The following is a 288,358-nucleotide window of genomic DNA, read 5'->3' as shown; positions in this document are numbered from 1 at the left end:
CAGTGATACTGTTATGGATTGAATTATATCATTGAAGTCCTCAATTCAAGTATCTCAGGATGTAACCTTATTTGGAAATAGGGTCTTTACAAGGATAATCAAGGGAAATTAAAGTCATTAGGATGGTTCTAATCCAGTACAGCTGTGTACACAAACCAGTGGGAAATTTGGACAGATGAGCATTCACAGAGGAAACACTACATGAAGAGATTCAAAGGAGAACATGATGTAAATGTGAAGGCAAATATTGAGAGTGATGGATCTACAAAGCAAGAAATATCAAAGATGGCCAGATAACCAACAGAATCTAGGAGAGAGCGGCCTGGAACAGATTCTCCCTCAGAGCTCCTAGGAGGAACCAAAGCTGCCAACACCTTGGTTTTGAACTTCTACCCTCCAGAATTGTAAGACAATAAATTCCTATTGTTTCAACCACCCAGTTTGTGGTGTTTTGTTACAACAGTCCTAGGAAATTAATTTAAGTATCTTCAACAAAACAGAACAAATCTAAGCCTCTTGCAAATGAAAAAAGCAACTCCCAATATGTTCTTTCATGGGGGTGTCATGTTAGTAGAGCCAGTTCATAATTTAAAAGGTTGGATCAAACTTCTATCTGTGATTTTATAGCCTCATGGGGAATGTCTGCAAATAATTTTACATGGATATTACATTTTGTGTTTGTTCCCTAATTTGTTGCCATCATTTGCTAAAAGAAGGTTAATATGTTTTTCTGAAAAGAACATTTTTCTTTCTTCCAGAAAACTTACACCTGATTCATAAGTGACCATTTATACTTTTTATTCTGGCTCCTAGGGCCACACCTAGATACTCAGAACAGATTGTAGACCCATCAGTTTATACTCCAAATTCACATTAAAATGTTCTCAAATATCAAGAAAATGTTTTTATTTTAAGAACAATCAGCAGCTCATCTAATTGCTAACTTTAAGGGGTCTTTTGGTAAGCATGGTGGAAGATCCTTATTTGAGGTTTTGTAAAGAAGATAAAACATAACATGAATTATATTTGGGATCTACATTCATAGCCACATTACCAAGGAGATACAAAACTAAAAACTTAAACATTTACTATGTTCTTGTGTAAACTGAGACTGTGAGTAAAATGTATCAGTGTTTAACACAACAATCTCCTGAGGGAAAAGGTCATACACAAATGTGCTGAAGTGGGCTTATTTTTCCAGGGAGGAAACTTTATGGGACTTGATGGACATTCTGAGCCAGCAGAATTGTTACTCATGTGCACCCTCAGGAAGAAGCATGATTTTTAGCAAAATCTAGCAGAGTCACTGATCCTGTTCCTGGACCTGATATTCTTGCCTTCCTCTCTTTCTGCCTTGCTTCTTCTTTCCTTCCTTCCTTTTCAGTATAAATATGTTTTTTCTATTATGGTAACACATGTTTGGAGTTGTAAAGAAGCCTCATTGTCTTGTTCCTAAGTCTGACAGAATAAAGGAGCATCCTGAAGCAGGCATCCTGTCTCTAATTTTCTCAATTCTGAGTAAAAATTTAGCAACATCAAACTTTGGTTAAACACTGATTTTGAAGTCAAAATAGCCCTTGTTTTAAACTGACAGATCCTCTTACTACCTGTATATAATTTTAGGAGCAGTCCTTAGCTACTGTATGCTTCCTCACCTACAAATGAAGGATGATCATTGTACCTCCATCACATGGTCTGAGAACAAAAACAAAATAAAACAAATAAATAAACAAAGGTGGTACCTGAAGCAGATATCTTAGGGAGAACCCACTGGTGAATATTTAATAAATGCAAGCTAGTAATTATGCTTATCAAGAAAACAATTACAGGGGCACCTGGGTGGCTCAGTGGGTTAAGCCTCTGCCTTCGGCTCAGGTCATGATCCCAGGGTCCTGGGATCGAGCCCCACATTGGGCTCTCTGCGCTGCAGGGAGCCTGCTTCCTCCTCTCTCTCTGCCTGCCTCTCTGCCTACTTGTGATCTCTGTCAGATAAATAAAGAAAAAATATTTTTAAAAAAAGAAGAAAACAATTACATGACATTCTGGAAAACTCAGAAAACTCTGGAAAACTATAGCAATGGTTAAAAAGATCAATGGTTACCAGGGATTTGGAGGGTAGAGGAGTATTAGGTGAGCATTGAATACATGAAACACTTTTTGGAAGATGGTAAAACTCAATTCTGTATGATAATGCAATGGTGGATATATAGCATTATGTATGTCAAAATACCTAGAACTTTTTAGCATAAGGAGTGAAACTTTCTGCATGCAATTTTTTTTGAAAGCTATTTTAGAGGTCAGGGTATCACAAGATGAAATGTAGAATTTGATAAAACTACCTATATTACAACTGTGTGAAACAAATATAACCATGCAACAAATATATGAAGCAACCTTACAAAAGGGGGCAAAAGGTAACCTAAGTAATTTTGGAAATGAATGGAACCTGTGAACTAAAAGCAAAATAAACTATATATAAGTACTTGGGCAGGTTGATAAAGTTATCTCTTTGGGGTATACAGTTAATTTTGATACTGCTGTACATATACACTGGTATTGGACAATTAAGTAACTGGGTGCTGGATGTTGGGAACCAGGTCTCTCAGTGTTGCAGTGGAAGATTACAGAGAGCAAGAGAGGAGGCTAGAATGAGCCATGTGATAATTGATTAGAGTTGGAGACATCAGTATGAACTCATGGCTAGCTTAGGATAGACACAGATGATTACATATAGAAATAATTATAAGTACACAGATATGAACAGGCTGATATCCACACACAGAACTCCTTGCTTTGTCAGTGAAGAGGGCCTGGAAGCTGTGACACCTCAGTACCAACAAGCACTCCCACCACCCAGATCTTGTTTTCTAATACCATTTTCTTATGAAGGGAATCAGGGCTCCTTGGAGAAAGGGCCAATTCTAGGACTGGGCAGAAAATATGTAAGATGAGCTCAGAGTATCTTGTAGATACTAGCCATAAAGTAAGGAAATGTCTTTAAAAAAATGATGATGTATGCAAAAGATATATTAGACAATTAAAAGAGTCCCCAATGGTCAGCTACAAAATTTGTCCCCAAAATTGTAGTCCCCAAAGCTACAAAATTTGAGCAAAGTGGTATTGGCTTATAACCCAAAATAAAAGATAAAATTTTGATCCCATACTGATAAATAACAAATAAATAATAAATAAGGGAGAATAAACAAATTTTCCATGCAGAAGAATTCTAAATAATTAGTGTAGGTATTCTGTCCTCAAGGAGGTGAAGTGGAAGTCCCCACTGACATTCTTCCACAGAGTAGTACAATATAGGAAAGGGATAAAAGAATAATTTTACAGAGGATAAACCTCACAAACACTAACTCAGTTAGTTGGTCAAGGTAAACATCAACAGTGCTAAGTCATGTTGATAGTGTGTACTCTTAATATGATGTGATGAAAATGGCACTTTAGCTATATGGTCTTCCTCCCCAAAACTCATAACCCCAGTCTAATCATGAGAGAAAAAAATCAGACACATACCAATTGAGGAACATTTTACAAGACTGTACAAAACTGACCAGTAATTTTCTAAACTGTCAAGATCACCAAAAACAAGGAAAGTTTGATAAACTGTCACAGCCAAGGGGGGTCTAAGGACACATGAGGACTAAATGTAATGTAGTATCCTGGAGGGGACCCTCAAACAGAAAAAGGATATTAGGTAAAAACAAAAGAAATAAAAATAAATTATAGACTTTAATTAAAGTAACAGATCAGTATTGATTCAACAATTGCAAACAAATATAATATAAATGTACAAATATAAGACATTAATAATAGGAAAAAATAGGTCTGGGGTATATGAGAACTCTGTACTATCTTAAACTGTTTTGAGATTTCAAATTTATTTTAGAAGAAAAAATGTGAAGGTAGAACTATCCAATTAAACCTGAAAACAAAAACATTAACCAGTATTACTAAATATTATTATTATTTTGTAATTTGGTAAACAATTAGTAAAAGAAATACCTGGCAACTACTGAAAAGTTTTTAATCATTGTTACAACTAACCCTGGTCTAATTCTTAGATTTTATTCAACTCATGTTGAATCTCTTCTTAATATTAGACCTTCCTTGAACTTTGCCTGGTACATTCAACAACTTTACCGCTCACTTCAATTTGCCTATGAGGAAATCTTGCAGATGTCTGTGAATTTTATGTTCAATAGTCAATTCCTAACACTCTAAATGTTCCATTATTCAGCACTCCTTGATCTATAGATTAAGGATAAATTTTCCTTTTTAATCAGTGTAAAACCACCCAAAAGTAATAGGTTAGTCACAAATTACATTGACCTACTAGTCACACAAATCTTTCCACTATTTTTCCTAATAAAAGTATATTTCACATCATTTATGTCTCCATGTTTAGTTCTTTGCTTTGGAGTCAGGATTTACAGATTTAGCTTTTTTTCAAGTAAACCTTCTTCTAACAAACTTCACCATGTATAGTAGATTTTATGTGGCACTATTTTCTTTAAAAAGTAGGTAGGTACCAATCCAGACTATACCAGGAATAACTAAAAGACATACTTAAACCATATGAGTGGAGCACCTGGGTTGCTCAGTCAGTTAATTGTTTGCCTTCGGCTCAGCTCATGATCTCTGGGTACTGGAATTGAGCCCACATTGGGCTTTCTACTCAGCAGCTAAATCTCTCTGTCTTTCTCTCTCTCCCTCTGTCCTTCCCACTGCTCATTCTCAAATAAATAAAATATTTTAAAAAATAAATAAATAAACAATATGAGTTTTAAAATAATCATTTAGGGGCGCCTGGGTGGCTCAGTGGTTTGGGCTGCTGCCTTCGGCTCGGGTCATGATCTCAGGGTCCTGGGATCGAGCCCCGCATTGGGCTCCCTGCTCCGTGGGAAGCCTGCTTCCCTCTCTCTCTCTCTCTCTCTGCCTGCCTCTCTGCCTACTTGTGATCTCTGTCTGTCAAATAAATAAATAAAATCTTTAAAAAAAAATAATCATTTAATAATTTTCTATATACTCCCAGGAATTTGCCCCCTCCCTCCCTACTACAATATAGAAATGTACATCTCTGAATCAAAATCTTCCATGAACCTGTGCTTTGGGGGCTTGAGGGTGAATAAAGGAGCAGAGTGATTAAAAGAAACAACAGAGACAGGTAGCTGACTCCCCCCATCACATAACGTCCTGCCATAAATCTCTAAGTCAGCCTTCTTGAGACTTGCATATCGAGATCGGATAGGAGTATGGTATAAGCATACTCTAGAATTTTATGGGTCTTCACAAGTTCCTAAAACATACAGTGACAACGGTCTTCGATGCAGATGGAACAGATGGAAATACCGATGAAAGAACATTAAGAAATCTTACCACTTTTCAAAGTGCTCAAAACCATTAAGTTCAAAGCCAACTCATTTACTCTTGAGCTCAGTGAGCTTTTGCTCCACACCAAAATTTTCCATGTGCCTACCACCCCAAGCCAACTTTAAACTACATATGGAGGCTATGGACCATTGTTTTGTGAGTATTCCCTTTGCTCTTCATAGTAAAGTAGAAAGTGATGTGGTAACTTGGGGCTCAGTGCTCCTGCCTACAGAATAGGGATTCCGAGAGAAATGGAAAAAGCAAGTGCAGCCAATTTACAAACCTTGTAATTCTTTAATATATCTGGTAACTCATATAAGTCTTACAAAACTTTGTGCACCTGAAATTTGGGGTCTATGTTGAACATGTGTGTGTGTTGGGCTGGTTGCCTTTTTAATGCATCTAAAACATCAGTTTCAGGGGTACCCAGCGCAGTTGTTAAGCTTCGACTCTTGGTTTTAGCTCAGGTGGTGATCTCAATGTCAGGCTCCACACTCAGCACAGAATCTGCTTAAGATTCTTTCTCCCTCTCCCTCTGTCCCTTCCTGCCTCTCTCACACATGCTCTCTCCCCTCTTCTTCTTTCTCTCAAATAAATAAAATAAAATAAAAGTCAGTCTCAGATGAAGTTAAGCTATAATGTGGTCCTCGAATTCTTTTGACTGCAGTACTTGTGACAATAACTGCTATGTATTTTATGAAATGACACAGACTTAAATTGATATATATTTTTAAGTTGCGGGATCTTTTTGAGTTTAACTGTAAAAACAAGGTTACACACACGGGAGCTGCTGGATCCCCGTGGAACCATAAGGCAATGTGGTACAGAAGACAGCAGAGCTATTTAAACCTTGCCTCCCCTCCAATTCTGGAAGCTGGTATCTGGTCTCATGTACCTCATTCTATTCCACAGAGACCCTGTAAATCTTACTTCACCCCTGGTCATTTTCAGTCTCTGTAAGGGTGAGATTACCTTACAGTCAAACCTCAGAAATGTGCCTTCCCTGGGGTAGACTGAGCAAACCAAGCAATTTAACACCTCAGCTTTCTTAGCCATATCAGACCTAACCTAAAATTAACCCGTACATACAAAATGATTCAAATCCGGTGTCTCAATGCAGAGACTCTGATGAGATGGCATTCGAAGCTGAGACCTGTTGAAGTCGTATGTATACATGACTGTTCTATTATAATGCAGTTCTGAGACTGGATTTCCCACAGGGTAAATTTGAGGTGGATATTTATGGATATAGGTCTAACCTCCATACCTTTCTCTAGGTGTCTTTTTTTCCCCCAATCTTTTTTTCCTCTGTCTCCTGATCTAATCTTCCTCTCTTTATACTTCTCTGTTTACAGGTCACCTTTCTCTCTCTTACCTTCCCCTTCTCCCTATATCTTCTATTTCACTTTTTCTATGGCTCCCCACAAACCTGTTGTAACCTCTCTGCAATGTTTTTCTTGACTTCTTAAAAATGTGTCTGTCTGACCCACTGGTTCCACTTGCATCTCCACTCTGACATGTCTCTTATTTCTCTTCCTACCGTAAAGCAAACTAAAGCAAAACTTTGTATTGTTTGCAGATTTAGCAAATAAAGTCTTATATTTGCTTCTCTAAAGTAGTTATGTCATTCTTCCCTTACTTTGGTCCCTGAGTTCTCTTTTGGTGGGGCCTTCCTAGGAAAAAAATTGAGTGTGCCATGTTATACCACATAAATAATATGTAAATATTAGAACATTTTTACTTACTTTAGTTCTCTTGACTGCATGTGAACTTTTTTTCTTTTAGAGAGAGAATGTGTGCATGAGGGTGGGTCAAGGGGCTTGTGAACTTTAAAACACATTGTATTTTATATTTGGAGGAAACATGTGGCCCAGTTACAGATGAATTTTGTCTCTGATATTTTCAGAAGCAACATTTTAGAATTTATATGAAATGGAAATGAACTTTCTTCATTGTATGCTTTTAACTGCAATCTCATTAATGTGTTTCAATTATTTTCTCTACCATAATAGTATGCAATTATCTATACTTATTAAAGCCATCTTAATAGAACTCTTATTAAAACTGGGAAGGCTTAGACATAATAATGAAATACTGAAAATATTTATTCTCAGTGACAGCCTTATAAAGAACATACTTTTCCTCAGAAAGGAACTTTGTACAGAATTATTTTGTATTAATTTCATTCTAATAAAATCAAAGTACACTTTACAAATTAATATGTAAAGTACACATTCTAGAGGATTATTTCTAAATTTTAGTTTCGATTTTCTTCAATGAAACCGGAAGTTTGAAACGATCTTCAAATTCAAGAAACGACTTGAAACAGATTGAGTAAAGATGTGAAAGACCAATATTCTTTACCTAATGGCAAAAACATTTGAACATTGTCCAATGACACTCGCCATAAAGGCATATTCCCCTATTCATTCTCATTTTAGAAATATGGTAAATATTTGCCTATTTATCTGGGAAAGCAAACAGTGAGAAGACACATCCTCAAACTGATGAAACTCCTCATTTAGATAATACTACTGCTGACATTACTCTTGAGCCAGAGATTTCCTTTGTATGCTCATGCAGACTGTTTTATCTTGCTGATAGCTTTGACCTACTGGAGGTTATATTTGACCTTGTAGCCTGAACGGAATTTTTTTCTTCCTTAAAAAGAAATGATCCTTTGCCTTCTGAATTTAAGAACATGCAGGCCCATTTTCCGGAAGATGAATTATTGCAAAGAGGAAGTGCTAAGTGTGAGAGGACCCCAGGTGAGACAGGAGCACCAGTGGAGTCCCTGGGATGAGCCAGAGATCTGGGGCATCGTCCACTGGGTATTTACTTCATTCCACACCAGGGCTTCAAGGAGTAATTTAAGGACAGACTGAAGTGTTAAACAGAAAAGATTGTTTTCACCGTGTTCTCAAGAAAAAACCCACTGAGTCCTTTGCACTTGACCCTTCTGGCATAACTTCTTCATGCCTCAATCTCCTTGGCTCAAAAATGGAAATAATAAGACCAAATTCATAGGGTTGTTCTGGGGATTGAATTAGCTAATTCAATTAAAGCACTTAAAATCATACCTGAAACACATTGCTCAGTTGGTTAATGCTAATTACTGTTATTGCTGCTGCCTATAAGGTAGCTAACAGCACCAAACGCAATTAGGACACTATGTACATGGTGGTGAGGCTTAATAGAATCAGTAAATCTGAAACCTGTAAACAACCGAGGAGCTAGAAACATGCAACTTTGCCATCTTTTTCCTCAGAGTATCATCAGATATGCTTCATAATTAAGCAGATCTTCAGCCACTTCTAATTACCCAGAAAAAAAAATAGCTTGTGAGTCTAGTCTTGTGTTTGAAAATGCTTTGAAGACCAGAGAAGATAAGCTCAAGCTGTGGTCCTAGTGTGAAAGAAACAACGAACATGAAAGACTATTATCACTCATGGGAGCATCCTTTAGAAACCATGGGATTTACTATGTAGAACTTTGTCCATTTTGGTAACTTGCTTACAAAATGGCTGAGAATATGCTTCTCTGTATCATGAAGAGTCCCCTCCTGTGATGACTCTGGGTCTGGCTATGGGACTTGCTTTGGCCAGTGGAACAACAGCAAACATGATTTAAGTAGCAGAGTAAAAAGTGTTTGTATTGGGGTTCTCCAAGAAAATGGGACCAATAGGTTTTAGTATTATATAAAATTTATTAATATATAAAATTTTATTAATATATCATGTGTCTTAATATTATATTTAAAACTTAATATTTTAATATTAGAATATTAATATAAAATATAAGTATATATTTATAATTTAACATATTATAAAATAATATATATATATAAACTATTAGTTTTGTTTATACATATATTAATTATATATATATATTTAATATAAAAATCTGTATATAGGATATAATCTAGAACAAGAGTGAGAAAGATTTATTATATGGAATTGATTCACATGATTAGGGAGGCTGAGAATCTCATCCAGTTCAGTCAGCAAGCTGGAGTCCCAAAAGAGTTGGTAGTGTTAAGTTCTAACTCAAGAGCAGAAGACTGATGTCCTAGCTGGAAAACAGGCAGAAAAAACAAATTCTCTTTTATCCCTTCTCTTCTTCTATTCAGACATCCAGTAAAAATTGGTTGAGGCCCACCCACCTTGGGGAGGGCAATTGGCTTTACTTAGTCTATTGTCCCAAGTGTTAGTATCACCCAGAACCAAATACCTGAAAGCCTAAAGGCACATGAAGTTGACACACAAAACTAACATCTCAGTGCTCACACAGTGGCTCCCCTTCTTGCTGCTGGACAGTTCCCCCATCAGGTGAAGAAGCCTGTGCTAGCTTAGTGCAGGCTGAGAGATCACATGGCTAGCTATCTTAGCAGAGGTGCCAGATAGTTGAATGAACCTACCTCATCTCAACCGGATTAAAAATAATAATAAAAAATAAAATGATTTAAAAATTTTTAAAATAATTTTTTGATGCTTTAATCACCATGTTTTAGAACTGTTTTTCATATAGCAAAAGTAATCTAATTTGACAATTGAACACAACTTTAAAAGTTGATGTCATACTTAACAGCAAGACCATATTATAATCGTGCTCAATACATTTTAGTCTAAAACAGGAAATTATACTCTATACCTTTTGCTTGCATATAGAAATTTTAAAATATGTAAATTGTTTTGATCCTTTGTTATGAGCATCAAAGGAATTACACAATGGATTTTTATCATAGCAGATTAAACTTTAAATATTGTAGTTGAGTAGGCACAAATATAAAGTGAATCTCAAGAGCAAGTTTCAAAAAATGTCACAAAGTAGATTAAATGTTATGTGAATATTGAAAATATTGGAGATGCCATTCCAACTCTAAAATGATTATCTAAAAATTAATTTCAAGGACCTTCAATATCCAATAGTAAAAGTCTTTGGCAAAATAATTCACATACCATAAAATTCACTATTTTTAAATTGTGCCATTCAATGGATTCTGGCATATTCAGAATTGTGCAACCATCACTACCACCAATATCAGGGTATTTTCATCACCCCAGAAAGAAACCCTGCATCTGTTAATAGTCACTCCCCATTCTCCTTCTTTCCTTGTCCCTAACAAATACTAATCTACCTTCTGTCACTGTGGATTTGCATATTTTGGACACTTTACATAAACAGAATTACACTATCTATGGCCTTTGGAGTCAGGCTTTTATCATTTAGCCTAGCATTCAAGTTCATCCGTGTTGTAGAATTTATCAGGACTTTATTTCTTTTTGTTACTCAATAATGTTGTATGGATAGACCACAGTTGGCTTATCCATACATTAGCTGATAAGCATTTAGGTTGCTTCCACTTTTTTATTATTATAATTAATACCACTATAAACATCTGTGTACAACTCTGTGTATAAACATATGTCATAATTCCCTTGGATATACACTTAGAGGTGAAGGTGTTGGGTCACATGGAAACTCTATGTTCAACATTTTGTGGAACTGTCAAACTATTTTTCACAGTGCCTGGACTATTTTACATTCTAATCAGGAATGCAAGAGAGTTCTAATCCCTTCTAAGCCTCAACAACAATTGTTATTTTCCTTCTTTATATATATATTTTTAATATTGAGAGAGTGTGTGTGTGCAAGCAACAAGAGGGGCAAAGGCAGAGGGAAAAAGAGAATCTCAATCTCAATCTCATTTCGGGGATGGATTTATGACCCTGAGGTCATGACCTAAGCTGAAACCAAGAGTCCAATGCTTAACCCACTGAGCCACCCAAGAGCTCTCCACTTTTTTTTTTTTTTAATTTTATATCTCCATCCTTGTAGGTGTGAGGTAATATCTCATTTTGGTTTGATTTGCATTCCACTGATAACTCATGTGTTGAACATCTTTTTATATGCTATAACTCATGTGTTGAACACCTTTTTATATGTTAAGGTTTCATCTGCATGTCTTCATTGAGAATTATCTGTTCAAATCTTTTTACCCTATTTTAATTGGGATATTTGTCTTTTTATTGTTCAGTGTAAGTGTTCTTTATACCTTCTTGATACAAGATCTTTATCAGATATATAACATGCAATGTTTTAAACCATTCTGTGGGTCTTTTTTTTTTTTTTAACTTTTCTGATAACATCACTTGAAGTACAAAAATTTTTAATTTTGATGGAGTATATTTATCTATTTTTTCTTGCGTTATTTATGCTTTTGTGTCATATTTCAAAAACTAATGCTTAAACTAGGGTTATAAATATTTACTCCAATGTTTTGTATCTAAGAGTTCTATCATTTTAGGTGTTTGTATAAGTTTAATACATTTTTAGGTAATATTGTAGATGGTGGAGACAGGGTCTAGCTTTATTCTTCTGTGTATGAATATACAGATGTCCTGAGGTCATTTGCTAAAAACACTGTTCTTTCCCCCATTGAATTGTCTTGGGACCCTTGTCAAAGATCAACTGACCATAGATGTATGGGTTTATTTCTGGACTCTCAGGTTAAATATTATGTGATCTTTTTGTCTGTCTTTATGTCAGTACCAGACTGACTTGATTAATTTGTACTAAGTTTTTAAATGAGGAGGTGTGATTCATCCAAGTCTTTTTATTTTTTTCAAGATTGTTTTGACTATTCTCAGTCTCTTGCATTTACTTGTGAGTTTTAGGATTAATTTATACATTATTGCCAAAAAAGGAGTTGGAATTTTAACAATATTAAGTCTAACTCTTGAACATGGGATGTTTTCATATTTATTTAGGTCTTCTTCAATTTCTTTCAATAACTTTGTTTTTTCAGTGTGATTTTGTGTACAAGTCTTTTCAGTGTACAAGTCTAGTCCTTCTCTAGATAAATTTATACCTAAGTATGTTATTTTTTCTGAGTCTATTGTAAATTAAATTGTTTTCTTAATTTCATTTTAGGATTTTTCATTGCTAGTATACAAAACGTGATTGAATTTTGTGTATTGATCTTTTTATCATGCAACTTTACTGAACTCTTTTTAACTCTAATATTCTGTATGTGCATGCATGTGTGTGTATTCTTGGTGTTTTTATGTATATTTATAATTATAAAGATACTTTTACTACTTCCTTTAGAATCTGGATGCCTTATCTCTTTCTTGTCTAACTGTCCTGGCTCAAATCTCCAATACAATGGCCAACAGAAGTGGTGAGAGTTTACATCCTTGTCTTACTCTTGATCTTTGGGAGAAAGTATTCACTCTTTCATACTGACTATGATTTTAATTTTGTAGGGTTTTTTTTTTTTTTAATAGATGCCCTGAATTAGGTTCAGAAATTTTCCTTCTATTTCTAGTTTGTTAAAGAATGAGTTAGAAGAGTTTTCTCCTTTTCTTTTTTTATGGGAGAGAGGTAGAGAAGTATGTGAAATGTTGATGTTAGTAATTCTTTAAATGTTTGGTAGAAATCACCCATTGTAGCTGTTTGTTTAGTGACATTTCTGTGCTAATTCTGTAAAGTCTCTCTCTTTTTTTTTTTTTGGTCATGTGAGAACTCTATTAAGTTAGTTTAGGAGATGGGAGAAGCAAGATGGCAGAGGAGTAGGGGACCTAAATATCATCAGATTCCAAGAGTTCAGTTAGATAGTTATCAAACCATTCTGAACAATAGGAGATCGAAAGGAAGAAGAGCAGCAATTCTAGGAACAGAAAAGCGACCATTTTCTGGAAGATAAGACATGCAGAGAAGTGAATCAGAGGCAATATACAGGAAGATAGACCGTGGGGGGAGAGGCCTTCTCTGACAAGCAGTAGACCAGCAGAGCACAAAACTTGAAATTTTAGAAGTCTGCTTCACTGAGGGATGTCATTCCAGAGGCTAAGCAGAGGAAGGAGGTAGAGGGGTGGAGCCCTCATTGGGACAGTGTGCAAGTCCCTCAGGGTCACAGAAAGACCAAGAGTGTCTGAGGGTGGCAGAGCTCCCAGGTATCATGGTGGGGAAACTGGCTGCAGAGACAGAACCAAGGAAGTGACTTTCAACTCAGGGTTATCTTAAACAGTGATCTGAGGCACAGTGAGTCCACTGCTCTTCAAGCAGGGACACAAAAAGTGGCAGATCTAGGAAGACTCACCTTCCTCTTCTGGAAGGAGTGGCACGGGAGTGCATGGCAGGAATCTGCTGGGCTTACAGACTCCAAAGAGGGCCATGTTCCAGAAATAGAAACACTCGGTCACAGGCCAGATAAGCTCAGAGCACAGCCAGAGACCAGGGAGATGGAAAAGACTGACTGCTTTTCTTTGGGGGTGCACTGAGGAGTGGGGCCCTGAGCTCTCAGTTCCTATAGCCTAGAGATTGGGAGGCTGCCATCTTCATTTTCCTCCTCCATAGCTCTACAGAAAGTGTTCAGGGAGCAAAAGCTATCAAAAGCAATAGGGAGGGCGCCTGGGTGGCTCAGTCGGTTAAGCCACTGCCTTCAGCTCAGGTCATGATCTCAGGGTCCTGGGATCAAGTTCCGCATCGGGCTCCCTGCTCAGCAGGGAGCCTGCTTCATCCTCTCTCTCTCTCTGCCTGCCTGCCTACATGTGATCTCTCTCTGTCAAATAAATAAATAAAATCTTTAAAAAAAAAAAAAAAAAAAGCAATTGGGAGCAGATTACTTAGGCTGGCCACTGGCAAGGGAGGTGTAATTCCGCCTGGGGCAAAGACATTTGAGAATCACAGCAACAGGCCTTGTCCCCAGAAGATCAGCAAGGCCAAGTTCGCAGATCAATGAGAACTGCAAGTCTTCAGAGGTATGAGAATACAGCGCATAGAATTCATGGCTTTTTTCCCATGATTCAAAGTTAGTTTTTTTAATTTTATTTTTTCTTATTTTATTTTCTGTAATTTTTCCTCTTTCCAATTTTAATGCTTTTTAACTATTTTATCTTACCAATACCTTTTTAAAAACCTTTTCTTTTATTTATTTATTTTTAAGATTTTTATTTATTTATTGAGAGAGAGGTAGTGAGAGAGAGCATGAGCGAGGAGAAATCAAAGGGAGAAGCAGACTCCCCATGGAGCTGGGAGCCTGATGCGGGACTCGATCCCAGGACTCCGGGATCATGACCTGAGCCGAAGGCAGTCGTCCAACCAACTGAGCCACCCAGGTGTCCCAAAAATCTTTTCTTTTAAATTTTCATTTTTATAGTCATAGTCTATCCCAGCATTGTATTTAACCTTATTTTTTGTATACGTATAGGGTTTTTTTCTTTAAAATTTTGGGATACAGTTTCCTCTAATAGATCAAAACATACCCTAAATCTAGCACATGGCTTTCTTCTAGTCTCCATCCTGATCACATTCCTTTCTCTTTTTTTTTTTCTTTTTTCAACCAACTTCTTATGTTATCAATTCCTTTCTTAGAATTTTTTAAAATTTTCATTTTACAGCCATATTCCATCCCTTCATTGTGTTTAACCATATATATACATATGTATATATATATGTATCTACACACACACATGTATACACACACATATATGTGTATATATGTGTGTGTGTACATATATATATATATATATATATATATATGTTTTTTTTTTTCTAAAATACTGGGAGGCAGTCTCTTCTAACAGACCAAAATACACTGAAAGTCAAGTGTGTGGCTATGTTCTATTCACCAGTATGTATGTGTGTATGTATGTATATATATATTTTTTCTTCCTCTCCACCTGGTTTTGGATCTCTTCCAACTTGGCTAGTGTATATCTTTCTGGGGTCATTCCTACCCATTCAGTATTTTGTTCTCTTATTCATCTATTCTTATCTGGACTACATGACAAGATAGTAAAACTCACCTCAAAAAAAAAAAAAAAAAGAAAGAAAGAAAGAAAGAACAAGAGGCTTTACCAACAGGAAGAGACCTAATCAATATGACAATAGCAAGATGTCAGAACTAGAGTTCAGAATGATGATTATCAAGGTGCTAGCTGGGATCAAAGGAAAGCATGGAAGATAGTAGAGAACCCCTTTCTGGAGAAATAAAATCCCTTTCTGGAGAAATAAAAGAACTAAAATCTAACCAAGTTGAAATAAAAAAAGCTATTAATGAGGTGCAATAAAAAATGGAGGCTCTTAATGCTCGGATAAATAAGGAAGAAGAGAGAATTAGTGATATATAAGATCAAATGATGGAGAATAAAGAAGATGAGAAAAAGAGAGGTAAACAACTACTGGGCCACAAGGGAAGAATTTGAGAGATAAGTGATACCATAAGATGAAATAATATTAAAATAATTGGGATCACAGAGAAGAAGAAAGAGAGAGGGGCATAAAGTATATTGGAACAAATTATAGCGGAGAATTTCTCTAATTTGGCAAAGGGAACAAGCATCAAAATCCAGGAGGCACAGAGAAACCCCCTCAAAATAAACAAAAAATAAGTCAACACTCCATCATCTAATAGCAAAACTTACAAGTTTCAGTGACAAAGAGAAAATCCTAAAAGTAGCTTGGGACAAGAGATCTGTAACATAACATAATATACAATTATATTTATGGTATAAATATTAGTTTGGCAGCAGACCTATATCTACAGAGACCTGGAAAGCCAGAAAGGACTTGTATGATATATTCAGAGCACTAAATGAGAAAAAGATGCAGCCAAGACCACTATATCCAGCTAGGCTGTCATTGAAAAAAGAAGGAGAGATAAAAAGCTTCTAGGAGAAATAAAAACTACAAGAATTTGTAAACCAAACCAGCCCTACAGGAACTATTGAAAGGGGTCCTCTAACAAAGAGAGAGCCTAAAAGTAACAGACTAGAAAGGAAAGGAACAGAGACAATATAGTAACAGTCACATTATAGGCAATACAATGGCACTAAATTCATATCTTTCAATAGTTACCCTGAATGTAAATGGTCTAAATGCCCAAATCAAAAGACACAGGGTATCAGAATGGACAAAAAGAAAAAAAAAAAAAAAAAAAACAAGACCCATCGATATGCTGCTTGCAAGAAACTCATTGTAGATCCAAAGACACCTTCATATTTAAGGTGAGGGGATGGAAGACAATTTACCATGCTAATGGGCATCAAAAGAAAGCTGAGGTTGGGGTGCCTGTATGGCTCAGTGGGTTAAAGCCTCTGCCTTTGACTCAGGTCATGATCCCAGGGTTCTGGGATCGAGCCCCGCATCAGGCTCTTTGTTCAGCAGAGAGCCTACTTCCCCACCGATCTCTCTCTCTCTCTCTGTGCCTGACTCTCCACCTACTTGTGATCTCTGTCTGTCAAATAAATAAATAAAATATTAAAAAAAAAGAAAAGAAAAGAAAGAAAGAAAAAGAAAGTTGAGGTGATAAACCTTATACCAGATAAATTAAATTTTAAATCAAAGACTATACTAAGAGATGAGGAAGGACACTGTATCATACTCAAAGGGTCTGTCCAACAAGAAGATCTAACAATTTTAAATATCTATGTCCCTAACATGGGAACAGCCAACTATATAAACCAATTAACAACAAAATCAAAGAAGCACATCAACCCATAATACAATAATAGGGGAGTTTAACACCCCGTCACTGAAATGTACAGATTATCTAAGCAGATGATCAATAAGGAAATAAAGCCTTGAAATAATGCACTGGACCAGATGGACATCACAGATATATTCAGAGCATTCCATCACAAAGCAAAAGAATACACATTCTTCTCTAGTACACATGGAACATTCTCCAGAATAGATCACATCTTGGGTCACAAATCAGGTCTCAACCAGTACCAAAAGATTGGGATCATTCCCTGAATATTTTCAGACCACAATGCATTGAAACTAGAACTCAACCACAAGAAGAAAGTTGGAAAGAACTCAAATACAGGGAGGCTAAAGAGAATCCTACTAAAGAATGAAAATAGGTCAACCAAGAAATTAAATAATTAAAAAAAATTATTGGAAACAAATGAAAATAAAAACACAACTGTTCAAAATCTTTGGGACAGGTCAAGATGGTGGAGAAGTAGCAGGCTAAGACTACTTCAGCTAGCAGGAGATCAGCTAGATAGCTTATGTAAAGATTGCAAACACCTACAAATCCATCAGCAGATCGAAGAGAAGAAGAACAGCAATTCCAGAAACAGAAAAACAACCACTTTCTGAAAGGTAGGACTGGCGGAGAAGTGAATCCAAAGCAACGGGAAGATAGACCCCAGGGGGAGGGGCCAGCTCCGGGCAAGCAGCAAAGCAATGGAGCACAAAATCAGGACTTTTAAAAGTCTGTTCCACTGAGGGACATCGCTCCAGAGGCTAAACCAGGGTGAAGCCCACGCGGGGTCAGCGTGGCCTCAGGTCCCGCAGGGTCACAGAAGGATTGGGGGTGTCTGAGTGTCACAGAGCTTACGGGTATTAGAATGGGGAAGCTGGCTACAGAGACAGAGCCGACAGTGAGCTCACAGCTCTGGGGTACCTTGAACCAGTCGCAGGCTCGGTGAGCTTGGAGCGCAGCCAGAGGTCAGGCAGATGGGAGTTACTGGGCGCTGTTCTCTGAGGGGCCCTGGGCTCTTGGCTCCTCTGGGCCAGAGACCAGGAGGCCGCCGTTTGTATTCCTGTCCTCTGGAACTCTATGGAAAGCACTCAGGGAACAAAAGCTCCCGAAAGCAAACCTGAGCAGATTACACAGCCCAGCCCCTGGTAAGGGCAGTGAATTCTGCCTGGGGCAAAGACACTTGAGAATCACTACAACAGGCCCCTCCAGCAGAAGATCAACAAGAAATCCAGCCAAGACCAAGTTCACCTACCAAGGAGTGCAGTTTCAATACCAAGGAGAGCAGCAGAATTCCAGAGGAGGAGAAAGCAAAGCATGGAACTCATGGCTTTCTCCCTATGATTCTTTAGTCTTGCAGTTAATTTAATTTTTTTTCTTTTTCATTTTTTTCTCTTCTTTGCTAAATTTTTTTTAACTTTTACCCTTTTCTTTTTTAATGTTTTTTAACTAGTTTATCTAATATATATATTTTTTCTTTTTTATACTTTTCTTTATTCGTTTTCCTTTTAAAAATCTTTTCTTTCTTTCCTTTTTTTTTTTCTTTTTATTTCTTTCTTTTTGAACCTCTTTTTATCCCCTTTCTCCCCCCTCATGATTTGGGATCTCTTCTGATTTGGTTAAAGCATATTTTCCTGGGTTGTTGCCATCCTTTTAGTATTTTACTTGCTCCTTCATATACTCGTATCTGGACAAAATGACAAGGCAGAAAAATTCACCACAAAAAAAAGACCAAGAGGCAGTACCAAAGTCTAGGGACCTAATCAATACAGACATTGGTAATATGTCAGATCTAGAGTTCAGAATGACAATTCTCAAGGTTCTAGATGGGCTCGAAAAAGGCATGGAAAATATTAGAGAAACGCTCTCAGGAGATATAAAAGCCCTTTCTGGAGAAATAAAAGAACTAAAATCTAACCAAGTTGAAATCAAAAAAGCTATTAATGAGGTGCAATCAAAAATGGAGGCTCTCACTGTTAGGATAAATGAGGCAGAAGAAAGAATTAGCGATATAGAAGAACAAATGATGGAGAATAAAGAAGCTGAGCAAAAGAGGGACAAACAGCTACTGGACCATGAGAGGAGAATTGAGAGATAAGTGACACCATAAGACGAAACAACATTAGAATAATTGGGATTCCAGAAGAAGAAGAAAGAGAGGGGAGCAGAAGGTATACTAGAGAGAATTATTGGGGAGAATTTCCCCAATATGGCAAAGGGAACAAGCATCAAAATTTAGGAGGTTCAGAGAATGCCCCTCAAAATCAATAAGAATAGGCCCACACCCCGTCACCTAATAGTAAAATTTACAAGCCTTAGTGACAAAGAGAAAATCCTGAAAGTAGCCTGGGAAAAGAAGTCTGTAACATACAATGGTAAAAATATTAGATTGGCAGCAGACTTATCCACAGATATTTGGCAGGCCAGAAAGAGCTGGCATGATATATTCAGAACACTACATGAGAAAAACATGCAGCCAAGAATACTATATCCAGCTAAGCTATCATTGAAAATAGGACAGATCAAAAGCTTCCAGGACAAACAAAAACTGAAAGAATTTGCAAACACCAAACCAGCTGTACAGGAAATATTGAAAGGGGTCACCTAAGCAAAGAGAGAGCCTACAAGTGGTAGATCAGTAAGGAACAGAGACAATATACAGTAACAGTCACCTTACAGGCAATACAATGGCACTAAATTCATATCTTTCAATAGTTACTCTGAATGTTAATGGGCTAAATGCCCCAATCCAAAGACACAGGATATCAGAATGGATAAAAAAAATAAAACCCATCTATATGTTGCCTACAAGAAACTCATTTTAAGTTCAAAAACTGAGGGGGTGGAAAAGACTTTACCATGCTAATGGACATCAGAAGAAAGCAGGAGTGGCAATCCTTATATCAGATCAATTAGATCTTAAGCCAAAGACTATAATAAGAGATGAGGAAGGACACTATATCATACTCAAAGGATCTTTCCAACAAGAAGATCTAACCATTTTATATGTCTATGCCCCCAACATGGGAGAGCCAACTATATAAACCAATTAATAACAAAATCAAAGAAACATATCAACAATAATACAATAATACTAGGGGACTTTAAACTCCCCTCACTGAAATGGACAGATCATCCAAGCAAAAGATAAACAAGGAAACAAAGGCCTTAAATGACACACTGGACCAGATGGACATCACAGATATTCAGAACATTTCATCCCAAAGCAAAAGAATACACATTCTTCTCTAGTGCACATGAAACATTCTCCAGAATAGATCCCATCCTCAGTCCTAAATCAGGACTCAACTGGTATCAAAAGATTGGGATCATTCCCTGCATATTTTCAGACCACAATGCTCTGAAGCTAGAACTCAACCACAAAAGGAAGTTTGGAAAGAACCCAAATACTGGAAACTAAACAGCATTCTTCTAAAGAATGAATGGGTCAACCAGGAAATTAAAGAAGAATTGAAAAAAATCATGGAAACAAATGATAATGAAAACACAACAGTTCAAAATCTGTGGGACACAAAAAAGACAGTCCTGAGAGGAAAATATATAGCAGTACAAGCATTTCTCAAGAAAGAAGAAAGGTCTCAGGTACACAACCTAAACCTACACCTAAAGGAGCTGGAGAAAGAACAAGAAAGAAACCCTAAATCCAGCAGGAGAAGAGAAATCATAAAGATCAGAGCAGAAATCAATGAAATAGAAACTAAAAAAACAATAGAACAAATCAACGAAACTAGGAGCTGGTTCTTTGAAAGAATTAATAAAATTGATAAACCCCTGGCTAGACTTATCAAGAATAAAAGAGAAAGGACCCAAATGAATAAAATCATGAATGAAAGAGGAGAGATCACAACTAACACCAAAGAAATACAAACAATTATAAGAACAAATCTATGCCAACAAATTTGACAATCTGGAAGAAATGGATGCATTTCTAGAAACATATAAACTACCACAACTAAACCAGGAAGAAATAGAAAGCCTGAACAGACCCATAACCAATAAGGAGATTGAAACAGTCATTAAAAATCTCCAAACAAACAAAAGCCCAGGGCCAGACGGCTTCCCGGAGGAATTCTACCAAATATTTAAAGAAGAACTAATTCCTATTCTCCTGAAACTGTTCCAAAAAATAGAAATGGAAGGAAAACTTCCAAACTCATTTTATGAGGCCAGCATCACCTTGATCGAAAACCAGACAAGGATCCCATCAAAAAAGAGAGCTATAGACCAATATCCTTGATGAACACAGATGCGAAAATTCTCACCAAAATACTAGCCAATAGGATTCAACAGTACATTAAAAGGGTTATTCACCACGACCAAGTGGGATTTATTCCAGGGCTACAAGGTTGGTTCAACATCTACAAATCAATCAATGTGATACAACACATCAATAAAAGAAAGAACAAGAACCATATGATACTCTCAATAGATGCTGAAAAAGCATTTGACAAAGTACAGCATCCCTTCCTGATCAAAACTCTTCAAAGTGTAGGGATAGAGGGCACATACCTCAATATTATCAAAGCCATTTATGAAAATCCCACCGCAAATATCATTCTCAATGGAAAAGAGCTGAAAGCTTTTCCACTAAGTTCAGGAACACGGCAGGGATGTCCTTTATCACCACTGCTATTCAACATAGTACTAGAAGTCTTAGCCTCAGCAATCAGACAACAAAAGGAAATTAAAGGCATCCAAATCAGCAAAGAAGAAGTCAAACTATCACTCTTCACAGATGATATGATAATATATGTGGAAACCCAAAAGACTCCACTCCAAAACTGCTAGAACTTGTACAGGAATTCAGTAAAGCGTCAGAATATAAAATCAATGCACAGAAATCAGTTGCATTTCTATACACCAACAACCAGACAGAAGAAAGAGAAATTAAGGAGTCAATCCCATTTACAATTGCACCCAAAACCATAAGATACCTAGGAATAAACCTAACCAAAGAGGCACAGAATCTATACTCAGAAAACTATAATAAAGTACTCATGAAAGAAATTGAGGAAGACACAAAGAAATGGAAAAATGTTCCATGCTCCTGGATTGGAAGAATAAATATTGTGAAAATGTTTATGCTACCTAAAGTAATCTACAGATTTAATGCAATTCCTATCAAAGTACCATCCATCTTTTTCAAAGAAATGGAACAAATAATCCTAAAATTTATATGGAACCAGAAAAGACCTTGAATAGCCAAAGGAATATTGAAAAATAAAGCCAAAGTTGGTGGTATCACAATTCCGGACTTCAAGCTCTATTACAAAGCTGTCATCATCAAGACAGCATGGTACTGGCACAAAAACAGACACATAGATCAATGGAACAGAATAGAAAGCCCAGAAATAGACCCTCAACTCTATGGTCAACTAATCTTCGACAAAGCAGGAAATAATGTCCAATGGAAAAAAGACAGCCTCTTCAATAAATGGTGTTGGGAAAATTGGACAGCCACATGCAGAAAAATGAAATTGAACCATTTCCTTACACCACACACGAAAATAGACTCAAAATGGATGAAGGACCTCAATGTGAGAAAGGACTCCATCAAAATCCTTGAGGAGAACACAGGCAGCAATCTCTTCGACCACAGCCGCAGCAACATCTTCCTAGGAACATCGCCAATGGCAAGGGAAGCAAGGGCAAAAATGAACTATTGGGATTTTATCAAGATCAAAAGCTTTTGCACAGCAAAGGAAACAGTTAACAAAACCAAAAGACAACTGACAGAATGGGAGAAGATATTTGTAAATGATGTATCAGATAAAGGGCTAGTGTCCAAAATCTATAAAGAACTTAGCAAACTCAACACCCAAAGAACATATAATTCAATCAAGAAATGGGCAGAGGACATGAACAGACATTTCTGCAAAGAAAACATCCAGATGGGCAACAGACACATGAAAAAGTGCTCCACATCACTCGGCATCAGGGAAATACAAATCAAAACCACAATGAGATATCACCTCACACCAGTCAGAATGGCTAAAATCAACAAGTCAGGAAATGACAGATGCTGGCGAGGATGTGGAGAAAGGGGAACCCTCTTACACTGTTGGTGGGAATGCAAGCTGGTGTAACCTCTCTGGAAAACAACATGGAGTTTCCTCAAAGTGTTGAAAATAGAACTACCCTATGACCCAGCAATTGCACTACTGGGTATTTACCCTAAAGATACAAACGTAGTGATCCGAAGGGGCATGTGCACTCGAATGTTTATAGCAGCAATTTCCACAATAGCCAAACTATGGAAGAACCTAGATGTCCATCAACAGATGAATGGATAAAGAAGATGTGGTATATGTACACAATGGAATACTATGCAGCCATCAAAAGAAATGAAATCTTGCCATTTGCAACAACATGGATGGAACTAGAGCATATCATGCTTAGCGAAATAAGTCAAGCAGAGAAAGACAACTATCATATGATCTCCCTGATATGAGGAAGTGGTCATGCAACATGGGGACTTAAGGGGGTAGGAGAAGAATAAATGAAAGAAGATGGGATTGGGAGGGAGACAAACCATAAGTGACTCTTAATCTCACAAAACAAACTGAGGGTTGCTGAGGGGAGGGATTTTGGGAGAAGGGGGGTGGGATTATGGACATTGGGGAGGATATGTGCTTTGGTGAGTGCTGTGAAGTGTGTAAACCGGGTGATTCACAGACCTATACCCCTGGAGATAAAAATATATTATATGTTTATAAAAAATAAAAATTAAAAAATTAAAAAAAAAATCTTTGGGACACAGCAAAGGTGGTCCTGAGAGGAAATTTTATAACAATACAAGCCTTTCTCAAGAAATAAGAAAGGTCTCAAGTACATAACCTAACCCTACACCTAAAGGAGCTGGAGAAAGAACAGCAAAGAAAGCCTAAACCCAGCAGGAGAAGGGAAATAATAAAGATCAGAGCAGAAATCAATGAAATAGAAGCCAAAAGAACAGTAGAACAAATTAATGAAACTAGGAGATTGTTCTTTGAAAGAATTAATAAGATTGATAAACCCCTGGCCAAACTTACCAAAAGAAAAGAGAAAGGACCCAAATTAATAAAATTATGAATTAAAGAGAGACCACAATCAAAACCAAAGAAATACAAACAATTATGAGATGGTATTATGAGCTATTATAGGCCAGAAATTTGACAATCTGGAAGCAATGGGTGCATTCCTAGAGATGTATAAACTACCAAAACTCAGCCAGGAAGAAATAGAAAACCTGAACAGACCCATAACCAGTAAGGAGATTGAAGCAGTCATCAAAAATCTTCCAACAACCAAGAGCCCAGGGCCAGATGACTTCCCAGGGGAATTCTACCAAACATTTAAAGAATTACACCTATTCTCCAGAAACTGTTCCAAAAAATAGAAATGAAAGGGAAACTTCCAAACTCATTTTATGAGGCCAGCATCACCTTGATCCCAATACCAAAGACCCCATCAAGAAGGAGAATTGCAGACCAATATCCTTGATGAACACAGGTGCAAAAATTCTCACCAAAATACTAGCCAATAAGATCCAACAATACACTAAAAGGATTATTTGCCATGACCGATTAGGATTCATTCCTGGGCTGCAAGGTTGGTTCAACATTTGCAAGTCAATTAATGTGATACAATTCATTAATAAAAGAAAGAACAAGAACCATCTGAAATTCTCAATAGATTCTGAAAAAGCATTTGACAAAGTACAGCGTCTTTTCTTAATCAAAACTCTTCAAGCATAGGGATAAAACCCACAGCAAATATCATTCTCAATGAGGAAAAACTGAGACTTTCCCCCTAAGGTCAGGAATACAGCAGGGCTGTCCACTATTGCCATTGCTATTCAACATAGTGCTAGAAGTCCTAACCTCAGCAATCACACACACAAAAAAGAAATAAAAGGCATCCAAATTGGCAAAGAAGAAGTTAAACTCTCACTCTTTGCAGATGTTATGATACTTTATGTGGAAAACCCAAAAGACTCCACTCCAAAACTGCTAGAACTCATACAAGAATTCAGTAAAGTGTCAGGATATAAAATCAATGCACCGAAATCAGTTGCATTTCTACACACCAACAGCAAAGCAGAAGGAAAGAGAAATTAGGGAGTTGATCCCATTTACAATTGTACCCAAAACCATAAAATACCTAGGAATAAACCTAACCAAAGACGAAAAGAATCTGTACTCAGAAAATTATAAAGTACTCATAAAAAACATTGAGGAGGACACAAAGAAACAGAAAAATGTTCCATGCTCATGGATTGGAAGAACAAATGTTATGAAAATGTCAAGCTATACATTTAATGCAATCCCTATCAAAATACCATCAACTTTGTTCAAAGAAATGGAACAAATAATCCTAAAATGTAAATGGAATCAGAAAAGACCCTAATAGCCAGAGGAATGTTGAAAAAGAACACCAAAGTTGGCAGCATCACAATTCCAGACATCAAGCTCTATTACAAAGCTGTCATCATCAAGACAGCATGGTACTGACCCAAAAACAGACACATATATCAGTGGAACAGAATAGAGAGCCCAGATATGGACCCTCAACTCTATGGTCAACTAATCTTTGACAAAGCAGGAAAGACTGTCCAATAGAAAAAAGACAGTCTCTTCAACAAATGGTGTAGGGAAAATTGAACAGCCACATGCAGAAGAATGAAACTGGACCGTTTCCTTACACCACACACAAAAATAGACCCAAAATGGATGAAAGATCTCAATGTGAAACAGGAATCCATCCTTGAGCAGAATATAGGCAGCAACCTCTTTGACCTCAGACGCAGCAACTTCTTCCTAGAAACATCACCAAAGGCAAGGGAAGCAAGGGCAAAAATGAACAATTGGGACTTCATCAAGATATAAACCTTCTCCACAGCAAAGGAAACAGTCAACCAAACCAAAAGAGAACTGACAGAATGGGAGAAGATACTTGCAAATGACATACCAGATAATGGGCTAGTATCCAAAATCTATAAAGAACTTATCAAACTCAACACTCAAAGAACAAATAATCCAATCAAGAAATGGGCAGAGATCATGAACAGATATTTCTGTAAAGAAGACATCCAAATGGCCAACAGGCACATGAAAAAGTGCTCAATATCACTCGGCAGCAGGGAAATACAAATCAAAACCACAGTGAGATACCACCTCACACTGGTCAGAATGGCTAAAATGAACAAGTCAGGAAACAACAGATGTTGGCGAGAAAAGGGACCCCTCCTACACTGTTGCTGGGAATGCAAGCTGGTACAGCCACTCTGGAAAACAGTATGGAGGTTCCTCAAAAAGTGGAAAATAGAGCTACCCTACGACCCAGCAATAGCACTACTGGGTATTTACCCTAAAGATACAAATGTAGTGATTTGAAGGGGCATGTGCACCCAAATGTTTATAGCAGCAATGTCCACAATAGTCAAACTATGGAAAGAACCTAGATGTCCATCAATAGATAAATGGATAAAGAAGACATGATATATATAATACAACAGGATACTATGCAGCCATCAATAAAAAACAAAATCTTGCCATTTGCAACAAAATGGATGGAACTAGAGGGTATTATGCTAAGTGAAATAAGTCAATCAGAGAAAAACAATTATCATAGGATCTCACTGATATGAGGAATTTGAGAAGCAGGGCAGCGGCTCATGGGGGTTAGAGAGGGAAAAAATGAAATAAGATGGGACAGGGGAGGAAGATAAACAATGAGAGACTCTTAATCTCAGGAAACAAACTGAGGGTTGCTGGGGGGAGGGGTTGGGAGGGATGAGCCAGCTGGGTGATGGACATTGGGGAGGGTCTGTGCTATGGTGAGTGCTGTGAATTGTATAAGCCTGATGATTCACAGACCTGTACCCCTGAAGCAAATAACACATTATATGCTAATGAAAGAAAGAAAGAAAGAAAGAAAGAAAGAAAGAAAGAGAGAGAGAAAGAAAGAAAGAAAGAAAGAAAGAAAGTTAGTTTAGAGATGAGTTAGTGATTAGACAAAAATTCCTTAAATACTAGAACCAATAAATAACCTAGTGTTTATTGAGCTTTGTGTGCATGTTGGAGCACACCTCCAATACTTAGCTTACAATCAGCCTTTGCTTCCTCTTCCTGCTTGTGCAGATTTTTAAGGTAAGCAGAGGTGAGATCCTAGGGTCTCCTCAGGCCCTTCCTGAGTATGTATGGCAGCACACATGTAAATGAAACTCCAGGTTCCCTGGGACTATGTCAGAGCTCTCCAAAGCCTGTAAACACTTAATTCCTCACCTTTTTCTTTTAAGCTTTTTGGTTATCCTGTTGTTTGTGCTATTGTTAACCATCACCTCAGGCATGGTAATTTTAAAAGTATTTGCCTTGTAATATTTTTCATAAACATCCTCTGGGGAGAAGCTTTTAGCATTGGGCAAGCTTGAGTCAGGTCAAATAAAGGCAAACTTTTCCAGTTGGGTCTTCCCAAGAACAATGTAACAGAACAAATAATATCAATTCTTTGGGAATGAAGCTTTGGAAGAGCTCCAGTTCTGTTGCAACCCATTCCAGTATTGGGACAGCTGGCTTTTTTTTTCCCCCCCAAGGCCAAGGCTTAGCTGGAGAGTGAAAGATGGGGAATTGCTGTTTTTACCAGCATTTGACAGTATTTCGTAAATAAATGCTTCCTGGGTTGTTACAAGCCTTTGGCTAGTTTGCAGAGATCTGAAAAAGTTGACTCTGACTATTTTGCTACTTTTCTGCTGTTGTCGCTTTTATGGGGAGATACATTTTTGGATGTCATTTTCACTACACATAACTATTAGCAGTAAATTAACCATACCAAAATTGAACAGATATAGTACAGTCAGTTCACCAGTACTGACCCGTAATTTTGTGACAACTCAATCCTCAAAACTAACAGAGGAAGAAAATAAACTAAGATAAAATAATGAAGTAAAATAGATAAATAAATAAACAAATAAATAAAATATATGGAAGGAAACCAGGCATTTCAATCTTTAAACTATGAAATATGACTGCAGGTAACAAGAGAATATCTCCTCTATCTAAAGATAACAGTGAAGTATATGCAGACAGGTGATATGTACTTGGGTTACTACGTAAGAGAAACACTCTTGAATGACAGCTCCAGGATCTAAAAGAATCTATTATAATGTTATTCATTAGGACAACAAATTAGAAGATGCAGCTGATGAATTAAGAGTAAAATCTACTTGTAAAGTGAACTCATCAAAATGAAAGCAAAGGCTCTTATTAGAAGAGGCTGTGTAAGAATATTAAACTCACTTTGCACTTAAACTCTTGTCAAGGATGATTGATGATACAAGAAGAAACTAAAAGGAAACATATTTTTGTGGCTGTACTTTTATTTGCTGACACTGCAAAAAGCCAAATTTCTACTACACAAAGAATGAGTTCACAGTGGAAAAACACCGAAGCACCTACATGTGCGTCTATACTGTACTAAGACAGAAGCCAACTCAGAAAACGCTTTCTGTGAAAACCAATATGCCTTAATAAGTATTGTATTGATATCTTCGCATTTGCTTTCATCTATCAAGTAGTTTTATTTTTAAATTCGGTCTTCTGTGACTGTGATGAGGTCTTATCTTTCTTGTGTGTCCTCAGAGCAATCAATGTGGTAGATGAGATAAATAGAACTATTCTGGGAGACACAGAATTCTAAATTATATTATAAAGTATGTCTTAAAATGACATGGACTAAGTGCTCTTTTAGTTGGGTCTTTCTGTGTTTAAAAGGCCACTTTAATTTGGTACCTGTTGGGGCACAGACAACAAAGACATTTAGTTAATGATTGTGCATCATTATGGAGGGCAATTTAGCCGTGTATACAGAGCCAAACCCTCCCCAGAGAGTCGTCACCAACCCCAGGATTATACTTAGAGGACTACCATTGTCCTTTAGATGACACCGCATGGCTTTAATGTTCCCTCTAAGAGTTTGACTCTCTCTTGGACTATGGGTTTAATGTTCCCTCTAAGAGTTTGACTCTCTCTTGGACTATGGGTTTAATGTTCCCTCTAAGAGTTTGACTCTCTCTTGGACTATGGGTTTAATGTTCCCTCTAAGAGTTTGACTCTCTCTTGGACTATGGGTTAATCCTTAATCGCTCATTTATCTGACTTCCTATGGCAATTACAGTAATATCTACACAAATGGACATTCTATTGTCCACTATTAGTTTTATGTGCTTTAAACCTGTCTTTTATTTAGATAATCGACTGTAAGATTCCTGAATTTCTGTATCCCTCCCCTCTCCTTTGCTCTCCTCTCTTCTTTTGTTCACGGACTCCTTTCCTTATTCCATCTCATCCCATCTCTTCTCTGGGCAACAAATGCCACAGTGCCTCCCTCTACAGTAGCAATTCATCTGAATTGTTGAGAAACCATAAAGCTTTCTCCAATGAATTGAAAGAAATTGAAATTGAAAGAAATTGTTCGACATTATACTGCTTCCACCCTGTGTGAAGATAACTTTGAGGGTTTCTCCTTATTTCTTATTTGTAAAACCAATTTTCTGGTCTTGCATCTCTTAGAAGGTCATCTGTTCTGCTCTCTCCACTCCTCATTATCTGGTCACTAAAATAAGGGTTCTTTCACAACTCTTCCACAGAAACAAGGCACACTTTACAAACTTTATCTTATTGAAGATTTCTGTAGCACTTGAAATAGTTGACCAATCTGTACTTTGAACAACAGTCCTTTCTCCCACATACTACAGACTCATCTCTTGTAACTCTCCATCTAGTACTTGCTTACTCCTGCCTTCTACAATGTCTTCTAGACCTTCAAGATCACTGTGCCCTGGTTTTCTCTGTGCCTTCTCATATGCTTGGACTGCATCTATTCATCTCGAATTAAAGTTTCCGTTTAGACAGTTTGAGACACATCCTGTGAGTTCTCAGAATACTCTTTACTTCCCTTCCAATAGCACTTCTGTTATCATGTTGTAATTTCCTCTTCTCTTTGGGAGATCAGAAATAATGTCTACCTCATCTATCTCATGAATCCCTCCCGTAATGCTTAGCATCATATCGTCATCATCGTCATCATCTTCATCATCTTCATCATCTCCCCTCCTCTTCAGCTAGCAAACAGACACTGAGCTAAGAGCTTTACATATTTAAACTTCTAACTACCATATTTTGTCCAGCAGGAAAATGACGTTCAGAGAGATCAGAAGAGGGGTCAGCTAATTATGAGAAAATAGGAGTTGAACCTGGGGAGTCTAAAGCCCATTCTCTATTCTTTCTTAGGATAACAGTGTAATAGCACCTGATTGTCCTCTAGACAACCACTCCCTCTCCACCCATTCCCCACCTTCCTTCTCCTGAGATTTCACTTTTTATATTACCCCACCACTACCACCATGTACCTGTGGCCACACATTCTGTGGCCTGTGGGAAGAGGTTTGATTGTGATCTGCAAGAAAGGTATGAAGCCTATTGCTGGTACCATTCCCAGTTCATCTAGGCATCTCCCCACTGTTCTCCAGAGAGACTATCCTTTTCATGACACAGGCAAGAATGGGCATACATTAAAAAGAGGAGAGCTATCCTTCCTAAGGATTTAAGTGAGTACACCTCTCTCCAAATTCAGAAAACACTGGGTTTTAAGAGTAAAGAGAAGTGTAAGTGCACTCCTCAAACTTGAAAAATTAATAAAGCTAGTAGAAAAACAAACTAAATTTATCTGAAATATAAAAAGGAGATATAATGCTTTTCATCAACTATGAAACCCATCTCTGGGCCACTCCTGACATTTGCACACTCCTCTCTTGCTGTGTTAGTTGCCACTCTGTCTGTATCCCCAGCACCTGACAAGCTCTATAACTCTTGAGCACAAGGACTGGTTTTCATTCCTGGAAGCCCAGTGTCCAGAACAGTTCCCTACATTACAGTGGTACTCAAAAAAAAAAAAAAAAAAAAAAAAAAAAGTAATCCAGTAAAGAAAATACATATTTCCATCAAAAATTTTTGTTTCCTCTTAGCAAGATAGTTTAAAAAGAAATGTGGTTGAGTAATGTTAAAACTTAATTTGAATCTGTCTGACCAAATGCTATTGTGAATCTTTCAGGACCAAAAGGGAAAGTTAAGTTGTCCTCTGTTCTATCATCCTCATTCTCTGAGCCAGAGATTTAAATAAACTGTCACCCTGCCCCATATTCCATCCCAATTTCATTTTGCTCCCATGTGTGGCTCCTCTGCCCTTGGGGTAGTGCTCCCTTATGCCTCAATCAACTTCCTTCACTCTGGGACAGCCTGTATTCAGCCTTTCCTTTTACACACAGACAGGCATCTTAACATCAGTCAATATTTCCATAGTGACAAGGGCACAAACTTCCTCCTCTGATGGAATGGAGAAAAAGGGTAAGGTGAAGGACAGCCCCTAGGACCAATGTGCCATCACTCTCTCTCCTTCCTCATCCAGGCAGTGGTTGCCCTGGAGAACTGGCAAACAGATGCTTGGCCCCCTACGGGAACAATCTATTCTTGAGACGGATGAAGTTTTTTCCAGTCAGCACTGTGATACTATAATGAGTAGACTCTGGCCTCAAAATTAAAGCTTCCTGAGAAAAGAACATCCTGAAGATTGTTTGAACTATATTACTGAAATTCTTCGCAATGCATGGTGACTCAACCCTGTTTGTTCATTGCAAACATAAGCAGAGCTGATTTTGAAGGGTGTGCCTGGTTAAACATATTGTATACACCCTCTATATTAAGACCAACACCTGGTTAGAAGCTGTAATTTATTTTGTGTAGAGTGTTTAGTTTTCACATAGAAAAGACATTGAGAAAGCAGTAATTAAATAAGATTGGCAGATGTCACATCATGAATGTCCTCCTATATCCTGCATGTTTGCTATAAAGGACATTATTGCGACAATAGGCAAAACTCAAATGCAGTCTGAAGATTATAGGGCAGTCATTTATCATTGTTAATGTCCTGCTTTTGTTGGTCACATCATGACTATGTTGGGCAACGACCATATACAGGAACTATGAAGTACAGAGCAGAAAGTATAAGAATTCACCTTGGTTGCTTACAGTGTAACAGGAAAGATATCAAGGGCATGGAAAAGATGATGAAAAATACAAAGCACAGTGTCATAAGGACGAAAGACCAAATAAGAATCTATAGTTCTCCGTGTTTTCTCCACCAATGACATTGACTCTAATACTCAGTCTTGGGGAATCATGGAGGTCTATATCCAAATCACTGGAGAGGGATATAATGCTATTCCTTTCTTCTCCACTGATTGGACATTGGAAGGAGCAAGAGTAGCATTATTCTAACGTTAGTTTTGAATTTATTCTAATTTAAAATTAAAAGGCAAATGATTGACCATCTTGGTGACATCATCTCTACCTCATTCATCTCAAAAACATTTTATTAAATCTCTCAGTATAACTCAAATTAATCAATGTTGTGTGAGGGTTAATCTTTAAATGGGGGGAATAAGTACTATCATCGCCTCTCCCACTGTTGCCCCATTAAGAGGTATTTCTTGTCCACTCTCCTCAAAAATCAACACTCAAAAACTTTATATTGGTGCAGCTCTGAGAATCTTAACTGCCTGTCACCTTCTCAGTGGTGTCTCCCATGTGTGCCAATGACACCATGATAATAGATTCATGGACAACTCTCAAGTTTAAGATTCATTCTTTCACAGTTATGGAGTGTGCTAAATCGTGAGAGAAAGGTCATTCCTCAAGATACTTACAGTTCAGTGGAGAGAGATCATAAACACGGACAACCTCTGACATACATACACACAAAATACATGCAGATCCCCTTCCCCTCATCCTCACTGCAAGATTCAGAATGTCCCACCTCGCCTTCTCTCTCCTCTGACTTGTAACAGAATCCCATTTGCCCCCACCAACCCCACTGTATGGGAAAATCAACTTACATAGGGTCAGGGAGAGACATTTTATGGTAATAGCAAGTTTCCTGACTTCCCTGAGTCTACTTCTACATATATAAATCTGTGACAAGCAAACCTAATGCCTCGGTAGAAACTGGATGAAATGTGATTGTGAACATAAAATATTACATTCAAAGTATTCTTCCCAGCTCTCTTCTCTGCTTCTCTCAGAGTGGATAGGTTTACATCCAGAAATTCAGTGTTCAAATGGGAAAAAACTGATGATGAGGAGGGGAAATAGGATGGGAGGCGTTGAGGAAGGTTGAAGATCTCTCTCTGCCACCATGGCCTTTTGTACTCTTAACTCCAACTCATCTCTCCATTTCTTTCACCTAGGGAGCAGAGAAAATCTTCTCTGCTTCCTGGTCTCTGTCTGTCCTCTCAGAATCTGAAATACAGAGGCACCTGGTCACCAGTTTAGGTGGGTTTTCAGTTCCTTGATTATCAGAGAGAGCAGGCTCACTCAAGTTGGGTTGATATCGATCTTCCTGAGGACCTATGGTTTATGAATTGACATGTTCTCAGAATCCTCCCCATTCCTTCCCCCCAGAACCCTCTATGGCTAGACTCCTAGCTGTGGTCCAGTGTAAAGGTAAGAGTACTCTGCATTTCCTGTAAGCCACACAAGGGCCCAGATACCCCCTGAAACACAGATACCTGCCTGCCCCAGCCCCAGCTGCATCTGAGCTCAGGACAGGTGGATGGGCAGGATGTTGGAACTGGATGGGAACAAGATGGTATAACCAGGCTGCATCTTTTCAAACTCATCTGCAAACTCCCAGGAATTTTTAATTCTTGAATCTCCTTTTCCTTTTCCATCTACTTACACTAAACCCTAGAGCCACTCTTATGACTTCCCCAAACTGCTGAACTCTTGGGCCCTTCTCACATCACAAAAGTCAAATGAACCCTCCTTCTTCTTCTCACACCACAAAAGCCAAATGAACCCTCCTTAAAGAAAGGCATGAAAGACAAGGAGGGAGGGAAAGAGCAAGAGGAGGAAACCAGAAAAAGAGTCTAAGTTGGGACCCCTCATGTGATATCAGATTGCAACTAGTCACAAGTGTCACTCTCCCCCTCTTTTGAGTTATGCCAGCATCATCCCCAGAAACCCACATAAGAACATACTGGTTAGTTCTCAGTTGTGGCAGAGTGTCCCACTCCCAGTGGGGCAACAGTAGGAAATCTCGCATAAATTCTCTAGAGTCATTTCAATAAAACAGGTTGAAAAGGAATTGATCAAGGACTTACCTTGGCCTTCTTCAAAAGTTTCTGAATGTCACCTCAGGTACTCCAGAGAAAAACTTGTCTATAGTTTTTGGAATCCAGTGATTTCTACAGTCCACCAGAATCTCTCTTCAGCTATTTTTAAAACTGGACTCTGATATTTTGTGCTATTTTAGAGTACTTATAGAGTTTGGTTTGTTACATTGGAAAAGAAACTCTTGTGTACTGTTGTGTTTTAGTGGTATATTCCTCAAAGCCTATCAATTCTTCCTTTGGTTATTTTGATCCTCTAGAAGCAATATATGGAATTAAAACAAAATAAAGGACCAGGCTGTGTAACATTATTTTAGGGACCCCAAATTTGGACCCAAGGTACATGAGCTCCAATTTGTATTCTATTAATAAGTTATCATGTAAATCTTGGGGAACACTGACCTGACTCTTTCTTGAGTTTATCATGGAAAGCATGGAAGATGATATGTAAAAGTAGGTTGACAAAATACATAAAGTAATGTAAAAATAAGGCATCATATTTGAAGAAGTTACTAAAATAGAGATCTATGCAAAGCCTATGGAAATGAACCAATAAGACATTTTGCCCAGAATTGCCTATTTTTTCCAAATGCTTAAAGGACCTTGGAATGGGAAAGTCTTTGACTCTTAAATGCTTCCTTTAAAAGTATAAAAGCTTCCTCTTTTACCATGTGGTATTACCACGTGATATTTGAATTACATCTACAAGTAAATCTAACCCAGTAGGTGTTAGACTGAATTTTTGATTGTTTGGCATAAACATTCATACCACATTTGGAGTTGAAGCTATTCTATGGATAATTTGAACAATTATTTCTTAAAACCATTTAGAAACAAGATATGATAACTGGGTGGGTGGCTGATAGACTAACATCATTGATGGAGGGAGCCTAACTGGATAACTGGGGCTCAAAGTCGATATGAGGACATGGGCTCAAATTATCTTTTCTGTGCATAAAACTTAGTTTACATATTTCAGTCTTTTATATCACTGAAGTAACTCATAAGAGAATAAGGCCCTTACCAAGAGATATAGGACGTTGTTCGTGCAGCACACTGTCACCATTTTAGCCTTACATTTAATGCATATTTCCTTTATTTCATACTGCAATCCTTAGTTCTATTTTCTGAAAACCACCATACACCCTATATTTGACATTGTTATCTTTTCTTATGTGCTGCTTATATTCTCAATATTAATTGTTGTACCATATTTCACATAATTTTTAGAGATTAAAAACCTTAGGTTTTATGGGTTCCCCCCCCCCTTTGGTCTAAATATTGAAGACCAGTTTATTCAAGTAGCATAGGTTAGATGAGTTTTCTGATTGATTGATTTTTTTTTTTTCATGTTCTTTATCGTCTGGCCAGGAAAATTTATAAATAATCCACCAAGTCACATTCCAAGTCATCTGATTACTGGTAGCTGGCATGCAGAGCAATGAAAATTCAGTTAAAAAAAATTAAATGCCGAGCTACTACTACCAACACACCAGGCAAATATATGTAAACAAGAATCCTGTGATTTTACTGTAGGAAGGCTATCTGTCTTCTTTATTTCTGGCTTCCAGAACAATGTCTGATCATAGTAGCCACTCAATAAATATTTGTTTAACATATACTGGTAAAATAAATAAAAACAGCCAAGAAAAAAAAAAATTGTTAGATCTGAGTGTGGGCTAAAGTAAGTTTTCTTTTTTTGATGTTTTTCTTTTCTTTTCTAGAAGCCAGAAATTGTTCTCTACGGTTCATTCACTGCAGCAAATTTCTAAATAACTATATGTCTGCTCATAGGAGTTAGAAAGTATTTTGATAAGGCATACCACAGCTTTTTGAAAGGGATGTGAAGTAATCTGAACCCTGCACAATAGGCTCTTACCCCAGACTGTCCTGTACAGAATTGCTTCTTACAACACTGTCTTCAGAGATGAACAATCACCAAGGAAATATAAACTAAACATGCCATCATTTTGCAAAGTGAGTATTTTTATATCCTGATAGGGTTTCTCTAACAGACATTTTATAGTACTCTCTAACTTCACTATCAACACTGGAAAACAAACCCTTCAACATTTCTTTTTCTAGACAACATGTAAAATTGATGCTAAGAATCTATGACTGTAGTATGAATTCATCTAATGATACGGTTAATTCTTTAATTTTCTACCCATCTCCCCGTGAAGTGTTATCAAACACTTAGAATTTTCAACTTGAATGTCATTGTAAATTTAGGGGATGTGGTAGAGACAAATGACAAATCTGAATTAAAATGCAAGTACAGACACAAGGTCTGGAAAGCATTGTCAGTCTGTTTTTCATTCGTTGAGGTAGATGGTTGTAGGTTGTGAGGCCAGGAAGGAAATGCAGTAAGCAATGTCATGATGATCCAGTAACAGCCAGAACCTGGAGAATTCAGAGCCTTTACCCAGACATATATGAACAGGAACCTCCCAGAGGAAGGCTATTCCAATCTTTGAAAATGCTGGTGCAAGAAGGAAAAACCACAGAAAACAACCAAGGTAGAAAGCACGAAGATGATGTGTCTGAGAGATAGGAAGATAAGGAGAGTGAAAGAGACTGAGATACCCCCCTCCCCCCCAAAGAAAATAGAGGAGGAAAACAGAGGAAAAAATCAAAGATAAATATGTCCATTCCAAAAACAAATCCCTGGGACCAAATGCAATGATATCACCTATTACATGGCCAGGGGTGGCCCAAAGCCCTCCTAATTTATCTTTGAATTCCCAAGGGCTTACCTTCTCATGACCCTTTGTACCCACCCCCTGCATCTAAGCATGGTGTATTTATTTCTTCCATGTCAACCTAAACCCAAACCTTCCTATCAAGCATAACCAACAATTTTCATAAAAATAACACTGACCCTGAATATTTTTAAGTTTAGTAGAAACTGACTGGTGTTCTTAATCATCAGAGATGACTGAGGAAAAGAAGGAAATTCACATCACATCACACTCTGCCATTTTAAGGCCTCCACCTGTCTTCCTATCATCTCTTTCTTTACAGGAGCAAAACAATAAATCCATTCTCGGTCTCACTCAGAACAACTTACCAATGCCTCTGAAACATTATACCAACAGTAATTAAGTCGCCAGACATTGGAGAAAGGAGGGGAAAGTTGTAAGTAGGGGTCTACTTTCTATCAATAATTGTCAATGCTTTCTTCCATAAAAAGTAGAAGGGTATGAATAGCACATCACTTCATTATATAAAAATAATTTAGAGATCTTTTGCAGTCACTAAGATTTTATTTTCAAAAAATAGTTATGAAAAAAAATGCTTATGGTGAGGCATAGGTTTTATATGTAATACAACACTTTTTACAGAGGTCATGTATATTTATATTCTTCAAAATTACTTCAGAAAGATATACTAAAACACTAAAGTATCTCTGAATAGTGGCATGATTATAATTAATTATATAATATATAATTATATAAATAATTATAATTATGGATGATTATAACTTTCTCCTTTATAGTCTTTTTATAAATGTTTTAGTCACGGAAAGGAACTGTTTTTAAAATCAGAAAGAAAAACATAATTCTTATTCTTAAAGATGTCTTAAGAGTTATACTCAGTAAAATTCTTTTCAGATTAGACTGATATCTGGTTAGTTTGAGCTACAAAAAGCAGGTAAGGGCATTGTGAGTCTCCTTCTAAATGTGAATTACATACTTCACCCATCCTTGAATCCCAAACAATTTGATTCTTTGAGAACCTGAATTTGATTTCTCTCTGGGGAACTCAATCTTTTTCAAAATTTAAGTCACACTATTATGAGATTAATACATTAGATTAAAGGAAAGAAAAAATGAGAAAGATTATAAAAACAATATGAATTCAACATACAGTAACATATATATTTTAAAGCCTTTATTCATAAAAAAATTTTATTAGGAAGTCTTTAACCAAATTATTTTGTTTTAGAACTTGGCTTTAATCTTCTAAAGCTAGGTACCAGAGGGCCATCTTTTTAAAAAGTTGCTTTTTAAATGCATGATGTATTATGGTGCTCTTATATTGATACTTCCTGTCTCTTTAAAAGAGTGATGGTGCATGCAAAGCAACTACCACAGCTTCTCTCCCTATCTCTGAAGTAGAGATCGAATGTACTCTGCCTAAATCCCTTGCTAAAAAATAAGTCCCTGAGTATCTTTAATTTTTAAAATAAACATATTTGAGATAAGCTGCAGCCATTGATTCATTTATTCACATATTCACAACAAATATATACCTGTGTCTAATGTATACCAGGTACTGTGTTAGGCTCTAACTGTAATGAAGTGCATATGAAAACTCCCTGCCTTTAAGTACTTCATATTCTATGGGAAACAGTCAAGATACTGGTAGGAAACCAAAGCTACACAGTTGCTTGTTTGCCCTGATTCCTTAATTATAATTAATGTTTACTTTTTACCTCTGGAAAAAATATTATTACTGCTTTGATGAAATCATGCCCAATTTTTTCTTTTTTTCTTTTATTATCTCTTTTGTCTTCCTCCCTCCTTCCCTCCCTCTTTCCCTTCCTTCCGTCCTTCCTATAAATTCTACCAGCATTGTGCAGGAAAATAGCAACTGGTCATATGTGGTTACTGAGCATGTGAAATGTGGCTAACCCATATTGAGAGGTATGGTAAGTGTAAAATACACACTTCATTTCAAAAATTTCCTATTAAGAATGAAAAATATCTCATTGATCATTTTTTCACATTCATTACACACTGAAACCATAATATATAATATATAGTGAGTTGGACAAAATGTGCCATTCAAATTAAATTCACCTTTTTTTTTTTTTACTCATTTTAATGAATCTGTTTAAAAATTCTTAATTTTATATGTGGCTTAAATCATACCCTAGTGCATGTGAATTGCACTAAATGTACCCAGTTTCTTACTCTGGGAAGAAAACAGAGAAGCCTATCACTTCCTAAATTGTATTCGTTGAAAACATAATGATATATACTTTAGTTTTAGTAGTCAGTTATGAGGTTCAGCCCATGTGAACATACAAACACCATTCAGGAAAACAAAATCAAAAAGAAAACTAAAAACATTAGTGCATAAGCACTGATAGTTTTTGTGTATATTGTAATCATTATAAAATACAGCAGCATCTAGTAACTTACCCCTAGTTTTTATCTTTGGAGTGGAAAAGAGATTCCTCTCCACCTTGGTAACTTGTTTCATATTATTGAAAGTAAGTACTTTATTTATAAAAAAAGTTTATATAAGTAATATATAAACAGATCCATCTTTGTGGGTTTTGTAATTTGCACTTTGTAATAGGATCAATAGATATTTAATCTATTAATTTGTAAGAGTCTACATACATCTGGACATGAGCTTATAGCAGAGAAGGCTCTCTTATTATATACCCAATGATCCTGAAGACTATAAAAAGGAAATATTATTTCTATTTTCTCCTTAAGAGTTTAATGAATCTAATTCCCTTCTCATTTGCTGTGATTCTGTGTGTTCGCAGTCCCTAGGTGAAATGTATGAAGCTCAATGAAACGTTACTAGAATTTTTTAAAAGCCTGATTATGCATTAAAAAAGATTTTTCAAAAGCCTGATTATGCATTAAAAAAGATTTTGGCAAGATAATTACTAGAATAATATCTTTTATTTAATGTTTTCTTTAATTTTCATACAAGGGACAGTCAAAATTTTAAATTTAAGTTTAGTTTAAAAAATTTTAAATGATTTATATTATGTTTTTCTCAATAATCCAACTTACAGTTGGCTATTGAAAATTTGATTAAAATATTACTTTCAGTTGCATAAACATTGAACAGAAAAGCAACACCTTATTCACTTTTACCATTCTTTCATCCATTGAATAAATTTTTACTGAGCGGCTACTATGTGCAAGACACTGTGTTAAGCGCCTGGATATCATGGTACACAACTTATTTTCCTTACCTTCACAGAACTTAGAAAGAGGAGAATTCGACATTTCACAAATAATTTGACAAATAAAAACACCCCTATACACCAGGAAGAAAACAATGAAAGGGAAGTATAGGTTTTATAAGAAAGCTTAGGGAGCTGTATGTTCTTTCCTTGTTTCCTTTTGGATTTTAAAACATGTGAATGTATTACCTATTCAAAAATCAGTAATTAAAAAATAAAAACTAGGAGCACCTGGGTGGTTTAGTCCGTTGAGCATCCCGCTCTTGGTTTCAGCTCAGCATGATCTCAGGGGCATGAAATCTAGCCCTTCCTCAGGTCTGTGCTCAGGAGCGAGTCTGCTTGAGATTCTCTCTCTCTCTCTGCCCCTCTCTGCATGCACACACTCTCAATAAAACAAATTTAAAAAAATCTTTTCTTTATACATACATACATACATACATACATACCAAATCCGGGGTGCAGGGCAGTTAAACTCTGAAGGAAACACAAGAAAATAAAAGTGGTTATTGGCATGGTGGGGGATGGGGAACTGGGAGGCTTAAGACAGAATAAGAGGAAAATTTTTCACTATATTTCATTGACTTTTCATTTTCAACTATGTTAATGTACATATTCAACAGTTTAAATAAAATATATTTTAAAAAATCTAAAATAATTTTTTTAAAGAAAGCTTAGGAGGATTAATTTAGTGGAGAGAAGTTAAGGAAGATAGTGATGGGTTTTGGAAGGAAGACAAGGCAGGTAGCACTGAGACCATCAGAGGAACGTTTGAGGTGGAGGAAACTGTACATGCAAATACCTCAAGCAAAAGAGCTGCATGCATCTGAGCAACTGAAAGACAGCTGAGTGCAGGAGCCTCCTGTGCCCGGAGGATGATGGAAGGTGAGGTTGGTGAGATTGGCAGAGGTCAGGTCACACCTTGCCTCATGTGTCCTTTGTTGAGACAATAGGCATCCTCTAAGTGGGGTCTGATGATCACAGAGCAGCAATGTTAATTTCATGGTTTTGATGGTTAGACTTTGATTGTGTGAAAGAATATTCTTATTTGTAGAAAAACACTGTAAAGTATTCAGGGTTGATGAGGCATCATATGAACAATTTGCACTCAAATAGTTCAGAGAAGAAAAAAGTTCTTTGTATGATACTTGCAACTTTTCAGTAAGCTTGACATTTTTTCCAGTAAAGAAAAAAGAAACAAGATTGGATAGTGAAAGTTCCTTTCTCCTAATTCTCTAATAGTTTTCCATTCCATTTTTTTTTTTAAAGCAAAACAATAACTGAATGGAATAATTTGGACGTATTCAAGGAAATACAATTTGTGGGACCATTTATCTTTCTTATTAGATATTTTTCCAATATAACCAGAAGTAAGGTATTGGGAACCAGTCATTTTCAGTTTAGCCCTGGAAGGGCTGCAGCTGGACTGCACTGTGTGGACAGGTGGTTTGGGATGGAGAAAAAGTAAAACAAGTTCTCTCTGAGTGAGTTACTGGTACAGCACCTTTCTTTGGCCTGAAAATTTCAGTATCCCCTTTCCTCTAGACCAAGCTCTAGAGCGATACAGGCATTACCAGGCCTGCTCTGATATTTGAGGAAAAAATAGGGGCCCAGATACCAAATGTTGAAATACTTTGAAATTATAAATTAATTGTTAAATTAAATATATTTTTTCCTTATCTTGATAGTGTACCTTCATAACCATCTAGAGGGTGAATTTAAAATTTATTTTAAAAAATTAAAAATGCCGACTTCTTTTTTTTTTCCCAATATAATTTTTTTTTATTACAGCTATCAATTTATTTGAAGTGGTGGGGGGGGGTGGGAGGTTGGGGTACCAGGTGGTAGGTATTATAGAAGGCACGGATTGCATGGAGCACTGGGTGTGGTGAAAAAATAATGAATACTGTTTTTCTGAAAATAAATAAATTGATAGAAAAATGCCAACTTCTTTGACTTTGTTCTGAAATATGTAGTTCAGGAGAGAGTGGTTCACTTGCCTTCACTTCCCACATCAGGCTCCCATCCACCTGCAAAGGCCATCCCTCATGTACGGTCACCTCCACAAAGAGCTGCTCCCTCTGCCCCTACCCCTTGGGTCTAAGAATTAGGTGCAGGTATTCCTTCAGTGCCTCAGTGATTCTCTTGAACTTTCCATCATGTGATTTTTTTTAATATTGTTTCAGAACTTCCACTGAACATACATTCACATCCAATAATTGCTAGACGTTGGGTCCACTAACCATTTATAATAAGTTCTTATTCCTTTTTACATGATATGAATAATAACAGATGTATCTATTATCTTCAGCTTGTTTTTTTGTTCTATAGTAAGTCTGAGAAATCTACCCGATTTTATCTAGGACTTTGTTTTCAGAAATCATAGCCATCATTGTGTATGTGAGACCGAATATAGAGACAATGGTCAGACCATACACAAAAATGGAACTCAAACACACAATCTGCAGCAACTGGCTCAGGAACATCCAGCCCAGAAAGCCAGCCTGCCATCTATAAGTCAGACCATCATCTCCAACAATTGGTCCAGGAAGACAAATAGTACTCCCTATAACACTGAAACAAAAGTGTTCAGGACTTGACTAAGAACTGTCAGCTTCCCTAACTTTTGTCCTCCTTCCATCTTAGGACCAGCCAGAGAAAGCCAAATGCGTATACTCCTAACCTGTCACATAGGATGCTCCACTTCTAGTTAGTCTTCCGACAGCTTCCCATGCCAACAGCCCCCAATCAGGGCGCACCTGAAGTCTTCCCTAAGTCAGTACAAAGCTTTCCAGCACCTGGGCCTGTCTTTGAGTCTCTGGCAAACACAGGTAATAATGGCTGACTCCTTTGCGATAACAAGCTTGGGGTAAATAACTTTTGCTTGTTCTCATTCATTAGTCTTTATTTCCACATGTAGTAGGCAATGATAGCTTTCATGCTTAACTTCATTGATTGCAATGAAGCAACTGGCAAGTTTAACTTCAATATCTGTTTGACTAATGTGTATTTATAATTCATTAAATTAAGTAACGAATTTAATAAATAATTTCTATCATCATTAAAATTTCAGTTGGACCTGTTTCTTTTATAGAACTAGCTGTGGCTCTAATAAAAATGGAATGTAGACTGATTAAGGAAAATAGTCACAAGGCTTTATTCATTTCCTGAGTTAGAAGCAAAAGCAAATGTTTCATTAGTAATTTATGCAGTAAATGGTAGATTTTTTTGAGTTTTGCATATAAGGATGAGTCATCACCAAAGGGTGTTTTATATGGTGAAAAACAATACTCATATCTGTAAAGTCTTTTTACATAATTTAGTTAGCAAAAGGATGTTCAATCTGAGAATGTAATTGATTTTATTACTGCAAAAGCATTTGGAAAGAGGAGGGGGAAAGGTGTAATACTTAGAGCAATAGGATTCCTAATCAACAGAGGTTGAGAAGTGACATACATAAGTTCCCAGTTATCTTCAATCCTTACAGGAGGCTGTTTTTGAGGTCTGTGATGTGAAGATACTTTAAAATTCAAACCATGAATCAGAAGTCATTTTGAAGACAGATAAAGTAGCTGGTAAATTCTAATTCTAGTGTTTTCTGTTTTCTGCAGATAGCGGTAGAGTCATTTCCAAGCTGTAGCTATCTGTCCCTCTCCCCTCCACTGAATACACATTTTCCTCCTCCCTTCCAGATCGCTCCTAAATTTATTTCTCCCACCTCTTTCTTCTCCCATTATGCCAGTAATTCCTTGAGGTATAGATGTGGGCTATCTAGAGCAGAATCATCAAAAGGTGCCCTCCAAAATGCAGAGTCCTGGGCCCCGTCCAGACCTGAATCAGAATCTCAGGGAGGGGAGCCAGAAGAATGTGAATCTTCACAAGCTCTCTAAATGATTCTGGTACATACCTGAAGTTGAGAATTACTGTTTAAACCATTTATCTACCTCAAAATCTCACCAAATCTCTTGGATTCAGAGAAGATCTAATATGCTAAAGACAAGATAATCTATATTTTTAACCTTTGCTTCTCATTTGAAATGTAAATGGTTTCTCTAACTTCTGATAAGAACTACTGATTATCAGGGGTGCCTGGGTGGCTCAGTCAGTTAGGCATTAGCCTTTGGCTCAAGTCATGATCTCAGCAGCCTGGGATCAAGCCCTGCATCAGGCTCCCTGCTCAGTAGGGAGTCTGCTTGTCCCACTGCCCCTCTTCCCTACTTGTGCTCACACTTTCTCTCTCCCTCAAATAAACAAAATCTTTAAAAATTAAAAAAAAAAAAAAAGAATTATGTATCAGATAACTTACTGTCAATCCACAGCTCAGGAAGAATGAAAGCAAACTTGTATATGTGCCCCCAAAGAAGCTCCTCCCCTTCCTTCTGTCAATGCTCCATCACCCTCCTAGTTACTGACTGTTTAAAAATGTAAAATTAAGAGTCATCTTTGGCCTTTGCAAATCCAATTGGTCACTAATCATAAGCCACTAATCATGTGGCTTTTTCCCTCATGAAGCATCTAAGTACGGCCAAATCGATTTTCAAGGCAGTAGTTGTTACCTGAATACTTACTATGTGCTAGGAAATAGTGATATGAGGACAGTCAGACCTGATTCTTGCTTTGAGACACTTACAGTCTATCATGACAGTCCAGTAACTAAATCATCCTCTATGTTAAGTACTACGGTGTAAACATGGCAAAGAAGCTGACAGGACACAGATAAGGAACCATTGAATAATTCCCACATGGACTATGAAAGGTACAGAGAGGAGGCAACGTGTAAGCTGGTGTTTACTGAAGGATAAGTAGCTCCCCAGGCAGAGAGGAAAGGACATTCAAGAGGGAAAACCTGGGCCCCTGGATGGCTCAGTCAGTTAAGCATTTGCCTTGAGCTCAAGTCATGATCCCAGGGTCCTGGGATCGAGCCCTGTACCAGAGGCCCTGCTAAGTGAGGAGTCTGCTTCTCCCTCTGCCTGCCGTTCCCTTGCCTATGCTGACTCTACCTTTCTCACTCTCTTACTCAAACAAATAAATAAAATCTTAAAAAAAAAAAAAAAAAGGAGCAAAAACACCAGGATGTGAAAGTGAGTTGGACGCAATAGTTCTTTGCCTGATGTGTGCTGGGAAGTGACTGTGGTAAAGCCAGAATGGTGGGTTTTGCCCAAGTTATCCAATGTCCTATGTGACATGCCAAACAGCTTGGACTTCTTCTGTGAGCACTGAGAGTCACCAAAGTGTTGTTTTCTTTTTAATTATTATATTTATTAAAATATATGTATCGGATTTTAAGATTCAAATATTACAAGGCTTAAAATAAAATCAGTACATTCTCTGTCCCATCCCCTACCTCCCTAGGCCCCGCTCCTCTCAGGCATCTACTTTTCATACTTAAAGCTGTTACTTTTACTATTTACCTCCTATTTCAAAATAATATAGGACATTGAAGAAATTTCATTGTGAAATCAACAAATATCAGTGTCACTGAGTCTTTCCTCTCAGCTGCTCTCTTCGGCAAAGAGGAATTTTCTGGTCTCCTGCCTAAGGGCACAAGGTCAGGTAAGGAGGCTTCACTACAATCACCCTGTGTTCTTCTTACTTGACTTTTCCCTGGACAGTAGTCTTTGATGTCTAACACATCCAGGAGACTTTCTTTGATCTACAAACAGATGAAGAAACAGAATAGACTGAAGTGGGGGTAAAAGTTGGTAGATATTGAGGTCTTTGAAAGCAGAGGTCAGCAATCTACAGTCCATGGGTCAAATCCAGTCTCTCACCCATTTTTGTATTACATACGAACTACAAATAGTTTCTATTTTTTAAGTGGCAAAAAAAAAAAAAAAAATCCAGAAGTGAATACTATTTTGTGATGCATGAAAATTATATGAAATTCTGATTTTAGAGTTTATAAATATAGTTTTATTGAAATCCCACCACGATCAGCTTTTAGATCTTGTCCCAGCTCCTTTCATGCAGGAGTAGCCAGGTAATTGTGTAGTTTTGACAAAACCCATATGGCTTGCAAAGCCTAAAATGTTTGCTATCTCTCTGCTATTACTCTCTGCAGAAAAAGTTTACTGACCCTTGTTCTAAAGCAATTAGCTGGGGCAATGCAAAGAATATCAGGTAAGAGGATTAAGCCCAGGTAGTCAGGCCAAGGGAAACAGAGAGATCCCTATTAGAGAAAGTGGGAGGAAAGAAAGTAAACATGTTTTCTGCCTGTAGAACTTCCTTCAGTTCTGGGTAATGGAGGCCTTAGAGCATTAAGCTTCAGCAAGTTAATTGTCAATGCTTCTCCAAGGAGTTTCCCATTTGTGCTTCCTATCTCACTCTCCTAAATCATTATCTGTACCACTTGGCAATATATTTTTAACTATCTGCATAGGTGCACGTGCATGATCTGTTCCTCAAATAAATTCTAAGCTCCTATGGCTTTAAAAAGAGGTAGGGGATGCTTTATAGTCCGTTGTATTCTTGTTTTTCCAAACCTAGAACAATGTGTCACGATCCCGAGTGCTTGTGAATGTTGAAGATGATGACAATCTGCTGGGTATTATCTTCACTTTTTCCCCTCCAGACAAAGGAAATAAATCCCTACAAAATGTATTTCCACATTCAACTAATTTTAACAAGATACACTTTGATGCACTTTAAGTTATTAGATGCATAGCACAATCTGAGAATTTGGAGTTCTGGTAAAACACGTGTTCTTTGTTTGAACCCATTGGTTCAAAAAGAGACTTGCAGAGCTCTCTCAATTTCCTTCTTCTCGAGACTTGACCTTCTCCCGCACGCACACTTGCATACACACATCCACTGTCCTATCCTGATATATTCAGAATCAAAGGATAAACTTCTGGACAGTGAAATAAAGGTGGAGAAGAGATGTCAGATAAGCATGTGCTGAGTCATAGAGCAGAAAGAAACAAAATCCAAAAATACTTCTAGCCAATGTGGTTTGTATCTCTGAATTTCACCCAGAGTTCTGGGGAAAGGGTGAACGGCAGGTTTCATTTAATTCAGTGAGACACCCATTCACAGGGTTAACCTTTTCCCTTTTGTGTCCTGGTTGATACAAACTGATTTCTTTAGGACATTAATGGGCTTCTGACTGGTAAAGTCTCAGTTGTAACCTGTTGCAGGAGTTCAGTGAACAAGTGGACAAGAGGCTGTTAACTGTGGTTTTAATGTTAGGGGGGAAAAAAACGAAGCGAGCCTAAAAATAATTGCTCAGAAGCTCTGTCTGAACAGAAACTCCAGAACCTTGAGAGATCTAAACAGATTCATAGATTACACACCTTTTAATCTCCAATGGAAAGAACTGAAGATATTCTCAATATCTATATATCATCTATATATTGTATCTATATACTATATATTGTGTGTGTGTGTGTGTGTGTGTGTGTATATAGTATGAAGGAACCCTGGTGTATTTGACTTTAAAATATTTCTCTAATGTAACCAAGTAAGGGTAAAGTTGGAAGAAAGGGAAAAGAAGTATGGCACATGGGCTGAAGAATTTGCCAGACAGAATGCAACAGAATGCCAAAGGCTCTGAGACAGACTCTAAGGAATGAGAGGAGGAGGGGAAGAACAAACGGGCAATTTTTCACAAAGAATAATAATGAGTACTTTCAAGTCTCATCATCCCTTCCCCTGCAGTGCCAGCAGAAGGATGATGCAGAGATGCCAAGTGACTAGGCAGACACTTCTCCTAGCCACGAACAGTGTGGAGAACTACAGATATCTAGGATGCTTGCTACTTTGCTGGCAACTGTGGAACTCAAACGTGAGCCAGTATTCCTTCGGTAATAGCCGTAACCCCGTTCAAACCATAAAATAGGACGAGCACATGGAGCATCCTCCGTCCTTGTAATAACTTTGACTCTGCCTCATTGTTCCAAGCTTGTAAATTACAATAAGGAAGTGGAGGAGGAGGCATGTACTAGGCACTCAGGACATACCTCCTGGATGAACCAACAGTGAGGTGTCTGGAGGTTTGAGCTGCACAAATCCTGACAGTGCAGATAAAACAAAGCACAGAGGAGTTTGTATATATCATGGATAAAGGCAATCATTTTACGGTGAAAAGTAGACTTGGTTATAGAATCCTGTGCGGGAGAGTTCTTGGTGAACACATCTTCTATTCCATAGAAGATCAAAATGTTAGCCAAATAAGCAGAAGAAAGTTTCCAAGGCAATATCATAAACCCTCCCTCTCTGAGAATTAAGTCATCAATCCTCCAGTGACTACACACCATGGTATAAAAATACTTCTTTTTATCATTTTATTATGTAAATAGGATCCAGAATTTGGAAAATACAGTGTTCTACATGAACATTGGGGAACTTGCTTGAGGACACGTAGATAATTAAGGAAGGACCAGAATTGTATGTCCAGAGGTGTTAACCTGCTTTTTAGTTCTTTAGCTCTGAATGAAGCTCTGCCTTCATCCTAATCTTGTAGATATGCACCAGAAATAAATGCCCCCTCTCCTAAAAAGCCACCCTTCTGAAATTCCCTTTTACCAGTTTCAATAATTGCTTTGTTTCCATTAGTGTTTGGAAACAATATTTTTTGTTCAAATGTCACAAAATCACATGTGTACAGAAGCCAGGCACCTAAAATACACAAAGGAAGTAGAAAGTATGAGGTGTGGCAAATGGTAAGTGACCCTTAGCCCTAGTATAGAGGATGCAGATGCGGAGGACTGTGGGAAATTTGAGACACAAACCCAATGCAGTCTCCAATTTTCTGAGAAAGAGTAGAAATTCAGATTGGTATATAAGGCATTTAAATTTCATTGTGTTTATTTTGGTAACTAATTAAAATGGGAAACACTGGCCAGGCCAAGCCACAGACAAAACCAAGCATGTCTGTGGGCTGTATCTAGCCAGAGGGACAGCTCACTTCCTTTATATGTTGCCAGATAGAGCTGCTGGGGGCATGTTACTCTGTTTGGTTTGGCTTCTAACATATCAGCACTCAGGCACATTAAAGAAAGTCCAAGAACATTTTTAATAATGCCAACATAGATGTTGCTGAACAGCCTCCCAGGATGGCTTACTTGGTAGGACAGTTAATTTAAGGCTGAGAGTTATGTTGTGTCCTAGCTAAGAACATAGGCTCTGGAACCAAGTCACCTGGGTTTGAATTCCAGCTCTTTCAGTTACCAGCTCTGTAACCTTGGGCAAGGGATGTGACTTCTTCCTTGCTCGATTTCAAGACTGTGAAATGAAGATAACAACAGTTAGATGAATATAACATGAATATTACATATATTATATATATACGCATACGCATGTATATACACACATATATATACACAAACACTTAATATCTAAATTAGTGCGATCTAATTATTTGTTATTATTATTCACAAATCATAACATTGGTTAAAACAACAAACTTTACACGTCTCTCTCACATTTGACAGCTACCGATCCCATGAGGGGTCTCAGGAAGCTTTCTTCTTCATTCAGAACAGGTGGGGAGATCAGGTTTCCCAGGATAAACTCCCACTACTTTGGCCTGAATACTGATGCCCTCACTTCTTGGAAATGGCATAATTGCATATTTCAATGAGATGAATACACATAGCAAAGTTTTTGAAATACTAAAAATACTAGCAGTTAATAGTATGTCAATCTATCTTTTCATTTTTTGCTTTTTTGGAGATCATCCATTTGAAAGTCAGGGACATTCTGTTCCAGAGTTGGAAGGCAGAAAAAATCAAAGGACTTTTATTTTCCTCTTTTATGGGTTAGTGAAGCATGAAACTTATTGGCAGATGCTTGGGCTGGATATAAGTTGCCATGCTATTTCATTCAAGTTTATTTTCACATTAAATGATTCTGGAGGTTTTTATATTTTAAAAAAGGTACCCCATTTTTTTGAATGCCTAGAAATAGAGAAAACAGATGGTCACATGACATCTTATCTATTTTACTGAAATAACCATATGTTTGTGAGTAGTCAGCGATGACACAAAATTCATTTTCTATGCCACGAGCATATTTTCTCACCAATGAAAATTGAGATACACTCTGCCCTTTAAAGATTCCGTAACTTTTCTTTTTCACTTCCAGTATCCTGACAAATAAATAAAAGGCCCACCATGCTTTCATTCTACCAAGTCCTTCCTACTTAAAGCAGGAGAAAACAATTGTGAACTCTCAAGAATAATGCAGGTGGAATTTATTAAGACTGAAAAGAATGTCTACTTCTACTCTGATCTCATCAAGGGCTGTTTGTGCCTTTGTGCTCCTGTGAAACCCAACCCAACAGATAAGAAAAGCCAAAGTGCAGAAGCTCAGAATCACAAAAGATGGGAAGGCATAGTAGAGAGAGTGTCATCTACACACTACTACCAGCATCCATTTAACAACCAAGGGTCAAAGCTCAAAGAGAGACTACACAGAATATGCAATTGGGTACACAGGGGCCAGAAGCCAAACCTAAAATTGTCAATGAATTAAAATATCTTTGTATTCTGAACTCTGTGTCTATTAGCTTCTAGAAGTATTAAAATTAGAGATGTGTTGCACACTATTAACTGTTTTTCCTCTCGCAACTATTTCAAAATTCTCAGTTTTTCTCAAAAATGATGGAAGGATTACCTGCCTCAAAATCGTCTGAGGTCTATGCAAATCACAGATTCCCAAACTCACCCTACTGGGTAGGAAGGGGATTTAGAATTTGGGTACCGACAGTTTTAATACACAACTCAGAGGATTGTTATAAACAAAGTTTGAAAACCACTCACGTCTAGAATCTGGTATGTGCATTAAAACAAGTGGAATTATTGGGAGTAGGGAAAAACTTTACTACTTCATTTATTTAAAAAGTGGATATCCTTTAAAATCTCAAACTTGCAGGATTAATTTGCTCTAAAGAATCCTTGGGTTATAAATTCCATATGCACTTTCACATGTGTGCAATCAGTGATTTTTCATAGTGTCCCTTTCTCATCTGACTTTGTATTCTCGGGACCGACCCTAGAATGAGTCTTACTCAATGTCAGTAAAACCACTTTGCTTATATTAGGTGTGATGAGTTATATTTTGCTGCCAAAGTACAGCTAGCATTTATCCTTGTGTTTCTGAACAAAGACTGTACATACAGGGTTAGGACATTTCAAACCCAAAGAATGACATAGAAAATAATGTTTTTGTATCATACCATTTCCCCCTTTAATTTATTCTTTAACCGAAAAAGAAAAATAACAATTAAAATTAGACATGAATCTAGCTTAGCGTTTAAATTGTATAACAGATTTAGAAACACGACAACTTTTAAAATGCATTAAACCAGGAAATGGCATTTCAAATATAGAAGATCCACAGATAAGCTTCTAGAATTCTATCTTAAGTTTGGTTCTCTTCCTAGTCCTGCAGCCACTATCTCCCCTCAGCATGGTTCAGTACAAACCTGGCACTCTATGTACTATGTGGGTGAATTGAGGCTTTTTCAAGATTCTATTTTAAGACAAAAAAAAAACCTGTTTTAATTTAAAACAGTGATGATGGTAAATCCCCAAAGATTCATGTCCAATTTTTCATTACAAAGGAACTATTTCTCCTTGTTTTCTGATAATATCACATTATTATCATTATTATGGTACAGTAACTTTGCTTAGAATATTTTTATAGTAAGCCTAGTTCATTTTTATTATTACCACATTAAATTGGAGTTGTGCTCTCAATGGAAGTTACTTTTAGTCAACCAAATGTTTTGTACTCTTCTACTCCTAGTACTTACACCTTAAAGGAAATTATGAACGTCCGCAGAATAATAGTCAAAGTTAATTTAACAATATTCTAGAAAGGTGAAGAAAGTTAAAATTATCCTTCTGATCTATTTTCACCAGTCCATTTAAGATAATGGATATCTAGGATTTCGTGTTCACTATACACTAAGGTTTCATTACTTTTTATATGCACTTCTTGTCGATTGTCATGTAAAGCTAGATCCACAGGGTCATGTATTTCATTCTCCATCGTATTAGGACACAGGTTAGGTTTCAATAATAGCTTTAGGCAAATATTTGTGAAAGACTTTAAATAAATTAGGTAGGCCTGGTTAAATGTTTCTGAAATTTTTACTAGGTAGGTTCTACAATGATTCATCAAAACATTGGTTAAAAAGCTTGTATCTAAAATTTTGTTGAGAAATGACAGACAGAGAAATGCTATCTGATTGGCTGATATTTGATGGAAATTAATGACCAACAATAACCTATGAGATAAGCGCAAGGAACCAGATCCTTTCATACGTGGACTATGAGATAAGTGCAAGGAACCAGATCCTTTCATACCTGGACTGTTCTAGGAATGCACAGAAAACCTGCTGTGAAACACTACACCTGGGACCACAGTTTTACACCTGGTCAGCTTCACACTTCTTATCAGTAATCTCTTTCTCCAAAGTCCATGCTGAGCTAAAGATCAGAGCTAACATTTACTTCTACATTTCACGTAGTTTGGGTCCTTATTTGGTGCTAGGAAGCGTGCTAACTTCTTTACAATTCTGTTTGCTTGTATAATTATTAAATCCCATTTTACAGTTGAGAAAACTTAAAGCCTGTGCTTTCAATAACTTTCAATAGCTTTCAATAACTTAAGCATATAATTGGAAGCATCTTTCTTTTTTATTTTGTAAATATTTTTTATTTGTTGTCCTTTTACATTTAGTTACAATTCTTTTTCTTTTGTTAAAAATATTTTCTAGGTGCATATGCGTAGATTTATGTTACCGTATTGTAGACAAATAATTTCATAGGTTCCAAAGGTAGATATTTGTATCTTTCTGGGAATGGGAAGCATCCTTTCTCATGTAGACAAAACTAGTGGCTACCAGTGGCTACTTTGGACTGAGAAATATTTCCAGTCAATCATTGCCAATATTCTACCATAGAATATTAATAAGGCCTTCTTGTATATAAACCCTTAACATTTTCAAAGTGAACATTTGATTATTACAACTCCAAGGTAAGCAGGAAAGAGACTATGATCCTTGCCTTAGAGACGAGATAATTGAAGGGAGGGGAACTCCAGTCAACTGATTTATCCAAGATTATGTAATTAAATAATGGCAGAGCTTCATCTTAGAACCTTGGCCTTCTGATGACTCAACTCAGTGTTTCTCTAGTAGAATGTCTCTCAAATAACACTTAACCTTCTGGTCATTCGAGTCTTTATAGCTCACAACTTTTACGAATGTGTTCATTTTTCCAGAAATAAACAACTCTATATGGGATAGAAAATTAAATTGAAAGAAAAAAAATATGGAGATTCAAAGCAAAGATATAATAAGTTCCAAACCATGTCATAAACAACCAGAAAAATAGTCCCTGGAAAACTGGGCTTGAGTCCTCAAAAAATTTGTAAGACCTACCTTCAGGAGACAAATTCTTTAATTTATAATTTGCTTAACAATAGCGTTTGAAACACAGAACATCTTCGCAACTACTTTCTTTTGTTATTCTATGCTAGCTGTGAAAAAAAATTTATTTGTGTATGACAACTAGTTTCTGGACATTCCCATTCAGGACTGAAGAAGTGTAAGAAAAATCTTAGTCTCAGTCAAAAATTACATCAATTTCAGCTATTTCAAATATTTCAAGATGAATATGTGTTAAAGACAGACCACCATCAGAATTTCTATGGAGTTATTTTATTATTCAGTGCCAGTTGAGTTTTTATTATATATTCTAAATTCCTACAGTTAAACTAGTCAAAGCATTATGGGAACATGATTCTTTTTTCCATCATTTATGGAGATTTTCTGTAAATGTAATTTACTGAAATTTTTGAATGAGTGAATCCAAGCTCTAATTCACAAGACAGCTGCTCTCTTGCTCAGTTGGATTAAATTGTCTCCTTTCCATTTCTCTCCAATCATCAATTCTATTCTCCTCTCTGGAGACCCACTTTCTCTGCATATTCATTATCCCTATTTCTCCAAATTCTGTCTTTGCTTTTGTATCTGAAGGGTCTTCTTTTTTTTTTCCTTTTTAAGGTAAGGCACGGACTCTGGACCTAAGTTTTTCTGCTTTGCAAGACTATCATCCATATTAACCAGCCATAGTTTTGTCTCTTAATTTAAATTTTCAGTATATAAAGCAAACTGACTCAGCCCAATTTGGAGGCATTTCAATCGGATATGATAAATAAGGTGAAGACTTATACATAAACAATGCAATTAAAGCCTAACAAGTCGAGATGGAAAGCCCACCAAGAAAGGAGAGTGGGCCAGGAAAACACCCTAGTTTATTATTAAACTATTATCCTAGTCGGTCTAGTTGGGTGTTATAGATACACATAGACTATGTACTTAGACTAGACAAGAAAGCTTCATGGAAAGTTTCTAGAGGAGGTGATATGTGAGCTGAGATTTGAAGGATAAATGAATAAGAGTTAGGGAGAGACAATGAGGTATTTAAAAGAATGGAATCAACATGTACAAAGATAAGAGGTATAAAAGAGTCTGGCCTCTTGAGGGAACTGTAGGTTTTTCAAGGTGAATGAGGCACAGGGTTTGAAGGAGAGAACAACGACAAATCTGGAGAATTTGGTAGGGACCAAATTATGGGATATTAGTCAGGCTCACTGAGGAATGTGCTTTTATCCTAGAAGCAATTATAATCCTTTAAGGAATTTTAAGAAGAGTTTTGATATGAAAATGCTAATGATAGTATTAGCAATATAATTTTGAGTACCACACTCTCAGGAACTACAGACAGTACTTGGCATGCATTATCTCAACTAATCCTCACAAAATTTTAGTGAAGTAGCCACTGTTAGTATCTCTATTTTTCAGATGAGATCACTGAGCTTGTAAGTAATAGAAACTTACATAGTAAGTAAGTAAAGTAAACAAAACAAAGCCAGGGATGACTTTGAAGGAGCAAGATTAGAAACAAAAACCGGTTCATAGATGGTTGCATTAATTCTGTCTGAGAAACACTGGGACTTTATCTGAAACAAAGAGGAAGGATTAGAAGCATGAACAGTGAAGGAATCAGAATCAGGAAGTTGTGGTTCAGGTTGGATATGGGCAAAAAGGGAAGTAAGTGGCCAATAACAACTCCCAATGTTCTGTATTGGTCATCTGGGAAGGAAATAATTCCTGAAAGAAGAAGCAAAGTTGAAGAGAAATGGGTTGGATTCGAGGCATCTGTGAGATATAAAAGTAGAAAAATCTAGTAAGCAGCTCAATAAACGAGTAGGGTACTCAAAAGAGACACAAAAAATGCAATTGCATTTCTTACTTATATAAAATTCCAGAACAGGTATTTCAGGTTGGTGGATGGCTCTCTCTCAGAAAAAAAAGAGTGGAAGTCTGAGGCCAGACTTTTCCTTTTAGGCAAGCCAGGAGGAAGTTGCATGTATCACTTCTAATGCTAGAACTACTATGTGTCCATACCCACTGCGGTGGGGCTAGGAAGTGCAATCCCTAGCTTAACTGACATAAAACGGTTAAAATTCTATTATCATGAAAGAAGAAACGGTATGGGATAGTCATTGGAGAGTTTAGAGCCATGGAAGTGGTTTAGATTACCTAGGAAGAATGTTTAAAGTGAGAAGTAAAGAAGGCCAAGAATGCAACTCATATAATTATAGACCTTTTCAGCCTACATAAGAGCCATCAGGGAGATTTCCTTGTTGTTGTTTTTGTTTGTTTGTGTGTGTGTGTGTGTGTGTGTGTGTGTATTTTGAGTTACACTTCTAATCTTGCCCTCCCTTCACCCACTGCTTTTTTTTCAAGCATTTGATAATCTGATTTATGATTGTCTACTTTGTAACATAAAATACTGTGGTAGGAAATGACCCCCTTTCCAGCTACAGTTCCAGGGTTCCCCCACCACCAACAGCACACTCTACTTCCAACCTTCAGCTTTATCTGTGGAGATCAGCCACAGCACATAGAAGGCATATTATAAAACTTTTTATGACAGACAACTTGTAGGGACAATTAGTATAAATAAACCAAGGTTAAAAGAGTTTGAAGGGAATGTATGATGGTCTACTACTAACAAGATAAATTTTTACAGGAATATACACAGTAATGTTTCAAAAACACTAAATTTATGAGAAAAGAGTTGGCTTTGCTCAACAATAGTTAATAAGAATACCTCAACTTTTATTTGACCACAAAATCAATGTTCAGAAACACAGTCATACAACTGTGATGTAACACCATCTTAAGTTTTATTAGTAGGCTTGGCACACACAACAAAAAATACTGGTACACAAAACATTTTATACTGAACTCTTAGGAGTGCTGTATTAGCATTTACAACTTATGGTCACCCATGAGTTCCTTCTCTCCCTTTTTCCCCACATCCAGTTTATGTCAAATCCTATCAATTCTACCTTTTAAATATTTTGTGACCCTTGAGGTATTGAGTTGGAATTACAGATATCATTATGAACTCATTATAGTTGTAATATGTATATTATATGTAAATATATTATATCGTACATATATAACTTTACAGAAAGAGTTATTACACATATGTACCTCTGTGTGTGTGTGTGTGTGTGTGTGTGTACGTTTCTTAGGTCTGTTAAATAGGTAAGCCTAGAAGGAAAAACACCGAAAGAGTAATCAGTACATGTAACACCAAGATCTTTATTTTTAAATACTATTTTTCACTGAAAAGATCAGGGATCTTTAGAGAAATAGTTGAGTCCAGAGTTGGGACAGGGAAACTATAAAATGAGGCTGGAATGTTTTGTTGTGCCAGAAAGTAAGAAAGTGCTAAAATAGGAACATCTCAAAAAGGACAGGATCCAGCTTAATGAATATTAAAATTAATGGATGAAATTTTGTTGAACAAAAAAATATACCTGATTTCAGAGCAATCACCAGAAATTACTTATTAATTAAGAAGAGGAAAAACTGTCTTGGGGATCACTTCATAATGTTTAAAAAATACTGAATTACTTCAATATGTACCTGAAGCTAAATTGATATTGTATGTCAATTATACTTCAATAAAAAAAAGAACCCCACAAAAATTTAAAAATAAAATATTCTCCCTAATATGATGAACAAAGGTTTATATGTAGAAGACAGGTCATTTAAATCTCAGCAACATTTTTTTTTAAGATTTTATTTATTTATTTGATAGATCACAAGTGGGCAGAGAGCGGGGAGGAAGCAGGGTTCCTGCTGAGCAGAGAGCCTGATGCGGGGCTCAATTCCAGAACCCTGGGATCATGACCTGAGCTGAAGACACAGGTTCTAATCCACTGAGCCACCCAGGCACCCCCTAAATCTTAGCAACTTTTGTCTTAACCCAAGAGAAGTATCAAAATATATGCATATATGTAATATTGTATACATACATGCATGTATTTATCATGTATATTTCATTGTACATATTACTGTCAGAAAATATTTATATGGCCAATATACTTAACACTATGCTATATATATACATATATATATTTACTGTGAAAATATTAACAGAACAAAAATAATCTTTTACTTGTTTTCAGGGGTTATATTTGAAATATAATCTAATTTGTTATATGCCTATCTCAGAGGGAAATTGAATGTAATTTTAGAAAGGTTAAAACAAAAGAAAAATGAAAGTACTTAAAAATTTTAAAAGAAAATCAGTACCTTATAGGAGATTAACCTAACAAACACAAATTTGTTTAAGTTATCAAGGTCAATGTTGATAATAATGAGGCAAATCGACATTATGTGCTTCCTGATATGATATGCCGAGGACAAGGCATTACTTCAATGCTACTACAATAAAAAATACACAACTGAAAGCTAATTGTGAGCAAACATCAAAGAAATCCAAACCGAAGGAAATTCTACAAAGTTACTGGCTTTATTCCTCTAAAACGTCAAGATCATGAAAGGAAAAGAAAGTCTGAGGAAATGTTTTTAGATGAAAGGAAACTAAAGAAACATGACAATTAATCCAACCTTTGATCCTGAATTGAATCCTGGACAAGAAAACAAGCTATATAATATATTACTGGAACAATTTGTGAAACTTGGAGAAGAACTATGAATCAGATAATAATATTGTGCCAATGTTACATTTCCTGAGTTTGATAAAAATACTTTGGTTATATAAAAGATAGCCTTTAGGAAATACACACTGGAGTATTTGTCCATAGAAAGGAGACAGAGAGAGGAAAGAACAAATGCTACACTACGTGGGGCAGAATGTTAAGAATTATTTGGTAGAGAACAGAATAGAGTTCTTTGCAATATTTCTTGCGACTTTTACAGAAGTAAGGAATTGCATCAAAATTTGAAGCTAAAAAGAGAAACTTTCAAATCCAACCCAAGTAGTAGTTAGCAATAGATCATTTTCAGAATCTAATAAATACTTCTAATGCAAAAGGATACATTCTTAATCCACTAATCTAAGAGCTTCCATCTAATTTATACAAAAAAAGGAAAAAGTTTGTAAAGTCTTTTGTTCACATTAATGTTGTGCTGTTGTTTGAGATAACTTAATGTTTTAACATACACCGAGGAGATCCTATCCTCATCCACAGTCATTTGAAAGGTCAGCTTTCAATAATGGAACTTCCGAAAATAAGAAAAGCATAACACTAGATCTAAAAGATGTTTTAGGATACTAAGTGTGATCTCAAATAAGCTAAAAATATGCCGTAAGTGTCACAACATCTTGGGCAGTTCCATCCTTAGGATAAATCTGCCATAGCTAACAGCAAATGCTAAAAAGAGAATTCTCAGCAGAATGCTCCAGACTTAGAGTTAAATTCAACTCCACCAGTCACTAGCTGAATTTAAAAAGATACCATTTATATATTTAGTATATTTGTATTCCTAACAGGAACACTACAAATACTATTATCCCAATTTTACAAATAAAGATACTAAAGCAAAGAGATGTTGAGTAATTCTCCAAGCTCACACAGCCTGTAAGAATTTGAGCTAGGACTCAAATCCCATACCCACCAATTATGGTACATTTCCCCATCCCCTTTCTACTGCTGTGTGAATGACATAGAGACCCTAAAGACTATGAACGTTCCCAAGAGAGAATTTACTCAGGCATGGTAACCCTTCAAAATTAAATAAATAAATAAAGAAGAATATATAGAGTCAATATGGCTATCCTCACATCCAGAAATGTTCTTCTAGAAATCTACCTTTAAGAAATAATCAACATTTCAAATTAAAATTTATGTTCAAGAATGCATTCATTCTGATATACATATATGTGTGCATATATAATATGTATATAAAAGCTTTAAATATCCAATAATTGGTTCAATAAGTCATGGTAAATACAGTAGTATGATTTTGTATAGCATATAACCATACAAATCATTAATGACTATATGAAAATGAATACCATATAATGTTTCATAAAAAAGAACAGAGTACAGAATTATTTAGATAGTATGTGTAGACTTATATAGACATATGTCTACATAGACATATATAGACATATGTCTACATAGACATATGTCTATATAGACATATATAGACACATGTGTATGTCTATATATACTTACATATGTAGAGAAAAGAAAAATATAAATCAAAATGCTAACATTTTTCAGTGAGTATTACAGGTGACTTAGGTTTACATTTGTATATCTTATTTATTTTCAAAACTTTCTAATATTAGTTTTAATCACTTTAATAACTTAAAAAAGCCAATAAACAGCATTTAAAAGAAGAGTCAATGCAGGCTTTGGAGAAATAAGAAGGAAAATGAAAAAGAGTAGAAAGAAATCTGGTAACTTGGGTTCCTCCTTTTGCTTATATTTGTCAAAAAAAACCATGAAGTAAAGAGAGTCCCACTCAGAGTAGACTCCATAAGGAAGAGATACAGTGAGTCCCTGATCCAAAGAGAGCAAATGATATGAGCGAATTGCCCATCTCACAATCAGTCACACAGGTTGCCAGTGATGCTCCTTGTGCCATCTTCTGATAAGGGATGGCAAAAAAAAAATTAATTTAGGAAAAGCATAATGCATTCACAATTCATAAAAATATTCAGGGAAGGCATGGCCAGATGGCACTGTTAGTTAAGCGACCAACTTTTAGTTTTGGCTCAGGTGGTGATCTCAGGGTGTTGGGATTCAGTCCCAGGACAAGCTCCCTGCTCAGCGCAGAGTCTCCTTAAAACTTTCTCCCTCGGGCGCCTGGGTGGCTCAGTGGGTTAAGCCGCTGCCTTCGGCTCAGGTCATGATCCCAGGGTCCTGGGATCAAGCCCCACATCGGGCTCTCTGCTCTGCAGAGAGCCTGCTTCCTTTTCTCTCTCTGCCTGCCTCCCTGCCTACTTGTGATCTCTCTCTCTCTGTCAAATAAATAAATGAAATCTTAAAAAAAAAAAAAAAAAAAAAAAAAAAAAAAACTTTCTCCCTCACCCTCTCCCCTGCCCTACCACACTCCCTCTCTCTCTCAAGTAAGTAAATAAATCTTTAAAAAAATAAAAACAAAAGCATTCAGGGGAAAAAATCAAAAGTAATAAGTCTTTGATCTAGAAATTAAAAAGAAATAAAAACACCACAGAAACTTCTCTGTACAGTCCAATAATGGCAGATACATGTCAGTATGCATTTGTCAAAACCCACAGAATGAACAACACCCAGAGTGAACCCTTAATGTAAACTACGGACTCTGGGGCATAATGATGTGTCAATGTTGGTTCATCTATTGTAACAAATGTACCACTCTGAAGTCAATAAAAGGAGAAGTTGTGTGTATGTGGAGGCTGGGTGTACAGGAACTCTATACTGCTCACTCAATTTTGCTGTGAACCTAAAATTGTTCTAAAAATAAAGTTCATTAAGTAAAGAATAAAAGAAAAAAGAAATGAAAATGGAATTTTCTTCAAAATCTAGCATAATTCTCTAATTATTCCAACTTTAAGCTATGAAATAATTGAAGATTTAATTGGATTAATTTAAGTTTAATTTATTTAATTGAATATCAATTTTAATACAGAGTTTTTCTCGTCCTCACACCATCACAAGAAGGGTAAGGACAGCACCATAAGATTCTGATAGAGAGAGGGAGACACCACATTTACATAAGTTTTATGACAGTACATTGTTATAATTGTTCTATTGTATTTTTACATAGTAGTTATTGTGAATCTCTTACCGTGCTTAATTTATAAATTAAATTTTATCACAGATGTATCAGGATATATCAGGAAAAAACATGTCATAGTTTCAGGCATCTACTGGGAGTGTTGGAACATTGCCCTGAGGATAAGGGGGTCTCCTAGAGGTGCCCCTACATTTTATGCTTGTATTCCCTAGGAGGTGGAAAAAATAATTTTTTTAGGAAAGTGTGTGGGGTTGTGTGTGGGTGTATGTGTGTGGAAACATAGATAAATGATAGATAGATAGGTAATAAATATCATGCGTCTGCAAAACACCTGGTTAGGCACTGTACTAACTACTGGAGATAAAAAAATTAAAGGCAAACTCTTGCCCTAACAGAGAGGCAGGCAGGCAAACAGACAAGGCACCTCCCTACTGATGGGCATGCTCTGTACTGCGTTAACCCCCGGGTGGGGGGGGTCATCCTCATAGTAAACTAGGAAATGAATGATACAGCTTGGAGTTGCTTGGCAGTCCTATAAAAAAATTACAAAGCAAAAAGGAGTGGGTCCTGAGGCATAAGTGACCAGGCACCCAGTTTCTCTGTGGGAGTGATGGATACTTCATAGGTCAGATGACACAAGTACTTGAGACTAATGGGACGCAAAGAAGGAAGGCTTGTTCCAAGCATTAGCCAAAGGAAGAATACGAAAGAGAAGATGGTGTTTCGTGCATCTGGAAAGTAAAGTGCAAGGTGAGTAGTGAAAAGAGATAAACTGGAGAATTAGGCAGAGATCCCGTGGGGAGGATACAGAGAGTAACAGTTTTCAGTGAAGAGATCTGAAGTGCTTTGCATAAGGACACGGTATGATTAGATTTTTATATTTAAAAAAGTAACCCTTAGGTAACAAGAACAGACTCCATACTAAAGACAGGAAGACAGTGAATTCAATATTGCAAGAATCTAAGTGAAAACAATGAGGACCCAAACTAGGGTCAGGGTGGGATTGAGGTGGTAGCAGGGAAGGGATTAGGAGGTAACAGACCAGCAGTTATTGAAAAGGTAGAATCCGGGGAGTTGGTGTCTAATTGAATAGAGTAGTGAGAGAGAAGAAACATTCTCCAGTGATGGCCCAAGCATGGGGCTTGGTCGCTGGATGCAATCTTTCTGAAGAAGAAAATCTAAGAAAGGGATCATGTTCTGAGGAAAAGATAAGCTTCGTGTAAGACATGTTGAATTAGGTGGTGCTTGTGCTGGGCATCCATGTGGAAATGGTCACATGACAACTGGATGTTTGGATCATTTCCTTTTCACTGACATAGAAGCAGTGCTTTCAGGATCTACAGCTCTCCTGTATTTGTTGTGTGGACACACCTCAAAGGGCCATACAACATGAGGAGGGAAGTATGGGTGTCAGCTCAAAATCAGACTTCGCTCTGAGGGCAGGAAAGGACTGATGCAGGTCTTGAACGTAGGTGAGCAGAGTTTCCTCTCTTCTAAGGCATCATCCCTTTACTGTCAGGCTGCTTTTCTGGAGAATGCTGGCAGGATAAAGCAGGTGTCTTATCTGATTAGGAGAGCACTTAGCTGGTGTCTTCATACATACGAAGAACATGAATGAAATTGAATATGCAGGCATTCAATTAAAAACATCCAGTTAAGAGAAACAAATCATTAGCTATCTTTCTATACTAGTATCAAAAAAAAATTTATCAATAATGTTAGGGATAAAACTGTTTGACAGGCATTCCATAAAAGTCATTCATGTCTCTCTATCATCCAAGAGATTTTAATGAACAGAAGTTCAAATATCAAATGGCAAACAGACCGAAACAATCACCTCAGGCGTAACATGACTCAGCATGGACAAATTATGTAAATACCAAAGTATGTAGTTTGAGGAAGGTGAGCTCAGAGAGTTGCACAGGGAGTCAAAAATACAGAAAAACAGTCCCCTCCCTTTTAAACCATCAGGGAAACCTTTACTGAGTAACACAGTATTTTAGCTGTTTGCGGAGTGATGAGCTTGGATTTCTGGGACTAGAAGTTGCTGCATTGAAGAAATAGCCTGGAATTTGTAGGAAGGAGTGGGATAATTTGGTGATAGGACAACTGTGTCTGTTTTCTTGGGAAGAGATAATACACAGCATCTTGGAGGCAGGGAGTGGAAATCCCAGATGAAACTTTCCATGGGAAGCCATTTGGTTACTCCTCCTGTCATAATGTGTGCACGCAGCAACAGCAATGGCTACACTGAACCAAGTCAAGAGCAGGTGCAAAACCACCCCCTATTGTGGCTTATTAGGTAGAAGGGAAATTTGACTGCATCATAGTTTTATTATGCCATCTTCCCAGGCTTAAGCTGAGTGTTGTTATTACCGCTGTTGTTAAGTTTCCAGTTTTCAAGTATCATGACAGTGTGCTTAAGCATGCATATTTTTGGAATTAAAAAAAGATTTCTATTTCAGGTGAAAGAAATAAACCGCATGGGAAGAGGAACTCCTGAACAGCAAGGAAATTATTTCCATCCAAATATCCTAAGTAATTACAAAATAAAAAGAGACTAAAAAAAATCCAGAACATTTGCAGTACTACAGTATTTCTGCCACAAAATGTTGGTGCAAAGAGCACTTTTTTAACTGCAATCAAACCACCTTTACCACAGGTAACTATGTAAATGCAGAACAGGTTTTGCAAACTACAACTTATAAACAGAAATTTCCCAGGCTCGTATGCTTTTAATACTTGTAAAAATTAATTATGATGTTTATTTTAAAACAATACCCAAATAAAAGTAGTGATTTAAATTTTTGACTGTACAAGTCAGAAGGACAATATCCATTCCCATTTAGAATTGAGTACATTTTTAAGTCTTCCTCAGTCTGACCTGAGAGGGATTCATTTCTTATCCTTCACTGCATGCCAAATAATAATGAAAACAATAGCAATAACAAAACAATTATTACTGAGCAGCTATTAAGTGTAAGGCATTGTTCTTTAGTGTTTTTCATGTGTCAGGTTATCTAAACCCCCACAAATTTCTGTGAGGAGATACCTTACATGTTGGAAAAAGCACTAGCTATAGTTTCAGATCCTGAAATTTTCCAGTTAAGATTATTTAATGTGTTTTGAATATTAACAGGAAACAGAACACAGTCTAAAGAAATCATTCTTGCATTCAGATATTCAAAAAGATTTTAAGAATGTATTATTGGCTAGTTATATTAATTGGACTTGTAGAAGGAGTTTAAGGAGGAGAAGAAAACTTGGCAGGTGGGGAATAAGGAAATTTTGCAGCTGAGTTAGAGTTGGCTTAGAAGAAGAATCCACAGGAAAAGGAATATTGAAGAGAATGGAGAAAATCTGGTAGAGGATCAGGACCAATCTTTTAAAGTAAAGCCCAAACAAAACATGTTCTCATAATCCTGTGTTTTGTCATTTTTTAAGTCGGGCTATTCACAAAGGCAGTGTGGTGCAGAAGAAAGGTTTCTACACAGAGGATACAAGGGGCTGAGTGTTCACCTTTGTTCTGCCATTAATTTGTTGTGTAACTTTACAAGCCACTCTTCTTCCCTGAGCTTTATTTCCTCAGTCCTAAACTAGGGACAATGATACATAGGTATTGTTGTGAATATTAAACAGATTATATGCTTTCGAAAGTGTAAAATGCTATACGAATGAAAGATATTGACTGTATTGCTTTCAGGTTCAGTCACTGAACATAATTCTTCCTTTTTTTTTGATCTTTTGCCTTGTTGGCATAACAAGGTATCTTGGCATCAGCTTAGAATTCTGTTATGCTAAGCTTTTGAAATTCTTAAGTAGAAAGGCAGTTAGATAAGGTTTTGAGCCTGAGGCATGACTGAATTCCTGAACCCACACTTCAAGGACTTATGCACCAAGTCCTACATCAATAGAATCTTTCAGCCCACCCATCCCATCCACCATCATGATAATCTGCCCTTGCTTAGCCCTAGGCAAGGGATGAGCCTGAATTTGGACTCAACTACAACCTAACTGGAGATAATGCCAAAGACCCATTTAATAAACCTATGTTGTGGTAAGAGAGACTTTATTTTCTGATCTCAGTATACAGAACTCGCAGAGTTTATGTGTATTAGTTATTCTGGTTAACTACAGTTTACTCTATAGATTGATCATAGGTCCATCTTCCTTCACACCATATTGTCATGGGGAACTCAGCTGCAACAGTGTCTCCAACGTTTGGCATGGCATGATGGTAAGTAGGGGAAGCAGAGGTGGCTGGTCTGTGTCTCCTAATTCTAGCCCAGATAGCTGGAGTTAGTAGAAAAATGGGGCAAGTTGTATCAAAGGGCATGTAAGGCCAGAGCCAGCGGTAACAGTAGAGAATCACGCAATGTATCCTTTGGAGAGGAACAAAAGCTCAAGCCAAGGCCCAGAGGGAAATAGGACCCAGGAACAGAGCCAGTGAGGGTGGGATGTGACAGCTGGTAGGAAACCAGACTCCCAGAATTTGGGTTTGTTGTGCTGGAATCTAGAGTAGATTCATTAAAAGAGGCTATGATACAAGAGGGTAGAACTAGAGTGAATATATATGTATGTCTATTCCTTTTTCTAACAGTGTTAATAAATACCTCTGTATATAAACATTCCAAGAAATAATTAATTATGAAATTATTGATAATGGGGACATGAGCTTTAGGCACTCACAACAACAGCACTACAGCCACCACATATGAGCCTGAAGCTTAGGACTGTTACAGTCAGTTGAGTTTTCTAGTTGTTTGGATGGTGACCAGTCAAGAGAAAATGCAACATTTTCAAAACTACTGATTTAGAAAAGTCAGTCATCAAAAAAATAAATAAAATGTCAGCAGCAACAAAGGAAAATCACAAAGGCAGGGATAATAAGATATCAGGAGGAATGGTATTTATTCCAGTAGTTGGATAGACTATCAGCTAAAAACTTTGACCATTGAAATACAAAGAACATCTGAGAGAAAGATAACTGACCCCTGTAGAATGGTTTACTAATCCTAGGAAAAAAGACAAAGTCAAGGTGAATTAACAGAATATTTGCTACTGATGCAGCTTATAAATTTGATTCAGAATCTTGAAATTTTCATTGATAATCTATATCCCTAAATTCTGATCATCTCCACAAGGCTACAAACTAATGTAAAAATTTGACACCATGATTTAAAACAATACTTTGAATGGTAGTTTCTTTAAAAATGCAGTGGGAGGCAGAAATTGAAAAGTGGATAAAAAGAAATAATGTTCATTTTCATAAATTCTGAGATTTATTCCTACCTACCCCTAGCCTAAGTGAAATGAAAGCGGGATGATGAGGGCCTGGTAAGGTAAATGATTAAACTCTCCAGAGGAGCATTGTTTCAGAATTACTGTGTGGAGGAGTTGGGCTCTCAGGCAAAAGTGATCACACTGTCAATGAAGGGCGAATCTTTCATTATTTATGTCAGAGGATCTCAGTCTGTTATGGAAAAAGAATGGGGGGCGCCTGGGTGGCTCAGTGGGTTAAGCTGCTGCCTTCGGCTCAGGTCATGATCTCAGGGTCCTGGGATGGAGTCCCGCATGGGGCTCCCTCATGGGGCTCTCTGCTCAGCAGGGAGCCTGCTTCCTCCTCTCTCTCTCTCTGCCTGCCTCTCCGACTACTTGTGATTTCTCTCTGTCAAATAAATAAATAAAATCTTTAAAAAAAAAAAAAGAAAGAAAAAGAATGGGATGTTACATAGATGACAGCACCCCTTACTTTATCTTGAACCCATGACTTTGGATAATCTGGTTGTCAATATTTTTCCCCCTGAAGGGAGAACAACGGAGTGGCCCTTTTCAAAGTACAGAGGAGAGAGCCACACTGAACGTGGGTAACTCTTAGGATTTTTATGAAAATATTTTAAAACAAAATTGATGACTTCCTTCTCCCTGGAGTCTATAAAAACTTATGCCAAAATAATAATAATGATATTACAAGGTTGTGGAATATAATGTAATATGGCAGGCTAAGAAAACTGTGTTATTTATCAACATGATTTTTCTCTTACTCTTCATCCACCCTTCCACCTCCTCCCCCACACCACTTTTAGGCTCAGAGTGTCCCAGTTTGTCCCATTGAGAGATTATGAAAATTTTGCTGGCATTCAAGTGAGACATCTCAATGTGTATGCTTAAGTTCTAAATAGAAAGATTTAAGAGGCAGACAAAAGTGGTTGGGGGTGGGAGAAGGTATTCTGTCTGCTCTCTGCTCTCACCATAGAGATATGAGAAGGGAAGGCAGAAGAAAAGAGTGGAAGGGTTAGATATAAGTGTGGGGAGGCCTATGGCTTGCATCTCCTTCCTCAGGCAGAATGGAGAGTTGGGAATGGATACCCCACAAACATAGTTATCTCTTAAAGCATCTCCTTTCTCCTTTTGCTCTCTTTAAGTCTGATGATCCACAAGTAGAGAACCTGTGCTTCTGCTCTTGGGAAGGCCCAGGAAAACTGCAAACTGACCAGAAAAGAAAGCACCCCCATGCCCAATCAGTTGGTGCTGGCAATAAACTGCAAATGTAGCAGGACAGTAGACTAGAGAGGGCTGCAGAGAGGCCCCTGCCCCCCTCCTTCTTAGAACAGGACAAAGGGTGTCATATTGGAAGGATATGGCAAGGGCATGGATATGGCATCAGCCCTAAAAATCTGTTGAGTCTACTGCTGTATCTTGGCTGTCTCCTGCAGGAAGTTAAACTGGCTTTCCCAAACTCTTTTTGCAATTTGATGGCTTGTGATTTATTACCTGGGCTGAACACGTGGCAAGTCACACAGAGAGGAATGAGAAGTCAGTAACAGTTTGCCACCATGACAGAATTGTAAAAAGGGGACAGAAAGAAAACATGAAAGGACTGAGTTTAAAATCTGAAATGGCTTAAAAAAAAAATCCCCTTAACTTACTTAATGGGATGAGATCAATTTTCTATAATAGGTTAAAAAAAAATTGAAAGTGAGTTTCAAGTCAAAATAATTTTAGTCTTTCAAGATGAAGAAAGTTTCACTTCTTGCACACTGTGAACTTTGTGCCTGCTGTAGCAATAATGTCTCAAATCTGCTCTTTTGAGGATCTCTGTCCCTCTCTCAAATATGCTCCTGGATAATTGGCTACCACTAAAGCAGCCGTCTTAAGTTGCGTGGCAGCCAAGAAAATATTAGATCCATGGGGCACCTGGGTGGCTCAGTGAGTTAAGCCTTTGCCTTTGGCTCAGGTCATGATCTCAGGGTCCTGGGATTGAGCCCCGCATTGGGCTCTCTGCTCAGCAGGGAGCCTGCTTCCCCCTCTCTCTCTGCCTGCTCCTGTGCCTACTTGTGATCTCTCTCTCTGTCAAATAAATAAATAAAATCTTTAAAAAAAAAAAAATCTCGGATCCTATGTTTGCTATCTGGACACAACAATTCATGCTCAAGCACGGCAAGCGAAATGGGTTTTACCGTGTCAGAGTTATTTCGGCTTCCATTTTTTTGCTTAGCCCCGATCCCTCATTCCAACTCATTCCAAGTTCTCTGAGCCCTAAAACTACTTTCCTGGTGAATAACTACTCTCTATCCAGTTATAAGAAATGCTCATTCCCCCCTGTATCTGGAGAGGCTAAGTCCTGCCGTATTTGAAGGTTTGGCGGAAGGCTAAGTCCTTCCGTATTGAAGGCTTGGCAGCTGGATAGAACTGGATAGAACTTTATGCTTCTCTGAAACTTGATCACTTTCAAATTAATAAGAGCAAATATTGGAATTAATTCACCAGGAAGTAAGAGTCATAAAGACTAGACAATAATATTCAGGCGTTTGACCTTTCCAATTTAGGTAAAAATGTAAGTCATAGCTTGCAAACCAAATGACTAAGAGAAAAGGTGGGTCAATGATAAAATTCTAGGTTTAAGGAATTAAAATTTAATGATATTTGGCTTTTAAATTATAAAGCAGAGGTCCAAATGATGGCCTCTGTCTGATCTCTGCAGTAGATTCTTAGATTACAAAGAAATGTTTGGGAAAAGGGAACTCAGTTAGATTGAATCTTCATAAGATCTCTGAAGATTTCCGTTTTTTCCCCTCTATATGCAAAGTCTGAAGCAGGGAAAATGATCATGAAGAGGAAATTATTTTGGTTATTTAGGATTTTGAATAAATCAAAGTTCTTTGATTTGAAAAGTTCTTATAGTTTTCTTAAGAGACATTAGGGTACAACAACTAACAAACCCAAATTTTATTTCTATTACTTTTTACAGTTTTTGTTTTTGTTTTAATTTACCATTCCATTTCATCTCTACAGCCTGCCTTATTTTTTTTTTTCATTTTAGAAAGGGACATTTATAATGTGAATGGTTAAGTGAAATGCCTAAGGGTTATACGGACTTACTAGAAGCCAGAAGGAACTCCTGCCTTCTGGCCCAAAGCCCATTGATTCATTCTATTGTAAGCAACTGTTCTATGCCCCAGGGACACAGCAGAGAAGAAAACAAAATCCCTTACCAAAAAATAGAGTGTCAGTGACCAGTGCTATAGAAAAAATAAGGCTAAGAAAGGGGACTGGAGTGGGGATAGGAATTTCCTGACTGTGTGTGCGGGAAGGTGGAGGATAGAGAGGGTAAAATTGCTCCTATTTCTTGGGAAAAAGTCAAATAAGGCATATTGTTAAGGTGACATTTGTGACAACTGGACAGGGATATGAAGGTGTTGGGAAGCAAGAATTTCCTATCCTGTTCAAGATCCTTCTATTTAGACTAACAATTAAATTGACATAAAACATATTAATAGATGAAAAGCAATTTTATTTTTGTACATATAGGGAAGCCCCTATATGGAAATTCTAAAGATAGGCAAAATGAGGTATATGTGTCATTCTGAACTAAGGAGAAGTGGGTAGGTAGGGATCTGGGACTTCAATGGGAAGGAATGCAATTGACAGGAAGATGAAAAAGAATGAATGTTTGGTAAATAAATGTTTGCTGGCCTACAGAAACACTGGGACACAGAAGAATTTCATCAGAGAAGCCTTGGTAGGTCCTATCCCATCTATCATACCTCATTCATAGAATAATGTATTTATCTATGATGATAGCTCTCTTCCTGGAGCAGGTCCTCTATCTAAATCTTTGGGTAGTTGTGAAGGAGCTAAAGAGCTATTCCTAAATCTGCTGGGGTTTGACTGCTTTTTAACTCAAAATAATCTTCATACCAAACTGGCCCATCTTAGAGTGGCCTGCTGTGGGCCCCTACAAAGGAAATTTGGGGATATATCACATGTGGAGGTCAAATGTAGGGGAAGATAAGCAGTGGCTGGGGTGTGCCAAATTCTATCCAGTGGGGTTTTCTTGGAACACAGCCACGCTCAACGGTTAACATATCATCTACAGCTGCTTCTGTTCTACATCGACAGGGTTGAATAGTTGTGACTGTGGCTATACGTGGCCCATAAATCTGAAAATATTTGCTATCTGGCTCTTGGGAAAAGTTTGCTTTTCCCTGGTTTATGCAGAGGGAACAACAAATGCAAACTCTTAAGGCACAAGTGTGTTTACTATATTTGAAGAGTAAAGAAAGCAAATGTGGTTATGGTGGAGTGAACAAGGAGGAGAGAGGACAAGAAGACAGAAGCAAAGTAGGGAGCAGATCTTGTAGGGCTTTTCTAGACCATTCTAAAAGATTTTGAGCTTTACTTAGAGAGGGACAGGAAACCACTGGAGGTGACATAACCTGATCTACCTTTTAAAATTGTTCAATATTTTTAGAATTGATGAGAGGAGATTAGACTGGTATATGGTCCAATGATTGAGATGAAAAATGATGGAGTTGGAGTAAGGCACGAGTAATGGAGGTTGTGAGAATTTGTCAAATTCTGAATATATTATAAAGGTTGAGCTGATAGGATTTGCTGATGAACTGGAAGTAGAGGTGTTCGTGTGTGTTGGGGGGTGTTATGTAGCGGGAGAGACATTAAGAGAGAGGTTGGTACAAGTTAAGGAATGCCGTTAACATGCAAAAGGCAGATTGTGGGAGATGTAAAGTATAGTTTACTACCAGAAGTGAAGAATTCAGTATAGACATTAAATTTTAGATGCCCTTTGAATATCTAAGTAGAGATGTCAAAGAGGCACATATACATCACATCGGGGGGTTCAGGGAAAAGGTTGGAAATGGACATATGCATTTTGGAGTCATCGATGTTGAGATAATATTTAAGTCACAAGAACAGAGTAAAATCACCTAAAGAGTGGCTTTCGACAACACAAGAGAATGATTAGAAGAGCTACCATTTAATTTCAATATATGTGACAGGTTTTGAGCTAGGAACTTTATACTCTAACAACACTTTACTTCAGTAGATATCTGTACACCTATTTTACACATGTGAAAATGAAAACGCTAGTGTTAAATGACTTGTCTGATGCCACTTTGCTAGTGACAGAATCCAGATATGCCTGCCTCAGTGGCCTGAGCCATCTCTGTTCTGTCACAACCTAAGAAATAGAAAAACAAAAGACTGAATATTGACTCTGCGTGTTTAAATAGTTAAAGAAGCAGTCGAATTACCCAAGTGGGTTGCACATGAACTCTGCTCAAAATTTCAACTGCAGGAAGATGCCTCTTTAAGGAAACCGCTAGACTGGTGAACCATGATAACAATATCATGGAACTTCCTCCTCAATTTCCTGAATTGAACAAACTCTCTCGTCGTGAATAAGCAGAACATGTCTAGTTTATGAGCAGATTAAGAGGCAGCCACTGAAGAGGAATGCATGCATTGGACATCATGCACATTTTAAGGCAAAATAAGGTTATGGAGGTTAGACACTCATACAGGACACTGGACAGATCCTTTATTAAATGACAGGAAACAAACCTCCTGCCTGAAACCCACGTATGAATCATGTGAAACAGCACAGAGACAGAGAATATTACTTAGCAATAGCTGTGACTTTCCCCCACCCCCTCACCCAATGTCACTACAACCTTAGAGTGCGGCATTTACCCTCATAAATAGCTTAGCCCCAAGTGAAAGTGTTTTGGTTGACTGGTACTCTCAAACTACTCTGTTTCTACTGGCTTCTCAAAAGCACAGTTACTCCAGCTGCTAGAAAACAATGTGGAGCCACAAAGCACCTGGTATCCTTTTCTTCATACTTGCCTGAGCTGAAAGAAATCATCACTTATTTTTCACTGCAAGAATCAAAAAGGCACATCACATCATGCTGAGAAATAAATAGGAACTAACCTGTCAGCAAATGTGAGAGCCTCCACTTACCCCGATTATAAAGCCACACCTTGAAGTTACACCATCATTCTGGTTATAAGGAAACCAAGGAAGGGAAGCTGCATTTGGGGCTGCTGAACAAGATTAAGTCTTGGTGGAAATATTTGGGTTATGTTGGTCTGGATGAAACCTAGTGGGAGTAAGCAGAAGCTCAGAAAGAATCATAGGGAATTGAGTAATCCTAGTGTCTTTTCTCCTCCCACCCCATGTTTCCCAAACCCCAGGTTTGCCTCTAGGGAAACCCATTCTCTAGGACAAGGTACCACGATGATGAGTGCATACCCAATGGGAGCATGTTGCTATGGAGAGTTCAAAACGATATACGGTGATACGACTCAGGAGATTAAAGGATTTGTTCAGCATTGGTTCTTACTATTGTTTTTAGGGATTTTGCTCCCTTATCACTATAATGTCATCTTATCAAGAGCCATGACCAAGTTGTATCATCTTTGCATTCCCTGAAACACCCAGCAAAACATCTGTCACACTGTGGGCACAGAGAAATGCTTCTGGAAGGGAATAGTAATGATCACCCTGTTGGTAGATAGGCATAAGGACCAGGATTCAGATTCTTGATCTTCTGTTTTGGAAATTGCACCAGTTCTGTGCTCACCTTTTGGTACTACCTTGCTTTAAAGACTATAGTCATTTTGTTTCTTCAGCATCTCCATCCAGATGTATTTCTGGACCAGGAACGAACTGGAACTAAACTACTGAAGTGTACATAGTCACATTCCTCGTCCCTCCCTTGTGAAGAATAGTCTTTGTACTTCTGGGCTACTCACGCCTTTTTTTTTCTGATTAGATGAGAATACTAACCCAGTGTCAGAGAGAAAGGAGTAGACAGTGTTAACATAAGAAAGTATACGGAAAAGAACTGTCTGGGAGGTTTGAGGAATGGGATTTGGAGGGAGTGAGTAAGCCATCCAGCAAAGGCTGGGCTTTCTAAGGAGCCCAGGACCCTTTCTAAGAATCAGATTATTGGAAAAACTGCCACAAGAGTGGGGTTTGGGGGCAGAGGTTATAAATAAGTGAAGAGAATTTTGAGGAAGTCGTCTATGCTAAGTGTTTTATCCTCCTTCTAAGGTTATCTTAAGAAATCACTCCGAAAATATCCAAATAATTATCCAATTCTTTGGGAGCTTGGTGTGTTATTTTGCTGAGAATGAAAAGGCTCCGTTTTATCTGAGGTATAGTCAATATCTTTTATATTGACTTTACTAATGTTCTGGTTACTAACATGTTAGTAGGTTACTGAATAGAGATAGTTCATTAAAAATTGCATGTCCAAAGGAACTCAGTTTGTGTCATTGGTCAAAGGACCAGGTAGAGTGCAGTGGTCACTGGAGGTAGAATTGAGACTATGGGTGTGTGAAAACAGAATAATTGAGTGAAGTAAAAATAAGATAACCATGAGGCCAGAGGTTACCTAAAAGGTGAAGATGGTTGGCCCAGAGCTGGGGGAAGCAGATACAGTAGTGCCCCCAGCCCTCGGGGGAATTTTTTCCAAGACTTGCAGTGGATATTACCAAAGCCTATATATAATGCTTTTTCCTATATAAAAATACCTATAATAAAGTTTAATTTACAAATTAGGCATGGTAAGAGATTAATAACTAACAATAAACTAGAACAATTATAAGAATACATTATATTAAAACTTATGTGAATGTGGTCTCTCAAAATTTCTTACTATACTATACTCACCCTTCTTTTTTGTGATGATGTGAGATGAAAAAATACTTATGTGACAGGTGAAGTGAGATAAATGATGCTGGCATAAAGTATCCTTAGGCTACTCTTGACCTTCCTATGTTAAGTCAGGAAGATCATCTGCTTCCCACTGTGGTTCACCAAGGGTGACTGAAACACTGATAAGGGGTAACTCTTGTACCAGAGTTGTAGGTTTGTGGACACATTGTTAAACTGAGTGTATGGTGTTGGCTAAAAACACAGTCAAGGAGTCCGTTCTGAGTTTAAAGCTAGATACCTTGTCCTGTTTTGAGGAACTCCATCTTTGGGGTTGAGACTGTGTTTACCCACCTATAGAAAACCTCTGAGAGTTAGTATACCTTGCATGTTTTCATTGTTAATACTCTTCTCTTGGCTCTGATAGGTCCTTGGAGAGAGGATTGCTCTTATTCTCCTTACGTTAAAGTTTTTATTTTGATCCTTTTTGATTTCTCAAGTGGCATTCCTTTTTTTTTTTTTTTTTTAAGATTTTATTTTGTTTATTTGAGAGAGGGAGAGAGAAAGGGTGAGAGAGGCAATAAAGAGTGAGAGAGAGCAAGCAGGAGTGGGGAGAGGGGTAGAGGCAGAAACAGACTCTCCACTGATTGGGGAGCCCAATGAAAGGGCAGAAAGAAAGAAAGAAGAAAGGAAGAAAAATAGAAAAGAAAGAAAGAAAGAAAGACAGAGAAAGAGAAGTTAGCACCTAAAAGTTCTATAGCCAAATGACTATGAGACGTGACACAGCTGTGTCCAGCCCACAACTTGAGATGGAAGGCCCTGTTACACCAGTCAGCTGCAACGGACACTGTCTCACTGGGCTGCCATGTCTAGCAACTCTGTCTGAGGGAAAAAGTGTTCAGTTTTCTGCTGGTTTGTAGAACTTAGTTATTGACCTGTTACTGAGTAGTGTTTAATTAAAAAAAAAAGAGAGAGAGAGAGAGAGAGAGATACTTATCTCTGTTAAAGGAATACTTTTTAGAAGTATTATGGTATACAATTTTCTTTTTTTTGTGTGCGTTGCAGGTGTTCGAGGAGGCTTGGGAGAGGATTCAAGCAGAGTGAAGCAAAAGGAAGAAAGGGGATGGAGTGATTTGGAACAAAATACTAACTTTAACTGCTTTTCAAAGCTTTTTCAGTCACTGCAGTGTATGAACCATGAGTAATGGCATAAAGTACAATAAAGTACAAACTTTATTGCTAGCTCTTTAGTTCAAAAACCAAATTATAAAGAATTATTTGAGGAGAAGAAGAATTGAACTTCTGGCAAAAATTTAGCAAAATGCTCAAAATTTTTGCAATAGTATTTAAATCTTAAAATAAGGTACTGAGATTGAAAATATGATGAGTATCATTCTTTAGTTCAAATACTGTGCCCATTGTAGAAGTAGCATTTGAAATATATGACAATTTATTGAGGAACTCCTGATTGTCCAGTGTCTCAGTTTTAAGAATCTGACAATATTTTTCACTCATATTACATTAATGCCTCATATTTTACATTTAAGTATTCATTTTGTTTAATTAATTTTGTTTTGCACTTCTGGAATTTTCTCTTCACTTGAACTTACTGGTCTTTATCTAGACATTTTTTCATATGGTTTAATGATAGTCCTACAAATAATATTAAATAGTGGTGGGGAAATTTATGAAATAATGAAAGCTCACTGCAATCTCCCCTATTTGTTTTTGTTAAAAGGCCAGAGCCTGACAAAAAGCACAGTGTAGTGGATCCTGCTTGTTTCCAGACATGACTTGTTTATTTAGCTGATGATATTTGTCCAGTCTACTCAGGTACAAATGATAATAAAATTATCTAGGATTCATAAATGTGGAAATTAAATTGCAACACCACTCTTCAGAGTGCTCAGGCCAAAACTCAGAGGCATCATCCTTGTCTCTTCCTTCCCCCCATACCGTCAGCAAATCTTCTTGGCTCTAGCATTACAAAACAATCCAGGGGGATGCCTGGGTGGCTCAGTCAGTTAAGCATCTCCCTTTGGCCCAGGTCAAGATCCCTGGGTCCTGGGATCAAGTCCTGCATCCGGCTCCTTGCTTAGGTGGGAGACTACTTCTCCCTCTGCCTGCTGCTCCTCCTGCTTGTGCGTGCTCTTTCTCTCTTTTGAGTAAATAAATGCAAATCTTATAAAAAATATGATTCACGATCTGATCCTATCTCACCATAGCCACTAATTTTAACCATTCCACCCTAAGCCACCAACTCCTTGCCAGATTATTGCAGCATCTTTTTAACTATAGGGAGAACTGTGAGGTAAAATTATCAGTAAAAGATGGCTAGAGTATGTCTGTATTTCTTTATATTTGGGGCAGGTTGTGTCTAAATTTGTATCAGAATATTTGACTCTAAAAACCAGAAACCTGTTCAAACTCATTTATACAAAGATGGAAAGAAAGAGGAGCCAGATTTCATAAGGAATAGGCACTGGGAAAATGGAAGGTCAGGAATGGGGATTCTGCTCTCCACTTCTTTATAGAGTCATTTCTCTGTAGGTTGTGTGTCTGTTTCGTTTTACCATGTGCCAGCTAAGTCTGGGCATACTTACCTTCAGTCCCAGGTCCACATAACTTCCTAGTTCAGACTGATTAGCATTGTCTGATTCAACTCCAAATTCCCAGAAGAAGATGATCTCTTGGCATGGCTTACTTCAGATGTTTGCCTTAATCTGTTTGGATAAGAATACATGATTATCTGGTCAAAACACCTGGCCCAGCAATTTAGGAGGGCTTAGGGGACCCATTCAGAAAAGGGGGCCTGAACTAGGGAAACTAACTAATTAATATCTCTGCTGCAATTTACAAATAATTTAAATTCAATATTGTGTTAAATAGTATGGTGAATCAATTGCTGTCACACATATTTCCTTTGGGATTCAAATAAATTGAAATGAAGTGGATATAAATAAAAGCTAACAGGTAAGGCAGATCTGGTCTACTTCCAGAAAGTTTTTGCTGGTTATATAATTTCTCATTAAAATATTTATTTTCAGTGTCTATTTTATTCCTCTTGATCAGTATCTAGTGGCTCCTATAAGACCAATCACAGAGCTTTCGTTAGCCTGGCATGGTAGACTTTAAACAAGGCAACAAGGAGTGGCAGATTCCAGAATGTTACGAAACTTTGGTCTTTGGCTTTCTATGCTGAGTAATTTAATGAGGTGCTTTCCTTTTCCTATGTCAATTTTTCTTACTTTCTTTCTTTCTTTTTGTCTTTTTATTTTCATTGTATTAGTTGAGTATTGTTTCGAGTTGTATTGACTCAGGTAAATGTAATATAACTATAATTTCTCAGTGGTATATACTATTACATCATCATCTCCTGATCCATTTTTCCAGTTGGTAAGAAAGAATTCCATTTGAGAGAATGTTGCTTGCCGAAAGGCAGAAGCTACTGAATTGTTTGGAATCAACACACTGATTAATTCATTAAAACAAACAAAAATTAATCTTTGTTGAGAGATTATTAAGGGTAAAACTTCTTCTGTGCTAAACTTAAAAATGCATAATACAAATTTAAATTTTAATCATTTTATTCTTAAAATTTTAATTAATTTTAATTTGATTCTTAAATTTTATATCATATTTTTTTCCAATTTAATTTTAAAAATCAACTGATTTTTAAAGACAATTTTTAAAGACAAGAAAAACTGAGTCTGAGGATCCATTATTTTATTTTTGCTATCATAAGGTAAATATTTTGGGGGCATTGTTATTTTTTACCTAATAGAATTCTGGGTATGTCCTGGTCTCCTTGAGCTTGAAGACGACGGATTGCAAGTTCACAAAGCTAATCTCCATTAGCAGGTTTGTTCCACATTCATCTTAAATGTCATGTGTCTCTATGAATTGAAGTTTTGGGAATGCCAGGAAGAATTCACAATCTGCTGAGAGGGATGAGGCATGAAAATCAAAACAAAAATGATGAAGTAAAAAATGGGGACTGGCTTAAATTGGTGATCTCTTGAACTCCCTTTCACCTCAAGGTACCCTGATAGTGGGACGGAAAAACTGACATTTTTGAGTATCTACAGAGTGCTAAGCAACCAGTGCAAACTACATTTGTTTTTAGTTTACCTTCACAAAACCCTAAGAAGAAGGTAGTATGAATTTCATTTTACATATGAGGAATCTGACTCTTAGAAAAAGTAAGGAATTTGTTCAACATTGCACCTTATCACCAAGACCTGGATTGAAATCCATGTCTGGCAGACAGAAGAGCCTAGCATTTTTCCACTGCACCACAAATCCTCTCAGCAAGAAGCTGTCCCTTCTCAGAAGAGTTTTATAAATTTATTCCAAATTAAATAAAAAGGTGGATCAAAAAATTACGTGGGGCAAATGATCTCTTTTGCAATTTTCCTCTATGGAGGTTTTGGTATTTTTTTAAAAAGCTCTCCAGGTACTTTCTCGATAACCTCCCCACCTACCTTCCGATGCCCTTTCTCCTCTTCACCCGGGCAACTCCTATTCATCTGGATTCAACTATGGTGTGTTTCTCTGGCTGGTTAAATTACTCTCTTTAGTCCTTGTGCAAGATTCCATCAGTGGACTCATCATATGGTTGCACGCTTTCTTTTTATGTGAGGTTTTCCCCCTTTAGACTGTGGTGAGCTTGTCGAAAGCCAAGTATTGCGTTTTTGTGTCTTCGTAACCAAGCACAATGACTCAAACTCAAAATGTGTTTCAGAGAACTAAATTAGTAAACAAAAACTTTAGAGCCACTTGGAAATAGCTTAAGAAATCCTCCAAAATTTGTTTTATTGTCCGTTGTACCCAGTGAATTAGCTGAGTGATTCAATAAATAATAAGCAACAAAACAATTTTACAGGTTCCAAGGGTCGGCATCGTCCTGGATGCGGAAGCTCCAGAGAGAACTACATTTCCCAAAATCCCTAAGCCCCACTCGTAGTTGGTTTGCTGAATGTTCTTAAAGGCCGGTCACGTCAACTAATAGCGTGGCGAGAATTTCCCCGAACGGGTAGGAGGCGGCCAATCACAAAGAAGAGGGCGGGCGCTTCTGATTTCGGTTCAGGAAACTCGTTCTATCCCTTCCTTGCCTTTTCGCAGGACGGTCGGAGGCGAAGTTATTAACCTGAGAGAGTGTTCTCCATTCCCACCCGCACTCCACGAATTAGAAATAGTCTATGCGTTTTCATCCTTCTTTCCGTTTTCCCCAGTTACTACGTCCTTTCCAATCAAATGCCTCTTGCTTCCCATTTACCTTTCTTGAACACGCTCTCCGGGAAGGTCCCCCTAAGCATGAATCTCTACCCTTCCAAACTTGAGCCAGACAATTGTCCCTACACCTCCCAGGGAGAGGGTGCCAGTGGAGAAGCGGAAAAGTCGGCGCAAAGACTTCATCCTTCCCTCTCTTCCCCTCGCAAGAGTGGAGAGGCTATTGGGGATTACTTACTGGATAATCGGCATTACAAGGCGGATTGTAGGGTCTGAAAATGAGTGGCAGTGCGGTATTTACTTCCACCTTGGCTCCCGCCTCCATCCCCACCCACCCGAGTGCGGACTGAAGCCAGGGCTGGTGTGTCACCGGCCCGGGCAGACACCCAGCCTTGGACCGGCTCCTCTCTGGCACGCTATTCCATTCCAGCAGCTACCTGCCCATGGCCACGCTTTAATGTGACCGACAGTAACAGATTCAAGAAATGATTCCCCCCCCGCCAACTCCCCGGTTTATCTCCTTTCTTTTTCTAGTACCTAAATCTGTCATCCTTTTACCACAGTCATAAACGTTGTCTAGAAGCTCTTTTTCAAAAATGAGATCCAAAACAATCCAAAACAAAGGCATCACTACAGCAATATTGCAGCCAGCAGCTAGGAGCGTGTACCTCGCTGAAGGGTGAGAGCATAAACCCCCGCTTTAACGACCGAATTTAAAATAAAGGCTTCCTGCTGCTCGTTAGTCAACATTTTTACTATCTCAGCTGCCGGAGAAACAGCTGCATACTCTGGCCTGACGATTGGGGTGGGAGAAATTTAACCATGGTCTGGGATTTTCGCCGAGGGTAATTTAAGCCGGAGCTCCACTCAGGCGAAGGGGGCACACGGCGGCAGGGGGGTAAGGCGGCGGGGGGGGGGGGCGACAAGACGGTGGGGAGGGAGATGCAGGGCGCATGCGCATACTCCCCAGCCCTGCTCCGCGGAGGCCCAGCTGCCGCCACCGCCGGGGCCGGCGCTGTAACCGCGGGTGCCGCTGCTGCTCGGGGCGGGCGTTGGTGTCGTGTGCCGAGGCACCCTGTCAGGCGAGAGGGAGCTGTGGGGCGGGAGCCTGGGCGGCGGCGGCGGCGCCTGAGGAAGGCAGCGGGGGCTCTGAAGGAGCGAGGGCGGGCTGGTCCGGCGGCAGAGAAGCGAGGCGGAGAGCGCGGGGACCCACCCCGGGCGCCCAGCGTGTGATGCCGGCCGGGCAGAGGCGCTGAGCTGCGGGGAGGCCGAGCGGCGGCCGTGGACGGAGGGCCAGCGACCCCCGGGAGGAGGAGGAGGAAGCGCAGGAGCGGGAGGAAGCGCCGAGGGACTGCGGGGCCGGGGCGGGCGACGAGCGGCGGGGCCGCGGGCCATGGACGCGGCGGTGGCGGCGGGGGCGAGCCGGGGCGGCGGCGCGGCGCAGAGTCAGCCTGCGGCCAGGTGAGGCTGGGCAGTGCGGGCTCCGGGCGCCGCTGCCACTGCTGTGCCGCCGGGCCGCGGAGCGAGGCGGCGGCGGCGGTGGCTGAAGCGGCGCCACAGCTGCCGCGGCGAGCGGCGGCGGCCTCGGAAGAAGAGGGGTCGCCGCCCGGGGTTCTGGTGGCCGCTGCTCTTTCGTCGTCGCAGTATTTCCTGTTTGGATTATCTTGTGCTTCTCCCCAGCTGCCTCCTTCCCCTCACACTCCCACTCTGCCCCACTCCTCCGTGTCCTCGGTGGAAGCTGCCCTCGGCCCGGGCTCGTTTCCCGCGCCGGGGGACGCCCCTTGCCTCCCCTCGCGGGTTGCGGGGGAGCTCCGCCGAGACCATGAGGAAATTCAACATCAGGAAGGTGCTGGACGGCCTGACCGCCGGCTCGTCCTCGGCCTCGCAGCAGCAGCAGCAACAGCAGCACCCGGCTGGGAACCGGGAGCCCGAGATCCAGGAAACGCTCCAGTCCGAGCACTTTCAACTCTGCAAGGTGAACGGAGTTCGCAGCCCCGCGAAAATTGGGGTCGTTTTAGGGGGCGGCTCGGGCTTTTCATGGGAGTGCGAGGGAATAGAACGCCAGTAATAATTATACCTCGAATGAAGGGCTCGCTCCTCCTCAAGCAAACATTTGCTTAGTGGGTTATTTTGGAGATTGACATCATCTTACTCCTTTCGGGCTTTTTTTTTTTTTTTTTTTTTCTTTCCCCTTTTCACTTGCAGCAGTCATTTCAAGGTTGCTTCTCCCGTATTTTACTGACCTTTAATTAGTATTCTTAATAACCTTAGAGCCTTTGTATGCAAACATTTTAATGTAATTCACCAACTCCGAAGTTTCCTTCGGAAACGGTGCCTAATGAATTATTGTTCATCAAAAAGCCAAACCAGTTCAACTGGATATTTGTTTCTCACCTTTCCCTTAAAATGTGGTAGGAAGCTTAAAATATGAAATCACAGGGTCCTTTTATCGCTATGTTTGATTAAAAAGTTGGTACTGTGATTTTTGCCCATTAATGGCACCATTCCCATAGCGGTCTGTAATTCGGAAAGAATGATGCAGCGAATTAATTCACTGGCTGCTCAGTGAGAAATACAAATTTGTCTTGATATTAATACTTGGCCATAAAATACCATGTGTTTGTATGTCTAAATACACATTTTGCCCTAATGCCCTAAAATTAAGGGTTCTATAGCAAAATGCAAAAATATATGTACTTCTTTTCATAAGTTACAGTTACAGTTGCAAAATTTGGGGATAGATGTTTGATAATTGCTTTACTGAATCCTTGACAAAACATTGTAGGACAGTTTTTTTTTTTTTTTTTTTTTTAGCAGTATTTGTCATTTAGCATCTGCATAAAGTAGCAAAGTTATCACACTTGAAATAAAGCATGAATTGCATTTTTACATTAATTTTGAGAATTTGTGACTACCATAACTTTAGTATTTTGGTTTCAGACATGATAGTATAAAATGTTAATAAGAAATTTTCTTCTATAGAATATCAGTATTATGGAAAGTTAGAAATTAAAATGTAAAATTGGGAGAGATATATATTTATGTATATACACACACTTTTTAAAAAAATTTCAGGTTCTATGTAAATAAGTTTTGTTAATATACATTTATAGGGTTTTTTTTTTAAGGTAGGAAGTGCATGTGTATGGGTTCTGCCTCAATTTTAATTGGTTCTAGATGCTAATGCCTCTGTTGACTTTTCTGCTTTTGAATTCTGCTTGCTGCCTTCGTTGCTGTGATGTCATTTGCCCATCCATAGACTGTTCGCCATGGATTTCCCTATCAACCTTCAGCCCTGGCCTTTGATCCTGTACAGAAGATCCTGGCAGTTGGAACTCAGACTGGTGCTTTAAGGCTGTATCCTTTCATTTAAATCGCCCCTCCCCAGCAACCAACTTTTACTGTATTCTCTGCAGTTGCTTTTCCTGTTTTAATTCCAAAGAAACGGTGTGGTGAGATATATAGATATATATACCGTGAAATCATGTGGTATTGGCTTTCCCCTTGATTATACATCTATTCAGGCTATATGTTGCTGGGGGTGTTTCTTCATCTCTAAGTTTATAGTAGCTAAATATGTATCCATGGAGAGTTCTAAAGTTTTGCTGTAGTAACTACTGTCTTTGCAAGGAGCTAGAAGTTTCCAAGGGGAAATCTATCTGCTAGTATATACTAGGGGTATAGGGGTATTTTAAATGGAATGTGGCTTAAAATGAAGTTTAAAAGCACTAGTATAGGATGCACCTTAATTGCTTTTTAAAAATATTGGGCATTGGTAGATACTGAATTTATGACTTATCATTCCAGTGAATTAGAGATTGAATTTGATTTGGTTGTTTCTGACTTGCCCATTGAGAAAAAACATTAGAAGACAAATCCTGTTAATTAAGTTTATATGAATAGTTATGAAGAGTTGATATTTCTAGAAGTTTTAGAAAATTTGTTAGGGTAATGCAAATGGATAAGTGTAGTCCCTTTTGTAGCCTCCATTATATGTATGTAGAAACTGTTAAGTTAGCTGTACTCTGAAGCATTGGTATAAGGAGAATTACTTTTCCTGACTGTGCATGAACCATAATAGTTTTGTCATAGCATAGCATAGTTTTTCCAAATACCTGTTCAGTTTTTTGGTCTTAACAGTGGAGAATACTTCTCACTTTTATACTATTGAACTTGAAATAAAATTGTTTGCTTTTATCGTGAAATTTAACCATCCTTAACTAAAATGCCTTTATTTTTAAACTTAAAATGCAAGACTTTTAAGAGCAAATGCTTTGTTCTTTAGGATATCTGTTTCCACATATGAAGTAATGTGTTTGTAAATTAAAAAAAAAAATCACTGTATGATCACAATAGAATTACTATTGTCAAAAAAATAAAGAGAAGGAAGGAGCTTTACCCCTCACATTTTAGGTTTATCTGGCTCCTGTGAAGAGGGGAGGGGAACCTGCATTTTAGTTAAACATATGCCTTGATTTTCCTTATAATTTTCCAAAGTACTATATATGGTATCAGGATATGCCTCAAGTTTCACTTATGATTAATGATATTAATATTATTATTAAATAATATTTTTAATAATATCTTTCAAAATACTTAAAAAACTTTTCAGGTAGGCCATTGATATATATTACTGTGTGAAGTCTACATTCATAGTAAATACCAGTACTGTGGACATTCCTGTTAAAATGGTAAAATCTGACCAGGCTAGATCTGAATCTGTGAATTTCTAAGGGTATGTCTAAAGGGCTCTTGCCCAAATATCTAGATATTTGAGACTAGAATATTTTTGGCTGCAAGTGTTTAGTTGTTTTTATTCCTAAACCCAGTGATCGTTACCTTCTAGTTTAGGGTTCCTATTTTAGTCTCATGAAGATGGGACAATAATTTTAATTTTGTCAGTGTGGGTACTAGGTATGCAGCAAAATTCCATATGGTGACAAGAATAGTGCATTATTGGATCTAGATGGACTGTTTGGAACTAAAAGCAAATTTTTGTTGTTGTTCCCCCCCCCCCCACCCCACATATCATTACTGGATTAAAAGAAAAGGGAAAAAAAAAGAGTTATATCGGTTATTTTTAGATTCTGCTTTTCTTTTAAATGGGTTCCACTTTTGTCATTGTCTCAGTGTAGTCTCAATTTTCCAAACAGCAAGTCTGCCCTTTTTATTTTTAATATAAGTACCACTAGTGAGTCCAATTTTATAAAACCAAATGTTTTCCTTAGACAAGACTGTTACCCTTAATGCATTTGAGTAATTAGCAAGTTGATGCAACAGAATTAAAATATAGGCCTGATTCTAATTGCCAAATAAATGTAAGTATCGGGTGTCCAGAATCCTCACTTGTACATGAATTGCTTATATGTTTTAATAGCTAAACACTAAATGAAAGTGAACATGTAATTATAGTTTACAATTATACTCTTTTTTTTGTTTGTTTAAATTTTAGAATATCTCCTACTGTATTTAGAATGAAGTCAGGAAAACTACCAAATATGTTTTTACTTTTTAATGAGATTTATGTGAATATTCCATAGTGATAAATTGGTTTGCCTACCAGTGATAGCAGCTAGTCATTTCTTCTGTTAGGTTTAAGTATCAGATAAGCTTAAGAGCTTTATTTATTGTGGCTTTGATTTATAGAAAATGACTAAGACCTTTTTATTTTCATTTAATATAAACATATGTAATTTAAGATCTGTATTTTTCTGTTCTTTGTTATTTTCAAAGCTAAATTAAAATCAATAGTTTCTAATTTCAAAGCTCTCTGGCTTAACATGCAGACTTACTACACATATATTCTGTTGCTCTTGTTTTTACATTTTTTGCTGTTTCAGTTGACTTCTTTCACTCCTTTATTTTCCTCTCACATTAGACTCTTGTAGCCTATAATAAATTTGTCCTAAAATGTGTCTTGGAACAGAAATATTCTTGTAGATAAAGTGTTTTCTTTCCTTTGATTGTGGAGCAGAAACGAGGAGATGTTTTCAGAAGTAGGATTGGGCTATTAGAACTTGCATTACAGGTCTGATCTGACTAATAGAATGTCTTCCTGAATGTTGGACTATACTAAATTAATCTACTGTGAGGTATAAAAAAACTAGATGAGAAAGTTACATCTGATATCTGTATTATAAGATAAGAATTAGTGAAAATCTGAATTTTTAAATAATTTTCTAACTATTAATGAGGCAAGATGTATTTAATGTGTCTCTTGCATTAATGTATAGCTAGTGAATGATACTGTAAGCATGCTTTGTGTTCATTCTTCTTGGTTACTGAAAACAATGTGAGGTTGGAATGCATTTACTGATAGGAAGCAGGAAAATGTAATTTTATATACTAAGTCATATAGCTGTGATAGGATTTAATTATCTTTTTGTCATATAGAAGTAGGTATAATATGATTTTTATGATTAATCTGGGTTGAAAATTATTGGGATACAATTTCTAATTATCTATTTTCATATCAATATCTAGAAAGGGAAAAAAGGTTTTAACTGAAGAATGAAGGCATTTCTAGAATGTTATTGTTGTCCTTATCTATACTCCTGGTTTACTAGTATAATTTTGAATTACTGTAAACCATGAGGTACCCTGGCCTTTGTAATGTATTTTTGTCTGAATGCAAGGAAGTCATGTTATGTGTGACTATTTCAAGGAATAAGCAGAAAAATGAAACTTCAAATTTATTGAGTTTTTAAAAAAATTATATGAATTTTTATAATTATCAGCATTATTTAAGAACCTCATTTATTGTCTTCTTAACTTGTGGAAGATACAGTAAAATAGGCAATCTCTGATAAGGCTTGGATTGGTTTTTTTCCATATATTTTAAGGCATAGATTGTCCTCTAAACTGTAGTATAATGTAATATTGTTGAGTGCAGGCTCACAAGTTGATTTTTGTATGTTGGAGTTCATTTAACCAACACTTACTAAGTGCTAACATTGGATTATAAACTGTGGCCTGAATTCTGTCTCTTTTCTTGACACTAAGGGAATGAGGTATCTTTCAATTTTTTTTTACCCCCCCCCCCTTTAAAATGAAGATACTGTATTCTTCAAGAAACAATTCTTTAATTCCCAGTGGCTGTATATTGTTCTAGGTGAGTATTCAAAAAAAAATGGAGAATGTGATGCTTCAGAAAGTTTCCAGCCCTAACTAAAAGACCAAACTAGTTAAACAATTGAGTTTAGAGTATTATTTAGGACTTTACTGACATTCTGCAAAGTCAGATTGCAGGTAAAGTCATTACATTTGATGCCACATTAGTAGATGGGGATCACATAGAGTAATAGGGAAGACAGACTGGGAAAATTATTCTAGGCAAACAGTATGGGCAACAGTAGAAAAGTGAATTATGATAGTTAAGAGGAGTACTAAAGAGACAGTTTGGAATAGTGATGCTAATTGAATTGGAGACAGAAATGGGAGCCAGTTGATGGAGATATTGAATGTTAACCTGAATTATCTTGATTAGTGTCTCTCAGTAGTGGTAGCATTTTGGACTGGATAATTCAGTGGGTTTATCCAGCACATTGCAAGCCATTTAATATCTCTGGCTTCTACGTACTAAATGTCAGGGTTGCCCCTGCTGTCAATATGGCAGCTTAGCCTCACATAGTTCCAGGTATTCCCTGGACTTAGCCCAGGTTGTTCACCAGTAAATAGGATCATAATCCTACTGAGGTCATGAGGTTAGCATCATGATTAAATGCAGTAATGCATATGTGTAGCTTTTAAGGCCATGCAGAGACAGTTTGGTGAATACTCAATATATGATATTTTGAAAGTTTTTATATTAGTTTTAATATTAAGGACCTTCATTACTTCATTTCAGCAGATACTTGTTGAGAGGCATCTGGGTGTCAGGAATTATTTAAGAATGCCTTAATTTCATTTATATTTGTAGCTAATGCAGTCATTTTAAAAAATCTTGAAAAAGTACTATTCTTTTTTCTTTGATTGAAATGGCCCTGTTTTCCTCAGTCACAAGGTTGCAAAATTTCTATTGAGACATAATGGGATAATCTATGTGAAAGTTTCTTGGGCATAGTAGGCAGTAAATGTTTAGTAATTTTGCACTTGTAAGATAGCATTAGAATGTTTGACTTGCTGCTTAGTATTTTTATTTTGAAAACAATTACAGTATTGGAAAAATTTAGAAATCTGATTTTTGTTCAGATTAGTTCAAAGTGAAATAGTTAAAAGTGAAATTTAGCTAGAATTAAGCCAGATTTTTATCTCCTCTTCTCTGCTGCCATCATTTTTGTTCATGGAAGAATTCTAGTCATTTGGAATTCTAGCTCCAGAGGAGAAACAAGGACTTTGAAATACTTTTACTTCTCAACTCTTAGCTCTTTATTAAAGAGGACTTTGTATAAAAGGAAGAGTGAGTACCCTGTCAGCAGTAGGTTGTGATTCTCAGCATGAACTACTGCAGTGGGAGGAATAGGCAGTTTTACTTTAGAAATGATGCCTGCCTAGAAGGAGTTACTTTGCAGTGAATTTCTTTTTGAGGGAAACAAGGTACGATAGAATCTGAATGGAATTGAAAATTAGTAGGGAATCAAGTCTGCTTAGTAAGCCTTTCTTCCTTAAGTAGATGGGTTTTTGTTTGGTGTTCTGTGTTTTCCATTTGTTTTTTAGTATCATTTACCTTTAAAATCATAACCTGACTTTGCCTTCCTGAAGGGAATAGATAAAGGAATTTTCAAAGGATCATTTTATCTTTAGAAGATTTGTGTTCTGGTCTTCAAACTAATTTTGGTTAAGCTAGCTAAAATTTAGTCTGGGCTTCAGTGTCCTTTCCTGTACAATGAGGAAATTGGGATGCATGATATCTCGAGTCTTTCAGCTCTAGGATCTTAGAGTTTCTTTTTCTGTGGAAGATTTGGGAATGCTCTGAATCAGTTCCATCTAGAGCCATCTTCTGATTGATTGTTCTGAGTACCTGTTAAAGAGGATAAAGTACTGGACTCCATCCCATTGTAGGGTCCTTTACTTTGTATCCATTGATTGCATTCAAAATCCAAGTCTGTAGCTACACAAATGTAAACGTTTGTTTACAAAAGGGAGCAGGAAAAAGTATATGAAAAACATGCACTTTTTTCATTGTTGAAATACAACTCACGTTGGATACTTAAGATACTAGGATTGCATTTTTATTGTATAACAGATGAAGTCTCATTATGACATAGGAAACGCGGGTATTTTAAAAATACTGTTAACTGAGTTTACTTTCTTTCCTTTCTTGGGTGTAAATAGTAAGGATATAAAATCAAAATGAAATTACACAAAATTAATAATGTAAAACTCAAGTTTTTACCAGTAGCAGATGGGCTTATTAGAAAATGAAAGAGAATTGCAAGCTGGAACAAACTGCTGCTGAAAAACTCTAGGCAAGTGCAGGGAACAAAGGACAGGACCCTTTTTTAAAGAGAAATGGGGTAAGTTGGGAAGGCAGTTAGGAAGTATCTGTCCATTTGAGTAAGCCAGGAATTCAAAGTGTGGTGGCTTCTCATTGGTGTAGCTGTTGCCTGGGGAGGTGATGAGGAAAGTGTCGCCTCCTTTGGCTGGAGTAATAGAGTAGTATCCAGTGCATGGTCAAGTCCATCTCTTCCTTTTAGCTCTGCAACTAACCAAAAGCGGTAGGGGCATGAGAAGTCCCCTGCCAAAACCTCCCAACATCTATTTTAGTGAGATTTCCCATTACTAATTTTCACAGTTCCTAGTCACCTGATTTTATTAATTTTTATATAAGAGATTTAATATAGGGATTATTAAATTGCTGGTGTATAAGTTGAGTGCTAAATTTGGTAATTGTTTAGTTACTTAGAGTAGTAACTAGTAATGTACATGTAGGTAATTGGACTGTAGGGGTATCACTAAATGAAAGGTAAGCTTTGGTTGTTTTTGTTTGGCTTTAACTTCATGTGTTGGAAGTGACACATTATTTCTAAGAAGAAAGTTAATAATGAGTTTCAGTATTGTTTTGTTTTATAATGTACAAATGAGAACTTCTTGCAGTGATTCCACATTGTATCATCATTAGAAGGTTTATAGTGTCTTGGGATTACAGATAATGAAATGTTTTTAGTTTGACCTAAACAGATCTGTTGAGAATGTAACAGAATAATACATGGAAAATGGCATTTTACTGTGTATCACCTTTTATGTTTGAATGGTTTTTATTAATATAGTTACCCACTTTTGGATTTAGTAATCCTAGTTGCTTGAATCTCTTACTTGTGTTTCATTTTAAAGAAATTTTGGACAGTAGTTTGTTTACTGCATAACTTTTTCTTTTTTGGCTGTGGAGGGTAAGTAGGGGAAAGAATTGTTGATACAGTTTACTTCTTACTACTTTCTGTTCCACAGAGGGCCATTTGTTTAGTGATCCCTTCAATCTAGAATAATTTTTCCCTGTTAAAGTAATTCTTACCTTTAAAGGTCAGTGCCTTTGTCTTTGTGATTATGTATTTGATTTAATTCCATCCCCAGTTCCACCCATGTAGCCATCTTTCTTTTAATTCAGCATTTCCACTCTACCCTTCTTTATAAGTAATATTTAGGCATTTTTAGATAACCAAAATTATAATTTGAAATTATAGCTATAATATTGAGTGGTATTTTCTTTTAAAACAAATTGTCAGAAACATTACCACAAATGAGAAGATACGGTGGAGTTTAAAGTGATACAAAACAATTAACTAGTATCCTTTACTTAATCAAGAGTCCAGAATCTGGACAGTAGTTGGTATATAATTCTAAAATCACAACAGAATAAAGAAATAAATAGCACAACAGAAGGAACACAAAGTCTTTTTTTTTTTTTTTTTAAGATTTATGTATTCTGGAAGAGACGGGGGAGAGAGAATTCTGAAGCAGACTCCCTGCTGAGTGTGGAGTGCCACAGATAGCTTGATCTCAGGACCCTGAGATCAGCACCAGAGAGTGGCTGCTCAACAGACTGAGCCACCCCAGGTGCCCCAGGAACACACATTCTTAAATGATTAACTTAATATGTTCTCTACTAAATACCATATAGAAGATGGGTGTGTGTGTGCTCTTGCATGCATTTAAAATAATGAAGACCTAGATTCTTAGTTCAGGAATCAGGGCTAGATAGTAAATATATTAGCTTTTTAGTTTCTAACACAATTAATCAACTCTGCCAGTGTGGCACAAAAGCATCCGTAGACAGTATGTGAAAGAAGGAGTATAGATGTGTTTTAATAAAACTTTGTTTATAAAAACAGGCGGTGGACTGCATTTGGCCCACAAGCTAAAGTTTGCCAGTTTAAAATCCCTGTTTTAATTCATCAGGCTGCCTTGCTTTTAAATCCATAGTGGCAAGGAACGCTCAGGAAGGAACCACTTCAGGCATTTTTGTAGTTAATGCAAGTATAATTTGTGAAACTTATCAGTTTAAGTTTAGCATTTTAGTCATAAATGGAAAATGGTTTAAGAAAAAATTAGTAATTCTAAATGATATATAGTACTTCTGTATGCCAGGTTAAAACTTCTGTAAATATTTTTTGGTCCTATGGAAGAGGCTTTTTTTTGGATGGGGTTAATATGATAATGAAGATGCTTAATTAGGTGTCTTTCAGGGGCAGTTTAGTAATCACTTTTGTTAATAAAGTATTCAGTTTGTTTGAGACCTTTACTACCCAATTTTGCTTAAAAATGTTTGCATTTGTAGCTTTTAATATTTTTATTAATATTATATAGAAATGTAGATACATTTATATAGATACTTTTATTTTTTTTTAAGATTTTATTTATTTGAGAGAGTGTGAGAGAGTGCACAAGCCACAGGAGAGGGGCAGAAGGAGAGGGAGAAGCAGGCTCCCTGTCATGCCTGGAGCCTAACTTGGGGCTCTGGATCCCAAGACCCTGGGATCATGACCTGAGCTCAAGGCAGATGCTTAACTGATTGAGCCACTTAGACTCTCAGAAAAATTTTAAAGATAAAAGTGAATGTAAGCACTGTACTAAAATATTGCCATTTTGTAATTGTCTGCAAATTTTGATTAAAAAATAACCAATTTTCATTTGTGAAAGAAAACAACCTGAAAAATAATGTATTAAAAAAAAAAAAGAAAACTCGTAAAGTTCCTAGAAGCAAGTTCAGGTGCATGGTTACGTTCTTTAGAGTTGAATATAATGCATGACCCTTGGGAATAATGTGTGATACTTTAATTGAAAACTGAAATCAGATCTGCTTTTTGAAAAATTTTTATAGTTGCTCACTAGATCATTTTCAAGTAGCATTAAGTAAGAGTATTTTGTTCAGTAAATAAGGCTAATTTCTACTTGATTCCATTTCTCTAACTGGAGAACTTCCTTTTGGAAGTTGTTACCCAAGACAAATAAATGAAGACATGCTCAGGGTATTTCTTTACTGGTGCTGTAATTTAAAAATGGATGTTGAGGGCCTCCTGGCTGGCTCAGTTGGTATTGCATATGACTCTTGATCTTAGAGTTGTGAGTTCAAGCCCCACATTGGGTGTGGAGCCTACTTTAAATAATAAATAATATTAAAAATGAATGCTGTTCTAGAGTAACTTAGATTCCCTTGGAATGGAAAATATAAAGGGGTTTTAACTAAAAAGTGGCTAATATTCTTGGTCTTGTAATTCTTCATTTGAAAATTAAGGTTTGCTTAGCCCGTGTTATTTGTAAAATACATAGTCTTAGAAATTATATGGTAGTTACAGTTTACATGAGATTTTTTAAATTTTAAAATAAGGATTTTGTATATCCCTAGTTTAAGTTTTGTTTGTGTTTCCCTTTCAGTAAGTGCTATCTAGAATTTTTGAAGTTTTCTTGGTGAGGTTGTCTGTTGAGGAGTGATTAATCTTACCCTTTCTTGAAAGTACATAATCTTTTCTTGTAAGAGCAGTACCTCTGCTATTTCACAGCAGTACTCTGCCAGAGGTGACTATAAATCTAGTGGCATCAGCTATTGCAGTACTTTCTGCTAAATTGCTTTCCTTTTGTGTATTTTTTTTTCTTTTTGTCTTTTGAAAAGGAGAAAAAGTGGAGCAGACTTTTCCATCTATTCAGTGTCTGTACTGTATTTTTCATAATAGGTTGTATTTTTCTTTTAAAATTCACTTTGCCATACTTGAGAAAAGAACTTAGCCATTAAGCATCTGAGAATGGATGCTGGGATAAAAGACTGTTTTTACCTGATATGTCAGAATGCACATTGTTTCTTGTTTCTCTAACCCAGACCACTCTGTATGCCTGTATTTCTTGTAGAGTGAGCAAGTGATTCATTTCAAAGTATATTTATGTATCAAAAGCTATCCTAAATAATTGCCTGTGATAATAAATATAATTCACTTTGACTCCTTTTGAGAAAATCCTAACTCCAAAACAAGGAATAGTAAGGATGAATATTTTTTCAACAACTCTAATTTGTTTACCAATAATAAAAAATTCTTACCAAAAATAATAGTAGAAGAGGTAACTACAGGCCTATTTCAATTCAGTGAATACTATGAGTTAGTCTGGATATGGTAGTTACTTGTTTGTTTTGATATTTCTTTCATTCACATGAAAAGGAAGCAGTTCACTGAAATAATTTTTCAAATACCATTGGAAGTTTATTGTAAGTAGTTATGTTGCATTAAGGAAGGTTTTAATGTTGATCTATGTATCTTTCATAGTTATTTTTAACATTTTTATTACATTTTTACTGCAGAAATAGTACACATTATAGTTTTGCTTAAATAGCAGACTAGCAGAATGTTAAAATTGTGAGTCAGCAGTAAAATTATGTCCACCCTTATCATCATGAAGATGTAGTTAACTTCATTTATTAAAATATTAATTTTTAAAATAGACTATTTTTTGAGCAGTATTTGGGCTCAGCAGAAGGTACAGAGATTTCCCAAATTTCCCTCTCTGTGCTCAGCATACCCCCTCCATTACCAACATCCTCCACCAGAGTGGGGCATTTGTTATAACTGAATAACCAACACAGACACGTTATCATCCAAAATCCGTGGTTTATATTAAAGCTCACTCTTGCTGTTATGCATACTATGGGTTTTGGCAAATATATGACATGTATGCACCATACAGTATCATACAGTATAGTTTCATCGCCTAAAATCCTCTGTGTTCCACCTATTCATCTCTTCTTGCCCTGCAATCCCCAACTCCTGGTAACTAATTATCTTCTTATTGTCTCTAGAATTTTGCCTTTTCCAGAATGTTCCTGTAGTTGGAATCATACAGTTTGTAGCCCTTTCACATCCTAACTTCTGCTCTGTGTCTTTTCATGGCTGATAGTTCATTTTTTTCAATGCTGAATAATATTTCATTGCCTGGATGGCTATAGTTTGGTTATCCCTTCACCTATTGAAGGGCAGATTGGTTCCTTGCAAGTTTTGGCAATTATGAATGAAGCAGATACAAAAGTCCCTGTGCGGGTTTTTGTGTGTATAGAAGCTTTTAGCTTCTTTGGGTAAATACCAACAAGTGCAGTTACTAGATTGTATGTATGATAAGACTATGTTTGGTTTTATAAGAAACTACCAGACTGTCATCCAGAGTAGCCGTACCATTTTGCATTCACACCAGCAGTGAACAGGAGTTCTCTTGATCTCCATTTTTATCAGCATTTGATATTGTCAGTTCTGGATATTGGCTATTTTGTTAAGTTTGTTGCAGTAACTCCTTGTTTTAGTTTGCATTTCTCTGGTGACATACAGCAACTTTTCATATGCTTGTTTGCTATTTGTATGTCTGGTGAGGTGTCTGTTAATGTCTTTGGCCCATTTTTTAGTTGGGTCGTTCATTTTCTTCTTGTTGAGTTTTAAGAATTCTTTGTATATTTTGGATATCAGTCTTCTAAAATATTTTCTCCAAGTCTATGCCTGTGTTCTCATTCTCTTGACCTTGTGTTTTACAAAGCACAAGGCTTTAATTTTAAAGAAGTCCAGCTTATCAAATTTTTTTTTTCCCCAGGGATTGTGCTTTTGGTGTTGTACTTAAAAAGTCATTGTCATACACAGGGTCATCTAAGTTTTCTTCTATGTTATCTTCTAGTTTTATAGTTTTGCATTTCACATTTATGTCTGCGATTAATTTTGAGTTAATTTTTTGTGAATAGTGCAAGGTTTGTATCTAGATTCATTTTTGGTGGTAAGGTGTGAGGGGAGGAGAAGCATTCTGTTTGATTAGGTCTTAGTCTTTTAGTGAGCCAGAGCTTCTGAACTGTGAAACTCTCAAGTGATTCTTAGTCACCACCAGCCCCCTCCCCCAGGTAAGTTAGAATGGCTAGAGTGGATTGGAGTTGGGTATTTCCCTTCCGCCTCATCAGTTCAGCTCTGATAAACCCCCAGCTGGTTAGGCTCCCATTAGTTTCTCCTGAAGGAAGGTCTTGTTAAGAGCAGAATGCTCCAGTGTATTTTAAAGTCATTGCTTTTCTCCACCCATTGCTGGAAGCAGGAGGGGATTTTTCTCAGATATTTGCAGTGGGAACCTGGTGGAGCTCTTAGAGGCAAAACTCACTAAAGTGTTAAGGATTCCCCACTCTCCGTTCATGACTGGGACCCCTTTGAGTCTTCAACCTCTGAAGTCTTGCAGGTAGGTGGTGGTCACACTGATCAGGTGGAGGAGGCAGGTGAAGCAATCTCAGATGAGAAAGCTGCAGCCACACATAGGTTGTCTTATTTATCACAGATCATTTGAAATATTTCCATTTTTTTGAGTCAGGTAAATGTATGAAGTACTGCATCTTTTTTTTTTTTGTTGACTGTCACTTATATCTTATAATGTGAAATAACAGAAATGAAATTTCTCAGCTGCTCAATGATTGTTGTTTATGTTTACACTAAATGGAGTTGGTCTGATGCTAAAGCTCTTCTTCATTTTTAGAGTGCTTTCATCACTATTCTTTGACCACATTATGGTGGTCTTTAGATTTTAACTTTGTTATTGAAAGTAATCACATTATGATTAAGTTTTTTCAAGACGTAAGCCATTAAAAATAAAAATCCACTGAGCTTTTATTTAGGGTATTAAGCCGGTTGAGAGTAGCAGCACCTTGAATCCTTAGTAGAGATGTGAATTACTCTGCTTGCTAAAAGTGTAAGAATGCACTAAAATAAATGGTAACAAGTTAGTGGAAATCATCAGGGTTTATGATGGGTAATTTTAATCAGGGAGGAACAGTTTACCCTTCAAAGTCGTTCTTGGTTTTTTAGCAGAATATATGTTCAATGAAAGTTCCTTTTACACAATATTATGTAATTAAATGTATGATACTGTAGGATAATTTATTAGTCACTTACGAGTTCATGAAAAGTTCAGTTATCTGTATTCTCATCTTTAAACTTTGCAGAATATAAATATATTTTTAGAAACTGCACAGCATATCAAAGTTCTCCACTTGCTTTCCATTTTATATGTATTCCAGTCTTACATTCCTAATTTGGAAAATTGATGTGTCACTTCTGTATAGGTTGGAATAATGGCAGTACTTTCTTTGCCCTTTTTTTCGTTGACAGGAATTGATGAACAGATTCTCTGAGAATATATATGATCCTTAAAAATCTTAATAATTTATTAAATATATACTGTCTTGATATTATCTCATTCTTCATAAAAGCAGAGGTTGCCAAAATATGCATGCAATACACAGTGGTAGTGAGAGTAGTGAAAACTTGCCTAGAAGCTGTACTCTCAGAATTCACCACTGGCAGGGGTCCCCTTGCCTGCTTCCTTGACTATTTTTTTATGCTACTTTGCTGACAGGATGGTAGAAATCCAGGGGCAGGATAAACAGAGGAACTGTTGCTGTGATTGTAATACCAGCCTAACAAGTGATTGGAAGGTAAAAGGAATAGGCTGACTTATAGATTCATGGAATTTTAAAAGCTTTTGAAGGGTTTTATCTGTTGTGTATCATCTATTAAATACTTCCTGTGTTTAAATCTTGAATGAAATAAAAATATTTAAAAATTGAATGCAAGACAGAAGGAAATAAGGAGCTTAATTGCAAAAATACTAAACTGTAGTGTGATTTTTTTTTTAACATCATCTTATGCTGCATTTCAGTTAAGTTGCTAAATAGTTAAATTCATTGCTTGTGACAGATATTTTTAATCATAGATAAAAGGGATTTTTAAAACTTTACTTAAGAATACGGTGTTTAATTTGTTTCATTAATAATTGCAATCATTTTCGGCCTTAAATTCTGTCTTTTGTTTTTACTTATTTGTATTATCATTCATCAGTCATACAAGCTGATTCTCCTTTTTTTTTTTTTTTTTTTTAATAACAGTTTTACTGAAGTACTTTTCAATACCATAAAATTTACCCTTTTAAAGTGTATGGTTCAGGGCTTTTCATTATATCCATTGAGTGATGCAATCATCGGCATTCTGAGCTTCTGAATATTTTCTTTACCCCGGTAAAAAAAAACCCCATACCTGCTTCACCCTTTGCACCCAGTCTTTCACAATCACTTATTTACTTTCTATTTCTATGGATTCATCTACAGTGGGCATTTCATATATAAATGGAATTATTTAATATGTAGACTTTTATGATTGGCTCCTTTAGTTAGCATAGTGTCCTTAAGATTTATCCATACTTTTAGTGTTTCTTTTCTTTTTATGGTTGAATAGTTCGTTGTATAAATACACTGCATATTATTTATACAATAGTTACTGGACATTCAGGTTTTCTTCTTTTTTGGCTAGTAGGAATAATGCTGTGAACATTTGTGTGGAAGTTTTGTGTGTATGTATATTTTAATTTCTCTTGTTTATATTCCTCAGAGTAGAATTGCTGAGTCATATGGTTACTCTGTTTTTAACATAGAGGAATTGCCAATTATTTTCCAAAATGGTTGTACTACTTTATAGTTCTACCAGCTAATTGAGAGTTTTCATTTCTTCACATCCTTACAAACTCTTGTCTTATCTTTTATAATCATAGTAGAGGAGGTGAAGTGGTATTTCACTATGGCTTTGATTTGCATTTCCCTGTGATTAATGATGTTGAGCATCTTTTCATGTATATTTTAGCTATATGTGTATCTTTTTTTCAGAAATGTCTATTCATTAGACATTTTCTCCATTTTAAAATTGGATTTTTTTTTGTTACTCAGATGTAAAAGCCTTTTATATATTCTGAATATTAAATCCTTATTGGATATATGATTTACATATTCTCCTATTCTGTGGACTGTTGTTTTCACTTTCTTAATGATGTCCTTTGAAGCACAAAATGCTTTTCATGTTATTGAAATCTAATTTACTTTTGTTTTTGTGGTTTATGCTTTTGGGTTTAAGTCACAACCTTATCTGAGGTCACAAAGATGTATGCTTTCTTCTAAGAGTTTTACAGTATTAGCTCTTGAATTTAGATCTCTATTTTGAGCTAATATTTTTTATGTAGTGTGAGATAAGGGTCCAAATTCATTCATTCTCATGTAGATATCTAGTTATCCAAGACCATTTGTTGAAAACATTTATCTTTCTCTGTTGAATTTTCTTTTTTTTTTTTTTTTAAAGATTTTTAAAATTTATTTGTCAGACAGAATGAGAGTGAGCAAGCACAAGCAGGCAGAGCAGGTAGAGCAGGTAGAGCAGGCAGAGGGAGAAGGCTCCCTGCTGAGCAAAAGCTTGATGCAGGACTCAGTTCTAGGACCCTGAGATCCTGACCTGAGCTGAAGGCAGAGGCTTAACTGACTGAGCCACCCAGGTGTCCCTAAAGTCCTTTCTCAACATGTGAAAATTGGCTCTTTTTTTGTGCAGCAAGGCTTGGTGATTCATATGTAAATATTTGTATTCACGTATATATGTGTGTACTGGAGTTAGACTGCCTGGATTCAAACCCCAGCTTTACTAACTAGCTGAGTGGCCTTGGGCAAATTATTTAGCCTTATTGTACCTCAGTTTCCTCTTTGATAAACAACAGAGCCTACAGAAGAAGTACTCTTGTAAGCTAATATATGTATGGTACTTGCCATGTATTAAGTGTTTAATAAATCTTAACTACTGTGACAATAATGATGTACTTAAAGGCTTCCTAATTCCTCCTTTCTTCCTCGTTTTCCAAAAACAAAACAAAAACCCCGTTTATACAGGGTTGAATTTAATGATACAATATTAAAAAAGGCTTGACTGGTCTTGGTCCTTGTCTTTGCTTATCTGTCCCACATGTCTCTTCCTGATTATTCTTAAGTAATTGCTAGTTTCATCATATTATTTTTTTCCTTAAATATTTCTGTCTTCACTGTTGCTTACTTAAAGGATGTCTAAACTCAAAAGATTTGCATTCAGAGACTTTGCTCTCAGCCTGTTTTAGGCTTGTCTTCTGCTGCTCTTCTTTGGGCATTATGATGGTGTTTTTCTGGACAGGAGCCCTAAGTAGCTGTGCAGAAGGTATGTGGCCTGTGTTATGGGCCATATAAATTAACTGGTTTATATCAGAGACAAAGTTGACTAGTAGGATTAGGTAGGTAACCTAGCTCTTGATGGGCAAGCAGTAAAAAGAAAAAAAAATGGGGACTAAAAGTATCTATGATAGCAAGATAGCACTATTTTTAAGATTTTATTTATTTATTTGACAGAGATCATAAGTAGTCAGACAGGCAGAGAGAGAGGAGGAAGCAGGCTCCCTGCTGAGCAGAGAGCCCCATGCCCAGCTTGATCCCAGGACCCTGAGATCATGACCTGAGCTGAAGGCAGAGGCTTTAACCCCCGAGCCACCCAGGCGCCCCAGATAACACTATTTTTAGAAGACTACATTAGTGTTAGAATTAAAAGGTAAAATATGTTGACACCAAGAAATACTCAGTGGAGCCTTACAATTTGGCTTTGTTTTACAGTTGACTCATGCATATATAAAGGAGCAGGCATCATAATAATCAATATTTCTTTAACAAATATCTTTGTAGAATTGTTCAGTATATAACCTTTTCTTCTGGGTTTTCTTCATTTTGTACATAGCTGCAACAGGAATAATTTATAAAGCAGAACTTTGTTACAGTGTTTGTCTATTGTCTAATAAAACTGTTACCTCTGTAATAACAATATTAGGAAGAACCATATATGCAAGAAGCAATAATGATTAGAAAAATATGAGAAGATATGAATATTTGCACCTATGACATGTTTGTTTAGTGCTCTAATATAGTCAAAGTTGTTTTCTTACATTATGGTATGTCTACTATAAGGTATCTTTAGTTCTTGTTAAAGTAATGAATATACTAGTTAAATAGTGATAATGGGTGGGTACCATTTGGGGAGTACACTATCAATAGTTTTAGTTCTCACCACAGCTCTGCAAGCTAAACTAGTATCTGTACTTTATAGACAAGAAGGTAGAGAGGTGTAATAATTCTCCTCAGGTCACAGAAGTTCTGGTGGAGCTGGCATATGAACTGACTTGAAAAGGAGATGTCTTAATTCGCAACTGTGCCTCAGTAATTCCTGTGGCGCATCTACAAAAACAACAAAACAGGATACCTACCCAGGCTGCTTCTCAGGCAATTTGGGATTAGTGAATTTGCAGTAGAGCTGGAAATCTGATACACTGCCAGGAATGAGAAATACTTGCTCTGGAATTTGTATTCTTTCAAACTAATATCTTTTGATTATATATTTATATATACATATATATTTATAATATATAACATATATACTTTATATATGTATATAAATATATACTTATATATTTATATATTTAAGGAACTTCAACTCCTTAAAATTTAATTTTAAACTTTTTGTTATTATGAAATAATGACTTAACGAGTTTTCCCCCTAATCCATATGGTTTTTGTAGTATTCAGAATCCTTCAAGGCTGGCTGCAGCATAGTACTACCTTATCCAAAAGAAAAGGGAGAATCATTAGTAATCTTGAGAAAAATCATTTCTTTGAGCCTCAGGATTATCATTTGTAAAATATGGATAATAACTACCTCTCAGACTTCCCATGAGGATTAAGTACAATTACGTTTTTTAAGACATGGAGCCTGAAAGTTAGTACATAGTAAGTGGTTCTTTTTTTTTTTTTTAAAGATTTTATGTATTTATTTGACAGAGAGAGATCACAAGCAGGCAGAGAGAGAGGAGGAAGCAGGCTCCCCGCTTAGCAGAGAGCCCGATGCGGGGCTCGATCCCAGGACCCTGGGATCATGACCTGAGCCGAAGGCAGCGGCTTAACCCACTGAGCCACCCAGGCGCCCCGTGGTTCTTTTTTATATCAAGGAAGTGTATTTATCATCTTAGTTATAAGTAAAGTGGCTATATTAATGTCATAGGAAAGTATAGTTTTGTCTAGAGTAGTTCCATGTGTAGATAAAAATAAACCATTCTTGACCTCCATGTAACTGACTTCCTGGATTTACAGACATTTTGCAGTCTCTATGAATAAACTATTGATTGATGCCCACAGCATACTTAAGTTTTGAGACCAGGGACGCCTGGATGGCTCAGTTGGTTGAGCATCTGCCTTCGACTCTGGTCATGATCCCAGAAACCTTGGATCGAGTCCTGCATTGGGCTCCTTGTTCTGCGGGGAGTCCACTTCTCCCTCAGCCTGCTGTTTGCCCTGCTGGGCGCTCGCTTGCTCTCGCTCTCTCTCTGACAAATAAATAAATACACAAATCTTTAAAAAAAAAAGTTTTGAGACTAGTGGGCCCAAATTAGTAGATCAATTTGCTTATAAAATTTTTACTTAACCAGTAATCAGTTTTATGTATTCCCACATCTGTTTGTGCCTGTCATATTTGATACTATAATCTAGTAATTAGTCTACTCTAAGAATATAGAACGTGAATACAAAATAGAGGGGTTTTTAAAAATACAGGATTAATACTTTGGGAAGACTTCATGAAGTCAGTTACTTAAAATTTTTATGATATGTGGATACCAGTAAATGATTCAGAAAAGAAATCGTAAAATTGTATGTGAATGCTTCATTTAGAATGCTTTGCCAATTATCTATAAAGTTCCATTTAAAAAATTAAACAAGTTGGGTGGTTCAGTTGGTTAAGTAGCTGCCTTTGGTTTTGGTCCTGATCTCAGAGGCCTGGGATCAAGTCCCACATCAGCATTCCCTGCTCAGCAGCGTCTACTTCTCCCTCTTCCTTTGCCCTTCCCCCCTGCTTATGTGCTCACATGCTCTCAAAATCTTTAAAAAATAAAAATAAATAAAAAGTTAAACTATAAATCTTATACCTGGAAAGTTATGGATACTTTTATTTATTTATTTTTAAAGATTTATTTATTTTAGAGAGCAGACACAACATGGACATGCATGTGGTGGGAGGGGCAAAGGGAAGGAATCCTCAAGCAGACTCCTCACTGAGGCATCTGTTGTGGGGTTGGATCCCATGACCCATGAGGTCAGGACTTGTGCCGAAACCAAGAGTCATACACTGAACCAACTGAGCCACCCAGGAGCACCATGGCTATGTTTTAAGAAAAATAATTCTGGATCTAGTTAATAGATCCATACTTAAAGAAGATAATATCACAAGATGAGCAAATTTATGTATGATTTCTGAAAAAAATAAGGTAAGTGGAATTTATATGATTATTCATAATAACACATTTTTTATTAGTTTTACTGATCTGGTTAGTTGAGAAGTTTTGCTTCATGTAAAATGAGAATTATAGAATATGCTAATTGTTCCCAGAAAGAATAATTTAGCTGGAGAGATTAGAATTGGACTCCCTTTCCTAGCTAAAAAGGCATCCTGACAAAAGAAATGGATGAAAATAGATGTAGGTATTTCTTTGGCCAGTCAGATGTGATTTGGCATTACCAAGTGCCAGTAGTAACAATTTGAAATCTAGCTTCCTTTAGATGCATTTGGGTAATTGGTATAAAGCTAGGACTACTAATACTGATGACGCTGATGATAAAAGTTTGAGATGTTTACAGAGTGGGTACTCTAGGCTAAACATGCACGATTTGTCTATTTATGAAATCATGGAAGAATTAGTTGCTGGTAATAAAATGAAAAAAGTCATGGAAAAGAAATAATCACCTAGAAAAACTTTTAGAAATCAGAAGGTAAAAGTATATAGAAAATAGGGATTTAACTTTGGTGTGATTATTTTTTCTTAAGAAGAACCTTAGGACATGTATTAAAAGAATATAGAAATAGTCTGTATACCTCAATATGAATTTTTATAAAGAAGGCTATAATTTCATTAAAGCCAATCACATTTTAGTTTTAGATTTAGCTTTTTATTTTCTATTAATATTTATTAACTAGTGAAAAGTAGATTAGTATTGCACCATGTTAAAATAGCTACTTTCTTATTTCTAGTTTATGAAGATAAAAGCATGTAAGAATGCCTGGCATTTAATAAGTGGTTTAAGTGTTTGGGTTTTTGTTTGTTTTGTTCTTTATTTGGCATTCTTTATTATTAAGAGTACAGACTCTGGAGCCAGAATGGTTATTCAGATCTCATCTCTGGGGGCACCCGGGTGGCTCAGTCATTAAGCTTCTGCCTTTGGTTCAGGTCCTGCTCTGCAGGAAGCCTGCTTCTCCCTCTCCCACTCCCCCTGCTTGTGTTCCCTCTCTCACTGTTTCTCTGTCAAATAACTATTTAAAAATCTTAAAAAATACTCACAAAAAAAAAATCATCTTATTCTGTTGCTTTCTAGTTGTGTGACTTACAAGTTGCTTGATTTCTCTGTGCTTCAGTCTCCTTATCTGTTTATAGGGGAGAAATTATATATTCTTCATAGATTATGGGAATTAAATAAATTAATATATATAACATGTTTAATATAATGCCTGACACAGAGAATGTTGTATGTTTACTGTTAACACATGCAAATTTATATCAATTTGCATATTTTGAATTCAGGTCTCTTATAAAAGATTGGTACATACATTAGTAATACAACATCATCATGCTATAATTACTAACATAGTTATATAGTTTTTCATTATATTAACTTACACTCTTGAAAAATAATACCATAGGAATGAAAAATGCTAGTAAAAAGATTGGTTCTGAAAACATTATTCTAAAATGACATATCTCTGCTTTTCAGATTAGTTTGCTGCCTTGGGCAGAATTGGGTGCTCTGCAGATCAATTACCTTTTCTCTTTTTATTTTAAGTGAGAGAAGAAAACTTGGGCCAAAGTGTATTAAACCTATTTTATGTTCTGTATATTGCTTTTTTTGATAGTTCTTTTATTTTGTAGGAAGAGTGGTTATTATTTTTTTTAGACTTGTAATCTCTGAGACTTCTGATTATCAGCAGAAGCTAGTTGATCAGATTGATGTGTAATAAATGTAATTCTGAATCTTAATCTCAATAAATAGCTGGTATTGAATATCAGGTCATTGGAATATTTACTAGTCTGTTATGTAATTTAACAGTTGCTATAAAAAGCCCACACATACTGTAGACTCCTTAATGAAATTAATGACAGCTTTGGTCGTCCAGGAGTAGAATGTTATTGCCAGCATGACAGTGGAGCTGCAGTAATCCAACTTCAGTTCCTGATTAATGAGGTTAGTGAATTGCTTTAATTTGTCCTGTTTGTGTATGAAAGAGGGCCACATTTGGTCTTTCAGATTTTTTGCATGCATTCGTATTTAAATATTTGAACAAAAGTTAATTTCTTATAGGTCAGAGCTAATAGTTTATTGTAAGGCATCATCACGGGAAGTTACATAAATAATGCAAGATGTTTTGAGATGTTGCAAATAGAATGGTGTAAGGTAAATCTTGGTGCAAGGTGCTGCATATCAATTTTATTTCTTGGATACTGAAAATTATGTAACACTAAAATCTATATTGAAATTTTTTTAGAGATTGAGTTTATTATAAATAAAATATACTTCTCTAATGACTTGTTTGAAATACAACCAGGAAACAAAAATCCATTTAAAAAAATAACAAAACTTGTTATTGTCCAGAATTCTTGTTGTGTTGCTTACTGGTTGAAGTAACTGATGATTTCTTTGGTTTTGATAGAGTATAAAGTTAGGAAGGAGCTCAGAAAACAGATACTATTTTATCAGCGGAGTAAATAATGTGAGCGGGTTTTTTAAAAGTTTGAGCATTTTCAGTGACCCGGAGCAAGAGAGTATAATGCTAAGCGAAATAAGTCAGTCAGAGAAGGATGAATACCATGTGATTTCAGTCTTGTGGTATTTAAGAAACAAGCAAAGAGAAAAAAAAAAGAGAGGCAAACCAGGAAACAGAGTCATAACTATAGAGAACAATCTGATGGTTATTAGAGGGGAGGTGAGAGAATAGGTTAAATAGGTGATAGGGATTAAGGAGCGCACTTGCAATGAGTACAGGGCTTTGTATGGAATTGCTGAATCACTGTATTGTACGCCTGAAATTAATATAACAGTCTATATTAGAGACTGAGTTTATTATAAATAATAATTTATAATTACTATTATAAATTAATTTGTTTATTATTATAAATTAATTATAAATATAATTAGAATTTTAAAAAAGGAAAATAAAAAGTTAAACAATTTAAAATTATGAGCAGCTCTGAGAATAGATGTTTACTGTATGCAGTGACGAGCACGAAAGGCTGGTCATTAGAAGAAAGAAATTACCTCAGAAAAGGCTCTGCTATCTTTAGTTGTGGTGATAGTCTGTGCACGTTTTTTTTGCCCTCAGGTCCTTAGAAGGAACAGATTCTTAAACATATGTGAGAGGAAAAAAGTCAACACTCAATACCTCTGAACTTTTGTAAAATGTTTTTATCAAAAGATTAGCATATTACTAGATTATTATTATGGTTAGTGTACTATCATTATTATTATATTATGTAGGTTTTTTAGGGTCAGAAGTTTTTTTTTCCTTCTTAATTTTATTTATTTATTTGACACAGAGAGAGATCACAAGTAGGCAGAGAGGCAGGCAGAGAGAGGGGGGGGAAGCAGGCTCCCTGCTGAGCAGAGAGCCCGATGCTATGCGGGACTTGATCCCAGGATGCTGAGATCATGACCTGAGCCTAAGGCAGAGGCTTAACCCACTGAGCCACCCAGGTGCCCCAGAAGTGTTTTTTTTGTTTGTTTGTTTGTTTTTTAAACTACAGAATTCTGTGTAGAACTGTATAATAGGCATTGTAAAATGTTAAAATTCAAAAGAAATCATAATCTAGAAAGTCATTGAGCCCATTTATGAGGACTCAAGATTATTTTTCCTACTTAAAAACAAAGTTTTGTTATGAAATAATTTTACTGGCAATTAGGTTCAAAATAGAGAGGTTTTGCATGTACTTCCTCTAGGTTCCCTAGTAGTAACAGTATATATAATAATAATATAGTATCAACCTGGAAAACAACATCCATATACTACCATTAGTTAGACTACAGACTTTATTTAGATCTTATCACCATGAACTCCTGTGTCCATGTGGGTGTGTGGTTTTGTGCATTTTTATGATACATACAGATTTGTGTAATGACTGCTATGAACAAGGCACAGATCAATTTATCATCATAAAGAAATTCCTTAAGGTTCCCACTTTGTAACTGCCCCCCCCAGTCCCTAATCCCTGGCATCCACTAACCTATTCTCCATCTTTATACTTGTGTTAAGATTATTTCTTAAAGCTGTACATGAACTAGTGTAAATAACATTGCAAATTGATTACCTGTACAAGTTTTAGAAATCTTAAGTAATTTATGTTGTCATTCACGGAGGTTTCTTTTCAATAAGATTCAACATTGAGTTCTTGGATATGACTATTTTTATTTTACATGTTTGAATGTTACATTTTGAGTACTTTAAAATGATGTTGCTGTTTTAAAAAATGCTTAGCAAAATAGAAATATTGGGGATGCTACAGAAATCCGACAATTGGGAATAGCTATTTGCTTTTACATTTAGTGGACCACTTGTAGGTAAAGGAGCCACCATAGGAGGTGGTCAACTGTTATTGCCATTTTGGCTCTACATCTCTTCTTCCTTGAGATTTCAAGATGGCATGCATAACTTGAGAAAGTTGTCTGTGGTGGAAATAAGAGTGAAGAGTACAAATCTTTGATAGTCTGAATCTTTAAGTTTCTCTGCTTCAAAATGATATCGATAAGAGGTTATTTTCTGGTGAAAGCATATGGACTTTATTTCTGCTGATAGTCATTTTGTAGCAGTAGGAATAACGCCATAGAGTAACCCTCATAGAATTTTGAGAGTGGAAAGGACTTGGAGAGATCATTTAATGTAAATTTTCAGAGCTATTTTAATCCTCTTTGATAAATGAGAAACTTAGTTTAAAGGAAGGAGATTTTAAAATTTCTCATAATAACCCAAATGAGTAGAACAGCAAATCCTTTTTTGAAATTAACATAAATTTTTCATGTTGCATTATTTTATTTTATTTTATTTTATTTTCTCAGTATAAATGAAAAGAATGTGACTTCTTTGAGGAAATACACATACATGTCTTAATAAATCAACTTTAGTCTAGAGATTCTTAATTCTGGTCACCTCTGAAGATTTTTACAAATATACCTATGTAGGTCCTTGCTCTGAAAATTCTGGTTTGTGAGGTCAGGAGTAAGATTGAGCCTCCTGTGTGATTTTCATATAGGGCCAGAGATTCTTCTCCATACTGAATAGTATTTAGTAGTATCAGATGTTTTAATTTTCTAAATTCGTTGATTGTTCAATCCTTTGGATATTGAAGTTGTAGTGTGCTGAATGCTACCTTTATTTTCTGTATCATTCTAGTAGAAGTATTATGACCTAGGTGTAGTACATTATGAAGAATTTTTCTTAAGCCCGATAAAATGGGAAAGTTACTTCTTTTTTTTTTTGGTCAAGAAGATGTACAATACTGACCAAGTAACTTATAGTCTGATCTCTAATTTTACATAGCTATCAACTGTAATATCCAGCTGGATCCTAGTATATTTGTAGTTTGTAAGATACTAGATTGTACTTTAAATTGAAGAAGTGAAAACATTTTTAAAATTTTTTTATTTTTTAAATTACTTTTCAGTGTACTAGAATTCATTGTTTATGCACCACACCCAGTGTTCCATGCAATATATGTCCTCCATAATACCCACCACCAGGCTGACCGAACTTCTTGCTCCCCTGCCCCTTCAAAACCCTCAGACTGATTTTCAGAGTCCATAGTCTCTCATAGTCTCTCCCCCTCCAATTTCCCTCAACATTTTTAACATATACATATAACACACTGTATTACATCTGCTGTTTAGAATTTGAGTGAGACAGATGTTTCTCAAAACAATCTATTGGCTGAAAGTTTTGAAATTTGGGAAGGTTTTTTTTTTTTTTTGGCAGCTCTTTAGTAGCTTTAATGTTTTTAAGATGTATTCTATGTAAAATATATTATACTTTATTTTTAAGGGAGCTCTTGTGAGTGCCTTGGCTGATGACACCTTACATTTATGGAATTTACGTCAAAAGAGACCTGCCATACTACATTCACTTAAATTTTGCAGAGAAAGGTAAGAATTCTCTGTTATCCTATGTACAAGGTATTTGCTATTCCATTTTGAAATACTTTCTTTGAATTTTATTCTTACTTATTTTTTTGTGAAAGGCTTTATGTACAATCTGAAAAATAATTCAAGAACTTCAAAGGATATATAATAAAAAGCAAGATTCCTTCCTTTCCAGACCCATTTTCCTCTCCAGAGACAACCACGTAATACTTTGTGCATATAGTCAGAAATATTTCTAGGTAGCACTCCTTTTTTTGCATAAAAGGGAAGCCATTACATATTTTTCCTATAATTTGTGTTCACGCAACAATATATTTGATAGATTGTTTCATATTGGCACAAGCCAGTTTTCCATAGTTATTTTCATAAACACATGATATTCTATTACATAGAAGTACCATAATTTAGTCTTCGTCAATGGATATTTATATCACTTTTGGTCCGCTGTTAATTTTGTTCTATTGTGAAAGATAGTATGGTACATATATGTCTTCATTTATACAAGTATTTCTCTGAGATGAATTTGTAGAAGTAGAAAAGTTGGTCACAGAAATCTCTTACATGAATTGTGAGTTTTGTGTTTTGATTGAAAGACCTTTTTTTCTTTTTTAATTCAGTATAATTAACATAGAGTGTTGCATTAGTTTTAGGTGTACAATATAGTCGTTCAGCAATTCTGTGTATTAATAAGTGTTCGTTGTGATAAGTGTACTTTTAATCCTCTTCACCTGTTTTTTTACTCATTCTTCCATCTACTCCCCTCTGATAACCAGGAGTTTGTTCTCTATAGTTAAGAGTGGGTTTTTTTGGTCTTTTTTTCACTTTTCCTTTTTTTTTTTTTTTAATTTGACATATAAGTGAAATCTTATGGCATTTATCTTTCTCTGACATATTTCTCTTAATATTGTACTTTCTAGATCCATCCATGTTGTTGCAACTGGCAAGATTTTATTCTTTTTTATGTCTGAGTAATAGTCCATTGTATATTGGAAAGACCTTTTTCACCCTAGTTTTATTAAACATTCTCCCATATTTTCTTACAGTGCTCTTAAATTTGCATTTTTTATGCTTTATCTGTAATTCATTCGGAACTTACTTTGGCATGAAATATGAGCAAGAAATATAGCCCCTGCCCTATTGCTTATGGAATCTCTATTTATATATATATATGAACATTTACATATATGTGTGTATATATGTACTCAAAGCATGAACAGATGTGAGTATATATGTATATGTGCCAAAGTTAAGAAATCTGGGTCTGTGTAGCATCTAAATGTAGTGGGGTCAGTGTCTTTAGGCCCTATCTTCTGTGAAAGTAAGACATCAGACTGCCCAAAGCATATCCAAGGATCAGACCATTCCTCCTGTGATACATGTTAATCTGTACAGGTGATAGAAATAGATCAGTTTGTAAGTCTGGGTTTTTGCCCACAGTGGCCCTCCAAAATAGGCAGGCTAAAAAGTCTGCTGAGAACATAGCAGTTCAGACATTTTTTTTTTTAAATTGTTATGTTGTCACCATAAAATACATCATTAGTTTTGATCGAGTATTCCAAGATTCATTGTTTATGTACAATACCCAATGCTCCATGCAATATGTGCCCTCCTTAATACCCACCACTGGGCTCACCCATCCTCCTTCCTCATCTCTAAAACCCCCAGTTTGTTTCTGGGAGTCCACAGTCTTTCGTAGTTTGTCTCCCCTTTTAATTTCCCCCAATTCACTTTCCCTTTCCTTTTCCTAATGTCTTCCATGTTACTTCTTATGTTCCACAAGTAAATGAAACTTATGATAATTGACTTTCTCTGCTTGATTTACTTCACTCAGCATAATCTCCTCCAGTCCCACCCATGTTGATACAAAAGTTGGGTATTCATCCTTTCTGATGGAGGCATAATATTCTATTGTATATATGGACCACATCTTCTTTTTTTTTTTTTTAAAGATTTTATTTTTTTATATGACAGAGAGAGAGAGGTCACAAGTAGGCAGAGAGGCAGGCAGATAGAGAGAGAAGGGGAAGCAGGCTCCCTGCCAATCAGAGAGCCTGATGCGGGCTTCAATCCCAGGACTCTGGGATCATGACCTGAGCCGAAAGCAGAGGCTTAACCCATTGAGCCACCCAGGCACCCAGTGGATCACATGTTCTATATCCATTCATCTGTTGAAGGGCATCTCGGCTCTTTTCACAGTTCAGCTATTGTAGACATTGCTGCTATGAACATTGGGGTACATAGGGCTCTTCTTTTTCTTTAGGGTAAATGTCGGGTCAGGGGGTAGCTATTACTCCATTTCATTTTTATGCTATTTGGATTTTTACTTCTGAAACTAGGAAAGGTAGGAAAAATACAAAAATTTATAAGTAGCTATTTCATTACATTTTGAACAATTGTTAAATAATTAAACTTAATTTTAATCATAATATTGTCTTATTTTTATAAGTAAATTTTCTTAGTAGTGTAGAAATATATAAATAGAAACTATATGTAGTGATTTAAGTTGTATTTTTTCATAATGTGGATTTTTTTTCTAGTTTTGACTTAAAAATTGTGCTAAAATACATAGAATATGAAAATTTTCTATTCCAACTATTTATAAGAGTATAGTTCGGTACTATATAATAATGGATATTTTGGTAGAATTTCACCTTTATGGTATTTAAGGAAAAAAACATGGAAATTGGAAGTCTCATATCTTGATTTAACTATATGAAATTGGGCATGTTACTTCACTGTTTTGTGTGTTTGGTTTTGTAATTTGTGGGAAATGTTCCTCTGTGATATATGTAATCTTTATCATTTCTTTATGTTGAAACAGCTTCCTCTTATCCCCATTTATTCTATAGGTGATTATAGAACACTTACTTTGTTCTAGCTTAATGCTAGCTGCTGAGCATGCATTTGTAAAGAAGACAGACTTGGACCTTACCCTTAGGGTCTTGGTCAAAGTTTAGGTAAGCTTAGCTTCCCAGATGCCCAATAATATGACATTTCTTCATACTAAATAAATCTGTATCACAATTTCCATAGAATTAATTTGAGTTGGGGGATAACATAAACTTATAAATTTCCTCATTGGTTAGCAGCCAGGTTGTATAATTGTCAAGTTTAGTTCTTACTATAATTGATTATTTAGCTTGAGATACAGTTTTCTCTATATTGAAAAGCAACGTACTATACTACCATAGTGGTTAAGCGTTCAGGCTCTGGACCTAATTGCCTATGTTGAATCTTAATGCATAGCGCCATCACCTACTAACTATATCACTTTTGTTATCTGTAAAATGGATAATAATTATCTCATGAAAACCCTAAGGTTCATGTTATAAAGTTAATATGTATAAAATAAATAATACATAAAAAGCACTTAAAATAGTTCCTTAGAAATCACCTGTATAGTTTTTGTTTTTTAAAGGTATTGGGGGGGTGGCTGGGTGGCTCAGTCATTAAACATCTGCCTTCAGCTCAGCTCATGATCCCAGTTCCTGGGATTGAGTCCCATATCTGGCTCCCTGCTCCATTGGAAGCCTTCTTCTTCCTCTCCTACTCCCCTTGCTTGTGTTCCCTCTCTCACTGTGTCTCTCTGTCAAATAAATAAATAAAATCTTTAGGGTGCCTGTGTATCTCAGTCATGAGCCTTTGGCTCAGGTCATGATCCCAGAGTTCTGGGATTGACCCCGCATTGGGCTCCCTGTTTGGCAGGAAGCCTGCTTCTCCCTCTCCCACTTCACCTGCTTGTGTTACTTCTCTCTCTGTGTCTCTCTCTATCAAAAAAAGAAATAAGAAATCTTAGAAAGAATAAAAAAGAAAAAAAGAAAATCTTAAAAAAAAATAAAACTATTGGATTTACTAAAAGTAATAATTTGTAATTTGAGGTATCTGCATTAGCTATACCAGAGATTTTACTTAGGCAGTCTTTATAGAAACAACTAATTGACATTGGAAAATCATTAGAAGCAATGATATTGGCTCTTCATGGCTTTATACACGAAGGACAGGTTTTTTGGCTTTGGTGGAAAATGAGAATTTGACAAGTAAAATTCTGTATGGCAGGTTTTTATTGTTTGTTTTATTTTCTTAATCAGAGTATGTTCCATTTAGCTTTGTGGGTTTTTTTTTTTTCTTTTTCTTTAAAGAAAGTTTAACTGGGAGGAATTGATGGCTTTGTAAGCAATTACAACTATCTGCTAGTCTTTTTTTCATCACCATTGTTACCATGACCAGGATTCTCAGCCATGTTAAGTTTTTGCATAACAGTTCTTAAATAAAAATATATGGAGCATTTTAAGAGTAAGGACTAAATTGTATATCTGGGCTTTCCTTTTTAGAACCTATTATTGTCTAATATATCTCTAATTGTGTAATTCTTTGTTGTTCATAATATACTTTCACATAAATGTTATTTAGTCTCTGGGGTCAAGAAAAGTTTCTCTAAGTGAAATTTCAAAGAGTAGAGTTTTTCTATATAAATATGTTAGACACTGAGTAGCTGAGTCTTTAATATTGAAATTAGTACATGTCTTTTAAGATATTTTTATTTTATTCTAACACATTTATATCTGTTCATTTGATGTTCATTTGATGATATTGGTTTAGAGAATAAAGTAAGCGTGCATGCATTCTAAACTAATGGTTAGGAGAATATAATATCATATGGAATATATTAATAAGCAGAAAGTTCCTCCTAACAATTATCAATGTCCAAAGTCCTTAAGAAAAAAACTATTTGACAAATGGAATGATGTGTTTAGATACCATGACTGTAGTAGAAAATTTGGTGCTTGTACAGGGAGTGACTGCTACTGTAGCATCAGATTTTTTTTTTTTTTTTAATTTTTTAATATAGAGAGAACGTGCCAGTGTGCAGGAATGGGTTGGGGGGAGAGGGAGAGGGAGGAGGAGAGAAGTAGACCCCTCCGACATCAACCACTGAGCGCAGAGCTGGATGCTGTGGGGCTTGTTCTTATGACTCTGAAATTAGGACCTGAGCCAAAACCTAGAGTTTGAGGCTTAACCATCCGAGCTACCCAGGCGCCGCACGTCCGATTTTCTTAGTAGCAAAAGTAAATTATTGTAGAAATAAAAACGAATTTGTACCACTATAATCTTATTAAACTATTACCTAAATATTGTGCTTTGCATACTTATGAGGTTTATAATTTGTTTGGTATGCACATGAACCGGGCATAGCTTTAAAAGAATATTTGGCTAGATACCAGCCCCAAAAAGTCTATACAGGTCTTCCAAAGATTTTGAATTAATTCACTGCACATATTTAACAAGAAAAAAAATTAATCATAATATTGGAACAACTTAGAGACCTAGTATTACAGTTTTTGTGGTAATTACATCATATCGGCAAAATATTTTTCTTTAAAAGCAGCTTAATGAAAGTGTACAAGCATTAGAAATGAGGGTGATTTCGTGTTAGGAAATTCAGGACTAGAACACAGAAATGGAATGGAACACAGGCTGTTAGGCAGCCTGACAGAGGGATATACTATTTTGCATCTAATTCTAATCCATGAAGAGAGTTATTTTGGAATTCTGTGGATGTGATGAGTCACCTTGCTAGTTTTTAGGGAAGCAAGTCCTGAGACAAAATTTAAAAAGAAAGAAGAAAACCGCCAGTGTTCAGAGGGAAGATGATTGTAATTTGATGACCTTGAGACTGTAAAAGGAAAGATGGTTAGGAAGTGTTTGGATAACTTCCTAGAAGTGTTTGGATCTTTCCTAGAATAAAATTATCTATAATAACAAAGAAATTCTGACAAGGAAATTGGGAGAGATATCCAAAGAGACTGATCAGGCTTCACAAGGTCCTTATAATGTATTCAGGTATAAAAATATTGGGGCACCTGGGTGGCTCAGTCATTAAGCGTCTGTCTGCCTTTGGCTCAGGTCATGATCCCAGAATTCTGGGGTCTGGAGCCCACATTGGGCTCCCTGCTGAGCAGGGAGCCTGCTTCTCCCTCTCCTACTATCCTGCTTGTGTTCCTTCTTTGGCAGTCTTTCTCTGTCAAATAAGTAAATAAAATCTTAAAAAAAAAAGGTTATATGGAAGGAGAGGGATACATAATCAAAGGTGAATATAAGAATAATTGATCTCTCCTAATAGGCACAATGACCTAAAGCATGTGAAAAATAATGAATTCAGAATAATGAATGAATAGAGTTTATTCAGTATGGTATATTAATGGTAGGTAGAGTTAGGGCATATATTATTCATCCAACTATATAATGTAATAGTGGCTCAGACAAATTGTGTCTTAGACAGCTAAAAAAAGGTTGGCTTCTATAACATTATTGATTGACCTAGGAGGAATATAGAGTGGGAGCAGTTCTTTAAATCTAGAAATGAAAAAAAAAATTTTTTTTAGAAGGTAAATTACATTCAGTTCACCAAACATTAGGTGCTTTCTATGTGCCAGGGATTATGCTAGGTATTTAGGATAACAAAGATGAATAAAATACTTGAATAGCTTACATCAGAGGCCCAGACATTAAATAACTATTACACAATATGGGCCAATGTCATTTTAGAAGGTTAAGTTAAAAACCCATAATAGAATAACTAATCCAATCCTTCAATTTTTTTTTAATATACTGACTTCTTTTAAAGGAAGACAGACATCAGTCATGAGGAAAATGCAAACTGATACTACAACTAGATATCACTACACATCTATCAGAATGGCTAAAATACTGTCTTGGATGTGACACAGTTGGAACTTCCCCTAGTCTGCTAGTGGGAGTATTGTTAGTCAATTTAGAAAATTTTTTGTGGTATTCACATAATCCATGACCCAACAGTTCCGTTCCTGAACATACATGTATGGTAGGCAGAATTTTAAGATGCACCCCAAGATTTCTGCTCCCTGTGTCTGCACACCATCACACAAATACTAATCTAGGTGAAGGCATTTTGTAGATGTAATTGAGGTCCCAATTAATTGACCTTAGGATAGGGTGATTATTCTCAGTAAACTTAATTGAAGCAAGTGACAATAGACTCTTCCTGGCAGAGGTTCAGAGCCTGAGAGGGATATTCAGTACAAGGGATATTGGGTCCTACAACCGCATGGGACTGATTTCTACTAGCGACATGGAAAAGCTTCAGAGCTGATTCTTCCCAGAACCTCCAGAAAGGGACACAGGAATGCATCCTGGCTAATTTTTGTATTTCAGCCTTGTGAGACTGAATAGAGGCTCTGAGTCATACAGTGCCTGGACTTCTGACCTATAGAAACAAAGAATAAATGTTTTTGGTTTTCGTTTTAGTTTTTTGGGTGGTAATTTGTTAAAACATAAATAAACAAATACAAAAAAAAAAAAAAAAAAAACAAAACCCTAATACAGATTTTGGTACCTAGAAGTGAGATGCTACCATATCAAATATCTGAAAATATGGAAGTTGCTTTGGAACTGGTCAGTGAATAGATGTTGAAAAATTTGAGGAATGTGATAGATATGTCTAAATTTTTTTGGGTAAGCTGTGGAGCTCTAGATTTGGAGACTGCTGCCATTGAGAACTTAGAAGTGGGGAACTTGTTTTTGGAAATGAAGTGGGTCCTTGTTATATAATGGTGGGAAGCATAACGAAATTATCTCTTGCATAATGTGTATGTGATTAATTTAGATATTTAGTTGAGGAGATTACCAAAGAAAGAGATGAAGGAGCCACCTGATTTTTTTCTTGCTGCTTTATAATAAAATGCAAGAGAAAAAAAATGCAAGAGGAAAGAAAGAATTTGAGGGAAGAATTATTAAGGGAACCAGGACTTGATGATTTAGGAAATGCCTACACTGGTCCAGCTGGTAAAAAGATTGTTTCTCAGTGTGGCTTAGAGAAAACCTTGAAGGTGTGGTTGAACAGCTTTTTACTAAAAATCTCCTGAAGACAAGGGTCAAAGTATTCAGTTATACAAAGGACTCTTAACAGATTGTGGGTATGCTTCAAAGATTTTTTTTTTAAAAGATTTTATTTATTTATTTGTTAGAGAGATCACAAGCAGGCAGAGAGAGAGGGGGAAGCAGGTTCCCCACCGAGCAGAGAGCCCAATGTGGGGCTTGATCCACCGAAGACAGAGGCTTAACCCACTGAGCCACCCAGGCATCCCTTCACAGATCTTTTCAATCAAAACAAAGAACCTTTAGAATGCTTTAAGATGCACAGTTTGCAAAAATTATGTAGCAGAATATTGCCAGTGTGGCCTGAAAGACAATACGAAAAGAAAGGAGGCTGCTGCCAGTAGCAGGTGATAAAGGCTCCAGGCAAGTGCTTTCTTGGATGAAAAAGGCAGAGGGTGGAGCTAAGAGCTACAGAGGATTATTTCCAGACTTGGAAACCTAATTAAGAAAAATTCAACATTTGCCCTAGATTTCAAAACTGTTAAGGACCAGTGACTCCTTTTTACCTTCCACTTTTCCCCATTTTGAACAGGAGTTTCTATAATTGTTACCCTCTGTTTGTCCTACCATTGAATGCTGGGAGTCTTGGAGGCAAACTGTCTCTTTAGTTTCCTAGATCCACAGATGGAGTGCAATTATGCCCAAGAACTATGCTTAATGGGTTACAGTCAAGACTCATCTACAACAAATTTAGATGAAATTTGGGATGTTTGAGTTGATGATATTTTAATGAGATCTTGCACTTGGTATTGTAATTGGTTCAGACTTTAGAGATGTTGGGGTCAGGTGAATCTATTTTGCATTTGGGAGGGATGTGACTCTTCAGAGACTTATGGGCAGACTATTAGAGGCAGGATCCTAAGATAGTCCCCAAGGTGTTGCCCCCTGGTATACACACACCTTCTAATTATTCAATCAGTTCTAATCAAGGTGCTGATGTGAAGGGGTTTTGCAGATGTAATTGAGATCCCAAATCATTTGACCTTCACACATAGAATATATATTAATTGGTTTTAGGTTTGGATTACCTGACTTAAAATGGCAGCAAATGCATGGATTTACCCTGGTTGGTTTGGCTCACCTCTGGAACTCAGTTTGGTTTAAGTGTCTCCTAAAGTGTATGGGTATCTTGAGGAAGGTATGAGCTCTAATGAACATCTGAATAATGTGAGAAAGAAGTGGACTGTGGAATGGATGTTAGGTAGGTAAACAACTGTCCACTGTATTTCACTGCCTTCAAAATGAAGTTGATACTCTTAAATACTTAGCATTCCCTTAAAGGTCTTATAAGGTCTATGACTCTACTTATTACCATAATTCATTTCACTATGCTTCTCCATCTTTTTATGCATTGTAATCTAGTCACCTTGACTTTACCTTTTTTTTTTTTTCCTTTTTAAAGAATGATCTTCTCTCCTCCCTGTTTGTGTGAGCTGATCTCCCTGCTTCGAACACACTTACTATTCTTGTTCATGGTTAACTTGTGTTTGTCATTTCATTTAGTTTTTTCTGTAAGTTCCTTAGTCTGGGTTCTGTGCCTCTTTTGTATTACACCATAGTATCATGGTCTTTCCCTAAAATAGCACAATAGCACATACTGTTCTTACTGTAATTGTCTTGGTTCTGTGATTATTTTAGAGATTAGAACATAAACCGTGTGTGTGTGTGTGTGTGTGTATATATATGTACATATATATATGTACATATATATAATATTCTATATATAAAAATATATAAATTTTATATATATATATTTTTATTTCCATTACCAGTCACAATGCCTAAGATTTAGTAAATGCTCAAAAAAATTATAGATTGATTGTTACCCCATTGCCTTTGCAGAAAATGGGGAATCTCTTCTTAATCTAGAAGGCATGATACTTCACAGACTGTGTGGGTTACCTGGGAGATAGGCTAAGAAGGAGAGTCCTCAAACAGAAAAAAATGAGAATATTTGCTCCAGACTAATTCTATATATAATCTTTATTGCTCCCACTAATAGATCCCAAACTAGCTAGGTTATTTGATTATCCTTGGAGTGCTACTAGGTCTTTGGCCCATAGCAAGGCTTTTAAAGTTTTTATTTTTTTATTTTTGTAAAAAGAGTGAGATGGAAGAAAAAAGAAATTTGAGTAATAGATTTCTTTTTACTGAACCAGCATGTCTAGGAGCTACAGCAGAATTCTATATATAATAATTTGGCAGTGATTTTGAAGATGAAGTTTTTATTTTCCTTTTCTTGCTTTACTGTATTAGCAAAAACTTATAGAAGTGTTAATGATATTTTCCATAGCAAGTATCTTTTTCTTAGTAATAATTTTAATAATATTGCTTCTAAGATTTTACTGTTAAGCATAATATAGGATGTTGGTTTGAGATAGAATTTTTTTTTTTTTCTCTCAGATTTGGTTGTCAATTATGGAAGTTAGATTTTAATTGAATACCTTTTTAGCATCTTTTAAAAATTATTCTGTGATTTCTTACCTCTTTTTTTCCCTGTTGAACTGTGGCATTAATAGATGTCCTAATATTAAAGATTCTTGTGTGCTTGTGAAAATTTTAGAATAATATTGACAGTTCTTTCATTGTTAAGTATGATTCTTAATATATTTTTAAGACTTCTACTTTTTTTTTAAAAACAGGGAAATTTATTATTATTTTTTTAAAGATTTTATTTATTTGGGTGTGTGTGCATGCATTCAACAGAAAGAGAGAACACAAGTGGGTTATGGCAGGGGCAAGGGGCAGAGGGAGAGGGAGAAGCCGACTCCCTGCTGAGCAGGGAGCCTGATATTGAGCTCCATTCCTGGACCCCCAAATCATGACCTGAGCTAAAGGCGGACACAACTAAGCCACCCAGGTGTCCCAGGATATCTACATTCCTTTTTGAGGTTAGAATAGAACTTTTATTATTTTTTTTTCAGTGTTCCAAAATTCACTGTTGATGCACCACACTCAGTGCTCCATGCAATACGTGACCTCCTTAATATCCACCACCAGCCACCCTCAAGCCCACACTCCCCGCCCTTCCAAAACTGTTTCTCAGACTCCACAGTTTCTCATGGTTTGTCTCTCCTCCAATTTCCCCCAACTCATTTTTCCTCCCCATCTCCCAGTGTCCTCCATGTTATTCCTTATGCTCCACAAGTAAGTGAAACCATATGATAATTGACTTTCTCTGTTTGACTTATTTCACTCAGCATAATCTCTTCTAGTCCCTACCATGTTGATATGTTGATAAAAAAAAGTTGGGTATTCTTCTTTTCTGATGGAGGCATAATACTTCATTGTATATATGGACCATATCTTCTTTATCCATTCGTCCATTGAAGGGCATCTTGGTTCTTTCCACAGTTTGGCAACTTGGTCATTGCTGCTATGAACATTGGGGTACATATGGCCCTTCTTTTCACTACATCTGTATCTTTGGGGTAAATACCCAGTAGTGCAATTGCAGGGTCATAGGATAGCTCTACTTTTAATTTTTTAAGGAGTCTTCACTCTGTTTCCCAAAGTGGCTGCACCAACTTGCATTCGCACCAACAGTGTAAGAGGGTTCCCCATTCTCCACATCTTCTCCAACACTTGCTTACTGTGTTGTTAATTTTGTCTATTCTAACTGGTGTAAGGTCATATATCAATGTGGTTTTGATTTGAATCTCCCTGATGGCTAATGATGATGAACCTTTTTCTATGTGTTTGTTATCCATTTGTATGTCTTCTTTGGAGAAGTGCCTGTTCATGTCTTCTGCCCATTTTTTGATGTGATTATCTGTTTTGTGTGTGTTGAGTTTGAGGAGTTCTTTATAGATCTTGGATCAGAACACAGTGAGCAAACTCCTCAAACATATATATGAAGAGAAACACACACACACTTTTCATATTACAGAGGTGGTATTGCAAACAAACAAAAAAAATGCAGTAAATAAAAAAATGCTGTGATGACTCTTATCTAAATGGGATATTTATTTAAACTAAAATAAATTGTAAATCAGTTAAAGATTTTAATGTAAAATGACCACAGAAAAATTAAAACTTGGGAGAATGTTATACAGGGAGTATTTTTAAGATCTGGACAGGGTGTCCTTAAATAACATGCACAGAAAAGCACCAACTGTATTGGAAAGGATTAACAGTTCTGTATAACACACTTACCCTAAAGTTAAAAGACAAACCACATCTACAAAAAGAATACAAAATTCAGAGTAATTTGCATTGTACTTTTAAAAAATGGTAACTCCCCCCCCCAGTTCTTCATGGTTTATATGTGTATTTTATGAACATTAAGGAAAAAATATGAAAGGATATGTTATCCAGGTTATTAATATGACTTAGAATACAATTTGGAGGAGAGGCACACATAATTAAAAAATTAATAAAAAAATCTTTCAAGAGGTTCCTGGCTGGCTCAGTCCATGGAGCATGTTTTGGGTCTGAGCCCCATTTTGGGTGTACAGGTTACTTAATAATGAAATCCTTAAAAAAATCATTTTAGATAGTTTGTATGAATGTACAAATAATGTCCTATTTCTGTATATATATCTTGCTATATATATTGTGATAGATGTATACACACACACACACACACACACATATATATTTAAGGAAAGAGAGAAGCTTTAATAATTAAAAATACACCATAGATTGGAAGATATTTAGAGTATACCTGTCTGTACAATAAAGGTCAATCTAATACAAAAATGCAAAGAAAGGTATAGTTAACAGTTGCTGATGAATACCAGCAAATTTGTTTATCATAACATATGTTATATAAAATACTCTGGCATTTTTATTTCTCAAGGTAAGATGATTAAAAACAGAACTTAAATTCATCACATAACAGGGACAGTTTTTTCAGATGTTATTTTGGTATAGATGATATATACATTTCCATATTTGTTATTCACTGTTTTATTTACTGATATTCAGTTTTTTTAAAAATAGTCATTGATATTAAGGTCTGATTTAACAAGAAAGGTTAGCATGATTTATTTGGACATATTTTCAAATGTTCTTTAATGTTTTATAAAAACCGAGATGTAATGAATAATACAAATGTAAAATGAACTTCAAGAATTTCTGAAGCTTATTTTTCAAAATATTTATTACATTGTACTGCTGGGTTATAGATATGATGAAGTTTTTTTAAAGTAGCTATGACAGTTTATCAGAAAAGATATGAGACTGTAAATAGAAAGGAAATCCTTTGAACAGATTTATAAATTGCTTTCAGCTGACTCTGCTGTTATTTTTAATACATTTCCATGTTCATTATTGCAAACTTAAGTTTTCTTCTAATAACAGGAGAGTAGGAAGGTACAGTTAATTTGAGAAAAATATCTAATACCTTCTTAAAATCATCTTGTGCATTCACTTGGTAAACATTGATTGAGATTCTGGTGCATGCAAATTCTGTGGTAAATTCTGGAGAGACATGGAAGTTATAACTGACTAAGGGAGGTGAAATGCCAAATTATAATGCAGTGGAAAGTGTGATATAATATGTAGTGAAATTTTCATGTGAAATTTGGAAGACTAACCAGCAAAAGGATGTATCACCACGTTTTTAAAATTTTAGGTAAAGCATTACAAAGGAGCCCATGTGAACAGATCTGTAGGATTGGTGGAAATTTCCTATATTAACAAAGGGCAAAGGGACTTTCTATTAATGTTCAGATGCATAACCATGAAGAAATCTCACATGTTTAGGGCACTATATCTAGTAAAACATGGCTAGTAGTCCCAGAGAGGATAATTTTAGAAATGTAGAAAAGGTCTGCTTCATGGAAGGCCTTTTATATAATTATAATTCTCAACCTTTTTCCAACTTTAAATCTTTAAATGAATAACATTGTCTGAACAAGATACATTATAAGTGGGTATTTTTTGGTCATTTAGACCATCATATAGATAAGCTACAGATTGGTGCATTTCCTGGTATGTGAATAAGGATTCAGTGCAGGAGTAGAAACCACTGTAGGTATTAAGTATAAGGGGATTCAGTTTAGGAATGTAGCTGTTTACAAAATACCGAGAAGGGTGCTAGAACTATTGAGTTTCAGGAATTACAATTACTGCCATACAACTACCTCTTGGTACTTGAATTTCAGGAATACAGCTCTGAATGCTCTTCTGTTTTGTTTTGTTTTTTTAAATGTTCAGTTAGCCAACATATAGTACATCATTAGTTTTTGATGTAGTGTTCAACAATTCATTAGTTGCATGTAATACCCAGTGCTCATCACCACACATACCCTCCTTAATACCCATCACCTGGATACCCCATCTTCCCCACCCCTTCCCTTCTGTAACCTTAGTTTGTTTCCCAGAGTCCAGTCCCTCTCATGGTTTTTCTCCCTCTCTGATTTCTTCTCCCTCAGATTTTCCTCCCTTCCCCTATGGCCCTCTATGCTATTCCTTATGTTCCACATATGAATGAAACCATATGATAATTGTGTTTCTCTGCTTGCTTTATTTCACTTAGCATAATCCCCTCCAGTTCCATCCATGTCGATGCAAATGGTAGGTATTCATCTTTTTCTGATGGCTGAGTAATATTCCATTGTATATATGAACGGCATTTTCTTTATTCATTCATCTCTGCTCCTTCCACGGTTCAGCTGTTGTGGACATTGCTGCTATAAACACTGGGGTGATGTGCCCCTTCTTTTCACTACCTTCTTTTCACTACATCTGTATCTTTAGTGTAAATGCCTAGTAGTGCAAATGCTGGGTCATAGAGTAGCTCTATTTTTAACACCTTGAGAAACCTCCATACTGTTTTCCAGAGTGGCTGTATCAGTCTGCATTCCCACCAACAGTGTAAGAGGGTTCATTCCTTTTCTTCACATACTCACCAACATTTGTTGTTTCTTGCATTGTTAATTTTTGCCATTTTAATGGGTATAAGGTGGTATCTCATTGTGGTTTTGATTTGTATTTCCCTGACTACTAGTGAAGTTGAACATTTTTTCATGTGTCTGTGTTAGTCATTTGTATGTCTTTGGAGAAGTGTCTGTTCATGTCTTCTGCCCATTTCTTGACTGGATTATTTGTTTTTTGGGTGTTTGAGAAGTTCTTTATAGATCTTGGATACCAGCCCTTTACCTGTAGTGTCATTTGCAAATATCTTCTCCCATTCTGTGGGTTGCCTTTTAGTTTCATTTATTGTTTCCTTTGCTGTGCAGGCAGAAGCTTTTTATTTTGTTGAAGTCCCAGAAGTTCATTTTTGCTTTTGTTTCCCTTGCCTTTGGAGGCATATCTTGAATGAAGTTGCTGTGGCCAATGTTGAAGAGGTGACTGCCTATGTTCTCCTCTAGAATTTTGATGGATTCCTTTCTCACATGAAGGTCTTTCATCCACTTTGAGTTTATCTTTGTGTGTTGTATAAGAGAATGGTCCAGTTTCATTCTTTTGCATGTGGCTGTCCAATTTTCCCAGCACCATTTACTGAAAAGATTTTTTTTTCCCCATTGTGTACTTTTTCCTGCTTTGTCGAAGATTAGATGACCATAGCGTTGAGGGTCCCTTCTGGGATCTCTGTTCTGCTCCATTGATCTATGTATCTGTTTTTCTGCCAATACCATGCATGTTGTCTTGATGATCGCAGCTTTGTAATATAGCTTGAAGTCAGGCGTCATTATGCCCTCAGTTTTGGTTTTCTTTTTCAAAATTCCGCTGGTGATTCAGGGTCTTTTCTGGTTCCATACAAATTTTAGGATTGTTTATTCCAGCTCTGTGAAAAATGCCAATGGTATTTGGATAGGGATGGCATTGAAAATAGATTGCTCTGGGCAGCATAGACATTTTAACAATGTTTACTCTTCCAGTCCATGAGCATGGACTGTTTTTCCATCTCTTTATGTCTCATTCCATTTCTTTCATATGTATTCTGTAGTTTGTAGAGTTTAGAGTCTTTACCTTTTTGGTTAGGTTAATTCCTAGGTATCTTATGGTTTTTGGTGCTATTGTAAATAGAATCAATTAATTGAATTTAAATTCATGTAAAAAAAAAATGCTCTGGAATGCTGTATCAGGTCCCCACTGCTGTCATAAGTACCTCTTGCCATTCAGGTTTCCTTGAATGCCCTTGTCAGCAGAAACAGCAACAGAAAGATGGTCTGTGCCTGTCTTTTGCCTGAAGATCTCAAGCACATCCATTTAGTAGAAACTTAATCTCATCTGGAACTTTAGCTATGGAAGAATCTGGGAAATAGAAGTTTTAGCTTTTTCGTATCTGCAGAACAGGAAGGCATAGAGGAGAATGTGGAAGAGGATTCTGAGTAATAGTTGGCCAAATTCAGTACACTATAACTCTATACCCTTTTCCCAGATATACTTACACCAAGTGTCACTAAAAATTTAGGGAGCATTATGGTAGAAGATAGGAAGCCATCAGAGTCTTCCAAGTAAGATAATGATGTGATTTCTCTTGGCTTTGAAAATAGTCAGTAATAATGGTTTAAATTAGGCCCAACCATGTGGATAGAGAGGTACTAAATTAGGTATATCTGATTGTTTTGTTAATTAACATAATAAATTCTCACATTTTATGTAGTTTATTTGTTCATTTAATGAATGAAATACTTATTACATAAAAGTGTGATATTTGCTGAGAATATAAAAGTGGTGGTGTATTTCCTGTCATGTTGGGCTGATTTAATGGGATATAAGCATGTAGAAGAGCTTATTTTTTCATATGTCCTTATGGATTAAATACATATGTGGTTTTTTGCCCTTGTTTATAGATGATTAATTTTAACATTACTTAGACTGCATGTGTTCTTCTGTTAAAAATCTTCCAAATTTGGTGCTTGTTGACTATATAGTACTTGACAAACTTACTAAAGCTAAATAGTGAATAGGAGATACATATCACTTCCTAACATGTTATATGTTACATTTTTTAAGTCCCTTAAGCAAATACAGAAATTATTGTGTTCCTAGTAACAACTTTGTATAGAATGAGTATATCAATTTTTAAGTCCTGTGGAGCAAACTAGAATACAACTCTATTTAGGTACACTCTGAGAGAATTCGACTTGATTATTTATTATTTCTAATACACTTGATTCAACCACATACTATTTTTTTGTTGGGGGGAGCTCCTTATTCATTTTAAGATTCCTTTTCAGGCTCAATTTAATATATTGTTCTTATACTATCTGATCTTACTAGTGTTTACTGAGTTTTAATGTCTTCCATGTGAGGCTCAACTATGTTGTTTTAATTATTTTCAGTATAACATTATGCTTTAATATGTCAGCACATAAATTTAAATTAACTTGTTCTCCTGGTATCAGTAAAAACTAAAGTCACTCTCATTTACTGTGATCTATATCACCTTATAATAAAAATCTTTATAACAAAGTGTTTGAAGAACAACAGTCATGAGTTTCAGCCAAATGGTAATGTTTGAGCTTTATGATAAATGCACTGGTGGCAGTCTTAAAATTTTCCCAGGGTCTTTTTAATTTAATTCTAAGAAATATAAGAATTTGTTTTTCCTGTATGTTTTTATAACTTCATATAAAAAGATTTTGGCTGAACAGATTATGTTAAATAACAGGTCAGTTATCTATTGCTTGCATATCAAAACATCCCAAAACTTGAAAGGCTAAAATAACAGCCATTTTGTTTGCTTACATTTCTGTAGGTCAGTACTTGAGGTGAGCTTATTAGCACAGGTAGTCTTTCCCCTGTACTCACTTATGCAGCCATAGTTATCTGGCTGCTCAATTGGATTGGATGATCTGTAGTTTTCCTTCCATGTCTGTTGGTTGATACTGGCTGTGGGCTGGGCCAGAGTCTCCCAACAGGTTAGTTTGGGCTTCATCATATGGTTCCTGGGTTCTAAAAGCATAAGAAAGAGAACAAGCCCCAGTGTGCAAGTGCTTTTCAAATCTTTGCTTGTGGCAGAGCTGCTAATGTCTCAGTGGCCAATGCAAGTCATAAGATCCTAGAATCAGTGTTGGGAGAGACTGTACAAGGGAGTGGATTCAGGGAGGGAAAGGAGATCTCTTGGGGGATATTACTGTAGTAGTATAGTGATAATTTACTTCATTGTTGAAACTATTTTCAGTGTTTGCATCTGTTGATCTAAACTCTTCAAGAAACCTCTTTGTCTCATGGCTATTTTGTGCCACTTGTTTCATGACTGCTTTTACTGAAAAATACTAGCTTTCTATTATGGGATCACTTTCATAGAATCATAAACAACAAATCTCTTTGTCTACACATATACGCAATGCACACATATACATGTATACATATATATACATCTAGATATGCATACACACACACATATATATGTATACATACATATGTGTGTATCTGTATAGTTTTAAGTGCTCCAATCAGTGTGACAATAATACAATCTTTTCATCAATTTATTACTTTAAAGCCTGAACAGTTATGCTTTAAGTCTTCTTTAAACTTTCAACAAAGAAAGCTAATTTTTTTTAAAGATTTAATTTACCTGAGAGAGGGTGAGTGTACCAGCATGAGTAAGGGGGTGCAGAGAGACAAACAGACTCCCATCTGCCAGGGAGCTGGACACAGGCTTCGATCCCAGAACTCTGAGATCATGACCTGAGCCAAAGGAAGACACTTAACTGATTGAGCCACCCAGGGACCCTAGATTTTTATTTTATTAAACAATGAAATATAGTCATTTTGTATAACAAATACTAAAAGAGCCCATTAAATATGTATAATAAGTCCAGTTTGTCTCAACAACCAGTTTTATATTTTGGTGACTGATTAAATTGCCCACAAATATATAATCTTTCACTTCTTAGTAGGTCATGTTGATTGAGTTGCTTTTCTAGTAGTTTGTCTTGGGGGACCACATTTTCTTATTGGCATTTTCCTAAATCAATGGCATGGTGTTTTATTTGGTTGCAATATGGAATTTTAGTTTTCTTACTATTTCTATTCTCATTTGTTCAGAATTTGCTATTTAAGAAATTTTCAATTGTAATAAAAACATTTGACTTCCCCCTCCTTTAACTGAGTCAAATAATGAAGATAGTTATGGAGCAGAGTAATTTTCCCGTTATTTCTATAAAAGACTCATTCTATGGACCATGTTAAAGTCTTGGTGATGGATATTAAATGAAAATTTTAATTAAGTTCCTTCTTCAAATGTTAAATAGTAGTTTGTTTTCACTTCCACAGAACAAAGATGCTTTAAATTTTTCAGCTATATAAGTTGGTTTTATAATTGAGAAAAAACTTATGATGGCAGCTAATATTGAAAAAGTGAATCTATGGGAAAGTTCCAGATATTTTGCTGAACATTGAAAAATTTATTCTTACTTCGTTCCCTTAAATATTTGAGAAAAAACTACAGTATGCTGTTGTACTGGAAATAGAAGATGGGATTGGGAGGGAGACAAACCATAAGTGACTCTTAATCTCACAAAACAAACTGGGGGTTGCTGGGGGGAGGGGGTTTGGGAGAAGGGGGTGGTATTATGGACATTGGGGAGGGTATGTGCTTTGGTGAGTGCTGTGAAGTGTCTAAACCTGGTGATTCACAGACCTGTACCCCTGGGGATAAAAATATATGTTTATAAAAAATAAAAAATTATATTAAAAAAATATTATATGACTATATCCAGAATCTCTACTGTTAAAGTATAAGTTTAAGTATTTGAAGCATATTATGTAAATAATTTTGTAAGAATTAAAGTCAAAGATGGGTCATGTAATTGTGTTAAGTCAGTAACTACTGCTTTGTAGCCGTGAAGAATAAAGAAGAATTGCAAAGTAGTGGAACATATCCAGAAGTTGGGTGTTTCTGATTTTGTTTTTGTTGTTATCTGGTCATTATTTTGGCTTATTTATGTTAAAATTATTTTCCAATTTTCAAGACGTTTTGCTCTATTCATGTTCTAGTTTATCACACATTTTATACCTGGTTTGTTGTTGCTCTTTTATGTACTTCAGATAGTTAAAATTTGCCTTGAACTTCTAGTTGGTAGACTATCACTTAGTAATAATTTGCTAACATTTGTTGAACACTTATCTGTTTCAGGGGCCATTTTAAGTCTTATTTGATCCTCAGTGGAACACTGTCAGGGTAGATGTCCTTTACTGCTTTGAAACTGAGGCTCTGAGAGATTGAGTGGTTTACCTAAATTCTCAGGCTCATGAGCGACAGAGCTGGAAATTGAATATAGGCAGTCTAATTCCAGAGCTTATGCCTACATATTATCAGAAAATCACATTCTTTTTTCATAATCGCTAAATCCACAAATCTCTGAAAACACAAAATTTTAAAACAGCTTTATTGAGGGTATAATTTACCTACAATAAGCTGTACATACTTAAAGTGTCAATTTGATACATTTTCACACATATATATACTCACGAAACTGTCATCATAATCAAGGTAACAAACATACAAATCACCCCAAAATGTTTCCTTGTGGTTATCCCTCCCCTGTTCTGTTTCTAACTTCCATCTCCACAATCTCCAGGTAACCATGATCTGCTTTCTGTTAAAATAGATTTGTTTGCATTTCCTATTGCATATAAATTATATATAAATAGAATTATACAGTATGTATTTTTATCTGGCTTTTCCCCCTCATGATAAGGACTTTTGAGATTCATCAGTGTTTATGCACATATTAGTAGTTTATTCCTTTTTACTATTAAATAGTATCTTGTTATAGGTACATAACAATTGTTCATCTATTTACCTGTTGATGGACATTTGGATACTTGGATTGTTTCCAGTTTTTGGCTATTATAAAGCTGTTATGGAACATATGTGTATAAGTCTTGTATAGAGCTATGTTTTTCTTTTCTTTTCCTTGGGTCAGTGCCTAAGAATGGAATGGATCCATCATAGCGTATTTTTATGTTTAACTTCTTAAGAAACTGCCAGTGACTATAGTTAATAAAAATACTATATTTTATATTTGAGAGTTGCTAGAGGAGTAGAAGATCTTAAAAGTCCTAATTACAAGAAAAATAAAACTATATGGTGATGGATATTTCAACTAGATTTATTGTGATCATATTGCCATATATACACATATTGAATCATTATGGTGCACATTTGAAACTAATATAGTATTACATGAAAATTATATCTCAGTTAGAAAAAAGACTGCCACAATTATACTTTAGGATATATAATGCATTTATGAGATACTACTCCCATTTTAGGTGATATGCATAGCTTGCATTATGTACTTCTTTACAATTTGGAAAATTCAGGGGCGCCTGGGTGGCTCAGTGGGTTAAGCCTCTGCCTTCAGCTCAGGTCATGATCTCAGGGTCCTGGGATCAAGCCCCACATCAGGCTCTCTGCTCGGCAGGGAGCCTGCATCCCCCTCTCTCTCTGCCTGCCACTCTGCCTACTTGTGATCTCTCTCTGTCAAATAAATAAATAAAATCTTTAAAAGAAAAAAAAATTTGGAAAATTTAGAATTCTGAAACCCCTATCGCCCTAGAGTTTTCAGAAAGATATTTTGGACTTACTGCTGTGTGAAGTAAAAGGGTACTATAAAATGTTTTTTTGATTCAGTAGACATTTCTCTGCTTTAGTTAAATTTATATAAATCCCTTAGAAAGACGACCTGTTCCTATATAAAACCCTTAACAAAAAAATACAGATAATGAACCTTAATTATCTAAATGAACATTCCCTTGAGGAAATAGAACATGAGTTGCATGTACATTTATTTGATAAGTATTTTCATCTTGAAAATTTTCTGTAATGAAATTGTGGTAATGGGAATAACAACACTGTGTTTATTACTATATCTTGCCTAAAACCTAGTGTCCGTATTGACAGTCTAGCACTGGTTATGATTGTGCAGTATTTGAAGTGCTGTGCTATGGGAATTTTAAGTAGTATATTTTGAGAGACATGATAGGTTGTCTGAAAAGAAAGACCATGATATAATTTCATAATATACTGATTTTTTTTACTAAAAATAAGTGCTGCAAAAAGAACAAGATAATGTCCATTTTTTTTAAACTTTTTTTTTTTTTAATATTTTATTTATTTATTTGACAGAGAGAGATCACAAGTAGGCAGAGAGGCAGGCAGAGAGAGAGAGAGGAGGAAACAGGTTCCTTGCTGAGCAGAGAGCCCGATGCGGGACTCGATCCCAGGACCCTGGGATCATGACCTGAGCCGAAGGCAGCGGCTTAACCCACTGAGCCACCCAGGCGCCCAATAATGTCCATTTTTGATTATGAAGTCAAATGAGCTAAAAATAGAAAGTGTTTGAAACTTTTGGAATGATAATAAAATTTAATACATGCATGTAAATTATAATTTGTTAATCCAGGCCTATCATATCATCATGACATAGGAAGAGATAGTTATCTAAGCCTCAGTGTGGAGGATCTCTGCCCTCCCTGAGGCTTACAAGTTAGTGAGGAAGGTAGATCCTACCTGTCTTAAAAGTCTAGCCTAATAGAGATGCAAAGTATTGGGATTTCAGTTTGAATAAAGGTGGTATTTGAACTGAATCTTGAATAGAAGAAAAATACCAACTGGAGGAGCATTTTGTCTGGAAGGGATAGTAGGTACAAGTGATGAGAAAGATTAGTGTGTTTAATAACTCCGAAGAAATGTAATAATACTTTGGGGTCAGTCTTAGACTCATAGTTTGTGGCTTAATGGTTAAATTTGTGATGTGCCTCATGGTGTGATGAGCACTGGGTGTTATACATAACTGATGAATCATTGAACACTAAATCTGAAACTAATGAGGTACTGAATGTTGGCAGATTGAATTTACATTAAAAAATGAAAAAAAATTGTGATGTGCCTAAGTAGCACAATGACTGACATAGATTTGAAATGCTAACTTTAAAGCTCATCTTTCTGTCAAGCCATGCTGTCTATTTACTGTAGGGTCTTATGTTTGACATATAAGTTAAGTTTGCATATTAAAAATTAATCACAATGAGTATGTAAATCTGGTTGTATGTCATTTTTACCTTTCCTAAATTATATATCATGATTAACCCTCAAATGCAATTAATAAAATTTACAGACATTTTTCTAATTACCTTTTTGGATATACTTTCTCTTGCAGGGTTACATTTTGCCATCTGCCTTTCCAGAGTAAGTGGCTCTATGTGGGCACTGAGCGAGGTAATATACATATTGTCAATGTGGAGTCCTTCACACTCTCAGGCTACGTCATTATGTGGAATAAAGCCATTGAACTGTGAGTTTGAGCACATATTCCATGTCTGAAAGTGTCAGTACCATATATGATATCTTTGTATAATAGCTAGTTCGTAAATCCATATGGAATTAAATATGTCAGACATTCTTGATATTAAACACAGTTTATTAACCTTTTCTAATTGTTATTAGCAGTTTGTAAGTTTAAGTCTTTATAGATAGAAGAACATATGCATATATGACATGTGTATGTCTGTACAAGCTGTAGCACAAGTTCAATGAAATAATTCTTAGGTGAAAAACACTCCAGGTTTTGTTTTGTTTTCCCTGTGTTTTTATCTTCTGGTTATTTTTCTTTCAAATGCTGCTCATACCCCATTGGGTTGCCTCCAATGATTAGAAAACATTGATCTAAACTTGATATGATTTAATTGACAAATATAATGTAAATGTTTGCAGTGTAATAAATACAGAATTTGACAGTTAATTTCCCCTAATTGTGATATAATAATTGTTTTAATATCAAGAACATGGTTGAGCTGTAAGGCTGTAAGGATCCTTAGCACCAACTTTGCACTCAGTGTTAAAATCTCATCTTTATATCTTACCGCAAGTTATTTCTTATATTATTTAGACATAAAAATCAAAATTTAAGGATTTTGGCAAGGTTAATTTTCAATGTTTTTTTTTTTTTTTTTAAAATAAATAGTTCTGTGTTGTTTCATTCCACAGGATTTGACATTAAAGATAAATTGGTAGCATCTCTCTTCAGTAATGTCTTGGTGCACCTGTGATAGTGTATTAAACTTGGTTTTCTTTCCTGTGACAAGGATGTTATCATATCTCACTCCCTTAGTATAAGGTGTGGGTTTTGCTCTCTGTTCTGTGAATTGATCATGATATCTAGTGGGTAGGCTTAGTGCAGATGTCTTTATGGTTTCACAAAGATCTCTCATCAACTGGACTGGTGTCTCAGCCCTCGGAATTTATGAATAGGGAGGTGCTTATTCCTACTGTGTGGGCATAAGTTCAGCTCCATTCTTAGCTGTATGACTTTTTTTTCTTTGACCAAGTACAGTAGCATTATTTTTGTTGACTTTTTAAAAAACACAATAGAATTTTTTCTATTTTTCATGTGAACTATGAAACTGGATGAGATGCCCCATTTGGAGGCTAGAGTTGAGTAAAATAAGATAGCAAAATTTTAGATGATTAATTAAAATATTAATTAATAATATTAATTTAAAAGTATTAATTTTGAGGATTATACCATGAGAATAGGGTTTTTTTTATGTGTGTGCTAAAATCCTTAATTGAAGATTCTCTCTTATATAGAAAGTATACTTATAAATTTTGCTGACTTGTATCAGTGTCACTGTTTTTCTTTCCATTCCCTTTTTTTTCTTTTTTTTTTTCAGTTTTTATTTAAATTCCAATTAGGTAACATACAGTATAATATTAGTTTCAGGGGTACAAAACAATATGGTGTTTCAGCACTTCCATGCAATACCCAGTATTCATCACAAATGCACTCCCTGATCCTTATCATATATTTAACCCATGTATTTAACCCCTATCCATATTTTTCTTCTGAGTCCTATCTTAATCCATATTAAGAACTATACATCTCTTATACATCACTTACTGAATTGTTTTCCTCCTTAGTAAATATATATTTATTTTTCATTCATTGTTTTCATTGTGATGAATATATAGTTGTATTGAAATATTTAATTGAAAGTCAGGCGTAAGTCAGGCGGAGAAAGACAACTATCATATGATCTCCCTGATATGAGGAAGTGGTGTTGCAACATGGGGGCTTAAGTGGGTACGAGAAGAATAAATGAAAGAAGATGGGATTGGGAGGGAGACAAACCATAAGTGACTCTTAATCTCACAAAACAAACTGAGGGTTGCTGGGGGGAGGGGGTTTGGGAGAAGGGGGTGGTATTATGGACATTGGGGAGGGTATGTGCTTTGGTGAGTGCTGTGAAGTGTCTAAACCTGGTGATTCACAGACCTGTACCCCTGGGGATAAAAATATATGTTTATAAAAAATAAAAAATTATATTAAAAAAAAAAAGAAATATTTAATTGAGAAAAAAACTTACTGTTCTGTTTTAGGTCATCTAAATCTCATCCAGGACCAGTTGTCCATATAAGCGATAACCCAATGGATGAAGGAAAGGTAGAATTTTTTTTCTAAAAATACATATTTATTAAATGCATGGATTTGGGTATTTTTTAAAAATAAAGTGTTCTAGTATCACATACATTTACTTGGCAAAATTGAGATTTCTAGCAAAAGTTGTATGTCAAAGACGTGTACTGGTTTATTTATATATTATGAAGAACAAGTGAAATATTTAGAATAATTTACAATTTAAAGAACAAAAGCCCCTAAGACAGATAAAATTTAATAATTACTTATAAAGTTATTAGTTTATTTTTAGTTTATTAATATTTTCTGGTAATCCTGGCAAAAACTGTTTTCTTTTGGTTTTGAATTATTTTCAACCTTTATACAATTTTTGTAATATTTATCACATAATGCCTTATGTTAGAGTTGTCTATATCTCATCTCCCTTAAAATTTTCTTCTTAGATAGCCTAGATTAATTATATATTTTTTAAATAGTACTTCATTTTTTATATTCAAACCAGTTTCATATAGTCAGTATCTAATTGTTGTTTAGACTTGTTAATACACTTAAAAATAGAGATTATGCCGAGTGAAGTAAGTCAAGCAGAGAGAGTCAATTATCATATGGTTTCACTTATTTGTGGAGCATAACAAATAGCATGGAAGCCATGGGGAGTTAGAGAGGAGAAGTGAGTTGGGAGAAATTGGAAGGGGAGGTGAACCATGAGAGACTACGGGCTCTGAAAAACAATCTGAGGGGTTTGAAGTGGCGGGGGGTGGTGGGAAGTTGGGGTACCAGGTGGTGGGTATTATAGAGGGCACAGATTGCATGGAGCACTGGGTGTGGTGAAAAAATAATGAATACTGTTATGCTGAAAATAAATAAAAAATAAATTACAAAAAAGAAGTATGGATAAAATAAATCTGAACCATTAATGTAGAAAAAAAAATAATAATAAAATTGCCTTTTCCATGAATCTCTTTACTAATTCAATCTCTTAAGTAGTTCTATTTAATGATATTTCTCTACTTATATAATTTTATGATATTAGCCTACATAAACACCAGGATGTTTATCACTATCAGAAGTCAGTGAAATGAAATTTCTAGATTTTGTAGAGGTTTTTTTCTTCCCTCAGTTGGTGGGAATGGTCTAGCCTGTATGTGAACACTATTCTGTTATTTGCCGGTAGGAAAATAAAAGGATAGCTATACTGTTTGGAGTTAGCTTGTAATCATACAAATGCATGTTTTGAGGGAAACTTCACACAGAGCAAGTTACAGTAGCCTGTACATACCTCCACTCCATTTTCCTTGCTACAAAGTTCTTGTATAGAAGCCAAGACTTCTGGTGGGAGGCATGGCAAGAGAATTGAAAACTTCCCTCCCTTCTACCCGGATTCAGTAGATAAGTCATTTCAGTCCTTTCTATGCAGTGTCTCTTTTCTATTCAGTCTTATGACTACTAACGTTCAAGGTGTTCCAACCCATTGATGAGCCACTTCCACATCAATCTTCTTATAATGCCATTTTAATATTATTGCTCTCCTGTTAAAAAAAGTTTTCAGTGGTTCTACAGTAGCTTACAAAATAAATTTCCTTAAAACATAGCCCTAGGTTTTATTGTCTTTCAGAATATCTTTATCAGAATGCTGTGCTGAAGTAGTTATTTTCTATATTTGAGCTGCTCATTAATGCCTCTATGGCTCCTTTATGTGAGTCTCCCTCTGTTTGAAATGCTTTCCCACTATTCTCTCTTTGCTGAATACCTACCCACATTATGAAACTCAGATTAAATGTATTTCTTTCATGATATCTTTGCTGATAATCCTGACTAAAAATGCTTTCTTTCACTTCCAAATTCATTAACACCTTAGTTGTACAAGTTTTATAGTATTTGCCACATATTGCCATGTATTAGAAATATGTGCATATCTCACTTCCCCTGAACTTGAAAGACCCCCAAAAGCATAGAGAAAATATTTATGAAGGTTTATGTTTCCCATAGTACCCAACATATAAATAATAATGCCTTAGTGTATACTTAATTTATTGTATAAATAAATTTTGTATAATGCTTATTATTATCCTCATTTTTTTGAAACCTGGTATTATGTTATTCTCCTTAGTTTCCGGAGTTAAACTCACTCAAACATTTTTGAAATACTAAGGTACTAGAATAGATAATATTGTCTAACCTTTGATTTCTAATAGAAAAATCCACTTTATATCAGTGACTCTACTGTTTTCCAAAGATCTCTGTGACACTGTGTTGCTAAAGAAAGGTATAAAGTGACAGGGCAGCTTCCTCCAAAACTAACCTTATGGTAGACGCCACCACATTAAGCAAAGGTTTTAGTGAAGGAAGTTAGGTATTAGTGTAAAATTACTTATGATGATAACAGTAATAACTACCACTTACTGAATTCTCCTTTGTTTTGGGCACTGTGCTTTCTACTTTATATGCACTATTTTATTCTATCATCTTAACAATTTTTAAGTTAGTTATCTTCCCTAATTTACAGATGACAAGGCAAAGACTTCATGCGATTTTGTGTTCCAGAGGTACAAAGCTAGATATCAGTGAAGCTGGGATTTTGAATACTGATTCTTCTGATTTCATTCCCAGAGTTATTGATGTAGAGAGTTAATTCATATTCAGCATGCCCATTAATGCTTTTATGAAATAAAAAATAAAAGGAAACTAGCCAGCAGAATACCAATTAGTATCTCTGAGTTATGAAAGATTCTAGTGAGAATAAATACTATGTCTTTAAGTTAGCTTTTTGATTTTTTAATACTTAGAGGTTATGTGGATTAAAGCCTAACCTGTTAGCATAGATTTCTAACATTCTTAGGATGTTAGAGCTGGCTGAAGGGGGTTAAAACTTACTATAACCCTCTTGTTATTAAGATCTGGATGGGTAAAATTATTTCCTTAATGTTACATGGCTTCTAAGTAACAGATGTTTAAGACTAGAGCTTAAGTGACCTGTGCCCTGAGCCAATCCAGTGCTCAGTTAGTCACATGTCTAAGATATTTAGAAGGACTAGGAAAAGATAAAGGAAACAAATACCAGTTTTTCCTAGGAGTATATATGTCACATTGCCTAGGCAAGAACAATTTATGTAGCAAAATTAACTGTACTTCCTACAAAGGTGAGGAGAGTTTTGTTAGCTTCAGTTATTGCCCCTCCAAGTATCCCTGTAGTCTGAACTCCACTAAATTGCTATTTTATTAAAATTACTGGGTTTGGGGATACCTGGGTGGTTCAGTGGTTAAGGGTCTGTCTTTGGCTCAGGACAAGATGATTAAGCCCCACATCTGGCTCCCTATTTAGTGGGGAGTCTGCTTCTGCCTCTGTCCTTCCCCTCTGCTCATGTTCTCTCTCTGGCTCTCTCTCAAATAAATGGAAATCTTAAAAAAAAAACAACAAAACACCTAGATCTGCCCTAACTATGTTCATATCCCCAGATTACATGAAGAAGTATTGGCTACCTACTAATCATATATGTATTCACGAAATAAACATTTATTGAGCATCTCCTGTGTACTAGGCAGGATATTAGAGACATATAGGTGAAAATGCATGTGCTAAAATAGGAGAAGGAGGATCTTAATCTATCTAGAAGAATTGGGGGCTGGCTAACCCAAGGGAGCAATACTAAATTGGGACTTAAAAAATGAATAGATCACTCAGTGAATAAAAGAATAGGAGGTTTCAAGCAAAGGGGATATTGAGATTTGAAAAATGTCAAGGTGGAGATTTGTGGGCAGTAGAGGTTAGATATTCATTCACAAAAAAACATATTAAGTACCTACAACATATCAGTCAAGCTCTGTGCCTTATGGTAGTGGTGAACAATATAAGAAGAATCCTTGCCTAAATAAACTAGTGTTATAGTCAATAAGAGAATTCTGCTAAGGAAAAGGCCATTATTGTGTAGTGACCCTTCAGATTAAAAAATGTACACAGTGCTGTTGGAACACATAGAAATGGGATTGATTTATATTTGGTAGGTCAGGGAAGGCTTTTTAAAGGAAATGATAGCTAAAACAACATTGGAAAAATTAGTAGGATTGGTCAAAGAGGATAACTTCACTGTCACCACTGGAAGTAAGAGTCTGAACCTTATGAGAAGGATCTAGGCTAGATATAATTTGGAGCTTTTCAATAGATGAGTCAATGACATTGCCTGATAATGTTTACCTTAGGAAAGTTTGTAAACTTTAAAGCACATACAAATGTTAATTTTTATTTTAATTTATTATGTTATATTAATGAAAATATACACTCAGGACTTCAAAATGTTACTATTTTCTTTCTCAATAATTAGCTATATAAGTTAAGTCCATAATCATCAAAGGCATATAAATATGCAGTGCACTATTCTCATTTGTCATTCATGTGATTGTCAGTGCAGATGTTTAATTAATTATAACTTTATCCTTGAAGATACAAATGATAATAGTTATCTTTATTGTCAGCATATAAATGTTTCACATAATGTCATTCCTAGGTCATGTGAAATTGTCTTTTATTACAGCTTTTGATTGGCTTTGAATCAGGAACAGTGGTGTTATGGGACCTCAAATCAAAGAAAGCCGACTACAGATACACGTATGATGAGGTAATACTATTTTTACTAATCAAATATTATTCTTGTCATTTTTCTAATTCAGAATAGATTCTTTAAGAACTTAATTGGTGATTTTAGTTGAGGCAACCTTTGTAATTGCAGTAACACACACACACACACACACACACACACACATAAATAAAATAGATAATCCCGTATCTCAAATGATTTAAAAACAATCTCTTTTCCATTCCTGTTATTTGGCCATCTAATCCCCTTAATTCTGGTACCCATGTGACCAGATTCTCATGTATTCTTCTAGAGGTATTCTGTCATCTATAAGCAAATTAATAAATGTATCCTAAATAAATCCTATTTCTGTATTATAGACAACTGATAGTATACTGTAGACAGTTATAGTTTTGCTTGCTTTAAGATCCAAATAGAGATTAACTGTGATTGATTAATGTCTTCTGTGTTTCTTTTAAACTGTAGGCCACTCCTCTTACTCTTTGCTTTCCCTTTCTTATTTCATTTCTTCCTTTTGGCCATGTATTCACTGAAGATAGTTTCTCAAAGACTAGATTTTTCTGATTCCAGAAAAAATGTTCTCATGTTCTAGAAAAATCTAGGGCTTAACACTTGTGTTTAACATTTTATTTTTTTTTTACTCCCCCTTAGGTTTCCTATAAAATAGATAGGTTACTGAGTCTTGACCAAATTCAGGTTCATTTTTCATTTTTAGCCAGCTTTCTTCTTAAATGATGCTGATGCCCTTCTGTCAGTTGGAGTGTTAGTGTCTGTGAGGTTAGCACCCAGTGCTGTTCAAAGCCTAGATTTATTAATACATACAGGTTGCAAAATGAAGATGTTCTAATTCTGTAATTCCTTCTCTTTTCTTAGCTCAGGCACTTTAGTGTAAAGAGAAACTTCTCACCTACTATTTGGTTAAATAGTAGTATAGTTAATAAAGGAAAGCATAAATGATTCTTATCTTTTATTTCAGTATTTATTCTAAAGGGGTTCTGTAATGATCCCAGTGGTGACCAATCTGTTCTTCCTTTTAGTTTCACTATATACTTAAAGATTTAAACATATTTGATGCACTTCAATACACTGACGTTATTGTCCTTTTTGATTTTCAAATTCTCCCATTTTGGTCATGAACCACCTCCTTTTGGTTCCTGAGTTCTTTTTTGATAATAGTCTTAGATAGCTTCCCTGCTTTATGTTACAAAAAGGTATTAACTATTAATCTTGTATATTTTTGTTTCTAACCTAGAATAAAATTTTTTTCTTATGAAATGTGGCTTCTTTCAGTGTGAAATGATATCTAGTAACTATAATCTGAGGATTAGCAGGGTCACAATTTCTAATTCAATGAATAGAGCTAGGAAATGTATAAGTGGTTTTGCTTATTTTTAAGACAAAATATGTCATGTCTTCATATCGATGCGTTCAGTTACTTAAAACAGCAGATTATATTGAGTAACTATAATAATACTTGGAATACTTCATAAATGTTTGTATGTGGTCTTTGTAAGCATGGCTAAAAGAATTTCCTTTGTTTTCATAGCTGCATACTTTTTGTTTTGTGTTTTATCATGCTTTTTATTTTCAAAGTTTTTAGTTAGTAAGCACTGTGGTTCACTAATCAAGATCCTAAAAATATAAAAAAGAACATTTTTTAAAAATTTTTTATTTTTTATAAACATATATTTTTATCCCCAGGGGTACAGGTCTGTGAATCGCCAGGTTTACACACTTCACAGCACTCACCAAAGCACAAAGCCTCCCCAATATCCATAATCCCACCCCCCTTCTCCCAACCCCCCACCCCCAGCAACCCTCAGTTTGTTTTGTGAGATTAAGAGTCACTTATGGTTTGTCTCCCTCCCAATCCCATCTTGTTAAACAAAGAACATTTTTAATAAAGGTCTCTTTTAATCTCATTGGAAGTTTTGTCCTGTAAATCTATTTTTTAAACTAAAATCAGAGCAGATTTTAAAAATTCACCTTTTTTTTTTTTTTGTTTTGCTTCTTATGAATATAGATAGTGATCTTGGTTTTAGCCATTATAGAGTCACAGTGACTGGATTTACCCTCTTGCCTTAAACAAATACTTGGAAAAATACATGAAACAAAAAATAATTTCATGTATTTTTAGAAATTAGATAGCAAGTAGTAAGAACAGTGATTCCTTAGAGAGGAAACAAACAAGGGGAGCCATTTAGTTGCCTTAGCTTATGGCCCAGAGATTTTCCAGGTCTCAGTACATAAAGAGGAAACCTAGGTGGGAACTCCACAGTTGCTCTGAACTAAGGAAACAGAATTGGGAATTTGGGGGAAGCTGAAGTGTTTGTAGCTAAGACAAGCTACCAAAGGGTAGTGAACTACGTAGAGAAAGAGAAGTGTACAGGGAACACCCTACCCTGAGTTTTAAGGTAAATACTGATTAGTGTGTGACTGTGAGGCTTAGAAAAGATCCATCAAAAAGGAATAGGCAAAACAATTGTAGTAGCACACAGGGCCAAGAATAGATTACATTAGTAACAGAGTGGAGAAATCTTGTAACGCACAGAACATCAGGAAAAGTACTCAAAAGGTATTACCTCAGTAGTGGGGCTACACTAATCCCAAAGACACATCTGGAGGGCCTAACAAAGCTTAAAATCAAGACTTGAGAAGTCTAAACTGTTTTCAAATAACATAACTACTCAAAAAAGCTCAACAAATATTATAAGGGATATAATAATAACCCACCATAAATTTCACAGTAGTTAGCATCCAAATAAAAATCTGAGGCATAGAAAGAAGCCAGAAAGTATAATGCAAAATGAAGAGAATTCAGTCATTAGAATCAGACTCTGAAATGGCACAGGTGATAGATTTAGTAGGCAAGGATATTAAAACAAATGTTACTAAATAGGTTCTATGTGCTACAGGAGGTAAGTGAAAGTATAAACATGTTGAAAAGAATTTTTCAATTCTTCTTGTCCTAAGTGGAACTTCTAGAGATGAAAAAAAGAAAATGTCTGAGATAAAAAAAATACTCTGGATTGGTTTACCAAAAGATTTGATCTTGCAGAAGAGAAGATAATGAACGTGAAGATACAGCAGTGAAACTGCTCAATATGAAAGATGGGAGATAAGGAGCAGAATATCAGTGAACTGTGCTTCAACTTCAAGCAGACTAATCTATGTGTAATAGTTCCAGAAGAAGGAGCATGGACAGAAAGTGTATTTGAAGAAATAATGATGCAGATATTTCCAAATTTGATGTCAACTACAAACCCTATAATAGATATAGATATCCCAGAAGTTCTGTGAACTGAAAGCAGAAGGAAAATGAAAGAAAGCTATGTAAAAGCACATATTTCAGTTGCTTAAAACTAGAATTAGTGGTACAGGACATCTTAAAGGCAACCAGAAGTTGTGGGAAGGGAACACATTTAATACCGAGGAACAATGGTTTCCTTACAAACAGTGCAAGCCAGAACACAGTAGAACAATACCTTTATAGTACTGAAAGAAAAAATTGTCAACCTAGCATTTTATATTCAGCAAAGCTATCTTTTCAAAACAAAAGGAAAATGCTTTACACACATCAAAAACTCAAAGAATTCATCACTTACAGACCTTCACTGCAAGACATACTCAAAAGTTTTTCATGCAACAGCAAGTGATATTAATGGAAATATGGGTCTACTCAAAGGAATAAAGGATACCAGAAATGGTAGATATGTAGGTAGATATAGAAGTTTTTAAATTTTTTTATTCTCTTTAAGAGGTTATTATGCAAGTCAAAAATGATAAAAATGCTTTGTAGGATTTCTGACATGCAGAAATAAAATGCAGATGACAGTAGCACAAAGGTCAGGAGACAGAATCTTTTTGCAAGTTATTATATTCTACCTGCAGTGTTACGATATTACTTGAAGGTGAAGTTTGATAGGATAAAGATACATGCTATAAATACTAAAGGAAATACCAGTGCAACAACAGTAACCTAGATAGTTAAGCCAAAGAGGAATATAAAATGAAATTTAAAAAATTTTTAATCCAAAAGGAGACAGAAGAGAAAAGGAGGAACAAAGAACAGATGGGGGAAATAGAAAAAAAAATAACAGAGCAACAGATTTAGACCCAGCTATGTCAGTAATCATATTAAATGCAGTCCTTTGAATATCCCGAAATAAATGGCAAAGATTGTCAAATTAGATCACAAAGGAAGATCAAACTCTACACTATTAAAAACCCACTTTAAATGTAAAGACCCAGAAGTGTTAGCAAAAAGATGGAAAAGTAATGTTAGCACCAAATTACAAGAGTGCTGAAATGGCTGTATTAGTATCAACAAAGGAGATAGCCAGGTGTGCTCCTCAACACCAGAACACCATTCTTTTCAAGGACACATAAAATATTCACCAAAACAGAACATAGTTTGTGCCATAAAATCAATCATAATTTTAGAAATATTGAAATCATTAAAATCATATTCATTTACTCTAATAGAATTAAAAATAATAAGATAGATGAAAAAACTACAAATATTTGAAAGTGAAACAATATACTTTAAAATGACCCATGGATCAAAGAAGAAACAAAAAATGAGAAACTATTTTACACTGAAAAGAAAAAGGTAAAAATAGAAACATATTAAAGTCCATGAAATGCTGCTAGAGATTCAGTAAAACATTGTTAATGTTAGGAAACAAGAAGTGTCTCAAATCAATGGCCTCAGCTTCCATCATGAGAAACAAGAAGAGCAAATTAAATCCAGAGTAAGCTGTGGAATTGAAATAACCAATCAATGAAATAGATAGCATAAAAACAACAGAGAAAATTGGTACAATCCTCATTTTGTGGAGATTGATAAAATGGGTAAACAGCCACAGTGACAAAAAGAGAAAAGACACAAATTACCATAATAGGCATGTAAAAGGAGATTATTACTTGAATTCTACAGAAATGCAGAGATTGGTAAGGAAATATGTGCAATTTCATACCAATGATTTCATTGTAAATGAAGTGGCCAAATGCCTTGAAAGACACCAAATTCTTTGAAAGTTCTATTATCTCCTTCTAGGAGAAATAGTTAATCTAAGTAGCTTTATGTCTATTAAAGAATTTGAATTTTTAATGAAAATGTTTCCCATGAAGAAAACTCTAGGTTCGTAGGGCTTACTGGTAAATTTTACCAAATAGTACTCACTGTACCCAAACTCCTTCCAAAAATGGAGGAGGGTATACTACCCATTTCATCCTGTGAGGGCCTCATTATTTTCATACCAAAACCTGACAAATTATAAGAAAGCTTCAGATTAATAAACATATCCAGTAGAGATGCAAAGTCATAAAACATTAATAAATAGTAACATAGTGACTACATTTAAATAATAGTGCTGTGGATGTAAGATCTAACTTCTAAATTGACTTGTTCTAAGGTAAACTGAGTGAAAATTTCTGGCTATATTTCCATGAGTTCATGCTATTTTATGTGCTTATTTCATATAAAAATGCTTTATATTTGATTCTTAATGCAGATTGCCAAGTGTATAATTTTAGACATTGAAGAAAAGATTATAATTCTCACCAGTGAAGGTTAAAACTTTAAGACCTTCACAAAATACCACCCCACACCTTCCTTCCCCCAATATTTACTTCCTATCAGTGGTGTATTACTTCAGTCATATTCATTTTTATCACACTGGGGCAAATAAATAGCATTGTGATATCAATTTTGAACATTTCTAATACAAAAACGTTCTTGCTGCAGTTTTAATTGTTCATTTGGTTTTTTGAAGGTGATTTAGATGGGTGGGAGTAATGGAAGCAGAAATTCATCTTTACTCTAAGCTTTTTGTTGCTTTGTGTAACCATAGTACTTTTCAAATTGACACACTCACCTGGTTTTATGTCTAAACGGTAGACTTTGAGTGTACTTGGGGTAGTATTCCTAATTTTCTACAGATGTTTTCTGCATGGAATATCTATATAGAATTATATTAATCTATATAGAATTCTATTTCTTCAACGACATTTCATTCCTTTTAGGCTATCAATAGTGTTAAGATACTAGTACTCTTAGTATAGTAACTAATGTGTTGGCAGAAATGAAATATACCATTATTGATGTTTTAAGAGTAATTTAGTACTTATCAAACTATTTTAAAGGTTATTCTTTGTCATGTCTGGAGTTGATCCGTGACTTTTGTATTCTGGTTTCATGTTGTTTTTTCCTGGTAGACTAAGAAGCTACAGATAGAAATATAGGTATACAAAAAAAAAATAGTTTATGCATTGCTAGCCCTGTGAGTACATTTATCTTAAGAATGTCAGTCTTCTAAAAAAGAATATTGAAATAGTATGTTTGTAACTCACAATACTGGAATCAGTAAGAGCTTTTTAAAAATTACATTTCACCCTATAGACACTCATTGAAACACTTACTCCTTTAAGGTTGTCTTTTCAATGCTTAGAAAGGTGCTGTTATTAAGACAGCTTATTTTCTGTTTATTTATCTCTCTTACACACACACACACACACACATACACACACACACACATACACGCTCACATGCACACACTCCCTAAAGATAAAATAATGCTTAGAAGAATGAATAATTTGTTTGGATTCTTAAAATAGCTAAGATAGTTTCATTTTGGTTTATTTTTAATGGAAATGGCAGTGTTTTCAATTTATGTCTGTTAACATCTTTAGAGAAGCTATAAATCACTTACTATCCAACTCAGTCATCTTACAAAAATATATTATTCTATGATTATCTTACTCAATTAAACAATATTACGTTGCATCCCTTCTACAATGGAAATAATAATAAAATGTTAATAAGTTAAAATATTAGGACCAAAGTTGTACAATTTGATGTATTATACATATATATATATATAAAATAATTCATCCAATACTATAAACATTCACTTTATTATTCGATAACATGAGAATAATAAAAGTAGTGTTTTCAGTATTTCCTTCCCATATGTTTGTAAGCATTGTAATTTAAAATCAAAATCTGTATTATAAAATTTTTTTCTTTTGTCATTTCAGTGACATCTTCTAAGGTTTTAGGAATAGTAATCATACTAGCAGTCAATGCTGCTTTACAATATAATATTAAGATCTTATTTTCTGGAGGAAAAGGGATTATTTTTGGTGTCAGTCTGCTAAGTATTTATCAGTTTATAATGTAGGAATAGCTGGACTAAGATTTACGTACAACTCTTACTGTGAAATGATTCTAATCATACTGATCAGTTTACACAACAAGTAAATAGGGAATTTATCTAATTTCCTCAGTATTTTGAGTTAGTGTGTGTAAAATTTGATAGGTAAATAGCTAGCCTGTTATCTTTCCAGGAAGTATTCTTAAAGATGGTCTCTTAATTGGTAAGAATAGCACAAAACATCATATGTACTACTTTTGCCAAAGCCAAATAATTAGATATCACAGTTTTAAAAAATGTTTCAGAGTAGGCAGTCCTCATGCTATTCTTTTAATTTTCACAGATGAGAATACTGTCACACTGATATTCCATTAACTGCCTCATGCACTGCTATATAGTGAAGATTTCTTGTCAGATACTGCATCTTATAAATAATTTTTTTAGATATGTATATACTGCTCCCGTGGCTTATGCCAGTAGCTATATCATCTTCCCTCCCTTTTCTCGACATTTTTTTCTCTACCCTGAATTCATCGTGTTTCTCTACAACTTTTGTATGTCACTGATTTATTATGTTAGTTTCCATCCATTTCATCCTTGATATCTCCTGTTTCCCTTCATCTCTATCTGTAGTCTCCCATTTTTAAAAAATCAAGTAACCTCTTAAGAATCTTCTGGAAATTGCATATCTTGGAAAAATAAGCCAATTTATGTACAAAATTCCTCAACCCCAGTTGATACTACTACCTACTTCATATCTCATATTGTCTCCCATGAATTATTCAGTTTTGCTCCTAACCCACCTTCCGATTGTAAAGGTGTTCAGGTTTGGTTAGTTAGATTTACTTTTCCCATTTTGTTTACGTAAATTTCTACTTCGTTTTCTGAAAAGGACTAAAGAAAAGTAAAACTGCATGTTTTATACATATATAGTTTGTATGTGGTGTATATTATACACATATACTTTATACATAGACGTAATGCTACATATGTACTACTTAAGTGTGTATCAGTATATATACTTACCAATATACTATACTTAGATAATATATACATATAATACAAACATAAATAGCATATGTGTAGTTATTACATGCAGTGGTATTAAAGAGGCTATTGGAAAAAAGTGGTATCTAGTATGAACTTGGATTTGTATTTAGAAAATTGCGGAAGTAATTGAAAAAATCATGTATATTTATTTCAGTGCAAAAGTTCGTATTTGGTTATTCTTTCGTGGAGTATTTTCTGGCATTTGTTTCTCTTTGTTATCCAAAATAATTGTGAACCACTGGTCCCTGTAATTAGTACTTATTTTTGGAAAAGTTAATAATTTAATACCATCTTTAAATTAAATGGTACTTTTTAAAAAGTATATTTTATTTATTTATTGGACAGAGAGAGAGAGAGAGATCACAAGTAGGCAGAGAGGCAGGCAGAGAGAGAGAGGAGGAAGCAGGCTCCCCGCTGAGCAGAGAGCCCGATGTGGGACTCGATCCCAGGACGCTGGGATCATGACCTGAGCCGAAGGCAGCTGCTTAACCAACTGAGCCACCCAGGCGTCCCTGGAATAAGCTTTTTACTGTTGTAAGCTTTTATTTAGGGGGCACTTGAGGGGCACAGTCAATTAAGCTTCTGACTCTTCATTACAGCTTAGGTCATGATCTCAGGGTTTTAAGATCAGGCCCCATGTTGGGCTCCAGACTCAGTACAGAGTCTGCTTGAGATTCTCTCTCCCTCTCCCCTTTTCCTGTGTGCTCGCTCACTCTCTCTCAAATAAATTGATAAATCTTTAAAATAAAAGATTAGGGATGCCTGGGTGGCTAAGTCGATTAAGCAACTGCCTTCGGCTCAGGTCATGATCTCAGGGTCCTGCGATGGAGCCCAGCATCAGGCTCCCCAGCTCAGTAGGGAGTGTGCTTTTCCTTCTACCCTTCACTCTGCCTTTTCTCAAATAAATAAAATCTTTAAAGAAAAGTGTTCTGTTTAATGCAGCCAGTTTTTCTGATGAGATATTGGTTGTTAATTACATGGTAATTTATGTTTAGGTATAGTTTATTCTAAGAATCTATAAGAATACATTGTTTTTCTGAGCTCATTAATAATTCACATATCACTGTTATATCATTCTTATGCTGGCTTAAGGAATAAAGTAAAAATAATTTAAAATAGTGCCAGTACCATATTAAATCTCATTTGCATTAAAGAGGGTTGTGGAATGTAAAGTTAATGTGTTGACTTCAGCTTAGGAAATATGAAAACGTTAGCTTGGCGCAGTGGCAGTATCGTAGCCAATGAGGAAATACGAAAAAGTTTGAAGTGAAAATTATAATACCGATTGTGTATAGCTTGGTTTTTAGATTGTTGTTTCTAAAAGTGGAATTCTTCACTCCTCTTATATAGGCTATTCACTCTGTTGCTTGGCATCATGAGGGAAAACAATTTATTTGCAGTCATTCAGATGGTACCTTGACTATATGGAATGTGAGGTCTCCAGCCAAGCCTATACAGACAATCACTCCACATGGTAAGAACATATCCCTTTTGAACACTACATAAATTGTGATGTACAACAAACTATTTTGAGTTTGCATTTGGATTTTTTTTTGAGAATGAGTTTTCTTTCATTTTGAGGAAATTAAAAATATGTATACATGTAGTAATGAAATGAATAACAACCAGGTAACAAAAATCTCTATATTTACATTTGAAATTTCAAATTTGAACTTTGAGAAAATGAATGGTACATTATATTCTGACTATTACTTGTCCAGTAGTCCAGAAAGTAAGTAATTTTGTGAATGTTAACAGGACTTACTTTAAGCCTTTGTCATCTTAAAGTTATCAATTGCAGAGTTGCTAATACACACACACACAAACACACACATACAAAGTGTGTGGAAACACTTTGAACTCTACAGAAGGTAGTTTTATGCATTGAAGTATTATGTCAAGGGTGCCCAAGATCACCACAGGTTTAACTATTTACTAAAAAGACTCACAGGACTCCGCAAAAGGACGAAGAGCAAAATCAGCAAAGGAAAACGGTACATAGGATGAAGTCTGGAGGAAGCCAGGCTCAAGCTTCCAATGGTCCTTTCCCAGTAGAGTGACACAAGACATGCTTACTTCCTCTAGCAATGACTTATTACCAGATGTGTGAACTGTTGTCTATCACAGAAGTTCATTTGAGCCCAGGAGCCCAGAGCTTTTATTGGAATCAGGCCATAGGCACTATCTGCTTATAGCATGCATCAGAATTTCAGATGTCCAGCGGAAATCAGGGATTCATCATGAATTATTTTGTTCATATGAACAACTTAGGCACAGTATGCCACCCTCATCAGTCTAGGAATGGTGGAAACCATCTCGAAAGCCAGTTACCAGATGCCAACCAAGAGCAAACCTTGCAAGCCATCCTTTCCTGGGATAGCAGTCTCAAGCTTGCTTATTCTTTTCTGTGCAAGAGCTATTTATAAAATTTCTGAGGTTTAATTAGGGTGTTCATGAACAGATTATGAAGACCTTTCTTGAGTTTTGGATGAAGTTTAGGAATTTGCATTTCTTTATTAATCTACATTCTCCAACCATCCTAAGAGACTCTTAACCAGTGGATTTTGAGAGATTAAAGGAACTATTCTTTACATTTAGTCTATTGAAGATTATCCTTGTGGTATTGCTCATATTTCATTATTTGCTTTAAAATTATCAGGACCCACTTTAAAAAAGTATAGGTCCATTCTGAATTATTTCAATGTAAAAAATAAATAATAAAATTAAAATATTTATCTGTCTGTGGCAGGATGGGTTTTTAGAGTTGTTTGTTTTTTTAAGAAAACAGTAATTCATAAAGCCACACATTGTAGTATACTTTATCATTGCTGTGTGGTAGCAATCATCTGGAAAAGCCCTTATTTTAACTTTGCTATGGGTCTATTATGCATGCATCCAGAGGATAGATAGCCCTTATGACTGAGGTTCCAGTTCTTCTTTAATATATTTTCATTCTTTATTCATTCTTGGTGATACACCTGAAAATTACCACAAATTTTCGGATTTCCTAAGACCTCTCGAACCTAAGAATCCTGAAAACCAAAAAAGATGATTAGTCTTAAAACTTTGATTTCAAATTCAGAGAAAATGAACCAGTATCAAAGGCAGTAGAAATATACAACATTGGCTTTGTAGTTTTAAGTCTGTCAAAAATTTTTTTTTTTTTTTAAATAAGAATGGCACTTTTTTCTTTTGAATCATTTGAGAGTAAGCTGTTGACATACTGCCCAGTCACCCCAAAATATTCTAGTATCTGTTTTTTTCATTTTATTTTATTTTTTTAAATTTTTTATTTCTTTTCAGTGTAACAGTATTCATTGTTTTTGTACCATACCCAGTGTTCCAGGCAATCCGTGCCCTCTATAATACCCACCAGCTGGTTCCTTCAACCTCCCACCCCTCGCCCCTTCAAAACCCTCAGATTGTTTTTTCAGAGCCCATAGTCTGTCATGGTTCACCTCCCCTTCCAATTTCCCTCAACTCCCTTCTCCTCTCCATCTCCCCTTGTCCTCCATGTTAGTCGTTATGCTCCACAAATAAGTGAAACCATATGATAATTGACTCTCTCTGCTTGACTTATTTCACTCAGCATAATCTCTTCCAGTCCCATTCATATTGCTTCAAAAGTTGGGTATTCATCCTTTCTAATGGTGGCATAATACTCTATAGTGTATATGGAACACATCTTCCTTATCCATTCATCCGTTGAAGGGCATCTTGATTCTTTCCACAGTTTGGCGACCGTTGCCATTGCTGCTATGAACATTGGGGTACAGATGGCCCTTCTTTTCACTTCGTCTGTATCTTTGGGGTAAATACCCAGTAGTGCAATTGCAGGGTCATAGGGAAGCTCTATTTTTAATTTCTTGAGGAATCTCCACACTGTTCTCCAAAGTGGCTGCACCAACTTGCATTCCCACCAACAGTGTAAGAGGGTTCCCCTTTCTCCACATCCCCTCCAACACATGTTGTTTCCTGTCTTGCTAATTTTGTCCATTCTAACTGGTGTAAGGTGGTATCTCAATGTAGTTTTAATTTGAATCTCCCTGATGGCTAGTAATGATGAACATTTTGTGTCTGATAGCCATTTGTATGTCTTCATTGGAGAAGAGTCTGTTCATATCTTCTGCCCATTTTTTATATGATTGTATGTTTTGTGTGTGTTGAGTTTGAAGAGTTCTTTATAGATCTATAAGGAACTCCAGTATCTATTTTTTACAAATAAGAACATTGTCCTGTGTCACCCAAGTTTTACCTTTTATCAAAAGGGTCTATATGCAGATTACATTTAGTTGTCATGTTTCAGACTGAAGCAGTTCTTGAGCCTTTTCTTGATTTTCATAACTGACAATTTTTGAATATTCTAGGTCAATTATTTTATATAATGTGCCCACATTTGGTTTTGTCTGATAGTTTTTCATGCGTAGATTCAGGTTTGGAATATCCTAAAGCGTTTGATGGATTCTTTTTGCTGCCTCTCAAGTGGAACTTGTGTTTGATTTGTCCAAATTGATGGTGCCTTATACCTTGATCCTTTGATCCCTTGATTAAACTTCTGTCTGTTAGATCTCTCTATTATTATGTTCTTTTCCTTTGAAATTAATAACGTTTTCATTTGTATTTGTAATCAGTAAATATTAGGATTTGAAGGAAGTATTTTGAGACTCTATCAACACACTCTTCCTCCTCAAAGTTTTATTCTCTTTTTTAGTACCTGTTGTTTCTTGGGTGAGTTAATTTTATTGTGGTAGTTGCCATATGATAAATTTTCTATTTAATCTTGGTCCCTTTTTATATCAAAATCTTAGATCTTTGGGAGTAAACTTTGAGAAATGGCATAAGTAAGTTTCTACAAAGTTTATGGTGTCTCAGCAAAAGAGGGTCACTAGCTAAAATTATTTTCAAACAAACAAGACAAAGAATATTTGATTTAGTATTTTTTTTCAAAATTAGAATCCAAACAAAATGTAAATAAGTGTTTTTTCTGTGGCAGGTGTTAAGTAGGATGGCATTAATTGCATATTATAGCAGCCTAAAAATGTAGATGATCAGATGTACTGTTTATTTATAAAATATGAATTATTTTTGATAGTAGTAATGTTTACTGCTTATTTTTAGTGGTCGGTAACCTACCAAAGTTAAATTTATGTTGATAGCTGTTTTCAGTGACAAAACTAAATGGATTTTTACACCTTAAAGTGTAAAAATGTATTTTTCATGCCATGGCAAGGTGTCCTTTAGTTCATATATAACCATACTTTATGGTATATAATTTTGGTATACTAAATGTCTGCTTTGATGGATTGAAATTTAGGGTTATTTTCTCATTACTGTCTTCTGTTGTGGTCTCTTGCTTTTACTTTGTGGCAGTTATGGTAAATTACTTTAAATATACTAGACTTAAAATTTTTTTATTTTGCTTTTTTTCTTATTTAAGTCCATTTAATGGTTGTTTTAAGTATCTTCTTAAAAAACATTTGTAAGTTAAAAAAAAAAAAGCATTATGAGTATTAAACCTTGACAGCTAGGAACTGATTGTACTTTAAGACTCCTACCAGTACTTCATTATGTGATGTTTTGTGTTAAGAATAGTATAAGATGTCCTTGAATAATCTGTTTGGAAGACATAATATTACATCAGCCTAACACGGGGTTTTAAAGTCAGAAGACTTGTGGTCAAGCCCTGGGTCCGTAATCTCTAGGTCTGTGACCTTTGGGAAGTCAGTTAACTTTTCTGAACTTCAGCCTTCTCATCTATAAATGGAGATGATAATTAAATTTAGTCTTTTCGTGTGGTTTTTATGGAGATTATTTATTCAACAAATATTGGATCTACCATGTAACAGGCACTGTTGTACATCCTGGATGAAACAAGCAAAATGTAAGTGAAAGTGTCTGAAAATTATGATATGCTATATGTATATGATCATAATAAATATAAATCTGGGTATGTTATTTATTTGGTAGGATATGGCTGAAAGATTGTTAGAGTAGTATTACCACAAATATTTTCACATATGAATTTTTCTTATATTAATGAGTTTTTTGGTGAAAAGCCATGTTATAGTTAGAGATTTAGAAATGCTGAATTAAAGTTGAGCATTTTCTTCAGCATAAGATGTCTTCACTTTTAATGTGTACCATGAATTTCTAAGTGGGAGGATATACATATATATCATATATATGTATGATATATATGCATACACACACATAAATATTATTTATACTGGTTTATATATGCACTTATTTTATGTGGCTTTTCACAAATTTATTTGACTTTAATGTCCTTTATTTAGAGAACATCTTGTGTTTCTCCAGTGCTCTATGAAATACACTTTGAGAAATGATGGCCTTGAACTGTAAATGAATCATAAGACAGTTCTCCAGATTGGTTAGCTATGTTCAGTTTATCCTTGGATGACATCTTTCATTGCTTAAGTTGTTTGATAGCAAACTCTTATTCTGAGGGGCAGAGCAGTTTTCTAGATAGTGATGATAAAATAGCCAGAAAAGAAAAATAATTTGATTCATTTAAGATAATTTTTGATATAATGTTGGATAATTTTACAATGCATAGAAAAATGGTTGATATACTTCTTCAGAAATTTTTCTTCTGTGTGTCTGAAGTCCTTAACAGATGATTTTTTTACTAACTAAAATAGTGATAGGTCCCTTTAATCTGGTTTTTAAGAATATCAGAGAACATTTTCTTTGCAATGAGACAACCTGGAATGTAACTCTAGCTTTACTATGTGTGGATATACTTAATGGGGTTAATTACTGTTCTCTGGGACTTTAGTTTCATCATCTGTAAAATGGCAGGATTGAGCAAGGTGATTTTTAAGGTATAAACAGTTTTATGAATATGTGGAAATTAAGCAGGATTTATTCCCTCTATTGACTGTAAGGTCATTTCATCTTGGTGGGCTGAAATTTTGTATTTCTGTGTGGTAAGTGCAGGGGAGAGTTTTGCTTTTCTCTTTTGGACTTGTTTCTCTCCCCTGACAAACAAACTTTCATAATTTAGGAGGGAAGAACTTGATAGTCCTGGCATGGCTCTTAACTACCCTGAAGCAGTCATCATAGTTCAGTGATTTGCTGGCTCAGGGCACCACAGGATCTCAGGATCTTCCCTGTAACTCTGGGTATGTGTGTGTCAGAGTACAATTTATCTGATTGTCATCTTCACCAACATCAGCTGATTCTCAAAAGAAATGGAGGTGGTAGATGATAAAAATCAGTAGATGTCCATTTTAGGAAATGACAATTTAAAATTTAGTTTCTGGAGCTTATTCATCAGTATGATCGGTCTACTTACATATTAAGGAGTAAGTAGGATTGTGGAACTTTAACTCTATTAAGTGTCACTGAAGAAAATATTTTACTTAAGTTAAAAGTCAGTGTAATATTTTATGGATGTGACATTCAAAAATTTCTGTTAATCTACTTTTAATATTCACCTGAGCATAAAACATTCAATGAATAATAAAACCATATTGCAGTTCTTTTTATATAGCTCATTGCAAAGTTTTCCCTCTGTGAATTTGAAAAGACTTATTACTGGACTCTATAGAACATATGCAAATAAAACTTTTATTTAAAGGCAGAGGATATCCTGCAGCAGGAGAAACAATGCAGGTAAGCATTCTGAGAGGCATCCCACATGCAGGCTCCCACAGGCCCATATATACAAGGATTGTGCTGAGTCTTCAGCTCCAGCCACCAAGATCTAGCTTCCGAGGAACTCAGTTTACCCTTTCAGAGATCAAGCCAATCTTGTCACACTAGTTAGGTCAGTTGCCAACCACTGGTAAAACGGTTACACTGGGGGTCACTGGGGGAGTTTTGGGAGTTTGGGACCTTGAACAAGCATATCATAAATCCTACTGCCCTTGGCCAAGAGTCAAAAAACCAGGTATTCAGGTGTCTCTAGTCCAGCTCTACATCAACTCGGTCTTCATACTTACTAAAGAAGAACACCCTCCTCTCCTCATTTTGTTCTAGTATTATTAACAATGTCATTCTCCAGTTAGAATGATTTTATTTTCTAGAACATCACAGTTCAATAGAAATATAATGCAAACGCCATGTGTAATTGTAAATTTACTAATAACTATATGAATAGCAGTTTAAAAACATAAAATTAGTTTTAATAATAAATGTTTAACTCAAAATATCATTTAAACATATAATCAACTTATAAATTTGAGATATTTCACATCCTTTTTTTGTACTCTTTAAAATCTACTGTGTACTTTATACTTATGCCACATCTTGGACCAGCCACATTTTAAGTGCTCTGTAGCCATGTGTGAGTGGTGGCTACCATACTGGATAGATGCTCTAGGCTGAAAACCTAATTGCTGTGTAACAACTGTATCAGTTAGAAAATGTGTTCTACATTCTAAATATCAAAATTAAAACCAAAGGAAACACTTGTTTTTGTCAGTGATCCTCAGTCATTTTTAATGCATCTTCATTCATTCATTCATTCATTCAGTAGACATTTATTGAGCACCTCTTATTTACCAGAGATTAAATACTGGAAATATATTCCCCTTGAAGAACTCAGATTCCAGTGAATGAAAATTATCTATAACGGATTACTAAAATACATATTATAAGTGCTGATAAAGGCATACACAATATGCTATGGAAACAGAATTAATTGTTTTTTGGATGAAGGGTGTAGGACGATTTCACAAATCCAAGTTATAGGAGTTTGGTCTTAAAGGATGAATGGGGTGTGATAAGATGGGAAAGAGCAGAGCAAAGTTATTTTAGTCAGAAGATACAAAGATATAATCAAAAGCAGGATGTTCTTGGAAAACTGCTAATAGTTTAAAATGGCCAGAGTTAAAAATACCTTTAGGCAAGCTGCAGGAAACAAAGACAGAACTGCATATGGAGGCAAGAATATATATTGTAGTATGCTTAAGAGTTTGGATTTCATGATGGAGACCTAAATGATTTTACAATGAGAAACATAAAATTTATATTTTGGAAATATTACTTTGATGGTTGTGCATTAGGTGAACTGGGGGCATAAGTGGGAGACCAATTAGGAAGATTTTTAAACAATAAATGAAGATTTCAGTTGTGACAGCAAATGGGAAGAAATGGACATACATTAATACAGTTCTGCAATTTAATCAATAGTACTGAGGCCAATTTTTTGTGGCTGGGTGGTTTACAGGAATGGGAAGCAGGGCATAGTAAAAGATAAATCAGATGTGACTTGGAGGTTTATATGATTTATTAAGTTGTTTTATAATTTACCAGCTCTTTTCAACAATTTATCAAAGTAGTTCACAGGTATTTGAACAAGAACCAGTTGAATAAGCACAGGTTCTTGCTGCTCAGATGACACAGCAAGTCAGAAGTAAAATGACAGCTGGTGGTGAAATCAGGTGATCTTCTAAACATCCTTTAATTTACTTACATGTCCTTTGTAAAAATTTTAGCAAGGTCCTTATTACTTAATTTGATTTAGAAAATGGTTAGTCTAGGATTACAGATGTATAAATTTGCCTTTCTGGAATGTAAACAATTATTGGTGACATAATTTAAGAAATTGGAGTTGGAAAAAAATCAGATTATGCCAATCAAAAGGACTCCTTATTTTCCAAGCAAGATTCATGAAGAAAGATTACTGTAAAAACTGCAAAATTTTTTTACTTACAGAGATAATAAACCTACTCAGTTAGTATCCTTGTAGGGGGTGGTGAAGAAAGTTTACTTATAAAGAAATAGAAATTAGACTGGCTTTAAACTTTATTCTTAATTTGAATACTGGTTGTAGGAGAGGAACATAGAAGAATATTGAGCAAGACAGAAGCTAAGATTTTTGCACCTAGCCAGGTTTTATGTACAATATGTAAGCTCAAAACTTATAAAAATTTGATAGATATACCATGTAATGTTCTTCTTTAAAAATTGTTCGAGCCACTGGAAGATCGGTGGTGAATATTGAAATAAGTTAAATTGAGTTATAACTGAATAATTGTTTACTTCATGAAGCAAAATGCATACAAAGAATAACTTTTGGAAATAAATGTAAAAATTTGTGTCTGTAATTTAAGTTCTATCAGTCTGACACTCCCAATAGAGCTTTGGGTTGGTAGAAGAATAAAGGCCTGATGCTGGCCTTCAGAGCAACCATTTAAATTCTTTATTGAAAGCTCATGTATTTCTGAGCAGATTAAAATAGTGGTTGAAATTCTGCATTCCTTCTACAATGCGAGGGACTCCTTTTCCGATTTAGGCCTCCTTTTTTCCTACCTTTCTTTTTTTCTCAGTTTCCACCCCTTTCCCCTCTCCCCCAACAAACCAGCAATCCTCTTCAGTTCCTTGGTTTGGTGTTCGACTTACTCTGTCACTAGCCACTGGATTTCTGTAAATTAAGATGCTAATTTAATTAGAGGTTCAAGTTTCATTGCTTTGTCATTTCTTACACAATGGGAAAGAGATGATCCCCTAGTATCTTGAGGCAGGATTAGATGCTCTTGTAAGTTGACAGGGCTGATTTATAAAAATGTAATGTAATAAAGGTGATATACTGTATTAGTGGGGAAAGAAATAATGGTTCAACAAATAGTGCTGCCAGGTGCATACTTCTATCACAGCTCTTCATATTGTGCATTTTAAATATGTGCACTTTATTGTCCAGCAATTGCAGCTCAATAGAACTATAAAAATAGCTTTGAAATTATTAGAGGAAAAATATCTTCCCTGTGCCAAAATATACTTCAGAAAATAATTAAATGTAATAAGTGAAACTACAGAGCAATTTTAAGAAATTAAAAAAAAATTTATATGATTTTGATGTGGGAAAGAACTTCTCAATTAGCTCGAAACCAAGGAGGGGAATGATAAAAAGGGCTGGTAGCTTTTTTCATACATATTATTCATAAATGGAATCATATCTTACCAGTTCCTTCTCCCTCAGCCTTCCCCCATGTTAGCAACCCAGTGACTAGGTACAGTATGTCAAAAAACTTACAGGTGTTCTTCAAAAATATATTTCTAAAATTATATATATATAAATGTATACACATATGTAAATATGAGGAGTTTTGCCATTATTTTGCATAAAATGGAATTATATTAATCTTTCTTGTATGTTTTCTTAATTCACTCTACTTGAGAATAGTCCCTTCATGTCATCTGGCATAGCTCTAATTCCTTCATTTTAACGGTCATGTAATAGCCAGTTTTGTTCCCAGTTTTTCACAAAGTATTCCTCCCTTCCAACATAATCAGTATTCACTTTATTTTCAGTTCTTGATCACTATAAGTTAGGCTGTCATTACCATCTTGTATATATTTGATAGGCGTTGGTCCTTTTGTTTCTGTGAAATAAATGCTTACGAATGAATGGCTTTTCCTAAGAATTAGAGTTTTAAGTATGCCTGTTTTTAATTAATATTCTCAGACTACCTTCCGGAGCGACTGTATCCTATTTCTTTCTGTCATGTAGGTGTACCTCTTTGGCAGTGATCCTGCCAGCAGTAGGTATTATAGCCCATTTTACTTTCCGTATTTTACTTTTTTTTTTTTTTTTTAACTTCCTCTTTTCTTAAGGTTTCAGAATCAACCAGAGAGGAGTGACTGGGGCTTTCTTCTTTCTCAGGTATTTTCTGGGCATGCACATGACCTTGCACATGTGTGCAACCTTTTAGTCCCGGAGCGCGCTCAGTTTTTCAGGATTTACTTTTAATTCTTGATCAGGCTCTTATTTGACTCACCTAAAACCACAGCCTTAGGCAGTTGTGATATGCCAACAGATTGCTGTTATTTCTGTGATGCCCCGGAAGTGTGAGACCTTCTATCCCTCTGAGCTGATATCTGTGTCAAATGAAATTGCCACGACACCCTGGGAATAGAGGTTTCCAGGGAACTGCATTGGGACAAAATTTTGATTGTGATCTTAGGGAAACTGGTTTTAATGGAATTGCAAAAAAAAAAAAAAAAAAAAAAAAAAAATCAGCACTGATTAGTTCACTGATACTATTGGATTTTCATGTCTGCCTAGCCTCCTAGCTGGGGAATGAGGAAGGTGGGAATAACCCTTATCAGAATGTTCTAGCCCTCCCTGTCTTAACTAAAGTTTAGTCATTTCTATTGGGTAGACAATGTTCCACTTGTTTTGTGGCTTCAGTTTATTTCCAGGGTTCTGAAGTGATTAACTTTAGTTGTGCTAGTATTTCAGTTTTTGTGGGAGAGGTCCTTTTGGGTTCACAGAGGTCTTTACTTTGTCATTCTGGAAGTCCCATTTCTTTTCCTAATTTTTTTCACTATTCATAGGTAGTGAGTCCACTGTGTAAACTCAAGTCACTTTGTGCAAATCAAAGAAAAGCTGTTCGAACTCTAATTACATTGAATTTATGAATTAATTTTAGAAGAATTGACATTTTAGGATTTTAAGTTTTCTCAACTGGAAACACGATTTTGATGACTTAAAGGTATACTAGTGTGCAGTTTAACATTTTTCTAAGAATTCAGTCATAAATGACACTAGGAATGATGTTTATAACATATGATGGATACAGTATTAATGAGCTTTGAATATAAAATTTATTTTTAAATGTAAAGAAGATAACATACAAGCATAGGTAAAGAACATAAATTATTTTTAAAAGAAGACGTACAGATGACCAGAACGTTGAAGAATATTCTAGAGATTAAAACAATACAAATTAAAAGTAGATACCCTTTCTGATTAAAAACAAACAAAATAGCATTGTTTGGGAAGAATGTGGCAAACTGTGGTCTTAAACAAGTAATGGAAGTATGAATTGGTACTGTGTGTTTGGAATACAGTTTGGCCTAGAAACCCCTTTCCCTAAGAATTACGCCTAAGGAAAAATCATTAATTTACTCACTTATTAGTTACTGAGCACCCACCGATATGTCAAACAATACTTGTCACCAGGGATACATCAATAGAAAGCACACATACACTTAAAAAAACGTTTGCTTTCACGGAATTTACATTCTTCTTGGGAGTCAAACAGCAAACAATGAAATTTTAAACAAAAGTTTATTAGAATGAGCTATCTGTATTATGGGAGGTGGGGGGAAGCTGGGAATGAAGTATTGGGATAGGGGCATGTGTCTGGGATCTCCAAAAATAAGATATTAATATTGAGAATGATCTCTGAAAATGGAAGATATGTTTTATTTTCTTTATATTTTTCTGAGTTGTTTCTACAATAATCATGTCGGAAAGAGCAGGAATCAAAAATTTTTCTAAAATAATATATAGAGGTTGGTTTATTTTAGCGTTCTTTTTGGACATTACAATAGATGGATTTTACCTTAGGAGAATACATATAAATGAAGTTATTAGCATAGGTTTTAATTTTGCAACTGTCACACTTGGGTGAAAACATGTTTAGATTTGATTTTCTCAAATCTAGCTATTTTAAAACTTGAATTCATTTAGAAAATTAAAATTCTGCTTGCTTATCTGCAATTAGGAACATTGGAAAGGCTATCAATATATTTTGCAAGAATTTTGTCACATGAATATTATTACTAAATTACTCTTACTTTTAAGCACTGAATTTCAAACAGTAGATTTACTGGGTTATTTTAAATATTTTATATTAAAATACTTCTTTTCAAAATCATTTAAAAATTTTTATGATGTATTTCATTTTACTTTCATTTTATATATAAATTATCAATATAAGAATTTAGAATAACTTAGAATTCTAGAATTTAATCCAGGAAAATATATTTTAGGAAAACAATTAAAGGATGGGAAGAAGCCAGAACCCTGCAAACCTATCCTCAAGGTGGAATTCAAAACGACTAGATCTGGGTAAGATTTTACTTCATTGCCAATATTCATTGTATATAATTACTCAATAGCACTAAAGGCTCTTTTATCATTATGTTGTAATACCTACTTTAGAATTGTCTAGCTCAGTCTTAAAATTTTATGCATTCTTTATTTAACAAAAAAACTAAAATTGGTAAGTTTAGGATAAAGTATTTCTTTGTATTCTCTTTGTCTTTACTAGTTTGTAACATATTTTGGAAACTTAGAATAATCTTTCTTGTCAAATGTTATACATTCTGTTAGTCTTAAATGGTGTTTATTCACTACTGAAAATTGTGGAATAAGCAGTGAAAAGTACTTAAAACTTAACCCATTTATGATATATATGTTAATTATGAAAGTTAGACGTATTCTTCAAAAATTAAATCTCATAAGAATATTTGACAATTACAAAAATACATACAGTTTAATATTAAAGGAAGTTTGTCAGTTTGTATTTTATATTTTTTATATGTACCAAATGGTTAAAAATATAATAAAGGAAAAAAATTATAAATGTTTCTTTGAAAATGCCACATTCCATTAACCCCTAAAAAATGCCTTTTATTTGTGTTCTAGTTCCTGGGGAAAGTGTGTGGTTTTATTTACTACAGCTGTGTAAGAGAGTGAATTTACTTAGTATATATAGTGCATTGGTTTCCAGACTGGGTCTTTGGCTAGCAGCATTAGCTGAGAACTTGTTAGAAATTCAAAATCTCAGACTCTACTCCAGACCTTCTGAATCAGATACTCTACCCTTGGCTGGAGCCAACTGATCTGTGTTTTAATTAGACCCACAGGAGATTCTGATACATGGAAGTTTAGAACCACTGATATATGTTTTTATATACCAGTTTATGACCACTGTTTGTTAAAACTGGCTTACTTCCCTTTGTAATTTGCCATTCTTCTAATCATAATCATTTCAGCCCTATTCTCATTTGAGAAAAGTCAGTAAGCTAAAGAATTGTTAAGATTGCTATTATTTGTCCTTGATCCTCATTAGCTGCCTTCTGGGATTCAAAAGATGTACTGTGTTCCAAAAAGGGGTTGAATGAACTCTGAAAGGAATGGCATCTGTTTAATTGACTGTGGCACCCTCACTGTGTGACCTTTGTCATAGAGTTACTTGATGTGACAAAACTGTGCTTCAGTTTTGTCAGTTATGACATGAATATGATAATATGTCAGAAGGTCATTGTGATGACTTAAGTAAGATAGTCATATATTGAAAATATTTTACAGAGTGTCTGATACATAATAAACTTTCCATCAGTAGTTGCTCTTACTGTAAATTCCTACTGCCAATTGATTTTTTTTTTTTTTTTGCCATAATGTTGTATGGCAAAGGAATGTAAGTAGGAAAAGCAATCACTGCCAAGGGGGGGAAAAAGTATGTGGGGAGAACCAGAAAAAAATGTTTCTAGTTTATAATGAAGTATCAAATGAATTGTCTAAGCATTTAAATTAACAGTGCTTATTGTCTTCTGAATTATCTGTTCATTTTAACAAATACAGATTGGCAACAAAGATTAAAGTCCAGGGAAGTTCTTTATTTTTTATCCCCTCTCTGTGATTTACCTATTCCTGGTTTTGATTCTTATAAAGGATAACACTTACGTTTTCAGTTTCTTCAGGATGGCAGCAATATTTTTTCTTCCATAAGATCAGACATGAAAAAAAGAAGTCTAGCTCTTTTGCATGCATTTGAAGATACTTGTGTATATACTTGTGTACATACAAGTGTGTGTGTGTGTGTGTGTGTATGTGTAGATACTTTTAAATAGATCAATAGGACCACTCTCTGAGAACATTCTTCACCAGCTTTCCAACTTCTTTTTCACCTGGGTTAGGACATGCAGTAAATTAAAAGGTTTTTCTTTCACCAGGGCCTTTTACCTTGTAACTGTTTCCTAGAATTCCAATGTGTAGCCAATGTTGAGAACTACTGCACCCCTCATTGCACCTATAGCAGAATCACCCTCTATTAAATAAGTTAGTCACCTCTCACCTTTTTCTATTCCTAGCAAGTGTCTTGAGCAGGTGCCAGCTAAAGGGATTCAGGTTGGCAGCAGGGAATGTTGGCAAATTGCCAGATTTGCCCTCCTTCCATTCTCAAGATCTTCTGTGTTTTCTTTTCTTTTCTTTTTTTCTTTCTTTTTTTTTTTTTTTAAACCAAGAAATCATTCTAGGCAGAAAGATTCCCTTTTGTCCTTTATAGCTTAGCAATAATATCACTGCTTTGAGGATGTTTTGGCCATGTTACCTAGGTTGGGTCCCCAGTAATACAGTCTGAAAGTATGCTATGTGTTTCCTTTCTAGAATTTGTACTTGTCACTGATAATGAAATTATTTGTTAAATGTATGCCTTCCCCTTTAAATATTAGCTCAGTGAAAGCATGGGACATACCTGTCTCACTTCTATTTGTCCTTGCATAGTGTTACTGAATATAAGGAAGAGGAACATAAGCTGGTGTTTAGAAAAGTGTAACCATGAAGAATTAGCTGTTATAGGTAACGATAACATAATTTAACTCTGAGGGAAATGTACACTCTGTCAAAAAATGGAATCGAGATTTGTGTCTTTTATTTTCTAGTAAATAAAAGCATGTATTACATTGGGAGAGACCATATTTTTTCTTTACATAGTGAATAGTAACAATATAATTAATACAGCATTTTAAAAGCACTTTTATTAAAGATAGAGAACTATTCTTCATATGGCCAGTTCTTAATAAAAAGTCAAAAGTTAAATGTTAAGTCAGTTCTGTTGAAGTTGGTTTTTTGAAAAACTGGTGTGACCCAAGTGTGAAGTGCTGCAGCCAGTGGTGCTTGAGCAAAGTGAATAAGAGTGAACTCTGGAGCTGACCCACCTGGGACTGATCCTTCTTTAACTACCTGCTCATTGTGCCATCTTGGGCAAATCGACTGAACTTTCTCTGTGTGTTTCTTTATCTGTAAGATGGGAATAATGATAATAGTATCTACCTCGAAGAGTAGTTAAGAAGATTAAGCAAATACATGAAGCCCTTGGAACATACTCTTTCATCCAGTTGTCTCACATATCCCTAGTCTCAAAACAACATTTGATAACCCCTGACAAACGTGAGCTTTTCCCTGGTTTTCCTTTCACAGATTGATGTGCAAGTTGCAAGGTTGACAAGACTATAACTATAGAACCTCACTAATATCCTTCTGTAGATTGAGAATTCTCTTATTCTATGACTTAGTGCAGCATTTATTTATTTATTTGACACCCAATGTTACATTAGTTTTGGTAGTACAAATGCAACAATTCTGTGCTTTGTGCTATGCTCACCATAGTTGTTACTACCGTCTGTCACCACACAACACTATTATAGTACCATTGACTGTATTCCATATGCAGTATCTTTCATCTCTGTGACTTATTCATTCTGTCACTGGAAGTCTATAATGCCTGCTCCCCTTGACCCATTTTACCTATTCCCTCACCCCTGATACTTTGTTTGTTTTTAAATAGTAGATAGTGGTCATCTATAAGTGGGTTGTGAAAATATTTTTGTTGGTTGTCAGTATTTAACTTCTAGACTAGAATAAGAAATAGAGTATACTGCACATTTTAAGGTTAAATATTGGTTCATGAAACTTGTCCAATTGTATGTACTAATATGTCTGTATACTGTATCATGAAGTAAAGTATACTTCTTACGATGAGTCATAATTATCTTATTTGAGAACTCCTGATTTAGTGAAAATAACTAAGAGTTTGGGTTCTTAGACTTAGGTTCAAATCCCAGTTCTGCCACCACAACGACTCTGTTGTCTTTGGCAAGTTGCTTAACATCACTGAACTTCTGTCCTTACCTCAGTGAAATAGGGATGGTAATTTCCACTTAGTAAAATTGTTGTAAAGACTCGAAAGAAAAATATGTGTTTGGCATGTGGTAGATGTTTGGTAAATTGTAGTCCTTTATCCCTCTCCTTCTACCTTTTCACTTTACCATTAGACTACATAGGAAGTTACAGGCAGGGCCAAATTTTCAACAAGAATCAACTCAGGAAAGGTTCAAGTTTTCAAACAGGTATTCACTTGAACTCCTTAGAGTTTTACACAATGAGCATTAGAAGTTAATCTCTCTCTTTCTTTTTTTTTTTTCCCTCCAATTTAACTCATTTAAGAGAACACACGAGCAGAGAAGGGGCAGAGGTAGAGGGAGAAAAAAAAATTCTTTTTTAAGATTTTATCTATTTAATACAGAGAGAGAGATTACAAGTAGGCAGAGAGTCAGGCAGGGAGTAGGGGAAGCAGACTCTGTGCTGAGCAGAGATCCTGATGTGGGGCTCGATCCCAGGACCTTGAGATCATGACCTGAGCCGAAGGCAAAGGCTTAACCCACTGAGCCACCCAGGCGCCCCTAGAAGGAGAAAATCTTAAGTGGTCTCTGCACTGAGAAGAGAGCCCTAAATGGGGCTTGATCCCACAGCCCTGAGATCATGATCTGAGCCAAAACCAAGAGTCAGACACTCAACTGACTGAGCCACCCAGGCACCCCGGAAGTTAGTGTCTTTTAAGAAATGGGCTACCATTCAAAGAATTACCAGTTTTGGGGGGAACATCTATGTTTGGAAACCTAAAATTGAATGTTATCACAGTTAAAAATGGCAGTTTACTCACATTTGGAGAACCATGTCTATGAATTAATTTACTCCCTTTCCTTATAACACATACTATGGCAAACTATTTGTGTATAGGGCCAGAGAATAAATATTTCAGGCTTTTCAAGCTGTTCAGGTCTCAACTGGCAGCTATCAGTTCTGCTATTATAGCCCGGAAGCAACCATAGACAACTCAGAAATGAAAGAATACAACTGTGTTCTAATAAAACCTTCTTTATAGATACTGAAATCTGAATTTCCTTTAATTTTCATGTATTATAAAATATTCTTTTGTGTATTTTTTTCGACTATTTAAAAATGTAAAAATCATTTTTAGTTTTCAGGCCATACCATACAAAAACAGGCAATGGTCACTAGTTGCTGACTCCACCCACCCCGGCCTCATATGCACACATGTACATGCATGATATATCTGTTTATCTGTAAGCAAATTTGAGCCCCCTCAAATGTGGTGCCTGAATTTGTTTTCAACTAGTTTAGTAGATGATTTTTTTTAAAGATTTTATTTATTTATTTGACAGAAAGATCACAGGTAGACAGAGAGAGGGGGGGGGGGAAGCAGGCTCCCTGCTGAGCAGAGAGCCCGTTGCAGGGCTCGATCCCAGGACCCTGAGATCATGACCTGAGCCGAAAGCAGAGGCTTAACCCACTGAGCCACCCAGGCACCCCAGTAGATGATTTTTTTTAATTTCATATGTATACTAAAAGCTGTAGGTGGATTGCCTATATAAGAATATGAAAAAAACACAGGGGCACCTGGATGGCTCAGTCAGCTAAGCATCTGACTCTTGATTTTGGCTCAGGGTTGTGAGGTTGAGCCCCACCCATGTTGGGCTTCGTGCAGGGTGATTCTCTCTTTTTCTGTACCCCCCCTAACCCGCTCCTCCCCTGCTGGCACACAAAACATGTGCGCACACTCTCACACTCTCTCTCTCAAAAAAAAATTCTTTTTGAAAAAACCAGAACAGACTAATAAAAACTCAGGATACATTTATAATACTCTAGTTCTGAAAATATCTAAAAGTTTATTTCAATAACATCCACAAACTTGCTACCAGTGAGTTTCCCCAACTGCTACTAGAAGTGTATCCATTGAGAGAACCCTAACTTTCTGAAGCCCCAAAACAAACTCCCTCATGCAAAAAGATTTTTTCCCCCAGAATGCAAGTCTTGCTCTTAGTTTTTCTTTCTAAACTCTAGATTTTTCTTAAATAACTGTGTCTATGCAATAATCCATAGTAACACTTATGCTGTGCTTACTGTTTGCCAGACACTATTCTAGGTGCTTTATACATCTTAATTTATTTAATCTTAGGAAGCATTCTATGAGGCAGGTATTACTACCTTTGGCATATAGATGAGGAAACTGAAACGAAGACATTGAGTAACTTGCCCAAAGTCATACAGGCCATGAGTGGAAGACCCCAGATTTAATTAAGTCTGTACTCTTACTTTACTTCCTTTTTAATGAAACCTACTCTCTGTTCACATTAACCACCAAGCCCCAAGATCATATAATACCTGCAGATCTCCCAGCAACAATTGCTTTGCTAACCTGTCGGATAAAACGGTGATGAAGAAACTCACCAATTTAGTCACAGATATGTTGACCATTGAGAATAATATTTTAGAATCTAGTATCTACATCAATAAATGTGTTTATATTGTCATTTTCTATCATGCATGGAGCTTTCTCTTTTTATTTTCTTGGCACCAGTGTATTAGAGTCAACAAATGTTTCATATTCATTCTCTCTCCCTCTCTCCATCCCAGTTGATGGTAAGCCATAGCAACCAGAAGAGACTCATTCAGATAGCATGCCACTTTCAGAAACAGAAGTAGTTCCCTTTTGTATTGTCTTAACAATTCTCATTGCCTTACTTGAGATGAAACTAGCTTCTTGTCTTTGGAGCTCAAGACTTACTTAGATGGCTTGGCTTCCAAGAACAAAGAAGAAAAAACTAGATGAACAACATTTGTTATTGGACTTTTATAAGCCAGCTATTCTGCTATGCAGTTTGAATGCATTACCTTCCATAATTCTAACAACACTTTGAAATAGGCACCTTTATCATCTGTATTTACAGATATAAATAATAAGTTTTGGCTTAAGTTAACTTGTCCTACAAAGTAGCAGAGCTGGAATTTGAGCTCAGGTTGACTCCAGAGATAGAGTTGAACACTTTCACAAGTTAAGATGGATTAGGATAGAATTGTCCTAATGATTCAGAGGTTGCTTGGTTTGCCAAGAACTGGTTTTTTATTTTATTTTTTAAGTAATCTCTACTCCCAGTATAGGGCTTAAGCTCATAACCCTGAGATCAAGAGTTGCATGTTCTACCAACTGAGCCAGCCAGGTGCCTCCAAGATTTCTTTTTTAAATTTGCTAGTTTATCAGATCATCTTCCTTAATTTAACATTAAATCCTACTCAATATCAGTAATCATATTAATGTGAACTAAGAGGAGATCTGTTTGTGTCTGTCTAATAGGGTGGATAACTTAATGTAAGTAACCTTAGCTACTCAGAGAACTAGAGAGCTTCATAGATCACTTCTAGGCTACAAATTCTGATTTGACAAAGTCCAGGTTTGGGTTTTATGGTATCCCCTTGTGGTAATGGCATTTGATCTTAACACTGTTTAGGAAAAATCCCTAAGTCGATTTATAATTAATTGTATCTAATAAGAGAAGACATCTTTGAGCCCACAGATTTAAAATTTCATTTTAAATTTCTCAGCAGATAATGTTTCCTTTTCTCTTGTTACTTTTCCCAAGTTGGTGAGAGAGTTTCAATTTTAGGTTGGCTAATTCTCATTTTGTCACTGTCCTCAAAGGTATTCTTATGACCTACCCCAGATTTATCTGTATTATCTTCGGTCTCTCAAAACATGAACACTTTCTCCTAGCCTTAATCTCCAGACCTCTTATCTAACTTAAATAAATTACCATTCACTTTCTTAATTTTAAGATAACATTTGACTTACATTCCCTAACACTGTAATTGTATAATCCCACATAGCTAGACAACAAAGACTACTAGATTAATGGCTCTATCTTCTGATATTAGAATACCTTATTTAGCAGCTGTATGGAGATTGGGGTTTGTCTGTGGCTTCTATGAATTTAAAGCACTAAGATTCCTCTGTTTTTAAGTTTTTCACTAAATTAGTTTTTTTTAAAGATTTATTTATTAAAGCACAAGTGAGAGGTGGAGGGAGAGGGAGAAGCAGACTCCTTGATGAGCAGAGAGCCCCACGTGGGGCTCGATCCCAGGACCCTGAGATCATGACCTGGGTGGAAGGCAGAGGTTTAACTGACTGAGCCAACCAGGTGCTCCCTTAAATTGGTTTTTAACTCATTGTTAAGTTAAAACTGATATAACTTACTAAGTCTGCTGATAAATGCATTTTGTGATACATCTGTATATCACTGGCAAGTTTTATTTGGTAACTATATTTGAAAATAAACCTGTATTAAGCCCTTGAGGTACATTTAACCAGTGGTGGTTGCTGAAATGAAGGTGAAGAAAAAGCTGTAAGAAAAAGGAGTGCATTCATAATGGTTCCAACAGCTCAGAACCCTTTATACAACTGACGCTCTCAGCACTGGTATTTTATTTTGAAAAACACAAAAGTGAAGATGTAGAAAAAGGAGGACTAGTAGATTTTGAACAGAAAAACAAAAGCAAAAACAAAAACTAAAATAAAACATTCCCAGAACACATCCTTGAAGTGTTTGTAGGAGAGAGTAAGTAAGTAAGTAAGTAAGCCTTGTTTGCTGCTATAGAAAGATAGGTTAGAATGATAACAGAAGGAAGATCGGAGGATACTCATTGTAAGAGGAATTAATTTGTAAGAATATTTTATTAGCCTTGATTCAAACATGAGCCAGGATGTAGGAACATCAAAAGAAGGAAAAAGAAATGGGTAGATTAACAAAAAATGCTGGTTTATTTATTTATTTATTTTTTAAGCACTGCTTTAGAACATGTGTTTAGTGTATTCGACAATAGATAAAAATAGCATTTACATTTCATCAGGAAGAGTAAGACACAATTTTGTTTTCATTGTAACTTGAGGAAGAACTCCATATGACAAATGGCAGAAAAGAAAGAACTGTTGGAATAGATGGTGCTGAAAATGAAAAGGAAATAATTTGGGCAGAAAGTTTTAGAGTGAATTTCTCAGGATTAATTCAAAGTACAGGTGAAGAAGATAATTTTCTTTCTGAATACTAAAAGCATTGTCATATGATTATATGATCTGGATTCTTCTGAAAAAATTTTTTTGGCTACAGAACTAAAAGTCTTAGGATTAAGGTAAGTTTTGGGTTCTGAAAAGGAACCCCGAAATCAGTAAAGTAGATGATGAGTAAAAAGTGCAGTGATAGAGGGGTGGGGTATGCTGGCCAAAGGATGGAGTGAAGCTGGAGGAATCAAATGATGGAAGATAAGACTTTTGGGCCCTTTCTGTGGGGACCAACACAGTTAAGCACTTGGTAACCATTGCCGAATGGATGATTTTATTTTTAAGTAACCTCTATGCCAAACTTGGGGCTTGAGCTCACCACCCTGAGATCAAGAGTCATGGAGGGCATGTATTGCGTGGAGCACTGGGTATCGTATATAAACAATGAATGTTGGAACACTGAAAAGAAATAAAATAAAATAAAATGAAAATAAATAGATAAAATGAAAATGCTCTTACATTGTTTGGGTAACAAAATTACAATTGCAAAAAAAAAAAAGAGAGAAAAGAAAAAGTCACGTGATCTTCCAACTGAGCAATCCAGGCACCCCTGTAAATTTCATTTTTAACCAGTATTATCTTCTTCTCTAGACTGTTTTTAGAAGTACCTAAGTTTGTTTCTTTTTTATTATAACATTAAATAAAATCTTCACAAAAGAAACATATTACCTGTAATTTCATTATTTGAAACAAATCTTTTTCTTCTGTTCATTTTCCCTCAATCTTTTTTTCAGTTACATACACATTTTGACTTAATTATATTCTTAGAGCATATTCGGTCTGGTGAATTTTTTTTCCTACTTAACATGTCTAAAATATTACTAGTTTTTATCTATTCCTTAAAATAATTTTAAAGCTTATGTGCTTTACACAGACATTTTTCCCTTTGGCTGAACATTTAGTTTTTGATATTATAATCACGTTTTTCATATTACAGATAAAAATATAGTAGTGAACAGATTCTCTTTTTTGATGTTATAGTTAATTCAACAGATTTTTTTTTAAACAGTTGTACTGTTTCTTTACAGTAAACTTCCAATGGTGAAATTTTGAGGATAAAAGATTTTTATGAATCTTGACAAGTTCCCACATTGCTTCTTGAAAGTATCTGTGTGCACTTCAAAGACTTAGTATAAACTGTAACATTTTCATCATTCTCATCAATGGGAGATGTTTTTGTTTTAGTAACTTCCTTACCTTAAAAGTAAGCATTTATGCTTTGGAATCGTATTATATTTTGTCACCACAGTGTGAACTCCTAAATGATTACTGTTATAATAGAAAAGGCAACCTGCTCTGATAATAGGGATCTGACGTTAAATTTGCTTCCATCTGCATATTAAGTGGTGTTTCATAAAAATTTTACAACTTAATTTTTGGCAAGCAGTCATCCAGCTCAGATATTATGTTTTGGCAGGGACCAATGTTATTTATATGTTTATCCATGCCCCTCTATCTAGAAATAGATGAATTTAACAAAGTTGCCATGTATAGTTCATGTAATCACAAATATTCTGCATGACAAAGACTTAATTGAAGGTTTTAGATTTCTTTTTTTGAAAAAAATGCCTGATTGTTAACACAAATTCTTTCATTTGAATTGATACTAGAAAAAAAAAAAAGTAATGGACTAATACAGTTTGCTATAGGGCCATATAAATTTCATGTATCCTAACCATACTGGATCATGAAACTATAATACATCAAAACCCCAAAGGATAATTTTTCTGGAATTTTTAATGGCTGATACTCATTTTGGTAACACATCTTCCATTTCTGAAATCCTAAAATAGAATTTTAAAACCTTATACTTATTTTTTTTTAAGCTAGTGGTTTTTGATGTGTATTATTTATAAGAAGGCACAGCTTCATTTCAAATCTAATTGTTTCCAAAATTATCTCTTACTTGTTAAGGATATTCAGATAGTCCTTTCTTACACTTTGTTTTTTTACACTTTCTTACACTTTTTTCTACTGCTGAAGTTCATTCTTAGCTTTTCTGTGGTTTCTTCTTTTAGAGCCAGCTCTTCTTCATCATCTAAATTGGTTCTCTGTTGCATCCATAAAGCCTTATGGCTTGTTCAAACTAATTTAAGGATAGGTTTCCATCATTATTCATCCTAATCTGCTTTTTTTTTTTCCATCTCTAAAATGCATCTACTTATGATCTGTGCATGGACTGAATATCTTCGTGATGGTTCACTAATTGTTCTAGTCCTGGGCTGCTTATAATATATATTGATATCAGCTTATATGCTTTAGGTTATGTTTTTCAAGGGGACAGGGATCAAATCCATGTAAGACCTTGTCTACAGTAAATGATTTTTTTAAAAAAGATTGTATTTATTTATTTGACAGGCAGAGATCACAAGTAGGCAAAGAGGCAGGGGGAGGCAGGCTCCCCGATGACCAGAGAGCCCGATGCAGGGCTTGATCCCAGGACCCTGACACCATGACCTGAGCCGAAGGCAGAGGCTTTAACCCACTGAGCCACCCAGGTGTCCCTGATTTTGAAAACTGTGCAATGTTCTTTCAGAGATAGGCTTTGAAATCATACTTGTAACACTCTGAACTTCATGTATAGTTCATGTAATCACAAATATTCTGCATGACAAAGACTTAATTGAAGGTTTTAGATTTCTTTTTTTGAAAAAAATGCCTGATTGTTAACAAAAATTCTTTCATTTGAATTGATACTAGAAAAAAAAAAAGTAATGGACTAATACAGTTTGCTGTAGGGCCATATAAATTTCATGCATCCTAACCATACTGGATCATGAAACTATAATACATCAAAACCCCAAAGGATAATTTTTCTGGAATTTTTATGGTTAGGTTATGTCTACCAAATTCTGAACTTTTATCTCATTGACTTACCATGTTGATAGCTTAAGTTTATTTTGCTTTCCAGTTTAATGTCAGCACCAGAATGGATGCTTTGCCCTGGAAAGCACAGGTAGAGAAGAGCTGTGTTGCCATAGACATGACAACTTCATTTTAATAGCTTTTGTTATTACTGTCAGCCTTTGATGGTTACAAGAGAATATTATAATTCTTCTAAATTTATTAAGATTCATGACATTTTCAGTTTATAGGGGCACTTAAGCTTCTGCCTTCAAGTTTAGGAAGATGTTCTAAGAATTTTTTTTTTCTTAAGTGAGGACTGTAGAATTCATGGAGTCTTTTTCTTTCTTATCTCCAAGTTGAGTCTTGCCAGCCACTCATTTACATGAATTTCACATGTTAGAGGACATGTTATTTAGCACGTTATTGCTATGTAACCCCTAAGTTCTTATAGTTTGACTGGTAATGAGAAATCATAAAGGCTTCAGTGAATCTTCATCATTGTATTAATGGTCAAAAGACCATAATTTAGAGAAGAATGCCATTTTATTTCTTTGTATGGTACTAATAGAGTCCCTGTTAATAAACTTAAGCTTACTTATTATTACCTTTATTATAATACCCTTTTATATTATTATATCATCTCTTAATAATTACAACCAATTGTTTTAACTTGTATTAAATGAAAGCCTGTCATGATTGTCAATTTTCTTTTGTGTGGGCTTAATTTTTATGTGTATACTATCAGTCCCTAAACTGGTCTCAGGACCCTTTACACTCAGTTATTGAGAACCCCAAACATCTTCTACTTTATATGGGTTTTAACTATTGATATTTACCCTACTAGAAATAAAGTTTAGAATTTAAAAAATACTTATTAATTCATTGAAAAATAATAATCCCTGGATGCCTGGGTGGCTCAGTGGGTTAAAGCCTCTGCCTTTGGCTCAGGTCACGATCTCAGGGTCCTGGGATTGAGTCCAGCATCGGGCTCTCTGCACAGCAGGGAGCCTGTTTCCTCCTTTCTCTCTGCCTGCCTCTCTGCCTACTTGTGATCTCCCTCTGTCAAATAACTAAATAAAATCTTAAAAAAAAACCTAAAAACAAAATCTAACTAAAAACATCTTTATTAAAAAAAAAAAAAACCCTAGCATGTTAAGATAAGTAAAACATTTTAAAATAACTCCTTCTAAAAATGTACTAGAATTGTTTATTTTGGAAATTTCTTTCAAGTGTAGTGTAATAGATTACAGCTAAAATCTCAGATCTGCTTCTACAGTCGGTCTTTTGTAATGTTCTTCTAATTGAGGCATACAAAGAAAATTCAGGTTTACAGAGGTATGTAGTTTGACTTTTAAAAGCCATCAAAAGAAATGAAATCTTGCCATTTGCAACAACATGGATGGAACTAGAGCGTTTCATGCTTAGCAAAATAAGTCAAGCAGAGAAAGACAACTATCATATGATCTCCCTGATATGAGGAAGTGGTGATGCAACATGGAGGCTTAAGTGGGTAGAAGAAGAATCAATGAAACAAGATGGGATTGGGAGGGAGACAAACCATAAGTGACTCTTAATCTCACAAAACAAACTGAGGATTGCTGGGGGGAGGGTTTTGGGAGAAGGGGTTGGATTATGGACATTGGGGAGGGTATGTGATTTGGTGAGTGCTATGAAGTGTGTAAACCTGGTGATTCACAGACCTGTACCCCTGGGGATAAAAATATATGTTTATAAAAAATAAAAAATTAAAAAAAAATAAAATAATGGTAAATATTCTTTGCCACTACACCCAAACTTGACAAGTAGTAGATTCTTAAACATTGGTTGTAGTGGGAGATCTGAATTGCTTATTGGTAAATTTTTTTACTCTCTCCCATGAGAATTCTTTGATCTTTCAGCACTTGAAGTGACTCTTTCACTCTTGGATGCTTTTGTAACATCATGGCACTGATAAATAGGAAAATACTGTTTGACTCTTTCATATCTTCTAGTATTGAGGCATTTCATTATATATCTTTAAATTGCTGAAATCACCACTGATCTCTTGAGGAAAATCTTGAAGTATTGGGAAACTGTGAAATTCATGGCAGATAGAAGTTCCCAAACTCTTGATTTTTACTTGAAAGCCCAGACTTTATCATCGTAAATAATGCCAGTTGCTTTTCCTAATATAAGATTAACTTCATTCATTTTTGGGAAGATGACTGTCAATTACCCAAACCTAAATTATAGTTTATTAGTCATCCTGTAAGCAAAAATAATAGATAGTTTAGCTTACAACTCTGACAACTGTACAAGTGCTTTTCTGGAAATAACTGTCCAATTCAGTGTATAGAAGTGCTTTGTGTATATTTTTATTTCCCTAACACAACATTAGAAAGACATATTAAGGATCAGTATTTAAAATTAGTCATTTTACTACTTCACCAAAGACCTTTGGAAGTGGAAGGGGAAAAATCCTTTTAAGGTAAAGCAATGAGGAATAAAATGAGTAGACTAGATTGGTGCCATTGCTTTGGTTCATGCTGAGATACCAGGAGTTGAATCCACCTACTATTACTTTTGTGCCATCAGTGCAAATATCACACAGTGAAAAGGCCAATAGTGTCTTAATACCATAATGAAGTAGTTTTACCCTCGACCTTTTGAAAAGGATCCTGGAAACCCTTAGGGATTCACAGACCACATTCTCAGTATCACTCTTGTATACTTCATGGCAATTTATAGAAGTGTTTGGAGATTCCACATTTTTGATAACTAAAAAGATATGTATTAAGGCTCATTACTATAACTTTTCATGAAAATTATATCAATAAAATAAACATAACAATATTAAAATCTTAATTTTATGTAAATACTGCAATATACAAATCTACTAAATCTATACCATTGTTAAATTGCTCATTTAGACAAAAACTTGTCTAAATCATGTTCCTTTATTTTTTCCCCCCAAACTTCTATCTTTTTATCTATATTAGCAAAGGAGAGTATTAGGGTTAGTCACTAGTGAAACATAGCTTCGAGGTGGCTACTCTGGTTCTCAGAGAGTCCTCTTAAAATTGGCAGAGGTACAGATATGAACTAGAAGGACACTGGAATATTATCATCATGGTGCCAGTAAAGTAATTGTCACTTCCTGAGAATGCATTTTGTACTGGGCATTGTAATAAGCCATGTATATGCAATGTGATTTTATAATAACTCTATGAGGTATATCAGAAGAGAAAACTGAGGCTCAGATAATTAAAATAAGTTGTTCAATCCTCATAGGTACAAAGTAATAGAGCTAGGATCTGAACATAGATGTCTTCTTCCAAAACTTGGGTTATGACCTATTGTGCTTCTCTGCATTCAGTTCCTTATCATAATGGTTTATTCTTATGCTACCTTGTTATTTTCACGTTTACTCAAAAAGGTCCCTGGTGAAAACTTGTTATAACTAAGCAGTAGTTCTCTTATCAAATAGTTGTTTTAAAGAATTCCATGGCTTCTGAATTAACTTCAGGGTGTGAGGGAGTTTGGCACCTTGCAGTGAGGTCTTCAGTGACATCTTCACATACCTCCCTGGTCATGATAGAGTAAGTCAAAGGAGTATCCTTAGAAGGCTTAACTTTTTCTTTTCTAGACTAGTGCTACTCCAGGTATGGTGCATGAATGGTTCCAGTCAGCTAACTCTCTGAGACAAAATACAGAAATCAAAAGTAAGAGTATGGAAACTTGAATACCATTTGATATTACCACAACATCTGTGGACACATTTAGTTGTTTTTCTTTCTTTTTTTTTTTTTTTTAGACTTTAATTTTTTTTATTTTTTATAAACATATATTTTTATCCCCAGGGGTACAGGTCTGTGAATCACCAGGTTTACACACTTCACAGCACTCACCAAATCACATACCCTCCCCAATGTCCATAATCCCACCCCCTTCTCCCAAACCCCCTCCCCCCGGCAACCCTCAGTTTGTTTTGTGAGATTAAGAGTCACTTATGGTTTGTCTCCCTCCCAATCCCATCTTGTTTCATTTATTCTTCTTCTACCCACTTAAGCCTCCATGTTGCATCACCACTTCCTCATATCAGGGAGATCATATGATAGTTGTCTTTCTCCGCTTGACTTATTTCGCTAAGCATGATACGCTCTAGTTCCATCCATGTTGTAGCAAATGGCAAGATTTCATTTCTTTTGATGGCTGCATAGTATTCCATTGTGTATATATACCACATCTTCTTGATCCATTCATCTGTTGATGGACATCTAGGTTCTTTCCATAGTTTGGCTATTGTGGACATTGCTGCTATAAACATTCGGGTGCACGTGCCCCTTTGGATCACTACATTTGTATCTTTAGGGTAAATACCCAATAGTGCAATTGCTGGGTCATAGGGCAGTTCTATTTTCAACATTTTGAGGAACCTCCATGCTGTTTTCCAGAGTGGCTGCACCAGCTTGCATTCCCACCAACAGTGTAGGAGGGTTCCCTTTTCTCCGCATCCTCGCCAGCATCTGTCATTTCCTGATTTGTTGATTTTAGCCATTCTGACTGGTGTGAGGTGATATCTCATTGTGGTTTTGATTTGTATTTCCCTGATGCCGAGTGATATGGAGCACTTTTTCATGTGTCTGTTCGCCACCTGGATGTCTTCTTTGCAGAAATGTCTATTCATGTCCTCTGCCCATTTCTTGATTGGATTATTTGTTCTTTGGGTGTTGAGTTTGCTAAGTTCTTTATAGATTCTGGACACTAGTCCTTTATCTGATATGTCGTTTGCAAATATCTTCTCCCATTCTGTCAGTTGTCTTTTGATTTTGTTAACTGTTTCCTTTGCTGTGCAAAAGCTTTTGATCTTGATGAAATCCCCGTAGTTCATTTTTTCCCTTGCTTCCCTTGCCTTTTGCGTTGTTCCTAGGAAGATGTTGCTGCGGCAGAGGTCGAAGAGGTTGCTGCCCGTGTTCTCCTCAAGGATTTTGATGGATTCCTTTTGCACATTGAGGTCCTTCATCCATTTTGAGTCTATTTTTGTGTGTGGTGTAAGGGAATGGTCCAATTTCATTTTTCTGCATGTGGCTGTCCAATTTTCCCAGCACCATTTATTGAAAAGGCTGTCTTTTTTCCATTGGACATTCTTTCCTGCTTTGTCGAAGATTAGTTGACCATAGAGTTGAGGGTCTATTTCTGGGCTCTCTATTGATCTATGTGTCTGTTTTTGTGCCAGTACCATGCTGTCTTGATGATGACAGCTTTGTAATAGAGCCTGAAGTCCGGAATTGTGATGCCACCAACGTTGGCTTTCTTTTTCAATATCCCTTTGGCTATTCGAGGTCTTTTCTGGTTCCATATAAATTTTAGCATTATTTGTTCCATTTCTTTGAAAAAGATGGATGGTACTTTGATAGGAATTGCATTAAATGTGTAGATTGCTTTAGGTAGCATAGACATTTTCACAATATTTATTCTTCCAATCCAGGAGCATGGAACATTTTTCCATTTCTTTGTGTCTTCCTCAATTTCTTCCATGAGTACTTTATAGTTTTCTGAGTATAGATTCTGTGTCTCTTTGGTTAGGTTTATTCCTAGGTATCTTATGGTTTTGGATGCAATTGTAAGTGGGATTGACTCCTTAATATCTCTTTCTTCTGTCTTGCTGTTCGTGTAGAGAAATGCAACTAATTTCTGTGCATTGATTTTATATCCCGACACTTTACTGAATTCCTGTATAAGTTCTAACAGTTTTGGAGTGGAGTCTTTTGGGTTTTCCACATATAGTATCATATCATCTGCGAAGAGTGATAATTTGACTTCTTCTTTGCCGATTTGGATGCCTTTAATTTCCTTTTGTTGTCTGATTGCTGAGGCTAGGACCTCTAGTACGATGTTGAATAGCAGTGGTGATAATGGACATCCCTGCCGTGTTCCTGACCTTAGCGGAAAAGCTTTCAGTTTTTCTCCATTGAGAATGATATTTGCGGTGGGTTTTTCATAGATGGCTTTGATGATATTGAGGTATGTGCCCTCTATCCCTACACTTTGAAGAGTTTTGATCAGGAAGGGATGTTGTACTTTGTCAAATGCTTTTTCAGCATCTATTGAGAGTATCATATGGTTCTTGTTCTTTCTTTTATTGATGTGTTGTATCACATTGACTGATTTGCGGATGTTGAACCAACCTTGCAGCCCTGGAATAAATCCCACTTGGTCATGGTGAATAATCTTTTTAATGTACTGTTGAATCCTATTGGCTAGTATTTTGTTGAGTATTTTCGCATCTGTGTTCATCAAGGATATCGGTCTATAGCTCTCTTTTTTGGTGGGATCCTTGTCTGGTTTTGGGATCAAGGTGATGCTGGCCTCATAAAATGAGTTTGGAAGTTTTCCTTCCATTTCTATTTTTTGGAACAGTTTCAGGAGAATAGGAATTAGTTCTTCTTTAAATGTTTGGTAGAATTCCCCCGGGAAACCGTCTGGCCCTGGGCTTTTGTTTGTTTGGAGATTTTTAATGACTGTTTCAATCTCCTTACTGGTTATGGGTCTGTTCAGGCTTTCTACTTCTTCCTGGTTCAGTTGTGGTAGTTTATATGTTTCTAGGAATGCATCCATTTCTTCCAGATTGTCAAATTTATTGCCATAGAGTTGCTCATAGTATGTTCTTATAATAGTTTGTATTTCTTTGGTGTTAGTTGTGATCTCTCCTCTTTCATTCATGATTTTATTTATTTGGGTCCTTTCTCTTTTCTTTTTGATAAGTCGGGCCAGGGGTTTATCAATTTTATTAATTCTTTCAAAGAACCAGCTCCTAGTTTCGTTGATTTGTTCTATTGTTTTTTTGGTTTCTATTTCATTGATTTCTGCTCTGATCTTTATGATTTCTCTTCTCCTGCTGGGCTTAGGGTTTCTTTCTTGTTCTTTCTCCAGCTCCTTTAGGTGTAGGGTTAGGTTGTGTACCTGAGACCTTTCTTGTTTCTTGAGAAAGGCTTGTACCGCTATATATTTTCCTCTCAGGACTGCCTTTGTTGTGTCCCACAGATTTTGAACCGTTGTATTTTCATTATCATTTGTTTCCATGATTTTTTTCAATTCTTCTTTAATTTCCCGGTTGACCCATTCATTCTTTAGAAGGATACTGTTTAGTCTCCACGTATTTGGGTTCTTTCCAAACTTCCTTTTGTGGTTGAGTTCTAGCTTTAGAGCATTGTGGTCTGAAAATATGCAGGGAATGATCCCAATCTTTTGATACCGGTTGAGTCCTGATTTAGGACCGAGGATGTGATCTATTCTGGAGAATGTTCCATGTGCACTAGAGAAGAATGTGTATTCTGTTGCTTTGGGATGAAATATTCTGAATATATCTGTGATGTCCATATGGTCCAGTGTGTCGTTTAAGGCCTTTATTTCCTTGCTGATCTTTTGCTTGGATGACCTGTCCATTTCAGTGAGGGGAGTGTTAAAGTCCCCTACTATTATTGTATTATTGTTGATGTGTTTCTTTGATTTTGTTATTAATTGGTTTATATAGTTGGCTGCTCCCACATTGGGGGCATAGATATTTAAAATTGTTAAATCTTCTTGTTGGACAGACCCTTTGAGTATGATATAGTGTCCTACCTCATCTCTTATTATAGTCTTTGGCTTAAAATCTAATTGATCTGATATAAGGATTGCCACTCCTGCTTTCTTCTGATGTCCATTAGCATGGTAAATTCTTTTCCACCCCCTCACTTTAAATCTGGAGGTGTCTTTGGGCTTAAAATGTGTTTCTTGGAGGCAACATATAGATGGGTTTTGTTTTTTTATCCATTCTGATACCCTGTGTCTTTTGACAGGGGCATTTAGCCCATTCACATTCAGGGTAACTATTGAGAGATATGAATTTAGTGCCATTGTATTGCCCGTAAGGTGACTGTTACTGTACTATATAGTTGTTTTTCTTACAAAAAAAAAAAAAAGAGATTTTCAATGAATTAGATTTTTTTAAATAGTTCTTAACCACAGACAGTTTAAAGAAGCATTGTTTGAAACTGTAGCACTCCATGATTTAAAAAGTGCTTTTAATTCGTCTTCCTATATTTTAGGTTTTCTTTTTTGCTTCTCAGCCCTTAAAAATTCATTTTTTGAAACCCTCGTTTTTGATTATTTCATTTTGATTTGATACTTCAAAAAACTTAGCCTTTAGCTTTTATGTGAAATGTAAGCAATTTGACAACAAATATGAGATCATAGTTGTGTAGATTTTTCTTAAGACTATTCAAATTAGATAATCATAATTTGGAATTGGAATTTGAACTGAGAATCTTAGAAATTTGATGTACGGTCTCATAAAAGTCATATATTCATTCAATAAAAAGCTAAGCACTAGGGGGCACCTTGACAGCTCAGTTGGTCAAGCAGCTGATTCTTGATTTCAGCTCAGGTCATGATCTCAGGTGTTGTGAGATCAAGTCCTGTGTTGGTACTGGGCTTGGAGCCTACTTAAGATTTCCTCCCTTATGCTTCCTCTGCTCCTTACAAACCCCAAATAAAGTTGAGCACTGAGGTTTGAGTAGTAAAGAGAAGATATTTGTTAGCTTTCAAGAGCCAAGGTGTAATTCTGTTCGCCAAATTTATAGTTAAGTGTTTCCTTTGAAATAGAAGGGCACATCTGCATTTGATGAAAGTTGGAGAATTTAATAAAGTTAGTAATGTAAATTAAGGACATAAGAGAGAATTTGGAGCTTAAATTCCAATTTAAAAAATACATAGAAGTAGTGAATAATACAGGTGGCAGTACTATTTATGCAGAAAGAGTATCAGAACAGCACAACAGTTACATTTCAAACTACTTTAGGCAGTGTTTATTACCAAATTTGGCCAAATATTACCAAATCCTACAGCATTTCTGATTGTAAGTCCTAGTATTAGTGACCATCTGAGTGATAGGTTTAGTGGTATTTAAATATGTATTTGTTAAACACTTTTTGGCATCCTTAGCTAGGGCCTGGGGATGCAGAGGTAATTTTACTCTTTGTTTCCTAAAGGATCTCACAATACAAAGGGAAACTAGATAAACAATGATATTTGTTTTGGTAAATGCTGAGAAGAAGTAGGCACAGGATTCTAGGAACACAGAAAGGGAACCAAGCACAATCAGGGTGGATGGATCAGGGAAGGTTTTTCTGAGGAGATAGTAATTGGACTGAGTTTTAGAATGCTAAAGTCAAACAGAAAATGAGGGGAAGTGTATCTCAGGCAATAAACAATGTGTGCAAATGCTATTATAATAATTTCAGCTGCAGGTTATTAGGGCCAGAGCTAAAGTTACCTTGGGGCTGATATGGAGGAGACAGGTTCTTAAGATCCTAATACAGGGAACAGGATGCACTTTATAAGATTTGGAGTTGTGTCATCTCTTACCACATATTGCTTTACGCACTGTGTTGTAGCCCCATTGGCCATTTAATTCCTCAGATGTACCAAACTCATTCCTGACTTGGGGTCTTTGCCATTATTCCTGTTACCTAAAATGTGCAACCCTTTTCTCCCAACACCAAGCTCTTTGACTGGCTCCTCTTCATTCCGGCCAGCTCATCTGTCATTACTTCAGGGATCTTTTCTGATCACTCTTACAGTAACTGCTCTGTGTCCTCCCTCACAGTCAGCCTACCATTCCACATTGTTTTATTCTCTTTGTAACACTTGTCCCAATGTGCTTGTTCATGTACACTAGACATGAGTGCACTGTTTTATTCTCAGGAATATAGGTGCTCAAAATAAATTTGAATGAATGGGTAATGTTGTAGAACTGAGCTGAGCAAATTGGTTTTAAAAATGGCTTTTTGGGTAGAAGTACTTCCTTTAACTGAAGAGTGCTTCATATGAAACACAACTTGAGCCAAACCACATATTAAGGCCAGTCTGGGGAGGTTAGAAGACAAAGGAATTAACTAAAAGTGTCCAGCCTCTTAAAAATTTCAATCAGATTATGAAAGGTCTAGGGGCATCTGGGTGGCTCAGTCCCAGTTAAACTTCTGACTCTTCATTTCAACTCAGGTCATGATCCCAGGGTGATGAGATCTAACCCCATGTCAGGCTCCACGCCCCACATGGAACCTGCTTAAGATTCTCTTTTCCTCTCCCTCTGCCTACCCCTGCCTGAGCACATGCATGGCACTTGGTCTCATAAATGAATGAATGAATGAGTGAATGATTAAATGATTAAATAAATTATTAAAATGTCCAGACACCCTTCTAATGCAGTTATCTTCACAAAATGACAGTCTTGAGGAGCGTCCAGTATCATTAAGAGAAATTCTACTGAAATTTGATGTTAAGTTACGGGATAAAAATTATCTTTTCTCCAGGTCTTACTGTAACATCAAAAAAACTAACATTGTGTTTAAAAACAGATTCTCCACCTCCATAATTCATATGCTACCTAGAAATAATCTAGATTTCTAGAGTTTTTTATATAATTCTAAATGCCAACAAAACAGTTTATGTAATTTTCAATATCTAGTATTAAAATACTTATCATTGCATTTATGACTACTTATTGTAAAGTATTCATCTCATTAATATTTACCCTTCAAAGTTTGGTTCTTTATAAAGAAAAAATATAATCTCTTGGGTGTTCATAAGTCAGGTGATTCCTGCCTGGCAAACTTAGATTATTTTTTTTAAAAAACAACACATAAGATATAAGGGAAAAAAATGTATTTAAATGTATACATATATGTATGCATATATATATATACACACACACACATGCATTTATTGCTAGATTTGGGGAACTTTTATTATGAAAAAGAATATTAACTTGGTATCTCTTTGAAACTGCTTCTTTTTTTTTTTTTTTTTTTCAAAGATTTTATTTATTTATTTGACAGAGAGAAATCACAAGTAGTTGGAGAGGCAGGCAGAGAGAGAGAGAGGAGGAAGCAGGCTCCCTGCTGAGCAGAGAGCCCCATGTGGGACTCGATCCCAGGACGCGAGATCATGACCTGAGCCGAAGGCAGCGGCTTAACCCACTGAGCCACCCAGGCGCCCCTGAAACTGCTTCTTACTCATATTTTTTTATTCTTATATTTTTATCCCTATTTTTTTCATCATATTTTTTTTTCTTTCCTAAGTTTAGAAAAGAAGAGTAGGCAACTTACAAGCCCACTGAATACACACTTAGTTGCCTTTTGAGGATAAACCTACCTAAATGCCATGATGTTATTAAATACCATTATTAACAATTTATCTAATAAACTGGTGACTTACCTGGCAAACCTACCTGATATTTCCATGGGAATTTTATTCTATTATGTAGCTCAGCATCTCCCTGTTTCTGGTTTTTATATTAACAATGCTGCTTTTTTTTTTTTTTTTTTAAGTTGGCTATATGTAAAAGCGTTTATCAGACTATTTTTGAAATATTACTTATAAAATACATGACCCGGGCCTCCAATCTGTAAAAGATGAAGTCAGAGTCTTCATCCTTATTTCTAGTATTTTATATTCAATTGTATGGAAAATTTCAAAGTATGCAAGAGAGGAAGTGTATCCTATTTATTCATTATATGTGGAGCAAAAGGAAAGAAAATTAAATATGCTTTCCTAACTATAGTCATAATAATAACACTATGCAAAGTGATTGAAACAATGTATTGGTATAGTTCTATTTGGGAATTTAACCTTGATTACTGTCACTTAGGTGGAAAAATAATATTAACAAAATCATTTTAGTGGTGAAAAATCTAAATGATAGTGTAAACTAAAGAGTGGTTAGTGTAACATACATATCTGTTAATTCCATTCATATTCATTTATGTATTCATTGTACTAATTGACCAAGTTTTGGATACAGCAAGGAACAAAATGAACAAATCTCCTTGCCCTCATGGAGCTTACAATTTAATGAGAAAAACAATGAACAAAATAAGTTTTAATGATAAATTCTATGAAAAAAACTAAAACAAGGATATATGAAAGTATAGTTTTAAATAAAATACTATACACACATACACTTATCCCATTATATATATCAAAATAGGTAAAATGTTTCAGTATTAAAAAACAATTGAGTTATTTGACCTAATATTTGTATTTCCTTATAAATAACACATTTGTACTACTACTCTAAGTAAATTTTAGTGGAGTTTATTTATTCTAGAGTTTATTTTAGGTAAAAATAAACAATTTAGAAATGTTAATGTTTCCACATACCAAAAGAAGGGGAACTTTCATAATGGATAATAATGGTAATTTGACGATAGTAGTAATAATAAATAAATCTTACCAAAAATATGCTATGTGCTGCACATTGATGCCAGTGCTTTGTGTATATTAATTCAGTAATTGTCAAGGGTATATAGATACCACTCGGTCTCTATAGAGAGGTTAAGCAGCTTTGCAGTATCAGAGCTGAGATTTAATTTAACTTTAGACAGCTTAGTTCCAGAACAAGCACTTTTTTTTTTAAGTAACAAAATATTGCTTTCATCTAATTTTCTTATTATTCACAGCGATATAACAATGGACAAGCAAGCTTCAAGTTAAATATAAGAGCTAGCATTTTTTAAAAAATAATAAGTAATTAAGAACTAGCATTTTTAACAATTCCGTATTATTACATACTGCTTATACCAGATGTGAAGAGGGGGTAGGTGAATCTACTGAACTTAGAATAAATATTCAGAAAGTACCTAAAATATCATGAGGAGATTTAAGAAAATCTTATATCAAACTTTTAAAATCATCTGTTTGATGTACCATAAACAGCTTCCCACCCAACAAATGATGAGACACAGCAGATCAAAGCTAATTCCTTAGAATCAATGAACTCTTACCAAACAATTAGAAAAGGATTACTAATCTAATGAAAATATAGACAAAAAGCATGAATAATCAAGACAAAGATAAATACAGGCCAAAACATATGAAAAGATATTTTTCCTTTTGTATACTTAAGGATACACTTTTAAAAAGTGAATCTAGATAAATCATTAAGTAATGGCTAATAGGGAGACAGTTGTAGAGTAATCAGTAGTGGCAAGCTGGCAGCTAGTGGATGTACATGGGAGCTGTGGTTGGATAGCATACCAGCCAAAATTCCAGAAGTCCTCTAGAAAATGATTTTGAATAACTGTTTTCTCAAGGGTGATTTATAGCTAGTACATTCCTGCTACATCAATGAGAAGTTAATTTGTTACATATAGTGGATGCCTCAGGCCATAAATGCTCTCTTAGATCTGTTGAGAAAGCCTGGTTATTAGGTTTGGAAATAAAGGCTGTATATTCAGGAGTCTTGACTAGTAGAAACACAGAGATAATTTTTTGACAGTTGTATAAAGAGGATTAAAGAAAAAAATTTTAGGGACCAAGGTGAGGTATGAGAGTCAAATGTGGTCAATGTTCATTCTTACTGTAGGTTAATTTTCATGAATTCATGGGAAAAAAAAAAATATATATATATATATGGGTCTTACCAAATGTCATTTAAAAAATCCACGAGTATTCAATTAAATCATGCATTAAGATGTTAGAATTTATTATTTTACTAATTAAAACGTTTACAATACAGCAAGAAAATATAGTGTCCACTATGTTATTTATAATCCTGCCTATGTATTTTATTTTCAGGGAACCTTTTATTATTTTATCAGGAGGTTTGTCCTATGATACTGTAGGAAGAAGACCCTGCTTAACAGTTATGCATGGGAAGAGTACTGCTGTGCTGGAAATGGACTATTCAATTGTTGATTTTCTAACGCTGTGTGAAACACCATACCCAAATGGTAATAAGCTTTGCATCTTTAAAACTCATTCTCTATAGATATCTGCTATTCAGAACAAAGACCTGTAGTTTCCTTGTCTTAGTATGCTGTAATTCTTCTGGGAGAGAGATGCTGTCTTCCTAACTTTGCAAGTTTTATCTCAAAAGTTAATTTTGCTTAATAAGCTTTATCTGGTTAGTATGAGATAGTAGCCTTTAGTGCCACTTAAGGGCAAACAAAACTGTGGACATTAAGAAACATTTTAGAATTCTATAGAACACTAGTATATTAATCAGGGTTCTCCAGAGAAACAAAACCAATAGGGAAGAGAGACAGAGAAAGAGAATGAATTTATTTAAGGAACTGGTTCATGCAATTGTGGAGGCTAATAAGTCAAATTCATTGAGCAAGATGGCAGGCTGAACATTCAGAGAAGAGCTGTCTTGAGGCAGAATTGCTTCTTTTTTAGAACCTGTCTTTGCTCTTCAGGCCTTTAGCTGATTGAAGCCCACCCACATTATATCTGATAATCTGCTTTACTCAGAGTCTACTGTTTTAAATGTTAATCACATCTAAAGAAAACCTTCACAGCAACATTTGGATTTGTGTTTCACTGAACAGCTGGACACCAAAGCAAAGACAAGCTGACATAAAATTAGCTATCACAACTAACATATATTCTTTCAAGAGGAATTTAAATCTGGATCCGTTTTACTTCATTTGAAGCTAATTGAAATGTAAAGCTGTAATGTATTTTATAGTTAAACAGGTACATATAAAATATCTAAGAAATTATAGTAGTATAGTAGTACTTGAGTTCCTATGAGATCCAATAGTAAGAATTGTTCTTACAGTTGTTGTGATTTAGATTTTGGGTTTGTTGCCCATGGCCCACCTTGGATTTTGCAATACCATAGAAGTTACTGTGAACTTTTTGCCTTATTCATCTTTACAAAACTGAGATAATTTTGTCTGAGTTATTGTATAGATCTGTCTCATTTAAAACAAAATTGTCTTAAATTACATGTAGTACAAGATCACAATGTTACATACTTGAGAGAATGGAACAAAATAATAATAAAAAAAAGCAATGTTTATGATCTAATTCCCTATCTTCTTGCATATTTAAAACTATTTAAAACATTGTTTTTCTGTTTTAGATTTTCAGGAACCATATGCTGTAGTAGTTCTTCTGGAAAAGGATTTAGTACTTATAGACCTGGCACAAAATGGGTAAGAAATAAAATTTGGTGAGAGTTTATTTTAGTATGTGGCGAAAGAGAATCTTTTTAGCATAGGGTTGGCTATTTCTTTTGTTTGAAAATACTTTATTTATATCCATAATCTTGACCTCTTTTTACAGATCCAGACACACATTTCTAATTACCTGCCAGACTTACCAGATCCAGTATGTTGCTTATACAGAGTTTCCATTTTTTTAAGCCAAAATTTGTTGAATTTCTGAAATTTAATATGATTCAACTTAATACCTGGACACCGTGCAGACAGACAAAATAAGTCCAGAATTGATGCCATTACAGTTTACCTCCAGAAAAGCTCTGGGCTCTCCCCACCCCAATGCACTCTCTGGCACTGTCACGAATCTCGTTGTCAGAGTAATTTTACACATAGCACCAAGCTTGTCACTGTCCTCCTCTTTTAAGAGTCTCATAATTGGCTAATGGAGCCAACTGGCACCCTGTTATTCTCCTCTTTAAACCACTGTGGTTGGTTGTTACTGTTTTTGATCTGAGAGCACCACGTTGGCTTGCTACTCTACAGAGTAGAAACTTAGGATACCTTTCCAGCCTGATTTCTCACTGTCTTCCTACTTATTCCCTAGAAAAACTGAACTATGATCAAACTTCAATGCTTTTTCTTATATGGCTCCCAAGAGCTGCAAACTTCACTTGCTTCACTGATGTCAAAACCCCATAAATCTTTCAAAGTCATCTCTCATCTCCTCTTTAAATGTTTCCCCCTCTCTCTTAAAAAAAAAAAAATTTTTATATATATATATATATATAACTGATCTGTAAATCACCACCATAGCTCCTTGGCAACTTTTTGTGGTATTTGCCATATGCTGCTTTTTCTAAAATAGATGATAGTATGTTTACTTACAACATCTTTGAATTAAAGTACATTGCAAATAAATAATATTTGTATCTCCTGGAGATAATCATTAAATATTTAATTGACTTTACCCATTCATATTCAGTGTTTCTCAGTTAGGGACAATTTTACTATTTTTCCCCTCTCCCCCCAGATACTTAACGGCTGTGTGAACATCTTTTATAGAAGCTGCTGGCATCTAGTGGTAGAGGACAGGGATGCTGCTAAACATCCACAGTGCACAGGAGAGTCCCTCATAATAAAGAATTTTCTGATCCAAAATGTGAATAGCACCAGGTTTAGGAAACCCTGAAGTATAAGTGAACAGTATTATTTATCTTATTTTAAGGCATTCCTAGATTTACATCAACTTATGTGCTACCTGTAATTATCGGTTGGATATTTTTATCCTTTTTAAAAATTAGATAGATAATATATATAGATTATATATATATACATACACATCTATTTATATATAGATGTGTGTGTGTGTGTGTGTGTGTGTGTGTATCTATATCTCCACCATAATGGAGGAATTTAAAAATACCATTTCTAAATCGTAATCCTAAGGACACCCAGGTGGCTCAGTCTGTTAAGTATCTGCCTTTAGCTAAGGTCATGATCTTGGGGTCCTGGGATCAAGCCCCACATCGGACTCCCTGCTTAGCAGGGGATCTGCTTTTCCCCCTCTCTCAAGTAGCATCTAAAAATTACATTGATAATAAAAAAATTGATAGCCCTAGAATGACTTATTCTTTTTTAAAAAAAGATTTACTTATTTATTTTAGAGAGAGACAGTGCAAAGGTAGAGGGCGGGGAGTGTGCTGAGAGAGAGGGAGAGACAGCCCTAAGCCCACTGCATGCTGAGGGTAGAGCCCAATGCAAGACTGGATCCCATGACCCTGAGCTCATGACCTGAACCAAAACCAGGAGTTGGATGTTTAACTGACTGTGCCACCTAGGTGCCCCTAGAATAACTTCCTCTTAATAGATTTTATTTTTTTCCCTTAGCTAAGTTTTAAAATCGTATGTGAAACTTTTATGTGTCATCTGTACCAAAAAATATTTAAATTAAAATACTGGGCAAATAACCTGTGGCTAGGCATTTTGAATAAAAATAGCAAATGGATCAGTTAAACATATAATAATAGTAAGATTATTGAGCTTAAGTGTTATAAAATGTGTTTTGTTTTTGTTTTTGTTTTTTTTAAAGATTTTATTTATTTATTTGACAGACAGAGATCACAAGTAGACAGAGAGGCAGGCAGAGAGAGAGGAGGAAGCAGGCTCCCCGCTGAGCAGAGAGCCTGATGCGGGGCTCGATCCCAGAACCCTGGGATCATGACCTGAGACAAAGGCAGAGGCTTTAATCCACTGAGCCACCCAGGCGCCCCATAAAATGTGTTTTTAAAGAGAAAAGAGTTACTTGCCATTTTTTAATTCATGTTTTTGTTTGAGGTTTTTTTCTGTGTTTTTATGTGTGGTTGAGGAATGAGTAATGACAGTTCGGTTCATTTTGAAATCTAGAAAGGAATTTTCTGAAATTATTCTTTAATTTTTAAATTATTACCAGTAGTAGACTGATAATACATCTAATTTTTGCAGATGAGCCACTCTGAATTTTTTAGACTTTATAGCCATATTCTGGTTTTCGTGATATTTTTAAGTAGCCATTCTCAAGGAATTCAAACCAGAAGAGAAATATCATTGTGGATTTAGTTAGGATTTTACTTTAATTTTGAAATTTGGAAAGCATTTTTTTGCTTTATTTAATGGAATAACCTCATATCTAGAAAACCTTTAAGGTAGAATTTTATTTAGATTATCATTGAAATAAGAGTATCTCTAGATTAAATATTATTGTATTCTATTGATTGGAAAAAAAAGAACTGAAAATTTGTATTAGCTCTGTTGATATAAAGGTGAGGCATTTGTTGATTGAAAGCCTTACACCTTAATGGTTAGGAGCACTGTTTAAATTCTGCTTCTCCTTGCTAGATGGCATGCCTTTGGGACATTACTCTTAAGTGTTTGTTCTTCAGTAAAATGTCCACATCATAAGTTTGGTGCAGGAAGTAAATAAGGTATATGTATGTATGAAGCACTCAGTCCAGTGTGTGCCACATGGTACATTATTCTAACTGAGCAACGTGCATTATAAAAGATGCCTTTTTTTTTTAACATGTATGCATGAAGTAAATCTATTAATCTCTATGGTAAAATGTATGTAATTTCTAAAAATACAGAAAAGAACATTGTATCCCAAAACTTATAAGTTCATAAAATCTGTTATATAGACCTTCAGAGGATGTTATCTTTAAATCAAAGTTAAAAAATGGTTTTCATTCCAAAGCTGTAAATATTTTTAAAAGTTTTTGTCGTTATAGTAATTTCATTAAATTAATAAATATTTTTCTTTCCTGTTGTTAAAGATACCCTATATTTGAAAATCCCTACCCTTTGACTATACATGAATCCCCTGTTACATGTTGCGAATACTTTGCTGATTGTCCTGTGGACCTTATTCCTGCACTTTATTCTGTTGGAGCTAGACAGAAGCGGCAAGGTTACAGCAAAAAGGTATTGAACATGAGTTTTAGTATTTAATCTTACATTTCTGCATTTTATATTTATCACCTTGGAGTATTTGATAACATTGATTCCTTTTTTAGAGAAAATAAATAGAAAGTCCTTTTTGGAAGCAAAATACGTTGTTTACTGTTGTCATAGAAATATATATGGGGATGTATGGTATGCTTGGAAGTTGCTTTATACAATAATCTTTTTTTATAGGAATGGCCCATTAATGGAGGTAATTGGGGCTTGGGTGTTCAAAGTTACCCAGAAATAATTATTACAGGGTAAGTAAGAGCCTGTTTTGCCACTAAATCACTAATAGCTAAATATAATTAAGACTATATAGACTTTAATTAATTGGGCAAGTATTGCTTTCCTTTATGCTGTAATGTATTAAGAAATGTTATTGTTTAGAACCTGCCAACTTACCCTGAATTTTACCTTTCTTCATTTGGTTGCTATCTTTTCAAATAACAGTATACTTCAAAGAAAAAAAAGAAATCTGATTTTTTTCCTTTCTTTTTTTCTTCACAATTTTAACTCATTTGCTTTTCATAGGCATGCTGATGGGTCAGTTAAGTTCTGGGATGCTTCTGCAAGTAAGTATTTAGAATATTACTTGTTACATGTTATGCAATCACTGCTTCTATACAATCTGTTTTATAATAATTTTGTGACCAACATTTAATTTAAAATTTAGAAGCTATAAAGTTAATATGTAATTTATCAAGTATATGAGTTTAGAATTTCTGATAGAAGTAAATATTTTTATGGATATTCACTAGTAAATTAAGAAGGATTCTCAACAGAAGTAACAAATCCTTTGTTCAAAATTTCATCAGACTTTCTCTTTTTAACTCAAAAATAAGAGAAGGAATATACGGGCACGTGGGTGGCTCAGTGGTTAAGCATCTGTCTTGTGCTCAGGTCATGATCCTAGGGTCCTGGGCTCGAGCCCTGCATCTGGCTCCCTGCTTGGCAGGAAGTCTGCTACTCCCTTTCCCATTCACCCTGCTTGTGTTCCCTCTCTTGCTGTGTGTCTTTCTGTCAAATAAATAAATAAAATCTTAAAAAAAAAAAAAAAACGGAATATATTTCAAATCAGTAGAAATTTTATAGAGTAATTTTAATGCCTGATTCCAAGCTAACAGTGTTTTGTGCTGTCTTTGCGAAATATATATATGGTGGTTACACAAAATGCTTTGAATTATCACTGTTTGCAAAACATACATAGTAAGCAATGAGAATCCAGTTAACTCAGGATATTTTCTGTTTTATCATGTAGAAATGTGAGATAGTACCTTTAATAGAGAAAATAAGTAGGAAATCATTTTAGAAAGCAAATGTGTTCTTTATTTTCATTATATTTATATATTTTGTTTTAAACAAAATCTTTTCATCAGTCATTTTATTCAGGTTACCTAAATTCATCATCATGATGCATTTTTTTCTTAATGAATACAATTTTTTGGTCAATAGGTACTGTAATTGCTTCATCTAAACGTCTAATAGAAATGTAGACCTGGAAAGAAAAATATGGTTCAAATAAATAAAGGCTATTTTCCTTAGTTAGTATGTCTGATTACATATTATTTTATATTTGTCCTATTTGTATTAAAGTATCTAACATATATTATGTTTTCTTTTAGTAACTCTACAAGTATTATATAAACTAAAGACATCTAAAGTATTTGAAAAGTCAAGAAATAAAGATGAGAGGCCAAACACAGACATTGTAGATGAAGATCCGTATGCCATTCAGATCATCTCCTGGTGTCCAGAAAGTAGAATGCTGTGCATAGCTGGAGTTTCCGCTCATGTTATTATTTATAGATTCAGCAAACAAGAAGTGATTACAGAAGTCATTCCAGTAATAATCTCTTAATTATTTTCAGTGTCAGATGTCTGACATTTAAAATTTTTTTTGAATTATTTAGATTATTTGGGATCAGTTTTATCTAGAATTTTAAAGAACACCTAAGTGTTTACACTGCCATCTATCTTTTGTGGAAAATAGTATAGTTTACCCATATCTTTTTAGTGAGCATTTAAATTTAAATCTTTATATATAGTATATGTTTCATTTAAGGAAAGTTAATATGAATATAAGCATACTCTAATTTGGTATTAACAGGAATGCAGTAAATTCTAAAATCATTTTTAAAAAGCTGAGTCAGAAACATGTTTTTTCTTTGCTAAATCTTTACCTTTAGAAATCTTGTTACATTTTTACCTTTAAAAATGTTGTTCCCACTGAAGCATATATGGGTATGTGTATAAACTGTATGAAATATTCTAATAATTATTCAAAGTAGGCAAACTGTCTTTTTTTTTAACTTTTTTTTTTTTAACAACAGATGCTTGAAGTTCGATTGTTATATGAGATAAATGATGTGGAATCCCCAGAGGGAGAACAGGCACCGCCTTTGCCAACACCAGTTGGGGGTTCCACTCCTCAGCCCATTCCTCCTCAGTCTCATCCTTCTACCAGTAGCAGTTCATCTGATGGGCTTCGTGATAATGTCCCTTGTTTAAAGTAAGTTATTAAAAAATACAGATTTTTTGGAAATTATTTTTTAATTTAGATAAATTATAAGCTTCTTACAGTACTATTTTCCTGTGATAGAAACAAAGGACATAAGATCCTTTCTTTCGGTGTTTTGCTATGGTTAATCCAGTTCATTTTTTTGTGGCATCAAGAGAAATATGATTGAATTCCGAGACTTTTATCTTTAAAGTGCTAAGATTTGATCTTTAAACATACTGGTAGAATAGCATGGATCTTTTCTGTATATATAGGTCAATCTTCCAAAATCCATGGATATTTTCTAGTCTGGATTCGTATGGATCCAAATGTACATGTAGACTGCTTTCTACCTTCTGAAAATTCTGGTTTTTTGGACTCTAGAGATTCAGTCATTTTGTAATCATTTTCTCTTCCTTCTGAATCTGCTCTACCACAGCAGTGTCATTATTTAAATGCCTTTACTGTAGCATTCCAAATTTGAATACAGTTTGCTTTTTATATAAAAATAAATCGGATATAACTTTCTTTTCCTTTTTTTCTAATTTATGTTATTGAGTTGTTAGATTCTCTAAAGGGTATGAGCCTTAATATGGCAGAGAAATAAAACAGTGAGGAAAGAGTTAAGATCACTGAAAAATTTTATGAAGACTATGATTAACTACATTTACAGGGAAGCCAATTAGGGTAGTGACTAAAAAGTCGATATGGAAAGTGTCAAAGCAATTCAGTACAAAAATTGAAGAACAAAAGCCAGTTTAGTAAATTCAAGCTAGGGAGGCCTGGTGAGAGAGAATTTGCATTTGTTAAAAGAACCAGGCTTTGCCCTGGTTTTGTTTTAGATCTGCTAGAGTCACTTTTCTTGGTGAATAGTCATAAAGGATTGCTATGGAGAATGTCTGTGTTACTAAAATTGCATTGCACTCACCCCAAAGACATGGCAGATTTTTAAATATCAAAATTGTTTAAAAGTATAGCCTTTTTTTTCTTGAAGATTTTTATTTATTTATTAGAGTGTAGGGGGAGCACAAGTCCCGGGAGGGGAGAGACCATGAAGAGGGAGAAACAGGTCCCTCCTGAGTGGGGAGCCTGATGCAGGGCTTGATCCCAGATCCCAGGACCCCAGGATCAGGAACTTAGCTGAAAGCAGCAGCTTAAAGACTGAACCACCTAAGCACCACAAAAAGTATAGACTTTTAAAAAAATAAGCCTTTATATGTTTATATAAATTCGAGATTTTGTGTTCTGTGTTAGTGTTTCTCAAGCAGGGATGATTTTGCTTCTCTGAATTTATTTACCAGTATCTGGAGACATTATTAGTTGTCCCAACAGTAGGAATAGGGTGCTACTGGTATCTAATACAGAGGGGCCAGAGATGATGCTCAAGTACACACAGCACTGCCCTACAACAAAGAACTTCCTAGGTCAGAATGCCACTGGGGCCAACAATGAGAAACTCTGATCTGATCTAAAAAATGTAAGCACTGAGGTTAAGTAACTACATCCCTCAGAAAGGTCTCAAAGTTTCATTTTGTCCCTCTTATGTACATACATGCACACCCCTCTGTAACAGTTCTGGCACATGTTTAGCTAGAATGAAACTTGGAAATACAGAATTCCACTTTCTCCCCTTTTGTTACTTATTTAGTACTACTTTGCTTTAAACTTAAATTTGTAGAATTTCCATTAATGCTCTTCTGATTTTAATGTTTATTTTTCTCCAACCTTTTGTTAAATTTACATCTCATAAGCCTATGAAGTACAGTTTGTCTTTGACGTTTATTTTGGTGACATATTTTTGGTAGCAAGGTTTTGAGATTTTTGTCTAAAATGGACATATTCACCATTGACTTTTTAATCACAGGCAATTTGAGTTATACCTCATTGTTTTCCTTCTTACTAGTTTTTTGGTAAATGCAGTTATTTATTAACTTCACATTGTTTTAGTCCACAGTCTGAAAAGCCAATTTTTAAATGTCAGAAATATAACCAAATTAATATTAAAGTGACTAGTACTGAGTTTGTTTTCTATACAGAATGCTTTTTCTTTTCTTTTCTTTTTTTTTTTTTTAAAGATTTTATTTATTTACTTGACAGAGAGAGATCACAAGTAGGCAGAGAGGCAGACAGAGAGAGAGAGGAGGAAGCAGGCTCCCTGCAGAGCAGAGAGCCCGATGCGGGACTCGATCCCAGGACCCTGAGATCATGACCCAAGCCGAAGGCAGCGGCTTAACCCACTGAGCCACCCAGGCGCCCCTTCTTTTCTTTTTTTTTTAAGATTTTATTTATTTATTTGACAGACAGAGATCACAAGTAGGCAGAGAGGCAGGCAGAGAGAGGAGGAAGCAGGCTCCCTGCCAAGCAGAGAGCCTGATGTCGGGCTCGATCCCAGGACCCTGAGATCATGACCTGAGCGGAAGGCAGAGGCTTAACCCACTGAGCCACCCAGGCGCCCCTATACAGAATGCTTTTATATGTAGTTATTCCTTTGAAGAAACATTTTAAAAGCAGCTATTTGATTTATTCCTTTTACCAATGAAGTTTTAGATTTTTAAGTATTTTAATTGAGCTTTTGCAGTTTATTTGTCTAAACAGAAACATTTTGAAACTGCTAAGCCTCCAAACGTACATATAAAATGCATTTGTACACTTATGGAGTTTTTTTTTTGTTTGTTTTAAATTATGGAGCTTTTTATTAATATTCCGCTCCTTGTCTTTAAAAAATAAAACCTTAATTTACATTTACTAAAACATTAAAATAATACATATGTAAACATTGTACACGTAAAACATTATACCAACCCATCCCCTATTTTGCATTTTTAACCTATCCTGTCATTTCTTGATCCAATTTTTAATTTTTTACCAATTGGGAATTTTGTAGCAGGCTTGACTGACTTGTTTTTGCTTAAGAACTGTTTGCTTTAAAACGTAAAAAAACTTGCTTTTAAGAACTCCACGAGTTCTTTCTTAATTAATTTTATTTATTTATTTATTATAAAAAGAAGGAGAGAGCACAAGCAGGGTGGTAGAGGGAAAGTGAGAAGCAGACTCCCCACTAAACAGGGAGCTGGATGCTGGACTTGATCCCAGGACCCTGATCATGACCTGAGCTAAAGGCAGACACTTAAGTGACTGAGCTACCCAGGTATCCCCCATGAGTTCTGTGTATCTTTATCACTGAAGTTTTAAATGTGTCCATATTACACACTTCAAATTTTCTTTAATGCTTGTTCCTGCTCTAATCTAATGTGCATGTTAAATATGCCGAAAGAAGGGGCGCCTGGGTGGCTCAGTGGGTTAAAGCCTCTGCCTTTGGCTCAGGTCATGATCCCAGGGTCCTGGGATCGAGCCCCACGTCGGGCTCTGCTCTGGGGAACCTGCTTCCTCCTCTCTCTCTCTCTCTCTCTGCCTGCCTCTCTGCCTACTTGTGATCTCTGTCTGTCAAATAAATAAATAAAATCTTAAAAAAAAAAAATATGCTGAAAAAAGATAGACACTTCTCTGAACCTTACCCTAATTCATCCAAGAAGAAAATAACACACACAGACTCTTCTCTTCTGAAGAACTCTCAGTCTACCTCTTGAGATGGACAGCTGCCACTGATTAGTATATTTCCCTGAGAAAAACCGGAACTTCTCGGCCAACATACAGTTCTGAGTGTACTGCCTTACTGACTTTGCATGAAGTGACTAACTCAGTTCATATTTGGAATACCGTTAGTGATTCATGTTTACCCTAAAATTTATACAACCACATATTTGGTCAGGTGTCTTGGTCTTCTTCACCAGAAGTACCAACTAAATGACTCAAAAGCATCCTTACCTCTGAATTTGGTGTCAGGAGATTTAACATTGAGTAGTTTTCCTGCTGTCCTTCTGTCATTTCACTGTCATTCCAGGGCAGAGCCTCAAGAATTATGAAGTAAGCCTCAAGAATTACTGAATTACTTATGTAAGTTTTACAAGAGCAGTTATTAGGGAAAGAGTCTAAGTAATCAAAAATGTTCTCACCTTAAAGTCAAAGTAGATTTTTTTTTAATAGTGAAAGTAGTCAAACTCAGAAATATACTACTCATTTTAATTTTAATTGATTTAATTAATAAATTAAAAAAAGGAAAATTTTATCTTCCAAATCCACTTGAAGTTTCCTGATGCAAGTATTATAGGTGTTGTATCTAACTGGCTCTATTTTGGGGTGCTTGCACAGTTGGTTAAGCGCCTGCCTTTGGCTTGGGTCAGACTCAGTGCTCAGTAGGGAGCCTGCTTCTCTCTCTCCCTCTGCCTCTCCCTCTGCTTGTGCGCTCTCTCATGCACACACGCTCTTTCTCTCTGTGTGTCAAATAAATAAGTAAATAAATAAATAGTTCATTTTTGAAAAGATAGGTGGCTGTATTCCTTAGAAAGTCTTGTATTCAAGATAGGAATCCCTCAAAATCCTAGGAGAGAACATAGGCACTAACCTCTTCGACATCAACCATAGCAACTTGTTTCAAGACATGTCTCCAAAGGCAAAGGAAACAAAAGTGAAAATTAACTTGGGTGACTTCATCAAGATAAAAAACTTCTCCACAGCAAAAGAAACAGTCAACAAAACTAAGAGGCAATCCATGGAATGGGAGAAGATACTTGCAAATGACACTACAGATAAAGGCTGGTATCCAAATCTATAAAAAACTTCTCAAACTCAATACCCAAGAAACAAATAATCAAGTCAAAAAATGGGCAGAATACATGAACAGATAATTCTGCAAAGGAGACATACAAGTGGCTAACAGACACATGAAAAAATGTTTAGTATCTTTAGCCATCAGGGAAATTCAAACCAAAACCACATTGAGATACCACCTTACACCAGTTAGAATGGCAAAAATTAACGAGGCAGGAAACAACAAATGTTGGTGAGGATGTGGAGAAAGGGGAACCCTCTTACACTGTTGGTGGGAAAGCAGATTAGTGCAGCCACTTTGGAAAACAGTATGGGGGTTCCTCAAAATGAGCTTTCAGCTCATTCATTCTTTCAAATATCAAGAATCTCTTTTGCACTAGAGTGTTAAAAGTAACTGCAAGATTTCTGCCTTCATGAAGTTTTGAAGCATTTGTGATTCTTCATAATGTGTTTCAGTTCTACCTTTTTCTTATTGTTTTACATTAATTACAGGCAGTTTTTAATTGTTTTCTTATTCTACTTCACGTTGCAAACCTCCACCAAATTAATCTTTCTAAAGTATTTCTTATAAACCTTCATTGGCTTCTAATTCCTTAGAATAATGAAAATATATTTCATATAAACTGACCATTGACAGCTCTTCCGTAGGCACTTTTACTGTGATTAGATAGTAATATTCCCACTTTTTTAGACAAGAAGACAACTGGAAAATGGCAGAGCCAAGACTTAAACTCTTGCCTTTCAAAAGCCCTCAGTTTTTTGTAGCCAGCCCCTGAAGACCCTTTAAAGTCTGACCTCAGCCTATTTTGTTATATTGGTTTCTCACTATTAATACACACCTACACTGTGAGCAAACTTATACATTTGTTATTCTTTGACTATTGGTTTCCTGCTTCTTGTTTGCATGTTTGCAAAAGCATTTATTCAGCAGTTACTGGAGAAAGAGTCTACAATCAAAATTACTATCAACTCATAGTACATTTTTTTAATAGTGCAAGTGTCATGCACCCAAAAATAAATTTCTCACATTTTTTTAACTCCTTATGTTTTTGGCCACTTTTTATTTTCTTAGACCATATATTTAAGTCTACTTTTCTAACTTGCTTTTTTTTTTCTAATTTGGTATTTTTCTTTCTCTTCTTAATCCATGGACGACTTCTCATTCTTTTCTCCATACCTCCTTCCCATTCATACCCATTCTCTTTTTCTCCCTCTTCACTTCCAACCCCCTAGTTTATAATGGGAACTTATTTATGCTTTCTTATTTTTGTTATTTATGTACATGTTTTGTCTCCATCTAGATTAAATGCCAATAGAGAACAGGATTCAGTTTTTTTCATTTTTGTATATTTAATTCCATATACTTTGAGCATAGTTATTTATGCATGACTTTATAATTAACAAGCTAATAAGATACATGAAGGTAGGTTAAAAGGTAATGTTTTCCTTTATTACAGAGTTAAAAATTCACCACTTAAGCAGTCTCCAGGTTATCAGACAGAACTAGTTATTCAGTTGGTATGGGTCGGTGGAGAACCACCACAACAAATAACCAGCCTGGCAGTCAATTCTTCGTATGGATTGTAAGTATAATTTATGTGTTTCTCAGTCTCTTCATAGTATTCCATACATTTTTAAAAATTTTTAAAAATAGTATGATCTTTATTACAACATCAATTAAAAAGTTGTATTTCTTTAACTTCAAATCAGACTTAGGTGTTTATTTGGAAAATAAATGTTCTGAATAATCTACTCTGGGTATGCTAGTTTATAGTGCTTTCCAAAGCATGGAGATTAAAGTTTAAAGTCAATCTGTACTTTCATGGATATACTCTCAGAAATGATTTCCTTATTAATATTCAGTATAATGGAGGTCTAACAGCCATCAACTCAGAAGACTTTGTTCTAAGCTAATTAAATGTTGAACCAGAGCTATATAATTTCTTCTTTCTATTTCCAAATTTCACTTGTATAAATTATAAAAGCATAGTAATAGTTTGGTAAAGTATTATACTACAGTTGTATCATCAATTCATACTTTTAAGTATTAAGTATGAATTATGATACTTTTTATTATAATTTGGTAGACTTACCAAGTATTTTTGTTTGTTTTAAAAATCAACATTATGGTAGTAGAGAAGCCATACATCGTTTATTCCCAGAGCCATTTATTGGGTCACTTGGTCGTCTTCTTTTATGCTAGCCCTAGGGAGGGACTCATCTTTTTCTTCTTCCTAAAGCTATTACCACTCACTCTATCTCTTACAGTTGTATACCCAGCTAAGACTGGCTATAGTCTGAGATTCTCATCTCTCAATGTCTTTGATTTGCTGCCCCACAGTGTAAGAACATGAACCTTCTTTCTTTTACTATTTCACTGCCCACAACCTTAAAGAAAGAGGGAATAAGAAAAAGAACTAATAAGAAATTTCAAAGGAAGTTGCAAATCAGTTGATCATAGGCTGATGGACTCACAGTTAACATTTTTTAAAAATTTATTTATTTTTTATTTTTAATAAACATATAATATATTTTTATCCCCAGGGGTACAGGTCTGTGAATCTCCAGGTTTACACACTTCAGAGCACTCACCATAGCACATACCTTCCCCAATGTCCATAACCCCACCCCCCTTCTCCCAACCCCCCTACCCCCAGCAACCCTCAGTTTGTTTTGTGAGATTAAGAGTCACTTATGGTTTGTCTCCCTCCCAATCCCATCAGTTAACATTTTTTTAGCCCTTGTTGCATGTTTTTAATATTTGAGCTGGCTGCCAAAATTGTTTAATGTGAAATCCATATTTAGAGCTTTAACTGAAAAATCTAATTACCTGGCCCATTGTCTCTAATCTGCTTGGCAGTGGTCAGCATGAACAGCATAAAACCTTTCCTCTTTAGATGGGTCATCTAATGTCCTTCTGTTTCTTGTTTGTCTTACTTACAGAGTCCTTACGTACATTTCAATTTTCAGCTTCTGACTTGAGATATCTTAAAAGAGTCAAATTCCTTTATTCATAGTTGCTCGTTTGTAGTACCTGACTCATAACTGGGAATGTATTTGGAGTACTCCAAAGGGAGACCTCCAGCATTTATGTTTTTTACTTTTTATTCTTGACTGAATGGATTACCAAAACTTTCTCAGAGAGATAATCTGCCACTTCCCTAGTGGAAGAGAATGTCTTTCTCTGAGCTGCTCGAAATGGCTCTAAGTCAGAAAAATAAATGTCACATTTCCTAGCATGGAGATTTATGTCTGTGATCAAGTTTCACTTCCTATGCCAACATTTTTTTTAAATGATATAGACTTTTAATCATTTATGTCTGCAGAAGATCTACATAGTTCCATGAGAAGTCATATGTAACCTGTATTTCCATGTCTCTGATAGTCTTTAGTTGCAAAGAAGAATTTTCTGGAAAACCCATTCTCCTCCTTTTCAACCTTATAAACCACGGGTACATTTCCTTATAATTACTTATTTGTGCTAAAATATTTACTCTTTTTCTATTCCCAGGGTAGTTTTTGGCAATTGTAATGGCATCGCAATGGTAGACTACCTCCAGAAAGCAGTACTCCTCAACCTGGGCACTATTGAATTATATGGCTCCAATGATCCTTATCGGAGAGAACCCCGGTCTCCTCGTAAATCTCGACAACCTTCAGGAGGTATAAAGAAAAAAGTCCTGAGTTTTAGGATTTCTATAAATACTGAGTTACTTCTTTGTATATAAATACTTCAGTTAGATACATAGCTTGTCTGACTTAGTCTGTATATGTAAAGTGTCAAAACTAGTATAAGATTTGAGCCTTCTTTGTTTTGTGTTATTAGATTTCACTTTTGTTTTTAATATCCTAGGATTTTAATTAACGCTGGGAAAGAACCACAGTGGCAGGCTTCTTCAGCTAAATTATGAGATGAAAATTTGTGGAATAAAAGTTAACTTCAAAGTTAACTTCAAAGTTTTGCCCCTTTTATCGTTTGGTATTTTAAGACCCAAAATTTGTCGTTCCACCTATGTTATTTAAAGGGATCATTTCCTGTGGGAAAAAAAATGTAAATGCAAAAGTGAATTTGAATTCTATGAAAATGTAGTATTCTTAGATAGCCTTGATTCAGTGCAATCCCAAATCCATTAAGAGTTTTCTTTATAACATTCTTTTATATTTGCTAGGTGATTAGTCTTAATTTTATAATATTTTTAAAAAATTTTAAAAGATTTTATTTGAGAGAATGCATGGTGGGGAGGAGCAGGAAAGAGGGGGAGAAGTAGACTCCTACTGAGTAGGGAGCCCAGATATTGGGCTCCATTGCAGGACCTCCTGGATCATGACCAGACTGAAGGCAGACACTTAACTGACTGAGCTGCCTGGATGCCCAATTAGTCTTAATTTTAAATGTTTTAATATGTCTAGTTGGTGGTCTTTACCAGTACTTGTCACATTTTTTTTTTTTTTTAAACCTCCTGGCATTGGATCTCTGGCACATAGGGGTATATTAGTGAAGACTGCAGCAGTTACTGGCCTGAAGGCTCCAGTCTCCTCAGGACCTGTTCAAGCTGAACTAGGGATCGAAGGATTGGGGGAACCTTTTCTAGAGCAGACTTAGCCCATCTGCAGAACGGCAGTGTGCAGTAAAACACTGGGAATCTCTGGTCTGTACTTATAACTCGGTCTCTCTGATTTTAAATTCTGAGATTCATTTCTCATTTGCTCTTATGGCATAATTATCTAATATTACCTATATCACAGTTCATAAAAGAAGAAAAAGAAAGGTGGGGGGATATAGACCTTATTCTCACTTTGGTTTGATGCTTGAATTTTCTTTTCCATTTTTGTTTTTGTGTGTGATCATTTTGTCATGTGTTATCTTCAGCAGAAATTGTCCCAACCATACCATTCTAGTACCTTTGTCTCCTTTTTTTCCTTCGCTTTTCATTGCTTCACTAAGGCATGCTGATTGTGACTTCTTGCATGTGCGGCCTTTCTAGCTTATATTCTGAATCTGTGAAAAAACTCCGTTCTTCCTTAAGTAAGTTACTTATTCCATGTCAGTAAAGTCATAGCATTTTTTTTGTTGTCTATAAAATCATTTTTCTCATTTATTTTTAAAAGAGTGTGTTAAAACATTATATATCTAAAATGGCATACTCATTCCTTAAGTTCATCGTGTATATGAAAACAGTTATTGAAATGTTTGTGTCCCAACCAGGTTTCTTTATAAAGCAAACTAATATTTAGTATTAGAAAATTAAAACATTGTCATGATAGAGGAGACAAGTACTTTTAGTAATTTTACCACAAACCTGTGTAAAAAGTTTTTTGCTTCTAAAATGAATTAATTTCTCTTCTCCTTGATACCTCATAATAGTTTCATAAAATTGCTAAAAATTAAATACATAAGCTTATCCATACAAGTACAAGCTTATGTATATAAGCTTGGATAAACTTATGTATTTAATTTATGTATTTTGCTATGTGATTTCAAAAATGTTTTTTTCTTAAATTTCATTGCATCCTCTATCCTGTAGTAAATCTCATAATATTATTTATATTATTATTTGTTTTATTTTATATTGAAGAGTTAGGTGTTTAAGTACAGGAGAACTATTTGAGTTTTTCTGTATCAGTTTAAGATATTATTATGCTCAGTTATAACAGTATTTAGGATTGCATCTTAAATAAAAAATAAAGAAAAGTTAAATTAAAATTAAAAGAAAATTATTTTAAAATGTACTTTAACATTTTAAGAATATTTGTGATTTATTTCTAAAATATAATTGTTTTAAATACAATTAAATATAAAATAATTGATAACAGAATTCTTTAGCTGTCTTGATAAAAAGGCTATTCTTATAAAAGTGCATATTTTATAATAGGTTATAGAAGTGTTGCCCAAATACCTCCAAATTACCTCCAAATTCTTTTTTAAAGATTAGCTTGGAAAAATGTTTTTACTACTAGTGGATTCTAATATGATTTCATAAAGAGTGAGGTGTTTTCTATTCATGAAATTATCTTGTAAACATTATAGGTTGTGTTTTACATTTGTATTAAAATGCAGTTGAACCCATAACTAAAATGTGTACAGTGATTTCATAATAAAAATTATGAGATTTTTACAGGGACAACTAGTGATAAAGTATTTCAACTACCTGTATATCTGCTTGCTGAAAGTCTTAATTATAACAAAAGTGAAACATGATTAATAGGTGTCTTGTTTTGCTGACCACTTTTTCACTCAGTGAAGGACACAAAAGGGAAATTTTTATTCTGAATATAATTGTAAACCCCAAATAAGATCTTTTTTTGGTGATGTGAAAGTGATAAATCCATGAAAAGAAAATTAACTTAGTCTTGGAAATTGATAATAATGAAGAAAGAAATTAGGGACAAAGTTGTGCATGACTTTAGGAAAGATATTTTCGAAAGTTACAAAGAAGTAGCTATAAAAATGAAGATTTGGGCTATACAATTACAATTAATTTCAATTCTTCAATATATTCAATAGAATAGAAAAGGAAATAGCTACCAAGCCCCATAAACTAGTTGATATTTCTGTGTGTGTGTTTGTGTATGTGTGTATTATAAGAAATAAAACGAACTATATAAGAAATGAGGGATATAATCAAGGATGCATAATAAGTTTCGTATAAATCATTAAATACTTTGTTGAGTATAGACTGGTCTTAAAAAAATGGGATAGCAAAATGTTTGGTTTCAATGAAAATATAATTAAAGAAGGATTAGGACTCTAGGGATCATTTGAAATGATAGTTGAAAAACAGAATATAGAGCTTAATAACTTTGTTTGTCAACCCTTCATTAAGAGGAATGATTTAACTTTCTGAAAATTATGAAAAATAAGATAAATGAAAATCTAAGCTATATTTTGTATGTAAGGCATAACTTAGTAATAAAAAGTGATAAAGTAATAAAAACGTATCAAGAGAATTTGTGAAAAGAATTTGTAAATAGTACTCAAGTTGATAAAGGACAAATAAATCAGTAAATTTGATGTACAGATCATTCAGAATTCTAGAACGATTTGTGTGCGTATTGAAATGCCTGTGTGCATACTGAAAATAGAGCCATCAACTGAAGTCAGCGGGAATCTACTAAAAGTAAAATGTACCAAAATTGGTGTTACTTTTTTAATCTCATAACTACATTGATGGCTCATGGCACCCTGTTGACATAATGTTTCCTAAAGTTAATCAGAACTTAATAAAGAATTCCATGTATATTTTTTATGAACCGTGCAGATGGAAGTGACCTAGTCATTTTGGCAGTTGTAAGATTGATTAAACCAGGAGTCAGTAAACTACTGTCCCTGAGCCAAAGCAGGCCTACTGCTGGGTTTTGCCAGTACAGTTTAATTAGAACAGCTTCTTGCTTATTTTCTTAGCTGGTCTCAAAACCAATCTAGACCTTCACAGACCAGGTTTGCCAACCCCTGGATTAAACCAGGGTCTGTTTGTAGCCTAACATTAACTTGTATGTAATGAACCTCAGTAGATATATTATGATAAATAACATATGATTATGGTTTGTTGAACATTTGAATAGTAAATTAAGCTTCCTACTTAAACATGTGAAAAAGAAGGTATGCTTTTGTCAATAAAGGGTAACTACTACATTTGATGGCAAAGACTCAAAAGATAGTTGTAAGTAAAAATCATAAATTGTACACTGTAACCATGTTGTATAAGCCATAGGATCATATATATCAATCAGTCATGTAGGGTTGGACTTGACTTTTACCCTGAGCCCAATGGAAGCCTTAAAATTTCAAAATTGATTATCTAGGCTCACTAAAGTAGTAGATATACTATCGCAACTATTTATTATTGAGGTATAATTGGCTATATAATCATTATATTAGTTTCAAATACTGATTTGATATTTGTATACATTGCAAAATGATCACCACAGTAGGTCTAAGAGTCGTCCTCTTACATAGTTAAATTTTTTTTTTCCTTGCAGTGGGAACTTTTAAGATATCTACACTATTATTAACTATATTTTTGCTGTATATTACATCTCTTATTTATTCTATAACTGGAAGTTTGTACCTTTGACCCCTTTTATCTTTTTTTCCCCCACCCTCCACACCCTGCTATGGCAATCACCAGTTTGTTCTCTGTATCCATGAACTTGTTTCTTGTTTTTTTGTTGTTGTTGTTGTTTTTTGTGTGGGGGGGGGTAGTTTCAGTTCCATTGTATCATACAAGTGAGATCATACAGTAATTGTCTTTCACTGTCTGACTTACTCTATTTAATGTAGTGTCCTTGAGGGCCATCCATGTTGTCACAAATAGCAAAATTTAAATCTGTTATGGCTGAATATATCCTATTCATGTGTTTGAGTATATCCCATACATGTATTTGAATGTATGTATGTGCGTGTGTATATATATATATATATATATATATATGTGTGTGTGTGTGTGTGTGTGTGTATACCACCTACATTTTTATATATGCCACATTTTCTTTAGCCATGCATCCACTGATGGACTCTTAGGTTGTTTCTGTATATCACTACTGTTTAAAGACCTGCTTTTTTAGTATTCTATCAAGAAGGAGTCCATTTATATAAACAAATATTTTGTCAAAGATTAAATGCATACCTAAAATTCCATCCATCATCTTTGAACCATAAGAACTAGTTTTTTGTTTTTTCCAGAATCATAGTTTAATAAGTGTTAAAAAGAGAAAAAAATTACTACTTGTTATTCAGAACTTTCTAGTGAAGAAAAATAATATATAAATCAAAATAGAAAACCCTTCTTATAAACTTATTTTGGTACTCCATATTCTCTGAAAATGTTATCGTGAAAGCTTCTTAGTGATTGGACTGTGACATCATTTCTGTGTTTACCAAAGGACTGGAAAAGTTGATACTGATCATATATGCACATATGTCAGCATAATAGCTAACTTCTTCTGAGACCTACATATGTAGCCTCCCCAATCCCATCTGCTGTCCAACTATCCCAAAGTCCTGATGTATGTTTATTTGTAATTTTTAAAGAATTTGCAGGAATTCTTTTCATTCCAGTTACCAAGGAACTTAATATCGTGCAAATTGTTTACTCTGCATATTGCCATTTTTTTAATTCTACATTTTATTTAACTGTCTATAGCATAAAATACCTTGCTATGGTTTCTCCCAAGAATCTAGGCCATCCTATAAGATAGATTAATTATATAATTCATATAAATCTGTGAAAAGGAAGTATTTTTTAGAGCTCTTTAAAAATGTGTGGTATGGTTTTTAAGATGTATAGTCCTATAAGATAAGCAATGTACAATATTTTAAATATTGGAAATGTGGAGGCATAAAATTATTTTATATTCACAGAAGATGTTTGAAACATACTTAGCAAAAACCACTTTGACATTTGAGTTGAGAAGTTTCTATGATGTAAAAATCACCAAATTTACTACCAAGTATTTATTTTCCTTCAAGAGAAATCCAATAAGTGTATCATATACTCTCAAATTACTGATTTTAAGCGAAGTCCTACTTTGTATCTAATGTCCTTGAAGAATAGTAAATTATCTCTTAGAACTTTTCTTTTTTCTTAACTAATGACTACTATACTATTTTTAGGTATTTTTAATATCAAATGCTCCTATTTCCTATCTCAAGATTAATGGGCATAGTATCAATGCCAGTACAGTCTGTTCAACTGCTGGGTTTCTACCAATGGACAATCATTAAATGTGTACTGTAAATAGGGCATAAAACTGCACATATGTAAATTTGTGTTGTGATTTGGTTTCTGGTTTTCTTTTTTAGCAGGTCTGTGTGATATTAGTGAAGGGACTGTTGTCCCAGAGGATCGCTGCAAATCTCCAACTTCTGGTAATTTTTTATTTCATTAATAGTTAAAATTCCAAAAAAGAAAAATACAGTGTGAAAATTCCTTTTTACGGCTAAGCTTATAAAATAACACCTACAAGGAACTTTTGTGTCACATATTTTTCTCAAAATGACTATTTTTTGCATTCTCATTAAGTGAAAAAAAATGCACTAGATAAAATCCCACAGCTGTTACCCGTTAAGAGTCATAGAACTATTTACTTAGCTTTCTTATGTTTATACTTTTTTAGGGAAAATATATTTTACTTGTCACCATTAATCAAATGGTTTGGTTAATCTACAATGTTGTCTTTGCTCTAGGCTTGCCTGGTGTCATCTGTTAGAATAGTGCTCTAATTCTTGAGTAGTATCCATTTAAATATTACCAAAGATTTTAAACATTTATAATCTAATGGTAACTGTAGACAGAATAATTGTAGACTATTTGTATATGTTTCTGTTTTTGGTCAAAGTGATATTTGATATAATTTTATAGCTATATTAAAGCAGTTGTCTTTTTTTGTCCATGTGATATAGGTCTTTATGTAACCTATGTGTATATTAATATTTTAGTGGAACATAAATTTTAGTATCTTTTCAGTCTTCTTAAGATTAAGAGGATCATAATTTTATTATTATTTTAAATGGATAGAAACTTTGTGAGTCTTTACTACAAGTGAATTCACAGTTCTAACTACCTTATTAAATCATTCTGGCTGGGAATATTTATCAGTTTTGCCTGCAAAGATTGTTCTTAGGATAAAGTGACATAGTTCTCCACTAGATTTTGACCCTTCCATAGCTGATTCTACTACATCAGAAGTCATTATAAACATGGGAACTTTTGGGAAGTGCGTTTTACCTCTCTCATATTTCCGTTTAGCATTTTGTTAGAACTGTAACATTTTTGTGATGTTTTCTTTTTGAAATTGCATTTTCCTGATGTTGCACAAGTTATACCTTAAGATATATCTATCTTCTAGTTTTCTTAATCTTTAAATTTTGTATTTAAATTGACTCATTAATAGAATATGGAACTTTAGGAATTATTTATTTAGCACCTAATGTTAAGTCTGAACATGGGTACAGTAAAATTTGAATGAATAATATGGAGCAAGTAACTGTATATCTGATCTCACAGAACTAGAGTTATTTCTGAATTTGGAATTCAGAACTGGAGTATATTTATTGCTGTTCTTTGTTCATCTGCCTACAATACAGTTCTGATCTTCTTACCTGTTTACTCTAAAGGCCATATGAATGCAGTTGTCAATATGTTAAGGCTAAAAGCCAGACTGGATAATTTGTACATGTAATTATCTTTTAATATATTACATGGCCATCAAAATTGTTTTGACAAGACTCAGTCCAAATAAATTAAAACTCATTATTATCCTAAGCCAAACTATAAATAGTATATATATATATATATATATATATATATATATAAATTTAGAATAGCCAATAAGAGGTATAGATAAGTATTTAATTAAGTATATTAAAATTTGAGTATATAAATATAAAAAGTATGTAAAAGTAGAAACCCTCCAAATCTTTCTCTGAGAAACTCAAACATTGCTGAACATTTTCAGATATATTTTTTGATCCACATGAAAGGACAGTATAGCTTTAATATACAGAAATTTATCTGACACTAGGTATTTTATCGTTTCAATGAGTTGGAACTACAAAGTAAGAATTGTGACTGCAAAAATCATTGATAAATCAGAAATTCTGATCTTAGATAGAAAACTCTTAACTTGTTTAGTCTTTGATTATGCCCCAAAAGACATAAGAATTTTCTGAATAATTGCATGCATTCCTACATATCAGGAAAGATACCTTTTACAAAAAAACAAATCAAACTTGAGTAGACAATAGTTGTGCCTGAAACGTGTTTCATAGAGCAGGAGATAGATGTCACTCATGCATATGAACTAAAACATGTACTAGAAACTAGAATAAAATTCTGGAAAGCTAACCCTTTGACAGTATATTCTTATAGTTATGTCTTTCACTATTGGTCCATCTTAAAATAGTAGTATTTCTTGCTACCCATCTTGAGCCAGTTTTCTAAACTTTGCACATTTGTAACTTTTTTGCCTTCATTCTTCATTCTAATAAGGAAATAAAGGAATAATTTAGTATCATTTCTCTCATCAAACATGCAAATTCTACTAATTTAGGATAGTCAAAAAAGAAAAATGGATGGGGCTAAGTTTGAGGTAAACCAGAAGAACCACAAGGTGATCATGTTATTAAAATGGAAAGTAGTAATTAAATTGCCAGCTTCAAGTACTTTCTTGCAGTGTGGTAGGATATATATAAGTAGTTAAATGATACAATATAGATTATTAAACCAATATAGCTAATAGAAAACAGTGTATCATGAGAGAAGAAGAAATGTATAAAAGTGGATTGGGAGTTCAACTGAGTCGCTCATAAATACTAAGAGGAGGACTACTATTATAAAAATGAAAAGTAGCCATATACCCTTTATCAAAATCAATGTGTTTATTCAAAATAATAATGCAAATGAAGAGCAAATTTTTATGAAAAGCATTTAAGTCCCATAATCAAAATTGGTTGTCTCAACACTTTAGCTGATTCAAAAAGCTCAATTCAAAGAGCATCCTGAGAAAGTACAAGTAATTTATATAGTTTGGCTTTTCCATTTGTTTTTAAATAAACCAGCAGTCTCTCTGAAATAGCATATTAATTCTGTCATCCTGAATTAGCATAAGAACTTCTGCTATCTCCATTTGATCTTTGTATTTCAAAGAACTCAGATTGCTTTACTGAGCACTTTAATTATTTTGAGATTCTGTTTTAGTACTGCATCGGAAATGTGTGTGTGTGCATGTGCATATGTGAAAATGATAAAAACATTTATTAGGTTATTTCAGTTTAAATAAAACCCAGGTTACATAGACCATAATATAAATCCTGCCTTCAGGAGTTGCCATATACCCCAGAAAAACCAAAAAGCTGTAAATATTTTCTGTTTATTTAATCGTAATTATTTGGTAAATATATTCAGATGGGATATGCTGAAAGCATTTTTGGAACTTTGACAAAAATTCTGAAGACTAATAGTAGGCAATTTCAGTTAGGGGAAACATAAATCTTTTCTTTACATTTATGGCTTATGTTGGAAATTTTTTTTGGAAATACTAAAATATATTTTTTATTGTATTATGTTAGTCACCATACCATACATCATTAGTTTTTGATGTAGTGTTCTAATATTCATTGTTTATGTAAATACCCAGTGCTCCTAAAAAAACATTTTATAATTTTATATTCATATTTAGATTGTAGCTATTGCTTTAATATGAAATCTATTAAATAAAACAAGTATTAATATTTTTTACATTCCTATGGCTATTTAATATTAGAGGTGACTGATATTTTAAAATATTTATAACATCTTATAACTGTTATCTTCTTTGAAGAGCAAGTATACGCATTTCTAATCCTGAAAATAACATTGACTCCGGTGTTATATTATATTTTTTGATAAAGGATTTATGAGGATCCATAAATTCTACCTAGCAAAATTAACTTGGTTTTTTATTTTTTATTTTTTAAAAGATTTTATTTATTTATTTGTCAGAGAGAGAGCAAGAGCGAGCACAGGCAGAGAGGCAGGCAGAGTCAGAGGGAGAAGCAGGCTCCCTGCGGAGCAAGGAGCCCGATGTGGGACTCGATCCCAGGACGCTGGGATCATGACCTGAGCCGAAGGCAGCTGCTTAACCAACTGAGCCACCCAGGCGTCCCTTAACTTGGTTTTTTAAAGGGTAATCTTTTAAGACTATTACAGAAGTAATTGGATGCTGCCAATGTTACAGGTTTTACTTGGTCTATGGAGAGATTTCAAGGGTATTTTCCACTTGGCCAAAGAAAGTAGGATTTTTCCAGGGGAAGAGAAGATCAAACTTTGACCTTATTTATTAAGGTTCAGTACTTTCACTGGAATAAAAAAGAAAAAAAGTACAGAAGGACTTTATTTACTTCCAGTTATGTTTTAGGTATTTGCTTCTATCAGAAAAGCTTTTTATTCATTCAACAAATGTTTACTTAGAGATTTCTGCATACAAAGCACTCTCCTGAGTGCAAAGAGAATGCAAAGGTGAATCAAATGGAGGCCCCGTTTTTAGAAGTGCAGTGCAGTAGGAAAAGGGTACATGTATGTAAACTTTTTAAAAAATGAGGTATTAAGTGATGAACATCATTAGAGAAATGTACAGATAAGGGATTACTGGAACTTAAAAGAAGGGGAATGATGTGTAGCGAGATTGTGAAAATTTATGGGTGAGATGTTATTTGAAATGTGCTATTAAAAAGGATAGATCATTTAATAAAAGTTTCCAACTAGAATACTACTTAAGATTTTTTTAAGATTATGTTTATAAATAAAACACTTATGTTAGAAATTAAAGAGTTGTGATGAAAAATTAGAAACACCTTTTTTTAAGGAAAAGGAACAAATAAAATCTTAATTATAAAAATATTAGATAAACTTACGGGAAGTCACAGCCAGATTAAAATTCTTACCTCATTAAAAGTAAGTAAATATTTGAACATACCTAATATTATAAGTAATATGCTTAATATTTTAAAGATCCCTATGGCAAAATAGAATTTATATGTGATTTTAAACTTTGTATCTAGGAAGTTAACCATAGAATATATTTTGCCAGTATACTTCTTGTACAGGATTCTTAGTTCTAGGTGAACCCTAATTCACTTAACTAATGTCAAAGAATTTTTGCATTTTCTTTCAAAAACAGTTAATTGCTGCTTATATTTTTCTTTATCTGTTCTCTAACATCTATACCAAGAATTTTCTAAATGGTTTTAACTTAAGGAAAAATAATTATAGATTAAAGTTAATATTTATATATACTAGGGCTCTCTCTACTGTGGGAAATAATGCACTATTGTTTGCTATACTTACTGTAGTATTATAAGCGTTGTTATTAATTATATTCATGACATTTTCTTATGGCCAATAATATGGAAACTAATCTTAGAAGTTACCAGATTATTTTGTCTGTACTTTTCCCTATGAAGACTCAGTGTTTGTGACTGACGATGTGCCTGTTCCTTCCATTGTCTTCGTTTGTGTAGGTTCTTCATCACCACACAATTCAGATGATGAACAAAAAATGAATAATTTTATAGAAAAGGGTATAGTATCTTTATTTTAAAATATTTTCTTTTAATTATGTTTAATTCATTTAGTTTACTTTGACTAGATTTTGACATTTTTATATCAAAATATTATTTTCAGTGAAGACCAAAAGCAGAAAGTTTTCCAAGATGGTAGCCAGTGATATAGGTAGGAAATAGAAATTTCTCTTTTGTTTCTAATCCTTGCTATATGCAGTATTACTCAACACCAGAAAATGATCTAATGCATTGCATTTTATATATATTAATTTGTTATTTCTATGCTAAACAATAATCTCTTGGGCTGTTTCTTCTAAACTTATTGGGGCAGTAATTATTAAAAATCAGTTAAATTGGGATTGTAGTTCTTCTGACTTACAATGTGAATTATTCTTTTTTTATTTTTGCTTTATTTAAAATAAAGCAGGGTTCAATTTATGCCATAAATAGTATAATTTTATACTTCCAGATTTTGAGATCTTTTTCCTTTGTAGTTTTATTTGTATTTTCTCCTACCTTTATTCCATCTTTCTCAAATTTTCAAAGCCCCCAATTTCAAGGAAATGGTTCTCTACAATACTGACTCTTTTGTTCTATAATCTGCACTACCCTTAAGTTAAATGGGAATTTTCTTAAGACTCACCCCTCCCCCTCCATGCACACAAGTAAAAATGATTGATGGAGAGTATTTTATATTAATCATTTTGAATGTTATTATGAATGTACTTTGAAATGAATTATCTAGTTCAAGGTTTTCAGTTTAAAATAGGTAGACAGAATACAATCAAACTTTCAGAATATAATCAAACTCTTAAGATTAATTTTATAATTGGTCATAAAAATTTAAATATTCTCTTAGGATTTTTAAAGGCTTGAGAAGCGCTGTTTTACAAAAAAATAAATTAATTAATTCTTTGATTTAATCCAAACTTTTTATTATACAATTATTATGTTATTCCTCCAAAATGCCTACCATATATTCCTTGAATTATATTAAATGATGTGCATTTCTAGGCAGCTGAAATAGATTTACCTTTTCTCATGATAAAGCTTAATATATAGTAAAATTAAATTTCTAAAATTTAACAGAAGTACCATCCATATTGTCTGCATGTTGTAAATTGAACCCTGTTTAGTCATATTAACGTTGGCTATTAGCACCTCTGGTCATTTTTTAAATAAGGTGGTTTATTCTTGGGCAAAGGGCTTTTCATAATATGGGGAGTTGATTATCTCTTTGTGGTTTTATAGTGAATCAGTTGGTAATAGTTAAATCACTTTAATTATATAAGCACTATAGCATAAATACTTTTTCAACCAAATTTTTTTTAATAGTCTGTCTTAACTAGTACTTATTGTCATATAATGTAAAAAGTTAGAAAGGACTTTCCTACATACACTTAATCAAAGAACTTTTTGAATTTAATTATCTCGGGATTTTACCTTGCATGAAAGGAACCCAGTATATAATTATATTTTTTAAAAATAATTTCTTTGTCCTATTTTTGATCCTGGGGTTATATTTGCTTTGTTTAATGTGGTGACTTGCTCCTTTCTTTTTTTCTGTGTTTTGAATAGAATATGTAACATGAAATATCTGAGCTTGAATATTTGAAAGTCTTCAGTTAACAAATTTCTTAGACGAGGAACATTATTAGAAGTTCTTTGGTAATGTTCTTGCTTACTTTTTATATTATTGGCAAGTTTTCCTTTTTGTCATTTATAGTTTTGGGGAAACATGTTTACTATTAAATTTTTCAAACTTAGTTTAGTTACATTGTTATATGTGATTATTTTACATCTTCAGAAACTACTACTCTGTCTCCTATTTTATATATAATTTTGTTTGGTTTTGGTGGTAGTCTTTCAGTGTGGTTTTTAATCCCAACATAGATACAAGGAACACTCACTTCTCAAATTTTTCTTCATTCAAATGGAGACAGCTCCATTTTAGACTATAAAGTTTTTACAGTTAAAAAAGTGAGTTTCTCTCTGCACTAGTGTCTGGTTTTATAATAAGAGTTATAAAATATACTATTGAAAAACACATAAAGTATCAGTGAAATATCAGGGAAAAAATGCATAGACTCTCCTGAAGACCTCTCTGTCAAGATGTGTTTTCTGTGTAAAGTTTATGGTATCAGAAGTGCTAGGTTTCTTTGAGGGGTGCCTGGGTGGCTCAACTAGTTAAATGCCCAACTCTTGGCTTCAGCTCAGGTCATGATCTCAGGATCATGAGATGGAGCCCCACATCGGGGCCCCAGCTCAGTGGGGAGTTGGCTTGGGATTTTCTCTTCCTCTCCTTCTGCCCTCCGCCCATGTGCTCTGTCTCTAAAATAAATAGTGTGTTGTTTTTGTTGTTGTTGATGCTGCTGCTGCTGTTGTTGTTGTTGTTAAGTGCTAGGATTCCTTGAGCATTCTCAGCTCAGTGTTCCCTATCATCCAGTCCTGTACGTGCTCTGAAGTATCGTGAGCCTCATAAAATTATCACCTCTCTCTTCCTCAGTATACAGACATTTATATCTTCAACTGTAATTGTAGTGATGCACTGGCCTAATAAGGGAGGACATAAGAATTAGGCCTAGACCCTCAAGATTTACACTAGTAAGAAAGCCACCTTGATTAGAAGGCTAACTGAAGTGTCTTGGCTCCAAAACTTTGTTTCTACAGCTTTACCTTTTCTTTGAAAGTAATTGCTGTCGCTGTTGGAGGGGGGAGGTGCAAAAATGTCATTCCTTAACATTCTAACCCAAGTTTGGAAAATCAGTCTGTTTTTTACTGCCCGGCAATATAGCTGAGGTAGCGGAGATGGTGTGTGTGTGTGTGTGTGTGTGTGTGTGTGTGTGTGTAGCAATTACAGTTTTTCTGACATCATGCCAACCCTTTGTAAGTAATATTTCTTATTTAATCCATTCAATGTAACTACAGTGAGCTACATACTATTAACTTCCCTGTTTTACAGATGAGGAAACAGAGAGACAGAGTGTAAATAATATGCCTGTTGGTTATACAGCTAATGAATGACAGAGCCAGGATTTCCACCCAAGTAGTCTGACTTCACTGTTTTGTCCTTTCAACACTGTACTACTATATTAGTTCTTAGACAATTTACTAAAGTCTTTAAGGATTCAAAAACAAATCCATTGTGTGATTTGTAACTAGATATTCTGGTTAGGACTCTGTTCTATCTTTATAGTAACCTAGAAAGAAAGATGGTTCCTGTTAAGTTCTACCCTAGCACCAGATCATGGTTGTTGTGTTGGTGACTGTCACCCAAACATAATATACAGTGCCTAAAAGTCTACCTTTCTCCAAGACCAGACTCCAGGAAAGTAACTACAGCAAACAGTAGAGCCCCTAACCTCTCTACCAAAAAGCCTACCCAAAGCCTAGCTTCCTTGTTTCCTGGCTGACAGCTTACTCAGATCAATGATGCTGACAGTGACTTCCTTGTTCAGGCGGCAGCAGCCTAAAAAGGCATAACTCTGTCCTGTGAGTGTAACAGCAAAAATATAGAAGAATATAATGCAATTGCAGCATTCCTAAAGAAAGGTGCATGTGTGTAATACACATGTAGTGATTTGTTTTGCCTGTTCATACTTGCTTAATTCTTGTTAATAAAATCGAATGACCAGCATTTCCAAAATCAGTCTTTCCTGTAGTGTTAACCATTTCTGTAAGTCATTTAGAAAATAAGAGTAGTTACCAATTTTTAATTTGCTTATTATTTATATTTTATAAAACTTTGGAAATACAAAATTCTGTAAAGCTTTTTGTTAAGTTTGTAAAAAAAATAGTTCTAAAATGCATGTCTTTGTTAAAGTGTTAATCAAATTGTTCATGATACCTTATGAATAAAATATGGTCCAGATGCTAGCATTATTTGGTAGATCTTGAAACTACAGAATCTACTTTTAAAGATTGTTAATTCTATTTCATTGATTCTATTTCATTGTGCAAGTAGATTTCTAGCTGGATTCTATGGTCTATAAACCCATGGTCCCACATTATTACTAATTTTCATATAGAAGAAATGATTACATGATACTGTGAGGGGGAAATAATAGCTAGAGATTAAAATATAAACATTCAGAAATTCAGTGACTTCATGAGCACTGGGGCAAAACAAATATAAATCTTGGCTCTGTTTAATGAGTACCTCCCAAGTTCCAGTCACTATAGCTAGTCTTCAGGTGGTATTTATAAACCTAGGAAAGATTATACCTCCATGGTCCTTTTAATCTCTCAGATTCTGGGCTAGCAGTTACTTGGATAATGACTATTTTTTTTTTTTTTTTTTTTTTTTAAGAAAAACTGAAGGAATTTTTAAAGTCAGTTTAAATGAAGGTAATGATCATTAGTACTGTTTTCATTAGTTCTCTTTTACCTAAGTCCTGGTGATTCCTTTTTTAAATTAGAGTTCTAACAAAACTTAAATAGGTTCTTAGTCATTATATTCTAAATCATTACCTCATTAAATTCTACAATTTGAAATCTGCTCAGGCCCCCTTATTCTTCAAGAAAAGAGACGGAGTCTCAAAGAAGTTAAGTTGCACATCCAAAGTAGTGTCCCACAGTAATGAACTAGTCAGGATCAGAGTCCAGGTCTCTTGACTCTTATTTTATTATGTTATAGCATGCCTCCACTCTCATGCTGTAAAGTCTCTTTTTCTTGTGCTGTCTTCCCAATTGTTTTATATTTACAAGTTGAAAAAGAAATTCTCAGAGGTCCATTTGGAGTTTGCCATATGAATAAAAAGGTATGTCTCAAATTAAGTAGAATTTTAAGTAATAAAATTATTCTAATCCATTATAAAACTCAAATTAGTACTGATATTTCTACTTTATATTCTCCAATATTCAATCTCAAATGTGTGGCTATTACTTTAATAGAAGTTCATCTTTATATTTAATCCACAATATGGCTATTGAAGAATAGAAGCTCATCTTGAAGGAGAGGATGAGTCAAGTGTGCAGTAATACCGTTTTTACAGGTAAAATTACTCTTAATTTGTAAAGAACTAAATTTCACAGTCAAGTACTTTAAAACCATTTTACAAGTCTGAGGTTTTCTAATCATTCTTTTTCTTTTTTCAGGATGACTAACATCTGAAGAGTATGTCATAGTGTGTATTGGATTTTAATTTTATTTCAGAGTGTATTTTCTGTCAATTTCATAATAAATCTCAGCAAAGTCTGTTTGTTTTTTATATCACAGTACTTCCTGTGTGTGCATTTCTTTCTCCGTTCTTAGATTGGAAGAATGTAAATAGTCTTTCTGGAAATAACTTATTTGATTCCTACATAAATTAGTCCAAATTAAAGTTAAATTATTGAAATAATTTCTTTGTCAAGTATTGTCTGAATAGAAGTATTAACGAGGTGATCCTGTTCATGAAGATGGTGCTGAAGGTGAAGAAGGAAGCTTCTGACTTTCCCAAAGCTAAAGTCAAAGCAAAGGCTTTGAAGGTCAAGAAAGTGGTATTGGAAAGTGTTCACAGTCAAAAAAAAAAAAAAAAAATCTGCACATCACCTGCATTCCAGTGGCACAAGACACTGCATGTCCAAAGGTAGCCCAAACACCCCTGAAAGAGCACCCCCAGGAGAAACAAGTTGGACCACTATGCCACCAACTTCCTTCTGACTACTGAGTCAGCCATGAAGAAAATAGATGACAACATACTTGTGTTCATTGTGGATGCCAGAACCAACAAACACCAAATCCAACAGCCTTTGAAAGCTCTGTGACATTCATGTGGCCAAGGTCAACACTCTGATTAGACCCAATGGAGAGAAGAAGGCATATGTTCAGCTGGCTCCTGACTGATGCTTTGAATGTTGCCAACAAAGTTAGGATCACCTGAGTCCAGCTGGCTAAAACTAAATAGAAATTTTACACGCACACAAACACAGAATGGAAATTTATGTTCTACCATTACTTGCTGTATTAGTTTGCCAGTAGCTGCCATAACAAAATACCACAGACAGAGTGAATGAAAAAACAGAAATTTATTTCCTCTAGAATAGCTCTAAAGGCTAGAAGTCCAAGATCAAGACGTTAAAAGGTTTGGTTTTTTTCTTGGCTTGCAGAGACCTTTTCATTGAGTCTCATATAATCTTTCTTCTATGCAGGTGGAACTGTGATGTTTGTGTGTTTAAATTTCCTCTTCCAGTCAGATGAGATGAGGGTCTATCCCTAATGGCCTTATTTCAGCTTAATCACCTCTTCAAAGCCCTGTCTCTAAATATCTCACATTCTGAAGAATTAAAAGTTAATGCTTCAACATACAAATTTTGGAGGAACAATTCAGCATATAACACTTAGGGTTTTATTCTGTAGAAAATGCTGCAGAGTTTATTATGATATCCTAGACGTTAAATTTTATGAATTTATGGAAAGCAAATAGAAATGGGAAAATACAGAACACTAACACTATAGAAGTTCAATAATTAGAAGAACTTGCTATAGCTGAATCTTTAAAAGACACTTTAAAGATTACCCTTCATTTCAGGTAATAGATATGTGTTCCATATTTCAAAAGTGATCATTTGATGAATAGGGCTGTGTTTAATTTGCCCTTTTTTCCTTTATTTCACTTGTGAGAAAATTCAGTTTCTTTCTATAGAAGTAAAATGCCAGTGACAGTTTGTGCTTATTCATTTACTCATTCATCACCATGCTCATGGACCATACATTAATTATTACACACATACATAGATGCAGTATTTTACAAGGTAAATTTTATCTCCAAACTCATGGAATTTATATTCTAACATGGGAGATGGACATGGATAAACATTGATATTATTAGTTCTAATGACTAATAAAATAATGTGTGATAAGTGACAAGAATTTTTACTACTTCATCTCACTTTGTCCTTGGATTCCTTGCCATATCCTTTGAGCTGATTTTTAGTCTTGTTACTATTCTGATTTTTAAAATTTAATATACATACACTTCAACATTTTGCTTGAAAAGAGTGGTATTGGATCTCTGAAGATGGTAAAAAAAACTGATACTGTCACCTTCTTTTAATTACTGAACCTCTTTGTTTAAACAAAGATTTGGTTTTTTGTCATCTACTGCCATAATAAGAAGTCCTTTTACCTGTTATTGCTGGCATACTATTTCCTATAAAAGTCACATTCCAAAAAGCAAAAGTTACTCTTCTGTTTTCCTTTCTTTTAAGAAACCTTCCTTGGAAAAATAAGATGTGGAACACAGTAGATAGAAAAAGTAAAGGTAAATTATAGAGCAGCTGCTTAATTTCAAAGAAGCAATATGAATCTACATACTTTAGAAACTTTACAAAGATTTGTAGAGTTGCAAAGAACTAAAAAAGTATCAGCCCTGACAAAATTGTCATTTGTGGTACAGAGATCCAAGCACAGCTCTCAAGATTTGTTTCTGTCCTTGCTGTTGAAACTACCATTGCAGACGTGATTGTTGTGATCATGTATCACTTCATTATTTCTACCAAACAAATGAAGCTCCTTCAATCATCTCGACTCCTTCATTCCAGTTTGTGAGAAGAGAATAGAGACTCAGGTTTACAACCTGCCAAGACATTATCTTTGATACCAGTTTTTTCAGATTGAAGAAACTTTATTGTGATTCCCCTCATTTCTGCTGTGGACAAAGGCCTAGGAAAAGAGAACTGGTTTATAATCTCTAGTGACAAAAGATTTCAAGTCAAGGGAGACATTGAGTACAAGAACCAAGAGTTGAATACACAGTCAAAGAAGAGAAAAATAGACAACCTATCTTCCAAGAACTCATTCAAATTGTATGTCTTCAGTTTGAAAGCCTCAATGGGAGTTGAGTAACTCCAAAGCATGAGCAGAAGGTTCTTTATACATGCCGTGAAATCAGCTGACAAGGTAACTGGGTTGGCAAGTGCTTCTGAGACTCCTAAGAAGTAAAAATTTGTTCACCAAAAATTGGTGGATAAAGTCTATGATTGCTTCATTCACAGAATTACACTAGGGAACAGAGTATATGCTAGGAAGATTAACTAGAGGTTTTCCAGAGTTGGATCTGCCTCTTTCAGACCTACCATTGAGGAGGTTGACTAAACAGACCTGAAAATAAGTATATTCCCTAGAAGTCACAAAGTTAAAAGATAAAAATAAATAAATTTCAACTTTAGACCTTAGGTTTGGGACTTAGCCTTCCACAGAAAACAGCCATAAAACTAGTCAAAATATATAAGGTCTTCTTTCTAGGTGTTGAGCAGCAGGCATTTAAGGCTGCCATCCTTGAGAGAAAGGAAAAATACCAAGTGAGCCACATGTCCTCCCCAGTTTCTGCCATGGGACACTTTCCTGTTGCAGTGTGGGGTGGGTAGAACTCAGGAGCAGCTGCAATTGCATCAAGCTAAGCAAGCAGAGAGTAGAGTTCTGGGCTGCTGAAGTGACTAGAATTTGTGAGATAGTGTACTTGAGAGGAAAGAACTGCATACAGCGGGGACTTCCTAGGAGTCTGGGGTTGGGGGACGGTGGTGGTTAGCTCAGGTTTAGCTCCATTCTAAAGCTATACCTGAACTGGGCAAGACTCTGAGGCTTAGCAGCAATCTGCTAAGAGTCTCAGAGCTGGCAAGGATACCAGCAGTCATTTAGTGCCAGAAATTGTTGCCATTAGACCTTACTCAACACCTTGGTCATTCTTGATATCCCAGAAAGGCCACTGTGCAAGAGTAGGGATCACTACTTAGCATAAAAGCTATATCCTGGAACTAAATTTAAACTGAAATAGACCTATACTAATAAAGAATAAAAACAAACCAAGAATCCACCAGTAATTTAACGGCAAGGTGCAGAGCAAAGCTCAACACCTACTAACACCTACACAGACTCCCTTCAACACAATATCCACTCTGTCCAGTATCCAATCAAAAGTTCCTAGGCATGTGAAGTATTCAAAATCAAAGGTAGAAAAATATAACCCATAATTGAGAATAAAAAAATTAGCAGAAACTGACTTAAAGATGGCCTAGATGCTGTAATTAGCTAAAGATTTTTAAAACAGCTGCTGTAATATGTTTTAATACTGAAAAGAAAAAAATGGTCATAATGAGTGAACAGACAATTAGAGAATAGCAGCAGCAGAGAAAATAGCAACTTTATAATGAATAGAATGAAAATCCTAGTATTATAGAACAATAAAATTCATTTATTCTATAATGAATAAAATGAAAATTCTCTATCACTGGATAGAGACTACAGAAGAAAGGGCTGTGGAACTTGATAGCAGATAAATACAAGTACAGTGTGGAATGCTGAGGATGTAAATCCTTCCCCACCTCCTCCTTCTATTCTTCCCCTCGACATAAGTATCCATAAAAAATAGACAAGTTACATTCAAAAGTAGGCAATAATCAGTCTGGCTTTACATTTCTCAGCTACAAACAATGCTATAAGAAAATGGAACAACTTGAGTTTAAAAAACGGGAATATAGTTGTGAGTTGGGACTTACACGTATTACCAATTTCTCTCATCCATGTTTGTCTTTGTTTATGTTTTCAGCTAAACAGAAGTTTGTGAAATATGTTCATATGCCTTTTAAACTTAAAAGCTACTTCTTGAAGACATACTTTAGAAGACCTTGGGGTTTGAGGAAAGTTGTACTAGAAATGATTGTTTCCTATGGAACTCCCTCCTAAGGAAATAATCAAAATATATGAAAATATTTGTATACATTTTTATTGCCTTATTTATTGGGGAAAAACCTTATTGTTTAATAAGTGTTCATAAAAATAATATGAAGCCATTGAAATATACTAACAACTGAGGAAAGAAAATGCTTTTAGTAGTAGAAAAAAAGCACGATACAGATTTATATTTTAAATAAAAATGGATATTAAAAAGTAGCAGGAAATATGTAGACATTTTGCCTCTTGACTATGGGCATTTGTAGTGGCCATATTTTCTGTTTCTATGTTTTCCAAATTTTCTATAAAGAACACAATCCAAAAAGCTTAAGGATAAATTGCATATATGAGGGGACAGAAGATGTTAATCTATTAATGCCTGTGAAACTATTGTTGTAGACTGTGATTTTCATCTAAAAATTCTGATTTTAGAAAGAATGTAAGCTTTGAAGTATTTTGGGAAGAAGATAAAGAATATTGTCCCAGTGAAGGATGCCTTACACAGGAGTTTATACCATGTCATTTCATGCATATGAAGTTCTAGAATAGGCAAAACTGATAGATGGTAAAAAACAAAACCCAGAACATGGCTATTTCTAGGGCTGAGGACAGGAATTGCTTGGGAAGAATATGCATGACCTTTCTTGGATGTTGATGATATCAATTTCTATATCATGTTCTTGGATGTTGATTATATCGGTTTCTATATCATGTTCAGTAATTACATAGGTATGTACATTGTCAAAACTCAATATGTATTTAAGATTTCATTTGTATGTAAATTTTACATCAAGAGAAAAATACTGTCAACAAACAAGTGGGGAACATGTAGTTTTCTGAAAATGTACAAATTCTGAGTTATCCTTTGTTGACTTTATCTTCATGTCCCATGGTCTTAGATGGGTATTCCAGGGTAAGAAGGTTATAAGTTCAGTATACTCTAACTAGCACCTTGTGTATGCATCTGTTACTACCTGGTACATTGCACTGGAGTTATTTCATTCCTCCATTAGGCTATGAACTTTTGAGGGCAGGAAGTCTGTCTTCTGGCACATGGCTGGCATGTGCCCAATAAATATTTAATAGGTTAATAAATATCCCTCTGCCCTTGTCCCCACCACTGGCATAATAAAAATGTTTCTTTATTCATTAAAATTATTCTGTATCTTTTTTATAATGTTAATTGGTAAGTGGGATTAACAAAATAAGAAAGGTTAATCTTTTAACATTTATCAGTTCAAGTTCTGTGTTCAAGAAGATTGCTCAAAATTATATCCAAGTGTTATAGCAGTGTGGCTTAAATATTTTGAATACTGTGATCAGATTTGTGGTCAGGTTGTGGGTCTCCAGTTGCACAGTGTTCAGGAAAAAAGTTAGACCCCATAATTAAATCATTTTGTGACATTTATAGTAAAGTCAGAAAATCTGCTTAGTCTTTTCTGTGTGTGATTTTAACCACAACAAAATGTCAAAGTTAGACCAACTGTAGAATTATTTAAATTTGGTTATATTGGTTTTTTTTTTTTAACATGGTTAAGAAATTATGTAATGCTAGACCAAAAAAACAAAAAAAAAAGTTTTGTGGGAAAGATTAACATAAATTTTTAAAAATATTTGAAAATTTATATAAAAGAATTTCTAGTAGAAAATCCTGAAGGAGATTGAAAGCATATACTTAAGAATTCAAAGGAAATTTCATGCTAGTGAAATTTTTTGGCAGAAATATGTATATGGTTATTGAGTGAAAGATTCAACAGATACAGTTCTGACAGAATTTTTACCTAATTTATTCTTTTTAATGAGGAATGAATTTGATGTAACTTCTAAGTTATTCAAGTTATTCTCTTCTTTGTTATATTTAGCTGTAAATTGAATTTAGCTTTTGAGACAAACAAGGTTAAACTTAGAGTGGTGCATACTATTCTATACCTAGTGTTCTAAGGTTTTCTTTTTCTTTTTCTTCATTTTCCTGTTTTCGTTCCTTGGAATATTATCATAGAATTAGAATAAAGGAATGCTGGGTTGTTCACAAGTATATTAATAGGTCATTTGTATAGCATTATACAGTTTGTTTAGAAATCATATTTCATTTATTATTAGTAACTAACATTTATCAAATCCACATTATGTGTCAGGTATTATGCTCAGTGCTTTGGCTCACATCATCTTGTATAATCTTCACAACTATGAAATTGGCATTATCTATCCTCCTTTAACAAATGAAGAAATATCAGGTTTAGAGAAGCACAGTGATTGGCCAAAGGTCATACATCTGGTAGTCAAGTGAAGTGGATTCCATTTAAGATTTGATCTGATGCCAAATCCAATCCTACCCACTATACTTTACCCTTCCACATTTTACAAACCTAGATATTGAAACTTGTCAGGGAATGTTTCTTACAGACTAACTGCAAATGTATACTGGGTTTGCTCAATTAGTTTTGGTTCCTATGCTGAAGTTTCTTATAGTCTAGGGACCCAGCTGCCCAAAGTGTGATTCATAGACCAGCAGAATTGGCATCTTCTGGGAGCTTGTTGGAAGTGTAAGATCTCAGGCCCTCGTCCACTATAGAATCAGAATCTGATTTAGCAGGAGCGCGATGTGACTGGTGTGTACTTTCAAGTTTTTGATAAGCATTGGTTTGAAAGAATAATTGGATCAAAGCTGAGTAGTGGAGTCTAGAAAAGCATCCACATTATCTGACTTATGTCTTTAGATTCTGCCAGACTGACTTTTCTGCTTCAGATAACATATGATATTGTCTAGATATTATTTATCAGTCTGTGTACATTGTACCCATGGTATTTGGTGAAAACATCTTTGAATTCTTTTAAAAGTGTTAATGTTGCATTTTGGGAGATGGTTTTGTGAGTATATCTTCTAATTTTAGGGAATTTTATATTAAATATGATGGCAACCATTAAATCAACTAACTACAGATTTCATTGGCTAGGGGTTTTTTTTGGTAGTATATTTTATCTTTTAACTGATACTGATTATGTCTGGGTGAAAATGGGTTAGGACTGATTGTATATTTTAATCACTTGATTTTTAAAGGATGATGATTAGATTGATGAAGCTTAGAAATGAAAACTTGAATCCCCCACCCCTTCCCGGTTTGCCTCATGTCTATTTCCTAATACTGGATTTGTCATTTTTTTAGATGTGGAAGTTATATACTATGACTGGATTTCTCTTTGTTTACATGGCGCCCTTATGGACTAGCAGGGTCTGTGCTTTAAATATCTCTTAACAGCCCAGAATTTAACCCATATATGCATTCATGTATTAACAACAAGTGCTTGTTCAAAATTGTGCATAGGAAGCACTATTCTGTTACGCATGCATTGCCACTAACATAATAGATATAGTTAAAACAACTCCTAACTCTAAATCCTAGATTAAGGCAATAACTGACTTTGAGAATGGAAAGTGAATTCCAGTAAGTTTATACAGAGGCTTTTTTAATTCTGGTGCAAAATAGAAATTGACATATAATTTACATTTTTTTAAATACCATAATTTCAAATTAGTATCACTTTGTTTCATTTGTTTTTCACTGATATGTAAGTAAAAGTGTTAACTTGTATCAAGAATAGGTGAATCCAGATAGTTGTATGATGTAATCAAATACCTAAATTTAATCTTAGATAGTTGTTTTATATTCTAGAGATTAATTTAAAAATAATGAACCCAGTAGCTATGAAGATGAAAAACTGGAAAGATTTTATTATATCAACTATCCAAACTCCGTCTTCTGCCTCTATTGTCCTTACCTGCAACACCTTCCGTGAAATGACTCTGCTTTTTTTAGAAAAGCCTAACCCTTCCCTATGAGCCTAAAAAATAATTAACAGTTAGAATTAAAAAGCTTTCTTGAAGTAACAGCTTCAAGCACACAAAGATAACACATCAAGTAAGTACAAACTTACGAAAAGTTGAAAACAAGATTTACTTTCCACTTATAATATTATTCATCATATTTTAATTATCTTAGCATCTATTAGTAACAAAAGTATTTACTTCTATCTGGAAGGGCAGTTGGTATTAATAAATATGAATCAAATATTCTTCAGAACTTTAAAAATGTGTTTTGTTTTTCAGCAAAGATGTCAAGGAAGTTAAGCTTGCCTACTGACCTAAAGCCTGACTTAGGTAAGTAAAATAAATAAATAAGTAAAATCCATAGTAGTTAAACTCCATTCAAAGGGAAGGCAAGGAAATCAGAAGATTCAAAATTATCATAGGTGAGATTTTTAACAGAAATCAAGTTTAAAATGACTAAGATATTTAAGGATTAGTAGCCTCTCTAATGCCATCTATAAATTATAAAAGATTATAAATTCAAGCAATCCAAAATAATACATTTTCTCAGCTCTCATACTTTATATCTAAACAAGATTTAGTATAAGACTAAAATTTGTGCAATTTCAGATTTTCTTAAAAGTTGAAATATCCCATTTAACTATGTGAAAACCTATTGAACTTTATAATTTATAAACTTTAAAAGTTTTAACTTTTTCACAATAAATTAGTTTTCTGTATTACAATGAATTTCTCATGTCAAGAATCATTTTTACTCTTTGGTGATAATAAATTGAGAAGTAAATCTTTTTCTATAGCACCTTCTAGGCAACTAATCCACTAGGAAAGCAGAGTGACTATATTCCCACATTCCTTTTGCTTTATATTGAGCTCAGAAACAGCTCCCTGATATCACAGAATAGGGACAAGACATTTCAGTAAAGATAAAAATAAACTTGCAGTGTTTCTTTTTAAACTCACTTTTTTAAAAATTTTAGAAATTTTAATGGTCTTTAATGAAATAAAAACTAGACTGAAGATGGTTTCACCTATCTTTTTCTTTGAAATAACTAGATTTCCCCCCTTTTCCTCATCTTCTTACTGTTTATTCTCTAGATTCCTTAACTGCCTTTTTTTTGCATAATGCAAACTTAGGTATTGTCCATTTCACCATACTATTTTAGCATTTCCAAATCATAATCCTATTTCAGTTATACTGATAGAAGATATATGATTATCAGTGAGTGGGCATAATAACTTCCATTGTCAGCAGTACAAGGATCCATTCCTGAACATAGGAGAAACAATTTCTTAGAATCCTGTAGTAGGACTGGTCTTACGGGAACAAGGATTAATCTAGAATATAAGGTAACGTGTTTTGAGAAGGGAATAGCTCCCTTTACTATATAAATGAAAGATGTAATTTGACACTAAGTGTATTTGAGGGGCAGAGTTTTCATCACTCTCAGAGGTGTGTGATTTTAATAACACTAAATACTGCTAGTTAAAATGGCTTTATGCCTTCCAGTATCTTAAAAATCTGAAAAACACATGGAAAAGTACTTTTAAATTAATAAAAATGCCACAATTATTTTTAAAAAGAGTATCATACGTTTATAAGTAATTTAATCTGGGTATATTCCATGCTTGTATAGATCATCTTTATTCAGTTCATGTTTAACCTTACATGCCCATGTATTTCAGTGCCTTAAGCCAATTACAACTGCTTGTACAACTGGAACAGTCTCCATGTTTCCTAAGTAATTTCCCTTCAAGTCCTTGTACTGCTGAACTATTTTTTTTGGTAGAGATTCTTAGCTGCTGATTGTTTTACATTGGCTGGGGAGTCAATAGGGAAAAACAATTTTATTGATAGGCTCAAACTACTAGGTGTTCCTAAAGCAGCTGAGGCTGTTGGACTGCCCTGCAACTCTGGAAGCTTCTGTGACTAGAATTCACTTTGGCCTATGAGGAAATCATGCAACACTACACTTTGACTATGGCTTCACCATACCAGATTCCATGGCCCACCCTCAGGAACTGTGGGTAATATTGTTAGGGTTCTGATGTTACATTTCAAGTGGCAACAGAGGGGGAAAAATCAGACTTTTATACCTTAATGTGAGTTAATTTTCTTTCCTAAAGTTTACCCTGACCAAATTCAACTATTGGCATAATGTTTTGACTGGGGGAATAAAATGTTGTTGTATAAGGCTCAATGTGGGAAGAAAGGGTAATATAGAGGTAGAATGCTCTAGGCATCAGAGAGTAACAGAAAGCAATGATTTGTGGCATGCATTAATAGAAAGCATTAATGGATAGAAGCATTAGTGATAAATTTTATCCAAGCTTAGAGCTCTCAGAAACATCACATGTTCAAATATATTTTTTAATTTAAAGACTGAACTTTAACTCTCAATAATAACCAAAACTCTCTTCTTATATTTTGGTGGTTTGACTAATCCCATGTCCATCTGGAGTTGCCTGAGAAAGCTTTAGACTAGGACATGACACATGTCCTGCCTTTTCCACTAATTAGCTTTGTCATCCTGGATGAGTTATTGAACCTAAGTATCTATTTTATTATTCATTAAACTGTGATAATAATGCTTTTCACTTACTATGTGGATTCAATAGAATGATAAATTTAAAGTGTTATGAGAGGGTGTATCACATGGTATGGCTTGCTTAGTGGTAGCCATTTTCATTTCTGCTCTTATTACTAGAATTAAAATAGAAATTTCTAGTCCATTTGTTTAGGCTGCCTAATTTCTAAAATTTAAGCCACAAAGATCCACAAGATCTGACTTAACAATAGTACAATTCATGAACTAACTAAAAATTCTAAAATGCTAAAAATTCTAACTTACTTTCCAACAAGTTCTAGGCTGATAGAATTGGGTAAGTTTGGGATTGTTTCTTGATTCAGTTCATTTTCACATATTGATCTATACTTAGGAGTTCTTTGGTAAGCCAAATTTTAATAGAGAAGTCATAATAAAATGCAGTTGTAGTTTATGAATTTTTTATTTTTTATGAATTTTATAATTTTTATAATTTTTTATAATTTTATAATTATAAATTGTATAATTTATAATTATAAAATTATAATTTTTATACAAGGCCTTAAATTAGTCCATTAAATTAAAACACTTTATTTGGCCTATGAATTAAAGTACAGATTGAATTTGAAGTACAGATTGTTGTGAATCACCTATTGTAATTCTAATAGAAAAGAGTAAGAATTTTACAGATTAATTTATAATGAAATTTATATTATCAAATTTTCTTATGATCAAGTTTATATTACCATATTTTCTTTTTATAAATTTTTTAAGATTTATTTATTTGAGAGCAAGAGCAAGGGGGAGGGGCTGAGACGGAGAGAGAGTCTTAAGCAGCAGACTCTGTGTGGAGCACAGACCCAGATGTGGGGCTCAATCTCATGACTCTTGAGACCACCTGAGCCAAAACCAAGAGGTGGATGCTTACCCAACTATGCCACCTAGGCGCCCCTCAAATTTTCTTAACAAATTTTCATTGATTTCTATCATTGTCATTGGGTCACAACTGAATATATATGTCTAATCACCTTGTATGTGTATGATTTATTAAAGTAATGAATATTTTTATCATTGGAAGGTATATTTAAAACTTCTATTATTTGGGCTGCCTTGCTGGTTCAGTCAGCACAAGACTGAGCACAAGACTCTTGGTCTTGGGATTATAAGTTTGGACCCCATGCTAAATGTAGAGATTACTTAAAATCTTAAAAGATGGGGCTCCTGGGTGGCTCAGTGGGTTAAGCTGCTGCCTTCGGCTCAGGTCATGATCTCAGGGTCCTGGGATCGAGTCCCGCATCGGGCTCTCTGCTCAACAGGGAGCCTGCTTCCCTCTCTCTCTCTGCCTGCCTCTCCGACTACTTGTGATTTCTCTCTGTCAAATAAATAAATAAAATCTTAAAAAAAAAAAATCTTAAAAGATTACTTAAAATCTTAAAAAAGTAAAAAGATTACTATTATTTTGCTAAAATAACTGAATACTTTAGAGTTAACATTTGGAATCAGTTTATATATTTAATATTACACACTCATCCAGTAATGAGCCATTGCTTGTGGAAAGTTGTTTCATTTATAGGAAATAGTTCTTTTTTGCCATGTCAAAATCTTTAAGAGGAATTACAGGCAAAAGAGAGACATCTTTAGGCACTATAGTTAGAAATTACCCGTTATTGCCATAACTAGTAGCTTTATTATTTTCAGAGGCTAGCTATAATCAAAATTCTGATGTATATAGTTATCATTTGGGGAAATATTTGTCAATCTATTAATTCAAATTTTTTAAAGATTTATTTATTTAAGGAAGAGAGAGAGCATGCATGTGCAATCAGGAGGAGCAGAAGGAGAGGGAGACAAGCAGACTCCCCTCTGAACATGGAGCCAGACATAGGGCTCTATCCCAGGAACTCAGATCATGACCTGAGCCTAAATAAATTCTGATCCTTACCTGACTGAGCCACCTAGGTGCCCCTGAATTTAAATTTGATTACAAAAGCTTTTAGGGAGTATAGTTAGGATTCAATTATACCTTTTTTATTTAATAAAGTACAATTTAGAAGACTGTTTTCTTCTTTTTGATGACATGAAGTCATTTCTTTTATGATAACATTGAAAGCATGTGATTTGAGGACCTATTTGTTAGATAAGAACAGTAAAAACTCCTAGAAATTTTAATATATCCCAAAGGTGTGGCAGAAAGACATCGGTTCAGATACTTTGAACTATAGATCTGTCTTCAGCAAGTAATTAATAGATACTTTTATAAGCTAGGCACTATGCTCAAACGGACACAGCTATTGTATTCAAGAAACTTAGAGTCACTTTAGAGTGAGGCCTATGGCAAGTCTGGAAGAACTACAGAACAGAAGTACTATTAGTGCCATGGGAGAGAAAAAAACTATCGAGATTCAAAAAAGAGAAAAACCATATATGCTTTTAACAATCAAGATAAAACTTCATGACAATGATGGTACCTGAGATGGCCAATAAGCACAATCTTGGTAGAGAAAAAGGTGAGGCACAGGAACCAATCAGATAGAAAATCACAAACAGAAGTCTAAAGTAGGTGAGTGCAAGGTATGTCTGGAGAACAATGAATGACTCAGTTTGTTCCCACCAGTTCCTGAAAAGCAGGGTACCATTGAAGATAAGGCCAGAAAGGAGAGCTGAAATAGTTTGTGGAGATTCTTAAAAGTCTGAGTAAGATATTAAACATGATCAAATAAAGAGGAACCACTGAAGACTTTTTTAAGTAGAGGTAACAGAATTATGACTGTAACGTATAAAATTCAATTGAATTGTGTTAGAACAGTGACAGAATGAAGGTGGGAAGACCACTTGTGAATTATCAGCAGTCTCAATGAATGGCAATCAAGGCCTGAATGAAGGGTAATGGAAGTTGATTGATCATGAAAAGAAGGAAACAACACTGGAGTAAAATAACATAGGACTTGGCATCCCATCAGATGTATAGATAAAGTGAAAGGAAAGAGCCAAAACTGAAACTCATTTTAAGTGTTGTTCCCTAGAACTGGGTTGTTATGAATATAGAGAGTGCCATTAGAAGAATTAGAACTTTGGGGGAAATAACATATTTTGATTTTACATAGTGAGACATAATGGAGAAAATTCCCATAAATTTGGAAATGCAGTTGCAAGTGAAAAGAGACCAAGGCTCAAGGCAAACTTGCATTTGGCCCCAGTGAAGAAGGCAGCTGAAGACAAGGGAGGGATTATTACTATAATTTTGAAGTATCCCTGTCATTACAGAAAGAGGTGAAAGGAATACACTGGTATGCAATTAAGTATGAGCCAGATACCAGTCATACATTTTGATGTAAAATGCCTTGAATGAATGTTGATTATAGTTAAAAAGGCTTTCAAGGAAAACGAAGGCTAAATTTTTACGGATTAAAGACTTTCATATGGACAGAGTTGAAAAAAAATCTTCAACAAATTGAAGGTAGTATCAGAGTACTTCTAAGTGGAATTTTTAAACATAAATCACTGAAAATGCAACAAAAACTTATGGTGTACTATATATTGGCTAAATGAACATAATAGAAAAGAAAATGCCCACAGTTTTCTAGTTACCCAACTGTGGAATTGGCATTACCAAAGGAAGAAACAGCATCATTAGAAAAGAAGGTGGTGAGGTCTAAGATGAGAAAAGCAACCAGGATACGAACAAATAGCCACACCAAAAACCATATAGATCACACAGGCAGAAATTCTCTGGAATTGCACCCAGCTGTCTTCTGAGAAGTATGAATTTATCTGTTTGTATTTTATATCTAAACAAAGGAAAATTATTACCATAAAAGTAAATTGTTGGGCGCCTGGGTGGCTTAATGGGTTAAGCCGCTGCCTTCGGCTCAGGTCATGATCTCAGGGTCCTGGGATCGAGTCCCATATTGGGCTGTCTGCTCAGCAGGGAGCCTGCTTCCCTCTCTCTCTCTCTCTGCCTGCCTCTCTACCTACTTGTGATCTCTGTCAAATAAATAAATAAAATCTTAAAAAAAAAAAGTAAATTGTTTTTGATTAAAAACTAAAATATGCTATAGGTTTTGTCTTTTTGCAAATTAACCATTTTGTCAGATTTTTATGATATTTTATAACAGGCAATCTCACCCATTTTAATTTATTTCAGATATAAAAGATAATTCCTTCAGCCGATCACGGAGTTCCAGCGTAACCAGCATTGATAAAGAATCTCGAGAAGCAATTTCTGCTCTTCATTTCTGTGAAACTTTTACTCGAAAGGCAGATTCATCTCCCTCCCCATGTTTATGGGTTGGTACTACATTGGGAACAGTGCTAGTTATTGCACTGAACCTTCCCCCAGGAGGAGAACAAAGACTTCTTCAGCCAGTCATTGTCTCTCCAAGTGGTATGTATGCTTTCATGCTGTGCTTGCACTGAAGGTCTGACTTGCTGTATTTGGTAGAAGCCTTTGCTTTTCATTTTTGAAATGATCTATGAATTCTAAAATGTAAACTAAATGTTTACATTTAGATGTAGTCTTGTGTTTTTAATGAAAGAATACATGAATAAGATTCCAGTGTATCTTTTATTTATACAGCCATCCAGGTTTTGCATTATTTTTAACTCTACCATCATGTCTAAAATGATTTTCATTAGAAAATAAAAAAAAATAAAAAAGCAACTGCTCTTCTAATGCATTCAAAGATACCTTAAAATGCTATGTTCTGTAAGCAAAAGGGTAGTACCATGTTCAGGAGAAAAAGCAAAAAATATTTTTTGAACAGCATAGTGTTGGCTGTTTTTAATATCTAAATGTGAAGTCTTAAATTATGTTGTTTTTCTCCTTTGAAGTATTAGGAAAAGGTGACTTAATAGCAGATCTTAAGAAAAAAATTATGACTTGTATATTGAAAATGAGATTCAATTTCATCAAATGTATGTGGAGTCTGATCTGGAAATAACTGAGAAATCTGGTTTTCATTACTAATTTATGCTGATTTAGATAGAAAAAAACATGATTGTGCTCATTAGTGTATCCCTTGTTTATACAGTGGACTTTAACATTACTTGGAATTTAAAATTAAAATGTAATTATGATTTTAATGGTAATTTGTGAACTATCTTTACATCAAAGACACAGTTTGATTTATTCATCCAGCTCAATAAATATTTGAGAATGTTCTGTACGACTAGTTGTTAGAAAAGGTTACATAATGATAATATTACTAATCTCTTTCTTTATAGTAAGAATGGGTATAGAAAAAAAAGCCAGGAAAGATAAGCCACATAAAGAATGTTCTGATAGCCATATTTAAAAAGTTTTTAGGGACGCCTGGGTAGCTCAGTAGGTTAAAGCCTCTGCCTTCGACTCAGGTCATGGTCTCAGGGTCCTGGGATCGAGCCCCACATCGGGCTCTCTGCTCCACGGGGAGCTTGCTTCCCTTCCTTTCTCTCTGCCTGCCTCTCTGCCTACTTGTGATCTGTCTGACAAATAAATAAATAAAATCTTTAAAAAATAAATAAATAAAAAGTTTTTAAAAAGTGAAATTAATTTTAATGACACTTTATTTAGCCTAGCATATCTAAAATCCTATCGTTTCATCATATAACCAGTGTTTTTAAATTCTTAAGATATTTTACTTTTTTTTTTTTTATAATGTCTTTAGATCTGGCATGTATTTTACTCTCACAGCATGCCACAAGTTGGACAAGGCCATATTTTCAAGGGCTCTGTAGCTATATGTGACTAGTGGCTGCCATATTGGACCGTGCAGCTCTAGACATCATCCACTTGCTCTCACTCTTGTTGGTAGTACACTTGGCAGATATGAAAGAAGACATAGTTCCAGGCATCCCAATATTTACTGGTTTGGGACATGTAGTTCTGATTTCTTTTTCCAGATACACGCTCAGATACATGCTCAAAGAAAGGTTGAATCCCTTTAGTAAGCCGGTGTACAATTTCAATTTAATATGCATTCTATGTGTTGTTGAATGTCTTTTATGTGTCAGTTGGAATATACATATTTGCTGTGGGGGTTAAAATACTTGTTATCTACTAAACTTACATATTTTAGGTACTATATTGAGGTTAAAAGGGGCGATCCTGAGAATGGCATTCCTGGATACCACAGGCTGCTTAGTGCCACCCGCGTATGAATCCTGGAGAGAACACAATGTTCCTGAAGAAAAAGATGAAAAGGAGAAATTAAAGAAACGACGACCTGTCTCCGTATCCCCCTCCTCTTCTCAGGAAATTAGTGAAAACCAGTATGCCGTGATATGTTCTGAAAAGCAAGCAAAAGTCATCTCACTGCCAACTCAGAACTGTGCTTACAAGCAAAACATTACAGAGACCTCATTTGTGCTTCGTGGAGATATCGTAGCATTGAGTAACAGTATTTGCCTTGCCTGCTTCTGCGCTAACGGACATATTATGACTTTTAGGTAAGAGTTACACATTTTTAAAAAACATAAACATGGCATTTACAGCCTTAAAACAGAACACTATGGAATTACATTCCACTAAAATGAAATGCTTTTGTTTACAGTCTTATACACTGAGAATTTATTTTCATTCAGTTAATAGTGAACAAGTTTATGAAGAATACAAATCAGTTTTATCTACCTCTCAAGTATACTAGATCACAAGATTTATAAGGTCCTGCTGTTTTTGCCTTCTGTAATACTTTGTTCAAGACTAAAACCTACCTTGTTTTTTTTTTTTTTTTTTTTGTTTTATTTCCAGTTAGTTAACATACAGTGTTGTATTAGTTTCAGGTGTGCATGAGATTCAACACTTCTACACATCACCCAGTGCTCACCATTACTAGTGTGCTACTTAATCCCCATCACCTATTTCACCCATTCCTCCATCACCCTCCCCTCTGGTAACCATCAGTTTGTTCTCTATAATTAAGAGTTTGTTTCTTGATTTGTCTCTCTCTCTCATTTTTTTCCCTTTGTTTTTTTTGTTTCTTAAATTCCACTGAGTGAAGTCATATGATATTTATCTTTCTCTGACTTATTTTACTAAGTGTTATACACTCTAGCTCCATCCATGTCAATGCAAATGGCAAGACTGCATTCTTTTTAATGACTGAATAATATTCCATTGGCTATACACAGACACACACATATATATATACATGTGTATATATACACAAAATATATATGGAAGAAGATGTAGATCTTCTTTGTCCATTTATCAGTCAGTGGATACTTGGGCTGCTTCCATATCTGGGCTATTATAAATAATGCTGCTATAAGCATAGAAGTACATGTATCCTTTGAATTAGGGTTCTTCTATTCTTTGGGTGAATACCCAGTAGTGTGATTATTGGATCACAAAGTTGTTTTACTTTTAACTTTTTGAGGACCTTCCATACTGTTTTCCAAAACCTACCTTGTTTCTTATTAACGACTTTTTAATATTTTTCTCAAGTTTGCCAAGTTTAAGGCCTCTACTGGATGTATATTACTTGCCCCTTACCAACATGCGGATAGCCAGAACATTCTGCTTCACCAACAATGGACAAGCATCATATCTTGTTTCACCTACAGAAATCCAGAGACTCACTTACAGTCAAGAGACCTGTGAAAATCTTCAGGTAAATGACAAAAATATTACTATAATTTCTTCAAAGGTGAAATATTCTCTAAGATCCCTTACTTTTGTTTCTCTCTTACTCTCTCAGTACTATACAAATGAGCCTATATGGGAAAATCCAAAGCCTGACTTCAGAGCATATGGTTTGAGACTTGTGATAAAAGTAACTTCATCAGACTCTTGTTATAAGAGGGACTTATCTCACTGACTCATATTTTTTCAACCCAGTGATGGTATAGAAATATGAAATATTACATACATTTTATACATGCTCTCCACGTATAATAAATAACAATTATACACACAAAGAAACCTTTTTAAGGAAGTGTGTTAAAGTGGAAATAATTATATCTGCATATTGTTTCATCCCCTCTCATACACTCTGTATTCACAAGGATGTATATATATGTAAGAAAAAATAAGATTTCATAGTTTTACTTTGAATATTTTTGTTGATCTGTTTGCAAGAGACTACATTCTTTAAATATAAAACTGTTTCTTTTTTTAATATTCAAGTGCCTTATGTGCTTACATATACTGTTGGCCCTTGAGCAAGATGTGTTTGAACTGCACGAGTGGACTATACACAGATTTTTTTTCCAACAAATACAATACAATACTGTAACTATTTTTTTCTTCCTCATGGTTTTCTTAACATTTTCTTTCCTCCAGCTTACCTTAATGTAAGAATACAGTATATAATAAGTATAACATATAAAATATGTGCTAATCCACTCTTTATGTCATCAGTAAGGCTTCTAGTCAGCAGTATACTATTAGTAAACTTCTGGAGGCTTCAAAAGTTACACAAGAATTTTTGACTGTGCAGGGCGATTGGGCCCCTAACCATCACACTATTCAAGGAACAACTGTATGTTAAAAACTATCAGTTTCATTTCAGCTTTTAAAATAAAAGTGCTTTTATATTGAGCTAAAATATTAAAATATTAAACATTATATATATTAATTGATACTTAGCAGAAACCATTATCTAAGGGAACTTTAAGGGAGCATGTTAATGAGACTTTTTACAATTAGCCCTATTTTACTTGTCTGTAATGAATTTGTGGCTCATTTTTAGAATCTGAGCTTTAGAGTCAAGACTGAATTTAAGGCCCATTGTTGCTAATAATTACACAATGATGTGACCTTAGACAAGTTACTTATTGTCTCTGAGCTTCATCATCTTTAAAAATAGGATTAAAAATAATATCCACGCTATAGGATATGGTATGAATTAAAGAAGACAAAGCATGTGAAGTGCTTAGCATAGTGCTTGGTACAGGGTGTGTGCTTACTGTCAGATGTTAGTATTATTTCAGTGAGCTAAACTGTCCTGGGAATGTACTCCTAATGATATTATTATGAACCTTGAGAGTGAAACAGAATTGTAGATCTAATATGTTAGATATAAAGTTACATTTACATTAGGGTGGAGATGTTTTTTCAAAGATTCTTAGGTTTCTGAATTAAACCTTCTCTTTTTATGGGGAAGGTAAAATTTTTCTTTAGTGTTTCCTTTCACTAGTAAAATGTTACTGTATTAAGAAATAATACGGGCAGTTTAATTTATTCTTAATTCATTTCATCTGAAATGTGGTCTTAATTCAATTACTCAAAATTTTAAACATCATCACTTTTTTTGAGATCAAGTCTATTCTTTGGTTAGTGTTTTATTTTAGTAAAAATCAATAGCAGCAGTAAACTTTACCCATTATTTTTAAATGAAATGGTCCTTTAGTAACTCAATTTCTTTTAATAACTATCTGTTCTGTACCCTCATGGTAAATGATAAATGAAAAGTGAACTCCAAGCAATCTGTGATAGAATGTTTTTTTGAACATTATTTACATTTTATTTACCTCTGTATTTTCAATGCCTAAAAGTAATGCTTTGATAAAAATATGTTGTACCATTGACTTTATAAATACTATTCCTTGGTTTCCAGAGTGCCCTAATTGTGCATTCATTTAACTTTAACCAAAAAATAAAGAAGATGCCTACAAACATTAATGGAGTTTCCAGCGCAGCTGGAATAATAGGAACCAGATTAACCCTCCTGCCTGAAGCAGCCCCAAAAAAGCAGACATGAACATGAAATGACAGTTTTCAAGATCCTGAACATTTGCAGTGAAGGAAAGTAATCCCTTAGAGACAGGAAACAAAGGAAGTGCTCTAGCTTTAGTGCCTTGATAGAGTTTCCAGAGCATGCATAGAGGGAAGGTACTTAGGCAGAGTCTGACCAACTTCCTGTGTTTAGGAGACAGAGCCAAGAGTCTGGGAAGACCAAGTAAGTTAAAGTTCTTAGAGGACCAGAGAGAAAAGAGGTATATATAGAGAGAATGTCTGCAGAGGGTCTGCCAAAAGTTTTCAGTAGAGTACTGTTGAGCACATGCTTGTAGATACTCTTTGGCCTGGGAAAAAGCCATCTGATAGGAATAGAAAATTAGAGGGATTTGTGCCTGGTCCCAGGGCCAGGCACAGTTCCTGCTCCCAATAGCCAAGCTAAAAAATGTATAATTGATGAGTGTGTTAGTTTCCTGAAGCTGCTATAGCAAATCACCATAAACTTGGTGACCAAAAACAACATAAGTTTATTCTCTCCCACTTCAGAAAGTCAGAAATCTGAAGTAAGTTTCACTGAGCCAACAGCAAGGTGTTGGCAGAATCATGCTCCCTTCAGGGGCTCTAGAGAGGATCTTGCCCCTTTAAGGTGCCAGCATTCCTGGACTTGTGATTGCATTATTCCAATCTTACCTTTATGGTCACCTTGCTTCCTCCTCTTGTGCCTGTGTCCGATCTCCCTCTTATAAAAAGACTTGTAATTGGATTTAGGATCCACCTAGATAATCAGGATAAATTCCCCATGGCAGAATACTTAATCACATTTGCAAGACACCATCTCCTCTTTTTGTTTTTCAAGATGTAACATTTATAGGTTTCGGGGATTAGAACCTGATTTTTTTTTTTTTTTGAGACTTTTTTTTATTTGAGAGAGAGTGCAAGAGAGAGAGCGCATGAGTTGGGTGGGGGGGCAGAGGGGCGAAGGGAAAGGGAGAAGCTGAGCACAAAGAGCCTGATGTGAAGCTCAATCCCAGGCGCCTGGGATCATGACCTGAGCCAAAGGCAGACTCTTAACTGACTAAGCCACCTGGGTGCCCCCTAGAACCTGGTATTTAAATGGCCATTATTCAGTCTAATTCAGTGACAAATTGGGTAGAGTATGCAGGAGGGTCTGGGCTCATTAGTTGGGGAATAATTAGCCCTAAAAGGAGTGCTGCTTCCGACCTGCCTAACAAATTACGAAAGTGAGACCCAAAAGGATCAAAATGTTTCCTCTTGTCCCAGAATGAAGCTTAAGACAACTTAGCAAGATGAGAAATATCCAGTACTCAACAAGGTAAAAATCAAAAGATCTGGCATCCAGTCAGATTGTCAGGAAAATATGACCCATAATAAGAAGAATAATTAATCTTTTTAAGAAACCAAACCAGAACTGACAGAAATATTACAATTAGTACAGAAGAACATCAAAACAGTTATTATTGTCTTCCATACATTCAAAAAGTTAAGTGGGATGTGGAAGATACAAAAAACCAAAATCAAAGTTCTAGAGATGAAAACCTTCCGTGCTTGAGATGAAAAATATACTGGATGGGATTAACAACAGATCAGACATTGCAGATGAAAAGATTAGGTATTTTAAAAGCATAGAAATAGAAAAAAAAAACAGTGTTTAAACGTGACAAATTCATAGCAATAAACCACTTGTATTAGAAGAGAAGTTCTTATCAAATCAGTGACCTCAGCTTCTACCATAAAAAACTGAAAAAGAAAAGCGAGTGAAACCCAAAGTAAGCAGAAGAAAGACAATAATAAATATCCAAGCAGGTTTAAACAGTGAACAGAAATAGAAAACAAGGAAACAATAGAAAAGCATAAATAAAACTAAAAGTTTGATCTCTGAAATAAATAAAATTGATCTCAAGCCAGTCTGATTATGAAGAGAGAAGTTACGAATTATCAGAATCAAGAATGAGAGAAGTAGCATTACTACAGATTCAAAAAATATTGAAATGGACAATAAGGAAATATTATGAAAAACTTCATGCCAATAAACTCAAAAACTTAGATGAAAATGGACAAATTCCTGGAGAGACACAAATTACCAAAGTTCACTAAAGAAAAAAAGATAAACTGAAGAGTACTATATCTGAGAAGAAAATTCCAAGCCCAGATGGCTTCACTGATGAATTCTATGAACATTTTAAGGAAGAAATACCAGTTCTACACAAAACACAAAAATTGAAGTGGGGAATTCCTTCCCAGCTCATTCTAGAAGTTAAAATTAACATGATATAAAAAATAGACAAAGACTTTACAAAAATTATACACAGATCAATATACATCACTAATACAGATGTAAAAATTAGGAAGAAAGTTTTAGCAAATTGAATCTAACAGTATATGAGAAGGATAATTCTGGTCATGATTAATTATCATGGCATTTACCCCAGGAATGTGTAAGTCAATCATTGTAATTCACCATATTAGTTAACTAATAGAAAGCAATTGACAAAATCCAACACCCTTTCCAAATTTGAGAAAAAAAAAATCTCAGCAAAGAAAAAATAAAAGGGAGCTTAAAAGACATCTAGGGAAAATCTATACCTAATACTTAGTGATTAGTTACTGAATAATTTTTCCTTAAATTCAGCTAGAAAGTGACATTTACTCTCAACACTCCTGTTCAGTGTTGTATTTTGTTCAGTGTTGTATTTAAGGTTCTACCCAGTGCATTCAGGCAAGAAAAGAAAAAAAAAAAAACATCTCAACTGGAAAGGATAAAGTAAACTAGTTGTTATTCACAGATGACATGATCATCCATCTAGGAAATTTATTCAGAAAGCTACTAGAAATAATAACAGTTTGACAGTAATGCGAGATATGAGATCAATATGCAGAAAAAAAAATTCTGTGCAAGCAGTGGTCATTTGGAAATTGAGAGTTAAAAAAACACCACCTAGCAGCCCCTGGGTGGCTCAGTGAGTTAAGTGTCTGCCTTTGGCTCAGGTCATGATCTTAGGGTTGTGGGATTTGAGTCCCACATAGGAGAAGGTGGGTATCGCTGCTCAACAGTGAGTCTTTTGCCCCTTCCTCCTACCCCAGCTTGTGCCGCTCACTCTCTCAAATAAGTAAATAAAATCTTTTAAGTAAATAAAAACACCATTTATAATAGCAACAAAAATATGATCTACTTTGAATAAATGACATTAATGTGAAGGACTTCTACATTGGAAATAGCAAAAACACTGAAAGAAATTTTTAATAATCTGAATAAATTGAAATATGTACCTTGTTCATGGGTCAGAAAATTCAATAGTAAGAGACCAGTTCTCCCAAAATTGATCTATAGATTTGAGGCAACCTCACAAAATCTCAGTGGAAATTTTTTGGGGGAAATTTATTCTAAAATTCATGTGGAAATGCATGGGACCTAGAATAGGCAGGACAACTCTGAAAAAGAATAAAGTTTACCATCTGATTTTAAGAATTACTGTAATGCTATAGTGACCAAAGAACATGGTACTGACATCAAATTAGATAACTAGATCAATAGAACGGAGTATAGAGTTCAGAAATACTCCCACACACATATATGGACAACTGACTTTTGAGAAAGACAATGCAATTGAGAAACGATTGCCTTCCCAACAAATGATGGAAAAATTGGATATTAAAATACAAAAAATGAGCTTTGATCCATACTTCACAGTATATATAGCAATTGACTCAACATGTATCGTAGACCTACATGTAAATCCTAAAACTATAAAACTTTTAGAGGGAACCTAAGAGAAGATCTTTGTTAACTTAGATTTGGTAAAGATTTCTTAGCTACAACACCAAACTCACCACCCATAAAAGAACAAATTGACAACTTCAACAAAATTTAAAACTTATGCTCTTCAAAGACGTTTAAGAAATAAAAATATAAGCCACAGTCTAGAAGAAAACCTTGGCAAAACATGTATCTATCTATAAAGAACTTATATCCAGAATATGTAAAAGCTCTTAAAAGCCAAGCAAGATAACCCAATAAAAGCATGGGCAAATATTTGAATAGCTCCTTTACCATGAAAAGATTTTGTTCAGCATTATTAGGCCTTACAGAACTGTAAGTTAAAACCATAATGAGATATCATAAATACTTAACTAGAAAGGCTAAAATTAAAAAGAACACTAGGGCAGCTTGGTGGTTCAGTCAGTTAAGCATCCAACTCTTTGTCTCAAGTTAAAACCATAATGAGATATCATAAATACTTAACTAGAAAGGCTAAAATTAAAAAGAACACTAGGGCAGCTTGGTGGTTCAGTCAGTTAAGCATCCAACTCTTTGTCTCAACTCGGGTCTCGATCTCAGGGTCTCAGGAGTTCAAGCCCGGTGTTCAATTCCATGCTCAGAGGGGTCTACTTCTTCTCCCTCGCCCTCTGCTCCTCCTTCTTGCACTTGTGCTCACATTTTCTCTCAAATAAATTTTAAAAAAGGAAGAAGAAGAAGAATACCATGTCAAGTTCTCACAAGGATATAAAGGGTCTAGAACCCCAACACACTACTGGGACTATAAACAAACAAACAAACAAAAAGCAGTACAACCACTTTGGAAAACAGCTTAGCAGTTTCTTTAAAAGTTAAACATTCATAAACTGAAGACCTACCCATTCTATTCCTAGTTTTTTAACTCAAGAGAGAAGGAAATTGATATTCATAATTGTTGCATTTGTATTAGCCAAAAACCTGGAAACTACCTACATGTCCATTAACAGATGAGTGAATAATCAAATAACAATATATCCATACAGTAGAATAAAACTCATCAATAGAAAGGAACAAAAAGTTGATAACATTCAATATCATGGATGAATCTCAGTAATTATACTGAGTGAAATAAGCCAAGCCAAAAAAAGTTTACAAAATTGTATGATTCCACTTAAGTAAAACTGAAGAAAATATAAATTAACCAAGGTTGAGAGAAAGCTAATCAGCATTTACTTGGTGATGGGGGTTCAAGAAAGAACAAGAGTCTTTCCCATGCAAGCATAAGGAAGCATGAGTGATGGCTATGTTCATTATCTTGATGATGGCAATGATTTCACAGGTATATGTTAAAATTTTATACTTTAAGTATGTGCAGTTTGTCATATGTCAGTTACCTTAATAAAGCTGTTTTTAAAAATTCATGGCTCCAGAACTTTTTATTGTCTTGGAGAGGCAGTTAGTCCAAACTATATATTTATAGATTGAAATAACTAAATTTATTTCTACAGCATTATTCTAACCATATCTTGAGTAAAAACATGAGCAAAATGTACAAGTTATCTTTTCAAACTGACTGTTTTTATGTTTGAATTTAAATAAAAAACACAATTTTAAATAAGAGGTGGAACATATGAATTATTTCAGTTTAAACAATGTTACTGTCCTAAGCACCTTAATACTGTAATTTGTAAACAAACTCTCAAATACTCACTGAGCAAAATTTTTGACAGTTGAACTATTTAGCCTCTCTTAAGTGTTATACATTCAATATTGAAATTTATTGCTGTGCTCATCTTGGAAGATATTTATTTAGACTTGGTATTTTTATAACATAGGATTTTCTTAATCAAAATTATTAAAATCTGATTGGTTGATGTATTAAAAAGAGTTTAGTGATAAAGCATATTCATTGACCCATGAAATCAGTCCTAAATTTTACCCCATAAAGTTATTAACACACACGAAAAGTGAAACCCAAGAGTTCAACATCAGATTTGTTTTTTATATATTCATATTTTAGGGTAGTTTAAAAGTTCCAGATACTATTTCAGACATACAGTTTACTATTATTAGATGTAGAAATATATCATAGAAAATACAAGTCTATTTTAGATTTTGCTAGCATTATTCGTCATTAAAATTAATCTTTTAAATAGTAAATTTAATCATAGGTAAAATCCTTATTTAAATACAAGCAAAAAAAATCTATAGATACTATTTAATGTTGTTGTAATATATGCTTTTTTAAAATCAGTGTTTCTCCCCAAATTTTAATACCGAGACTGCAGACTATAAGAAACTTTTAAACTTCCTTTAAAGATAATCTATTCATATTATTGATCTACTGATAAATGATTTCCACATTTCCTAATTTGTTTAATCTTTTGTTTGAAAGGAGTTTTTCTCTTTAAGTGTTTCTATCATTGGGTGTCTACTCTTGGCACTTTATATGTTCATTATCTTTAATCCTTAGAACATTCCAGGAGTAGATATTATTATCTCTTCTTTTTAAAGCTGAGGAAACCAGTTCTTTGAGAAACTGATTTGCCTAAAATGCCTCTGTGAATAAAAGGCAGAGATGAGAATCAGACCTAAGTCCATGTGTTTCCAAAGTTCATTCTCATTCCAGTAATTCCTATACTATATAAATGACTCTTCATTTATAAATATAATTTTTATATTCTTTGAATTTATAAAATTTAAGCTCAAATACCAAATAAATTAAGAGCTATAATTATAAAATAAATGTTTAAATGCATATCTACATACTATCACTTGTTACACATCATGTTACTCTTGATTTAGCATAAAAGACACTCAGATGAAAGCTGTTTGCCATTTTTGTTTTATCAATTTAATAGATACAGTTTAAATTGGAATCTGTTGTAGTACAGTATAAAAATAATCAGAAATTTGCCTAAAATCACCTTTGTTATATAATGTAATATAAATTTGAATTAAATAATAGTTATCAGTATATTCATTAGTAAGTTTTAACAAGTTTGACTTATTGACTTCAGGATATATATTTTTTTTTATTGTGACAGACAGCAGTTACATTTATTGTGATGAATACTGAGTAATGTATAGAATTTTTTAATCATTATGTTATACACCCAAAATTAATGTAACATTGTGTGTCGACTATGAATGAAAAAGAACAAATAAATAACCTGGACAAAAGTTTTCCAAAACAAAGGTGAAAAACCAGAAGCAAACAGCAACAGGGCCTTTGGCGACTGTATTTTTTTAACACGTCTCCTTTGCCTGCTAGACTTCCCTGTATTTTCTATCTCACTGATACTATCCTACTTGTAAACTTTTAGGCTTTTAAAATATATGTAAAAATAATCTCATGCTAAACTGATATTTGACATAGCTAAATAACCACGCTTACTTAATCAGTACCATCTTTTCCTTTTAATTAAAGTCTTTTGTAGAAACAGTAGCCCCTTTTGTGTGCATCTTTCCTGTATATTTCTGAAATGCAAGGGGAGGGTCCAGACAATCTTCTTCCACTTTCAGGAGATTTTTCATTCTAGTTTTGTTCCACTTTGTAGAATTTCAGAGGGAAAAAAATGTACAGGCTTCAATTCACTTCATTATAAATGAGCTCTTGTTTATATTGTGTTAACAATTATGTCTTCCCATTTATAATCTGGTTGGAGAAACAACATTAATATGAGTATACTTTAAAGTAAAATCTTTGAACATCCTTAAGTAATTTTTCTTAGCCCAGCCCTAAGGAAGAAACTAAAAAATACATGCTTCATCTTCAACTATAATAATGTGAAAACAGATACAGCAGAACTCCTATGCAGAACCAATAATGTACATGTCTTTTGTATCATAGCTACTACTCTGAAGTGGTCAGAAATGCAATCCCAAAGCCACACTATACTTTTACTTTGATTCTAAAACTTCCCAGAGCTGCCTTATAAATAATGTTGCTCCCAATCTCTCAAAGAAACTCCTCTTCCCTCTTACAATTCAGTAACATGTCAGCAACCTTTATTTTCTCCTGAGTTAGTTTTACCATTTTTTTGCTCTAAAAAATGGTAATTTCAGACAATAGAATCCTTCCTATCTCCCTGCCGAATTTCTGGAATCCCAGGTGTATGTTGGCATAATTCTCTTCCTAGGCTATGTTTATGAAAAAAGAAGTTGAAGTGTCTTTCTAAATTACTAGTTTTCTGACTCAGCTGAAAGTGATAATTCCAGAACTGTGTATCACCATCATTACACTAAAGTTTTCAACTTACTATTAGCTTTTCTTCGTTCTAATGTAGGAGGACCTAAGTTTTAAACCAGTTATAAATTTTTGATGTCAGGAATTATGGGAAAATTTTGTCATACTGATTGGAATCTTCTTAAGATTAAGCAAGAATATAATTTTTGCTTGAAATGTAAGGAAAATAATCTAGCCAAAGTAGCAAGCAGCAAGTTAGTCAATTTAGTCTTAAGTGTTTCATTAAGTCAGTAGGTGCTGGATCTAATCATTTGAAATGGGCTCATTGTCTGTGACATCAACAGGTAATATTATAAGCTTAAATTAGAGTTTACAGTAATGGTTTTATAAATTATAGTTTAGTTTTCCCTGTAACTTTACCAATTACAATTTGTTTTGATTTTAAAGGAAATGTTGGGTGAACTCTTCACTCCTCTAGAAACACCTGAAGCACCAAACAGGGGATTCTTTAAAGGCTTATTTGGAGGTGGTGCACAATCTCTTGATAGAGAAGAACTGTGTAAGTTGATTTATTTAATTCGGATACTGTATCTGTAAATCTGAAACATTCAAAGCACTTAAATTCTTCTTATATGTATAAGTTATGTTCACCTTTTTCCTCTTTGTCACAATTACTATATCCATGTTTTTAGCAAAAATATATAAAGGTTTTTGTGTCATTCTAATCCTAATCGGGGGAATTTTAATTTTACTCAGGGAACCAAGAGGAGAATAGCTTCAGGTGGTTAAAAAGGAATATTCACAACTTTAAATGAATAGCTTACAAAATATTTTATTTTCATTAAATGTGATCCTTATTATTTCAATTCTATAATTTACTTTAATCGATGACCTTAACTTTGAAAAAGTTAACCTAAAAATTAATTTTACATTACCTTCAGAACTATTATCATAGCATAGAAGGTTATTTAAAATAGCAAAGTCTTGTTCACTTACTGCCTTCCACATAATTGGCACAGAGTAGAAATTAGTCCTTGAATAAACTAATAATAAGTCAATGATTGTTTGACACTTCTTTCAAATAGGAGCTGTTATGTCCTTAATTTCTTTTTATTCTCTTTGTTTTGCTAAAATACTATAGAATTTTCCTTTTGTGTTTGATTTACTAATTAGAAAAACTGTAAGATTAAATATCAGTAAGTAGTAGTGCAATGCAATTTAATTTTCAAAATTTACCCATATTATTGATCAGTCATCTTGGTACTAAGGATCAGTCCGTTTTAATTCATTTTTAAAAATGAAGACTGTTGTTTAAGTTATGGGGAACTGATAATTTGGAATAACATTCTCACCAAAGATAATTGATAAAGTTACACAAAATTTAATTTTTTTTAAATTTTTATTTATTTATTTATTTTAGTTCTTAAAAACATCAGAGAGCTAACAGTATAGTAAAGATATGGGGAAGGATGAGTGCTCAGAGTGCTGAGTCTGGCAGACTGAGGCCACTTTGACCCTGGAATACTTTGCTAATCTGAAGTGGGAGGCCGAGATACTCAACTGTGTTTATACTAGCAAGGTGGGCTCCTACAAGGAGTAAACATAGGGATCTTGTTAAACAATTTCTCTTTGCAAGGATCCCAAAGGTCACAGCTTACGGAGTAAAGGTGAACTGGAAATCAATCAGCCCTCACACACAGAGACTGAGCTCAGCTTTAAATTACCTGAATGTGGGCGCCTGGATGGCTCAGTGGGTTAAGCCGCTGCCTTCTGCTCCGGTCATGATATCAGGGTCCTGGGATTGAGTCCCACATCAGGCTCTCTGCTCAGCAGGGGGCCTGCTTCCTCCTCTCTCTTTCTCTCTCTGCCTGCCTCTCTGCCTATATGTGATCTCTCAGTCAAATAAATAATAAAATCTTAAAAAAAAAAAAATTTACCTGAATGTCCCAGAAAGCTTTCAACCTTAGTTAAGTATTATTACGGACTGTTCAAGTCCCTAGCACCTGGCAGAAGCAATTGAAAATGTGCCCTAAAGGAAAATAACATATTCCAAGTCCTCAAATTATTTGTAGAAATATGCCAACTATGTCATCAAAGTTAACCATGAACACTAGTAATCAACACCATGAACAATGAAACAAAAAAGGTAGAAGCAAATCACAGGCACCTCAAATATTAGAATTATCAGACATAAACTGTAAAATAATTATGCATATTCTACGTTCACCATGTCTGAACATTTTGTCAGATAACTGAAAACTCTAAAAATCAATACCAATAAATAGGTAAAAAACTAAAATGAAGTTCTGGAACTGAAAGATTTAAAAAAAAAAAAATTTAAAATCTGGATAAATTTGACCACAAGTGAGACACAACTTAAGAGAAAATTATACAGCTTGAAGATAGTCAAAATAGACCATTTAGAATGTAGTACAGAGAAACAAAAAAGATGTAAAATACAAAGAAGATAAAGGAAATAGAAGTTGCAGTGAGAAGATCTAACATATGTTAGACTTCTCAAGAAAGAAATAGGAAAGCAGGGCACCTGGGTGGCTCAGTGGGCTAAAGCCTCTGCCTTCGGCTCAGGTCATGATCCCAGGGTCCTGGGATCGAGCCCTGCATCGGGCTCTCTGCTTGGCAGGGAGCCTGCTTCCTCCTTTCTCTCTCTGCCTGCCTCTCTGCCTACTTGTGATCTATGTCTGTCAAATAAATAAATAAAATCTTTAAAAAAAAAAAATAGGAAAGCATGTAAAGAAGTAAAGAAGCATCAATATGTAAACATACATGACTGGAAATTTTTCAGTATTGATAGATGATACTAATTCACATATTGAGGGAAACCTAATGAATTCCAAGAGTATATATGTATTTTTTAATTCACAGCTAGAGGTGTGCCTGGGTGGCTTAGTCGGTTAAGTGTCTGAATTTTGGTTTTGGCTCAGGTCATGATACCATAGTCATGGAATTGACCCCTGCTTTGGGCTCAGCATGGAATCTACTTGGGATTCTCCTTCTCTCTCTCTGATCCCTCCACTCTCTCTCTTTCTTTTTCTCTCTCTCTCAAATAAATAAATCTTAAAAAATTCAAAGCTAGATATTTTACATGAAAATAGAGTATATCAAAGACGAGAAGAAAATCTTCTAGGTGACCAGAGAAAAATGAGGTATTTTTTAACAAGCAGTAGACTGACTTCTCAACAGTTGAAGATAGAAAATATACTTCAGGAATGAGACTTCTAAACAACTTGCCACCACACTAAAGGGAACTCTAAAAGCTGTACTTCACAGAGAGGGAAAATAATCCTCCATGGAATGTCAGAGCTGTAAGAAACAATGTTCTAGAAAGAAAGTAGCAGGTGCATGCATAAATATAATCTTTATGGACTATAAAGCAAAATCTCATAGTATGTGTATACACATATAAATAGACTGTGACCCAAAACACATAAAATCAAGGGAGTCACAAAGGGTAATGAATTTATTTTTTTAAAGATTTTATTTATTTATTTGACAGAGATCACAAGTAGGCAGAGAGACAGGCAGAGAGAGAAAGGAGGAAGCGGGCTCCCTGCCAAGCAGAGAGCCCGATGTGGGGCTCGATCCCAGGACCCTGGGATCATGACCTGAGCAGAAGGCAGAGGCTTTAACCCACTGAGCCACCCAGGCACCCAACGGTAATGAATTTAAAGTGAACTGAGATCATACATTCTTTGAGAGTCTTTTTAAAAATATCTAGCAGCATTAATAAGGATGCATGTGAAAATTTCTAAGTTGACCTCTACAACCTAGTACATAACTTCAGGTGAATAGCAGGAAAATCACAGTCCTTCCAAAGTAAGGCAAGAAAGATGGAGAGAAAGAACACAAAACAGGTGAGATAAATAGAAAGCACGTAAAGGACTGTAGACTTAAATATTAATAATCATAGTAATTATGTCCCATTTAAAAGGCAAACGTCATCCAACTGACCTTAAGAAGAAAAAAATATACATTGTTTACAGCAGACATACTTAATACAAGTATTAAAATTTTAAAAGAAAAACATGAGCACAAATGAGGACTCAGCTGGTTTAGCTGTATTAATAATCAAAATGTAAATATTAAGGCTTTATTGAATACACCTTATATTTTCACTTCAAAATACATAAAGAAATAATGACATGACTACTAGAAGAGACCATTTCCCAATCATAGCAGGAAACTGCTAATATGCCCCTTGATTGAGATATAAAAACAGACAACAATAAGTCTTCTAGTAAAAGATATAGAAGACATGAACAACACAATTAATGAACTTAAACCTAATGAAACATACACAGGATGTTCATAAAATATATTTGTAGGGGGGACACCTGGGTGGCTCAGTGGTCAAAGCCCCTCTTCAGCTCAGGTCATGATTTCAGGGTCCTGGGATTGAGCCCCACATCAGGCTCTTTACTCAGCAGGGAGCCTGCTTCCTACTCCCTTTCTTTCTGCTTTCCTCTCTGCCTACTTGTAATCTCTGTCAAATAAATAAATAAAATTTTCAAAAATATACATATATATTTATAGGGAAATTATAGATGTATATTGAATTATTTTGGAGTAAAATGTCATGTCTATAATGAATTTTGAATATTTAAAAATTTTACCTGAAGACATTCACATAGCAAAAAAATGTTATCTATTACCAAAATTAGATAATAAGTGTATGGAGGTTTATGATATAGTTCTTTTACTTTCCTGTATATTTGAAACTTGGCATTTTAAAAAGTTGGGGTTTAAGTGAACCATATATTAAGTGATTTTTAAAAAACAAAATTTCAAAGGATTAAAATCAATTAAGCATTTGTGACCTAATCACAATGCAATTATGCCTGTAATTAATAACAAAGCTAATTTTAAATCCGCATATTAAAAAATTAACAAATAAACTTTTTTTAATAACCCATGTATCAAAGAACTTGATAACCATTGGTATGCATTTAAAGTAGTAGTGACATTTATAGCCTTAAATATATATATATAATATTACTCAAAAAGAAAACGTAAAATGACTGAACTGAATATCCATCTCTAAAAGGCAGAAAACACTGCAAAATAAACCAAAGAAAATAGAAGGTAATAAGATAATAATGACTTAGTAAACAAATGCAAAATTGAAAAAAAAAATCAACAGAACCAAAAGTTAATTTTTTGAAGACTTAATAAATTGATAAATCTCCAGTGAAACTGAGCAAAAAAAAAAAAAAAAAAAAAAAAAAAAGGAAGGAAGGAAGAAAAGAAAGGAAGGCATAAGTAAACACTATCAGGAATGAAGAAAGATAAGAGAATGTAACTGCCCTACTTAAAATATCAAAGCCAGCAACTTGTTGAATCTATTTTTCTGAAACCATTTCTCTCTCTCTCCATAGCTGGAAAGAGCTCTTTGCTTGTGATTACAAGGGGTTTACCTGGATGGTCTATCTCTAGCTCCTTAACTTAATCACATCTGCCTCATTTCGTTTCCTGTGTGAGGTAGCATAATCACAGGCTCCAGGAATTAGAGTAAGGTCATCTTTTAGAGGAGTGGGGGACATTATTCTGTCTACCACAATCACATCAAAACAAACAGAAGAAGTCAGATACTTAGAAATAAATCTTAACAGATGTTTAGGACCCTGTGGGGAAAACAGATAATTACATAACTTTGTTGACAGAAGTTAAAGACCCAAGTAAAAGAAATATACCATGTTCATGCAGTAGAAGATTCAGTAAAAGGCAACAGTTCTCCCAAAATTGATTTCTGCATTCATAGATATACACTAAATGAAGACCTTCTCAAAATCAACTTCCCCCCAAAATTTTAAACTGATGATAACCTTCAGATGGAAATTCAAAAGGTCTTACCTCTTCTATTTAGCCTCATATTAGAAGTTTTAACTAAGGCAATTAGGCAAGACAAGGAACTAAAGGGCATCCAGATTAGAATGGAAGAAGAAAAATCTGTATTTGCAGATGATATAATCTTGAAATAGAGAATCTTAAGCCACACCAGAAAATAAATAAATAAATAAGGAATAAGTTCAGCAAGATTGCAGGATACAAAATCAATATAAATAATCAACTTTATTTCTTCTGCATACTAGCAATGAACAAATCAAATATTAAATTAAGAAAACAGTTCCATTTATAATAGCATCAAAAAGGTAAAATACTTGGGAATAATTTAACAAAAGAAGTGTAAAATGCACTAAAAACTTCAAAATACTTAAAGATATTAAGTCATAGAGAAATGGATTGATATTCTACGTTCATGGGTTGGAAGATTAAATAGCGGGAAGATGGCCATGGTCCCCAAGTTGATCTATGCATTCAACACAATCCCTGTCAAAATACCAGCTCTTTTTTTTTTTTTTTTTGAAGAAAGACTGCTCCTAACATTTTTATGGAAATGGAAAGGATCCAAAATAGCCACACATACACAAAAAATTTTTTAAAGAAGATAAATGACAGAGAACTCAACATCTTTCAGTTTCTGAAGTTACTGCAGAACTATAATTATCAAGATAGTGCAGTACTCGCATAAGGAGAGGTGCACAGACCAATAGAATAGAACTAAGAATCCAGAAATAAGTCCATACATGTATGGTTAATTGATTTTCTACAAGGATGCCAAGAAAATTTGAAGGTAAAAGGATGGTCTTTTCAACAGATGGTGTTGGGACAACTGGATATCCACATGCAAAAGAATGAAGTTGATTCTTCCCCTCCCACCATTCACAAAAATTAACTCAAAATGGATCAAAGACCTTAATGTAAGAGCTAAAACAGTAAAAGCCATAGAGGAAGACATAGATATACATCTCTGTGACCCGAAATTAGGCAGTGATTTTTTTTTAGGTATGACACTGAAGTCATAAGCAACCAAAAGAAAAACATAGATAAATTGAATTTCATTAAAATTAAAAATCAACACTCTCAAGAAAGTGACAAGACAAACCACAGATTGTGCTAAAATATTATAAATCTTATATCTAATCTATCTGAAATCTGATAAAAAGCCCAGTATTCAAAATATATGAAGAATTCTTACAACTTAACAATAAAAAGACAGCCCAGTTTTTAAATGGCAAAGGTTTGAATAGACAGTATTCCAGACAAAATACAAATGGCCAGTAAACATATAAAAGGATGTACTACATCATTTCTCATTAGGGGAGCACAAATCAAATATCACTTCACACTATAATGGCTATAATCAAAAAGATGTTAGCAAGAATGAAGAGAAATTGGAACTCCTACATTGCTGGTGGAAATGTAAAAATGATAGACCCTCTTTGGAAAACTGGCAGTTCCTCAAAAAAATAAACATAAAGTTATCACTGGACTCAACAATTCCACTCCCAGGTATAAATACCCAAGAGAACTGAAAACACATATTCACACAAAAACTTGTAAAAATGTTCATAGCAGCATTATTCATAACAGCCAGAAAGTAGAAACAACTCAAATGTCCATCAGCTGATGAATTGATAAACAGAATGTCTTCTCTCCACACAATGGACTATTATTCAGTAATCAGGAAGAATAAAGTACTGATGCATGCTACAACATGGTTGAACCTTGACAACATTAAGTGAAAGAAGCCAGACACAAAGACCACATATTGTATGAATCCATTTATATGAAATGTTCAGAATAGAACTTATAAAAACAGAGTCGATTATTGATTGACAAGGACTGAGAAGGGCAGGTAGGAAGTGACTGCTAATAATTAGCATAGAGTTTCTGTTCTTGTTTTTGTTTTTGAAGAAAATGCTCAGGAATTAGTGATGATGGTTGCACAACTTTCTGAATAAATTAAAAGTTGCTGAAGTGTTCAGGGATAAATTTATGGTATGTGAATTATGTTTCTAAAGAAAAATGTGTGCTGAGCGAAGAGGAAAAATCTGACCTCATTCTTTAACAGAATTTAAGACTTGTAGTAATCTAGGTATTAGGTAATCAAGGTCTGGATTATGTAGGGAAAGGAAGGAGTGAATTTCTGAGATCTTTTGAAGGAAAAATTTGGTCTATTTGTAAATGACAAGATAAATGGAAAGAAGGGGGTATAGAATATGGATACTGAAATAGAATAATGAATAAATTCTTCATTTTTCTTCTAAGCTTAAGCTTAGTATTTAAAGTATGAGAAAGCATGGAGTAAATAAACTAAATCAAATCTGTACATTTAATTTATCTTTAATTTTTTCTAGACCTAATAGTAATTTTTTACAATTATGTAAACTCGTGTCATTATGCCCATCATTCATGTGACAAATTATTACTAGTCCCTTTTTTACACAGATTTTATTACATAAACTAATATAGAGTAGAAAATTAGTATACATTCTGGTTTTGCATGTTTAAAAACTATCTAAAAGTTATTAAAATCCTATAAAAACATTATGAAGTGAAATACAAAAATACTTCAATTACATTGTTACTGCACCTAAAAATTGTGGTTTTTAAAAAATTTTTTATTTTTTTTTTATAAACATATATTTTTATCCCCAGGGGTACAGGTCTGTGAATCGCCAGGTTTACACACTTCACAACGCTCACCATAGCACATTCCCTCCCCAACGTCCATAACCCCACCCCTCCTTCTCCCAACCCTCCTCCCCCCAGCAACCCTCAATTTGTTTCGTGAGATTGAGTCACTTATGGTTTGTCTCCCTCCCAATCCCATCTTGTTTCATTTATTCTTCTCCTACCCCCTTAACCCCCCATGTTGCGTCTCCACTTCCTCATATCAGGGAGATCATATAATAGTTGTTTTTCTCCGCTTGACTTATTTCGCTAAGCGTGATACCCTCTAGTTACATCCACGTCGTCGCAAATGGCAAGATTTCATTTCTTTTGATGGCTGCATAGTATTGCATTGTGTATATATACCACATCTTCTTTATCCATTCATCTGTTTAAAAATTGTGTTTTAATGTTATATAGTAGGATTTTTGTATTAAAATTTTTATTTGAATTTCTCTTTCACTTATCAAATCCGTTCAGTTGGAGAATCATCCTCAGGAAAGGCCTCAAGGAGTCTTGCACAGCATATCCCTGGCCCTGGCGGCATTGAAGGCGTGAAAGGAGCAGCATCTGGAGTCGTTGGTGAATTAGCACGAGCCAGGTTGGCACTAGATGAAAGAGGGCAGAAACTTGGTGACCTGGAAGAAAGAACTGCAGCTATGTTGTCCAGTGCAGATTCATTTTCTAAACATGCACATGAGGTATGTCTATCAAACAAATATTTAAACAAAATAACCTTGGTAAAGCAAGTATGAAAATTGTTTTTTTTTTTTTTTAATAGCTATTATATTTCTACACAAGGACTTTCATTTATCCTCTGTACAATTGCAAATTCCTGATTTTTGCCACCAGAGGGAGCTATGACAAGACTATGTTTCAGTAGCCTTTGGTCTTTTACTGAAGTTTATGAATTATGAAGGAAACTGCTCACCGTCAGGCTTTTTGTAAACTAAGTCAATGATTTTGCAGATGTTTTTATGGAATGCAGAGGCCTCCAATTTTACTACTAACTTCTAAAAATGGAAATAGTTTTGCCTCTCTTCATTGTTTAGGTTGGTCTATATAACTAAAATTGATGAACATTTTAATCTAAATAAACAATACTAAATCTGTCTGTAGACTAGTTCACACAGAGGGTGAATGAGATGCATTTTTGCAACAAATTTATTTTGATAACTTTGGAAATCATGGGACCTTAGAAGCTAATGCTGTAAAAAAGGGATCCCTAGCTGGCCTTACAAGTATACTTTATTCGCCAGCATAGTAACACCTTAGAAAATGACCTTAAAGGCAATTAGGTAGAATATAGATCTTCATTTTGACACAGAGGTCTGCCACTCTGTGATGCCTTACACTGGGTTACTTCACACACTTAGTTCCTACCCTAGTCCTTGAGGACATTTTTAATTTGTTATCTGAAGGAACCATATTAAGGTTATTTTTACATTTGAGTACCCAATCTATCAGTAATAGCTCTCTAAATTTTTCAATCAAAAGTCATCATTTCCTTGCTCAAGAATGCTGACACTGGAATGCATGAAAGAGGTCACTTGACCTGAGAGAGATTGTCCAGGGCTTCAAAGAGATTTGGAGATCCCTCGTGAGTCCTTGTACTAAGCTAACACACACCTCAGATATAGGCTAGTGGCCTTGGTGAAGAATTTTGTTGGCATAAGCCTGCATCTGACTGTGATCTCTAATGCATTTAACATTTCAGCCAATTTCAGAATATACACACTCTAAGTATTTAGCAAAGAGCTCAGACTCAGACTGAGCTCTTCTTTTTCCTTCTACCAAAAGATATTTATGAACCATATTTGAGAGTCTGTAAAAATAATATATTGAGGTGGTTAAATCCATGGATTCTTTAATCAGACAGTGGGCTCAAATCCCAGTTTCACCATTGTGTTACCTTTGGTATCCCGTATAAGCCTTATTCTCTTTATTTATGAGGAGAATAATCATCTCTAACCATAGAGCTGTGAGGACCAAATGAATTCATGTAATAAAGGTGTGCCATACAGTGTCTACCTCAGAGTAAGTGCTCAGTAAGTTTTGGATGGCAGCAAGAGTACTGATGTCAACCTTTCATTCATCAGGCTTTTTAACCATTATTTTTAGCTCAAATCAGAGAACTGAAAGTTACCTTATTTGTAATGCATTAGCTTAGGTCACCAAAGAATATACTGAGGTGACATTTAATTATATCACATTTCTAAAAAATAAGAGAACCTTCTAGGCTGTAGTTCTTAAATAGTTATGGTCTTTTCTCTAAATGGAACAGTTCTTATTGCTTTCGGTATAAATTGATATGAAGTAAGCCATATAGTAACACTATAGAATGTTTCAGGATGATAGAATGTTTTGGAAAATATAGAAATCATTTATAACATAAATGTTTTGCCATTTTTAAAACACTTTGTTTTCTCTCCTTCAGATGATGTTGAAATACAAAGATAAGAAGTGGTACCAGTTCTGACAACCAGAAATCCAAATAAGTCCAACTTCAGCCAGAAGGAAAAAGAATTTTCCTTTTTTATTTTATTGATTTCACTTTAGGAAAGTTAACATTAAAGGGATGTTCGTCACTGGATACTGTTCTTTCCTAGCACAATCATGCACTGTTTTACCTCAGTCATGTGGCTTTACCTAAGGAGTGTCCACGCACACTCAAAGTGGAGTAGGTGGTATGTGCCGGCTATGAGTTGACAGTTTGGGAACTAAGCAGGTCACATGTTACAAATGAAGAAACAAAGGGGAGTGTGGAGGAGACCTGGCAGGGACTATTCCTGGATCATTCCTGTATTAAACTTTCATATGCCAAAAGATTTTGTGCTGTTGTATCTGCCATCAGTGTTTGACCTCTTTGAGGGAGAGACAGTAAGTCAGAAGTCCTGAAGCTGAAGTAGTTTGTTTGTGTCATTGACTGAAATATAAACAGCTGTCTTGGACTTTCCCTCCCTTAAACTGAATGGTCATCAGTATCATTAGTGAAAAAGAAACAAACTGTTGGTTACCATATCTTTAGACAGATAAGCTGAATGGTGGGCTTTAAATAATAAAAACATACACATAGTTGACTTGTGTATGGGCTACTCTTGGATTCTTGTTATTGTATACTTGTGTTTAGTCCATATTTTGTCAAAAGCAAAACAAGGTGATACATCACTTTTCATTGAAAAGAAAAGTGTAGAGCATGACTGAACTGCTCATCATTCTGGGAGTTTCCATGTAGTGGCTATACAGTGTGGAAAGTGAGAAAAACCTCCATTGTGGTGAGGAGAATACTTCAATGTCCCTTGTCCTCGTTCTCATTAATTCAGCTAAAGGTGGATTTGACCAAAATAGTTACTGGTTAAATTTGTAGAAATGTTGAAATTGGCTAAGTTTTTAATTTTGCTTGAATTTTTATAAAATGTTTAACCAAATGTACCTTTGCATTATTTAATTAAAATTGCTAAAAACAATGTTTCATTATTTCAGTAAAATGCTCAGCTCCCTTTTTAAAATACCCTTTATTTGCTAACAGTTCCAGTACACTCAGGTGATGAGCCAATTAAATCTTAGTGCACATGCTGTCGCATGGAAAATTAACAAGCATCTGTTGTCAATAATTATCTATATAAGAGTCTAGTCTGATGACCTACAAAATATTTTCTGTAGAAATATACTATAAATCTGTACATGTCCTTTCGAGGTTTTAAAAAGCCAAAAGGAAAGGAAAATATGTGCATTTTTGGTAACTAAATTATTTCTGTATTGGAGTATAATGCAAGTGAGACTGTCAGTGAAAAACAAATGATCTGTTCCTAAGACAGCATTGCAGACAGGGAAGAGATGACTTTGTAGACCTGGAAGTAAGTGATATCATAACACAGGCTCATCTGAGATGATTATTGGTGGTTCTTAAAGCAACAAAGGAAGAGCAAAATGGAAGCATTATACTTACTCTTAATGAAATTTAAATATTTTCTTCTATAAAAAATTGTTTAAAACATTTTCTTTTTTCATTAAGAGATAAACAGCACAAATTGATAGCAAACTTGATGGTTGCTTTTTCTATTCCATATGATCATTTAAGGTATGTGTAGAACATCTTAATTTCACACAGTCTGTTATGCATCTTTTCCTCTTTATTCTTTTCATTAATAAAGCTTTTATGTTTACATTTTGTAATGTGCACTATGGGATACAAACGTTTACATTAAAATTTACTTTGAATATCATTAGGGAGGGACTAAATATATGTGATTAGAGATAATTGATCGAGCCAAAATAAATATTTTTAAAGTAATCTTTTTCAAAAGGTTTTGAATTTGTAGAAAATACCTATGGATAACATGTTTCTGTTTAGTTAATGCCAGCGATACGGTGAAAAGTCAGAAGTTTACAGATGGCGAGTTTTGTATCCTATGTTATCTAACAAATCCGTTGTTCCATGATCTGTCACAGGAAGTATTAGGCCCTTTTTTAAGGTAGAGTTTTGAGAATGTCATCAATAAAATTAACAGTATAGATTTGAAGTTGAGAAGCATTAAGTAAAATAATATACTGGTGGATTCCTCATTAGGTAGAAGGGCATATTAGCTCCAATTATTTAAATTGCTCTGTTATTTTGTGTTAATTGTACATCAGCTTTATTTCTGTGGTCATTTTTCCTGATGTATATAAAATGAATTAATCCTGTAATTATTTTCAAATAGAGAAGTAGATACATTTATCTGAGATGGATTTTATAAGAAAATGTTAAATCAATATTTTGAGTTATTTTATTTTGTTTTTAAATTAATCTACAGATTATGCACAGCAAACCTAGAAACTCATTTAGAACTAGAAAGCTTGAAGTATTTTTGAGAATAGGAAATAGCTTCTCCGAGTTATACTTGATTCAGTCTGTAGATAAGAGACAGTCTGCAGTAATAACTAACCCAGGGAATTTATTGTAATTTGAGAGGTAACATCTTTTTTTTTTTTTTTTTTTAAGTGCAAAAAGTAAGTCACCAGCAAGCCAGGATTTCAGGAAAACAAACCCCCCCCCCCAAAAAAAAAAAGTCAAAAATAGAAAATATTAGAAAGATGAAAGATTTGTGTGTGCTTCCTGCATATCCTCATTTGAGGACATTATTCTTTGTTGCATTTGTCCTTGGCTCTAAAATCATTAAAGTATTCGTTAATTAGCAGCTTGTCAATAGGAAGTTGTTTCCCTATATGTACCACATATCCAATTCACTCTTCAAACTTAAATTCTATGTGTTTGCTTAGAAAGTTATTTGAAATCTTAGTACTCTGACAAATTCTGTATATTACATCCATTTGAAGATTTGCATCATCTTAATCTCCTGGGTTTGCATTTCTGTTTAAAAAGTGTTTTCAAAAATGGTTATAGATATCACTGAGCTATGATTGACTTCTTAATTTGCTTTTCTTTATGTATGTGAAAAAAATGCTGCTATTTGTCTATGTTATGTGTAGTATATTACAATTTAAGTACAGTACATTATAGTGAAGAAAGAAGCATTTCTTTTGCTTAGACCTTAATTGTAGGTTTCTCTGAAGTTCTTTCATGTAGATATGTGAGTGTTTTAAACAAGTCTGAAAGTGTTACACATTTTTAGGTTACAAGGGTTGAAGGGAAGACAGCTGAGGAAAGGAAGGGGAGACCCCCACGGAGTACAGAGTTTTACCCTGAGTTCCAGATTCCATATATGTTTTGCTGAAGGCATTTTTTCAATGACATTAGAAAAGCTATATCCAAAGGTAAATTTTTTGTGGCAAAGATTTATTTTACATTTTAACTTTGGGGATTTTGTTTGTTTTTGCAAAATAAAGAGCACTGAACTTTAAACTTGAATTTTTTCTGCACTTTTTTAGGTAATGAAAACTTTTTATTATCATTTAATCCACATTTCTCAGTTAAAATCAAATGATACATATGTATAAAACATACCAAAATCATGAATATGCTGCTAGCTGCACCTTTAACAATTAAACTGATCATAGTCTTAAAACCTTTAATAGGGCTTTATATAGTTTTCAAGGAAAAAAATAGTAAAAGCATTTGCTGTATGTTTCAGTGTTCTAGGTCTTACTTAAATCATTGCAACACTTTCAGATTTGTTTTAAGATCATACAGTAACATGTTATATTTATACATACTGCTAGAGAATATACTTTTAATTTTAAAATGAAATTTTTATAAATGTACTCTTTAATTTTAAAAATGGTGAACTTGTTAAGTTTAAGTCAAAGTACTTATAAAGTATGTATATTATCCATACAAAAGTTATGTTTTACGCTTATACTAAGAAATATTGGTATCTCATATCGAGATACAATTAATTCTAGAGAATCATACATTATTCAAAAGTCTTCACGCATTGACAGGAAAGATAATCATTAATATGGTTTAAAAGAAACCCTCTATTGAGCATTTTCAAATATTAACTTTATTTTGGGAAAAATGCCCACAACAATAATTGCAAGATTTTTCTCACTAACTACAGCTTGCTGTCGGACGCCTACCTTAACTATTGTTTTAAGAAATATATATATTTAAAATAGTTTTCCAGGTATTTTCTTCTACCTTTTTTAAAAATAAATTTCCAAAAATGAAAACAGAGTTTATGTATTTTTGTCAATGAAGGTTTTTATTTTGTAGTTTATAGAATTTGTTCCTTATCAGTTTGATACTTGATCACTATTCCTAGACTTTTTAATCTGTATTTACTTTGAAAAAGAGCACTTCTCTATCTTAAGTGTCCTCCTTTTGTTCTTTTCCTTTTTAGAGTGTTTGTTCTCTTCAATTGAAATTTATGCCCACAAATAATTTTTTTTCATTTGAAAATGAATGTGAAGATACTGTTTACAGCTTTTGTTAATCACACTTTTCATCACTGATCAATTTCTTGTAAAGTGCTATGGGGATTATTTTTCCTGTGAATATTAATGATCTTATTACTGTCACAGAAGTTTTCAAAGTTCTGTGGACAGAAAATAGTTGTAACAACAACAAAAATTAAAAGGAAAACTTTAGTTTACCTTTCTCAGCTGAATTAAATGATTTTAATAACTTCCCAGTTATCAGGATTATAACATGGCTTTCTTCAGTTACTAATACAATCTTAAATTACTTGGCACAATTCACTTACAAATTGAGTACAGCAGTCCAGAGCTACATATAATTGCTCTTTTTATTGCATATTGCACTACTATACATCGGAAAAATCATAAATGTCAGTTTTGCTGGTATTTTGCAATGAATGAGGCTCACAGTTTAATTTAAAATTTTATAGTGTATGAGATGTAAATAAGTCAGCACTAATTTATTGTAGATTGTTTGGCTCAGGCATTTAAATGGACATAGGCTAATGGCAATGGAATCCTCTTTGACTGGGAGTTTCATTTTTTTAAATATACTTTGCTAAGTGTTTTGTGTTGTTCGAACTTTGCTTCAGTTGAAGACAAGGTGAAGAGTTAAAAAAAAAAAAAGACTCAATATGTCAATAGAAAGCAATGCAAAGAGTAAATCATATTTTAAATTTTAAAAATTTTTTTTGTAAATAAATGGTACTGTGATACTTTAGGTGTGACCTCTGCTTAACATGATAGTTAGAACCAGAAAAACATTTCTTTCTAGTTATACTATTGGTTCATTGTAAATGCATCACCAAAACAATATTAAAAAGAGCAAGGATAAGTTTTCCTAACATTGTCCACATCAGGGGCAAGCATGCTTGGTATAGAGCTCTAGCTTGTGTCTACCTTAAACCCGCAGGCAGTTTTCAGTTGCTGCACTTTTTTTTTTTTTTTTTTTTTTTTTTTGTTCAGTCCAGTAACTATCTTAAAGGTAATTGCTGGAATATGTATTTTAAATATGGTAAAAAAAAAAAAAATCTCTGTGTACTGTTTCATTTTAAACAAAAACAAAAGCACTATTGCAAACACTAAAAATGTGTCAAACTTTGTAGTTATTTTGCATTCCTGTACTTTACAAAATGTCATCACAGCAAAAGGTTTAAAATTAGGTAATGAAATATTTTTGTAAATAAATACCGTTAAGCTGGTATTTTAAAAAATGTATTATAATGTTTCTGGAAAATGTTCATATATATGTATATGAATGTCTCTTTATGCTGAAGGGCTCTGATTGGGCAAAATAAAATACTCTAATCTCTCCTGAAACTAAACAAGCCCTTTTTTCTGGAAAATGTTTTAATTTTTTCTCCGAATTGTGGAATTAATCCCATTAGTTTAACCTAAGCAAACAATAGTTGTAATAGATTTCTACATTTGCAAAGATAAAGTCATCTCAAGTAAGAAAAACTATTTTCCTTAACTAGGTGGGTTTTTTGGTAAAAGTCATGTCCCCTGCATTGGATGGGGTGAGATCCCCCTATTGTAAGAACTTAACAGTAGATGAACACTTCTTGGCCTGCAGTACGTATGGAATCCCCTGGGCATCTTGTTCAAAGGCAGATTTGGATTCAGGGTATTGAGGTGGGGTCTGACCTCATTTCTAACAAGCTCCCACGTAGTATAGATGCTGCTGGTCTGTGAAAAGTACTTTGAACAGCAAGATGATAATTTCCATAACTGGCATTTTGCCAGTTAATAGTAGTGTGCAACTACTTGTACCAAGAATGAATATCACATTAATGGATTTAGAATAATATAACTCAAATAAGACCCAATAGTACTGTCTCCATTGTATTTCCAAGTAAAGAATATGGTAATTCTTTTATTAAATGAAGGTTTATTGGTTTTGAAATCTATAACTTTACTATCCACACGGTGGCAGTCATGTCTCATCTTATTGTCTGAGCCTTTAACAGGTGCTTACAGTAGCCTGTAACAAGGGAAAACCAGACATTGCAAAAGACTAATTTTCATTATAATTAATTTTTATTCAGAGAGCTATTAAAGTCTTGGATATGGAACAGAAAAACGTATTTCTAAGCTATTTGTTATAAAGTTATACAGAGCATTTAGTAGAATGATCTAGTTTATTATAAAAAATTATTATTTTTCCAGAAAATCTAGGCATAAAGTGATAATTTTAAAAACTAAAGAAAGATTGTCTTCATGTCTCTTTTTGTGGTCTTTTAGAGAACCCCAGTTGGTGTGTCCTGTGTAAATAGTATAGTGCCATCCACTGTTTTATAGAAACATAAGTCTTCACAGGAGTTTACAGGAAGATTCTGATTATTTTTCATTACTTTAAGGATAATATTATTGCTACATCATTGTACTTTTTTTAGTTTTAGTACAAACGTGATCTTTTAAAGAAGAAAAAACTTCAAGCCATTTTACTTTTCATACTTTATCTGCATAAAATCAGTACTCTGTGTTCACTCAAATATTCTAACCCTCAGTTTTGGTCATATTATATAAATCTTAACTATTTATAAAACAAAGCAACAGGGGCACCTGGGTGGCTCAGTGGGTTAAGCCTCTGCCTTCAGCTCAGGTCATGATCTCAGGGTCCTGGGATCGAGTCCCACATTGGGCTCTCTGCTCCGCAGGGAGCCTGCTTCCTCCTCTCTCTCTGCTTGCCTCTCTGCCCACTTGTGATCTCTCTCTGTCAAATAAATAAAATCTTTAAAAACACAAAACAAAAAACAACATAGTCTTCAATAACTTCTTTTTAAAACAACATAATAGTAAGATATACATTTCATTAATAAAAACGAAGTTTCAGATAACACAGAATATGTTGTTAACTAGCAAAGGAAAGTAGAGAAATACCAAGCTCAGGTTCTTCATTTTCTTTCTCTTGCAACGTTTCTGTTGCAGTTTTCTGTCATCCATGGAAGACCTAAAGCTCTGCTTAATAGATATTCTGGGGGCGATCAACAGCTTTATGATCACAAAATGCATGTATGTGTGTAGGTGTGTTCCCAAACAAAGACCCCTTTGTTCAGCTCTCCCTGATGGAAGTTCATCTCTGAGTCTTCTCTCCCTCTTCCTTCCTCCCTCCCTCCCTTCCTGCCTCATCCAGTTCATTTCTGCCCCTCTATCTCTGATGATGCCTATCACCCCAAATCTCTTTTTAGTGTTTATTTTAACCAAACATATTTTGCCACTTTAGGGTGGCAGGGAGTTCTATAATTCTCAGAGGGTTCCCTCCTAAATACTGGGTGAATTTGTAAATAGTTTTTATAAACAATAATGCTATCCCTATTCATTGCTATAACCTTCAGACACTCAAAGTCTAGGCAGATAAAGCAAAAAACAAAGAGTTTAGCACACAAAGGATGTGCACTGAAGCAGAGATTTTGGAAGCACGACACAGGAGGAGTGTACGGTGTTAGAAAGCACTGTGCTGGCAGCCCTCAGTTCCAGTCCCAGCTTCTTTGCTGGGGGGGGGGGGGGGTAACCAGATGATTTCCCTTTCAAGACCAAAGTGTCCCAAGAATTCATTAGCATGCATTATATGCATGGGTATAAAAGAAGACCACATTTTTAAAAAATGTTACCCTCCATGTTCCTTTAATAATAATGTGACTACAAAAATCATTAGTCTAAACAGGGGTTCTCAAACCTGAATATCAAAATCTTCCAGAAATCTTATTAAAATATAGATTGCCAGGCTACAGCCCCCAAGTCTCTTACTAAGACTGGAGTGGGACCCCAAAATTTGTATTTTTAACAAGTTTCCAAGTAATAGTGATGCTGCTGATCCCCAGACCACACTTTGAAAGCCCCGATCTACAGCAATGCTATAGAACAAGTTTTCCATAGCACAGGTATTTTGGATGTTTCCTTTATGATGCTCTAATGAAACTCATATATGCCTCTACATGTAATCCTTTAAAATTGATACAATGTCCTAATATACCAAAGATATGAAATGAATGTGGGTTTTAATTTTAAAAATGGATTTCAATATGTAAATCTCATAGTTACACACTAGAAAAACAACAAAACTTCCCACATATGTTAAAAGCACTCCCAACCGGGTGAACCCCTGGGATGCACCCCACAACTTCTACCATGTGAATTGTTGAGCCGGAGAATAAGACCAGCAGCAGGACACGTCATTTTCCCTAGCTGTTCACATCCAGAGGGGCTGCTGAAAAAATGGTCATAAATGTTATGCCATGATGTAAGAAAGTATAGAAAAGAAGTCTTGACTTAAATGCTAGTTTGGATTTTTTGTGTATTTGTATTAATACCTCTAGTTCCCTTTTACTTAATCCATGCTCTTGAGCTGGTCAGAGTGGATTAGAGAATAGGATTTTCCTTTATAAATTTATGCCTGAAACTCACATATCTTAATACCTTAATGGTGTGGTTCTCCTGACAAAAACTCCTCTTGATAAAATACACATATAGGACATAAGCTTACTAACAGTCTATGGGAAACTTTAGTGCTGATGACCAAAACTCAAGGAGTGATTATTCGTTAGTTGTTAGGCAAGTTGAACTACCTTGTATTTTACTCCAAGTTCATTAAATGGTGGCATTATCTACATCCCCTTTCAAATGACAAGCACTTTGGCCGAAAGGCCAGTATTTCCATCCTTGAGTTTAGTACCGAGTCGCTCAGCCTCTACTTGCCTGTTTCCATATTTGTAAAACTAAGGCCTGAATATTGGTCTTACCTACCTCACAGACTTGCAGGGATATAATAGAATAACCTCTGAAACTCATTAGAAAACAAAATTAGTCCACAGAAATAAGGCTTTATTAGCTAAAGAATATTAGTCCCTTGGAAGCTTTGTGAATCAGAAGTATATTTCAACAATAAAAAGCAAGTAGCAGGGACGCCTGGGTGGCTCAGTTGGTTAAGCAGCTGCCTTCGGCTCAGGTCATGATCCCAGCGTCCTGGGATCGAGTCCCACATCGGGCTCCTTGCTCAGCAGGGAGCCTGCTTCTCCCTCTGCCTCTAGCCTGCCACTCTGTCTGCCTGTGCTTGTGCTCTGTATCTCTCTCTCTCTCTCTAACAAATAAATAAAATCTTAAAAAAAAAAAAAAAAACAAGTAGCAAATCTAGTATCAGGATCAGCAAATCAGGGAGTTTTAAAAGCGCTATAATGAGGGTAAAACCCACAGATATATTTAATAAAATAATGAATGGGAATCAATGAATTTAAAATGTGTTTGAATTTAATAAGCATCTTTAGTTTCAACTGAATTTCTTCTTTGTGGTATGTTACTTCAAGATGATTTATTGCCAACAATCATGAAGATATAAGATCTTACTAAAATTAATATGCAGTTTCTTCTCAAATAGAACAAGAATCCCAGTGCCTGGCATTTTTTTTTTAATAAATACAAAGCTATAAATTAATTTACTTCTCTCTGGTATAGAAATTAAGTACTTTCTTGGTGTTTAGTCATAGCATAGTTGATATTTTTCAAAGGTCAATGATAGATTATCTAAAATATAAAAATTGTCTGAATTTAGAATATTTTATGGAGCAGATTACCTTTGAAAGACTTTGTTTCTACTTAGCCAGTAAAAGATAGACTGGATCAGGCCATGGTCCCAGCCCTTTACCGCTGTGTACCAACAATATGACCCTAAGTTATCTAATCTTTTTAAAAACACTTCCCTCAAATATTAAATACAAATAAAAGCAGTGCCTGTTTTATAAGCCTGTTTTAAGGGTGCTGTGAAACTCAGCAGAGAGACCTCACTGTAAAGAGAGCCCCTGTTCTCCAGCCTGAGAAGCGGCACGGCCTCCAGACGGGCACGGGCGCTGAGGAGGGAATGCTGTCAATCCCTGCTTCACAATATGGGTGTCAATCAACTTCAGCAGGTTATTAAGCTTTTCTTGTGTCAGTTTCCTTGTCTATCAAATAGTAGTGATTAAGTCAGGACGTGAAAACGCTCAGCATCGTGTCTGATGGATACAACTCCTCTTAAACTAAGCGGCCGCTGATAGCAACATACCATTATTGGTGCCACTAACAAAAATGCGGATGATTATAAGGCATCCTGACTTTCAAGATGTAAACTATATGAAAATGGGTCTACATTTAGAACTGATGAAATATAGTAGGAAGCACTCAAATATATCCCATTATTAGGAGAGCTAGAAATAACTTGTAAACACATATAATTCCTAGATCAACCACCTCGGGGTGCAGGACAGAACTTCTAAAACTCCCCCTCTTCAGTATTTTCCCAGGCACAGGTCTCGTTCATACAAAGCTCCCGAAGCTGGGACTCACATGGCTCCATCTTAGGTAAGGTGGTGTTTCGGGAAGCATAATACAACATAATGCATTCCAACATAATACAATACAAGATAAAAAATAATTTTAGAACTATCTCATTCTTTATTCAACTCTCTCAGAAGATGCTAAGGAAACCCAACTCCTAGCCCCCAAACATTTCTCACAGCCATTCACTCTTGAATGTTTAATCCCGCCGTACTCTGAACACTCTGATGCCAAAACCTTCAGTATGCTCTCTCCCTCTCTTCCCGCAGACTGACACCCAGATATGCATGAAGAAGAGTGCCCTAAGTCCTCTCCCCGCCTTCTGAGTCTCAGGTAAGATATTGTCATTCTGGGATGCTGGACACTTGGGGAGCTCTCTCAGACCCTCTGCCGCACCATGCCACCTGGCATGTCTGCTCTCATGCCATCACGGGGCAGGCAACTCCTCTGAACTCCAAAGGGAAATGGAACCTCAGTCCTCCCAACTCTGAGACCGTCAAACTTTTCAGAGTTCTATTATTCCTCTACTCTCCCTGAAGCTGACCTCTGATGGGTGTCAGGCTCAGACTCCTGTCCTTTTCTCCACTCCAGCCTGTAGGATTATTGTTTTCTCTGAACAGACAAGAGAAAGTCTTCTGCATGCTTCCTGTTTTGACAGGTCCTCAGCTCACCGGTTTAACCCCAAGCTGTCATTTACTCAAATTCTTTTTTCTTTTTTTTTGCCTCAGCTATTGTCTCTACCATGAGCTCAAACATTCCATTCTGAGGGGTGCCTGGGTGGCCGCAGACAGTTAAGTGTCTCACTCCTGATTTCAGCTCCAGTCATGATCTCAAGGTGGTGAGATCGAGCCCCATGTCAGGCTCTGTCCTCAGTGGGAAGTCTGCCTGAGATTCTCTTTCTCCTCTCCCTCTGTCCTCCCTTCTGCGCACGCTCTCTCTCTAAAATAAATAAACCTTTTAAAAATACTCCATTTTGAAAGTGAAACACAGACTTAAAAAAACCTCAACAGGTATTTATCAGTCACTGAGATATGTCAGATTCTGTTTTCAAATATTGGAAATAGAAAAGCAAACAACACTGAGACCCAGCCCTGGAGTTTATGTCCAGTGGCAGTGACACGTTTCTTTCTGTTTCTTGAGGACAAGGAGGGTGATGTGCCTTTGCCACCTGAGCAAGGGAAAACAGGAATTTTGTACGTGGGATGAGGAAATATATCATTTAAAACACTGCAGCAGGGGCACCTGGGTGGCTCACTGGGTTAAGCCTCTGCCTTCGGCTCAGGTCATGATCTCAGGGTCCTGGGATCGAGCCCCTGGGATCGAGCTTCCCCCTCTCTCTCTGCCTGCCTTTCTGCCTACTTGTGATCTCTCTCTCTCTCACTCTCTGTCAAAAAAAAATTGCAGCATTATCCCACCAACACATTTATTAAACACCTAAACTCCCTTCCTTAGCACCCACATCTAATCAGTCAACCATGTGTCCTCTTACCTCACAGATAATTCTCCAATGTGGTCTCTTGCTTTCCTCCCTGTTCTGTGGCGGCCTCAGCTTCAGCTTCCTGGTGTTGATTATCCTCCAAACTCATCTCTCTTTTCAGGCTCCTCCCTCTCTAGTATGTTCGATCTCATCTCCAATTAAGCTATTCTCCTTTTATACTTCCCTAAGGCTCCTCCTGTGACCATAGTGAACTGTAATGCTTCAATATGGTGCTACGGTTCCCTATCCATCTATCTGCTACATGCCGTGATTCTGGTACCCTTTATCGTTCCAAACCCATTTCCTGCATTTACCTCCTGCCCCAACAACACGTGCTGTCAATTCTCTGGACTCCTTTCATGCTTGGACTACCCTTCCTGTCTTTCTTAGCTTGGAAAAATCCTACTAATCCTTTATGGCCAAGCTGCAGTGTCATTTTCTCTTGGAAGCCTTCCAAGTTCCCAGAAATGATTAATAACTCTCTTCTCTCTGCTGCAATAAACATTTCCTCATACCACTAGTTGGATCCTTATCACAATGGGGTTCAGTTACTGGTTCAGGCATCCATCTCTTTGATCATGAGTTCCTTGAGAAAAGAGATTGTCTTATCCAGATACTGGAGATAATTCTGGCATACTACCTCTTAGTAGGAGGTGTTAATATTTGTTATTAACTTGACATTACCCAAGAGCTTATGTGTACATATACATATATAAATAATATTTATACATAGGCATAAGCTTTCATCTAAACCCACATATAAGGATATATATATCTTTATATATTTCATATTTTATCCAAATTTTAATACCTCTGTATTTCTGCCACAATGTTTAGTAGCTGCTGCTATCTCCTTTGAAATTTCCTTATAAATACAAAATTGCCTTTATTTTAAGTGCACTAACATTCTATTTGAAGGCTTTTCAAGTTTTGACAGTTCTGAAAAGCTGACTGGTTTCTGAAAGCTTATTATTAATTCTATAATACTTTATATTCTGTGCTGTGTATCTATATTTAATACTCTGTTTAACTTAAATAAGATTTCCTACATGGTTAATAAGACACAAGTCAAATGTGTGAGTCAGAGGCAGGAATCTATGCGATGTCTAGTCAAGTGATATGACGGTTTGATGCAAGCAATCAGACACTCATTCCATTTCATAATCACTATTTAATTCTCAGAGAAGAACATTTAAATTTAGCTTTTTAGATGAAAAAACTAGAGCAGTATAATCCACAGGAGAATCATTTTAGTCTTATTTCTCTTATTGTCTTTCTTTCTCATTAGTCTGTGAAATACTTTCATGTGGAAACAAGCAAGATCCTCATTTGAAACTATAATCTAAAGAAAGGTAGAAATGTAATTAAGTAAACTAATAAAAATGGGTATCATGTACTAGGCTAAAGATACCTCATTTTTAACAAACCACAACTTCCCAAGTGACTAAATTCACTTTGAATTTCTAGGTTGGGAGTGGGGGTCACAATATAAGGTAGCTTTGGCTGACTAGAAAAATTTTTCATAATCCTGGGTGTCCAAAATCTGGGTTGTAAAATAGCTCCTTAAGAAATTCATGTTCTGGGGGTGCCTGGGTCGCTCAGTGGGTTAAGCCGCTGCCTTCGGCTCGGGTCATGATCCCGGGGTCCTGGGATCGAGTCCCGCATCGGGCTCTCTGCTCAGCGGGGAGTCTGCTTCCCCCTCTCTCTCTGCCTGCCTCTCTGCCTGCTTGTGATCTCTCTCTCTGTCAAATAAAAAAAAAAAAAAAAAGAAATTTATGTTCTGTCTCCATATGTAAAACTGACTTGTTATTATGATTATAACTAATACTATACTAATGTTTTAAACCATAACATAAATGTCATGACAACTAACGCAAGAGGAACAAAATCACTCTGCAGCTGTGTATGTGTAGGATTCTAAACCTCACACATGGAAAACCCTGATGTCAAAATTATTCAGAGTAATATGATGTCAAAAGAATTCAGAGTAATATGCCAAGAGCCACAGGGCTAGTTGGTGGCAAAGCTAGGATTAGAATTTCTCAGAGCAAAATCCAATCTCCACATGGTCTAGAAGGCCCTACAGACCAGCCTCTTCTTGTTCCAATAGCCCTTGTTCTTCAACCATTCTAAACTCATTTCTTCTTCAGGGCTTCTGAGCCTGCTGTTCCTTCATCGAAAACATTCCTTTCCTGTTTTTTCACAGGGCTTGCCCTTTCTCATCTTTCAGGTCTCCTGCTCAAACAGGCCCTTCCTGAATTCTGTGTCTGAACTCAAGAGTCTAAAATAACCTCACCCTGCGCCACCCTCTACCTGCCCTTACCAGATCATCCTCTATCAGGGAACCTATTCTATTTCTTCAGACACTGACCACAATCAAAAGTATCTTGTTTATTCATTTCTTAGTTTGTTTGCCTGCTTCTTCTAACAGAACATAAACCCCATGACAGCAGAAGTTTGGACCATTATTGTTCCTTGCTGTGTTCCTCACCCCACAATGAGGCCATGTACGCAAGGCAATCTTATGGATGAGCTCAGATCTCTTCTGTCTGGTTTAACTGGGAGAGGGAAGGAACACTGAGCTTAGAATTAGAAGAAGGAGCTTTGTGTTCTGGGCAAGCCACAATCGGTATCATCCTCGCTGTTCTCATTTTTGGAACAGGAGAAACAATGGGCTCCTACTACATGGCTGTTGAGAGAAAAAAGCAAATCACACATGTGAAAATGCTTTCAATAGAAGCATATCTGTATACAGATAAGTGATTTCCCCCATCCCAGACTTACTCCTTCTTTAAATCTTCTGGACACCAAGTGCTATTGTCCTCAGTGATCCTTTCAGACCGTATGCACTTGTTACTTTCCCTGAAGCTTGGGCCGAGCAGGCAGGTAGATGGATCTGGCAAGATTCCAGCATCAGCTCACATTTGCCTGGAATCTACTATCCTCTTCAGCTGCAGAGGGTCAGTGCTTTCTTTGCGTCAAAAGATGATTACTGCCTCACTTCTCTTGTCATGGCTTGAGGAAAGAAAAAAGAAAAAAGAAGCTTATTGATGCCACTTCTTGTCTACGTCTATATGGCTAGGGAAGCTTACCCCACTGTGAGAACTGTTCATTCTGAATGTTGAGACGCAAAGATGGAATCAACTCTTTCTCTCTCTCTCTGTCTCTCAATCTTTGCCCTTCATTCCCCCATCCCCTAATTTTCTGGCCCTTAGCTTACAGATGACCCTTTAACAGTGCAGGGGTTAGGAACCCTAACCCCCATGCAGCTGAAAATCCATATATAACCTTTGACTCCCCTCCAAAACATAGCCTACTCATAGCCCACTGTTGACTGGAAGTCTTTGCTAATAACTGATAACATAAACAATCCGTGAATACATGTCCTATATATTACATATATGATATACTATATTCTTACAATAGAGAAGCTATATAAAAGAAAATGTTAGTAAGAACATCATAAGAGAAAACACATTGGGGTGCCTGGGTGGCTCAGTGGGTTGAGCCTCTTGCCTTTGGCTCGGTCATGATCTCTGGGTCCTGGGATTGAGCCCTGCGTCAGGCTCTCTGCTCAGTGGGGAGCCTGCTTCCCCCCTCTCTCTCTGCCTGCCTTTCTGCCTACTTCTGATCTCTGTCAAATAAGTAAATAAAATCTTTTTTAAAAAAGAGAGAGAAAACATATTCACTGTACTGTAAAGAAAATCTGCATCTAAGTGGACTCATGCTGTTCATATCTGTTGCTGTTCAAGGGTCAGCTGTAATTAATTCCCAGAAGGACTGAAATGGGAACATTTCAGCTTATACTCTAATCCCCACAGCTTCAACAATCCCCAATGGTCCCTTCTTTTTTTCAATTTATTGAGGTATGGCCATAAAATCTTATATATTTACATAAGAGTAAATTACTATAGAACTTAATACATATAGATCTTAGAAAACAAAACAGAACAAATGAGGAGATGTTCATTAGCAGTGGTCATAAAAATGTGTGTGTGTTTATTTATTCTTTACGGTATGCTAAATGGAACTTAAAACTCTTTTCCAAAATACATTTGAAATAACAACCATTTCTTTCAAAGCGTAGGAATTCAAATAAGTGTCAGCTTTGAATATCATTTGGAAAGATGACAGGAGCTAAGAACAGCCTGAGGAGAAGACAGGGTGAACAAGATGAAGTGGTGTGTCAAGAAACTAAAGGAGAGAAAGTAGACTTGTATGTTCTATTCTGGGAGCTTGGGAAAGTCAAACTATGAGATGCACCACTGGGCTGAGAAAGACTACTCTGGCAAAGAGTTCAGAACATTCTTACACAAAAGTCTCCTGGACTATCTCCTACCTCTCTCTTGTGCCTGTCCTGCCTTTCTTTGTTCTCATTTTTACCTCTATTACTATTGCCCTGAGTCTTTTTCTCTTGCCATTTAGAGTACTGTGGAATGGGTTTGGGTATTGCTCCATTTTTAGCTATTTCTACTTATTTAAAGGCTCACAAATTTTCAGGCCAGAATCTGAAGTTATCTAAAGGAAAGACAGTATATGAATCAGAAAGTAAAGTATAGAAAATGCCTAGGTGGCTGTAAAATGCATGGTAAAGCAGAAAGAAGGGCACTCACAGAAGATTGAGGTTTAAATTAAGTCCTCACTCTGGATATTTTGTATATATTGTGCATCTTACATTCATTCAATTATTTATTTACTCACCAGTTCATTCAAAAAATACCTAAGCATGTAATATGTATTCATATTACATAAAATAAATATTCAATTACTTATTTACTCAAATTATTTATTGACTTACCAATTCATTCAGTAAATACTTAAGCATATTATATGTACCAAACAATACACTCAACCATAAATATATAAAGATGGTTAATTACACGTTGAGATCATATTCCACTGGCAGAGATAAAGAGGTGAACAAAGTACAATCAGTGTTAGTAGTGAAATGATAAATGTAAGAACAAACACAGAGGAGAGGTACTTGGCCTTAGGATGTAAGGTGGCACATCTTCAAAGGCAGCCAGTATGAAGAGAATCCTGGAGATGAACAGAACTGAACTAAAGGAAACCTGGAGTGTCATAATGTTATTCTAAACATTTAGGGTCCATTTGGGAACTACAAGTAGTTTAGAGAGACTGGAATCCATAGGAGGGAAATGGCAAACACTGAGCCATTAGAATATAGATCATGAATTTGGGAAGCCACTGAAGGTTTTCCGTTGGAAAGAAAGGAGATGACATGATGGGTTAGAAAGATTGCCCAGTGAATTCAAAACAGGAGAAAATAAAATCAACTCTAGCATCAATATGAAAGTCTAGCCTATTTTATAAGCTGTGTACAAAATGTGCTGTGTGGTTTTCACTCGGGATGTAGAAAACTGGAAAGAGTCTGTCTTCCACCCTAACAACAAGAAAAGACACATAATCTACAAAATAATAACTTCTGTTAAACCCACCAGAGACCTAAGATTACAGGACGACCCACTAGTCTGAAATCTGAGTAAACACAGTTACCTTCAAGGAGAGACAGGAGTCAGACTCCAGCTGTCCTGGGGCAGAAGGTAGAAAAAAGATAGGGCTGACATACATGTGGGCAAGAAGACTTTAGCTAAAACTTTTAAGGAATTGTTACAGGCCAAGTGTGGCCTGCCCCAAGAGTATGGAAGCCCTGGAAGCAGAGAAAGAGTGGTAGTTCACACCCACTTATGACCTTTTCTCCACAGACACCACCTTCTGCTCACAACAAAGCCTGGGGGTAGAGGAGAGAGACATGAAAAAGACTCCCTCCTAGGACAGATCTGGGAAGTAATGAGAAGTCATCACTATGAAAAAGCACAAAGCCTCACCTGGATCCTTATTCTCTATGTTATAAAGCCTTAAGGAAGTGTGGAAAAGTCATCAAATCCTGACCAGGAGATAGATAAAAACACTGCATCTGGAAAGGAAGCAAAAAACAAACAAATAAACTCTGTCTCTAGGAGGGGGACAAGAAACTATTTGGGGCCCCAGACATTTGATATTCTCTACAGCTGTAGGAGGGGCAAGATCTGTAGAAATGCTCTCCTCCAGAGACTTAGAGACACAGTCTGCCAAATACTGACATTGAATGAGTACAAGAGAGAATAGCTACCACTCCCACAGTTCAACCATCAAGTAAAAAATAACAGCAGTCTACTACTGTGAGAGAAACAAGAACAAGGAAAGAAACATTCATCTGATAAAGACTTGAAAGCAGCTCTTACACAAATGCTCCAAGAAACAGCCATGAAGACTTAAAATTAACAGAAAGTTTTAAAAGTTCAAAAATACACAAAGAATAAAATGACAGTTAAAGAACTAAAGATTTAATAGCAAAAAAAAACTCATTGAATGGAATGAGGAGGAGAATTGTAATAACAAAGGAAAGAATCAGTGAAGTTGAACATACATCAATAGAAATAATCCAAGACAGGTGGTAGGTACACTTGTGGTGAACATAGCATAATGTGCAATCTTGTCAAATCACTAAGGTGTACACCTGAAACTAAGATAACATTGTGTATCAACTCTACTCAGACTTTAAAAAATAATAATAATTTTTTAAAGTAGAAATAATCTGATCTTAAGGAATCTCCTTAATAAACTAAAAATAGAGCTACTTTATGACCCTGCAATTGCACTATTGGGTATTTACCCTGAAGATACAAATGTAGTGAATAGAAGGGCCACCTGTACCCCAATGTTCATAGCATCAATGGCCGCAGGTGCCAAACTATGGAAAGAAACAAGATGCCCTTCAACGGACGAATGGATAAAGAAGATATAGTTCATATATACAATGGAGTATTATGCCTCCATCAGAAAGGATGAATACCCATCTTTTGTATCAACATGGACAGAACTGCAAGAGATTATGCTGAGTGAAGTAAGTCAAACAGAGAGAATCAATTATCATATGGTTTCACTTACTTATGGAGCATAAGGAATAACATGGAGGACACTGGGAGATGGAGAGGAGAAGTGAGTTGGGGGAAATCAGAATGGGAGACGAACAATGAAGAGACTGTGGATTTTAAGAAACAAACTGATGGTTTTAGAGGGGATGGGTGGGGGATTGGGTGAGCCTGGTGATGGGTATTATGGAGGGCACGTATTGCATGGAGCACTGGGTGTGGTGCATAAACAATGAATTTTGGAACACTGAAAAGAAAAGTAGGAAGTCAACAACAGAAAGCTAACCTCCACTCACCCAAGAAATTTGGAATAAAGATAATTATGCATAATCTTCCAAATAAGTAACGGACCTAAAAAGAAGTTATAATAGAGACTGAAACATATTTAGAACCAAATTAACAATGAAAACATAATGAGTCCAGACCTGTTAAATGTGGATAAAGTAGCAGTTTCACAAACCTCTTTGGTCTTATAAATTTGTATCAGAAAATAATAAATATGAAGAATTTAAAAAAAGAAATAATCTGATCTACACAATAAAGAACTCAGTCTAGATTTCAATATATAGGAAAAATATCTTTCAGGACTGAAAGGGAAATAAAAAACATTTCCAAATGAAGTATATTTGTCAATGAAGTATAGAATTTGTCACCAGAATTATTGAAGATAGAAAGGAAATGATACCAGAAGAAAACATGGAACATCAGGAATAAAGGAAGAACAACAGAAATGTAAACATTTGGGCATATACAATAGGCTATTCTCCTATTATGTTCTTTAAAATATGGTTGATGATTGAAAACAGAAATTACATCATTTTCTAAGAGTTGTGTCAATGGATATAGATGTGATATATAAGATGATAACAGAAATGGAAAGAATAGAAGTTCTATAGACAATAATATTCCTACATTACACTTGAAATGATAAAATATTAATAATAATAAAATGATAAAAGTAAAGTATGTACATTGTAATTCCTAGAGCTATGATTAAAAGAACTATACAAAGAAACATAAGCAAAATCACAATACATAAAACTGAATACTAAAGTTTGTTTAAAATACCTCCACAAAGGAACGCTTGGGTGGCTCAGTCCGTTAAGCATCCAACACTGGATTTCAGCGCAGGTCATGATCTCATGGTCATGAGATCTGGCTCTGTACTGGGTGTGGAGCCTGCTTAAAATTCTCTTTCCTGCTCTCTATCCTACCCTCTCTCTCTCTAAAAAACAAAATAATAAGAATAAGAATAAATAAAATAAAATACACCCAAAAGAGAGAAAAAACAAGGAAGGAAAAACTTGGAAAACAAATAAAAGCAATTAATAAAACAATCGCCCTAAATCCAAATATATCAATAAATCCATTAACTGTAAATGTCTAAAAAAATAATATAAATGTAAGTGGTCTAACCACCATTTAGAGAGAATTTAAAGAAATTGTCAGAAAGAATAAAAACATGATTCAACTATATGTTGTTCATAAGGCACTTCAAATTAATGACATGGATAGGTTTAAAAGTAAAACATGAGTCGAAAAAGAACACCAGAGTGGTAACATTAATATCAGACAAAATAGACTTCAGAGAAAAAAAATCACCAAGGGTCAAGAGGAACATTCCATATGCATGAGGTCAGATTCTTCAGGAAGACATTATAATCCCAAATGGATATGCACCTAACAACAGAGCTTCAAAATACATAAAGAAAACTGACAAAACCGAAAGGAGAGATAGATAAATCTACAATTATCATTGGACATTTCAAAACCCTTATCACCATAATAGAACTAAAAGAAAATCAGCAACAAAATAGAAGACCAAGGGCGCCTGGGTGGCTCAGTGGGTTAAGCCGCTGCCTTCGGCTCAGGTCATGATCTCAGGGTCCTGGGATCGAGTCCCGCATTGGGCTCTCTGCTCAGCGGGGAGCCTGCTTCCCTCTCTCTCTCTCTCTGCCTGCCTCTCCATCTACTTGTGATTTCTCTCTGTCAAATAAATAAAATCTTAAAAAAAAAAAAAATAGAAGACCAAAACAACACCATTAATGACCTGGCTATAACAGACATTTATAGAGAACTCAACCCTGCAGCAGCAAAATTCATACTCTCCTCAAGAGTACATGGAACATTCATCAAGATAGACTACACCCTTAATTTTAAAACAAATTCTAATAAATTTGAAAGAATTGAACTTATTCAAAATGTGTTCCCTGATCAAAATATAATTAGACCAGAAATCAATAATGGCAAGATATAAGGAATATCTCCAAACCTTTGGAAATTAAACCACATGCTGATTCCAAAACCAAACAAAGACATTAAATGAAAACTATAGACTTTCTATATCTTTCATGAACATAGATTAAAAAGTTGGGAGGGAATAAAGAACAATCCAATCAGTTTCTAATGTTCCTTGAAAGACCAGGAGCTCATCAAAGGAGAGGTCATTTTTGTGGGCAATCCACTGCTTCCACTTACAGAAGGGAGAAAACTGAACTAGATCTCCATACTTCCATACACATACTCTCCCTTAATCTCAGGTAATCTAAGGAGACCATAGAAGATTGTTGCTTAATCCAAAAACCAGAAAAAAATGTGCAGTGAAGACACTATTTCTGAGAACTGCAGTCTTGTTCAATACAAATGTTTTTACTTGAGGAAATCACCAGTCTGGGAAGCAATGAATGCACCCACCCAGATCCCTGATTATCTTCCCTGTCAGTGCATTCCATCTCTGGAGAGCTTTAAGCAAAGACAGTTGTGAAGACTTTAGAATTATGCTATAAGTTGTAATATTTATCCAGTACTGGTTACCTGCTGAGCATTGTGCTAAGCACTTCAAATACACTATTTTACTTAATGGTTCCTGATAACCATACAGGGTAGGTAATATTTCTATTCCCATTTGAGGAACAAAGAAACTGAGGCTCAGAATATTTAAGGAAGAAAGATGTTGACTCCTGATCCTCCTGCAGCTTACTTCTGGAAGCCACTATTGCCTGTCTTCTACCATCCCCCACAACTGAATCATTCCCTTTACAATTTGCTTTAATGAAATGAAATTCTGATGGTCATTACAAGTCTTAGTTAACAAAAACACAATACTTCTCTCATTATAAGATCATCTATAGCTTTTGTCTGGATCAAGAATAAAATTGAGCTTCTTTTTCATGTCTCTTTACAAGTGTGGACATTGCTGTTCATTGGCAACAAACCAACCACTACGGACTTAGCTTAAGGACTAAAATTGTATTCAATAAGAATTTTTATCAATAAATAAATGTCTCCAGCATTGTGATGTCTATGGCATGGAGCCCATAGCCCAGGGTTCCAAAAGAAAATATAGATTAAAAGCAAAATGGGGCAAATTTAAAAATAAACTTCTCATTGAAACTTGCCTCTGACCAGTGTTTTGGGACACCCTTGTAAAATATGCTCTTCCTTTCTCCGGTTTTCTCAAAAAGTGTTATCTCAAAAGCAAAGCATGAGACCACCTTCAAGCACCTGTCATTTTCTTTCCTTCCGACATGGGCCAGTTTGATAACATATGGAACCATCCAAAAAACTGCACCCCAGGACCCAATGCTAGTGCCCACTAGAGTCTGTGCAGAGCTCTGCTTCTCTTCTTGCCTCTTCTGCACTAGATGCCCAAATGGGCGTCCCATGCTGCTGGTTCCCCAAAGTCTTACAGAATTAGTGGTAGCAAGAGCTCCTTTCTTTTTTATTTGCAGCTCTGGAGCAAAGGTTCAGACCCAGTCCTGTGGGTTTGGGCGAAGGCCATCCTTGAATTTGATATCTCATCAGCCTTCCCATGCCCTTCTTCCATGGAAATCTTATTATTCTTCTTGCCTATTATCCACATGCTCTGGAATCTCATAAACTATTTGAGGGGAGGCTTGTGCTCCATTTTGAGGCTACCATACATCAGTGCATAAGTCCTGATGCTTTCCTTGGGATCTGAGACCCAGAATGGAGAAGGGAGTGTCCTGGCTGTCCCTGCCATGTGCACCTGAAGCAAAGCGACAGATTTTTCAGATGGGTTAGTTATCTTTTCCTTAAATCAGTCTTTCTCTTAAAGGTACATAAGTACACCACATGTCTTCCCACCAAGAATCTCCTGGCAAAGTGCACCATGGTGGCCCTGGGCCTCTGCAGGACACTTAAACCTGGTCCTTCAGTCAGTCATGTTGCCAGTTCTCATGGTTAATCCCTGACAGCTGGGGGGAAACTCATCCACGTGTCTTCTCTGGGATGTGGAGGGTGCAGGTCACAATGCTGTGCAGATCTGCTCAACTTCAGGCTTCAGTACTGTGAGTTGAGAGTACCCCACCCCGGAGGCTGGCACTCTTTTTTCAACTCCCCAGCTATGACAACAGTTGAACTATCCTACTGTTTTGACTTGGAAAAACCCAAGAGCAATAGCGATCAGCTTTACCTGTCAGCTTTAAAGATGAGCAAGAAATAATGTTCCAATCCTATTATTTAGATCAATTACTAATATGTTTACCTACGCTTAGACATCATAAAATCAATGTGCCATAGCAATCCATTAGAGCCACCTACAATCCCCTTGCTTTTCCCTGTTGTGGTCATGGAGCCATGCACCTTCAAACACATCAGGAGTCCTGCTCTCCTAATTCTCCTCCCCTTGCAAGGGTCACTCTGACTTTGAACGTAAACATGTATCCTGATCAGACCTCCCTTTCTCGCTTGGGTCACTCCAGCCTTAATGCCTTGTATGAGTCCTGCTTCCATCTCACTTTCCCAAATGCATTGCCATGGTTTGAAATATATGTGTGTGTTTAGCTTCCTCTGCACAATTACCTCTTCAGTGCCTCTTTCTTCATGCTTCCCTGGGCCTATTACTCATCCTCCCACCTCTGTACTGCCAGCAGCCCTGAGAGCTCCACCGCCCCCCTTCTAAGCTCATTTCAGAATATTCCAACAGCTTTACTTGAGAAAAGTTACTCCTTCTGTATGATTTCTTATTTCTTTCCTATTTTTACAGATCTCTCTTCCAACATCCACATTGAGAACAAAGAAAAGCCAACTCACCTTTCTTATGGGCTGGGTGTTTGCCAAGTTCCTCATTTAATACTCTGTTCTACCAGAAAGAAATTATTGAACAGATGAAGAGGCTTAAGTTTTAAGAGATTTGGTAGCTTGTCCGGGGTTGTGTAGCTGGGCCCAGAAGTTAGATTTAAACACAGAATCTATATGATCCCCAAACTCCTGTTTCCTCTCCCTCATATGACACTGCCTCCATAGCATTTCTTTAGATTAACAAAATTGAATTTTAAGTACAAGGATCCAAAGACATGGATGTGTTTGGTAGTGTTCTAGAAGACTCAGTGTAGTATTTCAAACTACAGATAGGTGATCTTTTGGCAAATAATTTCTCAAAATCTAGAATTCTAGAAATGGAAAGGTCCTGAGAGAGTATTCAACCTCATTATGTGTGAGGAACCCAGTACCCCCGAGAGTTTCCATGACCTGTGCTATGAGTTGGGGAGGCCAGGCATGATGAGAAGCAAGTTCTGCCCCTGTGAGTTCCTTCAGTGACCTCACACCTGGAGTGAGCGGAGCCATCGGTCTGTCTGCTCTCAGGGCAAATTCAGCACTCCAGCCATCATGATCGCCTTCTGCTGCCACATGATAGCAGAGTCAGACCTCCATCATCACCAAGATTCTTTAAAAAAAAAAAAAAAAAAAAGATTTATTTATGTACCCGAGAGAGAGCACATATGTGCGAGGGTTGGGGGAAACAGGCAGAGGGAGACAATTTCAAGCAGACTCTTCACTGAGCACAGAGTCCAACACAGGGCTCAATCCCAGGACCCATGAGATCATGACCTTAGCTGAAACCAAGAGTGGGACAATTGATTTTGACACAGCCACCCAGACGCCCCCATCACCAGGATTCTCTGTCCATATTTCTTTCCCATTCCTGCCATATATGCCACCGCCTCAGGCACATACCTTCCTGATCCTTTCCTTCATGCCCCCTATAATCCACAATCATTAGCAGATCTCCCTACTCTTGAGTTCACGCCATTCACTTTGTTGACTTAACTTTGTCCTGATGACACTTCTCACTGCAGATCTCCAAGGAGAAGCTACATTTTCCCCTCCTATTCCAAGTCCCTGAAGGTCTAGAAATGGAGCAGTTGGCCTGCTTGCTCTCCTTCCTTGATAATAAACAATCCGATGAGAGCTCCCTCATTATCCCACTACAAAATTTACCAGCCTACAGGCATCCCACTCTGATTCCCTGCCATCCCCTCTGTCTCAGTAGAACTATTCAGGCCCATCTTATGCACCATGTTCCATCACTTCCACATCTTCAAGGATTTGTCTCCAATTTCCCCCTCTCTCTCCTGTATCAATTTATCTCTTTCTTCCAGAATATTATCATCAGCACAGAAATATACTCTTGTATCTTTCATATTTGAAACAGATACTCCTTGACTCTTATGTCACACCTTTCCAGTTCCATCACAATTCACAGCAAAGTGATCCATTATCTGTATTCACTCTCCTAACCTCATTTGTCTTTAACTCTCTCTGGTCAAGCTTCTCTCACTTCCAGTCTCCTAAACTTGCCTAAGTCAAGGTGACTTCCATGTTGTCAAATCCATAGGGTCTTCTCTGCTCTCAGCAACATTCAATGTACTTTCTTCTCTTCTCTTGGCTTCTGGAACAGTGCCTTCTCCAGACTTTCTTCCTTCTACAGAGTATGCTTTTTCTTAGCATTCTTTGTTATGTCCTCTCCTCTATGGGACAGAGGATACATTCTATATTCACACTCCTTCCCTCAGTAATCTCCTTTGGTCCCATGGCTTGAACATTATGACCCCAAATATATCTTCACCCAAGATGTCTCCATAAACAACAGGGTCACATATGGAATCATCCATCCTGACATCACAAAGTTCACATGTTCAGAACAGAACTTCTATGTTTTGGAATTAGATACCAGTAGTGGTCATACAATATTGTGGAGGTACAATAAGTCACTAAATTGTTAACTTTAAAGGGGTTAGTTTTATGTTGGGGGAATGTGACCTCAATTTTAAAAAACCAGGAAGCCTAGAACTTTTGATTTCCTTCTCCACCAAAACTTAGTCCTGAATTCCCCATTTTAATATAAATGTACACCTGCCTTCTTCAGTTTCCCACTTCCCCTTATATTCAAATCATCAGCCAGCTTGTCACTTCTATCTCCAAAGTTTCTCTCCAAAATGTCGACTTCTTTCCATCTCCACTTGAGGCCACCCTCAGCTTGGAACAGTGCCTTCTCCAGCCTCTACTACCCATCACTATAATTATGATCAGTCTCCCTGTCTCGTCTCTTCCTGCCTACAGTGCATTCTCCATATAGCAGTCAACTTGGTATTCTAAACATTTAGATCAAACTATAATTCTCCCTGATTAAAACATCTAATGGATTCCCACAATACTTATTTAAAAAAAAAAAAAAAGCCAAACTACTTCCTAGAACCAGCCAGGCTCTCCCTAGTCTGACCTCTGCTTATTACTTCTCTGATCTGAACTCTGTCTACTCTGTTCTTCTCCCTAGTCTGACCTCTGCTTATTACTTCTCTGATCTGAACTCTGTCTACTCTGTCACTGTCCATATGTGATCATACTGATCTTTCTTTTCCTTAAAAATGCCAAGTTCATTTTCACTTCATTTGTTTATTTGTTTGTCTTTTTACTACTAGAAAGTAGGTAAGTGTCTGTTTGGGCTGCTATCATAAAATATCACAGATGGGTAGCTTATATACAACAGAAAATTTTTTTTCACACTGTTCTTGAAAAGTCCAAGATCAAGGTGGTAACATGGTTATGTTCTGGTAAAGACCCTTTTCTGGACTGTAGACTGCCTACTTCTCACCACGTCCTCACATGGCGGGAGGGGCTCAGGAGCAACGTGAGATCTCTTGTATCGGATACTAGTCCTGTTCACGAGACTCTGCCCTTATGACTGCTGCACCTCTTAATACTATTGCATTGGGCATTAGGATTTTAACATGAATTTTGGGGAACACCAACATTCAAACCATAGCAGTAAACTATTGAAGCAGGGGCCCGATCCATCTTGTTTAGCCCCATTTCTCTGGTAATTAAAAAGCCCCAGCCACATAGTAGGTGCTAAATAAATTAAGTGTTAAATGAATAAAGCCCCACATCTTTCTGGCTTTGTTTCTTTATTGTTGCTTTTTTCTTTCTTTTTACTTAAGTAAAAGATGGAGAAGTATATAGAACATGATCGTGTTTTTTTTTTTTTTTTCAAAACAAACAATGAGGGGAAGGGCTCGCAAATATATAAATACATATAAAGGGAGAAGCAGGTTCCCCGATGAGCCAAGAGCCTATTGTGGGACTTGATCCCAGGACCCTGAGATCATGACCTGAGAGAAAAGCAGAAGCTTAACCGACTGAACTGGCGCCCCCAAAGTGGTATTTCTAATATATAAGAACCTCCTACTAATTATTAAGGAAATGATAAACAGCTCAAAACAAGCTAATATTGGGAATGGCATTTCATGGAGGAGGTGGTGACTTAAGTAACCACAACCATACAAGATGGTCATCATCACCTAGATTCACGGAACTATGAAGGAAACAGTGATTTGCCTGTTTTTAACTGTCAAAATCGACAAAACTTTTAAAGAACAACAAGATCCAGACTGGGAATGATTGGAGAACGAGTACTCTGTCTACTGCCCATGACATGTGTGGCTCACTGGCTTCTCCCCACCGCGTCTGGGCTGCCTTCCGTGACTCTCTTGACAAACAGAAGATGAGAGAGTGACTGACTGAAATTCTCTTAGAGCAACTGCTCAGAAAAGGCCCCGCAGTTCCACTTGAGCTCTTAGACTGCCCCATTGAAGAGATAGATCTCCAACGTGTAGATGACATGGAGAAGCCTTGAGAATATCTGGAGAGAGAGAGAGATCCGGGTAGCCCCAGCAGGTTCACTCCACTATGCAAGCCATCCCAGCGGTGGGCCTTCATACCTATGGAGTCAAAAACCAAATCATCCCCCACCAGATTCTGCTCAAACTGTAGCTTCATGATGTAGTAACTGGTGGTGTTTTTAGCAACTAAGATTGAAGGCGGTTTGTTGTGCAGCAACAGATAGCCAGAAGAGGAGCGAATTGCCACGACCATTATGTGAAGTAATCAGGTAATGCTACTAAAATAAATTAAAAATATAACACCCTTCAAACCAGAAATACCACTCCTCAGAATCTATTCCAGGAAAATCAAAGCACTAGTACCTAGGATATATGAATAGGAATATTTACTGCAGCACTTTTGTTTCAGGATTAAACAAAACAAAACAAAACAAAATTAGGAAACAGAATCCTATCACTAGAAAACTATCAAATATATTATAATATATTTAAAAGGATGAGAGTTTTACCATTTTCCTTTGAGGGATGTGCACGTGGTAAAGGAACTGAGTGAAAGCGGAAAGAGACATGCCTGTTTGTTGATGGAGCTCAGAGGCCTTGTGGTTGGAGTAAAAGATGAGGGAAGGAGTAGGGAGACAGGCCAAAAAGAAAAACAAAGGCTTAAAAGAAGACAGCGCAACAACACCCCATTTAAATAAACTATATGCTGCATTTGCAATGCAAGTAACTAATGGGGAATGCCCATGAAAAATCATCAAGTCAAAAAACCAAACTATAGAATAATGAACATAGTATGTTTCCATTTTGGCAAAAACAAAACACCTACATGTGCTCACATCTCTATGGGCCTGGAGAAGCTTGTGGACACTTCCAGTTGGACAGGATTATTCTTGATAGGATTGTTCCACTTAGAAGAAGCATTATTACTTCGTGATTTTTTAAAAAACTAAACAAAATTAAAAGGCACACAAAGCAGGGGGCGGAGAGTACATCGTGTTGCCATATAGCTAAAAATAAATCACCAGATTTCATTCACATTTCAAGCATCCTCAACAACCACCATCATCATCTCTGGTTCATCAGAAAGGAACAGATCATGAACTGATTACTCCATGATCGATTATAAAATTCAGTCAAACTGTCACAAGATTTGAGCATCTTAGTCTATTGCCAATACTCTTGTCACCATAATTACTTGGTTCAAACATTTAAAAAACTGCCACTGCTCATGCAAAAACTGAAGGTTTTATTCCTGTCCTAACACTGGAAAAAATTAATGTCATGTTGCCATTAAGAAGAGAGAAAAGTAAAACTAAATCTGTCCCCGAGTACAACTTAATTTTTTTCCCCACTTTTGAAAGGTAACTGAAAGACCACTAGAACTAGAGTCAAGAGGAAGGTCTGGATCCTAGTTATCTGTCTTTCTAGCTATGTATGCCCCAAAACAAATCATTCCTCTCTTGGATGTTAGTTTGCTTATTTGTAAAGGGAAGAGGGAAATCTTTACCACACCAACTTGAAGGATTGTTATGAAGGCTGAGAAAACGTGTGTGAAAACATCCAGTTTGTATCTGCCCCGTGAGAGTACTTGCTAGATTCCAAGGGTCTTCTTAAAGATATAGTAGAAAGAGAAAAGGAGTTTCAGAATCAGAGGCCAAGGGTTTTTCCTGTCACAAGAGAAATTCCCAAATTCTTTTTTTTTTTTTTAAAGACTTTATTTATTTATTTGACAGACAGAGATCACAAGTAGGCAGAGAGGCAGGCAGAGAGAGAGGAGGAAGCAGGCTCCCTGATAAGCAAAGAGCCCAATGCAGGGCTCGATCCCAGGACCCTGGGATCATGACCTGAGCCAAAGGCAGAGGCTTTAACCCACTGAGCCACCGAGGCGCCCCGAAGTTCCCAAAATCTTTAACTATCCCCATAAAGCTACATACATACTACATGCACATAAGGCACCAAAACTATTTCTTCACGAATGATAATGAAAAGTGTTTCACTAAGTCCAGATAAAAAATGAAGACAAGTATTTTTATAATCCTCTTTCCATAAAAGTACACAATCTTCATTTATCTTCAGGGATGACATCTGTTCCTTTAAAAATATTTCCTATAGTAGATCTATTTTCGCGTCTGACTGAGCCTCTCCAGGATTCTTACATCCTCTTTGGAGGATGCTACCTGATGGGCTTCTTCCTCAGGGAGCTGCCTGAAAGCAAAACACACAAATTGTACTTTGCCCCTGTTATGATGATAGTCCCACATGATTCTTGTCAAATACTGTATTTCACTTCCTCTCATTATAATGCATGATTAATTGTGTGATTAATAGTTTGTTTTTAATGAATATAAAGCATAATTGCATTCAAGGGAACATTTGAGGTTTTTGTTTTTAACGAATTCACCATCTTTCTTGACACAGGATGCTACCTATCACTCAGCTGTCCCCAAATAGCCAATGGCTCAGATCAGATGCCTCTTCAGTGGTTCATTTTCTGTGTCAGCTTCCCTGGACTCTGGGGCACCCAGATATTTGGTTCAATATTATTCTGGGTTTTTCTGGATGAGATTAACATTTGAACCGGTGGACAGAGTCAAGCCGGTCACCCTCCACCGAGATGGGTGGGCCACAGATTAATTAAAAACCTGAGCTGGGGGCACCTGGGTGGCTCACTGGGTTAGGCCACTGACTTCACCTCAGGTCATGATCCCAGGGTCCGGGATCAAGCCCCGTATCAGGCTCTCTGCTCAGTGGGGAGCCTGCTTCCCCCTCTCTCTCTGCCTGCCTCTCTGCCTACTTGTGATCTCTCTCTCTGTCAAATAAATAAAATCTTTAAAAAAATAACAATAAATAAATAAATAAATAAATAAAGACAAATAAAAACCTGAGCTGAATGAAGACTGAGGAAGGGGGAATCTTGCCTGCCTGTGTGAGTTGAAAGGACAGTCTCTCCTGTCCTCAGACTGGAATTTAGACCATAAGCTCTCATGGTTCTCATGCTTTCAGACTTGGACTAGAACTTACACCATTGATTCTCCTGAGTTGCAGGTCTTCCAATGTGGACTGTGGTCTGGAACCATCTCCCCAGGTCTCCTGGCTCCCCAGCTTGCCAATGTCAGATCTTAGGACTTCTCAGCCTCCAGAGTCACGTGAGCCAATTCCTTATAATGAGTCTCTTTATATATGTTTATATATATTTATACAAAAATATATTCTATTGGTTCTGTTTCTCTAGAGAGCCCTCACTAAGGCTTCACAACCTCCATCTAGCCCTCAAAGTCTTCCTTAATTTGAGCTCACCCTCATATCCAGTCTCATTCTACAAGAATAGCATTATATGACTATAAAAATAGTTTACACCACTGCATGGCAAGCACTTGCTAAGAACTTTATATGCATTACTCCAGTTAATCTTTATAACAATGCCTTGAGGTAGGCTTATTTTTATTTCCATGTTGTAGATGAGGATGCTTAGATTTAGAATAATTCTGGGAATTCTTTTATTTGTTTTTTTAAAATAAACTCTTCCAATGTGGGGCTCGAATTCATGACCCCAAGATCAAGAGTCACACGTTCTACCTAATGAAGCAGCCCAGTGCCCCTCCTCCTGGGGTGGAAGCCCATGTCTCTCTGACTCCTAAACCTCTATTCTT

At 35.3% G+C, this 288,358-nt stretch overlaps 1 protein-coding gene and 1 long non-coding RNA gene across 6 annotated transcripts; both read left to right on the top strand.

Moving 5' to 3' along the window:
* Window positions 1-80,979: 80,979 nt before the first annotated feature.
* STXBP5 (syntaxin binding protein 5) lies at window positions 80,980-259,233 on the top strand. Of its 5 annotated transcripts, none has more exons than XM_059177307.1 (28): window positions 80,980-81,278; window positions 82,563-82,660; window positions 103,751-103,832; window positions 107,674-107,774; window positions 130,757-130,891; window positions 132,976-133,039; window positions 137,542-137,625; window positions 147,162-147,285; window positions 159,561-159,639; window positions 184,994-185,148; window positions 186,288-186,360; window positions 189,675-189,822; window positions 190,036-190,103; window positions 190,378-190,418; window positions 191,469-191,689; window positions 192,177-192,355; window positions 198,469-198,594; window positions 200,523-200,674; window positions 206,817-206,879; window positions 212,010-212,069; window positions 212,173-212,220; window positions 225,809-225,859; window positions 232,217-232,456; window positions 234,129-234,498; window positions 235,496-235,661; window positions 246,118-246,229; window positions 254,683-254,903; window positions 256,640-259,233. In XM_059177307.1, the coding sequence occupies exons 1-28, from the start codon at window positions 81,126-81,128 to the stop codon at window positions 256,679-256,681; spliced, it is 3,456 nt and encodes a 1,151-aa protein (XP_059033290.1). In that variant the 5' UTR covers window positions 80,980-81,125; the 3' UTR covers window positions 256,682-259,233. The 5 variants fall into 5 exon arrangements, with proteins under 5 accessions (XP_059033290.1, XP_059033289.1, XP_059033291.1 ...); XM_059177306.1 differs by having other exon boundaries at window positions 206,814-206,879; XM_059177308.1 differs by lacking the exon at window positions 212,173-212,220 and having other exon boundaries at window positions 206,814-206,879.
* Window positions 212,229-222,281, top strand: LOC131833705 (uncharacterized). The gene is made up of 2 exons (XR_009354574.1): window positions 212,229-216,811; window positions 216,945-222,281. It is a non-coding gene; the product is annotated as an uncharacterized LOC131833705 (long non-coding RNA).
* Window positions 259,234-288,358: the final 29,125 nt, after the last annotated feature.

The sequence above is a fragment of the Mustela lutreola genome, chromosome 6 (genome assembly GCF_030435805.1).
Source record: "Mustela lutreola isolate mMusLut2 chromosome 6, mMusLut2.pri, whole genome shotgun sequence".
NCBI classification, from domain to species: Eukaryota; Metazoa; Chordata; class Mammalia; order Carnivora; family Mustelidae; genus Mustela; species Mustela lutreola.
Note: the sequence above shows the minus strand (reverse complement) of the source record. Positions and strands in the feature narration are given on the sequence as shown.

What these genes read in the sequence shown, in the direction of transcription:
- STXBP5 (XM_059177306.1), top strand. Translation starts at nt 81,126, where the DNA reads ATGAGGAAATTCAACATCAGGAAGGTGCTGGACGGCCTGACCGCCGGC. An exon ending in ATAGACCTGGCACAAAATGG is followed by an intron (nt 186,361 to 189,674) that starts GTAAGAAATAAA and finishes CTGTTGTTAAAG; the next exon opens with ATACCCTATATTTGAAAATC. An exon ending in GGCAAGGTTACAGCAAAAAG is followed by an intron (nt 189,823 to 190,035) that starts GTATTGAACATG and finishes CTTTTTTTATAG; the next exon opens with GAATGGCCCATTAATGGAGG.